We start from the raw sequence: 275958 nt of genomic DNA, 5'->3' as shown, positions 1-275958 counted from the left end.
ATAAATAAGTGGCTGTTCACATAAATTCTCATCTTTTATGTCCTTAGGATGTAAACTGAACTCCTGTATAAAAATGACCTGAATAATATACACATCTATGTTTCCTCGCTATCTCTCTATATTCTCTGATTCCTACCAACGTAAGTATCTAGATTATAACATGTTATCAGCACACATTTGCTCCTTTTTTTTTTCCTCTTCTTTGAACTCCATGATGATCTGCAAGTTTTATGGTGCAACATAGTGGCTTATGACCAAGGCAAATAATCTATGAGATTTTTTTTTTCTATAATAGATGAAGACCCAATTTGGAGCTGCTTTTGAGCCCAAAAGTGCTTTTACAATTTAGTAGGGCTGTTTGGTAAAGTAGCAGAAATTGCTTTTGGGGTGGAAGCGCTTCCGATGGCAGCGAAAAATGAGAAGCAGCACTGAGGGAGCTTTTCATTTCTGCTTCTGCTGAAACCATCTCGAGGAAGCGGTACAATTAAATGATTTTTCTGTAACTACCAACCTGCCCTCTTCTTTCTCTTCTCTCTCTCTGTTGTCCCTCTTCCTCTCTCTCCTAGCCTGTCAACTACAACCTCTTTTCCGTTTTGATAGGAGCATAAAATGCGACATTTATAATATTAAAACCCTATATTTCGCTAAGTTATTTCCTTTAACTTGATCAATTTAACTTATTAGGTGTTTTATAGGTACATTGTGTTCGTGATGATACTTTAAGAGCTAAATGGAGTCTCAAAGTTCAGAAATGACTAAGGAAATAATGGAGAAGAGAAAGTGAGCTAGACATTTTCCTACTCCAGCTAAGAGAAAGTGAGCTAGACAAGAAAGGAGGGGTAGCATCCTGACCAATCGAACTCCGAATGAGTTGAAACTTTCCATTTTCATTCTAGACATCCCAAGGATCATTTCTTATGAATAGTGATAGAGCTAGTTTTGAGTGGAAAGCCTTCAAATAGTCAGTCCAATATTCTGAAAGATGAAAACTGGAAAACCTGACCTGTACGTATTTCAGAAGCATTTACGGGCCAACCACAGTGAATTTAACTCTGAAATTTTACCAGGATGATCTACACTCATAGAGGAACATTTTATATGAATAAATTGGAGGCCCATTCTGAAGTCTTGGTGGAGAATTAATTGAAGGAATAAAGGAGCAAAAAGTAACCTAAAATCAGCTCAACATTCATCATGTTCATGTTTCCCACCCACATAAAGAAAGCTAGATGCTTTTCTATTTTTCCTTGGATATATTTTTCTACTCCAATCTCTTTAATAGATCATCATCACTTCCATATTTCTGCACCTTCATGCTTTGCTTTCATTTCATCATTACTCCATCTTTTCCATATTTTACAAACCACTTCCATACTCCACTTTCATTATTTTTCTTCCACTCATCATTTCACTCTTCTTTTTCTTCCCTATATAAACATCTTCTCCTCTCACTCTCAAATACACATATTTCCTTCATTCATTTCGTCTTCTTTGTCTCACCATTTCCTCTCCATTCTCTAGTTCTTAGTTATATTTCCTTCATCCATTTCATCTTCTTTGTCTCACCATTTCCTCTCCATTCTCTAGTTCTTAGTTATATTCCTTCATCCATTTCATCTTGTTTGTCTCTCCATTTCCTCTTCATTTTCCTTTCCATTCTCTAGTCTTCTTGTTCTGCATTTTCAAGCCAGGAGAAAGAGAAGCCATGCAATACATCAATTTCCTAGCCGCCATCCACCCTTGTGTCGTCCCTAGAAGATTGCTTGCTTTCAAGGATCTTCAAGTTCTTCTTCTCAAGGCTTTATCATTCATCTTTCAAGGTGTATTATATCATTTCTCTTGTTTTCTTTGTTTGATTTTGTAAGACTATGAATTCTAGTTAACAAATAATGTTAAGGGCAAAGTTTAAAGCTCGTCTCTATGTTTGAATAAAAGTTGCGATTTCTTTATGGTTGTTTTCTATGTTGCTTATGTGAGATGATCAATTGATTTTGTTTTATGGAAAACTTTTATATGTTTTTGTTCTTAATTTGGTGCGCAACTTAGAATGATTGCATATAATTGGAGCTAGTAATTAGGTTCATGCTTTGTGACCCTATTTCGAATAAGTAGTAAAGGCTTTGGACAAAAGTCGAAATCAATTGGTTTGTGTTATTTAATAGACATGCTTTGTGTACTAGGATTAATACAATTATTGACCAAACTTGCACTTGCTCTTAATGATTTGAAACTTGAGTTTGCATGGTTGCTTTGATTGTGGGAAACCTGTTTTCAAAATATATTGGTTAGGTGCTTTGCTTGATCAATTGTGTAAAGGGAAGTAAAATAAGGGACATTGGTTGCTTTGATCTTTGTTTCTTGGTTGATATATTCTCGTATCATAGATAACCAACTATTAGAATTGTAACCGGATTTCTTGCATATGGATGTAGTTTTGATATTTGTTCCTTACGTTCCTGTAACGCCCCAAACTGCACCTCACCAGCTTGAGCACGTCACAGTGCCGCGAGACCCCGAAACATAAACCGAAGGTTCGATTTACATTCCAGAACCCCGCAAGGCATTTTAATAAATAATTTTTTCGTAAACCGCACAGCGAAAACGTCTAAAATAATATTGAGGTGAAAACTTGAAAACTTTTATTTCAAATATTTGTTCGTCTAGAGCTTGAGTCAACAAGGAGTCAAGAAATAATCGACATATCCGAGAATCGAATTTATAATAAATGATCAATCAACTACTTCTGAGATAACACTAAACAATCAAGAAATGGAATTAAACTTCGAAACCTGTTCCCATTACAACCGTTTACCGAAGTTGACTCCGCACACCCGCTCCGTCCGTCAATCCCGTCACCAGTGCACAGTACCTGCATCCACACTGTTGTAGGGGTGAGCTTTCGTCCTCGCTGCTCAACAGGGGCTTCACCCCGGCTAGATTTGAAAACCTTTAAATAAACTTTTGTGGCGCCAGTATAAAAACATATGTAAATGCATTTTCTTTAAGAACGACGACTTAAATGATTTTCCGATATAAAATACGATGCATGAACTTCAAGTAAATACGGGCCCAAAACAATACCTGATGGCCGGTCCCATAGACCAACTACACGACCTTACCTCAAATCAATTCATAACCAGGTAAGCGTAGCGAGAGCGTCCGCTACCTAGCTACACACACGGAATCGGGTCGTCATTACGATCGCGCACCGTCCGACCGGTGTAGCTAACCCTCCGGAGGTTTTGGGGATCGAACCCAAGGAAGTCAGAGCCACCCTTCGCTCTCAAGCCATCAACGATATCTCTCACGGAATGGTTAGTATGCATTGCATTTAAACATAACCATACCATATAATTTAACATGCATCATGCTTCACTTTATATAAAACGGGAAAACTACTAACCGAGAAAGGCCCCGAATCCCCTACCTGGATTCCGAAGTCGTCCGAAATTCACGAACCTTCCGTTCCTCGGGTAACTGGAGTCCTAGATTCCGACATAATAATCGTTAATGGTCCGTTAAACACTTAATTAATATATCGACGATTATCTAATCGTCCAACCCACTTTCTTTGTTTGACCAGGGTTGACCAAAGTTTGACCAAATTGACCAATCACAAAATTAACCATTTTGACTTCCTTCCATTTTTCATTAAGTGTGCCCAAAACTGCTAAGGGCACCCATTAACTCCGGATTCTTACCGGAAACAGTACTTACACCATTTTCTTCAAATCCCGGGTTGAGCATTTCGTTAATAATACCCATCTCTTTTTATTGTTACATGTGGTGTCTTCCCGACCCAATTTCTTTCCACAATTAAGTAGTAACAAGAACAACTTCACCATTCAAAACTAACACAAGCAAGGATTAAATCTATAGTTCAATCCCAGCAAACATCACAGCATGTACTTGGTCCAAAATCACAATCACAACATCATTCCATTCCCAGCCAACACATAAGTATAAACCAATTCTAAATCAAACATCCAATTCAACTCCCATCCAACCATTCGGCAATAAATCACCAAAAGCTCAGTTTCACCCCAAGAACTCGAATTTTACCTTTGACAATCAGAGTAGCTTAATCTGAGTTAACAGATATCGTGAGCAAGCAAACTTGCAGCCACTGTGCTTGGTGAATTTCGAACAGAGGGCAGAGCGCATCCTAGTCCGAAGTGCAGCAAGGACCAAAGCATCCCCGAACGCCAATTCAAGGAACCAAGCTTCCCCGCACCTCAACTGGTTTTCCAAGACGCCAGAAACGAAATTAGAAGCCTGGAATCGCCGCCATGGACGGCGGTCCGTCGATACCCGAAATCACCCAAAACACAAATTCATCAAAACTTAATCGAATTCGAGAACCACTTATACCAGCACGTAGAGCGTAAGGAGAGGGTTAGTTTTCCTACCTCACACAGCCCCGAAGGTCGCCGGAAATTGCAGAAGCATCGCCGGAAAGTTCAAACCTTTCAAGCTTCGAATCCTCTCCACAGCCCGTGCATGGATGATCCGTGGCCAGAGGCACGTCGGCGTCGTCGAGACGAAGCGAACGCCGGTGGTCCGCCGCGAGATATGGTCGGACGGAGGAGTTCCTACCGGGTCTTTTTCTCGGGTCGTCGGGTCGCGTCGCGGGTCAGAGGGAGCTTGATGCTTCTGGAACCATCTGATGCGTTGGTCTGATGGAAGGTCTATATATAGTCCCCTTAAAAAATCTTGGATGGTCCAGATTAAGCGGTGGGTAAATGAATGGATCAGATTGAACCAGATAATTTCCATTTTCCTTAAATAATTGTTTATAATCCCAAAACTTCCAAAATTCGTAAAAATTAGCTCGGGTATCCGAAAAATTCTCCGAAAATTCCCACGAACTCGTCGTGTCGTGTATTTTATTATCGAGTCAAAAAATAACATATTCCACCTTGTGAAAAATGCAGATGAATATTCCCGAGTATTTAAATAACCACCGAGATCGAAAATTTAATTCCTTAAACGATCTCACTAAACCTTTGAATTTTTCCGGGGCTCACAGTTCCACCCCCCTTAAATAAATTTCGTCCTCGAAATTTCATGATTGGTCAAACGGTCGACAACATGCACTTCTTTCTTTATGTTGGACTCCAGTACCCATATAGTTTCTTTACGTCATACATCTCAATTCTGGAGCTAACCTTTTTGTTCCACAAGTGTTCCTCATATACTTCCAATAGGACACACTTTGCTCCGAGAATTTACTTTCTCACTCAACAGTGAGGCTCAAAAATAGCCATTTTATAGTACTGTCATTAGTGGCAATGCCCGTAGACGACTCACGTCTACACCAAACTCCCCTTCATGAAAGTGAAGACATTTTCAGGAGTTTAAACTTTAAGTACACTATATAATCTGAAGAGATCAAACTCTCCTTGTAAATCCTAAGTAAACATCTCCACATCGCCATCTTGACAAAGAAGTCAACCAAGTCGCCATAGTTACCAACTCATAAATTGTAAAGAACATCAGCAACTAACCGCGCTCATCATACATGAGAATTTTCATTCGTCAATGATACGTGACCTACAAGTCTTTGTGAAGGGTATGTTAGTTTCCTTAACAGGATAATCTCTCAGAGAATTGGTCAAATTTTTCGCTTTCGTTACGTCTTCCAAGAAAGACATTACGAAATTTCACAACCATGTGACATGCTCCAAGAAATTCGAACATGATGTCGATCTATTCTACAGATCGTAGGACAACTTGTGTTCGACACACACTTACTTGTACCAGCCCGGTTAGGCTAAACTATTTAACCCACGAACTCAACGTCGAAGTAGTCATTCCAACCAACATTTACCACAGGGCCATTTCAAATTAGACTGAAGAAACACACTGTTCTACGTGAGTACTTCAATCGTCACCAACAAACGATTCGCAAAGAATCGTGGAAGATATGGAAGATATTTCTGTTCCCCCAAAGGACTAGTACACAAGAAGCTGGCTGAACATTCGACCTTCCTAGCCACACTTTTCAAGGAAGGAGCGACGAAGCTTAACAATCGCTTCTCGAGACTTGTTCGACGATATTTCACGTGACGAAACTTTCCTAGTTAGCTCGCATTACGACTCGAGTTCGTTACGTATACGCTTGTAACTGCAATTTAGACTAACGTGTTTATCCACGAACTCAAAGACAAGCTAGTCCTTCCAACCATGTTGACGATACGCCCACAATTGGTAGTCGCAATTGATGTTGCCCTTACCGCAACACACGTGCCCGTAGTCCATGTAAACGCTTCACTTGGTATCGTTGAATAACCTTAACAATGAATCTCAACTAGCGTTTCCGATGAGACTCAACGAAATTCGAGGATCACTGCTTGAAGTCACTTCTCTACAAGTCGAAGTTCGCAAGCTTGTGCTTGTAATAGTGATCCTAAAGCTTCACCCTAATTTGACGAATAAATGGTTAAACAACCATGAACAACGCTTTTATTCATGACACGCTTAACATCACTACTCACTTTCGAGTTGCATCCATTCAACACCTTGCCAAGCCAAGTAGCCCAATCGGCCGCGTCTCCCTTTCTCGACTTTTTGGTTGCCATAAAGATCATGGTGTAGAGAACATTCTCCCTGCCATAGTTTATGTTGAACTAAATTTTACAGCAGGGCAGTTGAGAAATAAAGTCAAACTTGATACCATCAATTTCAAAGGGAAAGGGAGATGAACTGATGACAAATCCCAAATGATTTTTAACACCAAATCAGAAATCTTTACAAATAGAGAAGAGAAATGAGGTGATATTTTGTCCAGTAACTCACAAAACAATTTTCGGTTTTTCTCTTTCTCAAGCCAAGCAACGAATTTGGAAAAATCACCACGGCTTAATTTTCCATCGAAATGAAAGGAAATTTTCCAGATCCTTTACCAAGATACGAAACACGATTGTGTTAAAATTTTAAAATTTTCAGAGCTTTGAAGGTCAAATAAAACTGCTTCCAAAATGGCTGCACTTGTAGAAACAGCAAACCTTCAAATCAGTAAACTCAACTTTGTAGCCAACTTTAGGAATTCAAGATTTCCCACCTTTAGGTGAAGTTTGTTGAAAAGAATTCGTTAATAGTTGAAAACAAATCTTTGAAGTCTCTTTGCTCGAAATCATTTCCAAGATGGTCCGAAAAATTGGTATTTGGATAAGGAAGACAAAAACCAACTTTATTCAAGTATAAGCAAATAAAAATTAACACAAACTATTAGCAAGGAAGATTGCTTTGCAGTCCTCGTAGGATTCCTTCCGAAATCACGAATTAGTTGATGAGGCTAGAATTGCGAAGATTTGTCGGCACTCCCTTGAGAGATGCTTCACCTTCGAATATGTCGTTGACGACTTTGACGATCGGTAAAATTTCCACGAACTCGCTTATGCAGGAATCGAAACACGCTAACACCTACTAAAATAGTCGATGCCTAATGTATGTCGAACCGTCTCAGTTTACGAGACAAAGTAGCCTTGTTTATCTGTACGTAAGCGAGTTCGGCATCCAGAAGCTTGAATAGGCTACCCGCACAAGTGACACGAAGTTTCCACTCTACATAAAAGTGAGTCGAAAATGCATAATCCGCAAGGCCGCCTTAGAGCTCGCAGAGTGAAGATTCTCTTACATTTATCGAGTTATGCTTCCGACCCATGCTCAACACGCCTTAACTTGTTCAAGCGTCACGAAGAGGCCCAAACGCTGTCAAGAATAGTCTAGAAAAACCACAATTAGGCCTACAAATTCCTAACTTCTTCGGCTACCCCCAAAGCGACAATGTCGATGACCCACTCGCCCGCTTATGCTGAGATTCCAAGAAGGAAGTCGTTCCCGTAGCATTTCACGCCTGCCTCAGTGAATTCGGATTTCACAATCCTAGGATTCACATAGTTAGCTTCAAGTCGGCGAGTATACTCAACACAATGAACTTTCCCCGCTTTATCTTTGAGTCGTTACGTTCTAGCGATGACAGCCTTTCGCAGCTCTGGGAATGGAAGAGCTAAAATTCATGTTTCCACGACCCGCACGTCTCAATCGTGGGAAGTGTCAACGAGTCAAGCTCAACACAATTTTACCAGAGTGATAATTCACACTTCACTGGGATTTCTTACTTGGACAACACCTCTCGTCTGAAATGACGAATATCAGTTCAACATCACGTATTAACCTATACGAAATTTGGACCTCGAAGTGGTCCCACAATATAGTGATTTCACTTCCGAAATTAACACTACTACTCGGACAACCAAAATGATTTCACAATTTACCAACAAACATTCACAAATCAATATCAACCTTCCAAGGAGTTGAAGTTTGTCGTTCATGTACCTTTTTCTTTACCCTTTTTCCTCATACTGGGCCACACTTTTGCCGTGGTCTGTGCACTGTGGAGGAGCATTTGGGTGGCATAGAGTTCGCTTAACTCAAGAAACTGATACGCAAATAAGCAACAACTGGACTCGATAAAATATATGAAAGAAACCACAACAACCGAGTCCAAAACAAGTAATCAAATACGACAGACTCGATAAGAAATTCGAGATAAAGTGCAAGCATCGAGTCCAACCAACAATATTCCAAAAACAGGATTTACTGGATACTTGACATATGGAAATGCTCATTGGAGAAATGAATCCAACAACAAATTTATCATTCGATCATAACAGGTCAGGAGCACAAGCCCATCATAGTTAATTCGGGAACGGTTCAATTTCCGAAGAAAGAATTACGATTTCCAAGAATTATCTAAAACTGGAAATCTATCGAAAGGAAAAACATGTCAACAAAGTGGATTCGAATTTCGAGGGGTATAACAAACCAATAGCAATTCCGAGACTTATCAAATAAATCATTGATTGCTGAACAGTTTTCGAATCACCAGAAAACTCAAGGACCAAAACTTTAGACGAACCTCGAAACCGTTTTTCAACTCCACGAAATTTTCTTTTACCGAGCAATTCCAATGCTCAAAACTATGCTGAAAATTTGTCTTTTTCGACAAAAATGCATTTTTGTGTCGGCTCGACTAAGATCACACCAATGATTTCACAACTGACTTTAAAGTCACAACACAAAATAATTTCTTTGCCAAATCATTTTCCGAAACACTTTTCGAAACAACCTCGAAACACCTTTTCGAAACACTTTTCCGAAGCAAAATTTTCAAACTGGGTTTAGTTGGTAAATCTTGTCACCCTTCATTTCGAAAATTGGTCAAAACCATTGAACAACACTTTATAACACCACCTTTCAAACTAAACAACTTGAACTGAAATTTAAATGTTCGAGCCGACTAAGACATTTGTGGTATCAGGGTTTAAATCAACAAAAATCGAAAACTTTGGAAGCACTGCTCTGATACCACTTTCTGTAACGCCCCAAACTGCACCTCACCAGCTTGAGCACGTCACAGTGCCGCGAGACCCCGAAACATAAACCGAAGGTTCGATTTACATTCCAGAACCCCGCAAGGCATTTTAATAAATAATTTTTTCGTAAACCGCACAGCGAAAACGTCTAAAATAATATTGAGGTGAAAACTTGAAAACTTTTATTTCAAATATTTGTTCGTCTAGAGCTTGAGTCAACAAGGAGTCAAGAAATAATCGACATATCCGAGAATCGAATTTATAATAAATGATCAATCAACTACTTCTGAGATAACACTAAACAATCAAGAAATGGAATTAAACTTCGAAACCTGTTCCCATTACAACCGTTTACCGAAGTTGACTCCGCACACCCGCTCCGTCCGTCAATCCCGTCACCAGTGCACAGTACCTGCATCCACACTGTTGTAGGGGTGAGCTTTCGTCCTCGCTGCTCAACAGGGGCTTCACCCCGGCTAGATTTGAAAACCTTTAAATAAACTTTTGTGGCGCCAGTATAAAAACATATGTAAATGCATTTTCTTTAAGAACGACGACTTAAATGATTTTCCGATATAAAATACGATGCATGAACTTCAAGTAAATACGGGCCCAAAACAATACCTGATGGCCGGTCCCATAGACCAACTACACGACCTTACCTCAAATCAATTCATAACCAGGTAAGCGTAGCGAGAGCGTCCGCTACCTAGCTACACACACGGAATCGGGTCGTCATTACGATCGCGCACCGTCCGACCGGTGTAGCTAACCCTCCGGAGGTTTTGGGGATCGAACCCAAGGAAGTCAGAGCCACCCTTCGCTCTCAAGCCATCAACGATATCTCTCACGGAATGGTTAGTATGCATTGCATTTAAACATAACCATACCATATAATTTAACATGCATCATGCTTCACTTTATATAAAACGGGAAAACTACTAACCGAGAAAGGCCCCGAATCCCCTACCTGGATTCCGAAGTCGTCCGAAATTCACGAACCTTCCGTTCCTCGGGTAACTGGAGTCCTAGATTCCGACATAATAATCGTTAATGGTCCGTTAAACACTTAATTAATATATCGACGATTATCTAATCGTCCAACCCACTTTCTTTGTTTGACCAGGGTTGACCAAAGTTTGACCAAATTGACCAATCACAAAATTAACCATTTTGACTTCCTTCCATTTTTCATTAAGTGTGCCCAAAACTGCTAAGGGCACCCATTAACTCCGGATTCTTACCGGAAACAGTACTTACACCATTTTCTTCAAATCCCGGGTTGAGCATTTCGTTAATAATACCCATCTCTTTTTATTGTTACATGTGGTGTCTTCCCGACCCAATTTCTTTCCACAATTAAGTAGTAACAAGAACAACTTCACCATTCAAAACTAACACAAGCAAGGATTAAATCTATAGTTCAATCCCAGCAAACATCACAGCATGTACTTGGTCCAAAATCACAATCACAACATCATTCCATTCCCAGCCAACACATAAGTATAAACCAATTCTAAATCAAACATCCAATTCAACTCCCATCCAACCATTCGGCAATAAATCACCAAAAGCTCAGTTTCACCCCAAGAACTCGAATTTTACCTTTGACAATCAGAGTAGCTTAATCTGAGTTAACAGATATCGTGAGCAAGCAAACTTGCAGCCACTGTGCTTGGTGAATTTCGAACAGAGGGCAGAGCGCATCCTAGTCCGAAGTGCAGCAAGGACCAAAGCATCCCCGAACGCCAATTCAAGGAACCAAGCTTCCCCGCACCTCAACTGGTTTTCCAAGACGCCAGAAACGAAATTAGAAGCCTGGAATCGCCGCCATGGACGGCGGTCCGTCGATACCCGAAATCACCCAAAACACAAATTCATCAAAACTTAATCGAATTCGAGAACCACTTATACCAGCACGTAGAGCGTAAGGAGAGGGTTAGTTTTCCTACCTCACACAGCCCCGAAGGTCGCCGGAAATTGCAGAAGCATCGCCGGAAAGTTCAAACCTTTCAAGCTTCGAATCCTCTCCACAGCCCGTGCATGGATGATCCGTGGCCAGAGGCACGTCGGCGTCGTCGAGACGAAGCGAACGCCGGTGGTCCGCCGCGAGATATGGTCGGACGGAGGAGTTCCTACCGGGTCTTTTTCTCGGGTCGTCGGGTCGCGTCGCGGGTCAGAGGGAGCTTGATGCTTCTGGAACCATCTGATGCGTTGGTCTGATGGAAGGTCTATATATAGTCCCCTTAAAAAATCTTGGATGGTCCAGATTAAGCGGTGGGTAAATGAATGGATCAGATTGAACCAGATAATTTCCATTTTCCTTAAATAATTGTTTATAATCCCAAAACTTCCAAAATTCGTAAAAATTAGCTCGGGTATCCGAAAAATTCTCCGAAAATTCCCACGAACTCGTCGTGTCGTGTATTTTATTATCGAGTCAAAAAATAACATATTCCACCTTGTGAAAAATGCAGATGAATATTCCCGAGTATTTAAATAACCACCGAGATCGAAAATTTAATTCCTTAAACGATCTCACTAAACCTTTGAATTTTTCCGGGGCTCACAGTTCCACCCTTGTATATGTGTTTTTATATTTTCTTTATTTTATGTATTTTAATTTTCAATCTTATAATCGTAAAACCCCCTTATTTGTGTTTACTTGTATATATTTCTTTTCTTTGTTTTATTTTTGTAAATAATACTTCTTATTGTTTAATTTCTTTATTTGTTTACACAATTACAGGTGTACCCTCAATCCTCGGATAGAACGATCCCTATTTACCATATGCTAATGATGACATTTTACAGGGTTAAATTGCGTGCTACTTTTAGTGTGTCACGTCTCATCGGTTTTACTTCAAGACATTTTTTTGGCCCCCGAAAAAAAAAGAATAGGAAGAAATACTTCGTAAAAAATAGAAATTGAGGGTAGTTTAATTTGAGTTGCGATTACACAAGACTGATATAAATATGTTTTCAACATATTAAGCATTCATGTCCACTTTGGTGATTATACACAACCACAACTTTTTTAATTAATAGTTTACCAAATACCTAAAACAGATTTTCATCCTCACAACACTTTTGAAAAAAAATTTACCAAACACTTAACTGATTTTGCCCACAGCAGAAGCAAAAGCAATTCTGCCCACAGCACAGCAATGCCAAACTAGACCGAACTTCAATTTTTTTATGCGATCATATAATTGTTCAATGTATAATTGTTGGAAATTTATATTTCATGTACGACATTGAGAACTACATGTTCCAATAATACGTCAAGACTCGAGTCCGCTGACCGAGTAATCTTATAATCTATGGTTCTACAAACATCACACGAATGTTTTTCTCCTGTTTTCCTATGAGATCCATTGTCCATACGTATAAACACTTTGAAACCTCTGTTTCGTATATTATTTTTCTTTCATTTTTCATAGAACATACTATTCTAATACTTATGATCCTAATATATCTCATATTTTCTCTTTACAGAAAGATGATGCATCTGACAAAATTGGAGTTTAATCATCTTAAAATTTCTGCAAGAACTATTTGAGCTAGGTTCTTGATGCCAAAATTCACCTTATGGCTAACAACAACCTTGAAGATGCCATTAAAGTTGAAAATAAGTCATATGTGCAAGATCAGGCCAAGTCTATGATTTTCTTGCGTTATCATCCTACCAAGAGTCTAAAAGATGAGTACCTTACGGTGAAAGACCTACTTGAGCTTTGGCAAGCATTGGCTAATCGATTCGCTCACCAGAAAACCATTATTCTACCTAGAACACGATATGAATGGACGCATTTGTGCCTTCAAGACTTCAACTCAGTCACTGATTTCAATTCCGCTATGCATTGGATTACCTCTCAACTAAAATTATGTGGAGAACCTGTTAGTGAAGATAGCAATCTTGAAAAGACTTTTTCAAATTTTCATGCCACAAACTTAGTTCTACAACAACAGTATCAAGAGCGATGATTCAAAAAGTATGCAGACCTCATCTTATGTCTTTTCGTGGCAGAGCAAATAATGAGCTCCTAATGAAAAACCACCAATCTCGCCCTACAGGGTCTCAACCTATACTTGAGGTGAATGCTGTTTTCACTGGTAGTCTTGCCAATAGACATGACAACAAGCATGACAATTGTAATACCCCGAAAAATCCAAATTAAATTCCGTGGATTTTTAGAAATGATTTCACGATAGTGGGAGCGAGTACGAGACTCAGAGAAGTTGTGGAATTAGTTCGAACGATTAATTTTTGAAAACTAACGTTATTTAGGGGGTCTCAAAAAGTGACTTTTTATACATTGGGAAATTGGGAAAACTTTCTTCATGAAAGTTGTAGAACGCGTCGATACGAGTTCGTGGACATATGGAACGCAATATTCGGAGTTCGTATGAATAAGTTACGAATATTTGAAAATTGGGATTTTCTATAAATATGAGAAAAAATCCGAATATTGCAAATGAGGACAGAATTTCTGGAACTCCAGAAATTTCTCCCCATTTCTCTCCCGAGCCCAGCCGCGACCCCCACCCTTCGTCACCTTCGTTCTTCCTCATCCGGCCACCGATTGTTGTGAAACAAAGTGGGGTTTTCTGGTCTCGACCCCCTTTACGAGTTTGTAGAAGAAATCGAAGTGAAATACGAGCTGTATGAGGCTCTACAAGGTCGAGAAGAGAGCCTCGTCGGAGACGAAATCGCTCTTCCCCACTTTTTCTGGGCTCTACTTTGTCTGGCCATATCTTCCTCTACAGGCCTCCGATCGACCTGATTCCAAACGCAATTTTTCTCACCGTGAAGTTTTCTACAACTTTCCAGAAGACATCGACTTGAGATAACCATCGTGGTGGCCGCTAGAAGACCGAGAAGCCGCACAGCCCGAGCTGGGAATCGTCTTCCTTCGCCACCGTGGTTCTCCCAGCTCCGGCCACTATAGCTCGAGTTCTTTGAGGGCTTTTCTAGCCCAGAGGAAGTAGAAGCTATCCCCAAGAAGGCTTGCAGCGATTTGATCCGTGGTGATCGAATTTTGGAGTTTTGAAAACTAGGGTTCATCGGATCCGTCGATTTCCAAGGTAAAATTCAATATTTTGGCTTATAATCTGACTTTGTCGTAGTTATGAAAAGTGAAATTGGAGTTGAGATGAAGGACTTTCATGTTGTGAGTTTTATCAAATTTTGACTTTAGATGGGCGGCGGCGCCGCCACTGTGATGGTGGTTTCCGGCGACCTCCGGCCACTCCAAGGGCAGCTTCTGTCCATTTTTGTGTTCTACGTGTCGATACGATCGTGTGCATATATAATTCACAATTTTTGGATATGGTATGATTAAGTTATGAATTTTACGATTTCGATCAATTTCGATCGTTCGATTTGTAATCTGTGAAGATCGGACCGTCCGATGGACTTGTAGTTTTGATATGTTGATCTTATGACTGTCCCAGTGGCTTTGTGGGGTCATGGGCGAAGATCCGACCGTTGGATCTTCGTATAATTGCTAAACAGTGATTAGGGAGGCGATTCGTGAGAATCCGTCCGTCGGATGTTTTTTGTATAAATTGGTGAAGATGTTAGTAAGGACGATTCAGGAAGATCGGACCGTTGGATCTTCGTGATGATTTTTGGAGGATGATCCTACAGGCAATTCGTGAGGATCGGACCGTTGGATCATCATTTAATTTCGATCCGACCGTTGGATTGTCGTTTGAGTATGTTTTTGAGTTATTGGCTAAGTTAAGGTCATGTTTGATTAGGTGATTGACGGTCTTCCTTGGGTGAGCGGTTTCGGTGTGTATTGTGTTAAATTGAAGACGCAGCGGGAATATCGAGGTGAGTAAACCTCACGTGGTTCATATTACGAACCGAGCACTTTTAATTACTTTATTTTAGTTGTAATTGTGTGAAAATATTTATGGAATAAATATTTGTTTTAAATCATACGGACTTGATCAACGACGGTCCATAGGTAAGTAAAATGATTTTAATTATACAAAATGAATTTCACGATTTTCTTGTGTGAACTATAGTTGGTATTAGTGATCATTCCTGAGTGGGTGATTACGTATATATATATTTACGTGATTATATGTGGAATGGTGTGACATTGAAGAGTGTGGAATTGGGATGATTAAATTATTATGAATTGAAATGTGACTTACCATATTTATATGTGATGATCATGATTGATGAGTTCTTGTTAATATTCATGATGTACATTGGAGGATGTATAGAGTTGGAGAATGTAGGATTCTGAGGACGAGGTGTCCGACGTTCGACGGTTAAGGATAACCGGAGTGTTTGTGTGCTGAGGACGGGGATGTCCAAAGTGCGACGGTTTATTATTAACCGAAGTTGTGTGCTGAGGACGGGGATGTCCAAAGTGCGACGGTTTATTATTAACCGAAGTATATTGTGCTGAGGACGGGGATGTCCAAAGTGCGACGGTTTATTATTAACCGAAGTATGTCGTATTACTTGCACCTAGGCCAAGGTGACTGGTAGCGATGTAGTTAGAGCTCTAACGTATTGTTGGGATGGACCAAAGTGGTGATATATGGGGTTGGGTGATTGTAGGACCAGAGTGGTGACATTGTGGTTAGAGGATTTTGGAAATGTATTCTTTGTGGATTTCTGTGAGTTGGTTGATGTTCCTTGCAGATGTTGAGATTTTTGGTTGTTACTTGAGTTAAAAGTATTGTGTTATAATAAATCAACCGTTCATTCTTGTTTACTCATACGAGCTGTCAAAAGCTTACCGGGTTTGGTGTTGTTGCAATCCCGGTACACTATTCAAATTGTGTAGCGGGTAATCCTGTAGGTCCGGAGAATCAGGGCGGTGATCGTGCAGTTTAGAGTATTTATTATAGTTTTACAGCAATTGTAATAGTGAGGCGAGTTAAGCTCATTTGAGCCTTACAATTTGATTTGGTAAGAGTGTGCTGTAATAAATAACTTGAGGATTTGGGTTATTGTAATTTTGAGAGGTGTGAAGTGTGGTTGTTTGTGAGAAAAAAAAATTCAGGACGTTATTTGTAATTGTTATTATTCATGTTTCGGACTTTGAGTTGATTATTCAAAATTCGGGGCGTGACAACAATACTAGTGCTCGTATTAAGAGATGTGACCATTAAGGCCATGGAAGTAACAACCAACTGTTCGATCCAAAGAACAATGCCAAAATCTAGAAAGGCAAAGGTAAGATGAACAAAGCCCCTAAGAAAAATGAAAGCTTTTTTACTAGATGTGGTTGCAATGGTCTTTTTTGGCGCACTTGCCGCATGCATAATCATTTAGTGACACTGTACCAAACCTCCATTAAAGGCAACAAAGCTGAAATAAACTATATCGATCAATCAGATCCTTGGGATTCATCTGAGCCATTGGACACCACTGCACTCAACGTCTCTGATTTTTTTGTGGACAATAGAGAACATGTTGATGACATGATCAATGGCGGTATTCTTGGCACCGATTAGTTTTAAGCCTATGTTTAGGTATTTTTCTATCTATTTATCTTGTTTAGTCATTTTTATTTGTTTTTTTTTTCTTATCTGGTTTTTCTTGGTTGTACTTTTTCGTTTTGAAATTTAATAAAGGACATTTTTTTTCAAACATATATCCTTATTATGTTTAATTATGTAATTATCTTTAATTATGTTTTCATTATGAACTAGATAGATAGCCCGCACTTTGCTGCGGGTATTTTTGTTATCGTTATGTGTTTTCAGTCAATTAGAGTACACATAAGCAAAAGTTATCTTTTGGTAGTTAACAATAGGTTTCACTTGGAACCAGTAGCAGCTGCAACTACAATCCCCAAAGGCTTGAACACAGATAGATAGAGGTTGTAATGTTATTCCAAAAAAAATAAAAAGGTTGTAATGTGTTAGGAAAAAAGAAGCTAGGACAGAAAGGTAATTATGACAAATATGGAAGGGCAAAATGATCTGTGCACTATTAATTTCATTTGTCTTTTTGTGGATGAATTTTAGAATATTTATATTTATGCTGACCAAGGATTACATCTTTATTATGTTTAATTATGTAATTATCTTTAATTACATTTCATTATGAATCATGTTGACCATGGATTACGTTTCATCATGAATTATGTTCATTAAGTTTAATTACGTTTGATTATGAATTATCCTTCATTAAGGTAGTTGCATTTTTTTTTTGTTGAATCAATCCATAAATGATTGTTATTAATACTTAAGCCAGAATGACCATTACATACTATTTCACTGTCATCTAGGAATAGACAAGAAATTGTGGTGGTACCAAGTTGGTACATAGGGGTAGACCATTCATTAAACATTTAGTGCTTACTAAGGAAAACACAAGCTTATAAACCATGATAACCCTATGAGTCTATTGAAGGAATTGATGAATTTCAAAACTTTTTAATTAGTGCGGAATTAGTTTAACCATTAAACTACTAACTAAACATAAAACTCATTCCTTTAACCCATGATCTTGGCTTATTATGATATGTCTATAACATAGCATGCTTAGTAAGGAAGAACAAAGAGGGAGTTTATGTTCTACTCACCTTTGGAGCGTGATCTCAATCCGATCCAAGTGAACCTACCACCAAAGTTCCTCTCCTTGATCTCTCCTTGTGTGTGTTTCCTCCACCTTGAAACACCTTGAATTAAGAACTCCTTCTTGTACTCCTTCTTGTGCTTGTAATCTTCTCTTTGATGTAACAAGTAAAGCCACAAAAGGATATGGCCTCTAAGGATCTTCACCAAGTGAATCAAGAGATCAAGAAAGATGAAAGAAAAGAAGAAGTATGCAAGTGTTCTTCTTTCCTTTAATTTTTGTAATGGACCAAGGGAGAACTCTCTCTCTCTCAAATCTGAAAATAATAGTGTGTAGATCCACACCACACTTTTGTCCATGCTTTCACTTTATATAATAGGAAATAAATCCAATTACTAAAAGAAAAACATTGACTTTCATAAAGCCAATATATTGGTTGGTCCATACATGTTATTGGGCACTAAAATTGTGTCTTGGGCTTTCATTTAAGTCTCATTTAGTGAAGCCCAAGTCCACACAAAAACCGGACAATCGTTTAGGCCCAATATGTTCGGTTTTACCTGAAAATCCTAATTATGTTCAAATAATAAATCTAATTAATTATTTGCTCATAACCAACTCTTGTTTAATCTTCTTCATATACAATCTCAAGGATCCACTTATATGGTGTGCGATCTCTTAGGTTCTAATTGACAAGGCAGTGAAGTTTATAGAAACCATTCTATTTTGTTTACGAATCAAAAACTCCATTTTTGATTCTCCCTTGTTATTAGGATTATAAATGTTTATTAATCCTCGGGGACTTCACAAGTCATGAGTGACGTCTTGCAATATATCATGACTACCCTAGTTAATGTAGAATGACAAAGTACCTATTCAATTGGAATTACAATACAATACGGTCATTCTCTAACACGATGTTCTAAATCACATCTTCGGGGTATGGAATTGATATGTCAATCCCCTAATGTGATTTTCATTCTTATGTGATTCTTGGAATGTGATTAGAAACTCTTTTTTAATCTCATTCAATGCTTTGGCCAAAGACTCATTGAATCACATATTTGAACATACACCTTATTTACTTAAGGATAGAGATTCCTTATTGTACACTCACATGTCTCCATGACAGAATTGATTATACCAATGAATGCATCTGTTATATCCAAAAAGGGACACAATATTATTGCATCATCAAGAGATAATCCATTCACTCATAAGACAACTATGGTGTCTCAGGTCAAAGGACTAATTTGCATTATTGCAATTTAGAGTTCAAGTTTGACATGTAAGTAAGACTCCATACAAGAACTCTAATGATCGCGTTCAGTGTACTCTTTAAGTTAAGAGCACCCACATACTTGTATTAGTGTCTCTACACAAATGACAAGAGACATATCATCCTCCATATTGAGCATACATAGTATGTGCTAGTCTTTCCGGATTATCAATGTCCAAGTGATAATCCTATGACTAGGAACCTTTTAGGATAAGAGTGTGAAAGAGTAAATGTCTCACACATCTAACTCTTTAGATTACTTTCCCTTTAACTCATATTCCTTTGACCTTGTTCAATCAAATATTAAATATAAGCAATGAACAATAAACTTGCCCTTAATAATAATTTATTCAAAATGATTGTTTTAGGACACAACTCCTTCATCTATGACATAGTAAATAGGCCAAATACGAAAGACCAAAATTGGCTAGATCCCAAAAGCAAAACCTGAAGCATGTGGGCCCCACAGTAGCCCACATGGCAGTAGTGGAAATCCACCCAGATAGTGGCCACCTTAGGAAGGTCCAACTCCAAAATCCAATTTCTGCAGCCTTTGTCAGCCTACTAGGGCCCAAGCCTAGACCTGTCTAAGACTAGCAACATAATGTGACAAGAGGTGGCTGCCTGTGTCAGGTCACCTTCAACCTTATCAACACGTGCTTCCCTACCTCACCTTCCCACCACGGTTTATACCCCGCTGTGATCCGACCCTCGTCGTCACTTAAAATATTACACACCAAAATAAAAACAGAGAAATAAAAGATAAACTTCTTAATAGTCTATGCATGACCACTACCGCCACGAGATCCTCTCTATCCACTCGAAGTCTTACCCTCAGGTGCATTTCCTTTATCACGTTGCTGTTGCTGCTGCTCATGCCCTCGCGGCGACGCGCTCGATGCAGGAGCCTAACCTCTCATGGGAGTCGACTGGCGGGTCCCTTGTGAAGTTGTGATGCACCATGAGGAGCCCTCGATCTGCTAGAAGCCTGCCCATCGGCGCGTGCTGGCGGCACATTAGAACTTCCAAGGGTGACACCTCGTGACGAGGGCGATTGCAGCCTGCCACCTATAGGAGTCTACCCATGAAAAGACCCAACCGGCACTAAAGACAGCAGCCTACCTGTGGCGACCCGGAGACCGGATTACCACAGCGCCGCCTCCCCAAGGAACCCTACTCCCGCGACACTTGGAGTAAGTGTTTTGGGCTTAGAATTCCTCAAAGAGACAAGGCCTTTAGGTTGGAAAGCAAGAAATCTATAAGCCCGAAATTCTTGGGCTTGTATAGTGGGCTTGGCTCGTAATCACAAGATTACGAACTAGGCGAATAAGAGGAAAGGAAGGTGGTGTTGAGTTGAGTTTTAGAACCTATGTCAATTTTTAGTTCTTAGCCCCAAGTTTGCATTAAGTTCATTAAATGGTAATTTATGTGAGTCTTCTAGGTCTAGCCCACTAGGACCTAAATTCAAATGGAGGTTCTAACCCTAGGGTTCCACTTTGGTGGTAAGCAAGCACACACATCATCAACCATACATAATGTTACAAAACTTTAGTGAAATCAAGCAAGCCGAAAGGAAATAAACTTTAAATAGAGTAAAACAAATTGTGTCCTCCAAGGATTAACCTCCGTGCCCAAGCTTCAACAACAACAGCCTGCAAAACAAACTAAAGTAGGGGTTAGGCTCCTACATCCAGTCATTGCCCATGCCCGCCCCCATATCTAAGTTTAAAAACATGAGTTATTGTTTTGAATAAAAGAAGTAGATAAAACCGGTTTGCGCTTCCACGTGATCGTCACCACGTAACTACAATCCCCCGGCAATTGATCATCTTTCACACTTCCATCACAACCGTCCATCTAGCCAATCACTTTCCGGAATTCATTAATCACAAGGCTAGAGACAAAGGGGAGATAACAAGGGCATGGTGCACACTGCCCACCACCGGTGGCTCAAGGAGGAACTGACCTCTCCTTACATCCCCATCAATTGCCAACACATCAATCCAATCCACGCAAACCATTTCAATTGTAAAACAGATAATTTCCAAAAACCATGCAAGAGGCCTCATATAAAACATTGTATATGCAAGAAAAGCATAGATAGAGTTAAAGGCATCCCCTACCTGGAACTCGAGCTTTCTCTTGCAGCACTTGGCCTCAATGCAACCTTGTAGCAACCACCACTTCACAAGATCCTACCAAGATATCAAGCCTAGACCAAATAAGTGACAGTAATCACGATAAACTAGGCTAGCTATTCACTCACATAACTCTCCGAATAAAATATTTCCTTTAACCTAATTACTAACTAATAACCAGACCATTTGGGTTCTAATAAGGGGTTTGTTGTTAGGAAGAGGGGGTAAGAACACTTTTTAAAAGACAGGTTGCTGAAAACCGAAAACAGAGTTTTAAAGGAGCTGTCAAGGGTCACAGAATTGTTCAAAATACTTGAGGTAAATTCTTGAGAAATTTTGAAAGAAGGATGGCTTGTCAACCAACTCAGTACGATTGAAATGGCTATTGAATTTCAAGTGAAACCAAACAAAGAGTAAAGGTTTTAAAGGCTGAAGTAAAACAATGTGCAGATTCTTTCCCGAAATACAAGCTTCTGTCCCCCTATTTCAAAATTGCATAACTAATTCCAGAAAAATGCTTTTGGGGTGATTCAAATTCTGGAACGTTCATATATTTGTCTACTATATTTCTCTAGAAGAAACTGACCCCAAATTCTCAACGGTTTAGCTCCATTTTTGAAATGAATGCAACTGGGTCAGATTTTACTGAAACTGAAAATCTGCAGAAACTGGTTCTTTTGTGTAAAACTCTTTTGGTACCCAAAATGGCTGGTTAAGTAGACTCTAAGACACCTACAAAAAGTATCTAAAGCTTCTAAAGGCTTAAAGTCTCAGTCACCCTTCAATACTATAAGGGGAAGGTCTTGTAGCTCACTAACATGATGTTTTGAAGACATGGTGTTTGGACAACAGTAACACAAATAAACTCTTTGATCAAGCATGATTTCAATGTTCAAAATAACCATGGTTTAGCATACCCCCAACACATCAGAAAGAATGAAAGGTTCTAAGCTAAAACAACAAGGTTCCCACCACAATAGTGACAAGTTGTAATCTGCAAGAGTTTGTAACAACAACCAAAAATACATAGTGTTAAGGAAAGGATGATACTCACCAAAAACTAACAAACAAAAAAAAGATGAGCTTCTCTTGAGGATTTCAACAGGAAAGAGAGCTGAAGGAGCTGATTGGATCGAGTCCAGCCACAGGCCAAGAAGTTTGCTCAATCTCGAACATGCAAAGTGAAACAGAGACTGCTCAATATGTAAATGAGGTGTTTTGAACGTATTGAGTCTAAAATCGAGGAAACAAAGGGGAACTTGATGGTTTAAGAATCTTACCAACTGTTGGTATCAGTCTCAAGCAAGGTGTTGGGGATTCGGGTAGAGCAAGAGAGGAAGTTTAAGCAGAAATCCAGAACAGGCTTGCTCCGGAACAGCTTCCGCTTCGAGGGGTGTACAGGTCTCAAATCAATTCCGATGGAGCTGAAATTTGGAGGCTAGATAGAGGAGACATAGGCGAACAACTTTGATGAAGAACGTTTTCTGATCGGAGATCTCGAACTAGGTGTTTCGAGGCTCGTAAACGGACTGATGTGTCCAGGGACGAGAGGAAAGGTGAGAAGAGAAGGGTGAATGACGATTTATGGCCTGGGTTCTCTCTTTTGAAGGTCTGAGATGATGTTCTTGGAGGAGTTGCCCTTTGCATGATGGAAACGTGGAGGGGAAGAGCTGAACGAGGCTCCCTTTCTCTCTGTCCAACTCTGACGTGAACAAGGAAAGAGGAAAAGCTGAGTTTTGCGTGTGAAGGAGAAGGCTCAGCTTTGGGCAGATAAATTTGGGGTAAAAGAATAAGGTGGTAAAAACCCAAAATGATGGGGAAAATAAATGTAAAATAAGTAAATACAAGAAAACTCAAATTAAAATGTTGACAATGCCAAATAAGGATCGGGTCTCACAAAACTTATTTTTAGATAGAGAAATGGCAAGCAAGTTTTTGTCGGAGTTTTGCTCGAGTTTGAAAAACATAAGGAGTAAATAAATTGTGCTTTTGAAAGTCGGTGAGATGCTTGACGAGTAAGTTTCGGGTAAGGCGAGCAGAAATTTCTCCAATTATTAAGAAAGGTAAAATAAGAAAATCGTAAACGCACGCACGAGTATATTTCAAAATTATGCAAAGATGTCATTATGAGCTACAACCATGTTGGATCAAGGAAGAGGTTTGGGTCAAAGGTTGACTAACTTATTGGGCTAGGTTCACTAGCATACCCGTCGGTTGGGTGTCCAGAGTAAATTTTGGACTCTAACCTTACGCTATTCTCGGGCCCAAGGCCCAAGCCCAAACTATTTCCAAAAGTATTTAGCCGAACAAAGGTCGCGAAAAATTTTCCCGTCAAAAAGTGACGTTTGGAATTTCACGGGGTCTACATTCTACCCCCCTTAAAAGAATTTCGCCCTCGAAATTCAAACTAGCATGGCTAGAAAATGTCATATCGTCGTAACTCCAAAGTGGTCTTGTGGTGGTGCTACAAGTCTCTCCATCAGTCCATCACTTCAAGTTTATTTATTCGGGTGCCATCCATATCCGTTGATTCATACCTTCTCTATAAAAGTATCGATGGGGATCCGCCGGCCGGTCGGGCCATCACTCGTGTAGAGAAGAGGATACCGGAAAGAGGGTATGATACCACTCGTCCAAATAACTGATGAGAGAAAACAAATTTGCCATTTAATCTTTCAATCCATCAAGATATTCCAATATTTGGGTAATGGCCCCCATGAAATGGTTTGCAATTTTTTTCACAAGAAATTTCTGTCTCCAAAAACAATCGCTTTGAAAAAGCAAGCTAAAGAAGAATTCAGCCCATCACATGGGTATACCTTCCCATGCACGAAACATATCATGCCAAGATTCTAGGAAGCAAGCACTTCTTTTATTGCCGAGACTTCATAGCAATGTGACTTGTCACCGTCACCTCAAATTGAACAAGGAGAAACCCAATCAGTTTGGTTTAACTTACCAATTATAAATGTTGTGATCACAGGCTCAAAGACAGAGTAGAGACTCCATCAAAAGAACTCAATGACAAAGTGGAACATGTCCCATAACAATGAGAAACTGAACTTGAAGGAAAGAGGTCGCAGAATTTGAACTAGTATCAGAGTTGCAACTATATATATATATATACCAGTCCAGATTTTCCTTGGACAGTGCGTAATTTTACCTCGATTGAAAGTAATCTAACCGTTTGATTATTGTCAATTTCTAACACAGCATAGTAGACGCAATTCCGAGAAACTTTCATGAAGGAGTCGTACTGGTATGAAGGCTCAAACTCATAGTTATCGGCCATCAAAGTTGCTGACAGAAGCAATTCTAGTAGAGAACAGAATTCCCATTTTCGAAGATGAACTTGCGTTGAAAAACTACTATAGTAGCATTCTCATGCACCATAGTCTAAAATCATAATGCACGCTTTTGTTGAAAACGTAGATGTCGAGGAAAAGGAGGAAGATTGATACCTCAATCAACCCAAAAACTGGTAGGAATTGTCGGTAAGAATTCCCCGAAAAATCTGAATTTGTACGCGTCCATTCTCCATAGCAGCTGGTAGACTCAATGTAATGATTGCACATAAGCGGTAATATCACGGGGACGAAAATCTCAACACTAAGTTTGAGGTGATCGGTTTTGAACGACATAGATATAGAATGGTGAAATCGGTGGACTATGTGGGTCGGTGAACGACCTATTATCGACATGATCAATCTAGTCTGACTGGTCTTTAGTATAAGCTACTACAAACTAAGTACAAAACTAAGATATGGAAGTGTTTCCAAAACTTCTCAGCTGAAGTACCAAACTAGAATAACTCGGGTTGGAGAACGCATTTCCGAATCTCTGCACTTGCCTTTACACTTTGCTCACTAGAACTCTAACTTCGAAGCAGCACACTTTTGTCGCACCTTTCATTACCAATAACATTGGCGAGGAAATCATCTACTCACGTACTATCCTAGAGTATAGAACACACATTTTTCGCCATTAGCCACGAACAAGTACTAAAGTTGTAGACATAACTATCGAGTACGTAGTAAGCGGTATAGCTGTAACACCGTGTAGTCAAGCGATAACTAGAAGCACAATTTTGGCGCCCAATACGTAAGTCTTGGAGATCCGTCTATACCTCACATAAATGCGATGTGCGATGGCAAATGTAGGCTCCTTACTCAAGTGGCTATTGTTTCACGGTCTTCCGTAGTAAGCGGTTAACTTCGCTTCGTCTCGCTAACAATATTTTCTTCTTGAACTTCCCAAAAGTACTCCTCAGCTACAGTGACGCTTCATATTAGTTGCTTGTGTATTCCCTTGAAGTGGTTAAAAGTGGAGTCTTCATCCTAGAAATAGAGCTATTGGACGAACAATTAACGACGATGACGACTAATGTGGAAGGTAGAGTGTGAGAAAGGGATCGCAGCAAGGAGTGAAAAAGGAAAAGAATGTGTTACTTGTAAAAACTCAGGTCAATTTAACCATCATATAACAATTGAAGCATTGTGAGTACCACGCAGATCCAACCTCACTTATGATCCCAAGTGTCGAAATTCTCCACGAGCCGCGAGAAGTCATAGGTTGATCATTCGAGTGGGTAACATCAAGACATCCTAAAATTTCATTTCTGATTGCCAAGAGTCCTCCGTAAATAGCCTATAGTTTACCTAATACCAGGTCTAGTACCACCAGCTGAAACCAAGTGGTAATAGGCAGCGTAACAATTTGGAAGGGAAGAAGGCATTTAAACTATCGAGGACTATCCTATTCGCCATTAGATCTTCATTGGGTATAGAGTCCATTTTCTACCTCGAAGACACTCCTACTAAGTACGAGAAAGTGTTCCGGGAACAAGAGTTGGAGAAAGAAAGAGTGAGGGAAACCTCAACTATGTGAATGTCAAACAAAAGGGAAGTCGGTCTCGATGAACGAATGGTGTGTTTCCTAAAAGGAATTGAATAAGGCAACATATAACTAAAAGAGTTAGAGGATGGGTATTGTTTGAGCCCGAGAAAGGAAAGAATGGGAAGTATAGGAGAGTGGGTGTCTTTGTTTCAAAATAAGATTCAAATCTCAACAACGTTTCGCGAATTAATGCTGCCAGATTTTTGTCAACTGCAGACTGAACTTTGAAAAATCACCCCGAATTTATTTCACAATAGAAAGAGGTGAAAATTTCCAGATCCATAGTTAACTAACCAAACTGAAACATATCAAAAATTCACGAATTTTGAAGATCAATAGGTTGGGCAAGACAAGGCTCGAAGTGGGCAGTCTAGTAATTGACTCAGGAATTTTCAGCAAGGTCGAATTTTGCTTTAGAAAACGAAAATCGAAGTTCAAACATAGGAATATTACCAAGCAATTAGAGATGAGAACTAGGGGTGTTTAACAAGCAAAGGAAAGCTTAAAGAGTCCGAAAAGCAACAAAAGACGAGGGGGGTCTACCAAAGTGACCACAAACATCCTACTAACAAAAGTTCTAGTCCGAATCTTCCGGATCGTAGGGATAAAATCTCATCTCCCTATGATAGTCTACAGGATCGATACGGTCTTTGAGTGCTTGAATTTCCGGAGGAAGTGGTCGTCCGTCACCTTCTGCATCGAGCACAGTGTATATCTTGTCCAAGAATGCATCAACTCTCTCGGCCTCCTCAACAACCTCGTGCCATGGTCGGGAGTAGTTCATCGTCATCCTTTCCCGCATCCTTGAATTCAGACCATGTATGAATCGATAATTACGGTCCTCTAAGCTTTCGTATACGTTGGGATGCCTAGCTCTCACCGCCAAGAATTCCCGAATATACCCCTGTAAGGTATTGATCTTTTGTCGAGGGTAGACAGGTCCGATCATTGCCCTTGTTACACTTTCAAGATCCCTATCAATTTCGGCAATCAGGTTCCTCATCTCAACCACCTTCGGGTTCGGACGCGGAGTGGAGGAAGAGGGAAGAGTACTAGAAGATAAGGGTGGAGGAACATCAATCCGGGCGGAGGGTTCCAATTCTACGGTCACACAGGATTCGGCTGTGTTGTCGGTGCCGGAGGAGTCCATGGAGGAGTCGGACTTTTTTTTTTTTTTTTTTTTTTTCAAATCTGAAAAACACATTTTTCAAAACATTTTTAGTATGGTTGATGATAATAATAAGGATTAAAGACAATCCAACAAACTTCACACAACAAAAAGGTTTTAAGTTCAAGGTCTATCAGAACCGTTAAGCTCTGATACCATCTTTTCTGTGGCGACCCGGAGACCGGATTACCACAGCGCCGCCTCCCCAAGGAACCCTACTCCCGCGACACTTGGAGTAAGTGTTTTGGGCTTAGAATTCCTCAAAGAGACAAGGCCTTTAGGTTGGAAAGCAAGAAATCTATAAGCCCGAAATTCTTGGGCTTGTATAGTGGGCTTGGCTCGTAATCACAAGATTACGAACTAGGCGAATAAGAGGAAAGGAAGGTGGTGTTGAGTTGAGTTTTAGAACCTATGTCAATTTTTAGTTCTTAGCCCCAAGTTTGCATTAAGTTCATTAAATGGTAATTTATGTGAGTCTTCTAGGTCTAGCCCACTAGGACCTAAATTCAAATGGAGGTTCTAACCCTAGGGTTCCACTTTGGTGGTAAGCAAGCACACACATCATCAACCATACATAATGTTACAAAACTTTAGTGAAATCAAGCAAGCCGAAAGGAAATAAACTTTAAATAGAGTAAAACAAATTGTGTCCTCCAAGGATTAACCTCCGTGCCCAAGCTTCAACAACAACAGCCTGCAAAACAAACTAAAGTAGGGGTTAGGCTCCTACATCCAGTCATTGCCCATGCCCGCCCCCATATCTAAGTTTAAAAACATGAGTTATTGTTTTGAATAAAAGAAGTAGATAAAACCGGTTTGCGCTTCCACGTGATCGTCACCACGTAACTACAATCCCCCGGCAATTGATCATCTTTCACACTTCCATCACAACCGTCCATCTAGCCAATCACTTTCCGGAATTCATTAATCACAAGGCTAGAGACAAAGGGGAGATAACAAGGGCATGGTGCACACTGCCCACCACCGGTGGCTCAAGGAGGAACTGACCTCTCCTTACATCCCCATCAATTGCCAACACATCAATCCAATCCACGCAAACCATTTCAATTGTAAAACAGATAATTTCCAAAAACCATGCAAGAGGCCTCATATAAAACATTGTATATGCAAGAAAAGCATAGATAGAGTTAAAGGCATCCCCTACCTGGAACTCGAGCTTTCTCTTGCAGCACTTGGCCTCAATGCAACCTTGTAGCAACCACCACTTCACAAGATCCTACCAAGATATCAAGCCTAGACCAAATAAGTGACAGTAATCACGATAAACTAGGCTAGCTATTCACTCACATAACTCTCCGAATAAAATATTTCCTTTAACCTAATTACTAACTAATAACCAGACCATTTGGGTTCTAATAAGGGGTTTGTTGTTAGGAAGAGGGGGTAAGAACACTTTTTAAAAGACAGGTTGCTGAAAACCGAAAACAGAGTTTTAAAGGAGCTGTCAAGGGTCACAGAATTGTTCAAAATACTTGAGGTAAATTCTTGAGAAATTTTGAAAGAAGGATGGCTTGTCAACCAACTCAGTACGATTGAAATGGCTATTGAATTTCAAGTGAAACCAAACAAAGAGTAAAGGTTTTAAAGGCTGAAGTAAAACAATGTGCAGATTCTTTCCCGAAATACAAGCTTCTGTCCCCCTATTTCAAAATTGCATAACTAATTCCAGAAAAATGCTTTTGGGGTGATTCAAATTCTGGAACGTTCATATATTTGTCTACTATATTTCTCTAGAAGAAACTGACCCCAAATTCTCAACGGTTTAGCTCCATTTTTGAAATGAATGCAACTGGGTCAGATTTTACTGAAACTGAAAATCTGCAGAAACTGGTTCTTTTGTGTAAAACTCTTTTGGTACCCAAAATGGCTGGTTAAGTAGACTCTAAGACACCTACAAAAAGTATCTAAAGCTTCTAAAGGCTTAAAGTCTCAGTCACCCTTCAATACTATAAGGGGAAGGTCTTGTAGCTCACTAACATGATGTTTTGAAGACATGGTGTTTGGACAACAGTAATACAAATAAACTCTTTGATCAAGCATGATTTCAATGTTCAAAATAACCATGGTTTAGCATACCCCCAACACATCAGAAAGAATGAAAGGTTCTAAGCTAAAACAACAAGGTTCCCACCACAATAGTGACAAGTTGTAATCTGCAAGAGTTTGTAACAACAACCAAAAATACATAGTGTTAAGGAAAGGATGATACTCACCAAAAACTAACAAACAAAAAAAAGATGAGCTTCTCTTGAGGATTTCAACAGGAAAGAGAGCTGAAGGAGCTGATTGGATCGAGTCCAGCCACAGGCCAAGAAGTTTGCTCAATCTCGAACATGCAAAGTGAAACAGAGACTGCTCAATATGTAAATGAGGTGTTTTGAACGTATTGAGTCTAAAATCGAGGAAACAAAGGGGAACTTGATGGTTTAAGAATCTTACCAACTGTTGGTATCAGTCTCAAGCAAGGTGTTGGGGATTCGGGTAGAGCAAGAGAGGAAGTTTAAGCAGAAATCCAGAACAGGCTTGCTCCGGAACAGCTTCCGCTTCGAGGGGTGTACAGGTCTCAAATCAATTCCGATGGAGCTGAAATTTGGAGGCTAGATAGAGGAGACATAGGCGAACAACTTTGATGAAGAACGTTTTCTGATCGGAGATCTCGAACTAGGTGTTTCGAGGCTCGTAAACGGACTGATGTGTCCAGGGACGAGAGGAAAGGTGAGAAGAGAAGGGTGAATGACGATTTATGGCCTGGGTTCTCTCTTTTGAAGGTCTGAGATGATGTTCTTGGAGGAGTTGCCCTTTGCATGATGGAAACGTGGAGGGGAAGAGCTGAACGAGGCTCCCTTTCTCTCTGTCCAACTCTGACGTGAACAAGGAAAGAGGAAAAGCTGAGTTTTGCGTGTGAAGGAGAAGGCTCAGCTTTGGGCAGATAAATTTGGGGTAAAAGAATAAGGTGGTAAAAACCCAAAATGATGGGGAAAATAAATGTAAAATAAGTAAATACAAGAAAACTCAAATTAAAATGTTGACAATGCCAAATAAGGATCGGGTCTCACAAAACTTATTTTTAGATAGAGAAATGGCAAGCAAGTTTTTGTCGGAGTTTTGCTCGAGTTTGAAAAACATAAGGAGTAAATAAATTGTGCTTTTGAAAGTCGGTGAGATGCTTGACGAGTAAGTTTCGGGTAAGGCGAGCAGAAATTTCTCCAATTATTAAGAAAGGTAAAATAAGAAAATCGTAAACGCACGCACGAGTATATTTCAAAATTATGCAAAGATGTCATTATGAGCTACAACCATGTTGGATCAAGGAAGAGGTTTGGGTCAAAGGTTGACTAACTTATTGGGCTAGGTTCACTAGCATACCCGTCGGTTGGGTGTCCAGAGTAAATTTTGGACTCTAACCTTACGCTATTCTCGGGCCCAAGGCCCAAGCCCAAACTATTTCCAAAAGTATTTAGCCGAACAAAGGTCGCGAAAAATTTTCCCGTCAAAAAGTGACGTTTGGAATTTCACGGGGTCTACACTACCCAATCGCAGGGGTCACAACTCCCCCACCTCAGCAACCCTCTCGTCCACGCCAGCGCAGTTTGTCCACTTTATCATCCTTCTCCTGGAGCAAGTCCTCTAGAGAACAGAGACGCCCAATCTCCAAATCTCTATTCCCCAGCTGCCGGTCCCACTCACTGACAGTTGTCTCTATATTGGCAATCTTCTGCTCCATACCATCAAAGGGAACTCGGAGGGCCCGAGCATCGTTGGCAGCATCTTCCACATCCCTCACTTTTTGCTCCAGGGCTTATCAACATGTGCTTCTGATATGACACCTCAACGCGACCCGGGTGCTATACACCATCCGCATAGACCACAAACAACAAACATCATCCATAAAAAAGGGAAAGAAAGAAACAGAAGAAAAGAAAGACAGCGGTAACACACTCACCGTCATCATTCTCTCCAGAGCATTCCACTCGTCCACCAAAATGTCCCCAGTATTAACAAGACAACCATTATGGGAGGCATGACGAATGTCATGAACCATCTCATGCACAATAGGGTCAACAGCAGTAACCGAGCTGAAAGCTTGCAATACCGCCTTGTGGGCCTCGTCCTCCTAAGCTCGGTGAGCCCGGTGCCCCCGCAATGATTACCCACTTGCCTTAGCCCTTTTAGGCTCGTCGGGATGCCCACTAGATAGGCTCCTGGAACTGTGAGACCTCTTCCACACAAGCAAGTCTCCTTCTCTATCATCATCACCACCATGAGCCACCTCATCATGTACCGGCTCTGTGGATTCCGGCACAGGGGTCCTTGGCTCGGGCTCCTTCTCCAATCGCACAGGTACCATGCCACGATGCTCATCCAACAATGTCTCCGGAACCACAGAGCCCTCGCAGACTCAACACCCCGATTTAACTCCTCCAAAACAAAGGAACTGTTAACAAGAGTGGGCATGTCAGCAAGGTCCACACTATCGCCACTACCAATCTCAATCTTTGTAGCAACCTCAATCCTGGTAGGGTCACCACCCTCCGTCTCAGCAGCTTCCCCATATGTATCCTCCACCTCCTCAATCTCCTCCTGTGACAGAAGCCAAACATTTATCTCAAGGTGGCGAGCTACGTTCTTGGGATAGAAGGAGTAGTCATCCACAAACAGCCGAAGATCGATCAACTTCTCTGTAGGGATCAGCTCAATCCTTTCCAAATCAACATCCGCCTCTCGAGCCTGACGGCCCTGTTGCCACAATCCCTCGATGAAATCCGCATCAGACATCTCATCAAAAAGACTGGGAACTTTCCTCCCAGTATTCTTCGATGGCATAGACTCTGCAAACACAAATGCATTTAGCATAACGAGAATGAAAGGAACTTATGATAAAGGCACAGCGAGATACTTACGCGGAACGACCCCCATCTTCCACTGTGCATACACGGCCTGCCTACACAGCCTGTACGGACTACAATCGTTGTTATCCCCAAAAGATTTCAACACCCGCCAGATCCTCTTAGTATTCAACTCTTATAGATCGAATGACTGCTTTACTGCAAAGCCAAAATAAACAATATAAATAGGGAGTTAACCACACACAACGAAACAAGAAGGACAATGATTACCTATTGGTTGAAAGAAATTAGGCACTTGATGGAACATCCCGGGATCTTGCCACCGGCCACCAATAAGGAAAACCTTGTCCCTCCATTGCTTGTATATAGAAGATGGCAGATCATCTACAATCTTCAAAAACTTCCCGGTAGGCTTCAACTGGATGCATCTGGAACTCCTAGTCTTCTGTGAATACTCCAAACGATAGCATGAATTAAACTTATCGAAGGTAGGAAAGTTCTAGCCACAAAGTCTCCACAAAACAAGAATCTCCATGATTTGCTTCAATGTATTTGGCGGGATCTGACCCACAACGATATTTAGACATGCCAACAGATACTAAAAACCCTCGCGCAACGGAAGCGACGGCCTGCAACAAAACTGGTACTCGTACACCGCGGTCCAACCAGCAGGAGGCGGGTCACTAGCCACCTCTCCCTCCCGGAGCGGTCTCATCTCGACATCGAGAGATACCCCAGTTCACCTGAAACTCATTCAGTTAAGTCTCGGTCATAAAATGCCTAGGAGGATCAACGTGGTCCCATCAAACAAGCAAAGACGAGTATCAACGGCACTCGCCATCACGTTAGAGGGCTCGCCAACATTGGCATTGACAACTTGGGGCCCAGACTCACCTTCCCCCTGGGTTAGATATCTGTAACTCCTGCAACAGCAGCTCGGTATCTATACCCTTGAAAGTCTCGCTTGAAGAGGTAGATAACTCCAACCGAGCCAAGTCCAGAGAATTGGCAGACGTACCGGTCGACCAACTCAACTCCATGTCACTAGAGATGAGTATCGGCTTTTAGTCAGAAATTGGAATAGGCTCTAACATGATAACACTACACCAAAGTCCACTGCTAAACAACCTAGAAAGTAGAAAACACCCTATCATCCAAATACCCAGAAAACTCATAACCCATAAACCCACACTTTCCAAAGAAGGACATGCAAAACAAAGCAAAACCCAGAAATAGCGATTCCCAGATATCTAATAAAACCTAATGACATCATACCCAAACCACATCAAAGGCATACTACCCATACCCATAAACCGATCCAAACATGCATTGAGCAATAAACAGAAGGAAAAGCAAGAGTGCAGAAAACGCCAAGCAACATGATCTAAAGAAAAGTACAGCCATACCTTAGAAAACATCGGCGAAGCACCGATCGACAATAGAAAACATGAGCAGCAAATCACCCAAGTAATCTCCGCAGGAGCAAGAACAATCTAATCACTCCAAACATTCAACACTCACAATAAAATCACAAAAGGACACACGACTAAGATCTGTTTGATTGAGACTTCCCCTACACACCACCGACCCTTTATAAACGAAGCATACCAATGAACCATCGCAGCCGTTCGGCAACAAAAAGACATGTTCGCCATGATCTTAACACGTGTCCAAAGTTGACCCTCTGTATAACCCCATACTCGAGCCGTCACCTCGGTTACTGAAATCATTAATGAGGGGTTACAGAAAGAGAAAAGCCGCCTCCTTTCGCACAAACCAACAAATCCCTGAGCGACATGTGTCTCCCAATGTTCCCCATCACATGATGTGCCACAAACCACCAAAAGAAAAATAACAAGGACTAATTTCAGTTTACTCCCCTGAGATTTGGGTCCAACATCATGTTAGTCATTGTGGTTTCAATTTAATCAGTAACACCCCTAAACTCTCTAATTTCATCAGCCGTGTCCAATTTCACTCAGTCCGTCTAAATTGGACTTCAATTCTAACAGTGGGCTAAAATGGTCAGCGCATTGTTTACAACCCGTACCCCAGAATTGGAGGTTATAGTGTGTGGGAGCCGTTTAGTTTATCAGCAAGATTTGAAAGACTTGATCCATTCATTGACTGCGGCTGCAAGCACTTTTGGGGAACATGTCCTCACTCAACTTTGTTCCCAGGCCTGCACCCAAACTGATGATCAGATCATTGCAGTGAAAGGAGAAATGGCGATCAATTGCGATTCCTCATTTCAAAGCAGGTTGAGCTAATTTCATGCAGAAAAAGTTAAATATTTTTGTTGCATAACTGCATCGATTAGTTCTCAAACCCAACTTTTATAACATCCTAATTTTCTGCAGAAGAAGTACAGCACAATTACCAGAACAAGTTCTTACTTCAATAATGCGGCTGAAAAGTTATAGATGCTATCTTCGGCAAAAGCAAGTTTTTGTAGAGTCTGAACGTACCCCATTAGTTCACTCCAGATCAGTGATACCAGTCCATGCCAAAGGCTGTCTTTTGGAATACAGGGAAAGCAACTCAGAAAATGTAGCAGAAGAAGACACAAAGTCGTCATTGGCTTATTGTCATCATTTACGTATAATGGCTGAGACTCAACTTTACGGAAGCTATAGTTCATTTCAGTTGAAAACATCCCTCCAGTTGTTACTTCAACACTCCAAGGTGGCCACTCTCAGTCTTGGTGGACATACAATTTCTTCTCTCAAGAATTTTGATCCTTCCTCCGCATGCAATATTATTTGTTTCTCTGACAAGGAAATTCCAGTGTGGTTCAAACATGAGATGTCTTATCAACTGTCTTCTAGGTCCAGGGTGGGAATCAAACTACCTCCAAAATTGCAGGAGGATGGGAATTGGAGAGGACTTGCTATATGTGTTGCCTTCGAAGTTCATGACCAGCATCCAACTACCTCCCCGGTCAAACTTCTCTGTCACTTGAGAGCCAAGGACAGCTATTGCTTGAATCCTATCCCTATGTGTTCAATCACTGAAGAGAAACTCAAGTCGTTGCATGTTGATAGATTCATTTGGCTAAGCTACATCCCCCGTGTTTTGCTAACGGAGTTCAATGTGGTTAGTGATGTAGAGGCCAGAATTTATGTTGGTTGCAAAGGCTTGACAGTGGAGAAGTGTGGTATGCGTCTCTTGTACCGGCAAGAAGAGGGGGAGTTTGAGAGCGCGATAACTGAGTGCTGGACCTCTTTCTTTGATAATCTGTCTTTCATCCGTAGACTTGTTGAAGCAGATGATCAAAATGTTCAACCATGGACAAGGCATGAACTTCCAATGCTTGAAGGGCATATCAAGGTTTCTCTTCCTCCCTCTGTCACATCCATCATTGTATTAACTATACTCTCTGATTCTTATATAGATATGCATTTGTATTAATTTGTGTAGGTCTTTGATCCGGATATACTATATAATGCAATTCCCACTTCTACTGAAATTCCGAAGTGGTTCGGGCATCCCAGTAACGCCAAGGACGATTACGCCAACTGGTATGAATACCAGTTACTACCATCTTTGAGTGACAAAAACTGGATAGGATTGGCTATCTGTGCATCACATGGTATTAGCAGAGGGTATTTGGTGGAACGTTATTCCTACCCCTTTATTTTAACATTGAAAACTGGAGACAATGGCTTGTCATCTCTCCATCGGTATGAGATGACCAATGAAGAATCTGAGTTCCTAAAGCGTTGTTGTAATGTGCATGGTGAATTCATTTGGCTCTCCTACATACCACGACGCTGGTTTCTACATCAGCTAAATGACGAGTCTGTCCTCATTGTTTCATCTAGTGAGAACAGCTGGAAGCCGCGCACGGTATATCTCCGTTTTGTGTATGCGCATGAGGTGGAAGAGTTTAAGCAGCTTTGTTTCAATCTTCATCGACCCCCTGCCTTCCCAACAGTAAAAAGATCAGGATGACGTAATGCGGGATTTTAATTCTTGTATTGTACATTCAATTAACTTAACAAGACAGGGATTGAATCTGTGATAAATTGTAAGTTTGAGCCAGAGACAGAAATTTTCAGTTCGAAAGACGCTCCGAGTGTTTAAATCTTCTCTGTTAACTTGTGCATATACAACGGGAAAGGTGAGTACGTACTATCAGTTTGAGCCTCTGAGGCAAAGATCAAAGCCCGATAGCTTATCTTGGACCAGTCCAGAAGGCTCATATTAACCTAGGAGGCTAGGACTGAGCAAGTACTGCTACATATTAGCAGAACCACGGATCAATGAAGGATTTTTATAAGGCATTTGAATCTACATTTGTAATTATATTTGAGATCTTAAGTATTTATTTCACATTTCATGAAGGATTGAGCAAAATGATTGTCACGGTTGGTTTAAAGGGCCACCGGGTTTTTACTGAAACCCATATCTTTCAAGAGAAGCATCATTTTTTTTTTTTTTTTTTCAAGAGAAGCATCATATATTGCTGAAGTCTTTACAACGGCTCTACTTTAAATTCTGCGTTTTAAGCTTTCATAGACATCACAGCCCTGCTATTAGGCAAAAGTGTATACGCAAAACTAAAATCCAATCGACTCTTAGCTAAATTATCTGAATTCAAAGTCACGATAACAGACTTTTTTTTTTTTCTTCTATCGGAAAATAACAACAGTAACAAATAGAATGGTGTTTATTAAATTTAACCTTGTAAAAATCCTCAAGAATACTCCCAACCCACAAATACATAAGTGACATGTGTTTAGGACAAAATCTCGTCATCAAGTTGTGATTGTCACATACCGTTTTGGTTCTGATTATGTCATGATCATCATAAATTTACAATTAATAAGTTGTTAGTGTAGTTAATTTTTTTTGCAGATGAATAAAATACTTATTTTAATATTCTCTCAAATATAGCTAAGAAAACAAGATATAAACTCTCATTTGTATGAAAATTCTTTCTAACTTTAATTTTTAATTTTTAATTTTTTTTCACGGATGATAGTATTAACCTTTTTTACATTTTCTCTCAGCCAAATCTTTAGATTGAAATTCACGGCATTCTTATACTTTCTACCCTTTCCTTAAAATATTTTTGAACATAATGAGTGTTTTACTACTAAAAATGCCGTGTTCTAGATAAACTGTAAAAAATAAAAAATAAAAAATAAAACTTTGATAAGGATAAAATGTAAAAGTTGGATGGTAAATTTCAGTGTCTTCTCTTTCTCACTAAAATGTAAATTTCGCTAAAGCCTCATCGGTAAGTACCAAGTAGATTTTGCAGTTGATCGAAAATAGTGAGAAGTGATCGCGGAAATTGGCCTCGATGATTTTGATCGGGCCGATCAGCTTCGAAGCTGGTAATGAAATTTCCCATTGGGTTCTACCTTCTTCTGAGTTTCCAGCAGAGAATCGGAACCTGAAACCGATTCCAGTGAGACCCAAGTAGTAGCTGTATCTCCATCATCTTCTTCATATGGAACTACCTTCATCGTCTTCTTCCCCCAACCTCCAATCAGTTCCTTCATCATCTAACTGGGAACATGATGTCTTCCTCAGCTTCAGGGGGGAGGACACCCGCAATAGTTTCACAGACCATTTATACTATGCTATGAACCAGAGAGGGATCGACGCATTTAGAGATACTGAAAAGCTTCGGAGGGGGAAATCCATTTCACCAGAACTCCAGAAAGCAATCGAAGAGTCCAAGTTTGCGGTCACTGTTCTTTCAACCAACTATGCTACTTCAACTTGGTGTCTGGATGAACTTGCACATATTCTCGATTGCAGGAAAGTGAGGGGGCTGGAAGTTCTTCCGGTTTTTTACCATGTAGAACCATCTGAGATAAGGAAGCAAACGGGAAACTACGGCAAGGCGTTTGCTGAGCATGAGACAGATTTCAAGGACGATATGAGGAAGGTGGACAAGTGGAGGAAAGCTTTAGAGGATATAGCCAGTCTCTCCGGATGGCATGTGACACAGGATAGGTAATTCTACTTTTGTTGTTCAATTGGAAGAAATTTTATATATTTACTATATTTTTTCATCGTCTCTTACTTTAACTTGATGATCAAACTCTGCCTATTTCTGTTAAAGCACTGATCATCAATATATGTTGAAACAATGAGGATGTTGATTTTACTTTCGGTTTTGAGGTAGACAGTAAGTTCATTTTGGCTGGAATGATTTCATATTGTCAATTTGTACCTTTTGGTTATGCTGGTGTCACATTCTCTAGTACTACCTTTTGGTTATGTTGCTTTTCTTTATCATTTCTATACTAGCATGAGGAGAATCTGTATGTGAAAAAAAAATAAAAATTAGTGGGAATGTTTTTCAGTTGTGAGATAGTTTCTTCAGTTGTTAGTTTTTCTTCATTAAATCTTCTGTTGTTTTAGATTTGACCATAATTATTTGATTGGGTTGGTTTCTGTTAATATATTTGAGGGTTATAAATGTGAACTCTTTTAAGTTATTGTTAACAGATCCGTCTTCTCTTTGTTTTGTCATCGTTATATATGCAGAAGAGAATCAGAAGTTATTCAAGAAGTAGTTAATGCGATTCTAAATGCACTAAACGAAATGTTATCCGTTCCTGAAAGAGAGTTAGTTGGAATGGATGCTCGTATATTAGAAATAGAGTCTCGCCTGGATCTAGAGTCAAATGATGTTCTTACCGTAGGGATTTGGGGAATGGGCGGAATCGGTAAGACAACTCTTGCTAAGGAAGTATTCAAAAAGATCCGTAACCAATTTCATCATAGTGGCTTTGTTTCCCAAGTTAGATTGCAATCCGAAGTTGAGTTGCAGCGACGTCTCTGTGAATCCTTTTTGGGGGATGGCAATATAAACATCGGCACCAGTGAAAAAGGGATCAAGTTATTGAAGAAGGCACTGTATAAGAAAAAGGTGCTTATCGTTCTGGATGATGTTGATAATTTCAACCAAATAAAATGTCTAGCACCTGGAGGCCCGCTCGGAGAGAATATATGGGGTGGAGGGAGTCGACTGATTATAACAACTAGAGACAGGAGCCCATTGAGATACTTTAATGTACAAGAAAATAAAATATATGAGGTCGAAAAATTGAGAGATGAGGAAGCTTTTCAGCTGTTAAGTCAGAAAGCCTTCAAGAAAGACAATCCACCAGAGGAGTTTGTAGCGCTGTCCAAGAGTTTTCTGCAATATGCTAGTGGCCTTCCTTTAGCTCATGAAGTTCTGGGGTCATACTTGTCTAGGCTAAAGGTAGATGAATGGTCAGAGATATTGCATAGACTAGATGATGATCAGGATAAAGACATTTTCAGTGTGCTTCAAATAAGTTTTGATGGATTACAGGATACAGATAAGAAAATATTTTTGGACATTGCATGTTTCTTCAATGGCGAGGATCATATCCGTGTAAAGAATATATTGAAAGGTTGTGGCTTTTCTTCCAGAATAGGTATAAGTACCCTCATTGACAAATCTCTGATTAAAATCGAAAGAAATAAACTGTGGATGCATGATTTGCTACGGTGCTTGGGTTGGCATATTGTTCGTGGAGAATCTTCTTTTCCGGGTAAACGTAGCAGGTTGTGGCTTGATGACAATGCAGACAAGTACGAAGGCAGAATGTCATGGCGTTTTGAGGATGCTTGGAATGTGCTGATGGACAATATGGTGAGGGATAGAGTTAATTCTACATGTAATACACTCACTCATGCATATATAATATATGTGTGTGGTGTGTTTACACATACGTACATACATTATGTACGGTTTTTAAGCTTCTGTTATCAATTCGTATATGATATATGTATCTTACAAATTATAATTGAACCTTACATTGAGAATCTTTTGTATAGGGAACAACTGCTGTTGAAGGCTTATTCTTAAGCTTGCCTGAAAAAGAAGAAATGCCATTGGATGATGACCCGTCCTTAACTATGCGCAACTTACGATTGCTGAAGATTTATAATGTGAACTTTCTGGATGTGCATTTCAGATATATCTCTAAAAATTTACGACTTTTAGAATGGCATGAATGCCCTCTAGAATCTTTGCCATCTGATTTTAAATCAGACAAGCTGGTTGAATTCAAGATGCCTAACAGCCGCATTAAGCAACTATGGAATGAAACGGTATATTTGTTGCTTGGGATTTGTCCTCAAGTTCGGTTATTCTAGTTTGCTTTTCTTTTCAAGACATGTTAATTTTTCCAATTGCTCTCATTTTTCTTTTCTTATTTCGTAACAGCTCTCTCTTAGATTGCTAATACTCATGGATCTTTCCAACTGCCAATATTTAGCCACCACCCCAGACTTCAGTAAGGTTCCAAATCTTGAGAGATTGATCCTTGAAGGTTGTACTGAGTTATCAGTAGTTCACCCAACAATTGGGGATCTCCAGCAACTGGTTTTTCTGAATCTTAAAGGTTGCGCAAGTCTAGAGAGCCTTCCTCAGTCCATCAGCTTGAGATCTCTTCGAATTTTTATTCTTTCGGGATGTTCAAAACTCAAACAGTTTCCAGAGATTGTGGGGAACATGGATGCTTTATCAGAACTTTATTTAGATGGCACGGCTATACGGGAGCTGCCTTTATCAATCCAGCATTTGGAAGGCCTTGTTTTGCTAAATCTTAGCGGCTGCAGGAACCTTCCGAGTCTTCCTAGTGTTCTTTGTAGTCATTTGACATCACTGAAATTTCTCTATCTGTCATTGTGCTCAAGCATGGAAAAACTGCCAGAAAACATAGGCTACTTGAAACACTTGGAGGAGCTTGATGCTTGTGATACTGCTATAAGAAAAGTTCCTGATTCCATTTCAGGTCTCAAGAATCTAAAACTATTGTGTTTCCATGGATGTTCTGGATTCACAGGTTTAGAGTTGCCAAACAAGTTCTCAGGTTTAAGATCTTTGACAACACTAAACCTAGGTGGATGTAATCTCGCAGAAGGGGCAATCCCCCATGACATTGGTGATTTATTCTCACTGCAAAGTCTGGATTTAAGTGAGAACAACATTTTCTCTGTACCTGAAAGCATCTCTCAGATTTCTGAGCTCACAGAAATTTCTCTGTATAAGTGTAGCAAACTACGGTCGTTGCCAAAAGATCTTCCATCAAGTCTAAGGAATGTAAATGTACGTGATTGTCCTATGCTGACAAACTCTTCATCTAGTTGGAGGAGATATCCGCCGCAGAAGGGTTTGAGTATCATAAACTGTCGAAAACCAGAGGAGGATGACATCTTTCCTGAACTCCATGAGGTTCCCTTCTCTCTCTCAATCACACAGATGTTAAAAAGAAAAATCGTTTTACTTCAGTATATCTGTATATGCTTTTCTTGAATCGGATTGTCATAAAGTTCAATAGTGCTAATTACTCTCTTTTATTCTAACATGCAGTTTCGTTTGGGAACTCTGGAGGAACTTGATCTTTCCTACTGCCAACACTTGAAGAAGATCCCTGACTTGAATGGGGTTCCAAATCTGAAGAAATTGATCCTTGAAGGTTGTGAAAAATTATCAGAACTTCACCCAACAATTGGGAGTCTCCAGCATCTGATTTTTTTGAATTTGAAAGGATGTGTAGATCTAGAGAGCCTTCCCCGTTCCATCAGCTTGAAGTCTCTAAAAATATTTGTTCTTTCAGGATGTTCAAAGCTGAAAGAGTTTCCAGATATTAAGGGAGATATGGATAGTTTGTCAGAATTGCATTTAGATGGGACAGCGTTAAAGCATCTGTCAATATGCAAGACGCAATTGAAAGCCCCTATTTTGATAAATCTGTCAGGCTGCAGGAACCTTTTGACTGTTCCAGTCCTGCAAAGTCTGAAATCTCTCAATCTGTCAGGCTGCTCACGTGTATCCATATTGCCATCTAACCTGGAAAGCATGAAACATTTGGAGGATCTTGATGCCTCTGAAACTTCTATAACAGGGGTACCCTCGTCCATTTCATATTTGGTGAAGCTTGAAGTGCTATCTTTTTTTGGATGTAGTGGTTTGCAGTTGCCTAAATGGTTCTCGGATTTACGATCTTTGAAATCATTAAATCTACGGAGGTGTGGTCTAGCAGAAGAAGTGCTTGATATCCTGTACTGCTTATCCTCTCTGAAGATTTTGGATTTGGGTGAGAACAGTTTTGTGACTATACCTAATGACATCGATCGCTTATCCTCTTTGCAGCAATTGGATTTGAGTGGAAACAATATAGTGAGCATACCGCATGAAATTGGTTGCTTATACTCGTTGCAGCTTTTAGATTTGAGTGAAAACAACTTTGTGAGTATACCTAAGAGCATCTCTAATCTTTCTGAGCTTACAATACTTCGCCTGTTTAGATGTAGTAAGCTACAGTCCTTGCCAAATAATCTTCCCTTCAATCTAAAACATGTTTATGCACAAGAATGTCCTATGTTGAAGTATAATGCAGATACTTTGACAATACGGGCATCTGGAGAAGGGGTCTTTTTCATGCATTGCGGAAAATATGAGCAGGATGATGATCAGCCAAGCCACGTCCCAGTTCCAGCTCCCAAAGACCGCATTGAACTACTGTTTCCAGTTTACATTGCGGTCTCTCTCTCTCTCTCTCTCTCTCTCTCTCTCTCTCTCTATATATATATATATATATATATATATATATATATATCATACTGATCAAGTTTTCTTTTCTTTTTTACAGGACCGAGTGTATGGTAAAAAGCCATTTGCAATTTGTTTTCCACACAGTACAAGAATTCCCAATCTGTGGAGTCATTGGAGGAGTGGCCCTTTTGTAACAATCCCACTATCTGATGGTAACAGTGCGTGTATGGGACTTGCTCTGTTTGTTGTTTTTGAAATCCTTGAAGGCAATTTCAATAAGATATGGGAATTGGAAGAGACTATCTGTGAATTTCACACCGATGTTGGTCCTGAAAATTCCCTTGTTTTTCAGAACTTCATAGACTTCAAGGCTGGGTCATATGCACTTTGTTGCTATGAACCGCGAGGCGGGCAATTTAGTGGGATGTTTGATAAACCAAGCTCACGACTTCGGGCTTCAGTTTCAATGAAGAGACCAAATTTAAAAGTGAGAGGTTGTGGGATACATCTAATGTCAGAGGAAGACACTGCAGAGTTTGTAAAAAGTTTAGCAAATCAGACTGCCACTCAACACCTCGATTCCAATTTTGATCAACATTGTGAGTACCTATTAAATGAGGAGACAACAACTGGTAACCTGATGGAAGTGGGATCTACTTCAACTTTCAATGAAGATAGCTGCAGCAAAAGTATCTCTAAATTCAAATTGAGAGGAGAGCTGTCGATACTCTATGAGGTTTCTCTCTCCCATATATAATTCTGTACCTCTACTAGGTTCGCTAATTCAGTTCACCATATAATGTGACTAATTTTATGCTTTAACAGGGATGCAATGGACGTGAGAATAGTTTCCATTTTTGCTTTCCTGCTCCTGTAATTTCAGCCCCGCCCTGGTTCTTCCATCACCATGCAGGGGATGTAACTTTGTGTTACATCACTAAAAACTTACTTGATGATCAGAGATGGGTGGGATTAGAACTATATGTTCAATTTTCTCGGTGTACATCTACTTCTACATCTGGCAATAGTAGTTTTTTCTTTTATGTTGATTTGTGCTCTCATGATCATGAAAGTATAGTAATGCACGGATCCCTCAAGATAAACAGTTGTGTTGGGACCTCAGATCAACTTGTTGTATTACACGTACCACGTGTTCATTTTCAACAGCAGTTGAATCAATGTCAGGGTATTAGCGCATTGTTCAGAACCATTGATGCAGAGATGGATGTCCAAGTGTGTGGAAGCCGTTTAGCTTTCGAGCATGATTTGGAAGACTTGATCCATTCATTAACTGCAGCTGCCGGCACGTTGGGGCAACATGTCCTCACTCAACCATGCTCCCAGGCCCAACCTGTTGATCGGCGCAATGCAGAGGAAGCAGAAATGCCCATCAATTGCTGTTCCTGTTTTCAGAGGTTGAACTAATTTGTAATGTGCTGCAGAGAAAAGTTTTATTTGCTAATGCATCAATTAATTATCTAAATAACTTTTGCAGATGCAGAAGTACTGCACTAGTACTACCACAAGCTCCTTCTTCTTCAATTGTGCGGCTGCGAAATTATAGATGCTATCTCCAGCAACAGCAAGGTTTTGGGGAGTCTGACGTTAACCAGTTGGTCCACTTCAGATCAGTAATGTTACTCCACTCCAGAAGCCTTTTGGAAAACAGGGACAGAAACCAAGAAAACATTGCCGAAAAAGATAAATCGTTGGTGTTGGCTCGTCATCATGTACATATAATGGCTGAGACTCAACTTCAGGGAAGCTATAGTTCACCACGGTGGAAGAGATGCCTGAAGTTGTTGCTTCGGCGGTACAAGGTGGCTACTCTCAGTCTCGGTGGACACAAAATTTCAGCTCTCAAGAATTTTGATCCTTCCTCCCCATACAATATTATTTGTTTCTCTGACAAGGAAATTCCAGTGTGGTTCAAACATGAGATGTCGTATCAGATGTCTTCTAGGTCTAGGGTGGGAATCAAACTACCTCCAAGATTGCACGAGGATGAGAATTGGAGAGGACTTGCTATATGTGTTACCTTTGAAGTTCATGACCAGCGTCCAGCTACCTCCCCGGTCAAACTTCTCTGTCACTTGAGAGCCAAGGACAACTATTGCTTGAATCCTATCCCTATGTGTTCCATCACTGAAGAGAAACTCAAGTCGTTGCATCTTGGTCGATTCATTTGGGTAACCTACATCCCCAGTATTTTGCTAACGGAGTTCTGTGTGATTAGTGATGTAGAGGCCAGAATTTATGTTAGTTACAGAGGCTTGACAGTGGAGAAGTGTGGTATACGTCTCTTGTACCGGCAAGAAGAGGGGGAGTTTGAGAACACAATAACCGAATGTTGGACCTCTTTCTTCGATAATCTGTCTTTCATGCGTCAACTTGTAGAAGCAGATGATCAACCGCATGAACTTCCAATGCTTGAAGGGCATAACAAGGTCTCTCTTCCTCTCTCTTGCATATCTATTACATCCATTTACTACTGTCGTAGTTGCATAAATGTACGTGCATTTATTTTTATTTTGACGTAGGTATTTGATCCGGATTTAATATACAATGCAATCTGCCCTTCTAATGAAATTCTGGAGTGGTTCGGGCATCGCATTGAGGATTCCTCGGATGACACCTGGGGCTGTGAATTCCAGTTACCACCATCTTTGAGCGACACAAATTGGATAGGATTGTCCATCTGTGTATCATATCGTATTAGAAGAGTGGATTGGTACGAACCTAATTCCCACCCCTTTAATTTAACATTGAAAACCAGAAACAATGCTTTGTCGTCTCTCCATCGGTATCAAAGTAGCAATGAAGAATATCAGTTCGTAAACAGTTGTCGTATTATGAATCGTAGATTCATTTGGCTCTCCTACATACCACGACGCTGGTTTCTACATCAGCTAAATGATGAGTCTGTCCTCTTTGCTTCACTCCGGGACACCTGGTGGAGCCCGGCCAAGATCTATCACCGATTTGTATATGCGCAGGAAGAGTTCAAGCAGCTCTGTTTCAATCTCGATCGACCGGGTGCCCCACAGTAAAATAATTAGGATCGCGATCGATTTCTTGTATTATACCTTCAATTAATGTATCACGACATTTGTGATAAATAGTAAGCAGAGACGGACATTCTCACTTTGAAAGATGCTCCGACTGTCCAAATTTTCAGTGTTCCCCTTGTGCATATGCAATATTAGAACCGTGAAGGTTCAATTATTTGAACTCAGTAAATATCTTTTTTTTTTTTTATCAAATAAACAATTCATAATATACAACAATTTGTTTATTGTGAGTCGTACTCACGACTTCCTACTAATAAAATAGACTTATGCCACTAGACCAAATAATATTGGATATCTTAGTACATTCAGTATTTCAACAATTATCCAATATTTTTCACTTTTACCTCTTGTTGAAGCTCCTCTAAGAGCCTTTGTAGAAGTACTTGGTTTCAACGTACCACAATTGCGTGCTCGGCGTTTGGAGTCAGGTAAAATAGATTGCCTACGAGGCGAGGTGTCTTTGCTAGCATAGACTACTCTGCGCTATCAATGTGTATACAGAGTAGTCTTTTGTACTATTCTAACCCATGATTCAGGGTCATATTAATGCTATGAACTCTTTATATCAAAAAAAAATACACGACCCCGCAAATGTTCAACAACATAAAAACTTAAGCGACCTTTTTGAGTTTTTGGTATTCGTAGTCAACCTTCATATTCGTAGTCAAAGAAGTCCACTTGATATTATCCATCCGGAGTCTTGAATAAATTCTTGGGGAAATGCTCATTTACCCAATTTTAGCTTAAAAATTACCCACTTGCTCCACTAACAGTTTTTTAACCCCATTTACCCAAAACACTCTAAGGGATTATTTCTCCTTTACCCAATTAATTTTTTTTTTATTCTTTTTATTTATTTTTGGGACTTTTTTGCCCTCTCCTTCTTTCTCACTTAGAAAGAAAAGTCATCCTCCACCTTGCTGTGCTCCGGTGACCAGTGGCCGGCCGCGGACTCCGGCCACCGGTGACCGGAATCCGAAATTTGGCCACCGGACTGTTAACTGGATTCCGGCGTCTGAATTTATTGCCCCCTAATAATACCCAGTAACCATATTATTACCCCCCAGTAATCATATTACTGCCCCCCAGTAACCATATTACTGCTCCCCAATACTCATATTATTGCCTCCCAAAAATCATATTATTGCCTCCAATAATCATATTATTTTCGTCCAGTGAATTGTATAAACTCCCGAAACCAAAATGAATACACTACAGGCACAATTGATCATATTATTGCCCCCTGTTAATGCTTTGATCCGTGGGGATCTATTTAACGATAAGTAAAAGAGAGAGAGAGAGAGAGTTGACACGAGATGTATAATGGTTCGCCTCCGCATGAGCGGGAGACTACGTCCACTTGAATGTTGTACTAGTGTGTCGAGCCCTGCGGCCCAACGAGATTACAAGGGATGTAATGGGATGTCCTAATTGTGGGAGGGGGGCATTCCTCTTATAGATGAAGGAATGCCCTTCCTATACTTATTCTTCGATGTGGGATAAGTAAACTTACTATTCTAGTCTATTTAACATGTAGAAAGCCATGTTGTGGAGTTATCTTGGCAAGGGCGGGAAGGTGGCTTCCTGGTGGCGGATTTGCGACTTCCGGATACCGATGCGTAGCCCGAACATAGGGCTACACGATGCATGTCTCGGTTGGGCCTTGCCATGTCTTGTGGATGTCCCAAAGTGGGTGTTACTTATGCTTGGTGACGTAGTAAATACTCCATATTATTGGAGGTATGTACAAGTCCCCGAAGTCCCCAAATAAGAGGAGCTTCTTGGTTGGGGAGTTCAAATCATGAAGTCATCAAGCATAAGTAACCGGGCGGTACGGAGCCCCTACAAGTCCCCGAACTCCGTAAGCAAGAAGGGACTCGTTAACCTGCACAACAAAAAACAAAAAGCAGGCATACGTAGAATGCTCGTTGCGTGGGGTAACAAATGTGAGTTGCATTGATATGCGTTGGCATATATAAACGTATGAGGTGCGTGATACATGTTGATGTATACACGCGAATGGCGAGGTCGATCGATTATGACGTACAATCTCGAGAGCACGTATGACCGTGTGAGCATATGGATTGCATATGATAAATGTAAGTTGTATGAGCGCTGCGAAGGTAAGCGTTTGTAGCGTGTAAATGATGAGTACGTGAACGCTTGTGTTGGTTTGGTTGTCGCTCGTATTAATGGAACGCGAAAAGAATTCAATTTGTCGGGAGCGACAAATGGTAGAAGAATTCCATGTTCCATTAACGTGTGGTGTGTCGAGTAGACATGAATGTGAAGATTGGGAATGCCGGGAAGGCGTGAGCGGGAAGCTCGAGGATTGCCGGGAAGGCATGAGCGGGAAGCTCGAGGGGGATGAGCGGAAGCTCAATGGGTTGCCGGGAAGGCATGAGCGGGAAACTCGTGAGCGGAAGCTCAATGGGGCGCCGGGAAGGCATGAGCGGAAGCTCAATGGGGCGCCGGGAAGGCATGAGCGGGAAGCGCGTGAGCGGAAGCTCAATGGTGTGCCGGGAAGGCATGAGCGGGAAGCTCGTGAGCGGAAGCTCAATGGGGCGCCGGGAAGGCATGAGCGGGAAGCTCGTGAGCGGAAGCTCAATGGGGCGCCGGGAAGGCATGAGCGGGAAGCTCGTGAGCGGAAGCTCAATGGTGTGCCGGGAAGGCATGAGCGGGAAGCTCGTTAGCGGAAGCTCAATGGGGCGCCGGGAAGGCATGAGCGGGAAGCTCGTGAGCGGAAGCTCAATGGGGCGGGCCCCTGGTAGGCCCCGCTAGAGAGTCCCCGACTCCCCAGCCATGTTTGTTGAGGGGGAGCTGCACGGAGCAGAGGGTGTTGGGAAGCGATCCCAATCTTTGGTACCCAAGCGTCGGGGTTAACTACCGGATCAATGGCTGCCGTAGGCTGCGTTAACTAGTCCCTTGCTGCCGGATCAATGGCTATTATGAGGCGTTGCCTGGCCGCATGGCGGTTTTGGTCGCAGACCGTGGATGTGTACAGTATGTATTTGTATGAAAAAATGACAAACACATAGAGCAAGCATGTACAAGTAAAGTGGCCAAGAACATGTCGTAGGCATGCGTAAGGGTCATGGAGACATGTATAGACATGGCAATAGCTCTAATTGAAAGAGCGTAAGAGATAAGATGTAGTTACTTATCTTATGCCAATTAGGGGGCTGGCGGAGTTTGGCCGAGCGTTCCGGTCCATTGCATTGTGGCGGAGAAAGTACCCCGATAATGTCCGTCAACTCGTAGTTGCGGTTGAATGCTCAATAGAAATAATTGAATTTCCTTGCAAAAATGGAAGATTAGTATGCGGATTTGTAAAATCGACACCAATAAGTTGCATATGTTTTTGCACATGTACTTGGATAAAAATTTTGAGCAAAGTGTATAAACAAAGGAGTGGTAATGATAACGAATGACATGAGCGGTGGAGCCTTTATAGCCATATTGATGCCAAATATAAACAATGAACCACAAGGAAGACATTGGGCCTGGACCAAAAGTGTATTCGTGCATGGAATATGAATTAACCGTGGGGGTTAATTATATGTGGGCATGTGTTGCTAACCAATGTGGATCGCAAGTATATATATATAGCCATATGTATGCATAGCTCATACTATCACTTGCAATTATGGTGCTATACAAGACAAGCACAGTCATGAGATTTGGACTAGGCACGTGCAATTATGACACTAGTTTGTCAAAGGAAAGCATATATGAAGGTATATGCACATGCACCACAAAGCAGCCCATAAGTAGACTAGAATAGTAAGAGCTGTGAAGCATGCATACGTGCACACATGCATATGTGCCGTTGAAATTGTAAGAGCTGCAGTGTGATATCAGTAGGGTGAGAGAAACTTAGCTCTCTGCATGAAGGGTGTGCCGCTAGAACTGGAAACACCGCTGCAGATTTCCAGTTGGGAGTTTGCCGGCTAGATGCCCAGGAGAACTGCATGGGTTTATTGAAGCACTGCCACGACGTGAAGTCCTTTACTGCAGAATGGGGCTCCGCGGCGAAGTGAAGTCGTCCGCTGCAGTTTGAAGTTCGGCGGAGGATCTTGGCGGAGAACAGGGCGTCCAGAGGACACCGTGCTTCGGTTTTGCGTGCTGGCGGTGAGGAGCCCTAGCGGAGGTGGGAGCTAGCCATGCAGAGGTGTAACTGGAGGAATGAAGTTCTGCCATGCTCAGCGGAGCGGAGGTGAGGGAGGTTTCAGCAGCGGGCGGAGGCTGCAGTCGGCGGAGAGGGCAGCAGTGAGCTAGCGGAGTCGTGCCGGAAGAGCTCGGCGGAAGCTGCCAGCGAGCTATGCTGCGAGGAGTGCAGCGGAGCGGGGGGATTAGCGGTGACTGGTGCTTGGCGGTGACCTGGAGCTCGGCGGAAGCTCGAATGTCGGCGGTGCCTGGGCTTGCTGCTGCTGAGCCTGGGGAGGGCTGCTGTTTGCCTAGAGTTGAGACTAGCGGAGGCGCTGATGTAGCTGAGCGGAAGAGTTGAGAGTTGGGCGGAGGTGGTGGCGGAACTCGGAGTTCAGCGGCACACGAGTTCGGCGGAACCGAAGTCTGGCGGAGACCCGGTTCGATGGGTGGCTGCCATGATTGGAGCTCGGAAGTCTGGCAGGTTGGCGGTGCAAGGTTGGCGGAGGAGGAAGTTGGGCGGAGCGGGGCTTTGCTGGGTCTTGAGAGAGCTGCTGCCGGCGGTGATGGCACGAGCGAGATCAGTGGCCAGCCCCGATGACGAGTGAGAGTGCTAAAGTCTCATGGCAGATCCCTGGGGTGTCCAGAGCAAATCTCTGGGTGTCCAGAGAAGATTTGCCAATTTGCTGGTTGGTTTTTTTTTTTTTTTTTGAAGTTCAGCGGAGACTTTCATGGGTTGGGCGTTGACCGACCTTGACTGGCGTTGACCAGACGTTGACCGGACCCTGATGGGCGTTTGACCGACTCCGCCGGGCGTTGACCGACCCCGTCGGGCGTTGACCAAGCATTGACCGCCCCACATGCTGGTGTTTTGAGCAGTTTCTGCAAGTTGACCACTTCTTGGGCGTTGACTAACGCCGCTGGGCGTTGACCACGTGTTGACCAGCCTGCAAGGTGCAAATTTCTGCACACTCTGCTCTAGTTGCCGCCAAGAAACATTAATTCAAACATAAACTCAAAGAAGGAATGAATTTCTTCAAGCTCCGCTAAGCAGACTTAGCCCATGGAAGGTGACGAAGCCAATTGTTGGCTTCCCACAGACGGCGCCAATGTTAATGCTTTGATCCGTGGGGATCTATTTAACGATAAGTAAAAGAGAGAGAGAGAGAGTTGACACGAGATGTATAGTGGTTCGCCTCCGCATGAGCGGGAGACTACGTCCACTTGAATGTTGTACTAGTGTGTCGAGCCCTGCGGCCCAACGAGATTACAAGGGATGTAATGGGATGTCCTAATTGTGGGAGGGGGGCATTCCTCTTATAGATGAAGGAATGCCCTTCCTATACTTATTCTTCGATGTGGGATAAGTAAACTTACTATTCTAGTCTATTTAACATGTAGAAAGCCATGTTGTGGAGTTATCTTGGCAAGGGCGGGAAGGTGGCTTCCTGGTGGCGAATTTGCGACTTCCGGATACCGATGCGTAGCCCGAACATAGGGCTACACGATGCATGTCTCGGTTGGGCCTTGCCATGTCTTGTGGATGTCCCAAAGTGGGTGTTACTTATGCTTGGTGACGTAGTAAATACTCCATATTATTGGAGGTATGTACACCCCCCAGTAATCATATTATTGCCCCCCAATACTCATATTATTGCCTCCTAATAATCATATTATTACCCTTCAATAATCATATTATTGCCCTCAAGTGAACCAAAATGAATACATTACAAATACAATAAATAAATAAAAAATCTCAGGATACCGAAAAAAAAAAATCTCTGGGCACCCAGAAATTGCTCTGGGCACCCACCGGAGTGTGAGGCCGATGCAGGAGTGGTTAACTTCACTGACCATCTCCACTGACCATCTCATCGTTCATCATCATCTTCTAGTTCGATTGGAACGAGGCGGAGCCGAAGCGCATCGGAGGTGCAGGATCGAGGGTGGCCGGGCGACGTCGTAGGCCTGGATTGAATCGGATCGGATTGATCCAATCTAGAATGGGTTTCTCAAATGCCTCGCTGTACTCATCGGCGGAATGGCTTGAAGGTACAGGTTCGAGTTTTGCCGGGCGACGTCGAATCTTTGGCGGCCTGGATCGCATCGGATCAGACTGATCCGATCTGGACTGGGTTCACAGATCCAAGCTGAGGATCGATTTGCTTGGAGGAGGCGGCACTTTTATTTGGCGCGACGGGGATGGTGGAATGACGGCGTTGCCAGATTCGGGGGATGGAGGAGAGAAATCGGTGGGGGGGAGGGGGAGAGAGAGTCGACGAGGAGAGAGAAATCGGTGGGGGGAGAGAGAGAGAGTCTGAAAGAGAGAGATAGATAAGTGTAATTCATTAATTAAAATGAGGGCAATACTGTCACTAGAGATTATATTGGGTAAATGGGGTTAAAAAACTCTTAGTGGAGTAAGTGGGCAATTTTTAGGCTAAAATTGGGTAAGTGGTCACGGCCCCTAAATTCTTTTAGAGCCCGCATTTTTCAGTGACGTCACGGACCCTTCTTATAAAGTTATAAGCAAAAACCCTATGCGCAAAACTTAAACCCCAAAAATTAACGGCTTTTGCTTGAGCCGCCCGCCACAATCGAACCCGCGAGCCTCAAAATATCGCCATAGATGATTTCATCGCTACCGTAGAGAAAAAGGTTCCACTATTTCATACTTTACCACTAACTTCGCACATTCTTGTTTTCCAATTTCAAATACCAAATTATCAGCTTGCCAGTTTAGCCAATTGTGGAAAGAAAATCTCTAGTGTTTAAAATATGGGAAAGTTGGGATGGCTTTGTGTGAATTTCTAATTGGTATAACATGGGGGTGGATAGGTGCTTGTGGAGATTGTGAAGTTGGCCCAGAAGCGAGGAATGAAGGGTTCTAAAGGAGACTGGAAGCAGTTTCTAGCTAGTTATGATAAAAAATTTGGGGCCAGCTTGAGTGATCCTGGAAAGAGGTCAATCGATGTGTTGACTGCGTTTGTCAGGAGTTTTGATAAGCAGGATGATTTGAAGGTAATCAACTCTGTGTATGTGGAGTTTAAATGATACAAAATTTGTTTTAATGATGATTCCTCACCCGGTCTCGTGCTTTCAGCTTTTCGCTAAGGGAAAATTTTGCAAACAGTACACCAAGTAAAGGCCACTAATAATTCTTATACATAAAGTTCCAAACCAAACATTTCGGTACACGAAATCTGAAACTCGACCCACTATCAGTACACGACGTCAATTTTTGACACCAAAATGTCCATTATGCCCTCAGTTCTTTTTTTTTTTTTAATAAATTTTTTTCCTTCGTTTTTTCTGTTATTTTTTTTTTCTTCCTTCGTTTTTATCTCTTTCTTTCTTTTCACATGACTAAATATTTGCTGAGTTACAAATATAAGCTGTAGGACCATAAATCTCACCAATTGGAGGGCAAGGGCGGCGTTGGAAGCGAGGGAGTGAGTGTGGAGGTGAGGAAGGCGGCGTTGGAAGCGAGGGAGTGAGCCCGGAAGAAGGAAGAAGAAACAGATAAAAACGAAGAAAAAAAAATAACAGAAAAAAAAATTTATTAAAAAAAAAAAAGAACTGAGGGCATAATGGACATTTTGGTGTCAAAAATTGACGTCGTGTACTGATAGTGGGTCGAGTTTCAGATTTCGTGTACCGAAATGTTTGGTTTGGAACTTTATGTATAAGAATTATTAGTGGCCTTTACTTGGTGTACTGTTTGCAAAATTTTCCCTTTCGCCAAAGTCGTACAATGCAATTCGAATCGCCAAGGAGTAGACCAGTTCTTGAAGAACTCTCCGGCAAATGAATCCATGGAGCAGGTAGATGGATATCTGTTGATGTAACAACTTAGTCGTTGGCTAGCTGGGCCGGTAGTTTAGAGAAGCATGTTTTCCTTTTTGTTAAAATCCATTTGGTTTTTGTAATGCACAATTTATTAGGTAGTACTAATTTGTTGTGATTGTGGTCGTATAGAAGCTGGTCCGTGTAACTTTTGAGCACCCACAATATGTAATTACAGAATGGATATGTATTCCCCAACTAACGGAACTTATCAATATGTCAACTTAGGAATCAGTCTTAGGAGTGCAGGCATGTTCGCATCCTAATATAGGAGTGCAGTATAACTTGAATCCTAATCGAAACTGAAGATCAATCTCAATAAGTCTGACGATGTTATGCTTTACTCAATTAACCAAACCATTCAAAGTAAACTCATCACACATAACACAAGATCTGTCGACGCAGTAAAACCCTCCAAAGAGGTAAACAACTGCGGGCACTATGCCGGTGAACAATCCACTATATGAATATGAAAGTACATAAAGATCTTACACAACTCATCTACTAGAACCAATCTAGTGGGCAGCGGTGTCTCCTCGTCTTTGCTACTTCCAAATCAGCGACCTTGTTCTCCTTTGTCAATCTTGAGATGGCACAACTCTCACCTCGGTTGTCAATCACCTCAAGGCACAAATCATGCATGAACTACCAACACACATGAAGCATAAAACCAGAAAATTTTTTGACAGAAAAAGTTTTGGGATTTGATAGTCCTTCAAGAGCTAAACAAGGAATAGCTCATGAAGAATTCTCAACAATTTTGGCTCAATACTTTCTGAGGATGAAAGATCAGAAAGCTCTTTATAAACGTAGCAGTGATATCTTTTCTGTTCTGGTGTCCAACACTAACAACGTGAAAAACACACACACACACACACACACACACACATATATATATATATATATATATATATATATATATATATATATATATAAGATATGAATGAACTAGTGTCTCCTAGGGTTTCTGCTACAGAAAGGCTTTGCAAAAGAGGTTTTTTTCCATGGATTAAAATCAGACGTTTAAAAGGAAAAGCCCATAAACCAATTTAAGAAAGTTTGAATGCTTTGGATAAAACCTTCCAAAAATTCGCATATCAGTACATTAGGATTGAAAAGATTTTCGCATCCTACAATAGGATTTAAAGACAAGTTCAGTCCTAACCTCTTGACAAGCATGCACATGTATGCAAGACATACCTGATTGATGAGAGTGGTACATGAAGCTTGAAGCATTCCATTCTTTCAAGGATCCAAGAGTAGAAAGCTATTACAAGAAACGATGACTCTAGGTTGTTGCGCTTAGGAAATGCCAATCAAATAAACATTGCACTAACAATCTCCCCCTTTGGCATTTCCTAGGCAAAACAACATATACATTTAACCATACACAATAGTTGATCCTATGCTACCATGACCGAAGAAATATGAACTTCCAAGTTGTAATCTGCACACAAGAAACATAACACCCGTGAAGAACATGTATGGTTGAAGTAGTGTAAGCATAAGCATATACTACATTAAGCTTCCAATCTCTCCCCCTTTTTGCCTGGAAAGGACAAAGGGACCAAAGCATATTGTGCATAAGATTTCACTCCCCCTAAATTCAATACCCATGTATTGGTAGCAGCGGAAACAAACAATAATCAGGGGGTTAGGAATAAAATATCAAATTGACCCTGCAATAGAATTGAACCTTCAAACACTCTTGAATATCAGTATGTTATGACAAATTTCAAAAGATCAAGAAGAATAGTGTATATGTTTGAACCAAGGTAACCTGCACTTTGTAGCAGACACAATTAAGAAGAACCAAGCAGAGATGATGCATGAGACAGACCATTACCACACACAGAGCAATCAAGCAGAGCTTTTCCAAGATAAAATCAACATGAACACTTCTCAAGAGCATCAACCAGCAAATTTGAAAGAGAGCAGGTCTCAGTAACGAAACACTATTTATTTCAAAACCAAATTGAGTTAGGGTACTAAAAGTGCTATGCTGAAAAGTGAACCCAGATCATCAGAGGCTTTAGAGAGAGTATCACGAAGAGGCACAATATATATGTAAATGGAGACATGATCTATGAGGGCGCAGTAAGCGTTGAGCAACTGATATACATTTTTTTTTGTTGCGACCCCCCACTTTCCTTTTATTTATTTATTTATTTTTTTAACAAAAAGATCATGAGTCAAACCATCCCCGTTTCGACCTGAAACACACTAGCTTTACAAGGCAGGTGTCCCATCTACATTTGGAGATAGCCTGACTTGCCTAGACCACCACCGTTTCGACCTGAAACACTCTAGCTTTACAAGGCAGGTGTCCCATCTACATTTGGTGGTAGACTGGATGTCTCCTTAAAGAACAACTGGTGCCATTACAAGAGTGATAACTCGGTCTGCATACCCCACTCAACATCTTAGGTGTGCAAGTGCAAGAGACAAAGCAAGGCTTCAGTTGCCGTAAACACAAGAAGGGAGGGAAAAGAATAGGGTTTAATTCTGGACCTTTAAACACTCAAAAAGCAAGAACAAATCACTACAGGAGAAGGCCATTCACGCCCCGAATTTTGAATAATAAATTCAAATCCGAAACATGAATAATTACAATTACAAAATCCAAATCTCGAAACTTCGAGTTCATTATTACAATTCACTCTCACAAGCAATATTGTAAAGCTCAAATGAGCATAACACACCTCACAACGTACAATTGCTGTAAAACTCTAACAATTGCTCTAACCGCACGATCACCGTCCTGGTTCTCCTGTCCTGTAGGATTACCCGCTACACAATTTGAATAGTGTACCGGGAGTTGCAACAACACAAAACCCGGTAAGCTTTTTACAGCCAGTATGAGTAAACAAGAAGAACTGTTGATTTAATAAAATACATTTCCTTTAACTCAAGTATAGAAATGTAGAAACATCACAATTACAATGATCACCACAAAACCACTTCACTTTCTCACTCTCATATATATATAAATATATATATATATAAATATTATACACTTATGAGTCACTCCCCGTTACCCTCATAAGGTCACTCAACATTTGGCAGACAGACTAGAGCTCTAACTGATCGTTTCCACCTACCCGGCGCGAGGGCGTGGTTCACGATTTAATGCTATTAGTTTCCACCTACCCGGTACAAGGGCGTGGTTCACTAATAGATGCCATGGTCACCCCCGTGACCTATTGATCTCCACAGATCAATATATCTCAACAAATCAACAATTTATTGTTTCTCAACAATAAATTTAATACCTCTCACAATATTGTTGCTTTTCAACAATAAACTCAACACAACCATAACAGTACATAATATCTCACAATTTCAACAATACATATTATTTCACATAAATAATATATATATAGATAGACATTCACACAGGAATGCCCATTAATACCAACTATAGCTCACACAATGACGACAAAAAATAAATTAATTAAAAGTACTCGGTTCGTAATATGAACCACGTGAGGTTTACTCACCTCGATAATCCCGCTGCGTCTTCAATTCCGCTCAAAATACGATCCACAATCGTCCACTAACTCAAACCGTCAATCACCTAGTCAGATACGATCTTAACTTAGCAATCATTCATAAACCACACATATACGGAAATCCAACGGTCGGATTCTAATTTAATGATGATCCAACGGCCAGATCGAATTTATATGATGATCCAACGGTCGGATCCTCACGGATCGCCCTTAGGATCATCCTCCAAAATTATCACGAAGATCCAACGGTCAGATCTTCTTGAATCACTCTAACAAACATCTCCTCAAAATTATACGAAAATCCGACGGTTAGATTCTCACGAATCGCCTTCCGAATCACTATTTCACAATTATACGAAGATCCAACGGTCGGATCTTCGCCCATGACCACACAAAGCCACTGGGACAGTCATAAGATCAACATAACAAAACTACAAGTCCATCGGACGGTCTGATCTTCACAGATCACAAATCGAACGATCGAAATCGATCGAAACTTAAAAATTCATAACTTAATCATACGATATCCAAAAATTATGAATTATATATGCAAACGATCGTATCGACACGTAGAACACAAAAATGGACAGAAACTGTCCTTGGGGTGGCCGGAGGTCGCCGGAAACCACCATCACAGTGGCGGCACCGCCACCCATCCAAAGTCAAAATTAGACAAAACTCCCAACACGAAAGTTCTTCATCTTAACTCGAATTGAAACTTTCATAACTACACCAAAGTCAGATTATAAGCCAAAAAGTAGAATTTTACCTTATAAGGTTTGAAACCCGAAGAACCCTAGTTTTGAATTCGTTCCAATTCGATCTCCACAGATGAAATCGATGCAATCCACCTTAGGGGAAATGATCTACATCCTCAGAAGTGCAGAATCCTCTCAAGAATCACGGCAAAAGGTGGCCGGAGGAGGGAGAACGACGGTGGGGAAAGGAGGTGATTTCCAGCTCGACTGCACCGTGTTCTTCGACTTGTAGCGGCTACCACGTTGGTTATTTCCCCTCGATGTCTTCTACAAAGTTGTAATATAGCTCAGGCCCAGCAAAATCCCTTTTGGAATCAACTCGATTCGAGGTTGGATGAGAGAGATATCGGCCGGTGAAGGAAGAGCAGCATCGGGCGAATTCCAGCTCGAGCTGTGCAGCTTCTCGGCCTCCTAGCACCTTCCATGGTTCTTTTCTCACTTTGATGTCTTCTAGGAAGTTTTAACTGACTTCAAGGCGAATGAAAATACTTTTGGAATCAAGTCGATCGGAGGTCTGTGGAGGGAGATATGGCCGGTGGAAGAGAGAGGAACAAATCTGGGCTCGGGAGAGAATTGGGGAGAAAATATAGGTTTCTGAAATTTCTGTCCTCCAATGCAATTTCCGGAACTTTTTTTTGTATTTATAGAATTTTCCCGATTTTCAATCGCTTATAACTTTCTCATACGAACTCCGATTTTCGCATTCCATATGTCCACGAACTCGTATCGACGCGCTCTACAACTTTCATGAATGAAGTTTTCCCAAATTCCCAATGTATAAAAAGTCACTTTTTGAGACCTCCTAAATAACGTTCGTTTTCGAAAATTAATCGTTCGAACTAATTCCACAACTTCTCAGAGCCTCGTACTCGCTCCCACTATTGTGAAATCATTTCTAAAAATCCACGGAAATTAATTTGGATTTTTCGGGGTATTACAATCTACCCTCCTTAAAGAAATTTCGTCCCGAAATTTAAGCGTAAGTCAATTCCTCTCAATTAAGGTTGACCTAATCATCGAATCTCTATCATTCCCAAAGTTGTAGTAATCTACAAAGCCACAGCCCTTTGTATAAAAATACATTCCTATGGCCACTAAATCCTTTCGTCACGATGTAAATTCACAAAACAACTGCTCAACATCACTCCACATCAATTACACAAAATCATCACGTGGATCATCACAGAGATCATCACTTAAATCTTCACAGAGATTATCTCATAGATCCTCACATAGATCATCACCCTGTACTGGCATACAAGCACAGTAAAGACTCCCACAAAGCGTTTCGCTACTCCATTAGCATCACGGTAAATCTCTATAGTAAAACTTAAGCATGCACTATTCTACACAACAATAGAGATGCATCACTCAAAACAAATCATCCCCAAAAGTACACCAATAAAATATGTCACCCAGTGATGATGACGTGGGCTTGCTCAATCCTTGGGCTAAGCATTAGGGCTGGCCAATTGGGCTGAAGGAACCGAACCATTCACATTTCGAACCGGCCCGAACCAATTTGGGTTTAACATTTGGGCCTACCATTCGGGCCGAACAATTGGGCTTAACATTTGGGTCTACCATTCGGGCCGAACAATTGGGCTTACTATTTGGGCTTACTATTTGGGCTTACTATTTGGGCCTACCAATCGGCCCACCGACTTCCAGCTCGGCTACGGTATGAAATTGTACATACCGTAGGTATACCGTATATATGTATGCATACCGTACAGACCGTATATACGTATGCATATCGTACAACTGTATATACGTATGCATACCGTACAGACCATATATACGTATGTATACCGTACATACCGTATATACGTCCGTATATCAAGCATATACGAGATCCAAAAATATTTGTAAGAGGTAAGGTTCGAACTCCCGACCTCGAACACGAAGGTTTTGCTCCCAACCACTGAAGCAAGAGCTGCCTTCATTAATATATGCCCACGTGTTATATTTATTATGTCATAAGCGACATAAATAAAATAACGGGGAAGGCAAGGTTCGAAACCTCAACCTGCTGCACAAAACTTTTGTCCCCAGCCACTGGAGCACAAGCTGTGCTTAATATAATGTGTACAAATGTTATACTTATTATGTCATAAGCGAACATAATAAAAATAAACGAGAGGCAAGGTTCGAACCTCTGACCTCTTGTACAAGAGCCTTGCTCTTCAACCACTAGAGCACCAGCTGCTCTCGTTACTATCCATGCAACTTCTTTTATTTATTCTATCATAAGCGATAGAATAACAACAAACTGTCGGTACACTCCACGTGCCACGACACGTCTCTTCCGTGATTTACGGAAAGCAAATCACTTTCGGCTAAAGCTGTCTGCCACAGCGTCTCGAGGTTCGGCCTGTCCCCTTACACGCTCAACACGCGCCAACAGCTTTTCCGGGTTTCGGGGCGACTTTAATCCAACGCGTGGATTCAAATTCTGAGATCGTTCATCCAACGGTGGAGATCTGCTCACCTTGTTCTATAAATAGGTGCATTCTGGAGAAAAACTGTTCACTCCAAAAGAAAAGAAATTTTCTTCCGAGCTCAAGTCTTTCTCTCTCAACTCTTCAGCCTTTCTCTTCTCAAATCCTTTCTTCATCAATTTCGATCCTTCTCTTCTGATCTTCTCTCCCATCTAGTTGATTCAATCCCATCTTTCCTCTGAACTTTCAGATCTTCAATCTTTTCCTCCAAATCTTCAATCCTTCTTTCTCAGATCTTTTCTTCCATTTGAAGATTCGATCTCATCTTTCCTCTGAGAATCTCAGATCTCCAATCACCAGTTCAACAACTCCAATCCTTCTAACAAAATCTCCTTCAAACACTAAACCATGTATTCCTCGATTTTCACATCCTCTCACTCCATGACCCAAGAGCCACGAACTCTGCAACTAATGGAGCTCCAAACCCCGCAACAAATGGAACCACAACAACAGCAACCAACAGAGGAGGGAGGAAACACCCAAGCAGCTGGAAGTAGTGCCAACATGGATTTCTGGCGAAGCCGTACCAGGTGGATTCCTACTCCAGAACAAATAAGAATCCTCAAGGATCTTTACTACATCAAGGGATTTAAGTGCCCAACTACAGAGCACATTCACGAGATCTGCCTCCAGCTGAACCAGTATGGACATGTTGAGGGTAAGAACATTTACTTTTGGTTCCAGAACGTCAGGGCTCGAGAGAAGCAGATGAATAGGTGTAATCAGGCTGCTCCAGTGCCCATGGAAACTAGTTCTCTTGGTACTGGTGGATCCATTGATCTCAATTTTGGGTCCACTGGTTCTACTGGTGCTGGTGGATCCATCGACATCAATTTTGGGCCAGCTGGTGGATCCATTGACATCAATTTTGGGTCCACTAGTTCTACTGATGATGGTAGATCCATTGATCTCAACTTTGGTTCCACCTATTCTACTGGTAATGAAGGATTTCTTGATTTAAATTTTGTTTCATATTCTTCCTCACACTTCAACACTAATACCAGTACAACTCTTTTGGCACAACAGGAGGACAAACATCCCTGCAACAACGAGGAGGAGATCACCAGGAGGTTCAAACTCTTCCTCTGTTCCCCGTGCACGGCGAGGACGTCTTTGGTAACCTGAAAGCTACTTCCGAGGAAGGTAGCGCTTTTGGTTACTATTCTGGTGGCTCAGGCGGTTACCACAGTGGCTCAAACGTTTCTCTTGAGCTCAGCCTCAATCCATCCGGAGCTGCTGACTAGGCTTAGCATAGCATAGTCCTCGTTTTCCTTTTTTTTTTTTTTGTAATATAAAATCAATAAGATGGTGTGCATGTTTTCCTTTCTTTTTGTTTAACCAACGACAACACCAAGGATCGAACCTTGGTCACCCAATACTATTTTCAAAACCATAAACAACTCTACTGCACACATCTTTCATAATGATGCAATAAAAACAATCACTCAAAAAGAATCCAACAATCAATTAAGTCGCATCGAGGTCTAGCTAGTATCCTCTGAGTCAAACCAAACACAACAATTTCATCGATAGGATTAGGGATTTATAAAGCTAAACACATCCTGAGTTAGCTAGGAAAAACCCACGTCTTTAGAGTTACTCTTACAACTCTTATAGAATCTCGATAATTCCATCTATCAATTGCTTCAACAAAAACTCACCACAATTCAATCCCTAACATTTAGCGATTCAGAATTCGAATCAAACTCCATATCACATAGTAATTCACTTGAACCACCATGGATACCTAACAAAGTCACTAAAATCAATATCCGAAATTGCGTTTAACTATATCACCTAAAATCAATCACCAAAGGCACACACTCTCATCCAACATCATTCACAAGAACTGATTCTAACTCTCCCAATTAATTACACCAAAATCAACTCCCTTGCAAAACTTTAAGTGTCCCGCCTACTTAAACTTAAAACACACAACAACTTCAAATTCACTGCAGTCCATCTCCATACTATGATCCAAAACTTAAGAAAACTAGTTCACCACACAAAGGCCACAAAATTCAATTTCATTCACTTGAACAAAACTATATTCACAAGTCACGGTCAGGTCATCAACCCATGGTGCTCAAATGAATAAATTTCAAATCCAGTTTTCCTTTTGAATCGTAACGTATCGTTCCAAAATGATGCAAGCAACATCAACCACGTATATAAGACACGTCTCGCGAACTCAATTCAAATTCCGAATCATCAAAACTACTACTAATTCCAATTCTACCAACAATCCTGATTCTGAAGGAATTATAGTACTCAACGACAACCCAAAACAATGGTCTCTCATCTCTAACCATCGAGCACAAAATAAAATTCTTGTCTCGCACCTTAAACCCTGCTTAACAACTTACAAGCACAAGGAAGAAGTAACCACAATAATTTCTTTCCTAACCTCAACCCTACTAACAAACTCCACAAGGACATCTCATTACAAAACAAGATATTTAATCCTTGATACGTACATCCCATCCAAACGTCTGTACGTCCAACTTAAGAAGACAAAATTTATAACAATTCATACTCGTATCCACACTAGGTACGTGCATAGGTCAACATCATGCCTTCAACCAACACTTCAACATCCAAAAGGACCTCACTTCCATAAAACAAATCTCACCGACTCATCAGAGTTAAATCTAGAGGTCTCTATTCCTCGAAGATTACAACCTGCGGAAACTAAATTTATTCTAATACGAACTTAGAAGACAACTCTACCGTCCTACAGACATACACGCTGTCTAGACCCCATACTAAGGCATACCCAATGATTATACCAGTACCGAAGAGTATATGATGGGGATCCGCTGCAGACGGGCCATCACTCGGGGAGTACTGATTATCACCAAATATGTACCTTACGCTCTGATACCAAACTGTCACGCCCCGAATTTTGAATAATAAATTCAAATCCGAAACATGAATAATTACAATTACAAAATCCAAATCTCGAAACTTCGAGTTCATTATTACAATTCACTCTCACAAGCAATATTGTAAAGCTCAAATGAGCATAACACACCTCACAACGTACAATTGCTGTAAAACTCTAACAATTGCTCTAACCGCACGATCACCGTCCTGGTTCTCCTGTCCTGTAGGATTACCCGCTACACAATTTGAATAGTGTACCGGGAGTTGCAACAACACAAAACCCGGTAAGCTTTTTACAGCCAGTATGAGTAAACAAGAAGAACTGTTGATTTAATAAAATACATTTCCTTTAACTCAAGTATAGAAATGTAGAAACATCACAATTACAATGATCACCACAAAACCACTTCACTTTCTCACTCTCATATATATATAAATATATATATATATATAAATATTATACACTTATGAGTCACTCCCCGTTACCCTCATAAGGTCACTCAACATTTGGCAGACAGACTAGAGCTCTAACTGATCGTTTCCACCTACCCGGCGCGAGGGCGTGGTTCACGATTTAATGCTATTAGTTTCCACCTACCCGGTACAAGGGCGTGGTTCACTAATAGATGTCATGGTCACCCCCGTGACCTATTGATCTCCACAGATCAATATATCTCAACAAATCAACAATTTATTGTTTCTCAACAATAAATTTAATACCTCTCACAATATTGTTGTTTTTCAACAATAAACTCAACACAACCATAACAGTACATAATATCTCACAATTTCAACAATACATATTATTTCACATAAATAATATATATATAGATAGACATTCACACAGGAATGCCCATTAATACCAACTATAGCTCACACAATGACGACAAAAAATAAATTAATTAAAAGTACTCGGTTCGTAATATGAACCACGTGAGGTTTACTCACCTCGATAATCCCGCTGCGTCTTCAATTCCGCTCAAAATACGATCCACAATCGTCCACTAACTCAAACCGTCAATCACCTAGTCAGATACGATCTTAACTTAGCAATCATTCATAAACCACACATATACGGAAATCCAACGGTCGGATTCTAATTTAATGATGATCCAACGGCCAGATCGAATTTATATGATGATCCAACGGTCGGATCCTCACGGATCGCCCTTAGGATCATCCTCCAAAATTATCACGAAGATCCAACGGTCAGATCTTCTTGAATCACTCTAACAAACATCTCCTCAAAATTATACGAAAATCCGACGGTTAGATTCTCACGAATCGCCTTCCGAATCACTATTTCACAATTATACGAAGATCCAACGGTCGGATCTTCGCCCATGACCACACAAAGCCGCTGGGACAGTCATAAGATCAACATAACAAAACTACAAGTCCATCGGACGGTCTGATCTTCACAGATCACAAATCGAACGATCGAAATCGATCGAAACTTAAAAATTCATAACTTAATCATACGATATCCAAAAATTATGAATTATATATGCAAACGATCGTATCGACACGTAGAACACAAAAATGGACAGAAACTGTCCTTGGGGTGGCCGGAGGTCGCCGGAAACCACCATCACAGTGGCGGCACCGCCACCCATCCAAAGTCAAAATTAGACAAAACTCCCAACACGAAAGTTCTTCATCTTAACTCGAATTGAAACTTTCATAACTACACCAAAGTCAGATTATAAGCCAAAAAGTAGAATTTTACCTTATAAGGTTTGAAACCCGAAGAACCCTAGTTTTGAATTCGTTCCAATTCGATCTCCACAGATGAAATCGATGCAATCCACCTTAGGGGAAATGATCTACATCCTCAGAAGTGCAGAATCCTCTCAAGAATCACGGCAAAAGGTGGCCGGAGGAGGGAGAACGACGGTGGGGAAAGGAGGTGATTTCCAGCTCGACTGCACCGTGTTCTTCGACTTGTAGCGGCTACCACGTTGGTTATTTCCCCTCGATGTCTTCTACAAAGTTGTAATATAGCTCAGGCCCAGCAAAATCCCTTTTGGAATCAACTCGATTCGAGGTTGGATGAGAGAGATATCGGCCGGTGAAGGAAGAGCAGCATCGGGCGAATTCCAGCTCGAGCTGTGCAGCTTCTCGGCCTCCTAGCACCTTCCATGGTTCTTTTCTCACTTTGATGTCTTCTAGGAAGTTTTAACTGACTTCAAGGCGAATGAAAATACTTTTGGAATCAAGTCGATCGGAGGTCTGTGGAGGGAGATATGGCCGGTGGAAGAGAGAGGAACAAATCTGGGCTCGGGAGAGAATTGGGGAGAAAATATAGGTTTCTGAAATTTCTGTCCTCCAATGCAATTTCCGGAACTTTTTTTTGTATTTATAGAATTTTCCCGATTTTCAATCGCTTATAACTTTCTCATACGAACTCCGATTTTCGCATTCCATATGTCCACGAACTCGTATCGACGCGCTCTACAACTTTCATGAATGAAGTTTTCCCAAATTCCCAATGTATAAAAAGTCACTTTTTGAGACCTCCTAAATAACGTTCGTTTTCGAAAATTAATCGTTCAAACTAATTCCACAACTTCTCAGAGCCTCGTACTCGCTCCCACTATTGTGAAATCATTTCTAAAAATCCACGGAAATTAATTTGGATTTTTCGGGGTATTACAGGCCAAGTGATGTAACTAAATCTCAGTTCATGAGTTGCTCTTGAGGTGATAATGTACTACAATGCACATGTTAGGATTGCAACAGAATACGCATCCTAAACTAGGATTGAAATAAACCTGGAATCCTAAATGCAAAATTGCGACAAATATGTAGATAGTCAAGTAACTCGAAACTAAATGAGGACAACAGTAATCAAATCTATACTACATGCAAACACACAGCTACTACAAGCACAAGTTAAAAACTAGGAACCAACTTAGATCACAAATTCTAATGAATCGCTTGAGATTGTCAATACATACTTAATCCAAGGGCATTGAAAGTTGGCATTCATTTAACATGAACTCAAGTGCAAGAGAACTTCTTTCAGCACCATTTAAAACACCACATGATATGTTCACATTATTAACCGTACCTGTCAACTTACCACAAGATAGATCAGATTAACTTGATTCACACATTCAGTAACACCATTGTGAAATTTTCCAAGGCATTGAGTTGTTGATGCCAAAGTTCCAGACCAATTTTTTTGTTTTAAACCTCGGCAACCTAGCTTTCTTTGAAAATTGAGCATCCAAACATTCATCCATTAATCCTGCAACTCAACACTCTCAAACAGAAATACCCGTGAGGTATGGTATGGTATGGTATAAAATCAAAGCAAATACTTCAGTTTTCCCTCTCCTTTTTTTTTTTTTTTTAATAAAGACTAAACAAAAACAAACCTAAAAAGAGAAAAGTGTTGTAAAACAAACATAAAATAATTTGAGAGAGAGAGAGTTTAGACGCAGAGAATGGAGAGTGTGTCATATTCATCTCACTATGAGGAGTCTTATATAGGGCTACATCTTGTGTACAAAAGGTAAAACATCAATCACTCATACAATTACGAATGTGTCAATCGCTAATTAGAAGCATATCAATCGCCAATCAATAGTAATGGCATGCATCAAGCAATACCTATTGCATGAATAGCCATATCATTTACAACACTCCCCCTTGGATATTCTATGTCAATAGTGTTGGTTCTGCTATGCGCTTCTAAGTTGCCTCGTCAAAAACCTTGCCAAGTAATAAAAACCCTGTGGGAGAAAAACAACCTTGGTCGAAGGAGAAAAAGAGCACAACGCGCGTGAATGTGGAGTAGTCGTATCACAACAGAGATAGGTGAAGTCTTCTTATCAGCATCGTAAGTAGATAGTATGTCTACGAGAGGTATGCATTAGAGTTGCTACACCAAAACCTTGCCCGGTAAACCCAGTGGGAGAAACCCGTGGTCGAAGGGAAAAGTTGAGCAAATGCATATATGTCAAATCAAAGCATCTTCCGGATGCAGTAAGTGGGGTGACCATGCCAAAGATGTGCCTCGTCAAAACCTTGCCAGGTAACAAAACCCAGTGGGACAAAAATAACCCTGGACGAAGGACGAAAAGAGTACACGATGGTCAAGTGGGTATGCTTCAGGATACTCCCCCTGATTTTGACTCCCCCTGAAAATTACATTTCAGGTAATTCAGATAGTTTATGTAGACCAATACCTTGGACATGCTTCTGGAATGTAGACTTTGGTACTGACTTGGTGAAGAGGTCTGCACGATTGTCTTCAGATCGAGTCTGCTTAACTTCAATCTTCTGATGCTTCTTGTTGCTGATTGAAGAAGAACTTCGGTGCAATATGTTTGGTATTGTCTCCTTTGATGAAACTCATCTTTATCTGCTCTATGTAATTAAGCAGCATTATCCTCGTAGATAATGGTTGGTTCATCAGTGGTGGAATGCAGTTCACATGTGCTTCGAACATGCTTTGTAAAGGCTTTTAGCCATGTACATTCACATACTGCTTCGTGAAGAGCTAGTATCTCAGCATGATTCGAAGAGGTAGCAACAAGTGTCTATTTCGTAGACCTCCAAGAAATTGCAGTATTCCCAATGGTAAAGACATAACCAGTTTGGGAACGTGCCTTGTGCGGGTCTGATAGATAGTCTATATCAGCATATCCAACAAGGCAAGCATCATTCTGAGGATCAAGGGGGTGATCCATTCCTTGATGCATAGGGATAGGATAAGCCCATATTCGCCGTACCTCTAAGGTAGCGAAAAATGTCTTTTATGCCATTCCAGTGGCGGCGTGTTGGCGCAGAGCTATATCTAGCTAACGAGTTCACTTCAAATGAGATGTCCTATCTAGGGCATTGAGCCAAGTACAATAATACGCCTATTGCACTTAGATATGAGACTTCTGGCACCAATATCTCTTCGTTATCATCTGCAGGACGATACGGTTCTTTCTAGACTTCAGACGACCATGGGTGTGCTTGCTTTTATCCTCATTAAAGCATCTTAACATCTTCTAGATGTAATTTGGTTGATGGACCAAAATTTCATCTGCACTGTCCTCAGACTTCAGGTCGAGACAATAATTTGTTCTCCCAAGGCCTTTCATCTCAAATTCCAACTTCAGGTGCTTTGCGGTTTCCTTGATCTCTTCAGGAGTATCAATCAAATTCATGTCATTGACATAGACCGCCACAATTCCAAACTAGGTATTATCAAGTCTTATAGACTTTATGAGATAATCCGAGTGGTGAACCCTCAATTTCATGATCTGGGTGAGAGTTTAGCAAAAACAGCGTTTTCTTGTGGACAATAGTGTAACATGTGATCACTTTGTCGATACATCAATCAAAACCATTAATATTTAACTGGTCCACATGGTGGTTGGATATATATGTCCACAAATTTCCCTTGCATTCTGTGCAGAAAAATGGTGGTGTATGTACTAGTCTTTGCATATGATGGTCTAGTATGGCATAGCGTGTCATTATATACAAGACCCTTACTCAGAAGGGGATGCACCTGCGATGAATTGAGGATACGGTGCATCATACTTTGACCTGGGTGTCCCAAACGGTCATGCCATAGCAAGTAGTTGCTTGAATTAGTTAGCTTCTAGCTAACAGATTCCAATTTCTCCAATGTACGCTTCTGGCCATACACTTTGGAGGTTATGCAAAGATATTACACTCATTTTTCTCAGTGGTTTCAGCGTGATAACCGTTGGTTCGAATATCCTTAATACTCAATAACGCTCTTCTGGAACGTGGAGAATATAAGGCCTCATTAATGGTAGGTTCAGTACCATTGGACAACATATAGTGGGTTTTGCCATAACCCTCTATCAGGTTGGATTGACCTAATACGGTTGTCACAGAGGTATGAATAGACAATAAGTTTGAAAAATATCTCCGATCTGGGAGTATGGTGTGCGTAATAGCACTTTTAACCAGACAACAAACTTCCCCACAAAATATGCCTATTCATTTATTTAATTCAATGGATCACATGTATGAATAAGTTTATTGAATTAAATATATTCGAACATAACCACATTTCTATAATCCAAAATAATTGAAAACATAAATCACCAAAATCCGAAGATGTTTCATTCATTAAGATGAAATAGATATGGCACAAGGGGCCAATTATACCCATGTCTTCGAGTTCTAATCCTCGGTATGTTCAGTAACTGCCTGAAAATCCATGATCTCTAGTGTGGAATCAATAGAAAATGACCCTTTAATAAAGTTGGTATTTCGAGTTCCGCGACCGGCGTAATACTCATCTACTGCTTAGGCTATCGCACAACAGGTGCGGGACCAGCAGTCAATTCCTCCACATTGATAACAAAGATCATGCTGATTCTGGTGGCAGCGGGCCGGACCAGTGTTCCTTTCAACTCGGGCTTGCTGAGTTATGGCATCATGGTTCCTACCACGTGGGCCTTGGCCACGTGGAGCCTGATTATATGGCCTCTTGGGCTTTGGCCAAGTGGCAGACGGTCATATGGGCTAATTTCGTTCTGCCAATCATGTCTAGCTTCAAGCAAGAAAATGGTCATTTGATGGTGAAAGTGCTCTTCTAGAGCGACCCAAAGAGTCTGTGTATCCTCTTCATCGGATACTCAACTTGGAGTGTTTTCTCCATATGTTTCCTTTGAAAATTATGGCACTCATATTAAAAGCCTCAATGACGACATTGTTAGCATTGATTGTTGATCTCATCTTCTTTGCAATCAGATGAATTTTCACATCTTGAGTTCACTTTAGATAGTTTCTTCTGGAGACCTCCAAAGCAACAAAGTCAAACATGTTGAGATTTGACATTTCTTACAGGAAAGGAACAAATAATATTAGTGCTTTGGGTAATATCATCCATAAGCAAGTAATGAGAACTTCAAGTTCTATAACATGGTATGAAAAATCGGATTAGACATGTAAAATCTACTGGTTTTATCGTGTGTGGTGAATTTATGAAGAAAACTTCAAGTTTCTTAAACGTCATTATCGAAACTACAAGTTCGATATATGTATGAACTACTGGTTCATTTAGAACTTTTAGTTCATTAGGTACCTGCATTTTCTACACATATATTCTAGTGCGAAAATTTAGACAAGTAACTCAATAATATTGAATAAAGCAAATTGAAATAACCTCACAAATTTGGATAAATAACAGTCACAAATCAATTGAGATATTAATTGCATGCTACTAATTTAACATATTAACTATCACACAATTATGTGAATAAATGCTTCTGGCAATTAATTACACATTAGATATGGTGAATCTATTTACAATATCAAATCATTTTTCCTTTTATTTTGATTCTGCTGGACCAAAGAAGGAGTGGGCTTGATAGTGAAGCCTATCGGGCTTAGTCTGCGGGCTTGTGACCCGGGCTTTCATGCGTAAGTCAAATGGTGTGTGAGACCTGCTGGGATGCTAGGTCCTGCTGAGGGAGAGTGGGCCTGCTGGGCTCAGGCTAGTCTGCCAAGGAATGAAAAGTTATTACTCAACCCTTTCGGTAACTCCAATTGAATACGACCAGGTAAGGAAAGATGAGGTTTAGGTGGAGCGAGGCTCGCTTAAGTACACGGCCTCATCTGAACCTTTCCTAGACATCGCATCCAACTGGATGAGCCTAGTTTGAGAAGATTCATAACTTTTGTCATGGTAACATTTAGTGAGCTTCTATTCTGGCCTTGCAACTTGGGACTGAGCTTCTGGCTCGAATTTGTTATTGTGACTTTGGGCTTGATTTGAGCTTCTGACTCAGCCTCATTTAATATTCACAATTATAACATAATTAAATTCAATATATGTTATTAAATCATAACGTAAATAAATTAATGCAGCGATTATGTACCTAAGGAATTGGATTCAAATCCCATTAATGCTTCTGGCATTTCGTATAGGTAATAAATTGGATAAATGCTTCTGGCATAATGTTTATATAATAATCGCGTAATAAAAGCTTATAATGCTTCTAGCATAAGGAATTATAATGGTATAATTCAAATTTGTGTAATCGAAATTTAAGCCCATAATTCTTCTATCATAATTCATGCAATAATTCAGAATTGTCTCAATGTGATAATGAAGTGATTGTGGTAATGAGCATAAATTACTATGGTAATTGCTTTGGATAAAATCAATCAAAATCAAATCACGGGTTGATCAATCACCAATTAAATGGAGTTGAATCTGCTTCTGGCAGTATTAATATTAAATGGTGGTGATAATTACCAATTGGCCATAATGGCACAGTGGACAACATGCTAGGCTGGTACACACTGTGGCTGGGTTCGAATCCCAGAAACTGCACAATCTGTTTTTTTTTTCTTTCTTGTTGAATTGATTTTACTGATATTGATTTGGTTACTGGACCAAGTACTACAGATCTATTCCATAAAATTTCCAATCAAACAATCCCAAACACATGAACAAATATATACAAATACGTATACCAAGTAAATAAATCATGTAGGATTTGCTAGGGTTCATGCATTATGGTGATTTTTCATATTCAATCAATAGGCTCAATAAGCAAGAAGCATGAATATAAAATTAGATTTTGGAAAACATTACTTGATGAAGAACGGAAGAATCTTCAGCTTAGGTGTGCAGAACTGAGAAGGTTGTGTTCTCAGCCAATCCAAGAGCTATTCGCCTCTTCTGAACAGCTCCCACTTCGAATGGTGTACAAGTCTCAAAACGACTTCAATAGGGCTGAAATTTGGAGGTCAGATAGAAGAGGCAGAGACGAACAACTTTGATGAAGGAAAGATTTTGATCTGAGGTACCGATCAAGAGGTTTCGGGGCGTGCAAACAGGCTGATCTGCACAGGAACTGGCGTGCTGCTGTGCTGCAGGGGCAGCAGGCGTGCGACGATGCTGCAGGGGCAGTAGGGACTGCAGGGAGGCTGCGGCAGGGAGGTTTTTTCCTGGCTAGGGCTTTGGTTGATGATCCTCAATCTTGTCTCAATGGTAGAACTATTTGTGCTGATAACGTGTTGTAAAACAAACATAAAATAATTTGAGAGAGAGAGAGTTTAGACGCAGAGAATGGAGAGTGTGTCATATTCATCTCACTATGAGGAGTCTTATATAGGGCTACATCTTGTGTACAAAAGGTAAAACATCAATCACTCATACAATTACGAATGTGTCAATCGCTAATTAGAAGCATATCAATCGCCAATCAATAGTAATGGCATGCTACATCTTGGCTTATCATTCTGCTTGGGTGGAATTGGGAGAGAAGCTTGAGAACTGGATTGCATAGTGGCCTTCACAAACTTCACAGCTTCAACTTTTGATGTGGATTCACCAGTGTATCCCAACCCACTCTTGTCACCAGCTTTCTTTCCACTGGTTAGAAGATTATCCAACTTTTGACCACTCGAGAGGATACAACCAGCCTTAATCTTCACCTGCTCTAGCTCACATACTAAGCATGCCTTCTCATTTTTCAGAACTTCCACCTGATCACACCTTTCTTGAAATTTTTGTTGAAGAGATTGAAAGTCATTCACCAGGGACATTCTCACTTCATTACCTACTTCTAACTGGGATTGAAAAGCAGCTTCAATCCTATTGATCTCTTTCTTTAAACTCTCCACCAAAGCAGTCAAGTCTCGATTCTTTTGTTTCAAAATCTCAGAAGCATCTGACAATGCAATGTATTGCTGCAAAACTTCCTCAAGATCTGGTTCATCACCTTCAGCTCCTTCAACAGTTGTCGTCAAGCCAACCAAAGCCACTACACTGAAATCATCATATAATGTTGAATCAACATCAGAATCGCTGTCACTCCAGGTTACATTCAAAACCTTGTTTCGACTACCCTTAGCTTTCCTCAGGGTATTTGCACATTCAGAAGCTATGTGACCAAACCCTTCACATGCAAAACACTTTGAAGCATTATTGTTTCTTTTTTCATGTGCTCTTTCAAACCTTAGAACCTTATTACCCGGCTTTTCTTTTATTCTTGTATTCTTGGAGCTTGAGTCAGACCTTGATTCACTTCTTTTGGATTTTCTATCCTTGAGAAATTTTCTGAATTTTCTTGTGACAAGATCAATTTCATCTTCATCAGAATCCTCTTCATCTGTTGACTCATCATCAATGTCTTTCTTCACTTTAAGAGCTATGTTTTTGCTCTTCATTTCATCAGGGAGTTCCATCTCATATGTAGTTAAGTTTCCAATCAATTCTTGCAGATTATAGGTATTCAGGTCCTTCGACTCTTGAATGACTATCTTCTTGGAATGATATTTCATAGGAAGAGACCTGAGAATTTTCTTGACTATTCTGTGCTGAGGTATGGGATCTCCTAAGTTGAAACAACCATTCACAACAACACTGAGCCTAGCATAGAAATCAGCAAACTTGTCATCATCACCCATCTTCATATTTTCAAATTGCTGGATAAGTTGCTGAAGCTTTGATTCTCGGACAGCTGTAGTTCCTTCATGAGTGACTTGGAGAATATCCCATGCTTGCTTTGCAGAGCAACAATGAGAAATAAGCTGAAACTTATCAGAGGATACCGCTGTGAAAATAGAGTTCAAAGCTTTCTGATTATTTGTACTCTTGGTGTTCTCATCTGCAGTCCATTCACTCATAGGCTTCTTAACTTTGGCTTCAACAGTAGAACTACCCTCTCCAGTCTCTTTTGTATCTACCTTTTCCGTCTTAGTTGGATACTCCCAACCACTTTCAACAACAGCCCATACAGCTAAATCCTTTGCCCACAAGAAAGCTTTCATCTTAGCCTTCCATGCTGCATAGTTTGTTTTGTCATCAAGAAACGGAGGATGACTTGTTGACCCAACTGCACGATCACTTGTGCCTTCCATTCTGTGCCTAACCAGGATCACGTTAAATTTGTATAGCGACCTGCTCTGATGCCAATTGTAATTACAGAATGGATATGTATTCCCCAACTAACGGAACTTATCAATATGTCAACTTAGGAATCAGTCTTAGGAGTGCAGGCATGTTCGCATCCTAATATAGGAGTGCAGTATAACTTGAATCCTAATCGAAACTGAAGATCAATCTCAATAAGTCTGACGATGTTATGCTTTACTCAATTAACCAAACCATTCAAAGTAAACTCATCACACATAACACAAGATCTGTCGACGCAGTAAAACCCTCCAAAGAGGTAAACAACTGCGGGCACTATGCCGGTGAACAATCCACTATATGAATATGAAAGTACATAAAGATCTTACACAACTCATCTACTAGAACCAATCTAGTGGGCAGCGGTGTCTCCTCGTCTTTGCTACTTCCAAATCAGCGACCTTGTTCTCCTTTGTCAATCTTGAGATGGCACAACTCTCACCTCGGTTGTCAATCACCTCAAGGCACAAATCATGCATGAACTACCAACACACATGAAGCATAAAACCAGAAAATTTTTTGACAGAAAAAGTTTTGGGATTTGATAGTCCTTCAAGAGCTAAACAAGGAACAGCTCATGAAGAATTCTCAACAATTTTGGCTCAATACTTTCTGAGGATGAAAGATCAGAAAGCTCTTTATAAACGTAGCAGTGCTATCTTTTCTGTTCTGGTGTCCAACACTAACAACGTGAAAAACACACACACACACACATATATATATATATATATATATAAGATATGAATGAACTAGTGTCTCCTAGGGTTTCTGCTACAGAAAGGCTTTGCAAAAGAGGTTTTTTTCCATGGATTAAAATCAGACGTTTAAAAGGAAAAGCCCATAAACCAATTTAAGAAAGTTTGAATGCTTTGGATAAAACCTTCCAAAAATTCGCATATCAGTACATTAGGATTGAAAAGATTTTCGCATCCTACAATAGGATTTAAAGACAAGTTCAGTCCTAACCTCTTGACAAGCATGCACATGTATGCAAGACATACCTGATTGATGAGAGTGGTACATGAAGCTTGAAGCATTCCATTCTTTCAAGGATCCAAGAGTAGAAAGCTACTACAAGAAACGATGAGTCTTGGTTGTTGCGCTTAGGAAATGTCAATCAAATAAACATTGCACTAACACAATACCCAATTGACTATTCGTTCCCGTCACATAACCAGGTTTGTAGACTGCATATCTAATTACTTCACATAAGTTTGTACTGTGTATTAGTATCAATCTTTGTTGCAAGAACCTTTCTTGTAATTCTGTTTTGGTTTAGCTCCCATTAGCAACCATACACAGAATATGCAGTTTCCTGTTGTTGGAAGTATTTGGCTGGTCATGTGGTTTATCTCTCTTGTTAACTTGAGTAAATTGCAAAGCAGGACTGGGTAATTACAAAGCTCAATAAAAAGTCGAAGCAGATGTCAAATGCAATGCTTGCTGTTGATTGTGAGATGGTTCTATGTAAAGATGGATCTGAAGCTTTAGTAAGGGTGTGCGTTGTGGATCAAAACTTATAGGTATTACTGCTGTCCACCTCAGAAGATATTGTATTAGTACCTAGACCTTTTCAAGTCCCTTGTATATGATACTTTGTCTTTTCAGGTCAAACTGGATGAACTAGTAAACCCCAACAAAGAAGTTGCTGATTACAGAACTGTGATTACAGGAATGTACTTTAGCTGATATACAGGTATAATGGTTGTTTATTGGTTTCAACTTTCAAGGGGTAAATCCATTAACATTTTTTGACCTCAATTTTTGGTGTGTATTGTAGAAATCCTTCAAGAAGTTGTTGTCAGATGGATCTATTTTTGTTGGACACAGTTTGAATAATGACCTGCAGGGTAAGTTGATTGTTGTTTCTGTAAGTTGGTTTTGAGTTGCAATCAATCCATTAATTTTTTTTCTTCTGGATTTTCAGTTTACTTGTACAGTTATATGTGTTCTTTTTCAGATCTGTTTCATTTGTTTGTTTTTCTCATTATGACATTTTTCTTGTTCTCAGCATTGAAGATAGACCATATAATGGTGATTGATACCGCATATGTATTTAAATATTCGGATGGGCCTATTTCTAGAAAACCTTCCTTGAATAATCTGTGCCAGGCAAGTTTTGATAAACCTGTTATTTCACTTTTACATTTCATATTCGCACCATGAAATCCATTAATTATTTGACTAGAACCTGTCACATGCATGGCTTATTGTCTCATATATCTTTTTTTTCTTGCCTCAGTCTGTGTTAGGCTATGAAGTTAGAAAGAAAGGATCTCCACACAATTGTCTAGATGATGCCTGTGCTGCAATGAAACTTGTTCTTGCTACGGTAGAGCGTGAAGTTGGTGATACCATTCCATCAGTTCAGGAGGATGTGAGTAATTGTATTTAATTGGATGACCTTTTAAGTTTTAATACTGTGTCGTTTTTTTGTATTACTTGCTGAACATCTGTACAATATTGACATTTTTTCATTAAAAAAAATCGTCAATATTTAGAAGTGTGAAAATTCACAATCTTCTTTATAGTTTATACATTCTTTACTTTCGTTTATAAAAACATCGTCATCATCGGTGATGTTTCCATCACTAAAAAAATTCTTGTAGAAAAAATGTAAAAGTTTCTTTTATTGCTGAAGATAAAATGTAAAAATTGAAGTGTATATTTCACTTCAGTTCCGTTTTTCCAATAAAATGTAAATTTTACCTATTTGTGGGTCCATAATGCAATGATGTATAGGTTGGTGATAAAAAAAATTAAAATAAAATAAAATAAATAAATAAAAAGCAAAAAGCAATTGACCTAAGATATTATGAAGTCAAGTCATTTTCTTTTTTATTTGGCAATAAAACTTATAAAAGTAAAGAAACAAAAGCAACAAAGAAACAGAAGGGAAACACGCTCTCATAGGGGAGCAGAATCTGCATCGTGGAAATGTTAAGACCCTCCTCTCAACCTAGACAGATTACTCTCTACACCCATCTAGTCTAGACTTTTGCCCATTAGTAGCAGCCCACGTAGCTAGCCCAACACTTGGTTGTGGCCCATGACCCATGTATCTCCTCTAGCTTATATGCTGTACTGAAGACTATTGTCGGTCATGTTTTGAATGATGAATGAATTCTAGTCTTTTCTTCCTTTTTAATCTGTTATCTCTTGAGTGACCTCAACATCTGGTATCCAGAGCCAGCAACGATGCCTTCTAGGGGCCTGCAACAAAGCCAGCCCTCCGAACCAATCTCCGGCCAAGTAGTCCCAGCCCTCCCACCCATTCCACCCAACCCAACCACACAAATAGCTTCATCCTCCTTCCAACCAGATGACCCCTCTCAGCTTCAAATGGCAGAGTTCCAAAACTCGATAGAGCTGCTCCAACACCAAACTGAGGAACTACACCACTCTTTAGACTCACACACCCAAAATTTGACTCAAAACCAAGCAGCCTTCCAAGATCATATTTCGGCACAGCTCGCAGTCCTCCAAAGCACCATCCTACAATCCCTCATTCCACAGCCACATCCCACTTCCTCCACCACTTCTACGGTACCTCCATCACCAGCCATCACTTTTGGGTCGCTCGGCCCCATCACCACCACATGGACAGGTCTAGGTCTCTCTAATCCACCTCACCTCTTGCCTCAACCGCCACAACAACAAGGGCTGTCCACTCCCACCCACACTCTTTCTTCCCCTCCACCAGCATCCAACAGCCTCATTCCCTTCTCCACACCACCACCCATTTTCTCCACCATTACATCCATACCTCAACCCTCACTCACCCCGCCAACTTCCGGCATTCCGGCCTCCTCATCTCCCTTCACCCCCAACCGCTTCCACCACCACAACCCCCGCCAGTTAGATTATCATCCATTCCGACCCCCGAAAATTGACTTACCTCGATTCGAAGGGCACGATGTGGTGGGGTGGCTAGCCATGGCCGAACGCTACCTCCGCGCACTCCAAGTTCCACCACACGAACGGGTTACTGCTATGGCCTCTCACTTTGGCCCCGGCCCTTCGATGTGGATGAATGCGTTCGAGCAGCGGAATCCGGCAACTACCTGGGAGCTCTTCATTCCGGAATTCCTCGAGCATTTTGGATCCAGCAGCGTTGCTGACCTCAAAGCCCGACTCTCCCACCTGCAACACACTGGATCAGTAGAGGATTTCATCTCAGATTTCACGAAGCTCTCATGTCGGACACCGGAATGGAACGACAATGAGCTCCTACCCATCTTTTGCGGTGGCCTGAAATCCGAAATCCGGCATGACGTCATGGCGTTAGATCCGAAGTCGCTGACACAAGCCCAACGTCTAGCACGATGTTTCGAGGCCAAGCTCAGTGACATCAGAGCTTCTGCACCTCGACTACAGCGACCGTACCATGGGTCGTATTCACAAAGGTATCCTGCTGGCACCAATTTGTTTTCTTCCTCCACTCCAAACCAAAATACACATTCCCACCCCACTACCCATCTGTCTCCCCATAACCCAACTCCCAACACCCTGCACCACAATCAGAGAGCCCCACCCTCTACACCTTTCAAACGTTTATCACCTATTGAGCAAAAAGAACGTCGTGCCAAAAATCTCTGTTTCAACTGCGATGAGCAGTACTCTGCATCCCATGTATGCAAGAAACCTTTTCTGGCCATACTTGAGGCCCCGTCCACATCAGTCCTCGAGGAACCCATCGAGTTTCACGACTGTTCTGCCAATCTTGAAGACCAAACCACCGAAGCCACTGATTTCCTCCCACTACATGCCATCACCAACTCCAACATAGGAGAGGTGATGCGGCTCATGGGTCCATCCACCACATACCCATTCGGGTCTTCATCGATTGCGGTTCGGCAACCAATTTCCTCAATCCAGTCATCGCCCATCAGTTGGGTCTTCCGATTTCAAGCGCCACTTCCTTGAAATTCACTGCGGCCGGAGGCCATTCTCTGACTCCCGTTGGCGAGGTCAAAGATGTGACTGTGCAGATCCAAGGCTACAAGTTCACCAGCAACTTCCTTCTCCTTCCGGTTGTGGGTTGCGATTTGGTACTCGGCGCCCAATGGCTCGATACTTTGGGTTTCATTGGCTGGCATTTCGCCGAGAAAGTGATGATGTTTTTGGCAGACGGTCACTGCCATCTTCTTCGGGGATTCACCAAGCACACCAGTGCCTTGGATACTCAGACCATGTTTACCCTCTTATCCTCTGAGCAGATATCGGCGCAACCTCACACAAGCATGAGTCCATCTGAGCAACGACCCACTTGTATCCAACATCTCCTTCACCAATACAGTGACTTGTTCGAAAGCCCAGTGGGCCTCCCACCCAAGCGCCGCATTGATCATCGAATTACTCTCTTACCCAGCACCGAACCCATCAATGTACGGCCATATCGTTATGCCCATTCTCAGAAAGATGAACTTGAGGCCTAAGTCCGTGACATGCTGCAAGCAGGCCTCATTCGACCCAGCTGCAGTCCCTACTCTTCACCGGTGCTTTTAGTGAAGAAGAAGGAAGGGACATGGCGCTTTTGCGTCAATTATAGGTCCCTTAATGCAGCCACTGTAAAAGACCGGTTTCCCATTCCGGTGGTCGACGAATTGTTAGATGAACTCCATGGTGCTCGGTACTTCTCAAAACTCGATCTTCGTTCCGGGTATCACCAAATCCGGATGCATGAAGACGACATTGCCAAGACCGCATTCCGGACTCATGAGGGCCACTTTGAGTTTGTCGTCATGCCATTCGGCCTCACCAATGCACCATCCACCTTTCAAGCACTCATGAATGAGGTATTCCAACCCTTACTCCGCAAAAGTGTACTTGTATTTTTCGATGACATCTTGATATACAGTGCATCACTCTCGGAACACGTATTGCACCTTGAGGAAGTGTTCAAGCTGTTACAAACCCATCAGTTGAAAGTCAAACTTTCCAAGTGTTCCTTTGCCCAGGCTCAAGTCCATTATCTAGGCCACTTCATTAATGCTAATGGAGTCTCCATGGACCCAGAAAAGGTCCAAGCAATTGTGGACTGGCCCAAGCCCACCACCGCCAAAGGGCTACGCGGATTCCTCGGTCTGGCCGGTTACTACCGTCGTTTCGTCCCTTACTTTGGGGTGATCGCTCAGCCTCTCAATGAGATGTTAAAGAATGATGGGTTCTACTGGTCTCCTGCATCCGAGCTCGCTTTCCAGAAGCTCAAGCAAGCCATCATCTCCTCGCCGGTCCTTGCACTGCCGGACTTTCATCAACCATTCACGGTAGAGACGGATGCCAGCGACAAAGGCATTGGTGCAGTGTTAACTCAGAACAAACACCCAATTGCCTTTCTCAGCAAATCCTTATCTCCCACCCATCAGGCCTTGTCCACCTATGATCGAGAAATGCTTGCAGTAATGTTCGCCATAGACAAGTGGAGGCCGTACTTGATTGGCAGCAGCTTCACCATTCTCACCGATCACCAGACTCTCAAGTATCTATTGGATCAGAGGATATCGACTCCAGCGCAGCATAAATGGGTTGCTAAACTCTTGGGCTACATCTACCGGATCGAGCACAAAGTGGGTCATCTCAACACAGTCCCCGATTTGCTATCCCGCCAACATGAGCTAATGGCCATTCAGGCAGTCTCGGCCCCGATCTTCGATAGTGTCACTTTGATTGAGCAGGCATGTCTTGCTGACCCGGAAGCTCAGGCCATCACTCAAGCTCTAACCCAAGGTACTCCCACCAAAAAGGGCTTTGCCTTGGCTAATGGCAGGCTCATGTTCAAAGGCCGCATCTTCGTGCCTACCACCTCTGAGTGGCGTGCCAAATTACTTCATGAGTTTCATTCTTCCCTTCTCGCCGGCCACTCCGGTTACTTGAGGACCTTGAATCGTCTTTCTCGCATCTTTGCCTGGCCGGGCATGCGCCGGGATGTTAAGACATTTGTGAAAGCATGTGACCAATGCCAGCGCCAAAATTACGAATCAATTCATCCTCCGGGTTTGTTGCAGCCCCTTCCCGTTCCGGATGATACTTGGTTCGATATATCCATGGATTTTGTAGAAGGGTTGCCCAATTCTCACGGGTATAATGCTATTATATATGGTAGTTGTTGATCGACTGTCCAAATTGGCACATTTTATTCCTGTTTCACATCCCTTCACGGCAACTCAGATTGCCGACACATTCATGAAACAGATTTTTCGACTTCATGGCATGCCACGGTCCATTGTCAGTGACCGGGATCCGATATTCATCAGTCACTTTTGGACTGCCTTCTTCAAGCTCCAAGGCTCTGCCCTCTGTCGCACGTCGGCCTACCATCCCCAATCTGATGGCCAGACGGAGGTTGTCAACCGCACACTTGAGCATTATTTGAGGTGTTTCATTGCTGACAAACCATCCAATTGGAGTGAACTGCTGCATTGGGCTGAGTGGTGGTACAACACCACGTACCATGCCACCATCAAGATGACCCCTTTTGAAGCATTGTACGGCCATCCCCCTCCTTCGGTCTCTAAGTACCTGCCCGGCACCACCCCGGTTCATGCTGTGGATCTTGCTCTCCGCCACAGAGATGAACTCCTCTGCACTCTCAAGGACCACCTATCCTTGGCTCAGAATAGAATGAAGCAACACTCCGATAAGAACCGCACGGAACGTCACTTTCAAGTGGGTGATTGGGTGTTTCTCAAACTCCACCCGTATCGGCAGAAATCGTTGGTGAAACGGCCTGCACACAAACTATCTCCCCGTTATTACGGGCCTTTCCAAGTTGCAGCCAAAATCGGCTCTGTTGCCTACCGTCTCCTGCTACCCCCTAACTCCAAACTCCATCCGGTGTTCCATGTGTCTTTGTTAAAGAAACGCATTGGAGAGGGCGTTCCCATTTCCTCCACTCTTCCACAGTTTGATGCCCACGGAGAGATTCATTGGCAACCCCTTAAGGTTCTAGACATGGGAGTTCGTCGCAAGAAGAAGCAAACCATCACCACTTGGCTGGTGCAATGGGAAGGACTGCCACTTGAAGATGCTACCTGGAAAGATGCTCGGACCATTGCTGCACGGTTCCCTGCATTTTGCGCCTGAGGACAGGCTCATTCTCAAGGGGGGGGGCACTTGTTAAGACCCTCCTCTCAACCTAGACAGATTACTCTCTACACCCATCTAGTCTAGACTTTTGCCCATTAGTAGCAGCCCACGTAGCTAGCCCAACACTTGGTTGTGGCCCATGACCCATGTATCTCCTCTAGCTTATATGCTGTACTGAAGACTACTGTCGGTCATGTTTTGAATGATGAATGAATTCTAGTCTTTTCTTCCTTTTTAATCTGTTATCTCTTGAGTGACCTCAACAGGAAACTTGCAGTCAACTGATTTGAATCGAGTGGATGTGCTTCGAAGCTGGTAATGAAATTTCCTGATAATTCCTCCCAAGTTTTCATTGGCTTCCATTATGTTAATCATCATTTTAATATTCCACTAGCTTTTCCCTTCTGCGCGCTGAGTTTCCAGCTAGCAGAGAATCGGAACCTGAAACCGATTCCAGTGAGACCCAAGTAGTATCTGTATCTCCATCATCGATCTTCTTCACATGGAACTACCTTCATCATCTTCCTCCCCCAACCCTCAAACAGTTCCATCATCCTTTAATTGGGAACATGATGTCTTCCTCAGTTTCAGGGGGGAGGACACCCGCAATAGTTTCACAGACCATTTATACTATGCTATGAACCAGAGAGGGATCGACGCATTTAGAGATACTGAAAAGCTTCGGAGGGGGAAATCCATTTCACCAGAACTCCAGAAAGCAATCGAAGAGTCCAAGTTTGCGGTCACTGTTCTTTCAACCAACTATGCTACTTCAACTTGGTGTCTGGATGAACTTGCACATATTCTCGATTGCAGGAAAGTGAGGGGACTGCAAGTTCTTCCGGTTTTTTATCATGTAGAACCATCTGAGATACGGAAGCAAACGGGAAACTACGGCAAGGCGTTTGCTGAGCATGAGACAGATTTCAAGGACGATATGAGAAAGGTGGACAAGTGGAGGAAAGCTTTAGAGGATATAGCCAGTCTCTCCGGATGGCATGTGACACAGGATAGGTAATTCTACTTTTGTTGTTCAATTGGAAGTAATTTTATATATCCACGATACTTTTTTGTCATCTCGTACTTAAATTAGATGGAATCTCCGGGTGAAACGTAGCAGGTTATGGCTTTTTTGTCTATTTCTATTAGAGCACTGATCATCAATATATGTTGAAACAATGAGGGTGTCCATTTTGCTCTCGGTTTTGATGTAGAGACTAAGTTCATTTTGGTTGGAATGATTTCTTGTTCTCAATTTGTACCTTTTGGTTATGCTGATGTTACATTCTCTAGTACCACCTTTTGGTTAGGTTGCTTTTCTTTTTCATTTCTATACTAGCATGAGTAGAATCTGTATGTGAAAAAAAAAAAAAAAATTAGTGGGAATGTTTTTCAGTTGTGAGATAGTTTCTTCAGTTGTTAGTTTTTCTTTATTAAATCTTCTATTGTTTTAGATTTGACCATAATTATTTGATTGGGTTGGTTTCTGTTAATATATTTGAGGGTTATAAATGTGAACTTTTCAGTTATGGTTAAGTGGTTAACAGATCTGTCTTCTCTTTGTTTTGTCATCGTTATATATGCAGGAGAGAATCAGAAGTTATTCAAGAAGTAGTTAATGAAATTCTAAATGCACTGAACGAAATGTTATCCGTTCCTGAAAGAGAGTTAGTTGGAATGGATGCTCGTATATTAGAAATAGAGTCTCGCCTGGATCTAGAGTCAAATGATGTTCTTACCGTAGGGATTTGGGGAATGGGGGGAATCGGTAAGACAACTCTTGCTAAGGAAGTATTCAAAAAGATCTGTAACCAATTTCATCCTAGCGGCTTTGTCTCCCAAGTTAGATTGCAATCTGAAGTTGAATTGCAGCGACGTCTCTGTGAATCCTTTTTGGGGTATGGCAATATAAATATAGATACTGTTGAAAAAGGGATCAAGTTACTGAAGAAGGCACTATTTAAAAAAAAAGTGCTTATTGTTCTAGACGATGTTGATAATTTGAAACAAATAGAATGTCTAGCACCTGGAGGCCCACTTGGAGAGAATATTTGGGGTGGAGGGAGTCGACTGATTATAACAACTAGAGATAGAAGCCCATTGAGAGACTTTAATGTACAAGAAAATAAAATATATGAGGTTGAAAAATTGAGAGATGAGGAAGCTTTTCAGCTGTTATGTCAGAAAGCCTTCAAGAAAGACAATCCCCCAGAGGAGTTTGTGGCGTTGTCCAAGAGTTTTCTGCAATATGCTAGTGGCCTTCCTTTAGCTCATGAAGTTCTAGGGTCATACTTGTCTAGACTAAAGGTAGATGAATGGTCAGAGATATTGCATAGACTAGATGATGATCAGGATAAAGACATTTTCAGTGTGCTTCAAATAAGTTTTGATGGATTACAGGATACAGATAAGAAAATATTTTTGGACATTGCATGTTTCTTCAATGGCGAGGATCATATCCGTGTAAAGAATATATTGAAAGGTTGTGGCTTTTCTTCCAGAATTGGTATAAGTAACCTCATTGACAAATCTCTGATTAAAATTGAAAGAAATAAACTGTGGATGCATGATTTACTACGGTGCTTGGGTTGGCATATTGTTCGTGGAGAATCTTCTTTACCGGGTAAACGTAGCAGGTTGTGGCTTGATGACAATGCATACAAGTACGAAGGCAGAATGTCATGGCGTTTTGAGGATGTTCGCAACGTGCTGATGGACAATACGGTAAGAGATAGAGTTAATACTACATGTAATACACTCACCCATCCATATATAATATCTGTGTTTTGCGTGTTTACACATACGTATGTACAATCATACATTATGTGCGGTTCTTAAGCTTCTGTTATCAATTCGTATAGGATATATGTATCTTACAAATTATAATTGAACCTTACATTGAGAATCTTTTGTATAGGGAACAACTACTGTTGAAGGCTTATTCTTAAGCTCGCCTGAAAAAGAAGAAATGCCATTGGATGATGACCCGTTCTCAAGTATGCGCAACTTACGATTGCTGAAGATTTATAACGTGAACTTTCTGGATGTGCACTTTAGTTATGTCTCTAAAAATTTACGACTTTTAGAATGGCACAAATGCCCTCTAGAATCTCTGCCATCTAATTTTAAATCGGACAAGCTGGTTGAATTCAAGATGCCTGACAGCCGCATTAAGAAACTATGGAATGAAACGGTATATTTGTTGCTTCAGATTTGTCCCCAAGTTAGGTTATTTTAGTTTGCTTTTCTTTTCAAGACGTGTGAATTTTTCCAATTGCTCTGTTTTTTGATTTCTTATTTTGTAACAGCTCTCTCTTAGATTGCTACTACTCATGGATCTTTCCAACTGCCAATATTTAGCCACGACCCCGGACTTCAGTAAGGTTCCAAATCTTGAGAGACTGATCCTTGAAGGTTGTACTGAGTTATCAATAGTTCACCCAACAATTGGGGATCTCCAGCAACTGTTTTTTTTGAATCTGAAAGGTTGTGCAAGTCTGGAGAGCCTTCCTCACTCCATCAGGTTGAGATCTCTTCGAATTTTTTTTCTTTCGGGATGTTCAAAACTCGAACACTTTCCAGAGATTGTGGGGAACATGGATGCTTTATCAGAACTTTATTTAGATGGCACGGCTATACGGGAGCTGCCTTTATCAATCCAGCATTTGGAAGGCCTTGTTTTGCTAAATCTTAGCGGCTGCAGGAACCTTCCGAGTCTTCCTAGTGTTCTTTGTAGTCATTTGACATCACTGAAGTTTCTCTATCTGTCATTGTGCTCAAGCATGGAAAAACTGCCAGAAAACATAGGCTACTTGAAACACTTGGAGGAGCTTGATGCTTGTGATACTGCTATAAGAAAAGTTCCTGATTCCATTTCAGGTCTCAAGAATCTAAAACTATTGTGTTTCCATGGATGTTCTGGATTCACAGGTTTAGAGTTGCCAAACAAGTTCTCAGGTTTAAGATCTTTGACAACACTAAACCTAGGTGGATGTAATATCGCAGAAGGAGCAATCCCCCCTGACATTGGTGATTTATTCTCACTGCAGAGTCTGGATTTAAGTGAGAACAACTTTTTCACCATACCTGAAAGCATCTCTCAGCTTTCTGAGCTTACAGAAATTTCTTTGTTTAAGTGTAGCAAACTACGGTCGTTGCCAAAGGATCTTCCGTCAAGTCTAAGAAATGTAAATATACGTGGTTGTCCTATGCTGACAAATTCTTCATCTAGTTGGAGGAGATATCCGCCTCTAAAGGGTTTGAGTATCATAAACTGTCAAAAACCAGAGGAGGATGACATCTTTCCTGAACTCCATAAGGTTCCCTTCTCTCTCTTGAATCGGGTTGTTATCAAGTTCAATAGTGCTTTTCTTTCCGAGTATTTATCTAATTGCTCTCTTTTATACGCACATGCAGTTTCGTTTGGGAAATCTGGAAGAACTCGATCTTTCCTACTGCCAACACTTGAAGAAGATCCCTGACTTGAATGGGGTTCCACATCTTAAGAAATTGAACCTTGAAGGTTGTGAAAAATTATCAGAGATTCACCCAACAATTGGGCGTCTCCAACATCTGATTTTTTTGAATTTGAGAGGATGTGTAGATCTAGAGAGCCTTCCCTGCTATATTAGCCTGAAATCTCTTAAAATTCTTATTCTCTCGGGATGTTCAAAACTTAAAGAGTTTCCAGACATTAAGGGAAATATGGAGAATTTTTCTCAACTGCATTTAGATGGGACGGCGTTAAAGTATCTGCCAATACCGATGAAGCATTTGAAATACCCTATTTCGATAAACCTAAGAGGCTGCAGGTACCTTTTGAGTGTTCCAGTCCTATTAAGTCTGAAATCGCTCAATCTGTCGGGCTGCCCACGTATATCCAGATTGCCACCCAATCTGGGAACCATGGCACATTTGGAGGAGCTTGATGCCTCTGAAACTATTATAACAGAATTACCCCCGTCCTTTTCATTTCTGGGGAAGCTTAAAGTGTTATCTTTCTGTGGATGTAAAGGTTTGCAGTTGCCTAACTGGTTCGTGGACTTAAACTTTTTGACATCATTAAATCTACGGAGGTGTGGTCTAGCAGAAGAAGTCTTTGATAGCCTCTACGGCTTGTCCTCTTTGCAGATTTTGGATCTCAGTGCAAACAATATTTTGATCATACCTAATGAAATCGGTCGCTTATCCTCTTTGCAGATTTTGGATCTCAGTGCAAACAATATTTTGATCATACCTAATGAAATCGGTCGCTTATCCTCTTTGCAGCGATTGCATTTGAGTGGGAACAAATTTGTGAGTATACCAAATGAAATTGGTGACTTGTCCTCTTTGCAGCTTTTAGATTTGAGTGACAACAACTTCATGAGTATACCTAAGAGCATCTCTCATCTTTCTAAGCTTACAGAACTCCGCCTGTTTAGATGTAGTAAGCTACAGTCCTTGCCAAATAATCTTCCCTTCAATCTAAAACATGTTTATGCACAAGAATGTCCTATGTTGAAGTATAATGCAGATACTTTGACAATACGGGCATCCGGAAAAGGGTTCTGTTTCATGCATTGCAGAAAATCTGAGCAGGATGATGATCAGCCAAGCCACGTCCCAGTTCCAGTTCCTGAAGACAGTATCGAACTACTCTTTCCTATATACATTGAGGTCTCTCTCTCTCTCTCTCTCTCTCTCTCTCTCTCTCTATATATATATATATATATATATATATATATATATATAATACTGATCAAGTTTCTTAACATTTTTCTTTTCCTTTTTACAGGACCGAGTGTATGGTAAAAAGCCATTTGAAATTCGTTTTCCACACGGTACTAGAATTCCCAATCTGTGGAGTCATTGGAGGAGTGGCCCTTCTGTGACAATCCCACTATCTGATGGTAACAGTGCGTGTATGGGACTTGCTCTGTTTGTTGTTTTTGAAATCCTTGAGAAAGGCAATTTCAACAAGATTTGGGAATGGGAGGACACTATTTGTGAATTTCTGACCGATGTTGGGCCTGAAAATTCCCTAGTTTTTCAGAAATTCATAGACTTCATGGCTGGGTCATATGCACTTTGTTGCTATGAACCGCGAGGCGGGCAATTGAGTGGGATATTCGATAAACCAAGCTCACGACTTCGAGCTTCAGTTTCAACGAAGAGACCGAATTTAAAAGTGAGAGGTTGTGGGATACATCTAATATCAGAAGAAAACGCTGCAGAGTTTGTAAAAAGTTTAGCCAATCAGACTCCTACTCAACACATTGATTCCAATTTTGATCGACATTGCAAGTACATATTAAATGAGGAGACAATAACTGCTGACCTGAAGGAACTGGAATCTACTTCAACTTTCAATGAAGATAGCTACAGCAAAAGTGACTCTAAAATCAAACTCAGAGGACAGCTGTCAATACTCTATGTGGTTTCTCTCTCTGTCTCTTTGTTTCCTCTCCCATATATAACTTCGTACCTCTACTAGGGTCACTAATTGAGTTCACCAAATAATGTGACTATTTTCATGCTTTAACAGGGACGCAATGGACGTGAGAAGAGTTTTCATCTTTGTGTTCCTGCTCTGGTAGTTTCAATTCCACCCTGGTTCCTCAATCATGATGCCGGGGATGTAACACTTTGTGACATTACTGAAAACTTGCTTGATGATCAGACATGGGTAGGATTAGAACTTTATGTTAGATTTACTCGGCGTGCATCTGCTGTGAGATATGGTAATAATAGTTTCTTCTTTAACGTTGATTTCTGTGCTTATGATCATGGAAGTATAGTGATGCATCAATCCCTCGAGATTAATAGTTGTCTTGGGACCTCAGATCAACTTGTTGTATTAAATGTACCACGCATTCATTTTCAACAACACTTGAATCAATGTAAGAGTATTAGCGCGTTGTTCAGAACCATTAACCCTGAAATGGAGGTCCAATTGTGTGGGAGCCGTTTAGCCTTCGAGCACGATCTTGAAGACTTGACCAAATCATTAACTGAGGTTGCAGGCATGTTTGGGAAACATGTCCGCACTCAGATTTGCTCCCTAGGCCAGCGCAATGCAGTGGAAGCAGAAATGCCCATCAATTGCTGTTCCTGGTTCCGAAGGTAGAACTAATTCCTAATTTGCTGCAGGAAAAAATTTTATTTTTCTAATGCATGAATAACTCTCTAAATCAAACTTGAAATTTTGCAGAAGTGCTGCACTAGTACTACCAAAACAAGCTCCTGCTCCTTCTTCCTCAATAGTGCAGCTGCAAAATCATAGATGCTATATCCAGCAACAGCAAGGTTTTGTGGAGTCTGACCTCCTTACCCAATTGGTCTACATGAGATCAGTAATGTTACTCCACTCCAGAGGTCTTCTTTTCGAAAGCAAGGATAGAAACCAAGAAATCGTTGCAGAAGAAGATAGGACATTGTTGTTGCCTCGTCATCATGTACGTATAATGGCTGAGACTCAACTTCACGGAAGCTATAGTTCAGAACAGTGGAAGAGATGCCTCAGGTTGTTGCTTCAACAGTCCAAGGTGGCTACTCTCAGTCTTGGTGGACATGCAATTTCTGCTTTCAAGAATTTCGACCCGTCCTCCGCATACAATCTTATTTGTCTCTCTGACAAGGAAATTCCAGTGTGGTTCGAATATGGGATGTCTTCTAGTTCCAGGGTGGGAATCAGACTACCACTAAATTTGCATGATGTTGACAGTTGGCGGGGACTTGCTATATGTGTTGCCTTTGAAGTTAATGACGAGGGTGCAATGGCCTCCCTGGTCAATCTTCTCTGTCACTTGAGAGCCAATAAGGACAACTATTGCTTGAATCCTATGCCCATGTGTTCCATCTCTAGAAAGAAACTCAAGTCGTTGCATCTTCGCAGATTCATTTGGCTGACCTACATACCCCGTGTTCTTTTGACAGAGTTAAATGTGGTTAATGATGTTGAGGCTAGAATTTACGTTAGTTCCCCAGGCTTGAGAGTAGACAGTTGCGGTATCCGTCTCTTGTATGGGCATGAAGAGAGGGAATTTAACAGTCTAGTAACGGAGAGCTGGACGTCTTTCTTTGATGATTTGCCTCTCATTCGTCGACTGGTAGAAGCAGATGATGAAAATGTTCAGCCATGGACAAGGCATGAATTTCCGATGCTTGAAGGGAATATCAAGGTTTTTTTTCCTCTCTCTTACATCCATCATTTGTATTAACTGTACTCCGTCATTCTTACATAAATATGCATTTGTATTAATTTGTGTAGGTGTTTGATTCGGATTTAATATATAATGCAATTTCCCCTTCTATTGAGATTCCGGAGTGGTTCGGGCATCACGCTGGGGACATCCTCTCCGTCGACAGGTGTAAATTCCAGTTACCATCTTTGAGTGCCAACAACTGGATAGGATTGGCTATCTGTGCAACATTTTTTATTTTTGATCGTGAAAAAATCTTTGAGCCACTTCATTTCGAAATTAAGTTGGAAACCAAAAATAATCGTTTGTCATCTCCCCATCGGTATCAAATGACCAATGAAGATTTTAGTTTCGCTTCTCATCAACTGCGGCCTGGGAGATTCATTTGGCTCTCCTACATACCACGACGCTGGTTTCTACATCAGTTAAATGGTGAGTCTGTCCTCATTGCTTCACCTATTAGCAGTACTCCGTCGTCGCTGCTCTTGGCCCGTCACCGTTTTGTGTATGCGCATGACGTGGAGGAATTTAAGCAGCTCTGTTTCGATCTTCATCGACCCCCTGCCCAACAGTAAAAAGATCAGGAATATGGGATTTTATTTCTTGTTTTGTACCTTCAATTAACTTGTCAAGACATGGATTTTTTTAGTTTTTTTGGTCAATAAGAAAGACATGGATTGAATCTGTGATAAATTGTAAGCAGAGACAGAAATTTTCAGTTGGAATGACGCTCTAAGCGTCCGAATTTTCTCTGGTGAGTACGTACTATCAGTTTGAGCCTCGGAGGCAAAGACCCAAGCCCGATAGCTTATCTTGGACCAGTCGAGAAGTCCCATATTTAACCCAGGACTGAGTAAGTGAGAACCACGGATCAATCAGAATTGCAAGAATAATGAATAGAAGAGCTACTGGAATCAAATCGGATCTCTGGCAAAAGTTTGGCTGACAAAATTAGCTTAATATGGAGCTAACAGCCCAGGTCTTATTTGGTAGATTACACTTCCCAATTTCATTGTTGGGCTCTATGGTCGTGATTTGTTCTCAGGTATTACATATCATTTTAGATAGTGAGTTTTTTATGAGTTATTGTCGTTGTATTGCTTTCTCATTCAGTCATTTGTATCTGCTCCTTTTAGTACCATTTTTGATATGTACTTTCTATGTTGATTTTATGTCATGTGGAAATGGTTTTGGGCTTTTGGCCAAGTTCCTTTTCTTTTGTACCTTTCTTTTCTATTAATAAAATTTTGAATGAGGGAGAAGGGCTATGTAGCTTCTCAAAAAAAAAAAAAAAATTCTGTAACAAATTTAAATCTCTAAATTAGCAACAATTTTATAAGGCATTTGACTCTACAGTTTTAATAATATTTGATATCTTAATAAGTATTTATTTTAGAAAATTATTCATACAGGTTGGTTTATGGGCTTTCGGGTTTTTCTTGAAACTCATATCTTTCAAGAGAACCAACATATTCCACAAAAATATTTTGGGTTTTTGTCCATTTACCCCATTTTTAGGGATTTTTTTCCCACTTACCCCATTAAGTTTTTTTAATTCCCTCTTACCCAATACACTCTAAGGGACTCTTCTCTAATACCCCATTAAGATTTTTTTTTTGTTTTTAATTTTTTTTTAATACCATTTTACCCCTCACCCCTTTGTTACTTAGAGAGAGAGAGAAAATGGAAGAGAGAGAAGCCATAGGAGACTTTCGCCGGAGCCCGGTCACCGGCCGCCGGATTCCGGTCACCGGCCGCCGGATTCCGGCCAACTTTCGCCGGATTCCGGTCACCGGCCGCCGCCTATCGGACCTTTAGAAAACCTCACCGGAAATGTTTATTACCCCAATAGACATCTATTGCCCACCAATAAAGGGGCAATAGACCTCTATTGCCTTCCAATAGACGTCTATCAACCATGTATTGCCCCCCAATAGACGTCTATTGCCCTCCAATAGAACTTTCGGTCGCCAGAATTGGAACTAATTTCCTTAAATTTAGACAAATAAAATGTTGATTAAAGAAAAAAAACGAGGAGATAATATCGATTGAAAATATCTATTGCCCCCCAATAGACGTCTATTGCCCCCTAATAGACATTTAATATACCTCTATTGCCCCAATAGAACTTTCTTTTTAAGCCAATAACAAAAAAATCATGCTTCTGAACTTTTTTTTTTTTAACCAACATTCAATAACAAAAACCAAATGTCCAAAATCGAATCCTAATTCAAAACTCTGTCAAAAATCCAATCTATCCAGAAATGAATAAGCTTTAGAATCCAATAACAGTCTGATCCTAAAATTAAAAACGAAAGAGTGATTTGGGCACCCAGAGAATTGATTTACGCTCCTGGATGCACTCCCTCAAGTACCCGGCGGCGATCATCTGCTCTGTGATGTTGAGGAGGTCAATCACCGCATCGGAGGGGATGAGATCGAGCTCCCGGAGGCTACCAGTGGACCTGTAGCTCGAGGTGTTCGATGAATCGCCGCGGCGGATGAGGACTTGGGAGTGGAACCGCCGTCATCGTTGGCGGAGAAGTCGTCGACTTCGAATTCGGCGCTGTGATCCACGGAGAAGTGGTGGCTGGAGGAGGCGAAGGAGCCTGGTCAACATCCCCAATCTCCGATTCACTTCCTTCAGGTTCAGCATTCTTCCAATCTGGATTAGGACCAGCCAGTCGTCGAGGTCGACTCCGATCTGGACCGAGTCGTCGAGGTCGATTCCTCTGGTGACGACGCCGTGGTCGGCGGCCTGAGTCTGGAGGAGAGAGGTAGACTGCCTGGGTCGAGCGCCGGAGCCGTAGACGGCCTGGCTCATGCGCCGGAGCCGGAGGTCAGTAGGAAGGGAGGGAGGGAGGGAGAGAGATATCGGGACTAGAGAGAGATTGATATTGAGTGGCAGTGGTTGTAATTATTTAATTGAGTTGCGGGTAAAATAGTTATTTTGTGTGAAATTGTGTATGTGAGAATAAAAATCTGTTGCTGGGGTAAGTGAGAAAAGTTTGGCTCATTTTGGTGCTTTTGGGCAAGAACCCAAATATTTTAGCCAATATTCAAAGGATCTACTTCAAAATCTGCAATTTTAAGCTTTCATGGACATCATTGCCTACTTAATAAGCAGAGCTCCGAGTCTCCATTAGACGAACTGAGCGTCTATACTATATTCTTGCACTTGTCCTAAAAAACATCACAATGGATGATTTTATCATTATCGTTGAGAAAATTCTCCATCCTTATCTTCATTTCACAAGGCTTTATTTTGCATCATACTCTTTCATTTTTATTTTTATTTTTTTTGAAATAAGGGTTGTGCGACTACTCTCAAGCCTTAATTAATGAAATTGATGAATACACAAGGAGGGACATAGTGTCTAAACCCCAAATTACAATACACCTCAAGATGACTTTCCGAATAATAACAGGAGTCTCTACAACTACAATGTAATCAAACATGCATCAAATAACAAAAAGTGTCATACCCACTACTTCATTTACTTTACACTAAATGTGACATATCGGAAAGTTAAAGCAATGTCATAAAACCAATAAAGTAGCTTTCCCAATATGCTGACGACCGGAAATAAATCCGACGACACGTCGTTTCATCTTGTCACCAGGAGGTTCCAACTAATTCATGATGTGCCGCCTATCTAAGGCAGACAAGGCATACTGAGTATGCAGATCTGGACATGGCCTACATGTCCTTACCAAGAGGAGGTAGAGATTTATTGCACATAAAATACATCTAAACTTCACTAAAAGAAAAAAGAAAAAAAAAACTAAAACACAAGCCCGCGGGCAAATTCTCATTAACATAGCATAGGCCCACGACCCAACTTTCCCCATCAGCCTCCACTGCGTGCTGTCGGACACGCACCACCACCACCATCGTCGAATCATGGCTGGCACCTGTGACCAGACTACACCAACGTTGAACCCTTCCACCGCTGAACCACATCGACTTTGAGCTAGGCCCGTCGAAGCACCCTATTATGGAAACAGGCCAGGCAACAGTGGCCGGATTGCTGTTGCCCCTAGATTCTAGCTGGATCTGGAGCGCACCCCAAATGGAGCACCTTACCCTCCCCCAAGCTTCCACGACTGCGGCCAAAGGCGGATCCGATCTTTGTTGGCTCGAATTTGCGGTTGTAGACTTCCCCGTAGAATACCATAACTCCTCCATCGTTCTTCCACGTCCCAGCCTCTACTATGCCTCAGACCTTCACTGGTGGACTGAGAAACCAGACCTACCCGTCCGACGATGATGTTCCGAAAACATGCCGCCGGACGGAACATGAGTGTTTGGACCCAAAATGAACATTTTGGCCTGACAAGGCGTGTCTTGGAGAAATTGAGCCAATGTCAGTGGCTCAAGCTATATATTGTCGACAAGCTCGAAATATATATTTAGAGGCTAAATAAAGTCTACTATGGAAGTATGACAAGTCAACTTTAGCATATTTTCCTACTTCGGCTAGGAAAAACCGAGCTAGACAAGGAAGGAGGGGTGGCAGACTAACCAAATGAAATCGAAATGTGCTGAAACTTTCCAGATCCATTCTAGACAGCCCAAGGATCATTTCTTATGAAGAGTGCAAGAGCTTTTTTTGAGTGGAATGCCTTCAAACAATCAGCCCAATTTTCTACAGAAGCAAAACTGGAAAACTGGACCTGTAAGAGGTCCAGCAGCATTTTCGGCCCAACCACATGGAAGAAAGCTCTGAAATTTGGTCAGCATGATCTAGATTCATAGTGGAACATTTTTTATGAAGACATCATGGCCAGAATCTGAATTTCTGATGGAGATATACATGAAGGAATAAAGGAGCCGAAAGTGCTTCCTTATCTCCCAAATTCATCATTCCTATTAGTGCTCCACCTCCATCTCCACCTCCCTTATCTCCCAAATTCATCATTCCTATTAGTGCTCCACCTACACCTCCACCTCCCTTATCTCCAATTAGTGCTCCACTTTCATTTCTTTAATGCCAAAGTAGTTGGCATGGTAGTCTATAAATAGAGGTTACATTGAAACACAACACATTCACATTCAACAACAACATCTCTAAGAAGATCTAAGTTCTCTCTAGAGCAAACCTCTCTAAGAGCAACTCCTCTCCTTCTCTTTCTCTTACCGGTGATCATACTCCTAGTCCTAGTCTTCTCAGAAGTCGACTTTCAGTGCCACCAAACCCTCTGTCAACGTGCTTCGGTCCTAGTCTCCTCGGGAGCCGACGGTAGTGCCGCGACCACAACGGTTACAGAACCAGCCAAGCAAGGGTAACGCCCTAGCAACCCAGCCAAGCTAAAGTCACGCTTTAGCAAGTTCTCTCTACTTCCCGGTGGTTCTCGCTCTGCTCGATCTACAACATCGAGTATCGATTTGGTGACGCAAGAAGATTAGTAAAAGTCCTCACCACGAGGCACAAAGAATCCCACGACGAGGTTGGTGCTCTCCTCGTCCACAATTGCTTGAAAGAAGTGAGGTCAAGGGACACCCCCGACGACCGCACCCGAACGGTGCTGGCACGCCCGCGCAGAAAAGAGACTGTTGACCAGCTGCAACAAAATTGGAGCCAAACAATGAGAACACGAACGGTACTTCAGTTCTTCTCTTCTCCTGAAAACGCAACTGTTCTTCTCTTCTTCGAAAAATGCGGAGCCAAAACCAAATTCTTTTTAATTCTTCCCTACTCTTCCATTTAAGATCAATAGTATTTATAACCAAGTCTTCCTTGTCATTTAACAATTAATTACAGTATTCAATCGAAAAAAATTAATTAATTAATTACAATATTACAATATTACACTACCCTTTGGGCCTTTGGGCATCCTCCCAAAAAACAAAAAACCAAAACGGCAACTTAAATGATAGGGATGGCAATGGAGAGGGTAGGGTAAGGAGATCAAATTACCATCCCCATACCTGAATTCATTCCTTATCCTGCCCAATTCCCGTAATAAGAAATTGAAGATTCCCCGTCCCCATTGGGGATTAGGTTCCCGTACCTGCCCCAATCCCCGTTAACAATATTACTAATTTATTATATAAAAATTCATACAAATAATTATTGATTGTAAAGTATGAAGTTAAAATCAAACATCAACATAAAATAAATTCTTTATTTCAATCAAACAAAAACAAATACATGTCTCGCTTAAAAAAGAACAATAAAAGTCTGCATTCGACAAAAAAAAATTCCACAATCAACTGCTTAGTGTAACCTAACAACTTACTCATTCACTCCAACAAGGCGAATTGAATAATATCAAAAATATATTGACAGAATTTAAATATTGACAAAAAGATGAAGTTTACATAGATATTTATTTATAAATAATATCAAAATATATATATATATATATATACACACACACACTAGACTCCAAACACACCCTAGGGTGTGGATAATTATTTGGGAAGTTATTTCACAGAATGTGGAGAAAATTGCTGCACGTATTTTATTTTTGATTTTTGATTTTTAAATTTATTTTGTTTTTCTTTTATTTGTAAATTGACCATTTTGTCTTTCTCAAATATTTTATTTCAAATGTTTTTTAATATTTGAGGGATATTTTAGTAAAATTTTTCTGTTTTGACTGACAAACTCTATTTTTTTAATAATAGTATAGATATATATATTTTAGATAATTCTTATTAGGTAGGTATAGAGATGGAGATCAAAATACCATCCCCGTCCCGTACCAGATTTCAAAATTCGAATATTGGGGATCCACATCCCAGTTACCTTATTTCCTCCGACTTTCTTCTTTTTAAAATCGAATACCTGATGAATACCCTACCCGATGGAGATTAGGGATAGATGAGTTTTTCTATTGGAACCTCCAAATTTACTCACTTGACCTCTATACTTTTTACACCTCTTATCAAATTTTCAAATACTAAATTTACTCACTAAACTTCCTCAAATAACCTCACTTATATAATTTGCAAACAAATTATTATCTTTAAAATAAAAAAATTTAGTCATTTCAATGATTTAATCACTCTATAAATCTTAACTAAATATACATTTCTTAATCAAACTTGAGTTTCAAAAATTAATGTCTAATCAATAAGAAAATGTCATGAACTATTATGTTTTTTTTTTTTTTTCTATTTTAGCTGTGCAAAAAAAAAAAAAAATCATTTGTTTTTATTCTCAAAAAAAAAAAAAATCATTTTTTTTAATGTTTATTTTTTTTTTGTATTTTTTGTACCACATGATAAATATAATGGATTGACTTAGATTTAGGTCATAAATCATAAGAGGATTTATTTTGTTTTCCCTCACCAATATGTGTTCAACATATATATCATACATTTTTATGTCACATGACCTTAATTATATTTTTAATTCTTATTAAATATATATGAATGCTTTAATGAATATGTAGTGAAATTGGAAAATGAAAATAGATAAGGAAAATAAAATATTTTTTTTGGTATAATTATTGTCCTTAATAGTCATTTTATAGTAGGTTATATATGTCATTTAATAATTCATAATAGAGTGAGGTCAAGTTAGCAGATTTGGAGGTCCCAATAGAAACTCTCTTAGGGATAATATTCCCTAGTAAATGATCTCCATTGGATAACCGTGAGATTACACTAATGTTTATCCATCGGCCCTAATTTAAAGTCGCAATTTTCAGCCTTATAGGCAAAACCCTGTACAGAAACTTAAACCCCAAAATTAACGGCTTCTGCATCAGCCGCCCCGCCACAGACAAACCGCGCGCCCAATCTCTCAGAAAATCGCCATGGATGATTTCATCGCCACCGCAGAGAAAAAGGTTCCATCTTTTTCATACTTCACCACTAACTTCGCATATTCTTGTTTTCCAATTTCAAATACCAAATTATCAGCTTGCCAGTTAAGCCAATTGTGCAAAGAAAATCACTAGTGTTTAAAATATATGGGAAAGTTGGATGCTTTGTGTGAATTTCTAATTGGGGTATAACATGGGGGTGGATAGGTGCTTGTGGAGATTGTGAAGTTGGCCCAGAAGCGAGGAATGAAGGGTTCTAAAGGAGACTGGAAGCAGTTTCTAGATAGTTATGATAAAAAATTTGGGGCCAGCTTGAGTGATCCTGGAAAGAGGTCAATCGATGTGTTGACTGCGTTTGTCAGGAGTTTTGATAAACAGGATGATTTGAAGGTAATCAACTCTGCGCATTTGGAGTTTTATATGATACAACTTTGTTTTAATGATGATTGCTCACCCGGTTTCGTGCTTTCAGCTTTTCGCCAAAGTTGTACAATGCAATTCGAATCGCCAAGGAGTAGACCAGTTCTTGAAGAACTCTCCGGCAAATGAATCCAAGGAGCAGGTAGATGGATATCTATTGATGTAACAACTTAGTCGTTGGCTAGCTGGGCCAGTAGTTTAGAGAAGCATGTTTTCCTTTTGTTAAAATCCATTTGGTTTTTGTAATGCACAATTTATTAGGTAGTACTGATTTCTTGTGATTGTGGTCGTATAGAAGCTGGTCCGTGTAACTCTTGAGCACCCACAATACCCAATTGACTATTCGTTCCCGTCACATAACCAGGTTTGTTGACCGCATATCTGATTACTTTAAGTTACGTAAGTTTGTATTGTGTATTAGTATCAATCTTTGTTGCAAAAACCTTTCTTCTATTTCTGTTTTGGTTTAGCTCCCATTAGCAACCATATAAAGAATATGCAGTTTCCTATTGTTGGAAGTATTTGGCTGGTCATGTGGTTTATCTCTCTTGTTAACTCGAGTAAATTGCAAAGCAGGACTGGGTAATTACAAAGCTCAATAAAAAGTCGAAGCAGATGTCAAATGCAATGCTTGCTGTTGATTGTGAGATGGTTCTATGTAAAGATGGATCTGAAGCTTTAGTAAGGGTGTGCGTTGTGGATCAAAACTTAGAGGTATTACTGCTGTCCACCTCAGAAGATATTGTATTAGTACCTAGACCTTTTCAAGTCCCTTGTATATGATACTTTGTCTTTTCAGGTCAAACTGGATGAACTAGTAAACCCCAACAAAGAAGTTGCTGATTACAGAACTGTGATTACAGGAATGTCTGCAGCAGATTTGGCTGGTGTTACATGTACTTTAGCTGATATACAGGTATAATGGTTGTTTATTGGTTTCAAGGGGTAAATCCATTAACATTTTTTCACCTCAATTCTTGGTGTATATTGTAGAAATCCTTCAAGAAGTTGTTGTCAGATGGAACTATTTTAGTTGGACACAGTTTGAATAATGACCTGCAGGGTAAGTTGATTGTTGTTTCTGTAAGTTGGTTTTGAGTTGCAATCAATCCATGATTATTTTTTTTCTTCTGGATTTTCAGTTTACTTATACATTTATGTGTTCTTTTTTCAGATCTGTTTCATTTGTTTTTTTTTTTATTATGACGTTCTTCTTGTTTTCAGCATTGAAGATAGACCATATAATGGTGATTGATACCGCATATGTATTTAGATATTCGGATGGGCCTATTTCTAGAAAACCTTCCTTGAATAATCTGTGCAAGGCAAGTTTCGATACAACCTGTTAATTCACTTTTACATTTCATATTCGCACCATGGAATCCATTAATTAGACCATTACAATGATTTGACTAGAACCTGTCACATGCATGGCTTATTGTCTCATATATCTCTTTTTCTTGCCTCAGTCTGTGTTAGGCTATGAAGTTAGAAAGAAAGGTTCTCCACACAATTGTCTAGATGATGCCTGTGCTGCAATGAAACTTGTTCTTGCTAAGGTAGAGCGTGAAGTTGGTGATACCATTCCATCAGTTCAGGAGGATGTGAGTAATTGTATTTAATTGGATGACCTTTTAAATTTTAATACTGTGGTTCCAGTTCCATCATCATTGTCTTAATACCTTTTGTTTGTACCTGTAGGTACCTGATACTAATATGGCCAAGCTACTCCTTCACAGGATACCAAGAACAGTGCCCAGTGTAGAATTGCAGAATGCCATACCTGGGAACTTCACATTAGAAGTCAAGGTCCAATACATTACCCTTAGTTTCCTATATTTTCTGTATGACTCCTTGGGTTAGTGCACTTAAAGAGGATTATATCACTGTTTTACATTAAAAAAAAAAAATTTCACATCATATTTTGGATATTGATGAATATATCTGGAGAATATGTGCCAAGGGGATAGTACTTTAATCATATTAGTTCACATTTTTCTGTGATATCCGAAGACACTAAACTCTATGCCAAGTTGCACTTTTTATTGCAATTGATAAAATGGTCTATGTTATCATATTTCTTCCTCCCAACAACCCCCCCCCCCCCCCCCCCACCTCCTCCTCCTCCTCTTCTCCTCTCTGACATAATTAATCATTTGCAGAAGCCATCGGTTAAAGCCAAAGGAGGTATATATTCTGCCTTTGCTATATTTAAGAATCAACAAGAAGCGCATCAAGCATATGAAAAAGTCCAAGGCAGCCAGGAAGAGGTACATACCGCTGAGTCAAATTTCTGGCTATATGTTTTTGTTTGTTCTTTCAAGTGATGAGGAATTGTCATTACAAGTCAATTGCATCCTTTATCGAGCATCTTGGATATTTTTGGATATAAAGAGATAAGTTTGTTACTGTCTTATTCTAGGACTCGTCTGGACGGCCACAAAAACTTATTGAATTTAAGCTCAGCACAGGCGTAGTTACTAATCTATATGTTCGTAAAATGGTAGATAATGGTTCCTCAAACCAAACCTCTTCAAAGAGAGCTCTTGAAGTTGAGGAGAGCACAGGTGCAAATAAGAAACAAAAGATGGGTGTTAAAATAGAAGATGAGACGATGGCTGACTTAGATCATTGTTGCGATCATCTCAAAGAGATAGAAAGATTGAAGCAAGAACAAGAAAAGCTATTGAAACAGTGTTCAGATCAGTTAAAAGATATTGAAGGATTGAAGCAAGAAATTAAAAATAGGGAATATGAAATCTCTATGCTGAAGAAGAGCCAAGTTCCAGAAGGACAAGAAAAAAGGCTGTATAAAAAAAAGGACAAGAAAAAACGGAAATAGACTACAAGGGCAGCTCTAAATGATTTCCTTCATTATATTTTGCTGCTCTGGAGCGATTTGGTTGCTCAAAATGTTGGAACGACGTACATCTTTTTAAATGTGCTGGTGGATACCTTCAATTTTGCTAATGATCAGTTTTGATTGGTGTGAATGGGGTCCAGAATATCCAGCTTCATCTGCCCATGAAGAGAACTTCAATGAAGCAAATTTTAGTGTGGGAGATGGTTTTTATATGTTGAGAAGTGGTACAGGATGTTTATGTACCAAAAAACTGAGTTTGTATTCTTTCATGTAACAATTCTATCAACAGAATTCAAACATTATGTCTTACTTTTTTTTTTTTTTTTTGCTTTTTTTTTTCTCACTAATATGAACTACCTTTCTTCTTCACTTCTCACTAGTATGCACTACTGTTTTTTACTTCATTATGGGACATTTCCTTCACCCATTTCAGAGTTAGCAAATTTTCTTGAGATGCAAAACTGTGAGAGATTGCAGGAGATTGTAAATTAATTAACATCTCGTTCCTTTGTTGAATAACATCAGATCAACCAACTTCTGATTCCTATGAAGGTTCCAAACTCTATCAAGTACACTAGTGTTTCTGATACAGTTTCAAGCATCAGTCAGGTTGAATGGCATCATTCACTGTCAAAATCTTCATCCCCAAAAGAGAAAACTGAAGCATCAGCAGCTATTGCCCTAATATCCTCTGCTCCAGATTTTCCTGCCCCATCAGAAGTTTGTTTGTGAGAAGAACCATTCTGTGGGCTATCCACAGTTTGAGCTGAAGTTTCCATTTGTTTTCCTGTTGTATTGGACGAGTGATCAGGCGCAGTAAGCTCAGCTCTAGAATTAGCTTCTGCTAGCCTGCTCTTTCTATCCCCAGACTCCTCTCCCTCACTATCTGAAAATACATCATCACCATCTTCTCTTTTTCTTTGATTCAGATTGGCTGCATCACCGCCACTTGAAGCAGAGGCATCATTTGAGCTACCATCGGGTTTCTTATTTGAAGAATCTGCTTTAGGTATTGTAGGAGAAGTACCATTATAATCTATCATGATCACTTCAACCTGAAATCTTGGAGAAGGTAATTTTCTCTGCAAAACATAACCAATGGCTTTTCACAAGCAAGCACCAGGAGAGCAAAACTACTATATTAAATGAAGGTCACACCATCTACCTTCTCAAAACCATCGAGATCGTCTGCGTTTAAGAACTTTCTGTTGTTTTCTGTCATTGTATTTAACCAGCTGAAAATAAAAAAAATGAGAAGAAATATAAAAGAAGTCATTCTGGGAGTGTAATCTCTTTTTATATGCTTACACAAAAATATCTATTCAATTACTAAGCGGTTCCAGACAAGTATGCATTTCACAAGTTACTGATTGCCACATCTTCACTAAAATTGTGAAATGATATTTCAATCCGTAACATAAGTAAGAGTGAAATAAGGGAATCAGTTTACAGACCAATAGAAATCTCCGTGGCGTTCATGGAAATAGATTTTGAAATCCCCCACTAGCTCTGCTAGACCAGGCTCCCCTGGTAGAGCGAAAACGACAATCCCTTTCTTCCGTGCACTGATCCAGAAATCTTCTGGCTAAAAATTGAGTTGGTGGGCATAAATCAGAAATCCAATGCAGGTTGCCCTTGATATCAAAAAGTTAAAATAAAAAAAACAAAGACTATCATTTATTGTGCTATAATAAGATTTACCATTAGATCTTTTGTTTTTGGATGCTTTCTTGATGAGAACAAAATTCCTGAGATTGGGAAAAACATTTTTTTAAGAGACATGAAAAAATAATGAGAGGTAATAGTTTACTAAGATTTGTTACAAGTTATTAAGAAAATAATAATATAAAAACAAAAACAAAAAGAAACACCAACGACTTTTTAAACACATGCAAGGAAACATACATAATGGATCATCACAGAGACACAAACAAAGCTTTAAGGGTAGTTCTCTAAAGCGCCGTCTGTAACTCAATACTACATTTTCTAACATAAATACTCCTTTTTAACACAAAACTAAGGCCCAATAGTAACTAGTTCAAGATCTTAAGACTAGCAGATGATCAATTTTACAAATGCAACACTGTGCCCCCTTAAATTAACGACATGTGTATTGGCTCAAAGCATCACAATATATTGCACAGATATTGATCATCAGCACAGAAATATCAAAGGTTACCATTATGGTCAGAGACTGTAATGGAGGGCCTAATCCAATAAGGGCAGTTGTGAATCCGGAATCCCCTGAGCATGCACCTATAACAATAGAATCTTAATATCTTTCAAAATGGAACCTTACATGCATACTAAAATACATACATATATGTACAGATATATAAAAATAATAAAATATATGCATGTACAAGGAATATACAGGGAACTGATCTAATGATGACCTACATGTTGTGAACTATATATAAGGGACTGATCCAAAGTCTTCATATCAACTCCACAAGCTAGGTCCTCATTAGAACACCTATGCATACTATGCCTACAACGTTGTATACATACATATGCGTGTTGATAATATTTATAATCATATGGATGCATTTTGGAGAAAGAGAAGTGTACCTTCGAGGATGACATTCTCCATTGAAGTTTCTCAAGATAATGTCAAAATATTTCACATACCTCTAGGAAAAGCAAAGAAAAATTTGTCAATTAGAATGATGTAAAGAAATGAAAACCATCAACCCTAAAAAGAGAGAATCCACAAAGATAATTGACTGACAATCTGACTCGGAAGAACCAGAGCCTTTCCATCTACACATCTTTTATGGTTATAGTAATACATGGCCTCCTCAGCTGTAGGAAAGAACTGCAAAAAGATGGCAAAATGGAAAAAACAAAAAATGAGAAAAAACAAAAGAAGTTCAGTCACAAGTGCAAGAACACATATATTTAACACAAGAAACAACAGTTCCACCATACAACCACAAATCTTAAGAGTGCTGGTACAAAATCACACCTTAAGGTATAGGAGAAGGCTACAAATCATTACTCCTGTCCTTGCCATACCAGCTTTACAATGAACAACCACAACATTTTCAATGTCCTCCTTTAACCATGAATGAGCACTTTGACAGAAGGATCCAATAAGTTGGATTGGGGGGCAGTTATGATCATCAAATGGGAAACTTGCAGCCTTGAAACATACAGAGAAGAGGAAAATACAACAAGCAGTTATTCAATATAACAGAAAACAGAACTGCAGCATTGAGATGTTTACCCTGTGAATCTATTTGACATTCTCAATTGTTCTCTAATTCCCAACAGAAAGGTAAGATCAACAAACTTTCAACTATCTTCTTTCAATACATAACAAATACTTTAAGCGTATCACATCATTCACTCAAATTTTTTTTTTTTTTGAATGCTTTCATCAAATGTTCAATGCAAATGCGAGTTAAATTGAAAAACTTAGAAATCTCTATCAATTATGCAGAACCCTCGATGTTATGTATATCAAAAATGTCAACCATTGCATCTAGCAGCAACAAAAAGCCTTCATCTTGATTATAATTAACAGGTTACAGATTTTTTGAAAACATGAGAACCAGAAGTAAAATTTAAAATAGTCTGTCAACTTTTTTTGCAATGTGTTTCACCATGGATATATAGGAAAAAAATATGAGTATTTAAGGTGTTACGTTTCTGCAAACGGATATCACAAAAGAAAACTTTAAACTTAATAACTTATCAAATTCTGACACTTTTTGTTAAGCATTATAAAGAATAAGATTTCAAGTGAAAATAATAAATTGCACCTTCCCCTCAAATCGCGATGCATCATATAACCTCTCTGAACAAAGATTGTACACTTTATAATGTCCCTGCCAATATGAGAGAAATTGTATAATTAATCATTGACGAAAAAAAATATAAATAAAGAAAAGGACAGAACCTCAATTGCAGATGAGGCAGAAAAAAGTAAAACCATATTCTTAAGCCCACTATTGTTTATGTACTATTTAGTGGAATGCAGATATTTTTCTGTTGCATAGAGTCAATTTCATCATTCAAATGCAAACCATTTCTTACCTTGTGATGAGTTTCAAAAAATCTGATCACTTCTTCCATATGATTCCGATAAAATCCCTGCATCACATTTTCAGTTGGCAACTTTTAAAATGATGCAACCAAACTTAGCCTATTGAATTTTAAACATATACCATGTAATTTTCTTACCTCAACATATCCAAAAAAGCCAGAACTTATATCTCCAGCCGGGAAACCCATAGCAATTATATTTTCAGTAATATATGTCATATCTAAATCAAAACCTCCCTCCTGTAAATTTAGTGGTGATAGATGTCAAACTGACCCTTGCAGAAAACTTGCATATATTATGGTATAAAGAATAAACAAGGTAATAATTAATCATAAGAGGAAAAGAAAAAAAGAAAAAAAAATTACGCATGCGCACACACACCCCAATGATGCATTTATTTTTAAGTCTGTAACAATTAAAAATCCTTACACAACTATAGATAAGTATTAGCAAGAAATAAGAAATTAAATTTGAAATAAGTATTACACAAGGACTTCTAATGTTCAAATGCCTTTGAAGTTTTTCACATAGTATCTTATTGTTATAGAACTTTAACTTTGGATAAATATTAGAGATTAATGGACTTACCTTATACATCTCGTGATAGAATGAACAGTAAGATAGGCTGACTATAAGAAGTCCTAGAAGGAGATGGCTGGCATCACAGAGTCCAAACATGGATAAACACTTAATCCAGTCTATAAGCCTTATGTGATTTAAGTGAACTATTGCTTATCCTACGTTTATTTCTTTTCAGAATATTGGTTCTTTTATCTGGTTAGCTGTCTTGGGTTATGACTAGAAACCCCAGCTTCACAATGCAAACCCCAAATTCACATTCTACTGAAATTTAGAAGGAAATACAATACTTGAACTTGTTTCTACACTCAGCATTATTAATCAAGAAAGAGAATTGAAGAAGCCTCACAAGTCTGATAATGTACCTGGTATCTTCGTTTGTTTTGAGAGACGAGATGGCGAGCCTTGACCTGCACAGCCTTGACTGCAGACTGAGATGTGCTAAGTATACCTTTCGTAAACGATCCAAAAACCCCAGAAACCCCCTTTGCACTCTGAGCATTTTGAGTGGCATTATCTTGACCGGAGGGAACGGCAGCAGGTTGAGGTGACGGGTCACTAGATTTCACATCCATTATGAAACTCAATGGAGGTCCTAACACTACCCTGGTACAGCATATACACACTGCAATCGATACGAACCAAGAGCAAGTTTAAGCAAATGGAAGAATGAGCAAAAGGGTTTCAACAAACAAGCTCAATTATTGAAACCCAGATGGATATGAAGATTAAAAAGAGCCATTCAAACAATTCATATACAAAGCAGACATGGGTTAAAAGACTACCATTCAAGCTGTTCTTGAATAAAACAATGTGCGTAATACAATACAGATAAACACACAAAGATCCATACAATGTGAGATTTGGAATTCATGGGGGGGTCTCGCATCACCAATCATATTGATAAATTGAAAAGATACCAAATTGTATTGTATTGTATTGCATATATAAACGTAAAAACGTATAGAATGAGAAATGTGAGAGGAGTGACCTAGTGTGGGATTGATCCCATTGAGCAGAGATCGTTGGGTGGCTTTTGATTGTGTTGAAATGAAAGAGAAAAGGGATGGTGGCGCAGTACCGACGATAAATATAAATATGGTTGTTGTTGGAGCACAAAGCTCACTTCACATTTAGAAACTTGGAACCACCCAAGGTCGTTATATTTACATGTCAAATGTCATTTTTGGCCCCCCTTTTCATGAATAACAAGTTGCAATTGAAGACCCGATTCATATTTGGAAATAAGTGAATGCACCAATAATATTTGAGTATGTTTGGAAATTTTAAGGGCTTGAGGCTTATAAAATTATTATTTGTCGCCTACATACTATAAAACTTACTTTAATTCAATTTGTTTGACATTAACCTTCATAAAGTGATAAAACCTATTTAGAAGATGTTTCGAGCCTTAACTTGCTAAGTAATACAATACTATCAAATTTAATGTGAAAAAGTTTTTTTTTTTTCTGGAATTATTTTTATTTTATTTTATTCAAAAGAAGAAATCAAATTTGTAATCTAACGTAATTTCAATCTAATTTTTCGCCTTAGTCCTTAGTTTGCATGACTATTTTGTTTGGAAATATAGCTAGGGAGAGTAGGAAAGTGCCTACAAGTACTAAAGTTATGTGAGCCAGGCAGAGCAGGTCCAGAATTCCAGATCCAATAGTCCGGCAAATAGATCCGGTCCAAATCCAAACCGGACCAAAATCCTGACGCATTAAAAAGAACCGCCAACCCTGTTAAGTATAGGACGACCCGTAAACTCAGGTCCTTCTCTCCCATTCAAAATCAAACTCAAACTCCCCCAAAAAATAAAATAAAAAATAAAATCCCCAATTCACATCAACGCGCCCGGAGAGAGAAAAAGAGAAGAAGAAGAAGCAACCAACCGACACACCTCGATCAACGAACCCCAAGCGGGCCCCACAATGGACACCGGAGCGGCGGGCGTGGGTCTCGCCGCGTCGTCGTCATCGTCGTCGGCGGAGGACCTGTCGTCTCGGGGATCGCCGCTCGACGCCGTCCAGGCGTGGAGCTTCGGCGTGTCGCGCCGATACCAGCACCTGCTCGACAAAACGACGCCGCACGTCCTCCACCGCTGGCTCGGAACCCTCGGCGTGGCCTTGGTCTACGTCCTCCGCGTCTACTTCGTCCAGGGATTCTACATCGTGTCGTACGGCTTGGGGATCTACCTCCTCAACTTGCTCATCGGCTTTCTCTCTCCTCAGGTCGACCCGGAGATCCACGACCTTTCCGAAGGCCCCGGCCTCCCCACCCGCGGATCCGACGAGTTCCGCCCCTTCGTTCGACGCCTCCCCGAGTTTAAATTCTGGTAATTTTGACTTGTTTCATATTCTAATTGTAAAAAAAAAGTTTTGGTTTAATTATTGAAATTGTGGTTGTTTGATTTCGTTTTTAGAGATGCACTCTATGTGTTCGTTCTGATTGGAAAAAAGTATTGAATTTTTTTTTTTTTTGATGAAATTGTTGTTGTTTAATTTGGTTTTTAGAGATGACACGTTGAATTTTAGAGACGAATGGATTGAATTTTGGTTTGGTTTTTGTTTGTTTGGAAGGTACTCGATTACAAAGGCGTTTTGCATTGCTTTCGTGATGACATTCTTCAGTGCATTTGATGTGCCTGTGTTCTGGCCCATTCTTCTCTTTTACTGGTTTGTGCTCTTTGTTCTCACAATGAGGAGGCAGATCGTACACATGATCAAGTACAAATATGTTCCTTTCTCTATTGGCAAGCAGGTATGCTCTCGTCCGTCTTTTGTTACTTGTCAATATCATGCTAATGTGTCGAGCTTTTGTGAATTAATAAACTCGGTTGTTGTTTTTTTGTAGCGGTATGATGGAAAGAAAGCTTCTGCATCAGAAACCACAACCCTCCTACCTAGGGATTAGAATCACCCTTCAGGTACATTTCGAATCAGACAGACTTTCGTGCAAGTCACAATTAAATGTTGAAATGTGTTCTGATATGTTATGTTGAACAGCACTAGAGTCTTTGGAAGATATGGGGCGGAAGAATCTTATTCAAGAACTAATTCAGGCAGCTTGGTTGATTGGTTAGTGTACGCTTTTGGAATCTGTTGCTTATGCCCCTGTAATATTTTGCTACGGGAAGATGAAGTGGTTACTGGAGGCCTTTCTTTTTTGCTTTCTTAGTATTAAAAGATCCATTTGTATAGAAGGGACATGCTCTACGTTCCCATCCCAAATAATCAATTGAATGACGTGTACTTTTTAGAGTTTTGCAGTGAGAATACTAGCCATCCAGTGCAATTGGGATATCTCATATTTTGTCGTATTTTTTCATGGTTTAGTTGAAACTGGGATAAATGCAACTCATTTTCTTGAATTGAGGCCGAAAGTTGTTTGGATTAACTTGTCTCAGCTTGTGATTCTTGTGAATGTCTGTTAGCGTTGGTACTTGTGGCAGTAAGGCTTCTCCTGCATCTTATAGGTTTTATAGAACATAGAATTCAACAGCTTAAACAGGAATGGTTCAGCTGATAAGATTGTGGCATGGAACTAGTAACAGACTTCGTGTTTTCGTATTGGAGATGAAGTATTACAGTTTTAGAAAGAAAACTTGCTAATGCCACCATTAACTGAAGTTTAGATCGCATTTCTTTGATGCATAAATCCTTGTAGAACATTGTTGTGTGCATGATGGAAGGTGCATTGAAGTTAATTTTCAGTTCTGAACTAGGAAGGACTTCCGTTGTGATGAAATCATATGGTTTAGTTATTGTGGCAAATGTTTACTATGACTTGACTTGTGTATCCAAACAGAACACTCTGCAATCAAAACAGAAATAGGGAAGGCTTCCATGCGGGAGAAACTTCCATGCTAGACTTGGTTTGGCGGTCTATAGTAGCTATAGACCTCCCTCCTGTAATTTTAGTGGTAATACATGTCAAACTGACCTTTGCAGAAAACTTGCATGTATTATGGTATAAACAAGGTAACAATTAGTCATAAGAGGAAAAGAAAAACAATATTAGGCATGCGCGCGCGCACATCAGAAGGAGATGGCTGGCATTACAAAGTCCAAACATGGATAAACACACAATCCAGTCTATAAGCCTTAAGTGATTTGGGTGAACTATTGCTTGTCCTATGTACATTCTTTTCAGAATATTGATTCTTATATCTGGTTAGCTGAGACAGCTCTCGGGTTATGACTAGAAACCCCAGCTTCACAATCCAAACCCCAAATTCACATTCTACTGAAATTTAAAAGGAAATACAATACTTGACCTTGTTTCTACACTCAGCATCATTAATCAAGAAAGAAAGTTGAAGAAGCCTTACAGGTCTGATAATATACCTGGTATCTTCGTTTGTTTTGAGAGACGAGATGGCGAGCCTTGACCTGGACAGCCTTCACTGCAGCCTGAGATGTGTCAAGTAGACCTTTTGTAGAAAAAGACTAATACAAATTACAAAGAAAAGTCATTTTGTTTTCTTCGGAAAAGACTAAACGATCCAAGAACCCCAGAAACCCCTTTTGCACTCTCAGCATTTTGAGTAGCATTATTTTTGACCGGAGGGAATGGCAGGTCGGCAGCAGGTTGAGGTGATGGGTCGCTAGATTTCACATCCATTATGAAACTCAATGGAGGTCCTAACACTACCCTGGTAAAAAATAAAAAAAATTTGTCAAGATCGATTCCATATACAAGATATGTCCTGCACTGCTACCATTTATACACACTGCAATCGATACGAACCAAGAACAGTCAACAAAGAAGCCCAATTATTGAAACCCAGATGGAAATGAAGATCAAAAAGGGCCATCTGAACATTTCATATACAAACCAGACATTGGTTAAAGACTACCATTCACGCTGTTCTTGAATAAAATAATGTGATCAATACAAATACAGATAAACACACAAAGATCCATATAATGTAAGATTTGGAATTCATGAGGGTATTGAGAATGGGGTCTCGCATCACCAATCAAATTGATAAATTGAAAAAAAATTCCAAATTGTATTGTATTGTATTGCATAGATAAACGTGAACGTACTATAGAATGAGAAATGTGAGAGGAGTTACCTTGTGTAGGATTGATCCGATTGAGCAGAGATATATTATCGTTCTTTCATAAGGTTTTTTTCTTTTTCTCTTGCCCTAACATTGTCTAGAGTTTGATTCTGGGTTCTATTACTATGGCTTGATATTGACGTGGTCATGACGGGTAAGTCATATTGTGTAATTACCTACTTTTAGTCATATTACGGTGTAACGTCCTATTTTTTATTTAAAATAATAATAATAAAGACTAAAGAAGGTTAAAAAATTTCAACATTTTTTTTTTGAGTGGAAGGAGGTCAGACATTTTTATTCAATATGGAAGAAGCAATATTACACAGTGACCCGCCCCTGTGGGGCCGTCAGAAAGAGACACCGCTAAACGCAATATCACACAACCTATTGAGTGAAGCTCAGGGGTGAGTAAACTAATAAGAAACTGATAATAAAATTTTTCTACAGAATCCATCAGTAGACTCGCTGACAACCTCAGACCAATAATCCCTGCAGTTCCTCGCGGGTATTGATCCCAATAAAAAGAAAAAGTTAGGCATCGCGACGAAAATCGACCTGGATCCCAAATTTTTATAAGAAATCCACCAGGATCCCAAATCCGGAACCAGAACAAAATAAGCCCACAAACAGCAGCCGAGTCAACCCATTAGGGCCCAAGTCCAAGTCAGAAAAATAGGCCAGAGCCCCAACCCAATTAGGGTTTGCCCTGCCAGCCAAAGCTGTGATCCTGCCGCCGCCGCACCCAGCTGCCACCACGCCTCCGATCTCCCTGCACCACCGAACCAGAGATATCCTGACATCCTTACCACCAGACGACCCACGTAGAAAAAGGCCGCCGGCATCCACCGTGCCGTCAACCTGCCGGCAACGAAGGTGTGAATCAATCAATCCATCCAAGCCAGCGTCGACGACTCGGAAATCGGACCACCCAAACAGCAGATCCATTTGTCGCCAGACAACCAAGGGACGCCGAGTAGCTAAAAAACGTCCTCGATGGTGGTACTGTCGTCCATGGAGAGAAGACCCGAAAAGAGATTGACCCGACCCGATCGCAAAATCCGATCCCCTCCGCCATGATTGAAACGGAACTGCCTCCGCCTCGAGCAACGCGCCTGGACCTTTGAGCCTCGTGCGCCTTGGCCTAAGCGAGCCACCACTATCAAGAGGTAGAAAATCCGGTAAAACACAGGGCATCACGCCTAGCAGCCACGATGGCACAGAAGGAATCTGTGACAGAGAAGACACGGTGGTAGCCGGTCTTGATTTAGGAGCCCCCAAGGAAGACGCCGTAGATGCACTCCATACAGGACGGAGAGAGGTGCAGAGAGGCCAAGCCCGAGGGCGGCGCTCTCCCAACCCTAGCAGAGCTCTGCTAGGTCGAAACATTTTTTTGAGCAGTTAATTATTCGTTGGCAAAAATGCATCCATGAATTAATAAAAAATTTCAACATTAACAAACGCAATACAGTTTACACATCAGACATATTATTATTATTTTCTGATAAGCACATTACAGATCATATATGTTTAACTAAAACAAGAAGAAGTCTACACGTCTGGTTCTAGTAACATCTAACCTCAGGTAGACAGAAAGAGTGACCAACCAGCTTCACGGCATTTCTCTTTCTTTGTTTTTTGTTACACATACATGTAAATATAGCCTTCCCTTCCAGGTTGCATGGGAGTGCCTTAGAATATAATGTAACTCTTTCAGGGATTTGGAAAGGTACTGTAGTGTTACTAAAGAAAGGTAGTATAGTGTTATCAGTTCATGTTAGCAGCCTCCTGATAATATTGTAAATATCTTACAGAATACATGATCTGTAACTAGCGTTCTCAGTTCGGAGATTTTATCTAGTCACTGATTCATAATCTGACATATGTACAAGATGAAAACTTATCAATCTCAATTCAATGAGAATTCTTATAAAAGCCTTTCATTTGATTCTCTTTGGTAGAAGTGGTGTGTTTTTTGTAGAATGAATTATAAATTTTAGCCTAATCTTCTCTATCAATTTTCTAAACTGAAAGAGATTTATAGATAGAACACATAGACCCTTTATATGATGCAAGTATTTATTAATACTCAAATTCCAATAATCTACTGATCAAGGAAGAGGTGCATTACATAAGCAACTACCGTCTTATTTTTAATTAAGCTTAATTAGATTGATTTGTATAATATGGCACCCACATATGGCCATCGTAATACATTTGTTAGCATGTTCTTAATTGTTGTCATACCAGAACTGTTTCTGGAGATACTGAACGACATTGTTGTCAACTTGGAAGGCCTTGGTGAGAACATCAGGGTTGATTGGAGGGTTGGAACCGAAAACTGCATTGGCTATGGTGATGACACCTGGATTCTGGCTGCTAAGAGCGGCAATGGCTACGGCGTTAACCTCTCCGATGTTGAACTGGAAGTGAATGAGACCAACTGGGAAGACAAACACATCTCCCTTGCACAACACTTTGGTGAAGAGGCGGTTGTCAGGGTTTGATGTGATGAAACCAACGTATAGAGTGCCTTCCATGACCATAAGGATTTCCGTGGCCCGAGGGTGGGTGTGAGGAGGGTTTAGTCCGCCATTTGGTGCATAGTCTATGCGAGCCAGGGATATTCCAAGAGTATTCAACCCTGCTATTTGCTCCACATTAGCTGCGGTGACGTTGGAACCAACCGGATTTGATGTGTTTCGGGGAATCTGGAGCCCGGAAAAGAAGAAATCGTCTGCTGTTGCAAGCTTTGGGTCCTTGCAGAATTTCCCATTCACAAACACTGCAAAATGGACATCATATCAGAACATGCATTCATGCAAATAGAAAAATTAATCATATAATCTCCATATATAGGGGAAATAATACATACATATGCTAGTGACTACTATATACCAGCAGAAGCAGCAGTTTGGGTGGTGTTAAGAGCTACACAGAAATCTTGGAGAGGACTAGGATCAGAGGCAGATACAAGGTGGAAGGTTGCCAATGCCAATAGGGCAAAAGCAGCAGCTGTATGGAAATGAGCACCTTTCATCATCGTGATTGCAGTACTCGTACGTATATGTCAGTGTTTTGTATAAAAGATTAAGAGATAATTGGAGGTGGATGAAAATGTTGTATGGAGCAAATGCCTATTTATAGATGGAAGAGATGGAGAGAAATAAATTGAACTGGTCTTGGATTTGCCATCTCTATATGGAAGCAGGTAGTAACTTTGAATAAATAATTTCTTAGTATTCAGAAGCAGGTAAAGACTTGGATTCTGTACCAATTCTTGAGAGCCAAATGACCCTCTCTCTGCCTTGTATATGAATATTAACAAATTATATAGGGTACATCCTTTTAAACCTTAAGGTGGCTTTTGTAGAGTCCAACACTCCGACGTTAGGTATGAGCTCAGCTCAGTGAGCTAGGAATTCTATTAGTTTATAATTATACCACGAGGTAGAAACAAAGGAAAGAGAGAGTTGGTTAGAGGTGGCTAATGGGATTTAACCATATTAAATTATTTTAGGTAGTAGTTAACCAATGGAAATCAAGTGTTCCAATATTTAGTGATACGGGGCCTGTACTATGGTCTAAAGCAAGCTCATAACTGTGGAATTAGTATGTTGGAGATCGAAACTGATTCTGCTATCTTGGTTAAACTTATTACTGACAGTGATATATCCTTGCATCCCCTTGGCTCTCTTATCTCTTGGTGCAAAAACTTGCTTGCTTAGTTTCAATTTGTGTCTCTAAAACACATTTATAGAGAATGCAATGTTCTTGTTGATTGTCTTGCAAAGAACATCATCACCCATGACTATAGAACTATTGAATTTGAAGACCCTCCCTCTCATGCCTTGCAAGCTTATTTAGATGATATGGACTCTGTTGCTAGAGTTAGAAAGTCCGGAAACAGGCCTACTGATAGGTCTTCTAGTTAATTTGTTTTCTTTGCTCTTTGTTTTTGCTTTTTAGGCCCATTGTAACCTTAAAAAAAATGTTCCTTTCACAAAAAAAAATGTTTAGTGATACGATTCATTCCAATATTTCTACCAAAGAGAATGATAATATATCAACTAATATATTGAGCAGAGAAATATTTTCATTCTTTCATAATGGGAGAAATGTATACATAGTTGGTTGGCTTTTGATTTTGTTGAAATGAAAGAGAAAAGGGATGATGGTGTTACTAGTACAGTGTCGCCAAATCACCGATGATAAATAAATGGATTGTTAATTGGAGCACAAAATCTTGAGGGCTTGAGGCTTATCAAATTATTGTAGAGAATTGTCGACTACATACTATTCAAAAGATTATCTATCTTTCTTTAGAACTCCATGTAAAATAAAATAAAACTCGAAAATCTAAAAATATAGATGTTTTAAAGAATTTATACCATGACATAACAGTTTAACTTAAAGGTTATCAAAATATCAAAACCTATACTGATTCAATTTTGTTTAGACATCAATAACTCATTTAGAACTTTAGAAGACGTTTCAAGCCTTCAACTTTTAGACTTTTAGTAATGTATTATCAAATTTATGGTGAAAAAGCTTCAAATATAAAAAATCTGCAGGAAATTTAGTAGAATTTTTTTAGAAAAATGTAAAAATGCTCGTTTACCCAATTTTAGGCTAAAAATTGCTCACTTGCTCCACCAACTGTTTTTTAACCCCATTTACCCAAAACACTCTAAGGGATTATTTCCCCTTTACCCAATTAATTCTTTTTTCTTTTTTTTTGAGACTTTTTTGCCCTCTCCTTCTTTCTCACTTAGAGAGAGAAGTCACCCTCCACCTTGCTGTGCTCTGGTGACCAGTGGCCGGCGCGGTCTCCGGCGACCAGACTCCGGCGACCGGTGACCGGACTCCGGCGAACGGTGACCGGATTCCTGCGACCGGTGACCGGATTCCAGAATCCGGCTATTATTGCCCCCCAGTAATCATATTACTGCCCCCCAGTAATCATATTATTGCCTCCCAAAAATCATATTATTGACGTCCAGTGAATTGTATGAACTCCCAAAACCAAAATGAATACACTACAGGAACAATTGATCAATTTATAATCATATTACTGCCCCCCAGTAATCATATTATTGCCCCCTAATACAAAGTCTAATGTTTCTACTGCCTCCCAATAGACCACCAAAAATGCACCTTTTTGTAGGATTCACAGATAATTTGACTTTAATACACAGAAAACAACATATAACTTATCAAAACACCACACTATAGTGATCCCTGTCCCTCATATCGAAGTCTACTGGGGGCCAATAATGTGTCTACTGCCCCCCAGTAGACCATCAAACAAACCCCACAGTTACATTGCAATGTCAGATTACTTACATTGTTGAACAGATAGTAGATCATTGGCTTTCATAGTCCCTTCCATTTAGCAAGAAACAAAGAAGAAAGAAAGTAGTCAAAGTACAATAGTGAAAAGTCGCCGTGCCCCAAGACGGCAAGGTCTTGATTTTGGAGAACTGCAATTAACAGCAGGATCGTGCATGCTAACTGCGTGGCATCATCTCGTTCACTCAATCACCACACTCAAATAAGCAGAGCACCAAATTCTGACTCCATCTCATTGCTTCCCCACTTCCGACCAAAACAGAACCTCACTGGAACCCGGCATAGCGGCCAGAGATGGCCGAGGACGGCAGTTCAATAGTTGCAGAGTTGGACCGAGCGGCAGAGGGATTGTCATCCAGAGAAGCGGAGCTGAGGCAAAAGATTGAGCAAAACAAGCACGAAAAGGCGGTGCTGGAGGAGAAGCACCAATTCGAGATTCTAGAGAGGCTGAAGGTGAAGGACGAGCTCCGGAGCCAAGCTGCTGATAATGGTGAAGTTCCGGGAGACCGCTGCCTCCATCGTCTCCTTCAAGGTCGACTCCGACGTCATGTTCCTCGACGGCCGCGACTTCCTCAAAACCGACGCCGAGATCGGCGACGACGGAAAGCTCCACGTCAAGGTGTGGAAGTCCAACGCGTCCAGACGGTCACTCTCGGCAATGACTCCTCGCGCCGTCCAACCTCACCGGAGCGTGAAGCAGAGAGAGAGAGAGAGAGAGACTGTGGGAGGAGAGAGAGTTTGAGAGGAGACAGGGATCGATGAGTTTTAGGTGAATTGACAGGACAAAATTGTCAATAGATATTAGATTGGGTAAGTGGGGTTAAAAAACTCTTAGTGGAGTAAGTGGGCAATTTTGTTGTTGAAATTGGGTAAGTGGTCACAGCCCCTTTATTTTATTTTATTAAAAAAAATATATCTTCTGATCTAACGTAATTTTTTTTTTTTGGATAGATGGGGACCCAAAGGGAAAACAAGAAACAATAAAACACAATCAGCCAATGGCTGTTGCAACTTTCCTATATCTAAGGACTTCACACAAGTCATCTAACACAAGGTTAGTAACCTGTGGAGGAGGTTGCTCAAAGTAGATAGCACCAATCTCAGCATATAGATTGCATCTGGAAATGTCATCCGCAACCGTATTAACTTCTCGAAACACGTGACTTATCACACACTCGGAGAAGTTACTTTGTAGGTGTAGACAAAAGTTGATAACTGTCTTTAAAGGATGCAGATTATCAACTCCATTATTCATCAGACTAACCAACACTTCAGAATCACATTCTACGACCACTTTGTCCATCCCAAGATTAGCAGACATTTGTAAACCCAATAACATGCCCCATGTCTCGGCTTCCAAAACCTGACCTTGCCCAATATGAGCAGCAAATCCATGTATCCAGTTACCATGCTGATCTCTAAGAACCCCTCCAGCTCCTATTTTTCCATTTAAATTAGCTCTAGCACCATCGACATTCAATTTGACCCATCCATTACCAGGTTTAAGCCACTTCAAAGCCACAGTAGTCTGGTCGGTCCTTGTATTCTTCTTTTCCTGAGCAAGATACCATTCGGTAGCACTATCCATAATGACCTTAACTGGGTTAATAGGGAATTGAAATCCTTCTTCAAAAATATTTTTATTCCTCCATTTCCAAATATACCAACAAGTGAAGGTAAATAGGACATTCCAATTCATTCCGCCGTAACACTTCATTGTGCAATAACCATTAGCAGCAAGCCATCCTGCCCAATCAATTTGCATAGCTCTTCTAATACTGTCAAAACAGTTGATCTCCTGCCAAATTTTGTTTACTCTAGGGCAATCTCTTAGCAAGTGCAACAAGGATTCAGAATGAGTATGACATATAGGACAAGAATTATCACTTGTGAGCCTTCTCTTCATCCTTTCAGCATTAGTGAGGAGTTTACCTTGAATAATCAGCCACAAAAATAATTTTAATTTTGGAGGCAGGCACATTCTCCATAGGAATTTCCAAGCAAATTCATAGTTCTCATCAGCAAATAAGGATAAGTATGCATATTTCACTGAGAAACGGCCATTAGAAGTTCCACTCCAGATAATTTTATCCTCTCCACCACCTACAAGTCCCACAGGCATGCTTAAAATTATGCTAATAGTATTCTCATCAAAGTGTTGCTCCAGAAAACTGACATTCCACCCTCCATTAGACCAACAATCCTTGACAGAAATGTTGAGATCAATATTCTCAGTGGTTCTTGCACAGTTGAGTAGGGGGCCATTTTGTAACCATCTGTCAGTCCAAAACTTAATGGAAGTGCCCTGCCCAATTCTCCAAATTATATATTCCTTTTTTCAATAATTCAGCTCCAAAGAGAATACTTTTCCAAGTACTAGAGCAACGAGAAGGTCTCTTATAATTTTCTTCCAATAGAGTACCATGTTTCAAGTATTTTTGCTGCAGCACCCTACTCCACAAGCCACTTTCACCTTGAATCAACCTCCAACTTGCCTTGGCAAGCATTGCCTGATTCATATGGATAGAAGATTTAATGCCAAGACCACCAAGATCCTTTGGTTTGCAGATCATATCCCATCGGGCAAGATGGATCTTTATCTTCCCATTGCAGTCACCCCACAGAAAATCCCTATTTAATTTGTCCAATGAAGAACAAATAGAGATAGGCAATTTTGCAGTTTGCATTGCATAAATAGGTATAGAGGAAGTGACAGCTTGGATCAAAGTTAACCTTCCAGCAAGACTAAGGGTTTTGCATTTCCAGCCAGCTAGTCTACCTTGGACTTTATCGACAATACCTGCATAAGTGTGTTTAGTAATCCTTGCATGAACAAGAGGCATACCAAGATACTTTCCCATGTCTTTTGTAAGAGTTGATCCACATAACCTGCTAATATCTGCAGCTAAAGCATTACTCACATTAGGGGAGCAGAAAATCAGGGACTTATCAAAATTTACTGTTTGTCCAGATAAATTACAAAACACTTCCAAGCATTGCTTCAAAATCCTTGCTTGATGATCAGTGGCTTCAGCAAAGAGTATGAGGTCATCTGCAAAAAAGAGATGTGAAATGTGGGGACCAGATCCAGAAGCTTTGACTGGCTTCCATTCCCCAATTTCAATAGCACTATTAATGAGGTGTGAGAGCTTTTCCATACAAAGAACAAATAAGTAAGGGGAGAGAGGATCACCCTGCCTTATACCTCTTCCAGCCTTAAAAGTTAAAAGTAGTCGAAAGTTCTCCATTAACACACACTTGGAAGCTGGTGGAAGTAACACATTCCATGATAAGTTTCACCAAATGATAGGGGAACTGAGCCTCATGAAGGACATGTTCAATGAAACTCCAATTTAATCTATCATAGGCCTTGGATAGGTCAATTTTCCAGCTGAAAAAACATTTCCTGCCCTTAGAGTTTTTGAACTTATGTAACACTTCTTGAGCTATGACAATATTGTCAGCAATATGTCTTCCAGGAACAAAGCTAACCTGGTTAGGACTTACAAGCTCTTGTAACATAGGTCTGATTCTAGACACCAAAATTTTTGAAACAACCTTATATAAAGTGTTGCATAAACTTATTGGTCTAAACAGAGACATTTCTCTAGGACTAGCTACTTTAGGGACAAGAGTAATTAAGGTATGGTTCAGACCAGGGGGAATCACTCTTGAAGCAAAGATTGACTGAATAAAATGACAAACTTCATTTTCACATAAATCCCAATGCTTTTGGTAAAAAATCGATGGGTAGCCATCACCTCCGGGGGCTTTAAGGCTACCAATACTAAACATAGCAGCTTTAATTTCAACATTTGAAATATCTCTCTGCATCCAAGAAATGTCCGTATTAGAAAGTTGAGGAAATAGGTAAGGAATGACAAACCTGGAATCCTTAGGCTCTTGAAGAGTAAAGAGAGCTTCAAAGAACTTCGTGGCAATAGCTCTCATCTAACGTAATTTTAATCTAAGGTAATTGCTTAATTTTTATGCCTATTTTGTTTGGAAATATTAGCTAGGCAGAGTAGGAAATTGAGCCCAGTACTAAAGTTAGGTGAGCCCAGCGGACCAGGCCAAATCCAATATAGTCCCAACCAGAATAGAGCCGGTCCAAACCGGACCAAAAATCCTGACGTATTAAAAAGAACCGCCAACCCCCTGTGACCTGTGTAAAGCAGAGGACCACCCGTAAACTCCGGTCTTCTCTCTCCGCCTCAAAATCAAATCCCAATTCACATCAAACCAACAATGGACACCGGAGCGGCGGGCGTGGGTGTCGCCGCCACCGCCGACCCGTCGTCTCAGGGATCGCCGCTCGACGCATTCCAGGCATTGAGCTTCGGCGTCTCGCGCCGATTTCAGCACTTGCTCGACAAAACGACGCCGCACCTCCTCTACCGCTGGCTCGCCACCCTCGCCGTCGCCTTGGTCTACGTCCTCCGCATCTACCGGGTCCAGGGATTCTACGTCGTGTCGTACGGCTTGGGGATCTACCTCCTCAACTTGCTCATCGGCTTTCTCTCTCCTCAGGTCGACCCGGAGATCCACGACCTTTCCGACGGCCCCAGCCTCCCGACCCGCGGATCCGACGAGTTCCGGCCCTTCGTGCGACGCCTCCCCGAGTTTAAATTCTGGTAATTTCGGATTCTAATCGGAAAAAAGTTTTGAATTTTTATGAAATTGTGGTTGAGGATTTGGTTTCTAGAGATGCACTGTATGTGTTCGATGAAATGTCGGTTAGAGTTTTCGAGACGAATGGATTGAATTTAGGTTTGGATTTGTTTGTTTGTTTGGAAGGTACTCAATTACAAAGGCGTTTTGCATTGCTTTCGTGATGACATTCTTCAGTGCATTTGATGTGCCTGTGTTCTGGCCTATTCTTCTCTTTTACTGGCTTGTGCTCTTCGTTCTCACAATGAGGAGGCAGATCGTGCACATGATCAAGTACAAATATGTTCCTTTCTCTATTGGCAAGCAGGTATGCTCTCGTCGCTAAGCAAAGGTGGCTTTTGTTGCTTGTCAATATCATGCTGATGCGTCGAGCCTTTGTGAATTAATTATATCGGGGGTTGTTATTTGCAGAGGTATGATGGAAAGAAAGCTTCTGCATTGTAAACCAGAACCTTCCTACCTAAGGATTAGAACCACCTTTCAGGTACATTTTGAATCAAACTCACTTTCGTGCAAGTCACAATTAAATCATGAAATGTGCTCTGATGTGTTATGTTGAACAGCACTAGAGTCTTTGGAAGATGTGATAATCGTGTTCAAGAACTAATTCAGGCAGCTTGGGTGATTGGTTAGCGTACGCTTTTGTAATCTGTTGCTTATGCCCCTGTAATATTTTGCTACGGGAAGATGAAGTGGTTACTGGAGGCCTTTCTGTTTTGCTTTCTTAGTATTAAAAGATCCATTTGTATAGAAGGGACATGCTTTACTTGCCTGTCCCAAATAATCAATTGAATGACATGTACTTTTTAGAGTTTTGCAGTGAAAATACTAGCCATCCAATGCAATTGGGATATGTCATATTTTGTTGTATTTTTTCATGGTTTAGTTGAAACTGGGATTAATGCAATTCATTTCCTTGAATTGAGGCTGAAAGTTGTTTGGAACATTCTTGTGTAATCTTGTGATTCTTATGAATGTCTGTTAGCCTTATTACTTGTGGCAGTAAGGCTTCTCCTGCATCATATAGGTTTTATAGAACATAGAATTGCCAGTTACTGACAGCTTGAACAGGAATGGTTCAGCTGATAAGATTATGGTATGGAACTTGTAACAGACTTCGTGTTTTCCAACTGGAGATGAAGTAGTACAATTTTAAGAAGAATACTTAATGCCACCATTAGCTGAAGTTTAGATCGCATTTCTCTGCTGATGGCATTTATGTCTTATAGAACATGTTGTGTGCATGATGGAGGGTGCATTGAACTTAATTTTCAATTCTGAACTAGGAAGGGCTTCCATTGTCAATAAATCATTAAATCATATGCTTTAGTTATAGTGGCAAATGTTTACTACACACTGCAATCAAAACTGAGATAGGGAAGGCTTCCATGCTGGAAAAACTTACATGCTAGACCTAGTTTGGCGGTCTATAGTAGCTATAAACTCCATAGAAGGTTTGAGTGAAAGTCAGAAACAGCAACACAACAGCAGCAAGGAAGGAGAGGATGGCCCAGGGATTGCTGAAGTAGTTGTGCTTTAAACTGGCACGCCATGCATTCCACCGGTGGTCGTAGTAGCGGTTTACATCAGCCGAAAGCCGAGAAAGATAACTGTCATTGATGTCGAAGACCACCTCTTGGCAGAGACGATTAAATAGGTCAGCAACCTCAGCATCACTGCCAAGCCAGTGTTCAATTATGCCACAATAATGTAGATAACCCACATCAGCAGGAGAGTTGATCAAGTTGTCCATGAAGATGACATAGGAGGTAATGTCATTGCTGCAATCAAGATGACACTGCTCAAATGCAATAAGATTGAGGAATAGAGATTTAGTACCATCGTGGATCAAGAGCCTTGGAATACTCAGAATCCCATTTTCAAATTTCACATCCCAGAACCGATCAGTCTTCCTCTTCTTGAACTTGATCCCGGCCTCCCTAAGCTCTGTGACACAATGAATCAACTGTGTCCTCCTTTTATCGGCAACCCGATTCACGTTTGACCATCTCTTGATCCAAACTCTTGGCACAGGTTTCGGCCCTGATCGCAATAGACTACGCCGGAAAACATCAAGGCAATGAAGGGCACCTTGATCAGACAATGGATCAAAGGTTGTTGCATATCCAAGTGATGACTCCAATTTGTTCCGATCACTCTTTGTTAATGGCTCATCTGTTGGCATTAATGGGTCGAAAAACCTCAATGCTAGCTTGGATACAAGTCCTTTAAGCTCAGGATCCCCCAACTGCAGACCCAACAGCCGGTCAAGAACGAAAAGTGGAAGCTGATTCTCAAGCATAATCATGTCCCTCTGAATCGAATGCATCGAGCCACGCATTGCAAAAATGGGATCGTTTCGAGGGTACCCGAGTTGCTTAAACCCCTCAGCTGCACCACGAAATAGCTCAAGCACAAAGCAACCATCAAGCACCATCATTTCAACAAACTCATTGCTACTAAGGCTTATCGCAACCGGCCCTTCATAGCAAGACCGAGCTTTTTCTTCAACTTCTTTCATAGAATCAAGATAAAGCTTTATGTCCTGATTAGTCCTCTTGAGCATTTGATGTAGCGAACGCCACTTGTGGCGGTCCATTTGGCGAAGGCGTCTCCTTCCATGGTGGTAAGGCCCCAATGACACAATCTGAGGAACATAAGCTTTGTCATCACCTTCTCTAAGGTAATGTGGGACTCTGTAGATGCAGAGCTTTGACCACACATTTGCTGCATCGTCTTGAGAAGCTTGCTCGAGTTTGTCTTTGATGGTGAGAACCCACTCGGACTCTGGCGTTTTCGGCCCTTCTTCAAATTTCCCATCACCACCATTTTGGATCACAACTTGGAGTGACTGAGATTGTTGCTGCTCTCGTTTCTGCAGATTCTGATCAGAAGATTGGATTGATTGGTTCGGATTTGCTATTCCGGATTCAACTGTTTCTCGGAGCTTGACTGTGATCAGGTACCAGCTCAGGAGCTCCTTGTTGAACACAGCAACCATTTTTGTGGGAGAATGCTATTCTGGGATTGGCTTAGCTTGACTCCTAAGCAATTATAGGGACAACTAGCAAAGGGGCCAACTATGAAGGGTATGAAAATAATGGGGTAGTTGCTTAACATTATGATACAAATTGGGTTTAGATAAGTTTCTAATTTGATACTTTAATAAACATATGGGCCCTTTTGGGACTTTTAGGTATAATGTTATGGAATCGTCTACAGTACATTAATGTACCGATACATCAAGTAGACTAGTTCAATACAGAGGTAGACCAGCTCAGTACATGGGTAGACATGCATGGAGTTAGTCTACCCTTGTACCGAGCTAGTCTACCTCTGTATTGAACCTAGTCTACTTGATGTATCGGTTCATTAATGTACTGAAGTATTTTCCTAATGTTATATTCTTACTCTCATGGTTTATTCTTGTGTCTCCAACTCTTGAGGGTATGATTTTCTTTGAATTCAAACTATACTGTCTCACAACCATTTAAAAACTCCCATTAGATCTGGTTTAAAAAGGCACTAAGACTTCAAAGAGGAGTGGATATCAGTCAGCTTTGGAAAGGTAATGTCTCACAAAGTTGGGGGTGATAAGGTTAATTTACCATTTCAATAGGACTTTACCAAATAAAGAAGAAAAATGGGATTCTGGTTTCTTTTTCCTTTTGGTCTGAGGGATTCTAGCTACTACTGCAAAAAAAAGGAGAAGAAAAAATCTATATAAAAATGATGTGTTCTTGCACAACTTCATCATAAAAATTGGGTTCTTGCACGTTTTGCCAATTGAGCTGGAGAAGAGGAAAGTATTTATAATTTGTATAGTTTAAGCTGGGAAAGAAATGAATAGCACACATGGACAGAACATCAATTGACCAAATTGGCTGTTTAATGATGGCCTCTTTGTTTTCACTCTGTTATCAATTCTTGATTATCCGTAAACAAGTTACAATTTTGAGGGCAAATAATTGGGTAAATTACAAACATAAAACATAATGTTATACACTTATACCTTTCCAAAAAAAAAACTGTGTTATAATTCAAGGGCATGCGTATCAAATTGTGATAAGAATGCTAAGGCCCAACCTCAAGAAATTGCATCTCACCTTCAAAACTAGTTTTTCAACAATTAGATGATGAAGATTTTGGAGGTTTTTTTGGTTATTCTAAAGCCAAATATGAGTACATTACTTAATATGAGGTTATGTAACGCAGGGAAGAAGCTAAATGCCACCTTACATAAAATAATGTCGAGTGTTATTTTCTATTAGAATTTTGCAGAGAGATTAAGCAGAGTTATGTCACATTTTTTATAGAAAATGTACTTTATTGCCAATTATAGGCATTCAGTTGCATGGTTGCACCCTTGGGGGGTGTTTGTTTCATGGGATTGGATGGGATTGGACTGTCTTATTTATTAGAGTAAGAGTTATCCCATGTTTGGCTGAAACAAGGACTCACTTAAATGAGACTATGCAGTCCCCGAGTCTACCTCCGCACCTTCTTACATAGTCTCCCCAAATTTCACCGGACTGTGGAAGCAGGTCTTATGCAACGCTAAAGTCTCGTTCTTCGCTTCAGCCTCATCGTTCTCACTCACTCGTTTCCTTCGCTTCAGTCTTCTCCGGCTGCTCTTTTTCAGGTTCAATTCTCTCATTTCTCATGCTCTCTGTCTTGTGTTGATTATTGTTCACTCTCCCCTTCAACCCTCTCTACCTTCTTCTTTCTCCGTCTACTATAATTTGTTTTATTAAAGATTATGGAATGATTATCTGTAATTTGTTTATGGGTAGTGATTATTTTACGGATTGATTGAGGATTTGGTGTCTGAGTAGCTTGATTTGTTGAGAATTTGATCAATTTCATGACTGGGTCTCTCTCTCTCTCCCCCCTTCAACCCTCTCTACCTTCTTCTTTCTCTGTCTACTGTAATTTGTTTTATTAAAGATTATGGACTGATTATCTACTGTAATTTGTTTATGGGTAGTGATTATTTTACAGATTGATTGAGGATTTGGTGTCTGAGTAGCTTGATTTGTTGAGAATTTGATCAATTTCATGACTGGATCAATTTCAATTTGATCAATTGTTGTTTAGGAAGGAAACTACTCGGTATTGGAGAAGTTCTATGTACATCGGCAAGGATACAAGAACAGATTTTCAAAATCCAGGACCAGGTATATATTTCGTTTCTTGCTATTATCTTTATGGATGTGTGAAATAAAACCTTCGCATACTGTTAAGTTGAGGTCAAACTCATTAGCCAGAAACTGACCATTACTTGGAGCTATCTTTATTAATAGCTAAGCACCAGATCCATCTGTTTCTTGTAATTGAGGATCCCATTTTTTTAGAAGTCCTCTAATGCTGGTTGTTTATGTAATTGATTCAGTCCACAACAAGCTGCTTCCCTGAATTGTTCTTTCAGGCATTTCTCTGCCCTTTGGATTCCTAACAAGTACAAAATGCTCCTAGCCACTTTTTGATAATATAAATTCAGTCTTATCTTTTGTTTCATTTTGTAATTTATGTTTTTGATATGTGGAGTTAATGAAATTGGTTCTGTTTTCGGATGTATGTGGAGGCTTTGAAATGTGCATTGTGGCTTGCTGCTTTGGCACACTTCTGGAATAATGAAGGCATTACTGATCATATCAGGTTTGTCTCTTAACTTGTATACTGGCATACTGCTATTAATTATAGTGATGTTATAAGACTAATCATTGTAAGCAGTATAGCACTTTCAAAATTTCTACATGATAGACAAGTTACGGGGATTAAACCGAAATTTTGCCGGTTTGTTGTTCATTGTTTGGTTACTGAGAAAACGTAGAAAATTTTTAAGTGAAGTTTTTCTTGTTGTCTTATAGTCATCAAAGGTACATGTTAAAATTGTGCATATTTGTGTGTTTACAGATGAGGGAGATGACTGTCCCATGACCAAGCTGCCAGAAATCAACTTTGAGGCTCTGTTTTGGTGCAAAACTCCTAGAGAAATGAAGCTTATTTTTAGGCTCATGTTGTTATTACGTTAGGAAACTTTCATTATGGAAGGGAGCTTGTCCTTATCACCAAGGGTGGCACTCCTTTCTAATCAAGCAAAATTTACTTTGCTCACAAAGTATGTATTAGCTGATCTTTTAGGATGTGGCTCTCTATCTTGCAGAGGCCATTTTGACCCTTTAGGATGTCCTGTATGTCCGCAGTTTATTAATGAAATTATTTCCTATATGATTCAAAAAAAAGTGTAAAACTACATTATAAATATTATCTCTTATTAATAGATAATATTTTGCTTTAAAAAAAAATATTGTGATATGCAAAATTAAATTAGTCCTAAACACCAACAAACATGGGATATGACTATTTTGACTATTCTGCTCTTTAGTCCTAAGCAGTACCAAACATGGGTCAGGTATTAATATAGCTTAAGCCAGGTTAGAGGAGTCCTGGACTGTTATAGAAATTAAGGCGGGGCATAATAGTCCTGTGAAACAAACACAACCTTGAAGTACAAGACTATTATCGCTCTATACAGGAATTGAGCAAAATTTTTGTAGTGCTACTTGATGTATTGATACTCTATATTACATGATACTATTTTTTTTTATCAAGGAAGGGGTGTCAATCCATTAATAGTAAAAGAATGCTACATTACAAAATGACTCACCCAAAGAACCGGGCTACGACAATATTGAGCTATGAAATAAAACTCTAATGTAAAAACCCTAAAACAATCTAACATAATGCAACCCTAGAGTGAAGCTTCAAGTAACTAAGTAACCTGATACTATCAGGGAAGACTCCAAACAGGATTCCTCAATTTATTCATGTTTCTGAATAATCACTCCTACACATAAAGGACTTTTCCAAATTCAACTAGTAAGATAAAATCTAGGAGAAAAACGTGAACTTCCTACTCATGAGATAAGATTTAAGAGAAAAACGTGAACCGTACCACATGCTAGAGAGTCATTTTATCCCTCACTTCAACAAAATACTAAACTTTGAAATAATTAATGAAAAAAAAAAGAGAGACAGTAATATATGATAAAATCTAGGAGAAAAACATGAACTCCCTACTCATAAGATAAGATCTAGGAGAAAAACATGAACTCTATCAAAACGGACAATAAGCTTTTTGGAGCTCATCAATATTGTTCTAAAACCAGCCTGAAGCAGATAAGAATGAATTATATCTATTTCTAAAACCACTCCATTCTGAAATCCTCCTATTTTCACCTATAAATATGTCATAAAGAGTAATCAATTGGTGTGTGCACAAATCTGCTACTTGATGATTAGATTTTGGATTTCATAGAGAATGGTAAGAGAAATACAGGCGTACAATGGTCAAAAGGAAGAGGAAGAGGAAGATGGTATTATAAGATTGAAGAGCCCAACCATGGAGCAATTAACGAACGAATCCATGATTTACCTGTGGTATTACTATACACATCTATAATATTTCAATCTTTATTTTCCTTGAATCAATGACAATTTTTCATTTTTTTCATTTTCTTATCCATGGATAATTTTTTTTTGGGTCCTTGACCCAAAGCCCCAAAATGAGCAAAAATGATCTCAATTACCCCTGCAACAGATTTTTGTTCCCACACACACAATTTAACAAGAAATGACAATTTTGCCCTTAATCTAATTAAGAAACTACAACGTGCCACTCGCTATATCTCTCCTCTCTCTCCAGATCCAGTTTCTCTCTCTCTCTCTCTCTCTCTCTCTCTCTCTCTCTCTCTCTCTCTCTCTCTCTCTCTCTCTCTCTCTCTCTCTCTCTCTCTCTCCGATCTCCGATCTCCATATCCGGCGCAGCGATGGCATTCACGCTTGAAGACGACGACGACCGCCCTCCCTCGACCTCTCCGGCCACCAGTTCGACTACTGCGACTGCGTCGTCTCCCTTCTCTCTCTCCTCCGCGCTCTCTCTCTCTCTCTCCTTCGCGACGACGATTTGGCCTTTGCTGAGTCCTGCGCGCTCCATTCTCCGGCCCAACTCCACCGCTGGTGAGTTGTTTCCAGTCCTCTCTCTCCGGCAAGATTCCGAGGAGCATCGCCAACCTGACTCACCTTCGGCTCATACAATCAGTTTTCCGGTTGGGTTCCGGCGAGCTTCGACGCTGGACCACAACCTGTTGGAATGAACACTGCCGTCGGCTATAGCCAATTGCGCCGGCGCTGGCCTGATTCAAGGTGAGTTCTTTGTTTTGTGCTATTGACTTGGATTCGAAATGAAGGCCTAAGACCGAGTAAGATTAATCAGATATCTATATACACTCGTCTCTCTGGCTAGCTAGTGAATTTCATCTTGTCCTCTTTATTAATTATATAGGTGGATGCATTGAAGCAAGAACTGGGAGAATTCAATATTTGCGCAGAGAGATAGAAGAGAAGATCTGAGACAGCAGAGAGTACAGTATTTCAGTAGTGTTGTGAGTTTGGGTGCCCAAAGCACTGGGTGCCCAATTTTTTTTTTTTTTTTTTGGTAAAATTGAGGCAGAAAGCCTGGGAGGAAAGAAAAAGGTAAAAACAAAAAGTTCTATTGGGGCAATAGACGTATGTTAAAGCGTCTATTGGAGGGCAATAGACGCCTGTTGGGGAGCAATAGACGTTTTGAATTGATGTAATCTCCTTGTTTTTTTTCTGTATTCAAAGTTTTATTTGTCTAAATTTAGGAAGATTAGTTCCCATTCTGGCAACTGAAAGTCCTATTGGGGGGCAATAGGCTTCTATTGGGGGGCAATACATGGCTGATAGTCGTCTATTGGGGGGCAATAGACGTCTATTAGGGGGCAATAGACTGTTGGGGCAATAGACGTCTATTGGGGGGCAATAGACCTCTATTACCCATCTATTAGGGGGCAATAGATGTCTATGGAGGGCAAAAAACTTTCCGGTGAGATTTTCAGCAAATTCCGGCGACCGGTGACCGGTGACCGGAATCCGGCGACGGTGACCGGAATCCGGCGACCGGTGACCGGCTCCGGCGAAGTCTCCTATAGTTTCTCTCTCTTCCATTTTCTCTCTCTCTCTCTCTCTAAGTAACAAAGGGTGAGGGGTAAAATGGTATTAAAAAAAAATTAAAAACAAAAAAAAAATCTTAATGGGGTATTAGGGAAGACTCCCTTAGAGTGTATTGGGTAAGAGAGAATTAAAAAAACTTCATGGGGTTAGTGGGAAAAAAATCCCTAGAAATGGGGTAAATGGATAAAAACCCTACTTTTTTTTTTTTAGATTTGCTTATCACAATTTTGAAAAGTTTGGTATCTATTCGGAAAAAAAAAAAAAAAATTAGACTACTTAGTACCTGAATTTATTCTTCATTTGACTATTAAAGGGTCAATAAAGATGAACTTCCTCTACACACCACCACACCACAAAGTGATGAATGAGTGCAAACATAGGCCAAGTTTTTAGGTTAAATTTATGGCCAAAATTTTATTTCAGACCAATTTTTGCTTTTTTGCTATGTCAATTTTTATTGTTTTGCTATGTGGCTCTTTTACTATTCAATGTAGAAAATTGCCCTTGAATTTAATAGAAAAATGGTGGGAAGTATCAAGTGGTGAAACAGAGAACAATACTTCAGGAGAGTACCATAACAGAGTCATTTATATTTACCAATTGAAATTTGACAACTGCCTCAGCTCAAAACAATTCAATATTAACTACCTTATATTACCCTTCAGTGTTTAATTTGTGTTAAACCGCGCACAGTCATACCACTCATAATGCTGGTGTGGTTTGACAATAGCACTAAAAACTTTCTCGAATATGAACTTGAACCCATCTATTCCATATATGTGTGTATATGCATAAACTCATATACTTAATGAGCTAAGGTCATAATATTATGCAACTATTGTTTTAGAGCATCTCCACCAGATTTGTCAAAAGATTAGTCAAAGAAAAAATTTGGCTAGTTTTAAAGCATTTTACAGCTCCAACAAACTACATAAAGTAAAGTTAAATTTAACTTTTGCCAAATTTGATAGCTATATTAGAGATGAGAGAATTTCACTTAAAGTTACATTATTTCTCCATTGTATGTTTTCTCTTTTATTTTTAGCTTGCTTTATTTTAAATTTAATTTTAAAATATAATAATAACTCATTTTCCACTTAATATAGTTAATAGAACTCTAAACGTAGCAAAGTCATATGTAAGTTTTTCACCATCATTTTCTAGGTTGGAAATTTTCGAAATGTTATAATCTGGACATAATATACTCTGGAAATATGGAATTGCATTAACGGTGTGTTTGGATGAGAAAATTATAAAATCCGTAGGAATTTATAAATGATGGAATCTTTAATTCCATCAATCTAAAATTCCATTAATTGCATTTTCTATTGTTTGGTTGCATCTATTTAGGATTTGAAATGTGTAATAAATTAAGAAAGTTTAAAAAAAAATAAAAAGATAAAATAGAAAAAAGTCTTGTTTTGGAAATAAAAATTGAATACTGCAAAGGAATTCGTAAATGACACCTATTTTGGTGGAAATTGAAGTGAGGAATTTAAATAACGAATTCCTTCGTTTTTTTCCACAGAGAAATTTAAAATTTCCAATCTGATAATGCCAAACGAGGGAATTGGCTTTTAGGAATTATGAAATCCTCACTTTCAATTAAATTCCATCATTTTTTCCCTCATCCAAACACACTCTAAAAGAATACAGTAAAAAAATAAAAATAAAAAGCCCAACTCCCTAATCACCTTGCAGTATTGCAGTTGTGAGTGTAGACAAACAGAGACTCTCACATAAACGTGAAGAGTGGAAGAAGACGTTATCGGTGGAAAGAAACGTAAACAGGTCCCTCATGACAAACGAGAGTAGACGAAAGAAAACGTGAGCAGTGGAAAGGAAACGTGAACAAGGCCATTGCTTTCTGATGAAGCTGGAAAGAAACGTGAACAGTGGAGCCTATAAATATGATCCCTCGCTTGCTTTCTGTCTCACACCTTCCTGAATTCCATCACTACTTGTTCTAGAGAATTGAGAGAAGACTGATAAATATAAGCTTTGCTTTATTGAGAGAATGGCTCAAGTTTCTGAGCCAGGCCAAAATGAAGAAGTGGAAGATGAAGATGCAATGAATGGAGGGTGTCAGGATTCTAAATCAATCGAATCAACGATTTACCAGAGGTCCAGAGGTATATAATTATACATCAATTACCATTCACTTACCCCATATTTGTTTCTGTCTTTGTGAATCATTCCGCCTTAGATATAATTCTGCTTCCATTATTCTCTGTGTGTGTATATATCAACGATTGACTGAGATATATTTCTCATGTCTGTTGATAGATTTGATCCAAGACAGCATAGTTGGACCCAAGTTTTGTTGAAATGGACAACCTAAACACAATATTCTGAAACTGGAGGAATGTTCTTCTTATTCAATTGAACTACAACTGATGGCTTTATAAGCCTTTACAAGAAAGGAGATAAAAACAAATTTGCACCCCACACTAAACGTGGATCATGGTCTAGACTGAATCAAACCTATAAGCACTTCCCTAACAAATAGGGATTATTAACAACATGAATAGAAACAGTAACTAACAAAACTTGACAGCTAAGTAACAACTTTCCAACAAGTTTACTGGATGCTTTGAATGAAAATGTAAGTCCATTTCTTTGATTTGTTTCAATCACGATTTCAGACATGCTTAGATATATATACATGCTGTAGTCTGGTGCCTCATTAATCTACGAACTATTTCCTGATATATCTACTTTTTTTGTGTTGCAGCTGGTGAATTGGGGGTCACTTGCTCAAGCTCTTGGGAAGAAGGAAAGGGGCTGAAGACAGCAGATGATTCTATAGGGTGGGGTTTTGATCATCCTCATCATATAAATTCATCCTACGCTTCTAAGTACTTCTGCCATCAGCATTACCATCTGAACCATCATCCAAATCCAGTCCGAGTGGTGGATACCTTTGGTGAAATAAACCACCGGACTTGGGTGCAAAGACGCGCCAGAGTATGAGTGGTGGAAACCTTTTTTTTTTTTTTTTTTTTTTTATAAAGGGAAAACCGAAGCTTTGAGCCTCCGAGCCGGGGCCTGACTCTCCCCATGGATGCTTTTATCTGAAGCAGGGTTCGAACCTCCGACCTATTACCAGTATCGAAGCAGCGTTCGCCCTGTTTAGAGGCCCATTGGATTGCCATCCGAGCCACACCACATGGGTCCGAGTGGTGGAAACCTTTCTGAAACCTTTACTTCTGTGGAACTCTTTTTTGAATGTTCTGAACGCTGAAGTAAAAGTGACATGGCATTATATTTTGGTAGTGATGTGATCCAATCTTATTGATAATATATGGTTGGCTTTTGTTTACACCAGCAGACATTTCAAGTAGGTATTGTAATCTTCTTGAAATGAAGGGGTGGTAACAGGTAAGATTTTGAAAGAGTTGGAAATAGTATGTGTACTTTTGTTCCTCAAAATGTTGTTATGTAGAATTTTAATGTGTGATGGAGAACTTGACAGGACCTGGAAATTATTGATGCTCAGATGCTCTTCCTTTATGATCTTAATAAAATTGTGAATTTTTGTGTCAGTGAGAGATCAAAATGGCAGGGTTAAGTTTATGATAGTGTTGAATTTGAATGTTACTGTTTGTATATTAATCACGCAAAACATGTACAAGATACAGACTATATATGGTGGAAGACACAACAGGCTAATGACCAACACGTCAAGGACTGTGAATCATTTCCACAAGTCACTGAGTCACTCCTAACTTTAAGCCATAAAACTAGGATCTAGAAGTAAGACATTACTGCAAAACTGTAGCTTAAGGTCCTCCTTTAAACAAGGAACACCCCTAAACTAGGAAGAGTATGGGAGAAGGTAACCCGTAGACCCTATAATTCAGCAGCTTCTAATAGATAGGTTACAAATTTTAAGTAGGTATCCATTTCCTTCTCATTCAACTTAATTAGCGGAGGATTGTCTTCAAACTCCTGGGGATATTATGAAGTACTTTTGACTTATATTTCTGTCAAGAATATTATGCTCTTTACAAGGTTTTCAAGATAAGTGGACCTGGGAGATAATGATTTCATCGTTTCCTAATGCAAAGTTCTAACTTTATGTTTCTTCTTGCAGATCAATGTTAATAGGTCGTTATCGGATACATTTCCAATCTAATTCTTCATTTACTTCTGAAAATGGTAGCTTTTGTGATTGAGGTTGAAGATGCCTATAACAGTTATAAAATTTCACTGACATAAATAAACAATTGAAAAGTACTTCCGCACGCGAGAAGCATGAAGGAGATGTTAATCACTTCAGATTGCTTGACTATGAATTTAAATGCTTGATTGCTTGACTCTTCACAAAACTTCAGATTATCTTTTATTTGACTTATTCATTAACATTACTGAACTGAATGAATAGAAACTAAGTTAATCTTAGACTTCAAAACTACTTCTTTATGAACTACAATGTATGTAGATGATGGTAAGGGAGACCCAACAAATTTGTCATTGTGGAAAATTTGGATGGCAGTTGGGGATTGAGTATCACATAACTAACTTACAAAATCACGTTGTACCATGATAGTTTCCATCTGGAAGTGATAATCCTCTCTCTCTCCCCATTTCATTGCACACTAACCATTTTTTTGCACTATGTACATAAACTACTTGGTTAGCATAATAGCATGTGTATTTTTTGAGATCTGGCTGAGATACCTGATTTGGAATCTGGCAAAGGCACCAGATTTTTGGGATAGCTAATCATTATACACTCATTTTGGTATGTAATGTATCTAAAATGTAGTTGTAATGTAAATTCAAGCATATCAATAATCACACGGGCCTTTTGCCTGGTATCTTTTCGAAAAACCAAGTTTAAACCAAATTTGGACTACTTTTTATCTCGAAGTTCATCACTCGTGCTATATATTACTCATACATCAATCAGTAAAGAACAGTTAAGAAGAAGTGGAATATTTAGGGACTAAACACAGCAAATTAATAATTAAGTACCTGAACTTTTCAAATATAAAAGTGTTTTTACCTAATAATAATTCACACAGCCACACTCTCCATGAACTCTGCATCCTCCGCCAAAGCTTGTAGAGTCTGAGTCGAAAGGCACACCTCAAAATCAATGCTTCCTTCTTCAGCCCCAGCAAACACAGTTAACTTCCCATCAAATTTGTTACCGGAGCCGCTTCGAACCGCCACGGGCCTCCCCCAACCAAAGTCATTACCGTACACATCAAACCGTGGTGAGCTTCCCGTACCCAACAAGTTACTTATCACCACAATTCTTGTTACCAGACTAGGATGCTCAACAAAGCCCTCGAAGAACTTCTTCGCTTCTAATTGTTTTGTCTGTAAAGCTATCATCTTGTTCAGTTCCATAGCGGCGCAGCCTAGTCCACCCTGAAGCAGTTCGCCTACATTGGATGTTGCGGTGCCAATTAGAACCGCATTTCCAAGGTATTGATCGGACAATGGAGGGTGTAGTCTCTGCCTCATGCCTACTAATACCGCGTACTTCGTTATTTCTTGACTTTCTTCATCATCAGTACTACTGGAAATGAGACGTCGGGTTCGGGTTATGGATACCCAAAGATGGCCCATGAGTGCTTGAAGGGAAGAGATCCTGCCAGTGCCCATCTGCGCATTGGCTTTGGATTTAAGCTCCGCAATCTTTTCCTTTCGAAAATGGAAAACTCTCTGCTGAAGCGGTTCCGTTGGTGGCACAACTTTCTCTTCCGGGTTTTGATATTGGAAGAAGGGAATTCGAATCGGGAGACGGATGATTCCATCAAGAAACTCACGGCCGAAAATGGGCTTAGCCACTCTGGAAGTTCCTGATCGAGAGATTTCGGACCAAGTGTTGAAGAAATTCCAGAAGCATGTACCATCACCAGCAGTGTGGTTCATAGTCAAACCAATGAAAATGCCATCAACGAGCTCAGTTACTTGCACCGCGAGCAAGGGTTTGGACTTACCTTCGTAGTTTACTGCACCATTCATCAAAAAGAAAGAGTAGACGATGCTATCCGGAACATAAACAGGGTCGAGGATATTGGCCACGGTGACACCATCCGCGGCTGCATGGACAAATTGGGCTCCAGCTCCATTGCAGTCCACGGAGAACGAGACCGTGTTGTCGTCGTCATTTTCGGTGACGGCCAGACGTCCAGCAAGTGGGTAGAAGATGTCCAATGTGAGTGAGAAGGAGGCTTTCAGGTGCTCAATCAGCTTCAACCTCTGCTTGTCGTTGAGGTCTTCTTCGTGATCGGGTTCGGGTTTGTGGAAGAGAAGGCCTTTTTGGATCGTATCTAGTAGCAATAATTGAACATCACATGGAGTTAATTCAATTTTAGTATACTGACTAATTTGGTTTTTGGGTTGAACATAAGTTGTAGAGATGAAGCGGATGTTCTCCATGGGAAACAGATCTGGGTACGTAGATAATTAATAAACTTATTCTGCAACTTACAAGGTTCACAATTCTAAGTGGAGTGAACTTCTTCTCATCTGTGGTATTATTTTGTGGCCGCAGAATATCGAAGATGGTGGTGTAGTGGGGTATAGTTCCACCAATGACCAATCAATTATTGAAACTTGATTTCAAACGGATGTGGAATAATTGTGATGGCCATGTTGCTCGTTTGAAGTAAAGTATCACTGCTCGATGGGTCGAGTAGTGGCCTCAATCATGTTTGTTGTCGACCTTTTAAGAATTTGTGAGGAAGAACGCAAACCAGTTTCGATTTTATTTTTATTCTCGCAAGTCGTAACTGTTATATAGAATTGGAAAGGGTGTTTTTAAATGTACCCGACAAAATTTTAAGTATACCCAGCATATTTATTTATTTTTAAATATGTCTAATAATTTCCCAAGTTGCCGTTATCGTGTACCCAGCAAAAGAACACTGTGATGAAAACTTCCTAACGTAAATACTGTAGGTGAGAGACATGGAGAACAAAAATTAAATTGCTGCTGTTTAATCAATCTTCCAGTCCTCATTTGATCCATCTTTCATAATGAAATTGCCCAACTCTAAGATTTGAGCACCTGGGTTGCTTATGTTTCTTGAAGTCTTGTCTTCTTGAATTTCCGATGGTTACAATATATGCTATAGAGGTTTCTTTGTTAAGGATATTGGCTACTAGGAACAACTCCTTTAATTCCTCCGTGACTAAATCAAAAGCCATTATTCTGTAACTAATCATATTTAGCGCTCCATTTTGCAAGTGCCCCTTCCTAGCAAATAGTTGACAGAATTGACGTCTTCAACACCAATACCCCTTCATATTTCATTGTACAAAGTGGACAGGAAATGAGAGGCCCAAGAGTCGTGATCGAAAGACAAGATGTGAATTAGTTAATACATGCTTTTATAAAAAGAGAGGTTAATTGAAATCACCGAAAAGGAATGAAGGATGCTGGGAAAGTTTTCATGGCCGTGTTTTTTTTTTTTGCTGGGTACAAGATAAGGTTAGTTTGGGAAATTAGATAGTTTAATTAGATATATTTTTAAATAAATAAATTTGCTGGGTGTATCAAGAACTTTGCTGGGTACATTTAGAAACACCCATTGGAAAACCACAACATCAATTCACATAACATATAGATACAAAATGTGTATTCAATGAGTATAACTAAAATATAAGAAGAACCTGTACTTATAGTAGATCAAAGTCTTATAAATTTCACTAGGTTCGAGGAGAGAGTATCCAGTACTAGTGTATGCAGGGACCTCAACCTTATATAGAGATGTTACTAAAGGATTTCTCCTATAAAGAGAATCCTAATATTTTTTTTGACTTTGTCAAGGGGAACCTAAAGGCTTCCTAGACCCAAGATAAACCCCTTCGGCGCATGTGAAATGCTCCAACTGTGCATTGCAGCACAGTGCCTGGCCACTTTGAAAGAGGATCCTAATATAATCCAACTAAATCTCTATATATTAACTTTCTTATACATATCAGATTTATACCTTAACTTTAAGTATTCGCAATAAACTATAAGATATGAGTCTTGATACAATCACATTACTTAGTCTTCATGTAATATAGATAATTGATGTTAATTAATCTTGCTATGATGTCACATTATGATTCTTACACTAAAAGCACATGTCAAAGCATAATGGAATTGTCACACTTCTTACGTGAATTAACCGTCTCTTATTTGTCTACATTTTCGTGTACTACCTGACGTGGCAAAGTTTCATTATCTAATGAAAGTTTCGTATTTGGTGATTTTTAAGACATTATTAATTACAACATAAAGTTATTTTTAAGTGATATACTTAACATTACTCCCGGTCTATCCATATTTCTATTTGGCATAACTTCATGGCTTGAAGCTGTGGTATCTACTTTTGGCCCATAATATATACTGAAATAGAGTAATAAACGCTACAAGATTCATCATTCATGTATGATGTGAAATAACAATGTAAACTGAGTATGTCACATGCATCAAAGCTCGTGCAGCCTGACACTGGGCCTAGCAACATGTGGCATACCCGTCAATCTGTTCTCTCTGGTGCTCCGGTACCATGGATGTGGAAATTGTAAGTATCTAACCTGGAATCAATTAATGACAATACTATTGCAAGTTCCTACTTATTTATTACCTCTTCTTGCTTTCTTTTTTGCGTTTTCGGTCTAACAATACATTATAACCCTAGGAATTGTTTCTTGTATAGTCGTATGACAGTGTTTCTAAAAACAAAAGCCGCACGTCATAAGAATCAGATATCAAATGTTTTCTGGGTTTTGTAGTAGTTAGAGGCATAAGACCTTCTGAGGATAAGCTCATTGCCTCATACCAATCTTCTTCAAGGTTTTTTTTTGGTCATAAATCTCCAAGGGCAGCCTTGCCGTAATGAACTTTCATTTCCAAAATCATCTTCTCTTTTAACATCGGCCAAACCCAAAACGCCTAAAAAGAGAAACGAAATTAATGACGTACAAATTACAATTAACGACTACAAATCGTTAAAGATCCATATCCTATCATTAACATAATCCCATTTTTTTAGAAAAATCATATACATTCCCAAACAAATATATATATTATTTTTTTAATCAAAGGGTTGGTTCTCAATCTTGATATGTTGTTGGAACACCTTTGAATTTTTTTTTAATTAAAATAAAGGATTAGGCGATATTAGCCCCTCGTTAGCGGTCATTGCGCAAGGCGCCTACCATCCCCATAAGAGAGAGGGGACCACTACACCAAGGAACCCGGCCACCCCCCGTCCCTCTATTTTATTTTATTAGAATAATAAAAAACAAAATACAAGATGGAAGAGGGGGACATAAACCAAAACCTCTCCCAATACCAAGAAACATTACAACTGGACTGAAATTTCCAACATTAAAGATAGCAAATCGTCCTATCTGTAAATAAGAGAAAAAACTGAGGACTAATAAGGACCCCCAAAAGAAGAACCCAAGAGAAGCAACCAACATCTACTATGCAAACCTGAAATTAGGAAGGCCTGCCAAATCTCGGGAATATGCCGCAAGTGCACAAGGAGGGCAAGAGTCCCACCAATGAACACCAACCTGATTTGCCCCAAAATTAGCTAAAGAATCCGCTACCTGATTGCCTTCGCGATAGATATGAGAAACTTTCACTGACATCGATGCAAGCATAACCCGACAGTTGAACCAATTGGTAGAGTATCGTCATGATACATCACTCTAAAGAGAAGACAAAAAATGAATTACCAAGGCCGAGTCACTTTCAATCCATAGGGAGCGCCAACCTTTCTGTGATGCAATATGAATAGCATGAATCACTGCCTGAAGCTCAACCTCCAAAGCAAAGGCCACCCCAAGAGCCCCCGCAAAAAAACCAAGCACACGCCCCAAATGATCACGAAAAATGCCACCGAAACCTGCTGGACCGGGAGTGCCTCTAGCTGCGCCATCAGTATTAACCTTAACTTGTAAAATAGAAGGAGAATGCCACATAACCTCTATAATTTTTTGAGCTTTAGGGGGTCTTCCAAGAATACCTATCCGACGCAGAATGAAAAGCTCAGCAACTGAATTCTTCATGGTTCCCTTACTTAGGGAGTCAATCTCAAATAGTTGAAGCCGAATGGAATAGTGTAATGTCCTCACCGACAGCATGGAATCCTGAAAACGAATAGCGTTTCTCGCATGCCGCAAATAGCATAAAAACCAGCTCCAATCATACCCCACCATATAATACTCAATTGGGAACCAAAACCATGGCAAATTGGATAGGAAAAAAAAAGAATAAATATCAGCGAAAGGAGTAGTCACCTGAAACAAGTACAATACATTCCCCCAAATAGAAGCAGCAAATGAGCAATTAAAAAAAAGATGATGCGAGGTTTCATTACCAAGACGACAAAGAGAACAGATCGATGATAGATGGAAACCCCAACGTTGTAAGATACCATCAGTAAGCAAACGTCCATGCAAAAATTTTCATAAGATGAAAGATTTCTAGGGCGAAAACTTGAATGCCAAACAAACCTAGCCCAAGAAACATTAGAAAAATGAGTGCGCTTTAAATCATAAGCTAAAGTAACTGTTAAGTTCCCATCCTTTGCCGCTTTCCAAACCAATCTGTCTTCCAAACTAGCCTTGCGTGGGAGGGTAACCTCAGCAACATCCTTCCAAATAGGTGCACAGATAGCCTGTAACTTCACTAGACATACCCAACTACCATTATGAATGAATGAAGATAACGTAGACTGAATTGTCTTAGCTACTGCAGGCGGAATATTTAACCTCTCAACAATGGGAGAGCCTAACCAATCATGATTCCAAAAATCAATTTCAGAACCGGAGCCGACAACCCATTGAGAACCTTTCCTGATATCAATACATAAAGGACGAAGCCCAGGCCAAATAGAGGAACGCTTATAATAATTGCACGGTTGCCCAAACTTGTCAAGAAACCGATGGTGAAAAAAATTCGCAGCTAAAGAAGAGGATGTTAAAAGATCCCAGAACTTTTGAAGAAGAAAAGATTGATTAAGAACTAGAAAATTTTTGAGGCCCAACCCACCCTCATTCTTGGGAGCACAACACTTGTTCCAAACAACAGTAGAAAACCTACCAGTAAGCACATTACCTGACCAGATAAAATTTCTCACCCATCTCCGCAAGTCTAATAACACTGTTTTAGGCCAAGCATAAATGAAGAAACTATGAGAAAGCATGCTATTAATCACTGAATTTACCAGAGTTAAACGTCCAGCCATAGAAAGAGAGGTTCCACACCATTGGGAGAAACGACTTTTAACTTTATCAGCAAGCCCTTGAAAGTGAAGTCACTTCGGGCGGCCAGAGAAAATGGGAACGCCTAAATAAGTGAAAGGCATCACACCAATACTTATATCCAACCATTTGGAAATCAAGGTGCGTCGCAGCTGAGCAGATTTTCCAAGAAAAACATGAGATTTGCCTTTATTTACTAACTGCCCGGAATTTGCTCCATAATTATCAACAAAGTCTAACAAATTTTTAAGACCCTCCTTGTTACCTTTGCAGAAAATCATGATGTCATCAGCGAAAAGAACATGACTTAGAGCTTTCATGCCTTGAGGAGAAGAAATAGGGTTCAGCTTGCTAGAGGAGACAAGCTTTGTGATACCTCTGCTAAGAACTTCCTCGGCTAAACAAAATAAAAAGGGAGAAAGCGGGACACCTTGGCGAACCCCTCTACTACAACTGAAGAAACCCACCAGTGAACCATTAAAGAGAATAGATAGCTTGATAGAAGCAAGAATGGAACTCACCCACTGAACAAAGGTATCATGAAAACCAAAGGCAGTGAGCACTCTCAGAAGAAAACCCCAATTAAGTGTGTCAAAAACCTTAACGACATCGAACTTAATAGCTATATTGCCATCAACACAAGGAGTATCCAAAAGGTTGAAACATTCTGAAGTGAGGAGGATACAATCAGAAATTTGACGACCCTTAAGAAAAGCAAAATGATTCGAGAAGCAATAGGAGAAAGCCTGTCAGCAAGTACCCTTGTGATAATTTTAAAAATGAAATTGGCCATAGAAATAGGACGATATTGGGAAATTACCTCAGCATCCGAAACTTTAGGGAGAAGAGCAACAAAGCTGCAATTAAGATTAGGCAGAATGTACCCCATCTCAAAAAGGAACGAACAGCTCTAACTACATCTGAACCAACAAAATCCCAACATGCACGATCAAAATGCCCATTAAAGCCATCAGGACCAGGTGCACTATCGGGATCCATAGAAAAAACAACCAGTTTAATTTCTTCTGGAGAAGGTACTGTCGTTAGACTGTCATTTTCTTTCGAAAACACTAGAGAAAGGATAAGCTCTGAGACAAGACCAGTGTCAATCAAGAACCCATCATCACTAAACGCCGTGGTGAAATGATCAACAACATGCTCTCGCATTATATTAACATCTATTTGATAATCAGAACCAATGCAAAGATGAGAAATAAAAGAACGAGCATGGCGAATTTTTGCAACTCTCTGATAATAACAGGTGTTTCGATCCCCATCCTGTACCCACTTTTCACATGCTTTCGAAGACCAAAACTGATCCTGAATAAGTAAAGCATTGGTCAAAACATTATGAGCATCTAACTCTTTCTTGCAGCGTTCCTCACTAAAACCATTAGTAGAGATGTCAAGCTGAATTTCCTCAAGACTTGCACGAGCTAAATCAACAGCAAGATTTACATTACCAAAAACAGTATGATTCCATTCCTTAAGAATAGGCTTTAGAAGCTTTAGTTTTTGCTGAAGAATAAATTGAGGGCAACCAGAAATAATAAAAGAAGACCATGCTGACTTCACCAATGATAAAAACTGAGGATGTTGAACCCAAACTGGTTGGAAGCGAAAAGGAGAAGGACCCTGTGAAGAAAATTTCTCAAATACCACAAGAAGTGGGTTATGATCAGAACAATGTCTAACTAAAGTTGAGCAACTAGTAACTGGCCAAGAGTCCAACCAAGGAAGAGAGCAAAAACACCTATCCAAGAGCATTTCAATATGAGCACCCAATGTTCTGCCATTTGTCCAAGTAAAAGGTGAACCCTTAATATCAACTTGCATCAAACCACAAGTGTCTACCATAGCTTGAAATTCATCACAAGAAGCACGGCGAGGTAAGTTGCCACTAGATTTTTCTTGAGCCCCCAGAATAGCGTTGAAGTCACCCAATATTAATAGCGGCCCCGAAAAATTAGAACAAAGTTGTGCTAAAGAAAGCCAAAGAGATCTTCTTCCAGCCACTGTTGTTGCCGCATAAACACAGACCAGTCCATGAAGAACACCATTAACATTAAACTGCATAAAGAGATGCTGACTAGAAGAAGATAAAATCAAAGGAGAAACAACGTTAGCTGAACAAAAGAGCCAAAGATTAGGATGAAGCTGACCTCCATCATTAACACCAATGAGGTTCTTTTTTCTTTTTTTTTCAACGGTTCTGCTAAGCAAAGAAAATCCGGAGAATGCTTTTTAACTAGACTACTTAGAGTTTGTCTAGTGGAGTTATTTGCAAGACCCCGAATATTCCAAAAAATTGTCTTCATGGAGAATATGACAAAATCACAGCCCCCTGAGGGGTTGGTGAGTTACTCTAGGCGTCACGGACTTTTTTCCGCAACCGCTTCCTTTGGGATTTAGATAACACTTTTGATTTAACTGCAGTTCTCACTTCCAATGTCAAATTATACAAACTAGCTTCCCCTTTCTCTAAAATGGAATTAATATTCTGTGGTGAATGTACAAGTTCATGCTTTGACTGAGTAGCGCTGGACTCACTCTGGTCCTCTAATTGTTCTTCCTCTACTATTTGGTGCCAGGTTTTCTTTTGTGGCATTTGGCTATTAATGGAATTACTAACATAGGATCCCAAAGCATCTGAGATAGTGCGTTCATCATCCGAGGTGTCCAAAGATAAAGTGCCAATATCCTTATCATTGGTGCTAGAAGAAACTTTTTGAACAACAGGTTCCATATCAGTAGAAGTTAGTTTCTACTGAGTGGTCACTGGCTCATTAAGCACCAGATCGGCAATTCGATCGAGCTCCTGATCCACTACCTTGAGTAGGACCTTGTCTGCAAAATTCTGAATCTCAGCTTCCTTACTGGGTTGAGGCTCATTGTCAGTCAGAGAAGTTTGAGGATGTTGAGCTTGGAGCTTGGGTTTTACACTGTACTCTTGCCTAACCACAGGCTTAGTTTGTTGTTTCTTCTCCACACCACCGTTAAGATAATGAGAATTGTTAACATCTTTGATCATGCACTTGCAATGATCAATGATGTGTCCAACCATTCCACAATTATCACACATATTCTCATAAATAACTTCAATTGGAAAACAATGGTTCTCCCTTTCAACCATCAGACTAGAAGGCAGATTACTAGCTAGATCAACGTCCACAAGAACTTTTGCAAAATAGCCAAATGCTTTTTCTTTAGTAGCCATGTCCAATTGCAAAGGTGTGCCCACTCCACGAGCAATCTCCATTAGATGTTGCGAGTGCCAGTAGTCTTGACTCAATCCATAAAACCTAACCCAAATTTGCGAATGAGTCTGAGGGAGAGTGTCCCCTGGCTTGAAATCCGGCTGCCATTGGGAGAGACAAAACAACCCGCTAGCCAAAGTAAAAGTACCCCCACCCCAAATTCTTCGCATATCTGATTCTGTATCAAAATGAATATCAAAATATCCCTTCCCCAAAGGAACCAATCTCCAGGGTGATGAAGGATTCCATAAAGAAGTACGGGAGGCCTTCAAATCATGAAGCTTCAATGGAGCAGATCCCTTGAGCAAAAGTAATCTACCAATCAAATTGGTTTTGAAGGTCTTCAGTTGTTCCTGATACAAAGCTTCATTAATCTTAACATAGGTCGTATCACCACGAACAACAGGAGCAGGCAGTTGGCTAAGAGCAACTGTGGATTCGACTGACCCAGAAACAATAGAAGCGAATGTCTTTGGTTTGGTTGTCTGTGCCAGGGGCAGATAGGAATTTTCCAAGGTCGGGGTCGGATTCAGAAAAGACCAAGGACAGATCGCCCTTGGCTCGACGGAGGTAGAAGCCGCCATGGCGGCGTAAGGGCGAAACCCTTGGACGCTGGTTTTCTTTTTTTCCCCTACCCGCGCGTGTAAGCGCATTTTCGTACCAGAGTTAATTAACCCGAATTTTCCAGTGGGTTATCTTTTAGCAAATTCAAAGGAACCCCTTTGAATTTGCTAAAAGAAGGATTTCAAGGGTAATGGGTTGGAAGATCGAGTAATAACTAATAAGTATATCATAATATTTAATTAATTTAATTTAAGAAAATTTCAAAATTTTGGTGGAGGAGAGACCTACTTATAAGAGAACAATATCATGTGATTTTGATTCATTCTTCTCCTCATGGTTGAAGATAGAGATAAAAATTGCGTAACAAATTGTTATATCTCATGTTCAAGGGCGTTTTGGTAAAAAATAAGGAGGTTTACTTAGCTTTTCAAGTATTCTAAAAAGTAAATTAAATGTATACTAAATATGGGAGGTCCAAATAACAAATTTGGAGGTCCAACTAGAACCACCCAAAGATTTATTAAAAATAAAGGGAGATGCAAGCAGGGGAGATGACATCCTACACCATCAAAAAAGAAAGTACCAGTGATGAGGAAGGATAGACAACATCCCGCCTTCCAAAACAAAAGAAATCATCTAAAACGAAAACTAGGAAGATCCAATTTATCTCTAAAGCAAAATTGATTAATGAAGTTTGGAGATGAATCAAACCAAGTAAAGCCCGTACATGAAGGACCAAATTGGCCAATGCATCAAGCACTTGGTTCCCTTCACGAAAGATATGTGAACAACGAAATTGCATCATTGAAATTCGATGCACACAATTCTTCCATGCCACTTGTAATTGCCAAGGTACCGTTTGAGGAGAGTGGAGAAAATTTAGAATTAGAGACGAGTCGAATTTCAAGCCAAATATGGATTACACTTCAGAAGCAATGATTGATAGTAGGGATGGGAAAGAGACGCATAACATAAAGAATCCCAATGAAGATAAAACCCTAGAAGCTGCTAATTTCTGCATGCCATGGACTCCTGGGGTTGTAAGTTATAATTGATAGTAGGTCATCACTGCCCACCAAGTCTTTGAATACACATGAAACATGCATATATTCGACCTTACTGTAGGGGAACCCTTGAATGTCTATGGAAATCTCATATCCGGTCTGCAATGTATTTGCTAGATCTGAATAGTTTGCATTTTATTGTTTTAAATCTCCATCGAGTGATCATCTTTAGCAACATAATAAAAATAAAACTACAAAGCACGAATGGAAATCATTGGGCAGTTTTCTAACTTTGATCAGATACTAAATCAAAATATATATATATATATATATATATATATATATATATATATATATATATATATATATATATATATATATACAGATCCTATCCAAAGCGAGGCCTCGCTCTGAAATTTCAGAGCAATGTTAGGGTTTAGGGTCACTTTTCGGTCACATATTCACATCTCAACCGTTCAGTTTTTAGGTACTAATGTATAGATCATCTCTACAAAATTTCAGCCAAATTGATGGTCATTAAGGCATTGATAACTGCCTTAACGCTAGTACGGTTCATGTTGGACAGATTCAGTTTGTCCATTGGTTTAAGCGAGTTAGAGACCTTAAAGACCATCAATTTGGCTGAAATTTTGCAGAGATGATCTTATACATTAGTACCTAAAAACTGAACGGTCGAGATGTGAATATGAGACCGAAAAGTGACCCTAAACTCTAACCTCGCTATATATATATATATATATATATATATAGTCTTTCTATGCTAAGAACCTCCTTAGATTTTAAAATCTAAAAATTTTCTTGCATAGACTCACTTTTCGATCGCATATCCAGTGCCAGACTCTTGAAAAGATGATGTTTGATCAGAGACAGATGCTGATGGGGCGTCCCAGTAGTGGACTTTCTTTTTCAGCATAATTGTTTTGAACTGATGTAGGAATTTTACAGATTGCAATTAACATGCAGTGCTAGAGTTGTCCTTATTATGCATGCTGAATGGTTCAAATTGTTGAAGGCCAATCAAGTTGTAATGAATTTTAGCAACTTGTAGTCTTGTACAAATACTAGTAAATTGATATGATACAATAATTTACATCACGAATATGTGGTTCTCCTACTCTTATGTGCTTGGAAGATAACTGTTATTTGCAGAACTGAACAAGTGCTTCGTGGATCCCAGAATCCAGTACTTCTTCATAATTTGCTTGTTCTATCCTCTCTTTATAATATGCAAGGATTCCCAAATCACATTTGCACATATATGCATCGGAGGTTTTCAAGATAATTTCAATTTATATTTTGGACTCTTGGAGATCATTGTCCTTCCACTTGCGTAGTGTGAACATACTAAACAATTTCAGAGGGGAATCAAGATACTAATGCATCATAAAGTCCTGTACTTTAGAATTGAAGGCTAGGCTTATAGCTTTACTGAGTTTGTAGGATTCAGTGACATTTCGAATTCCAAACGCCCTATCAAATTGGCAATATAGTATCCTGATGGGCTATTTGCAATGTACACAACTCTGATCAAAGCGTTTTTTTATACTAATGTTGATATTAATCATACCATTTTATCATCAATAAGCTTGTTTTAGCCCTTCCCTGCTTTCCCTCTTCAACAGAGTAGATCATATGTTATGCGAGTGGATATTGGTTACTACCATGAACTAACTTTACAGAGCAAACAATAACAACACAAATGACTTACAAAAGGAAATGCCTTGTTGATTTGATTGATCCAAACTAAACTTTCAATCGAAATATGCATTGAAATTGAATTGCACCAGAATCAGTTTTCCAGGTGGTGCAGTTTCATGGTATTTAAATCTATTTACAAACAATGGTATATCCCAAGAATCACAACAGCCTAGTCCTCTTTTCAAATGCTGGTTTTCACATGCTGGTGACCATCTGGATTGGGTTTTGTGCACTATCCTTGGTTGGGTAAGAAGCCTCCATGGCAATACCACACTTGCCAGTATATATGCTCTTCACATTGCGCTCGATCTTGAAATATCCACTCTCACCCCAGTTGGTTCCCCATGAGTTCCTCACAAGCCAGTAGTCCACACCATTCTCTGTGCCATACCCAACAGCAACCACACCATGATCCAGTGCTGATCCACATTCACCGGTAAACACACCCTACAAATCACCAACCAAAACAGAATCAGTTGCACAATTCATTGCCTTAATGTGTTCAATGACATGACTCAAAAGATTTTGTGCACAATATCAGCATCTTGGGGTGGATTCATATTGACTAAATGAAATACCAATGAGTTCAATGTTGTTTGGTACTAACTAGGTGAAGGAGAGGAGATTACTTACCGAATCATAAAGCTGAAGAGCCATGCCACCAGCTTCAATGGCAACACTTACAGGTTGATGTGCCACAGCTTTCTTCAAAGCTTCCTCATTGAAAGCTGGAACATCTTCATACCCATCAATGGTAACAACCTTGTTGCTCTCCTGTAATTAACTCAATAATGTCAAACAAAGTACTCCAGAAAACAATGATCGGGTATTATTAGTATCCCAAATCAATGTACTAACCAAAGAAACGTCACACTGTTGGTTGACTGCTTTGTAAGGGTAGTCTGATTCAGTGTCCATGCCACCGTTTTTGATGATGAACTCAAAGGCGTAGTCCATAAGGCCTCCATTGCAGCCAGCGTTGTAAGTCCTGTCGCAGTCAACAAGCTCTTGCTCTGAGAGAGAGACTAGTTCTCCTGTGGTTATCATGTTTATGCCTTCCACTGCAGCCACTGTTGAAAATGCCCAGCAACTTCCTGTAACACAAGAAAAATGAACAACAGTTAGAAGAGAGATTTTGTGAGTTGGGTTGGGCTGCATATACAAAGTGGGCCTAGTCTATAGGTCCACCAGGGCCCATGCCAAAATTTTAGATATATAAGAAAAGTTGACCTTTTGTTGTCCTCATGTTGAAGGATGAAATCATCAAGCACAAATAATTATACAATTTTTTATAAAAAGTTGAATATTCTATTTTAACTTGAGCAGTAGGAAAAGCCAGAAGGAATCCACAACTTCCAACCGAAAGTCCAAACTACTTTTATCTTTGGGCTGAAAGTCCAAACTACTAGTAGCAAGCACCTGCACCTCTACCCTTATCTAACAGTCTATTACTCCATTTATTGAACAAGTTCTTTTCTTTTCCATGAAGAAATTCAACAAATCCAGTGCAAAGCAAGCTTCCACCATTTAAGGCATATTACTTTCTTCTTAGTGGAGTGCACATGGAGAAGATGAGGCTACACTTTTTAATATGAAATTCATGACTGTTAAAAGTGTTAATACAAAGTCCTTAAAATAGATAAATCTTTTACACTGGATTATATGAAACAATTCTATCTTAATTTTGCCACTAAACCAAATCCCATGCTAGTAATAACTAGAACAAACTCTATCATAAATATATTTACGTTTTCTATCGGTTTTTTCAGCTAATAAGAGGGTAAATTTAACATCAAATCGAAATATATTATCTAAAATTACCTAAAGAAACAATATATTAAGGTAATATAGTCAATCTTGTGAGGGTAGTTTAGAGTTTACCAAACCTATTATTTCACAAAGAAAAATATCTATCATGGGTGACCAACTCTGCACGAAACAGAACTCCTTGATCCACTAAATAACCTAAAAAATTTACTTTACTGAAAAAGAAAAAAGAAGAAGTTTAAAGTAAAAATATCTCACCGCAGCTGCCTTGGTTTTTGATCGGATTAACAGCCCCCAAAGCTCTCCAGTCCACGGATTCCGGCAACTTGTCATCGGGGCGCACAGCGTACCTGAGGCTAGGTTTCTTGGCCTTCATGATCCTCCTCTTGGGGTCGGAGCGGGTGCCGAGAAACTTGGCCCGGTACTCCTGGTTGGTCAAGTCGGCAAAGGCATTCAAGCCAACCTTGTAGGACCTGTTCTCAGCGTTGTGCTCATCCACGAACTTCAAGTTGTCCTTGAAGATCTGGAACCTGGTCTCCTCCTCTCCGATGCCGTTGTAGACTTTCTGGTGCTTGACCAGCCAGTGCTGGTAGAGCTCCCGGACCTCAGCCTCGGTGCGGAGGCTGGAGGCGTGGGAGAGGGTGAAGGAGAGGAAGAGGAGGCTGAAGAGGGTTAGGGTCATGGTGGTTGACATGGTTGAGGAGAAGTCTCACCGTTTGGGGTTTGTTGGTGTTTTTCACCCAAGTGATGGTGTGCATAACGTGAGAGGCGTATTGGGTTTATAAAGGAAAAGTGGGGTTTGTTTTAATATTTGAAAATATTTGGGTAGAAAAAAAAAAATATATATATATATATATATATATATTATCAACAAGTGGTCATCAATGATATGAGGAAGAAAATTGTTAGAATAAAAATAGGATTGGGAATTCTACATTTATGTAACATTTAGGTTGTAGGTTATAGGTTTTGAATTGAATCATTCAATAAAATCGTCATAGGTATTGTGTACAAGTGTGTTCTACATGATTTTAATTGTCACCGACTAACGTAGCAAAATAAAACTTTCATGTATTCTAAACGAAAACATATTTAAAAGTGATGCGAACGAAAAATACTTGTAATCTCTATTATTGATGAGTAAAATATTTTCATGCTTAAGGACAGCATAAATGACTTTGGTCTTTATTTTTCATTGAGAGACATAAGCTTAGCTCCTAAGTTTTGGGTTCCATTTTCAACAAAAAAAAAAAAATAAATAAATAAATAAATTGGTTCCATTTGGGAACATAACAAGTAAATTTTACACTCATTTTCTAGCAATTTTGTGAACCAAATTAATCAATCTTTGACTTCTTAGCACTAATCAATGTCAAGCAACACCAAACTACACATCTAGTTTCGTGTAATGTTAGGAGCAGTTCAATCTTTAACCATACCTAAAAGGAGGAGTTGAGAATATGAAATTTATGTTTTTGTTGCTTGACACAAGTCATGAAACTAGCTGGAGTTCTTTTGTTACATGACTATTAACCTTACATATACATGTAAAATTGTTTTCTAATCACTGCTAGAGTAGCATGTAAAACCAACACCAGACTACGGGAGTGAGTCCATTTGATCGGAGTTGCCACCCCTTGTTTTGCTGGGCAGAATAGTTAGTTATATTGGGAATTGCGGAACAATATAATTGCCACTGGATCAGAATTATGAACAGACTCACGCCGATTCGATCACGCACCGTAGCATTCAAAATCATAAGGTAAGGTTTTGATCATGTGAGCAAAAACTGCAACACAGCATGTGAGTTGGAGAGACTGGTTGGTGAAGATAAATACAAGAGCCAACCGGAATCGTCTACGGTTTGGCAGAGGGACAATTACTAGTTTAAAGCTCTGTAGGAGTGTGGAGGAAAGAGAAAACCCCAAGTTGCAAGCAATAACTCGGGGCTTGGAACTTGGAACTTGCCCAAGTTGAGGGAAGGAAAAGGAAGATCTTTGTCATGCAACCAAATGGGTCTCTGCCACGTTCGGAGAATTTACTGGTTTACTTTGCGGTGAGGTTTTCTTCTCCGATCTACCAGTCAAAGAACCTGGAACTGCGTGCGGGAGAAGTTAAAAGTATCCATGGAAAAGGCAAAAGAAAAACGGGGCATTACGTACGCCACGAAATCACTCTCATCTTTATTATTTCTTTATGAAATCATGAATTTTCTTCTTGTTTTCCTTAGAGAAGGGAAAGGCAATGAGACTGGAAAAGTAGGTATGTTCATTCTCCGGTCTTACTATAGATGGAAGTAATGAACAAAGCATGGATGTCCCGTAAAAAAAAAAAAAAAAAAGCATGGGCAAACCCAATCCTCGTGTAAGCAGAAAAAATTGACCTGGGAATTAATGTGACTGGAAATGTACGCAGGTTCAATACCAATTGCATTGAGACTACATAATTGAATGGAAAGAACAAGAAAAATCATAATTACAAAATCTTCATGACGTAATGAATTTTCCTTTTTAATGTTGAAACAAATTGAGAAGTAGAAATGATTTTTGAAGTGATAGAGCAAAAAATCTTATAAACATGTAACAAGTACAAACAACAATGAGAGAGAATGATAACACCACGTCACCACCCGTTGTTATTTTTCCTTTACAATTTTTTTTTTTTTTAGGATAAAAAACTTTTATTAAAATAAACCAGATTACATAAAACAGGATAGACCGGTGGGTGGACAAGAATTCCCTACTCTCCTCCCTGAAACCTAAACCAGTTACGGGTCCGTCATAAATGACCTCCATTAGCCGAAAGGGCCCAACCCCTAACCACCTATATCGCCCAACCTCTCGGGCTACATAGAATCCCGAGAATATCGATACTACCTCATAGACAACGCCATCTTCCACACCGTGTCCCAAATGTACCAGACCACGTGCAAGGATCGCTCGTCAGCACATTGACCATAAGATAAAACCAACAATAGACCAATTCGTCCCCAGGAAAGACACCACATCCATGGCACCTCAACTTGACCCAACCCTAGCTCAAATGAGTAGGGACATACTAACGACCAGAAAAACCTAACCAAATTCCTAACCAAGAAAACTACCTTAAACAAAAGCACAAACCAGCCGCTGCATTCCTCTTCTCTTCCTCCAGGTGTTCCGCCGGCAAACCACCACCATAAATCAATCCCTTCGAGCTCGTCTCGCCGAAGAACTGCAACCCACGCAACAATCCACACCAAACCCCCTGCCGGTTTTCGATGGGATCCAGACCAAAACCACATACCCAAACCAAAAACCAGGAAGAAATTAACTGTACCCTGCCGCCTGTTTGCTTCCATCGGGTTGAGAGCCTGAAACCACCATTGAAAGCTCCATCATCGAAGGCTCCGACTATCGACACAACGTAGATCAGTAACCAGCCCCATACAATCCATGGCATGCCGCCGCCACAATCTGGTTGCTGGCCACCTACTCCATGTTTGCACCTTCGTCGATCGCCAATCGCCCATCAACCACGCCTGCGCTACCGCCTGAGAGGAGAGACGCATCATACAGAGCCCAGACCAATGAAGAAAAAGCAATACCTGAAGCCACGAGACTCCACGAACCAGTCTGGCAACACCCACCATCCGTCGATGAGGCCAGAAGCCATGGTCGACGCGGAGGCGCCGCCGAACCAGCGCTGAACAATCCCCTGAGTTTCCCAAACCCTAGTTTCTGTCTCCTGTTTTTGCGGAGCAAATATTGAGTTTTTTTCTTTTCAGGAGAGTTCCTTCCTTTACAACTTATTCGATTATAATCATTAAATTTTACTTATGAAACGTACCATGATATATTTATTGTAAATAAATTTATTTCGCAAAAATATATATATAATTATAACCATGTATTTCGAATGAATAAAGAAATCACACAACAATGTAGTTGCCAGAGTACATATCTATTCTATTGTATTCAACTTATAACATTTGTAACTTTTTAACATATCGTCTATTAGAAGTTAGGTAAAAAATTCACAGCCATTTGACATCATTTTGCTCATAAGACTACGTACACCCAAATGAGCGTGGTAGCTATGTCTTTTAAGATATTTGAGCAAACTAAACTTGATTGGGAGTTATTTTATTTTGACTACAACATTAATTCATGCACTATAGAATTTACGTCGGAAAACGTGTTGCTCATAGATTAGATCATTTAGTTGGTGACTGTTGTACATTGTGTTCTTCAAATTTTCTTTCTATATTTATTGAGATGAGTGACTAGTTTGGTTTCATTTTACATGTAATTTTACATTTTCTACTTTACTTAAAAGGCAAAGATTTGTTGCAAAATTTAAAGCTAAATTGTTCATTCAACTTGAATTCTCAATCATACTACTCTTGATAGTGCATAACATTGCTTTTTTGATAATTTTATTTTGCGAACTAAATGTAGTCTACGTCAAAAGTAAAAAAATCAAAAATCAAAAACGTTAAAAGATAAAAGAGACTTCGAGGAGAAGATAACGAGATGTCGGAGATGATGTTCATGGTGAATCGCACATGGAAGCGATCCAAAGAAAAAGGAAGCATGTAGAGAAAAGAAAAGCAATGGACGGTGCTTTCCTCAGAAGCCACACGCTTTCTTTATCCCCATTTCCAATAGCAGTGGTTCTTGGCCAAAAAAAAAAACGAATATAGAGACTATTGATGGGTCAATTTCATCTCGTAGTGTTTGTTTTCCCTTGGAGTTGGAAATGGTTGGTCACGTTATCCAACTAACAGTCGTCTCTGCTATCTATCTAACTTTGTTGCCACTCCATAACCAATCAACACCCTTCTCCTGTTCTCCATACCCAATGCCAAACTCACGCAATCCCTTCCATCATCTTCTTCAGTCACCTCTGAAATTTTTCTGATGCAAACTACAGCAAACCCATAAGCCCCGTGACCCTTCATAAATGTCTTCTGGAAACATTAGCCTGATAAAACCACTCTCAAAATCTTTAACTGCTCTATTTTTATATGTATTCTTTGCACTGGTATGCATACAGAAACTGCTCAAGTACCCACACTGATTTCTCTTCAGTGAAGTGGTTTTCTTGTGCAGTGCAATAATATCTGCATATAAAATAATCAAAAAACCGAAATTCAAAGGATAAGCAAAAAAAAAAAAATGATATTGTGTTTTCCTAATGTATTTTGGATTTCGGAAATAAGTTTAGGATTCAGTTTTCTTGTTAAATAATGATTCCTTGCCTTGGGTTATAAGGAATAGGATTTGGTCTTATTTCCTTTATGTTTAGGGTTTATTGTTTTCCTAGAAGCTCATGGATTAGTGTTCTATATAATACGCCCCTTACATTGTATTTTCCATTTAAAGTTCAATCAACCCGAAAAACAAAATCTTTGTTTTGTTTACCGACCAAAAAAAAACTCTAGATCGCAGCCATGTCGACCAAGCAAGGTGGAAAAGCAAAGCCACTGAAACAACCCAAGGCGGCGAAGAAGGAGTACGATGAGGATGATTTGGCCAAGCTTCAGAAGAAGAAAGATGAGGAAAAGGCACTGAAGGAGCTCAAAGCCAAGGCCCAACAGAAGGGGACTTTTGGAGGATCTGGCCTCAAGAAAAGTGGGAAGAAATAAAGAGGGTTTTCAAAACATATATTTCGGATTGGGCTCTCACCATGAAATAATGTCTTTCAATTTTAGCAATAGTTTCTAGCTTAAAGTGTATGGTGTGTATCAAGACTAAAAAAATTGAGTTTCTCAACCTTCTTTTTTCGATTGATCAGTTTCTTAATCTTTCTGTGCTAAGCTCGGTTTCGTCGGCACTTTTTTTTTTTTAATGTATTATTTTCTTATAATTAGTTCATCCTTGTACTGTTTAAGTATAAGGATTAACCGACTATAGTCGGTCAAAACCAGTCGTGCAGTTGCTGCGAGTAGAATCCGAGAGCCATTGTTTGAAATGAATGGAAATTTTATTACATTTGGTATCGTTACTAGCAAATCCAACACCTGAACACATCTCTATAATTCCTATTTAGATATGTATAAAATTTTGAAGCATATTGGATACAACTTCCTAAAAGCCAGTAGATGCAACATGACTCAGGTCGGGTGTCAAGGTACTCATGAGGCCGGAATATTAAGCACCCAAACGAAGAAAAAAACGAAAAAATTGTGAAACTAAGGTGAGAATCAAACTTAATTGCACATAACTGGCCTCCTAATACAGGTGCCTTACCATATGTACCGGTTGTGACCATTTGCTTCTCTGCCTCTTGAACTATGTTTTCTTGATGCTGAAGACCGAAGTCTCAAATTCACACAGCAGTATATATTGTGAGCGTGGATAGCAAAGTGTTTCAGATTTGTTCAGTATGCCTTGCAGAAGCTTGCACGTCTGTCGTTTTGGTCTCATGCTTTCTCTTGCTTCGAGAACTTTTCTTCGATCTGGGTGCTCGAATTTTTGTTGTGCGTTTCACTGTACGCTCTTCGACTCTATTGATTTCTACTTTTCCACTAGATGGGAGTTCTGGAGGAGCATCTGGCCATGGCGTACGTTTTGATGGTACAGTGATTTCCAAAGGAGGATCAATTGTCCATCTGTGCACACAAAAATTCTAGCTCAAATGGAGTGCAGAGGAAACTCCCACTACGATAAATATCAACTACGCAATTCTAGAAAAAGGAAATTTCACTATTGATTATCCAATCACCAGAGTTCAACAGACACACCACCAACATAAACAACACAAAAACACAATGTCTGAAGTATAAAACGAAAAAAGAAAAATGTTATAGGAAAGCATAAATAAACACAAAATTAACTCTGGGTGCGGCTATAGAAGGCTGATTGTCTAACCAGAATTGTCGAGACCTCACAAACTACAATATCTGAGACAATACTTGAACAAACCGAATGATATTTTTTTAAGGTGAGATCAAAGAGATTGTATCCTTAACATTCCAACCACCACGTATGGAATTCCACAACCAGATTCACCACTTGTGAGCTCAAGAGATAGAAAACAATATGTACAAGGTTGTGGCAACAATATTTTCCTATCGCTCTGAAAAACTAACTATTGAGATGTGAGACAACAATTACATTATACTCTAGAATACAACATTACACTTCCCATAATAAACAAAACTTCAGTTTGATGATCACCACAGCCATACGACAACTACCATCGGCAATTGACAAAACCAGAATTTTCTCCAATCTCACATACGACGTTATGGCACGTTTAATTGTGCATGCAAATGAATTCAAATAATAAAGAATGGGAATAAGCCATTTGCACTAAAATGAATGAGAATTCGATTGATTCTGACTTTAAATGTTTACTAACACTTGAGAATCAAAACCAATTCTAGCATAATTACTAAAATTTCTTGTAAAGAACAAATAATATTTTTGCCAACTCAATTACAATGATGTTACCCGAAGTCAGATGTTATTTCATCTTAAGTCACTTAAAACCCAATACTTGCATCATGAACAGCAAATGAAAACTTGCACTCAAATGTAAGACAGTGCTACTTTAATTTATGAGCATAATAAACCAAGTAAAAACAAGAATGCGTTATCTCACTTAAAATATTACAATAGATTCGACCGTTGGGGATCATTTAAACCATCCGACCATTCAAGAGCTAAAATTTGCATTGATTTCTTGATGCAATCACTAATGAGTAGGGGTGAAAGCTATGTATATCTAAGGTGAATCAAGCTCTGAGATGTAGAGCCTGTACAATTACAAGACCACATGTGGCCAGTTCTCAGCATGCTTGGCAAATAAATAGCAAAAGAACTAAATTCTAAAGTCAACTTTAGCGAATTGGACCGAAAAGTTTCTACATTTGTGGACAGTTGAGATGGGAGGGTTAAGCAAGTTAAGCAAAGAAATGAAGATATAACAACTCCAAAGAACCATGGCACCAATATACATGAAATTTGTTAAGCATATCAGGCTGATAGCACTAACATATTAGGAGTTGCGAAGGAATAGTTCCCAAATTCTAGGCACTTGACTTTAAAGTTGGATATGAGAAGTCAGTTAAATTGGAAGGGAAATATCTACCAATGTACATAAAGACCTTCAAATATTATAAGCACCTAAAATTTAGACCAAGTGTTGATCAGTATCGTCTATTTGTATATCACAGGACATCACACCAATGGGATTCACAAGACATGAAAACTAGATAGTGGAGCATCTATCTTTCTGTTACAAATATGTAACATGAATCAAGAATGGTAAATTGCCACACCTAGGATGCTGGCCATCAACAGGTGAATAAATCATACAAGACAGGAAAGACAATCGACCAAAGGTCCAAATTCTGGAAATTTTTTTTAACCTATGCACAAGTTCAAGGCAAGGCTAATGTCTGGTGGATATTTTTAACCTATGCACAAGTTAACGTCTGGTATATATTTTTCAACCATGCACAAGTTCAAGGCAATGCTAACATCTGGTTGATATTTTTAACATGCAAATGCTATTGAAGAGACCACGCAAATTGCACAAACAATACATATCATTGTAATGTCAAAATGAACTACCAATTTTTATCGATCAATATAATAATATTGATTTATTGAATAAAAGATGCAAAGATGAAAGACTAACCTGGCAGGAAATTTACTATCATAACGAGCTTCAACACGAAGCCACCATAACAAAACTTGGCGCCCACAACTTCCAAGTGGCTCGACCATAGACGAGTCCTTCAACAAGAACAGAGGACTCTCTATAACCTCATCAGCCCCACCTAAGGTATCTAGGTCATTAACCCACTCTGGTTTATCTTCAGCTTCACCCCAAAGCAACCGGGAGTTCAACACAAACCCAGCCCACTCCAGCTTCCGTGGTAGCACAGGCGCTCTGTCATCAATATAATTTGCGCTCTTTCCCACATACGGCAATGAATTAAAGGTGTGCCAACCAACCAACTTATTGGATGAGTTACAAGCAGGACCTTGAATAGGCATTATTGGATTGTCCCCCTCCTCCTTGCTCTGAATCACAGACTCAGACGATCCATCTGTATTATCCGAATGAGCAAGTATTCCAACCGAAACAGCACCAAACCATTTCACATTCTGCATCTCATCGAAAAGCTCCATACTGTGCATATTACTATCGTCTGCAAACATCACAATCCCATCCAACTTCTGTTCTCTCACAACTCTGCTCCATCACACAATCACAAAGTCAATCGCATAAACCAAATGCAATCCAAATTGAAAACTGAAAAAGGTATCTTTAATTGCTTCAATTCTCACAACTAATTAGACTGTCGAGCAATCAAACAGAAATACATAACTAAATCAAGCATATGAACTGAAAGCAATGGAATTTATACCTCAAAGCACGAAGCCGCATCCGAGCCTCCAAGCGGTGGCGACCATCCCAAGTATTAGGCATCCGCTGATCGAAGCCAATGTGAATAATGTTAAGCCCCGACTTGGAAATAATAGAAGCCGTCTCATTAGTAACCCCACCGGCCTCCACCACGATCCAAACGACGTCGTAAGGTACAAGCATAAGCGAGTGCATAACTCCGGTCAAATGTAGCGCCTGGAAGGTCCGAGCATACGTCGGCGTGACCGCAATGACCTTCCTCGGGTTGTTGACCCCGAACTGCCTCCTCTGCTCCCTCTGAACCGTCTCGATTATCCGGTGCGCCTTCATCGTCTCCGTCGGGTTGGGGTGCGGCCACGGCCGGATTCGGATCCCGTGCCGGCCGACGACGACGCGGCTGCTGGAGCTCCCGGAGGTCGTGGAGCTCCGGTTGAGCTGGAAGTGGCGATCCGCGACCGGATTCGAAATGGCGGGGATGTCTAGGGTTCCGATGAGCTCGGACGCCGACCGGAACGGCCCCGAGTATAGATTCGTCGAGGATGTAGAGAACAAGAAGAAAAACACAAGGCGAGAGAAGCGGAAACCAAGAACCAGACTTATCAAGCAGCAGAGTCCATGTAGCACAAGCCAGAACATCGTCGCCGGTGACTTAATCCCGCCGTCCGAAGACGAATCCAACGGCCCGGATCCCCTGAAGCTGTTGCTGCGGCGGTTCAGGTAGCTCTGATGCAACGCCGAGAGCTTCATTTCTTCTCTCTTTCTCTCTAAACTCCTAGAGAGAGAAAGAAGAGGGAGTTGGTGGGGAAGAATTGGAAGTGTTGTGGTGTGGTGTTGTGGTTCAATTATATGAGCTTGAGTTGCTTTGAAGCCATGGACGATTTGGGAGAGAGAAAAAAGAGGGTGGGGGGTTTTTGGTGAAGATGATTGTGAAATTAAGCTGGTGATTTGTTAGTTTAATCCAACATTTTGGTTTTCTTCGAGTTTACGAATCGATATAGAATTCAAAGTTTGGTGCTTTGCTTAGCTTTTCAGCTTGTCACAGTTGACACAAAGAAGACGGGAAGGGAGAGAGACTGAGAGAGAGAGACTCCGGCCCATGGTTTTCGGGCCCAAAATTAGATGGAATTATTTCTTCCTTGTTTTGTAATTAATTTTCTTAATAATGATTTTCGTGTTTTAAATGTTTTTCTCGTTGAGGTCAACTAATTTGGTACGTGGAGTGAGACCTAAGACTTGGGGGAGTTGATGGGGACGGACCAACTGGATTTGGACCCCGAAACGCATCGTTTTGAGTTTTGAGTTTTTATTTTGGGAATTTGAATTTTTTTTGGTGGGTGTAATTTGGGAAAGTTGAAAAATGATTAAGTTATCTTATAGGAGTGGTTGACCGGTTGAAAAAGGTCAAAAGGAGTTTGAAAGAAATGGGATTTCCTAGTAAAAAAGAAAGGATCCAATTTTATGTATGTTTTTTGTTTGTAATTAGCGATAGTTAAATGATAACCATATATGTTAGATGTGAAATGTATTTGGGTGCCTAATTGGCAAGATAATGAACCGGGTCCGATTGTTGTGTTAGGTTGGTTCTCCCTGCATCGGATGCTTGTCTAAACCAAGTACTGTAATCACTCTTAACAGGACACAACAAAACTAATTTATCTCATCTAATGATTAAGTTACCCAATAGGAGTAGTTGTCATTGGAGAAAAAGAAATTACATCGATGAGATTAACAACGTATAATCTCAACCTAATTAAATTGGGAGTTGATGAAGCCATGCGTTTTGGCATATTATTAAAAGATAGATTCCCCTATAGGACTAAAAATAATCAGTGTTTTTAAAGGTCAAAAGCAGTTTTGAGGACAAAGAACTCAATAAGCACTGATTATTAATCCAAATACTTGTCTACAATGAGAAAAAACCAAACCAACATAGTCGCCTCTTCTCTCTCACTAGTGAATAGAAGTAAAAAAGACTTGTTTAGAGCTTGTCATATGAATCATCATCTTCCTCGGATTTCTGGTAGACTGCTCTGATTTTGCTTTTTTTTTTAAGAAATAGATTTCATTCATGAAGGATCAAAGAAATACAAGAGGATGATGGAACAGCCATCCTTAGTCGAGACAAAATGCACTTGTATCGGCCTGGTTACATTCTAACAGCCATAAAGGTATACAGTCAGGGTGTAGGGCTAGTCGGCCTTAGTGCCGGGTTGTGCACTTTTTGTGCCCTGTCTGCTCTAGGTAGGCGGCAAGTTCCTTGCATTTGCAAATGGTCGCAACCTCTTAGTGGCAGTAACTTGTCTGCTCTAGGTAGGTGGCAAGTTCCTTGCTTGGTCAAATGGTCGCCGTCTCCTAGTAGCTAGCATGATGAAACTAAATGTCACTGGATGTATTTTCCAGTGGCATCATAATGGGAAAACTGTGCGTAGGGTAATTATGTTTTGCTGTAATCAGGTTGCAGATCAAGTTATCTTTCCGTCGTGTCACCACTGCTTTCAAGCAGTTAAAGCAAATAGAGTCACCAGTAGAGCACTCTTTGCTAGTTAGTGATTTGTTGAGTACGAGTTTTTAGTAGAGACTTATGATAGTATTTCAGGATGTTCTCTAGCTACTTTTTGTAATAAGGGGTTTAGGCTCAATGTCTCCCCCTTGTATTTGATAGTTTCTTTAATCAAGGCTATCAGGGCTTGAGGACTGCCGCACCGCCCTTTATTCAAAAAAAAAAAAAAAAAAGGTATACAGTCAGACCAAGTACAAACAGTGTTATGCCTAATAGCATGAGCTGGAAGTTCATGAGCGACTCTCTTACATTCTCTTGGAACAGTCACATTTGAATGCAGTAAATCGTCTCACCAACATTTTTTTATCACTTCCACTAGATGCCTGTCGATTACAAGGTCTCCTTATCAGTTATCATCTTGAATTGCCTGAATAACAGCTTGTGCATCCGATTCAAGTTCCACATCCAAATATCCATGCTCCAAAGCCAATCCTAATCCACATGACATTGTCATAAACTCAGCATGTCTAGGAGAAGTGACATCAGAAAGGGGAATGGTTCTTGCCACTGCGATTTCCCCTCCGTTGTTTCTAAGAACAACCCCGGCACCACTCACTCTTTTGTTTGGTATGAAAGCAGCATCGGTATTCACCTTAATCAAACACCGTTTTTTGCTTCTAACACTTATAATCTAACGTTTGGACGAATTTTGGGCATCTCAAGTAGATCCACCCCTGATTGCAGACGCCTTCAACCTCCTTGAGCTTCTCCTTAATTGTTGAATGCAATGAAAATCCATGTTGAGTCTGAGACTGCATTATTTCAAATTAGATTACATATTGGCCGGAAAGTTACAATGGGAAGACTACTGATGAACTAACTGCAAGTTTGACCTTAAAATTTTGGCCCGAAAAAGCAAACTTATAAGAAAGTTAATGTATGATTGGCTCCTAGAATACTTAAAAGAAAGCAGCTGAAATATGTAACTACTTCAGATGCGAACATCTTGACCTGCAAGCCCCCATCATCCATACTCACTTCCAGCAGAGCATCTGAGCATGTATATATGTTCGTGACCTAGCTAGCTAGCTACCACCAGGAGCATGCATCTTCCTTAATTTTTTCAACTCTGGGCCGGGGATTTATATGCACTTTTGTGCTTGCTTCCCATCTTAATAAAATCTTAGCAAACAAAACTTTGGGGATCGTTCTTGATCACCAACGACGGAGCATGGCCAGCTGATCTTGTTTCCACAAAAGAGCTGATTATCCGGATTAAGTTTGGAAGAAATCAACCAAACTGAACCGAACTTAATTTGGAGAAGAATTCAAGGCTTATATTGGGCGAGCTTGAGCTCGATTTAACATATTAGCCGAACTAAATCACTTTAACACCTCATTTTACACGTCTCATATTTCACTAGTAAAATTAAAGTTGTGATAACTAGTAGTTACTGCACTAATTCACTTGATTTCTGATCATCGATCGTACCTTATCCTTCTCTTGGTCTTTTGGCTTTCTTTCTTCTATCTCTCTCTTTTTGTGGAATTATTTTTATCATTAACGTGCAACACAAGAGCATGTGTAACCCCTTGTCTAAGCCAGTAAGCCTAGGCAGTAGAATCATTGATTCCCCTCTGTCAAACATTTCGATCTTTTATTTGTCCATAGTTCCATACTGCGTTGGAAATGTCACACATTCGTATGATTACGGGCATGCAGACTTGTAGAGAACTCTCAAGTCTCAACCACTCTCCAAATAATTTAGTTTGATTCAAATACCCAAATCCTTTTTGGTAATTTAATTATGAAACAAATACAAAATTTCCCTGAACTCTAATTTGACATGGCTTAAAATATATAATTTGCCTATTATTTGACGGTCATATCATTAGTAAGAGATAGATAAAACATTTATAATTGGACAATTCTTAGGTTCACCCTTAGGGTGAATGAGCATATTCACATTCATTGTCAATTAACATACTTTTATTTAATAAATTTATAATCAAACGGTTCATATCTTAAATTAGCATTTAAAGATCACCACTATAAAAAATCAATCGAATTTGAAATCGTTTAATTATCTAATTGAATCAAACAAATGGATGGTTCTAACAACACTTAATACTATTATGATGAACCGTCCATGTATTTCATAGAAATGAATAACTGAAAGGTCTTCAATTTGATTGATTTTTTACAAAGCTAATCTTTGTATTACGTTATACAACATGAATGGTTGAATTAAAAAATTATAAAGTTATTATGCGTTAATCGACAATGGGAGTGAATATGCTCATTCACCCTAGAGGTGAACCTAAGAATTGTTCTTTATAATTTAGATCGACAATTGAACATCTCTTGAACAATTGAACTACATCAAACATATATTTTTTTTTTTTTTGAATAAAGGGCTGGTGCGGCTGCCCTCAAGCCTTGATTAATGAAACTGTCGAATACAATGGGGGACATTAAGCCTAAACCCTTGATTACAATAGACATCTAGAGTATGTCCTGAAATAATATCAGGAATCTCTACAAAACTCATGTATTCTAACAAGCATCAACTAGCAAAGAGTGCACTACTGGCTACTCTATTTGCTTTGACATAGCAGTGACATAACGGAAAGAAAACTCGATATGTAACATGATTACAACATAACATAATTACTAGATGCATAGCTTTCCCATTATGTTGCCGCCGGAAGATAGAGCCAACGACACTGAGCTTCACCCTACCACTATGCGGTAGCGACCATTTGACGAAGTAAGGAACTCGCCGCCTACCTAGAGCAGACAAGGCACTTTGAGTGCACACACAGGCACATAGCCCGACTAGCCCTACACAACTAATGTAGGGAATTATTACTTGCATAAAGCGCAAAATAACTAAATAACATAAATAGACATAAACAAAAAGTAAAATAAAACCTAAGGCAGGGCCCAAAAATTGAGCCCCAACCCTAACTGCAGCCCACAACGGGCCCACAGACAGTGCCCAGGCCCAAACGATCAAATCAGCAAGAGGGCCATACTCAGCCCACCTGGCCCAAGCAAGAGCTTCCTCGCCGCGCTTCCACCCCTGACTACCCACCATTGGGGTCGGACCATCATCATGACACCATCGCCGTTCACCCAAAGGAGAGGGGCGCCAACCGCCGCGGTCCAAAGCCCACACCAAACAGCCCCTGGAAGCTATGCCACAAGATCCAAGTCACCCATCCGGTTACCGTCGTCAGCCAACCAGACAACGTTCGATCTACTCCATCAAACACATCTTCGCCCCAGCAAAGCCCCCTGCCCACTCCAATCCCAGTCTGCCACAAGTCAGCCCCTTCCTTCAACCATGAGGGAGGAGATGGCACACCCCCCAGTCCTCTCCTCCGAGCCTGAGACACGCCTCCGAGACAACCTACCCGTCCGACCGCATCCAGCGTACGCCAGCTAGGCCAGAGGCCGTCGCTAACGCTAGGGCGCAGCCGGACAGGCACAAACAGAGCCAACGACATTCTAGAGAGAAAGAGTTTCTCTAGGGTTTCTAGAGAGAGAGTTTTACATTTTTTTTTTAATGTTAAAATGACACAATTTCCTTGTTAAACATAAAATGCAAAAGTTCGTTATGAAACCAAAACTTGTTGTAGTCAAACCAAACCGGTCTTCTACTAGAAAACCGAATTTTTGATTAGCATCAGGGGTAAGATATACCTATACTTGAGGGTTTTTCAGCCTAAATCTTGGTTGGGCTATTGCCCATAGAGCCTCCTACACAATTCCGCCCCCGATCCCCCGTGAAGCTAACCGTTCAGCAGATGCTGTGACAATGTTAGCTAAATAGAGGATGTGTTCAGAAGAATGGATCAATCTTCCCCTAACCTCTCTTTTATCAGTTTGAGGAGGTGATGGCCTTCCTGGACCACCATCTGGAATTACTTGATGTTATCTTAATTATTCATAGTTGGGACTTTCGTTTGTTTTTTTCCCATTGTTTTACCTGTACTCTGCAACTTTGCCTTTGGCTTATGAATGAATTTTTCTTAGACCAAAAAAATATATTTAAATATACTATTGTGTAATTTCAATTGTGTATAATTTCGTATATATTGTTGATTACTTTATTTATATTTTCCTTTTTAAAATCTTAACTAGAATAATTATATTAATCTATGTAATAAAGCTGCTCATAGTGTAGCAAAAGCCGCTCTTTCTCTTCCGTTTCCCACTTATTGGTGGCAAATGGCCCCGGATTGGCTTCTACCAATTCTAGTTTATGAGTCTAGTACTTAAGTCTTAAGTGGAGTGTGGTACTCTTCCCAACCGATTTGTGGTGGGTTTAATGAGGCCACTATATACTCCTTGATGTAGTCAATTATTGATTAATGAAATTTCTTTTCCAATAAAAAAAAACTAGAATAATTATATTAATCTATGTAAAACCAATCCTGGATGCTTATGATAAACATAAGTTTGTTGTTCAGAAAACACCTCGATCTACTGTGTTTTGTTAACCTATCAGTCTGCTGACAAGGTTTTGTTTAACATGCCCTTGTCCTCATCTAGGGTAAAATGTGATCCATTGTTTTATATATATATATATATATATATAAACTTGCTCAGGAACGGAGGTCCGTTCCTAAGCTAAGGAAAGGATTTCCCTTTTTTGACCACTTTTCGATCACATATTCATATCTTACCCGTTCAGTTTTTAGGTCATAATGTATAGATCACTTCTGCAAATTTTTAGCCAAATTGATGATCGTTAAGGCATCCAAAACTATAATTTACACGAACGGACCGAATCTGTCAAACCAGAACCGTTCGTGTTTATAATGGTAAATTGCAGTTTTGGATGCCTTAATGATCATCAAATTGGCTGAAAATTTGCAGAAGTGATCTATACATTAGGACCTAGAAGTTGAACTATTAAGATGTGAAACTGTGATTGAAAAGTGGGTCAAATATGGAAATCCGTTCCCTAGCTAAGGAACGGACGTCCGTTCTTGAGACGAATTGTATGTATATGTATGTGTGTGTGTGTGAATTATTATAAAGATAGAAACACTTGTTGTCATCTGAAATTCATCTAAGGCTTACCAAAACACTTGATACTACTCTTATCTCTTAGACTGTGCATAATCCTATAGTTCAAGAGTCCACTCTTGCTGTTTTAGGATAAATTGTAGCAAGAGTATTGGTGTGATCAAGCTGCTAAATGTATGATGTGTTTTTTTTTTTTTTAAGGTATCGAAAGCGGGAGAATGGAGAAAGTGAGCTGTTGGAGGCCACAAAGTTTTATACTCCCACGCCACAAGATGTTGGACTCAGCCTTGAGATTGAAGTACTTGGGGCAGGTGTTTCAAACAATTTTTTTACGACCCCTGTGCTTGATTACCCTTTGATTCATCCTCGTCAGATGATCAGATATGGCTCATCAGCTGCAGTGGCTGATCTGCAAGAAATGGATACATTCACAGTGCTGACATATAATCTGATGACACAAATTCCTAGTCCTACTTTGGAAAAGCTTGGGTGGGCCGCATCGTGGCATTATCGGCAAAAGAGATTAGTGGATGAGATAACAGGGTATCGTGCTGATATCCTTTGTCTTCAAGAAATCCATCAGAATGACTTCCGTACATGGTTTGAGCCGGAGCTACAGAAATTTGGATATGCAGGAATTTTCAAGAAATCTAAATCAATTCAAGTAAATCCAGACTATGTGTCTGGCCCAAACTCTAGGTTACTGAACCTAGTTGTAATAGGGTTTAGAATTACAGATATTCTCGGAGATATTCATAGATATCCGATTAATTGTACGATTATCTTTCCTTGTACAACTCTGATTCTATGTCTTGTAATCCTCTATATAAAGAGGCTCCTATTATCAATGAAAGAACGACTCAATTCTCTCCCAATTTTGGTTTTCCTTAAACACGTTATCAGCACGACGTTCTAACCCTAAAACCTAATAGCCAAAACCCTAAATCTGAATACAAAACCTTGATACCTTTTCTGCCTCCGCCACACAACTTGAAGCCCTCGACCCCAGGAATCCAAAACCGACGGAAGAACCACCAGAACCGGCCGGAAACTTATCGAACTGGCCACTAGAATCTCTAAATCACCCGCAGCAAATACTCCACCGGTTCACCACCTTCCAGACCTCCAATTTCTACCAAACTTTGCCAGCAGAAGCTCTTCAGACCAAAAATTCAGGAACAGGAAGAAATAGCCCAAAAACCAGTCTAAAAGATCCTGAACGGGCAACGAGAACATCCGGCAGAAAAACAGGCAGAAGAAGAAACGAAAAAAAAAAAGGAGGAGGAGGCAGCCTAAGCCGAACCCAAGCCGAGCCCAGCAGCCCACTGACGAGGCCCAGAAGATCAGAAGCCCAATTGCATAAAAAAGGGAAGGCGGCCCACTACAGCCAGACCCCCACACCCAGCGCCACGTCAGTGAATCGGTGCCACGTCAACATCTCCGGCGACAGGTCACTGCCGACCACTTTCCGACGACCTATTTCGAGTTTTTTTCATTATGACTCCATTTTGATTCTAAGCATATTACTTTGTGACTACGATGGCTGGGTCATCAGTATTAATTCAAGGACATGGAATAGCCCAAGTTCCCCTTGCCAAATGGCACCTTGATTACTGTCACAGAAACTCTCTACGCTCCTAGGGCAAATCGCACCTATGAATAGCCAACGAATTCCATGCGAAAATGCATGTAGAGAACGGAAATGAGTTCCTTTGCAATACCTCTAACGATTGCGAATAAATGCGCATCTTAGAGAAGTTTATGGTGTCCCTCTAGTGGACTCTATGTCACTATTCGAGCAATTAAATATAATAAAGTCATGAGAGAATATCTCTTGGATTTAGACACATATTGGCTTTGTCACAACAGGATAGGTCATCCTGGTCATGATATGATGATCTGTCTACTAAAGACTTCACATGGACATCCTTTCTTTCGGGCGAAACGAAGCATGAATCAAAAGTTGATTCGTGGACTAAGTGTGCCCGCCGCCGCTGCCGTCCACCACCAGCCTAGGGCTGGCATAGTTCTTATCCATGACACCATGGATAGCGTACATCATGGTGATGACGCCTCAGGTGATGTTGCAATCACCAACTCTGCTTCAAATAGCGTTTCAGACGCTTCGGCCCAACCAAAATCCTCATTGGTTGATTCTAAGGCCTCTTGCTCGTTTTACAAAGCCCGTTCCTTAGGGAAATTAGGACTGAGACCGTCTTATGCAAAGGATATGAAAATACTCATTCTGTTCTTACATAGAATCCATGGGGATTCTATGGACTAATTCAACCAACTTGCGGACGTTTCAATATTTCATGATGTTGGTTGACACGCAAACACGCTGGTCACGTGTTGTGCCATTATCCACTTGTAATGCTACTTATGCTACACTCCTAGCACATATCATATGACAACGGGCTCACTCCCCGAATCATCCTATTCAGTCAATTGGATTTGACTATGCTAGAGAGTTTACATCGAAGACTTTCGATGGTTATTGCAATAGGACTGATGTTGAACATCATATTCCTATGTACACACCCAAATGGTCTCACGAAAACGACTACAATGGTAGTCAGGACATTGGTAATGCGCACCACTCTCCTTATATTCGCTTGGGGTGATGCAATATCGCATGCAGCTATGCTAATTCATCTACAACCCACCGCCACTCAATCTACCTTTGCATTACAGCTAGTGACTGGGTACAAGTATCATACTTACGCATATTTGAGTGTGCCATTTATGTGCCAATTGCGCCGCCACAGTGCTCTATGATGGGTCCTTACAGACGAATGGGCAACTACATTGGATTTGAGACTCTAACAATCATCCGCCACTTAAGTGACTACTTGATTGGGAAGGGATATGCCCGCGCGTTTTCATAACAAGTTTCGGATTCTATCGGGATTCATGTTGGACATGATCTTCATTGGAAGCCCTTAGAGTTAAGGGAAACCACTGAACATTTGAAATCCGAGTTTGAGATGAAGGATTTTGGGAGAACACGATTATGTCTCAGTTTGGAACTTGAGCATCGTGTTGATAGATGCTTAGGCATTTTGACAAGGTCATACCTTCAAGCACCCCCCATGATCGTCCGTAGTCTTGATCCTGAAAATGACCCTCTTCGTCCAAAGGATGATGACGATGATGTGCTAGAGGCAGGAGTGCCTTACTTAAATACAATAGGCGCAGTATTGTACTTAGCTCAATGCACAAGACCGGACATCTCATTTGCAATGAACTTGTTAGCTAAGGTATAGCTCTGCGCCAACGTGTCGCTATTGGATTGGTGTAAAAGATATCTTTCGGTACTTGAGATGTAAAATTGATATAAGCTTGTTCTATCCCTACAGAGAGATGATGGATTCGGACCCATCACACACCAGGAATGCCGCCAACACTAGCCTGCGTTCACTATCCACATCCCAAAACGACATGTGTTTTGGAAGGTTTTGCTGATATTGGGTATCTCTCTGACCCACACAAAGGTCATTCCCAAACGGGTTAAGTGTTCACCATAGGTAAAGACCATGATATCTTGGAGGTCTACAGAATAGACCCTAGTCGCTATATCTTCAAACAATACAGAGTTTATTGCTCTTCACGAAGTGGTTTGTGGATGTATATGGATTGGATCCATAATTACGCATGTTCGAACAATTATGGTTTGAAGTCTACCACAGATAAGCCTATGAGCATTTAGGATAATGCTGCTTATCTTCAATAAGTGAAGCAAGGCTACATCAAAAGTGACAACACCAAGGATAATCAGCAACAACAGACTCTCCTCAAAATCAAAGTGAACTAGATTCAATCTGAGGACAGTATGACAGACTTGCTCACTAAGTCATTGCCTAAATTCAACTTTTGAGAAACATGTTGGTAGCATCGTTTGCGGAAGTTATCCGAACTCCCATGACCATAGTCATTAAGGGGAGATGCAGATATCAGGGGGAGATGTCTACATGTATGGTCTCGAAACGTGAAGGGTGTGTTGTGCTCTTTTTCCCCTTTGACCGAGGTTATTTTTGTCCCACACGGTTTTTGTTACTCGGCAAGGTTTTTAATGAGGCAACGAGAGGAGCACCACGTTTGGGCGACACAAGGGGGAGTGTTCAAGTAAATCCAAAATATGTGTCTGGCCCAAACTCTAGGTTACTTGACCTAGTTGTAATAGGGTTTAGAATTTGAGATATTCTCGGAGACATTCATAGATATCCGATTAATTGTACGATTATCTTTCCTTGTACAACTCTGATTTTATGTCTTGTAATCCTCTATATAAAGAGGCCCCTATTATCAATGAAAAAACGACTCAATTCTCTCCCAATTTTGATTTTCCTTAAACAAAATCTAATTTTGTATGTGACATTTATTCTACTCTATGTTAGTGAACTTTCTAAATAATGCATTAAATTTGATGTCTCGGGTAATTAAGCTGTATATGTTAGTGGACTTTCAAAGCAATGCATTTTGTTTGCTGTGTTGAGCAGATGGATGGATGTGCGACCTTTTATTTGAATAACCGATTTCTAAACCTAAATACATATGAGGTGAGAAAGCTTGAGCACTGAAAGGGAAAAATGATTATTTTATTTTGAGAATAATTTGCATGTTGATGGTGCTTACTAATTCTACTATTCTTTTAGATTGAATTTGACACATTGGCAGACGAGGTTGCAAAGAAATTTGGGACTCCACAGGAGACGGAGAAAGTTAAAATCCATCTTTCAACGGTCTGGAAGTTATAATTGCACTGCTTCTAATACTAATCTTGTTTTGCATATGTATGTTATCTTTCAAGTCATATTTTCAACTGATATGCTCCGTTTTGCTGGGGAATATAGCTCTGTGTGTGCTTCTAGAAAAAATTGATGGTTCTAATGGAAAACTTTGTGTGGTACGTAATTCTTTTGAAATTGAACAACGCACGTAACTTGCTTTTAGCATAAAATGTTGTTTTGTGGCCAGTTACTCACATCTGTTTGCCATTGTTTACTCTAGGTGAATACTCATATCTGCCCAATGTCTCGTCAAAGAGTATCCCTCTTTCAGGTGCAATTTAAATACATGAAAGTCGTCCGTTGATTGATAGCATATCACAGTAACCTCATTGACCCTTTTTTTTTTTTTTGGGATAACATTGTGAGTTATGTACATGAGGTAGAAAAGTTTGCTGCCGATCCTAAGGTTCCTTCTATACTATGTGGACATTTCAATGCTAATCCTGTAAGGTTAGTCTCATGCAGTTAAATGATTGGTTTCTCAATGGTTTTTTGAAAGTATTTCATGAAGGAAAGGAAACTGTGGTTTATTGGAAAATTGAAACCGTGTTTTGTTGACTACTTTCAGTGGTTAATGTTATTGATTACTCTTCAGTTAGTGTTGTTGAAGATATGCTTTGAAATGAAGTTCAGTGGTTAATGTTATCGATTATTCTTCAGTTAGTATTGGTGGGCATGTTATTGACCATGATATGTCTGCCCTCTATTATCAATGATTAAATCCTCTCTTGGTGATCTTATTGCTGTTAATCTGTTCTTTATTGTGCCTTATACTCTAGAATTCGATTAGAAGTATGATTCATCCTTTCCTCCTTAGAAAATTGTCCAAGCTCTCCTTGGTCTGGTTTAGTTTTTTGTCTTCTGCCAAGAATCAGATGATCTATCTATTGTATGATGCAGTGTATCTCTTGGTCAAGAATCTGTTTTACTGATTGTGGGATTTGTGGGATACATTAGTAGTTGGTGATTAGTTGGTTTCAGTGTAATGAATCATGTCTAGATAACGCAGTTCAGTATTTTAGTTATGGACGCAGACCTATGAACATGGAACCAATAATGGATCTCCCAGTACCTGCATAGTTTGTGTATTCTAGTTTTGGTTGTTTTCTGCAATTTGATTTGCCTGGCGTTGAATTGTTGGGTAGTAGTGTATGTGAGTGTACTCATTGTAGAACTATCATTTGGTAGAAATAAGATTGTAGCGTCACATTCAGAATGCCGTGGTTAGTGGTTATTTTTAGTGGATAAATGGATATGTTTCCTGATTTAGTGCACTTGTTCCACTTATCTTCAGTTCCTCGAACTTGCTAACCTCACTATTTAATTTTCTTTTACATGTTGTAGTGATGCTTATAAATTTGTAACTAAGGGGAAATTAGACTTGGAGGCAGGTGACTTAAAATTCACTCATGTTCAAGTTAAGGGTTATTCTGATATAGAGAAGGCAGTATTCAAGCATTTGAAGCCGAAGCGTGGAACCTCCCTTGTAAGTCAATTATTACCCTTATTGAAAAATGTATTTTAGTTCTTTCTTTTTCAATTACTGACTTAATTATATAGGTAAGTGCTTATGCACATTTGTTCGGGTCTCTGCCTATTGGTAATCCTTATCGTCAGAAAAAGCATGAAACATTCAACGAGCCTTGCTTCACATTTCTGAAATGCCACATGGCAGATGTGCTTGATTACATATTTTATACAGACATGAAAAAGTTCAATAAGTAGGCATGAAAAATTTTGGAAAAACATGTTTGACTTGGCATCCTACATTGTCTAGTTAGCAGTGTCCTATCTATCAGATTATCTACATTTTGTGGCTAGTGTTTATAGAACAGTTCTTTTCTTCATGACAAAGTAGATGTCCTGCTACTAGTGGATATGAATGTTCTATAATCTGGAATAATTGCAAGTTTTATTTCTCAACTCTTTTCTAGTAGTGCTAAATAAGTGATTAGTATTTGTATTTTCTTCAACAGATTGTTCTCTACATCATAATGGAGTTCTTGAGCTTCCTAATCTCCGGAAGACTGATACTCTTCCTTCGATTCATTGGTCATCAGACCATATTGCCCTAACGGCAAGGTGACCATCTATCTCCATATCTTTTTCTATTTGTATCTGAAGGACTGTCTGGTCTACTCCATCATGCGGATGAATTAGGTATGATTCATGGGGTTAGAGTAGCACCATCGGCACCCTCGGTTTCACACTTATTATTCGCGGATGATAGTCTCTTATTCGTTAATGCTACAGTCCCAGAATGTACTTCATTGAAGCAGTGTCTCCTCCTATATGAGTGCGCAGCCGGTCAGCGCATAAATTTCCAGAAATCAGCTCTTTCTTTTGGTCCAAACGTGTCTGATGAAGTTAAGAATGAAGTGAAGGATATACTAAATGTCCCAATTGTGGATTGTCATGAAAAATACCTTGGGTTGCCTACGACAATTGGTAGGAACAAGAAGGAGGTTTTCCGGAAATTAAATGAACGACTTGATTTTCACCTTCAAGGATGGCAAGGGAAGTTCCTCTCAAAAGCGGGTAAGCTTGTATTAATCAAGGCAGTTGCTCAAGCTATTCCCACTTATTCTATGAGTGTGTTCCAGTTGCCTATTGGAGTGTGTAAAAAATTTCAGTCGAAAGTGAGTCAATTTTGGTGGGGGAAAGGTGGTAACGCTAGAGGTATTCATTGGTGTGCTTGGGAGAAACTATGTAAGAGAAAGGAGGAAGGGGGCCTTGGTTTTCGGGACTTGAGGGCGTTCAATCAAGCCATGCTGGCGAAAACTGTCTGGAGGATTTTCTGGGGGAAACATTCTCTGGTGAGTAGGCTACTTCAAGCAAAATACTTCCCCGAGACTTGTTTTCTGAATGCAACGCCGGGACTTACTCCTTCTGCCATTTGGCGGGGATTATTATGGGGGAAACAAGTTCTTGATGGTGGATCTAGATGGCGGATTGGTAATGGAAAGAGAGTGAGAATCAAAGAGGACAGATGGCTGCCTTCCCCGGTTACTTTCAAGGTATCGAGTCACTTACCTATGCAGGGGAATATGAAGGTTGAATCTTTATTTACTGAATCCGGAGCCTGGAATGTACCATTGATAAGAGCTATGTTTCTCCCTCATGAAATTGATATGATACTGAGCATGCCTTTGGGATTAAGAACGGTACCAGACAAGTTGGTGTGGCACTATACAAAGAATGGAGTTTATACGGTAAAGTCAGGCTATTGGGTAGCTCGACACTTGCTGACCAAAAAGTTGAGTTCTGTGGCTTCATGTAGTCATAATTCAAGCAAGGCCTTTTGGGGAATGTTATGGAATCTTAATGTTCCACACAAAATAAGAATCTTTCTTTGGAGAGCAGTACAAAACTTTGTCCCGTGTGCAAAAAATTTGAAGAAAAGAAGAATTTTGGCTGATTCACGTTGTTGGCAATGTGGAGCATTAGATGAGTCAATTATGCATGTTCTCTGGGAATGTCCAAAGGCTAAAAGTGTGTGGAAGAGATCTTTTTTAAATGGGGTTTATAAAACTTGGCAGGAACCTTCTTTTTTGGACTTGATGCATCATGTCAGCACTACTTCCATTGGAACTGAACTGGAGACCTTTGGCTTTATATCTTGGTGGCTGTGGCGTAATAGGAATTTGCACAGACATGGAGAACAGGATTTAGAGCCAGCTGATGTCATTCGAATGGCTAGTGAATGGCAGGTGGAATGGGAGAAGAAGGGGGGAGCAAGGCAGGTTCATGGCACTTCTTCGGTACAAAGGCAAGTTAATTGGAGCCCTCCTTCTGTGGGTTGTTTAAAAATGAATTTTGATGGGGCTTGTGATGCTAAAAATAATGTCTGTGGCCTGGGTGTAGTGTTTAGAGATAATGTGGGATCACTAAAAGGGGCTATGGCAGTGCCACAGGTTGGAAACCTCCCCCCAAGATCGGTGGAAGCTCTAGCTCTTTTACATGGCTTACGCTTTGCCTTGCATGTGGGATTTATGAGTCTAGAAGTTGAAGGTGATGCCCTTTCGGTGGTTAATGCGATGGAGAATAATTCTGAGGATTTGAGTGTTGAAGGCCATATTATTGAGGAAGTTAAATCTTTAGTTCAGTTATTTCATGTTTGTAATGGCCACTTTGTAAAGCGGGAAGGCAACAATGTTGCTCACCGATTAGCAAAGGAGGCTTTGAAAGTTAGTCAACCTTTTCTTTGTTTAGAGTCGGGGCCTCAGTGGCTCCATCAGTGTGTCAGTATGGACTTTCAGTGTGAAGTCTAGTGTGAGATCTCACGGTCCCATAATCCATTGTAATCGTTTCATTATTTAATGAAGTTCTTCTTTTGATCAAAAAAAAAAAAAAAAAAAAACTATTGTTGTCTTGCTTGCCTACTCTGAGACTTCATTAGGCTCTATAATTTTGGGATGAAAGCCTGGTTATGTAATTGTGATTTTTATTTCCATTTTGATTAAACAAATGAGCTAATTACAAATGATATTTTGCTACCGTGAACAGCTGATTCAAATTCATCATAGAGGATGAAAATGTATCCCATGATCCCATCGTAGCCTACTCTACTAGCCAGCCTCCTCTGACTCTTGTTAATTGAAACCTTTTTTTTTTTCCTGGTTTTGGGTGTCATCACCAAGAGTAGGGGTGGGCGTCCGGACTCGAAAAACCGAAAACCCGACCCGAAAAACCGAAAAAAGCCCGATTCGGTTCGGTTTTGACTTTGAAAATATCGGTTCGGTCTCGGACCCGACCCGAATATATTTTCTCGGTTCGGTCTCGGGCCTCAAATATGTAGAGACCGAAAGCCCGATTCAGCCCGATATTCCTCCATTTTGATGATCTCAGCCTCTGTCTCTCTCAACAACATCTCAGCCAGTCAGCCCTTGTTCTTCCCCGATTTCTGAAAACCCAGCCCCATTATCAAAGATTCAACCCCAGACGGCAGACCCGTTAGCAATTTTGGCTCAGTATCTCCAACACCTGCGACACCAATCTCTGCTTCAGCCGAATGATCATTTCCTCATGGGCTCATGGCTATGGCTATCACCACCGCCACTATCGCTAACTGCACCCTCCACGGGCTCAACTTCCAACTCGATCGACCGCGGCTTCTCTGTCGCTAGCTCCTCCTGTGTGGCTCCCGGAAGGAACTCGTATTGGACGTGGGCATGGGTGCAAAGCCTGAAACTCATGTCAAATAATAGTTAGATCCAATCGGCAGCAGCGGCGGCGGTATCCAATCGGCAGCAAAATAGTTAGATCCAAAGATCTGGGCACCTCGTCACCCAAGTCCTCCGGGTCAACCCAGCCCAATCCTCACTCCTCCTAACCCCGAACCCCTCTTCACTCTCCCCTCCATCCAAAGTGCCACCGACGAACTGCATAATGGGGATTGAGGAGGAAGGAAAAAAAAATATCTATATATATGAATAGAACTGCAGAAGAGGAAGAATAAGAAATATCAAAGAAGAATAGAAAAGAAAGAGGGAGGAAGGGAAAAAAAAAAAAAAAAAGAATATATGAATAGAAGTATAGAACTGCAGAAGAAGAAGAAAGCGTCGAAGAAGACCAGAAAAGAAAGAGAGGGTAGAAAGTAAACGAAGGCAGAGCCTTTTGTTTTGTTTTATTTCTACCCCTTAGGACAAATAAATATAAATGTGGAACATAATATTACCAAAGCATCTTATGCTCCAGCGGTGGGTAGTGAGGATTTGGTGCAAGAGGTCGGGGGTTCGAACCTCGCCTCCTACTGGATTTTTGTGTATTTTGCATATTGGGCCCGAAAAGCCCGAAGACCGAACCGACCCGTTTGGGATCGGTCTCTGTCGGTTTTCATTTTCAAAAAAGCCCGAACCGATTGTTTCGGGCTCGGTCTCGGTTTTACCAAATTTCGGGCCCGGCCCGACCCGAGCCCAGGCCTAACCAAGAGGAGTATGAATGTGTACTTATGGCGGCCTTGTGGTCGATTGTGTAATTATAGTTTCATATTAGTAATGTGAAAAGAGAAAAATGAATTAAACATAATTAGAAGATTTTTTTTTTTTTTTTTTTTGAGAAAACATAATTAGAAGTTGAGTCGGCAAAATGAAATAATTCCAAAATGGGACCAGAATCATTGAACCACAATATTGATGTGAACTGCAACCACTATGGGGTATTAGTTTTTGGACTTCATTCAAATTTGATGTTGTTTTATTGGTGTTTCCGATCAGGAGCACACTTAATGACCTCATTCAAATATTTGCACCTAGCTTCCAAAATCTCAGGACCGACCTTGTTTCCTTGGATTCTAATTTGGCTCTAGGGCTTTAATTGTTGGGTTCCAGCCCATGAGTATTTCCTAAGACAATTGTCTTAGAGTATGAGAATTGTTTACCCAGTAGGTTTTGGATTCCTACTGATGAATGGAGTTCCAATGAGGAAGGAAAATCCTTATTGATGTTGGATTACCTGTAATCCTTGTTGATTACAGAGAAGGAGAAGGCACAATTGCCTACCACCAATAGGAATAGGTTTCCTAATCGGTGAAGAAAGCTGATATCCTTATGGCTATATAAGGAGGGGTTCTGCTCTAGGTTTTTCATCACAAAGACAGAGAGCAAAGTGTATTCCATTCTCGGAGTTAGAGAGTGAGAGAGGGCAAAGAAGGGAGAGATAGGAAGAGAAGAGAGAGTCCTTGTTTTCTTATTCTTTCTGGTTGTACCCATTATAAATATAGTGGAAGATCGTTTTCTGCCCGGTGGACGTAGGCAAAAGTTTTGCTGAACCACCTTAAATCTGTGTTCTTGTGCTCGTATCTTTGTGGTTGTTTCTCTTGGTGTGCTGTGCTTATTTGTGGTTTTTCGACTTCACATATTGACCGATTCTCAACATTAATTGTGTACTTAGTTCTCATAAAGGGTTTAGATGTTCGTGTTTCTAGTCTTGTTACTTGGGATCTTGCTCGTGCACCTATTTTTCTCGTTCTTTTTTGTGAGTAAAAGCTTGGAAGACATACTTTAGATCTTTAGTTTCAAACTTGAAATGTTTTTGAGATCAAGGATTGACCTTCTTGTTTTGTCTAATACTATCAATGTAATGAACAAGTGAAGTTGATTAGATAGTGATTCTTTCTGTCGTGCTGATGTAGGACGAGATTTTAGCCAATTTCAACAAAGAATCTCGAAAAGAAAGAAACGTCTTCACATCAAGAAGAATAATTTGAATATTGAAAACTGGTATTTAAATAGACTTCTTAATGATTGAATTAATCATAAATTACTATTTTGGATATATCGGGATTCTCGAACAAAATCTTGGTTGGGATTCCAATTATATATTTCCGTAATATTCTTTAGTATCTAAGATTTTATTTCTTATTTTTATTTAATGAGGTTTAATTAGGTTTTCTAGTTTTAGTCTATAATGAATTATTCTAGTTTTAGTCTGTAATAAATTAATCTTGGTTGTATTAGGTTTATGCTATGTGCCCTATATATAAGGCACCTCGATTGTAATTTTCATTCAAGTTATCAATAAAAAACCAAATATTAGAGAAGTTTCTCTATGTTTCTTACGGCTGTGCCCGTAATTGCTAGTGAATTCTAGCTCATATCATATGGCTTTCGACGCTTGACGGAGCCTCTTACTATCGTGTTCACGCTTCCCGCATCACATGCTCTAGGGGTGAGTCATTTTATGTAACTTAATTTTTTTTTATTTTTTATTTTTATGAAACTGAATGACTTTTAGACTCAAAATATGAAACTTGATTAAACAATGAGCGGTTCTACTGGAACCTCTGCATTTTCACACCTACACCTCCATGCCAGGGCAGACCTATAACCTCAACCTTGAAGAACTGACATGGGACACTTACCTGTCTCCACAGCCATCGAGTAAATGTTTGCGCAGGAGATTTATAGATCAGGCTACCTAACGTAGGAATGTTGGCTGCAGAGATCGAACTTGAATTGAGGCTCAACCACAAGCACATCCATACCAACTAATCTAACCCACGTTGATTTGATTATCCTTGGACAATGCGAGCAAAAATTCTAATTGAAGATTCATTCACTTTTTCACAATAATTTTTATGTGAGAAAATCATTCGCACACAAAATTTAAAGATGGATGTTTGCCTCAAAATCGTCTCGGCCGAAATGAGGACTGAGGGACCTGCGGTTGAATTGTCTTTCTGCACTGTATGGACGTGCCAATTCGCGGCCGGATGCCTAGCGAGGTTTTGATATGATTTGCGAGAGAAGTGACTTCTATCAAATTATTGTGGGCCGAGGAAGGAACCGTCTCGGCCACTGGGTTTGGTTGCCTTTGTTACAAGGACTTTGGTTAGGAGTCAATCCTGACCGGGATCCTCGATTGCGTTTACATCTTGGGTGAACTTGAAGGTTCGAGTGATCAACGAGAGATCTATTGGGTGAAGATACTCATAGATCATAGTGAAGACTAAAGTGAAGTGGACTCGGTTATCAAAGCATTGGGAATTAATGTGTGTGAATTGCAAATTGCATCGACCCAATCCAAAATGGCCGAAAGAGATCGATGGATAAAGGATTCTACATTACGAACTACTCCTAAATGTGAAAAGTACATATAAAGTAAATGAAAAAGAAAAAGAAAGTGATGAATTGAATCTAAGTTACGAAAGTAAAGTCGAAATGCAAGATACCTACGAAAATGAAAGAGAAAAGTTGAGTAAAAATTTTTATATTGATTTGTGTTTTTGGTGCAAACTCTTGTCAATTGAGTTTAAAGCTACTAACATATACAAGGTGAAACCTAGGCTAACTTGTTCCACAAGTTGTAGAATCTCAGTAGGATTCATCTTCATTTTTTAAAATAGATATTGTCACGCTCTGGATCCTATGTCGGTTGATTTTAAGCACCTAACGTCGAATCCGAAGAGTGAGTGTTATAAAGCAGAATGTAAATAAGTTATTTCTTCTAGGATCTTCATTCTAGACTCGTCTTGCTTAGTCATTCTCGAAACTCTTGTCATACTTGAACAAAAGTCTATAAGGGTGAGTTTACGCTCAGTAGAAATAAATCTTTTTAAGTCATTATTATATAGAAGTCACAATCAGTTATCATAAAATTCTTACAAATTAAAAATGAATAATAGAATCGATGCATGTCAAACGAGCTCCACTTAATTACCCATCAGTTTATGTAGCAAACAAGAGAGCATACACGTCTCATACCATGTATTTTACCAAGCAGGGGTGACTCTAGATGTTTCGAACATATGATCTAAAACCCGTAACAATTCAATTTATATTTCCTTTTTGTTAGTATCTTACTTAACCTTGATTACCAAAATCGTACAACTTTACTAGGCCACTTGAAATTTGGCCCGTAAGAGTTAAGTTCAACTACAAAAAAGCATTCATTTCCCGTACTTCATATATCCTTCCAAACTTCTTTTCCAGTCTATATGCACATTTCCCGTTGCAAATCATGAATGACATCATAATCATTATCACACATGCTTTTATACAAAGCGATAACATTCAAGATTAAAAATTAACCAATGTCAAACAATTCACCGATTTCAATAATAACTCTATTATCATTTTAATAGAAAAGTTTCATCGAGAGACCCTAACTAGATTCCAAGCTTTGACTCCAGTGCTGCTCAAAGTTAATAACACTGCGACTCGCATTTTGAATCCTTATCCTTCTCGACAAAACGAACCGCTTCCCAAAATACCGATCGTAAATCGAGCCTCCTAAATATGATCCTTCTAGAAATAACCATTTGATCTAAATCAAACACTCATGGATGGGAAGAGTGTATCAAGATGAATCTGTAGCTTTTCACGGATCCTGAATCAGAGTTATGATCCACGGATTGTCAAGTCTTGTTAACCTTACAAAATCAACCGAATTGAATCAAGTTTGAATTTGGATAAGATAATACGATCTTGAGTTTGATATAACATTAGCAGAACCATATTCCCCTAATATTCGACTCAACTCAGCTGGTTTACACCTTCTTTTTACACTAATCATTTTTTTTTTGGTACATTAAACTAGTCGAATTTGATAATATGAGGTTATGATATCTAGCTCCATTAAATCGTTTAGTTTCTACCACACTTAAATATATAAATCCATTCAAATTAAAACAGGTCGATGGTTTTTTGTCCATACTGTTTCTTTGTCCATACGCATCATTATTTGATATAGGATAGTCATAGACAGATTCACATGATCGACTTGCCTGCAATGCCTCATCACTATGAGCTATAATGAAACTCTTCCTTACCTAATTCGTCAACGTAAAAGAACACATGCATGCTTCTTCCATAAAACTCCATAATCATTTCCGCGATGTTCCTATAATAGATATAAATGTATACTATTATATATAAGCTAGCTGCACCATTTGTCAAGTGACATAAAACTTATACTTGTAGATGACTCTTCAACCACCATGATAGATATTGTCTTCGATCTTCCAAATTGATTTGATATAAAACCTCAAATCCTCTTTGTCAATTAATTAAGAAACACATGCCAAAGTTTTGTCAACTCTAATACTTCTCCAGTGACCTATTATATCTAGGACACACTGTTTTCCGGTCATATTATCAATTTGGCCTAAGACAGAATATTCACGTGATATGTGATTTAGAATTGACAATACAACTAGATTGAGTCATGTGAGTATGATAGATCAAGTGCACTGAACTTGCTAATTTGTTCAGTAATTTTCTATTGTAAAACCTTAAAGCAATTGTGAGAGTTTCGTGGATAAAATTTTATCAAACGAATCCAGTCAAATTGGTTTGGCTTGTGGAGTTCTCAAACCATATTTTAATCAAACTAATTACACCGGGTCTTTTAATAGATACAAGAACCTAATTTTTATCTCTAGAGCACATATGGATATTGACATCGATCTCTCTTGCATGTAGCTTAATTTGCACACTTCTATTATTGATTGTTGACTCCAATTTTGAAATCTTTCAATTCATCTAACTATTCATCTTCTTCATTGTTCTCATACATTATTCTTCTTCTTGTTCATAAAGGTTTCATCGTCTCCATTCAACAAAATCCGCAACGTAGCTGAAATGCCAACCAAGCTGGCGTCTAAATCGGCGTTTGTCTACCTCCGAGACCCATACATACAACTAGGGCTGCCACTTGGTTTGGTAATTACCAAACCGACCGAATACTAACCGATACTTTAGATTTGGTAAACCGACTTTTTGGTAACCGAGACCGATAAAATTGAAATCGAAAATTACAGAAAAAGTTGGTTTGGTTTTGGTAAATACCGAATCTACCGATTATCTAAATATTAGCTTTATATACTATGGTTTTCAATACACATACATGTATATTAAGAAATAAATATAAAAGTTTTCATAATAGTATAAACATTACTCAATATACTACATAATTAATAGTACATGTATTTTGAGTAACTTAGTCCAAGATGGTTAAACAACCTAGTTTTATTGAAAATGGCTAAAATTTGATGTCATATATACAAAAGAAAGCTATGATTAGTAGATGAATACGAAGTTTACGGTTATAAAATTGAAAAACCTAATTTTGTTCATTCTAATTTATATTACAAAGAATTAGTTGTTCTCAAGTTGGTAATACTGAAAACCGAAATACCGAATTTGGTAGATAGGATTAAAAACCGAAAATTTTGATTGGTAATTGGTAGCTCAATTTTGAAACCGAAAGCTTTGGTTTTAAAGTTGGTGATACCTATAACCGATTCGAACCGACCGAGTGACAGCCCTACGTACAACTCAAAAGAATCCGCTCTTACTACTCATTGCGTAAATGAATTTACCATGGCTTTTCCTACAATCTTGTAATTACTGACGGAGGTAAAAATGGGCGGCGCCCATAAGTTACTGCCTTGTTCGGGCAGCCAAGTCAAAGTTTAGGCAGCCCGACTCCAAGACGTCTCTTCACCTCAACTCCCAGCAATGGTCGATCACTTCTTCCTCAATTTCCTCTTTTGACTTTTCTTGTAGCTACGTAGTCAATTCACAATAGCCCCTCAGTCACTGTCACACGTGCTTCTTCTCGTATGCATGCAACCACATACATTATTATAACCAATTTTAATTTGGTCTCCTTATTTTTGTTTCCACGGTCATCAATTTAAAATGTCGACCAGGTAAATATTGAATAAAATTTAATAACCGTGGAAAATTGATGCGAATAAATATTTGGTTGCTTCTTAAAAGAAATTGATTAAGAACGACCCTTATTTACGGAGGAATTAGTGTAATTACAGAAAAAACAATAGGTACCTACAAGTCTACAACGCTACAACCAGAAGCAACCAAATTTTCTTGTCTATTTGCTCATTCTGTTCCCAATTTTTAGCACTGATTAACGTCGAAATTAAGACTATTTATGTCATTTGTTTGCATTTTTATCTCCTGCTCTTTAATATCTTTGAAAAAACATCTAAACTTGTGAGAAAACAAAGAGTATCTAAATGCTCTTGCGCGCTGAGTTTGCATGTCTGATGTACTAATTAGTAATTACTCTCTCTCATTTCATTACTCAATCAATCTATATTATAATTAGATTTTTCACCTCCTACGTAAAAGTCACTACATCAAAAATGTCATCTGACCATAACCTAGGAAATATTAATCATAAAATGTAGAGTATTATTAAAAATATTTTTGCACGTCGAGTTTATGAGTTTGTCTACTGTATGTGAACTAAAATGCTAATTACGTTTTCTCATTTCATCACATAGTTCATTCTCGATTTTAAGCAAATTGTCTGTGTCTTTATTTTTTGTTTTGGTGAGAATGTTCACATCCAATGTAAAAATCATTTATTAAATTTAGCCATCCAACAATAACATAGTCATGACACTTATTTATTATTTAAGGGATGTTCTATTCAGATATCTCAATTTGCTATTTAGACCTCTTCTAATTTTTGTAAATTCTTTTTTCCTATTTTACTCCTTCTATAAATTTAAAAAAAAATAATAATAATAAAAACTGCCTCTTTTAATCATGTGTTCTCCTCAACAGAGTCAAATTCTCTTTCTTTCATTTGTTCAACCCACCTAAGGTTCTCTATTCTTTTAATATAAGGTCATGGAGATTGATCAACAAGTTTTATTTTTCATTCTTTTTCCACCCAAGCTCTTGATAAACAATAATGGCTTCCATAATCATTGACTACTTGTTCTTGATTTTGAGATTGAATTGGGACATATTAGCTAAGTATGTGGTCGGGTTGGGGTTCAATTTGAAGGCGTGCCAAATCCATATTTTGTAATTTTATATAAGTTGGAACGATAATCGGAGAAAAAAATGATATTAATTGCATTGGGTTTAGTGAGCTCAGTACTTCCTGGGTATGAGAAAGCGAGAGGTACCAAAATTGGATTGCTTCGCACAAAGAATTGGTCTTTATTTTGGTTTTTTGATGCATCAATAATGTTTAATGAGGTAAAGATTGAACATTTTTGGAGGGAGGTGCAGTTTTGATGATGATGTGATGATCTTTTCTAAATTGGAATTAAATAGAGAATTTGTTATGCGCAAGAAGAAAATATGGAATATGAAAGCATGATTTGATGAATTCTTTGCTCATTTTGCTGCTCAAAAGGGAGGTTTGGCTTCCCGGATCCATGCCCAAAGACCAATTCTTGTTGTTTTTTAAGGTCTCATTGCGAGGAAGATCAAATAGCTGGGTTTGTGATGAATAGGAAATTATTTATCTTCTTATTTTTTTAGTGGGTAAAATAGAAAATAAAATTTTATAAAAATTATAAGAGGTATAAATAGCAAATTAGGAGGTCTAACTAGAACCATCTATTATTTAATGGTTGTTAGAAATAGAACTTTTATCACGTTTAAGAACATGTGATACTCGACATTATACATCACTCTATTAAACAGTTAAAAAATGGGCTAAATACTAGTTAGTACCCTGTGGTTTAGGTCCAAAATCAATTCAGTCCCTGGACTTCTAATTTCATCAAAAACACCCCTGCACTTTCAATTTTGATCTAATAGGTCCAATTCGTTAATATTCTGTTATGGATTCAAGTTATAGTTGGATTATTTGTTGAAAAACTATTTATTTTTAATAGTATGACTCACTCCTAAATTGACTATGCAGACCACCTCGACACCACATCATAAAACATAGACCATATATGAGCCACATTAACAAGTTAAATAACTCAATTGTCGGAAAACTAACAAATTGGACCTATTAGATCAAAATTGAAAGTGCAAGGGTGTTTTTGATGAAATTGGAAGTTCAGGGACTGAATTGATTTTGGACCTAAACCACAGGGTAGTAATTTGTATTTAGCCCTTAAAAAATCTACAACATCCGCATATTTGGAAGGATGGTAAAATTTTCATCCAATTTTACAATACTCAAATAGGTGAATAATAGTAACTAATCAAGTAAAACAAACAGAGAATCCGTGGTCGATGGTCCTGGACTGCTGTACTAGCTCACATTGGGGAACACTCCCCCATTGACTAGTTCACATGGCATCGACCTAAATCAAAACTCACAATCCCCAAAAGTCATCCCTAACCCTAACCTTTCTTCCAATCTAAATTCTAACCAGCTTCAACCTCCTCTGGTCTCTCTCTTTGTCCATTCCCATCCAACCCAGTAAGTCAGTAAACCTCCCTGAAACTTACTTACAGACAAAGTCAACTCTCTCATGCTCCCTCTGTCTCTTTCTTTCTTCCCCCCTCTAAATTATTAGTCACACTCACAGATCCTCGAGATCACACCACTCAATCAGACGGTTCACACTTGGCCTTTGACCCGCTCCCATTATTTTTTGAATTTGATAAGACTATATAGAACTCATAACTCTAAATACGATAGTTTAAATTTCTTCGAAACTACCAAAATTTTAATATTTTTACAATTTGATATCATCTATATATGATCGAAACCATTAGAAACTATTATCGACCTAGATTTATCAAAATTCTTTTGTTACTAAATTTTTTTTGAAATACTTAAATTTTAAGGCTGCATTTGATTAGGGGAAAGTAAGCATCAGGAAAGAAAATTTATTTATTTCTTACGTTTGAGATGCAAAAGGAAAGGAAATCATTTCCTAAAGGAAGGGAAAATAAAGGAAAAGTAAGAATCACTTTCCTTACATTTATACTCACAACATATTATGTTATTACATTATTTACAAATTTTTTAACAACTTTTCTGCTAACTTTCCTTACGTTAACAAATATCAGAATGGAAAGTTCTTTAAAAATTTCATTTTATTACTTTCCTTTCCGTGAATCATACGGGGCATAAAGCCATAAACGTATAAACCCGCAAGGTCAATATCCGACACCAAGCATCAAAAAATATTATATTTAAATGAAAGAACAAAAAAAAATGATTCGTGCATGACAAAGTGTGTGTGGTTGGATCTTATTCGCAACTACATGTTGACGGCAAAGTGCTAGCGTGACAGCCCCGACAGTCACCCAAGTGGGCCACGTCATCATTTTGACCCTCTTTCTCTTTCCCACCTCCTTTATCAACACCACTTCCTCAATCTTTTTTCCACTTTCCCCTCTTTCCTCTTCGCCCCTTCTTCAGAAATGGCCGTGGATTTCATGGGTTATAGGAATTTCTCGGCCAAGCTAGAAGAAAACGCCGTCGTCCAGGAAGCCGCCTCCGGCCTCGAGAGCGTCGAGAAGCTCATCAGATTGCTGTCCTCCCAGCAGAAGCAGGAGAAGTACCACTCCATGGACATGGACTGCACCGCCGTCGCCGACGTCGCCGTTTCCAAGTTCAAGAAAGTTATTTCTCTTCTGGGCCGGACCCGGACCGGCCACGCCCGCTTCCGGAGAGCCCCTCTGCCCTTCACGGCTCCTCCACAAGAGTCCGTCAATCCCATAGATTCTTCGTCCACTAGGGTCTACCATGCGACGCCGATCCAGCAGATCGCTCCGCCGGTGGTTATGCACCACCACGGCGGCGGGATGGAGGGGACTAAAGACTCGTCCACCACTATAAATTTCTCATCGTACTCTTCTGCTGCGACGACATCGTTTATGTCGTCGTTGACTGGGGACTCGGACAGCAAGCAGCCCATGTCGTCTTCCGCGTTTCAAATTACCAATATGTCCCAGGTCTCTTCAGCCGGAAAGCCGCCGCTTTCTTCTGCTTCCCTGAAGCGGAAGTGCAGCTCCGACACCTTGGGCTCCGGCAAATGTGGTGCAAGCTCCTCTGGTCGCTGCCATTGCTCAAAGAAAAGGTGCAATTTTTTTTTGTAATTTTTCTCTGATGTTAGATTGATATTATTTTTATACATACATTGGATTCTCTTTGCTAAAATGAAATTCTGGGTTTTGTTGCAGAAAGCTGAGATTGAAGAGGGTAGTGAGAGTTCCGGCTATAAGCTTAAAGATGGCTGATATTCCACCGGATGATTACTCTTGGAGAAAGTACGGACAGAAACCCATCAAGGGTTCTCCACATCCAAGGTATAAAATTTTGACCATTTCGATAGAAATCGATGATCTTTCTGCTCAATCACTTCAACTTTTTGTGTGTCCCTTTTTTAATTTGTGATCTGGTTGATATTTGTAACAGGGGATACTACAAGTGTAGCAGTGTTAGAGGGTGCCCGGCTCGTAAACATGTAGAGAGAGCTTTGGATGATCCATCAATGCTAGTAGTGACCTATGAAGCAGAGCACAATCACTCTCTCAATATTGCAGAGGCTTCGAATCTCATCCTAGAATCGAGTTAGATCAACAAAGCCTTTGTCTTTGAGCTTCTTTTAGATGGAAATCAATGGTAGATGTACTAGTAGTAGTGGTTACAGTACCGGCTGAACTCTGGACTCGGACTCGGTCATGACTCGGTTCAATCTCGAAGGAGATGAGTGAGTTTGGGTAATCAAATCAATTAGTTGATGAATCAAATCATTTTCCTGTACAATATGGGATGCCTTCTTCTTTGCTCCTCTTCAAACACTGTGAATTATTTAATCCTTATTTCAAAAAAAAAAAAAAAAACTACCAAAAGAAATGAGAATGGTGGTGGATTTGGTGATCTAGTCTGAAAAAGAGAAAGTGGGTGTTTTTGGGTTGTGATTGATATTTTTCGCTTTCTATTTGTCGTTGCTTTTACTTTGGGTCTTCTTCGTCTTTGGATTCCTACTATATCTGCTTGCTTTTTTCCTCCGTTACTGTAACCACAAAGCCTTTTCAAATCAAAGAAATAGTGAAAGTAGGAGAATTTAAAGAAATGAAAAGGACTAGGTCAAAGAATGATAAAGAAGTGGACCAACATGTCGTATTTGTTACGGTTGACCAAAGCAATTTGCGGGGTTGTACGGTTGCCGGTTGGAAACGGCTTATTTATTGCTTCAATTATTAGCAAGAGTTTAGACTTCTGCGAATTTCTCCGATACCGCGTATGAGATAATTCACGTTTTTTTCGGATACACACTAATATATCGATACATTGAGTTCTTCACTTTAAAGTCGTACACTACTACTGTTTTGATCCGTGTCAAGTCTTCACTTGCTGACTTTAAAGTCATTTACAAATTCTCTATTAGCGCGTATGATATATTTCACGTTTTCTCATATATTGATATGTTTACTTGTCCACTTTAAAGTCGTACACTACTGTTTTGATCTCGCGTCAACTCTTCATTCGCGGGCCTTACACGAGCTAGTTTACAACCGCATAGAGTGAGAAGTTATTAGGAGGAGCTGGTCTCCTTTATTTTTATTTTTAGAGGGCTGATGTATTGAGACATGTGGATAGTAGGTTTTTTTTTTTGTTTTTTTTTTAAGTAGACTGGTGCGGCTGTCTTCAAGTCTTGATTAAAGAGGGACGAAAATGCTAAATCTCAAAATACAATAAGTATAAAGAGAACATCCTGAAATAATACTAGGAGTCTCCATTAAAACTATGTATTCTAACAAGCATCAACTAGTAAAGAGTGTGCAACTGACGGATAGTAGGTTTTTTTGTGTATTTATTACTGATGAATCAAATAATTTCTTCATCGAGAAGAGAAAAAAAAAGATGGGAAATGGGGTGAGAGAGAGAGGCTTTTATAAATGCAAACTGTTGGTTGGTGTTTGGTTTCTGGGAAAAGGTTAGATGAAATGGGGGGAATTGAATTTCTTCAAGTGGCCTACAAAAGGGTTTCGAAGTCCTCCAGACAAAGGTGTTGGACCAAGTAGCAAAATTAATGTTCAAGTCAAACTTTGTGGGTGCTCAATTATTTTTATCTTCTTGTTTGTATTTGCCTTGGCCTGAAAGCCAGATCTATAGTGGGAAGAAGTTTAGAACTCAAGTCAAATTTTGTGGGTGTGAAGTTGATTATTTTGAGCAATTTTTGGGGGCCCCTTATATAATGTTCACTAATTTGTTCTTGTTAGATTTGGCATAGTCTGAAAATCAACCTTGCTATGAAAGCATGGTCCTCCAAGGTACTCCATCGTTATCAACACATCATTCACATGTGGTTGCCTCAAACACACAAATCCATTTGTACACCGCCAAGATAACCATAGCGTGGAAAATCCAAACTGATAAGCCATTATCATTCAATACTACTTTAAAAGAATTTTAGAGCCAGAAGTCATTAGATTAGTCAATTTTTTAAGTGTGTATTTCACAACGAGCTAACTCAAATCTTTGTGGTTCTAAAGTTTTAATTTTCCGGTGCGCTACACTCCGCGATTCAGATCAATTTAAAAAAAAATAATAACTGTTACCAGAAATATTAAGAATTAATCATATATCAACAAAGGTTTGAAAATGAATTCACACTAAGGTTGAAAAATCAAATACAAAACATTATGTTGACACATGTACTTTCATCAATAGTAATTATTGCTTGGTTAGGGGAAGTCAAGCCCTAGTCTTTTTAAACCACCTTTTTCCAACCAATAATCATAGTTATTTCGCAATAATGATCTCTGAAGACCAAATCCAAATTGCTGAGTATCAAACCAAACTTTTGACCAATCCTAATGAGAAGCTTAGGATCCCTTTTCATTGCCAATTTTCAGAGTTTATCTTGAACCGAGTATGCATGCATTCTAGCAGTAAAAACTTGATCAAGAGCCGCACGTAAGTATACGTTTGTATATACTTTTAGGATTAAATTTAGTTTACTCCCATGAATTTTAGAGTTAAAATTAGTTTGATCCATCTTTCAGAGAATTAATCCTGGCGGTCCCTGCACTTATAATTTCTATCACCCGGGTCCAAATTGTTTGCTCCAATCATGACGTCACAAGCTGACGTGGCACCGACATCAGGTCCCACTTTTCAGACTTTAAACCACTAATAATTGCATAATGGACATTTCTGTTGTAGAGAAACTGAAATTGAGAGGAATTTGCTGTGTATTCTCATTGATAATAGGGGCCTCTTTATATAGAGGATTACAATGCATAGAATCTCAATCATACAAGGAAAGGAATTCTACATTGATTAGGATTCTAGATCCTTCTAATTAAATCATATTACCACTAGGTCAAGTAACCTAGAGTTTGGGCCAAACACATAAAAGAGAGATTTCCTTAAACACTCCCCCTTGTGTTGCCCAAACGCGGTGCTTCTCTCGTTGCCTCGTTAAAAACCTTGCCGAGTAACAAAAACCCAGTGGGACAAAAATAACCTCGGTCGAAGGGGAAAAAGAGCACAACACACCCTTCACGTTTCGAGACCATACATGTAGACATCTCCCCCTGATGTCTGCATCTCCCCCTGATGACTACGGTCATAGGAGTTCGGATAACTTCCGTAAACGATGCTACCAACATGTTTCTCGAAAGTGGAATTTAGGCAATGACTTAGTGAGCAAGTCTGCCACACTGTCCTCAGATCGAACCTAGTTCATTTTGATCTTGAGGAGAGTCTGTTGTTGCTGATTAAGCTTGGTGTTGTCGCCTTGATGTAGCCTTACTTCATTTGTTCAAAACAAGCTGCATTATCCTAAATGCTCGTAGGCTCATCAATGGTAGACTTCAAACCACAATTGTTCGAACATGCGTAATTATGGATCCAATCCATATACATTCACGAATCTCTTCGTGAAGAGCAATAGTCTCTGCATGGTCCGAAGATATAGCGACTAGGGTCTATTCTGTAGACCTCAAAGATATCGCAGTCTTTACCCATGGTGAACACTTAACCAGTTTGGGAATGACCTTTGTGTGGGTCAGAGAGATACCCAGCATCAGCAAAATCTTCCAAAACGCTAACTTCGTTTTGGGATGGGGAGAGGGGACGCAGACCAGTGTTGGCGGCGTTCCTGGTGTGTGATGGGTCCGAATCCATCATCTCTCTGTAGGGATAAAACAAGCCCATATCAATCGTACATCTCAAGTATCGAAAGATATCTTTTACACCAATCCAATGGCGTCGCGTTGGCGCAGAGCTATATCTAGCTAACAAGTTCACAATATATGAGATGTCTGGTCTTGTGCATGGAGCTAAGTACAATAATGCGCATATTGTACTTAACTAGGGCATTTCTGCCCCTAGCGCATCTTCGTCATCATCCTTTGAACGAAGAGGATCCTTTTCAGGATCAAGACTACAGACGATCATGGGGGTGCTTGAAGGTTTGACCTTGTCAAAATGCCTAAGCATCTATCAACACGATGCTCAAGTTCCAAACCGAGACATAATCGTGTTCTCCCAAAGTCCTTCATCTCAAACTCGGATTTCTAGTGTTCAGCGGTTTCCCTTAACTCTTTAAGGGCTTTCAATGAAGATCATGTCCAACATGAACCGCGATAGAATCCGAAACTTGTTATGGAAACGCGTGGGCATATCCCTTCCCAATCAAGTAGTCACTTTAGTGAGCGTTTCAACCTCTTTGTAAACGCGCTCCGTGGTCTAGAGCCACTTGACTTGGGTAAATGAAGTTCACCATGAACCTTCATGTATATTCCGTATCTAGATCCCCATAGAGATACGTAGTGACCACATTTGTAAGCTGCATGTTCAGTTATTCGGAAACTACCAAACTGACAAGGTAGTGGAGTGCAATGACATCCATTACGAGAGAATATGTCTCATCGTAGTCGATTCCAGGGCGTTTTGTGAGAAGCCTTGCGCTATAAGGCGAGATTGCCATCTCTTTTTCTCATCACGCTTTCTAACGAAGACCCATTAGTCAATAGGTTTTATGTCAGGAGGTGTTGGCATCACTAGCTCAGAAAACCTTCCTCTTCGTTAGAGAATCCATCTTAACCTGGATCGCATCTTTCCATTTGGGCCAAATCTCTCTACGTTGGCATTCATTCATCAACGGAGCGTGGTTCGATATCATCAGACTCAACAAACTCATGCGCAACGAAATGCGCGACTACATCATCAATTATGATGGAGTTTCTATCCCACATCTCATGTACACTAGTGTAAGTTTCATAGAGCTCTATATTCTCAGGAATAGGGTTCTAACGTTGAGGCGTCCCCCAACGATAACCATAACCCGGAAGATTCTCATGAGACGGATTTTGAGTGTCGATGATCAAAGGATTGGAATGTGCCAAAGTATCCTTCGAACCCACGGGCCTCCCATGCATCCTAGCTGGGGCCATGGCCTGTAACGCCAGAGTGCCACTCTCTATGGCGTTGGCGCCATGCCTACCTCTGTGTAGGGTGGCGCTACGTCCTCTCGTAGGGACGTCCATCCTTGCAGGCATGTTTGCAGCATATTTGTGTGATCTCGTCACTTTAACAGGGATCGAGATGAGACATAGTGGGGACAGACTACAACAATTATTGTCGTTCCTGTTGAACATTCGTGTTCGTATCTCTCCCTAACGATGGGAAGACTGTCTCATCAAAGTGACATCCGCAAATCTAGCGGTAAGGAGATCGCCTAGCAAGGGCATTAAGTGGCGGACGATTGTTGGAGTCTCAAATCCAACTGAGTTGCTCATTCGTCTGTAAGGACCCATTATAGGGCGCTGTGGCGGCGCAATTGGCACATAAATGGCTCACTCAAATGTGCGTAAGTACAAAATACTTGTACCCAGTCACTAGCTATAACGCAGAGAGACATTGAGTGGCGGCAGGTCGTAGACGAATTAGCATAGCTGCATGCGATATTGCATCACCCCAGGCGGATATTGGTGCGCATTACCAATGTCCGGACTACCATCGTAGTCGTTTCCGCGAGACCATTTGGGTGTGCTCATGGGAATATGATGTCCAACATCAGTCCCAAATGCAATAACTATCGAAAGTCTTCGATGTAAACTCACTAGCATAGTCAAATCCAATTGACTGAATAGGATGATTCGGGGAGTGAGCCCGTTGTCATATGATGTGTGCTAGGAGTGTTTCATAAGCAGCATTACAAGTGGACAATGGCACAACACGTGACCAGCGTGTTTGCATATCAACCAACATCATGAGATATTTAAACGTCCGCAAGTTGGTTGAATCAGTCCACAGAATCCCTATGGATTCTATGTAAGAACATAATGAGTATTTTCATATCCTTTACATAGGACGGTCTCAGTCCTAATGTTCCTAAGGAAGTGGCTTTGTAAAATGAGCGAGAGGCCTTAGAAGCAACCAAGGAGAGTTTTGGTTGGGCCTGAGCGTTTGAAACGCATATTGAAGCAAAGTTTGTGACTACATCACCCATCATGGTGTCATGACCATGGGAAGTGGCATCCATGGCGTTATAACCATGGGGATTGACATCCATGGCGTCATGGCCATGGGTAGCGCCAAATATGGCGTTGTCACAAGGGACTTGGGCGGCCATATGGCGCTCCAAGACAGCTGCAGCGCCAGATGCTGCAATTGTTGCGGTCTTGCTAAGTCCAGGAATCAATTTTTGATTCTTTCTTCATTTCGCTCGAGGGTGTCCATGTGAAGTCTTTAGTAGACGGATCACCATTTCATGACCAGGGTGACTTATCCTGTCGAGACAAAGCCAATATGTGTCTAAATCCAAGAGATCTTCTCTCATAACTTTATTGGATTTAATAGCTCGAATAGTGACATAGAGTCCACTAGAGAGACACATAAACTTATCTAAGATGCGCCTTCGTTCGCAATCATTAGAGGCATTGCAAAGGAACTCATTTCTGTTCTCTACATGCGTTTTTGCATGGAATCCGTTGGCTATCCATAGGTGCGAATTGCCCTAGGAGCGTAAAGAGTTTCTGTGACATTAATCAAGGTGCCATTTGGCAAAGAGACCTTGGGCTATTCCATGTCCTTGAATTAATACTGATGGCCCAGCCATCGTAGTCACAAAGTAACATGCTCATGAATCAAAATGGAGTCATAATGAAAAGAACTCAAAATTTTATTCATAAGCCAACGGAGTACATCATTGTCTCTTAACCATTAGGAGAATCTAATCCAAATGCTTAGCTAATGCAAAACAATGGTTGTCGTCTAACTTCTTTCGGTAATTCCAACGCAAATGTGACCAAGTGAGTAGGGAGATGTCGGTGGAGCAAAGCTCGCTTAATTACCACTTATCTCAAAACCTTCCTAGACATCACATTTACATTGAGTACGCCTACTTTGAAAAAAGACTAAACCATAGGCATCTACTACAAAAATAATATGGCAATTGCCTACATCTCTTGGAAAATAAAGACTTAAACAGAATTGGCGATCTATTGATCCCAGCCAGATTCGTAGTCTTCAACCCTTCACTCTAGATCATCTTCTTGATCTCCTTGTTCTACATAGTGAGCTTCTCTTGCTTCACAAATATGTTTTGTAGGCGATGACAAGTTCTTCACGAGCTCTACAAATGTGTGCCCAATGATCAGACACTCCACATTGAGAACATACATCTCTTTGCTCAAACTCCATTGATTGAAGCGCTATGAAAGCGTCATTTAGATGGCTCTTAGTGTTGGTGGCGCCACCAACATGGCCAGAGGCATTGCCTCCCTCTCTCTTTCCACGTTTACCTCTTCGGTTCCGTGTTCGCCTATTTTGGCAGTTACCTTCCCAAGTAGAGCGATTATATGGACCAGAACGTCCAAAAGTATCCCTAAGATTAGGGTTTCGCTCTTGGCGCCTTCTCTTTGGGGCGCAACTATAATTAGATTCCGGAATATGCTCTGTTCCCACGGATCTCGAATTATAGTTCTTCACAAGGATGTTGTCATGCTTTTCAGCGACATTCATAGCTCCAATGAGCTCATGAAACCTTGTGATTCGTCTTGCATTAACATCGATTCGATAGTTCTTAGCAACCATCAATGCAGAGACGGGGAAAGTGGAGAGAGTCTTCTCAATCAACATCGCATGTGTGATCTCTTTACCATAGAATTCCATTAAGGATTTAATGCAAAGTACTTCCGAGTTGTAGTCAAGAATTGACTTGAAATCATAGGAGCGGAGGCTATGCCATCTCACTTCTAGGTCAGGAAGCAAGGAAGGAGTCACGGACGTTGCCAAATATTTCTTCGAGTGAGGCCCACAGCCTTCTGGGGTCTTCTTCATTCATACACTCGTACTGGAGCGAATCATCCATATGAGGAGTCATTAGGATGATGGCTTTCGCCTTATTTGCCTCTAAGGCTGCTCTATTTGCTTCCAAAGCTTGAGCTTGCTCAACAGTTAGCACGTCCTGGCTAGGCTCGAGAATCGTATCCAGGATTCCATCGGCCTTGAGATGCTGGCGGACATCACGAACCCACCTGTGATATTCAGAGCCAGTTGTTCCCAATGGAGCAAAGTCCAATTTGTTCAGGTTACTCATCCTGAAAGAGAACAAGAAATTAGGGTTAGTTTCGGAGCGAAATAGGCTACCACGAAAACATATAAAATTTCTGAGCGTAATCGCTTCCAAGAAATTAGGAATTTCCGAGCGTAGTCGCTTCCAAGAAATTCTATTCCAAGAGGGATTGGATTAGATCGAAACAATGATGCAAGTGGTCGATCATAAATTCTCTACAAACTCTAAGTTTGGAGGACTCTACAAGCTCCAAGCTTGGAGTGAGCACGAACCCCCACAGTTCGGCTTAATTCGGTCTCCCCTATGAAGAAGAAAGGGGGGTAGAAGAGGGGAGGTTGCACGTCCCCGAGAAAAGAAGAAAAGAATGAAAAACTTCAAAAACAAGAACTTTTAGAAAAGTTTACCTCTTAGGATTGCAGAACACATATGGTCCTTGTCGTAGGATTGGAGACGAGCTTCAGTCCTAGTGCAAGTATGCAGACTTGTAGGATTGCAGCGTGGTAGCGAAGACGCGAGGGTCGCGGAATCGCGAGGGCACGAGGTCGCGGTGTCGCGGGGGTCGCGGTATCGTGGGCGTGTCGCGGGGTTGCGAATGTGGACTGTGTCGCAGGGTTGCGGTGTTGCGAGAATGTAGGGCCGCGAGGATGCTGCAGGGATGCCGCGAGGTCGCTGCAGGGACGCCGCGATGCCGCGAGGATGCTGCGGGGATGCCGCGAGGTCGCTGGTGAGTCGCGGTCGCTAGGGCAGGCGAGCGCGCGAGGGCAGAAGGCAAGCAGGGCTTGCGGGCGCTGCATGGGCAGCGAGGCTAACCTGGTAGGGTTAGCGTTGAGTTGCGACGCGGGGGCTGCGGGGGCAGTAGTAGCGCAGGCAAGGCTAATTCGGTGGAGCTTGATCAATTTCTGGGGTTTTGGTTTCTAAAGCTAGGGTTAGGGCTCGTGCTGATAACGTGTTGTAGAGAAACTGAAATTGAGAGGAATTTGCTGTGTATTCTCATTGATAATAGGGGCCTCTTTATATAGAGGATTACAATGCATAGAATCTCAATCATACAAGGAAAGGAATTCTACATTGATTAGGATTCTAGATCCTTCTAATTAAATCTTATTACCACTAGGTCAAGTAACCTAGAGTTTGGGCCAAACACATAAAAGAGAGATTTCCTTAAACAAATTTAATATAATTTCTTTTTTTATTTTTTATTTTTCTCTACACTCCCTCCCTCCCTCCAATGTCAACTTTCTAGTTTCACCCACAGTGACTCACAAACCCACCTACAGGCAGGTGCGTATGCCACAACAAACTTACCTATAACAATCCACGTCAGCTCAAATGCACATCTTCAAACACTCAAACACAAATTGAAGTTCGAAATACATAATCACAATTCGTAACATTTAGTCAGTACCTGATTTCTGAAAGTCCAATATATGCCTAAGAATTTCTTCCACTTTACCCCAACCACAGTTCATCAAGCTCTCAATTTGAAGATACACACTAGTAATTCAAGGATCATACGCAGCAGCTTTTACAAAATTCTCGCAAATTTGAGGCAGCGATAACCCACTGGAGAATTGACTCTTTAATTGATCAGTTATCTGGAAAACCAAAAACCACAGCTCTTTCAAATTCAATACAAAACACTGTAAATACACAAAATCAAAAGCAAAAATGTGAGAATGGATCAAAACCTGGCCTCACAATATCATGGTCAACACACTTCCTTTCTTGACCCGCTCCTAAGTATAAGCAAAGAGCATCCAAACCTTGATGACGAAGCTCTTCCAGAGACTCGCCTAAAAAACTAAAACTCGCCGCTCAGATAGTCCTTGTTCATCGTAGCATTGACATTCTCGGTGTCGATTTTAGCCTCGGGCGCCGAAACGATGCCGTTTTAGGTCGATTCGTCTGGTTTGGTCGCAGACGACGAGTCATCGAAGGAGTGGACGGTGAGAAGACGGTGGAGAGAGAGAGAGAGAGAGAGAGAGAGAGAGAGAGAGAAAGCAGACAGAGGAATTGCTTGGGGGGTTCTTGGAAGATAGTGGTGTAGGTGAAGGGGGCGGCGGACATGGAGGTGTTAGGGGAGACAACGTCGTTTGGGAGCATAAGTCCATAGGTGGGTTTGTGACTGTGGGTGGAACTCGACATTGGAGAGAGAGAGAGAGAGACCTCATGTCAGTGCCACGTCAGCTTGTGACGTCATGATTGGAGCAAATTTTGAAATTTGGATCCGGGTGATGGAAATTAGAAGTGCAGGGACCGCTTAGATTAATTCTCAGAAAGAGAGACCAAACTGATTTTAACCCCAAAGTTCAGGAGAGTAAACTGAATTTTTTCCATACTTTTATCATCATCTAGTCACCAATATGCAATAAAGAAGAACGGACACAAACCGCACAAAGTTGGTAGTTTGTACATTAAGTATGCGATAATTGAGTTTTTTTTTTTTTACTTTGTCAAGGGGAACCCAAAGGCTTCCTAGGCCCAAGATAAACCCCTTCAGCACATGTGAAATGCTCCAACTGTGCATTACAGCACAGTGCCTGGCCACTTTGACAACTTCGAGGTTCGAACCTAGGTTGGGGAGCACACCCAACTAGGCAAGAACCACTAGGCCACTTGCAGTGGTTAGCGATAATTGAGTTTAGTTTTACTTCAATTGGAGGAAATCTCGTACAACAATATAGTAACTTTGCCAAGCACTCATTTGAAGTTTCTAGAGTTTAAAGCGAAATTTAACAAAAAAAAAATAATCAAGTTTTGCAAATAAAATAAGATATTCCTAAACCAGTCGAATTTAAGTTAAAGAGCCCTTTAGAATTTGGGTGGAAGATAAGTTGTTGCATCATTTGGCTACTTTACAAGATCTAATTCCATTCCAATCTTGAAGAGCAAAACCAGTATTCAATCTCATCAAATCTCCATGGTGTTCACATTTCCTTTTACATGGAACAACCTATTCAACAACAATATCACATTCACACCTTAAATAATGTCATTCTTATTCGCATATTTGAAAACTGGTCTGTCTCATTGCATAAGCAAAGTTGAATTTCCGATGTGGGATGCATAAACCAACTGGTAAGCACCTGCCTTTCTGAGAAGAAAACGAGATACGAATGGATATGAATATGAAAGGCATATGCCTTCGTCAACAAATCAGACGAAGAGTGAAGACAGACTTGACCCACGTACCTAACAACACCAAAGAATTACTGAAAGCTTGAGCTTCACATCCATTGAATGGTTCATGAGAAATTTTATCCAAATTTGCATACAAATTTTGTTTCGTTCGGCCTAGAAAAACATAGAACAAGTAAACCTAGCAGGAGTGGTTCTGACCGAATCTTCAAACACAAACTGTTTCTGGATGGAAGTGAGAAGAAAGGGTCCAAATAGAGGTAGCCAAATTCAAATAACGATCTAAGCAGGGTCATCAGCAACATTGTTTGTTTCCCTGTGCACATGCCAAAGAAATTGACTGCATTTTGACTGGGTTAAGGTAAGGACTAACATATGAAAAAGAACATTAGAATGACAAACCCTTCCAAGACTTGTACATGTTTTACCTATTCCAATGACTAAACCTAACAATACGTTCAAATTTCTTAGGCTACTGAAGAAATGCTGTCTTGGAGTTTTATGACTCAACACCATATGTGATTCTAGTTAAGATGTGATTACAACTAATAATGGGGAGTGAAATTTGCACTCCCCCAATTAGAGCATCTCCAAGAGTAGAATTTATTTTTTAGTTAAATTTAGCTAAACTTGTGAAATATAGCTATTGATTTAACAATGTTGCTCCAACAATGATAGCTATTTGTAAGTGATATATTATGTTGGGAAAATTTTAAGAACAGTGCATGAAGTTTGGCCCACTATTAATTTTCGTACACGAAGTCACAAATTATGAACTTTGGTACACGAACATTTGTTCCCGACCAAAGACTTGTACACGACGTCATTGACGCCGTGAGAACCTCTGCCACCTGGCATAGTTTCAGGGGTAAATTGGTCTCTACACTATCTTACTCTAGCCACCCATCTCTCTATTTCTCTGGCCACCCATCTCTCTCTCTCACCTCCTGGTTGCACAATGGCCGGAGAGAAGTCCCAGCAGCCGGGCAAGGTCACCTGCAACCATGCATGGAGCTCTGCAACAACCTCCTCTCCTGCCACTACCACACCACCATTGTCATTCCCTCCACTCCATCCTCCGCCATCCCCTCCTTTTTTTCCCTAAACCCACTCGCCCCACAGCGCCTCTTCCGGTCCTCCCAGACCCGAACCCGACTTGCTCAGCCACCAAGCCGTCCAAGAGCTCAACCGCCACCTCACCAACTGCCTAGCCACTGCTCCTCGGCCTCTCTGCGCTGTAATCGATTTCAAGATCATAATCCACCTCGCAGCTCATCATCCAAAACCCCAATTCCAATTCCAATTGAATCTTTCTTCTTCATCATCAAACCAGTCATTTACACACAGAAACCAGTCCAAACCAAGCATGATGGATTTCGAAGATGAACAATACCTTAAGCAAAGGCTAGACGAATTGCAGAGAGACATCTCCAAGAAGCAAAAGTTTGAGCCCACCGTCGCCGCCATCATCTCTCTCCTCGTCGTTGCAGAGAGACAAATTGAAGACCCGCTACACCTTCCTCGGGTTCAAGGCCGCCGGGTTGGCCCTCTTCCGCCTCGCCTAACCCTAATTTCAGAGCTGTGAGAAAGAGAAAGTCACAGGGAGCTTTCTGGGTTTGGGTATTTGGCGAGAGGGAGAGAGAGAGAGTCAGAGAGAGGAGATACTTTTTTTTTTTTAACACCAAAAATAAGAGTTAGAGTGAGAGAGTACTAAATTACCCTTTGACAAATGAATAATGACATAGGATTTAACGACTTCACTAACGTCGTGTATGGATCGTGAGTCGGGGTTTACATTTGGTGTACCAAAGTTCATAATTTGTGACTTCGTGTACGAAAATTAATAGTGGGCCAAACTTCATGTACTGTTTCTAAAATTTTCCCTATTATGTTTCATCAAATCATATGTTGACATGTGGACAAAAGAGGAGAGAGAAAATATAACTTTTGCTTTAGCTATGCAGGATTCTCTAGCTAAATATAGCTAGCCAATTTTGCTAAAATTAAATTTAACTTAGCTATAGCTAGTCTGTTGGAGTTGAATTTTGCTTCAAAAATAGTTTTTTTTTTTTTAGAGGAATGGTGTCAAACTTTATTGAAAGAAAACAAACTAGCAATTACAAAGTTCAGCATCTATCACATTACAAAGAAAGGAAGGTACAGAAGAGTAAAAGAGAGGCTGGCCAACAGCAACAGCTTCTGCAGCCATCAGGTGAGCTGCTATGTTGGCATCCCTTCTTGTGTGCATAATTCGAACATTGGGCAGAGCATCAAGAAGCACTCCTAGATCATCATAAATCCGACCCAATCTGGAAAGGTTAACTCCAGCCTTACACAACTGTTGTTGGATGATTAAAGAATCAGTTTCCACAATTGCAGGTTGCAAAGACTGGTCAACAATGAGTTCGAGGGCTTCCCTACACGCTAGAAGCTCAGAATGTTCAGCAGACAACAATCCCAAGACCGGTCTGCCCTTCCCCACCAAAAATTGTCCTGAATGATCTCTTAACACCAAACCAATCCCACCAGTTCCAGAAGCTATATCAAAAGCCCCATCAATGTTCAACTTAACACAACCAAAAGGAGGACATTTCCAACGAACTACCCCAACATTCCTGTGTCCTCGACTAAGATTACAAGAATTATGGAAGATGTAATCTTGAAGCCTAGAAGTGGAGAGCAGCACGACATCACCTACAGTCTTAGTCTTCCCCTCCCATACTCTACTATTTCTTTCCTTCCACACCCCCCATAGTAGAAAGATCAACATATCAAAGTGCTGAGTAGTTAACTTACCTGAACAAAACTTAATCCAGTCCAGCACACTCAAAGAATCTGTCTCAGTCGTGAAACATACCTGAGCCAGTGTCTGACTTGAGTTCAAAACTGCCCTAGTAAAAGGACAATCTCGACATAAATGTAATGTAGTTAAATATAGCTAAAAATTAAATTTAGCTACTTTGTTGGAGATGCTCTTACATTCTACACTCCCTCTCCTACTTTAAACCATAGAAATGTCAAAACTGCCCCTACTTTATATTATCACATTCGAACACCAGTACACCACCACCACTCTGTTCTCCATTCATTTGGCAACTAAGCTCCATATATCAACAATATATCAGCTCCTTTCATCTAGAAGCCATCGTTATCTGCCATACCAAATCCATAGATATACAACTAAACTCTCTCTCCGCAAAACTCAACACACACATAGAAATTCCATCAAAGCTTTTGCTTTTTTTCCTCTTCATTCTCCAAAATGATTGCCCAATTAGACTCGTACGTTGCCCTTGAAGAAAACCCAGATCAATAATTACTGAATCAACAAGATGATGATCCAGATGAGCAGAGGAGACACTCTCTCTTTGTGATCTTCCTACACACAGCGACTCAGCTCATTGGGATGACTTCTCCAAAGAGTACCAGAGCACTTCATTTGATAGAGATGAAGACAACTTCTTTGAGTTCTTCAGTGAAGAGTTCATGGCCTCAACATACGCTTCTGAGAATAAAGACATCTACTGTGGGAAGAAGCTGATTTTGAGAAGATAAAGTAGTGGGCATTTTTGACATTTCCACCATAAAAAATGAGAAAGGGAGTGTGGAGTGTAATTTGGGGAGTGTAAATTTCACTCCCCCTAAGAATACTCATTTATTTTGAAATAAAAAAATGCGTACTGATTAGTCAAGCTCTGTTAGATAATTTAGACTTAATTGAGTCGTTAACATGGTGAGGACCCAAGATCAAACCCCTAGCAAAGTTTTAATTTCAACCGAGACCAAGTTGGTCCAATGATATTTCTCTTTTAAGTGTGGATGAGATCCCAAATTCGAATCATCCCTCTCCATTAAGGAAAAACAAACGAAGATGCAATTTCCACAACATTATGGGTTGCATGGATAAAACTATTTTGTCATTATCTCGTAGTTTGTGTTGACTAGAGATTTTACCTTATTGGCTACTAAATGATTGAATGATCGAGATATAGTTCAGCTGGTAGAGGAGAGGCAACCATTTCAATTTTCACCACCAAAGCAAATTGAAAGTGTATCTTATTCCATGTATATGATATCTATGAAATATATGATAAAGGCCGTGTGCTCAAGTCATGTTTTTATTTTTTTTGATTTTAGGGAAATTTTATTCACACATTGTTAAATACTAGATACACATCTCTTACTTAATACACCTCTTATTATTATTAATTTTTTGAAAGGATACACCTCTTATTAACTTTTTCATATTAACATTTTATTAGAAACACAATCTCAAATTCCTAAACTATCATCATTCTCATTTCAAAAAAAAAAAAAAAAACTATCATCATTCACAATACAGCGTACTTATTCACTAAATACACATCTTTTTTTTCTATACATATACTATCTTAACTCAAAAAAAAAAAATTCTCGATAAGAACAAATAGATTAGCCCTAAACCCTAATAGCAGAATCTCTAGTAAAATGTATCCTTAATCACAAGAGTTTTGTTGCAACTTAATGTTGGAATTTATTTTCTAAAGGAAAAAAAAAACAAGTTTTTAGAGATAGAGAGGGATTATTAAGCTTCTAGGACATGGTGGATGGTGTTATGAATATGTAGAGCAGAGCTAGTGAATTGTGATCTGCAATGGCAAAGCTAGCCTAGGGAAAACGAAAAAGTGAACAGATCATAGATGGTGTTAGGTGACAAAGAAAATGAAGATGAAATAAACAGAATCAGAGGAGAAACAATCATATATAGAGGTAAAAATCAAATATTGATGAAGATAATACAAGGGATTTTCAAAATTGAAAGTAAGAGTTGGAAAATTTTCAGTAAAAAAAACGATGCATGTCCAAATCTAAGTGGTTGGTGTACTGATGAAACTGCAAGCCATGCATAGTGAATCTTAGTCTGGTTTTTCGATCAGTGTTGTTAATTGTTTATGACTAGAGTTTTAGCCTTTTAGGTTTGCATCTTCATTCAAGTAGAGGAGAAGATAATTCTAAAGCATGAACTATGCTTCTCTTTTTTTGATATAAATGTCTCTGTTGGTAATTTCACATACCCATAAAATGTAATGTTAGGTGTATGAAAAAAAAGAATGTGTATTTAGTATCTGTATGAATAAAATTTCTGTTTATTTTATGAGATCACTATAATTTTTTTTGATACCCAAGTCATTTTTTCAACTATGAACGAAATTTCATAATCAAAGCCCAAGTCGCGAAAATTGAAGTCCAATTTCTAATGCATTGGGCTTGTCTGGCCCAAACTCAAGCCAATGACCTACCTTTAAGCTTAAGAACAATAATGAGTAGCACAGTTACAATTCAGAGTCAGTTAGCAACGGTCCTCCTCCCTCTCCAAGCCTAAAGGCGGCGGCGATGGGTTGCTCCTCTATTCCCATCGTCCCCTCATGAAATTCAAACTTCCCAATCTACCCCTCAAAACCCTTCCCCTAAAACCCAAGTCCCAAATGGCCTCACTTCTCACCGCCGCCGAGCCCCAAACCCGAATTCCTCACCCACCGGAAGACCTCGATGACGTCCTCTGCTCCGCCCAGCAACAGCAGCAGCAGCAGCAGTTGGATTTGGCTGAAACGGCGCCGTTTCGGAGCTTGAGCGGCGAGTCGCGAATTGAACGAGCATGGGCTCACTGGACGAAGCTGGGCCGGCCCAAGTTGATCGTGGCTCCGATGGTGGACAACTCCGAGCTCCCGTTTCGGATGCTCTGCCGCAAGTACGGCGCCGACGCTGCCTACACCCCCATGCTTCACTCTCGGATTTTTACCGAGACTGAGAAGTATCGGAACCAAGAATTTACCACTTGCAAGGTAACTTTTTTGACGATGAACTATTGAATGTGTCAATGTTTAAGTAGTTGGTGGGTTGATTTTGAGAGTGAAAATTGCAGGAGGACCGTCCATTGTTTGTTCAATTCTGTGCTAATGATCCTGAGGTTTTACTGGCAGCTGCAAAGAGAGTGGAGCCTTACTGTGATTATGTTGACATTAATTTGGGGTAAGACTTTGTTCTCGGCTATTCGCTATTGGTTTGATATTAGCATGAGTCTTGCAAATCAAAATTAGTTGGGATTGTTGTTTGATTATTTGGGGTTTAGTTTAGCACGATAACATGTCAATGCGTATTAACAAGAAATCCCATTATCGATTTATATCAGGTGTGTTGAGTAGGTTTAAGTTAATATAGAATATGGGGATTGAATGAAATGTGAGTATGAATTGTGTTGTTCAGGTGTCCTCAGAGAATTGCCAGGCGGGGCAACTATGGAGCTTTTCTGATGGATAAGCTTCCTCTTGTAAAATCTCTAGTAGAAAACTTGGTTGCCAATCTTTATGTCCCTGTTTCATGCAAAATCCGTATCTTCCCGAACTTGGATGATACAATTAAGTATGCTAGGATGCTAGAGGATGCCGGTTGCTCTCTTTTAGCCGTCCATGGCCGAACAAGAGACGAGAAAGACCAGAAGAAAGTGCGGGCCAACTGGGATGCCATCAAGGCTGTGAAGAATTCTGTCAAAATACCTGTGATTGCCAATGGGAACATAAGGCACCTGGATGATGCGCACGACTGTTTGAAATACACAGGTGCTGATGGGGTACTTTCTGCTGAGTCTCTTCTTGAAAATCCAGCACTCTTTGCTGGTTTTCGAACGGCTGAATGGGTTGAGGAGGGTGAAGAATGCAATAAAGATCGGAAACTGGACCAGGCAGATCTTTTGGTGGAGTATCTGAAGCTTTGTGAACAATACCCTGTACCTTGGCGTATGATTCGTGCTCATGTGCACAAGATGCTGGGAGACTGGTTCAGAATGCATCCACATGTAAGAGAAGATTTTAATGCACAGCACATTCTCACTTTTGAGTTTCTCTATAACATGGTGGATCGGCTTAGAGAGCTGGGTAAAGGAACTCCCCTTCATCTTAAGGATACTAATGCTGCCAGTATTCCAGCAAATGGGCTGGCTGTGTCAGCTGTATGATACTAATTGATTAAGTTGCTGTGCCAGAAATAGGAGTCTTGGCGTAGCCATAACGAAGAATTAGGTTTTTGTGATTGATTTTACAGCTGTTCTAGCTGTGGCTTATGTAACTCAACTGATACATGAGCAAAGGGAAGACACTCCCTTTTATACTACATTCTTTGTGCTGATGATTTAGTGTAGTCAAGTCTATTGTCCTTCATGAAAGAAAGTTTCATTGTATTAATATCCCTTTATGGGAGAAGGGTATTTATTTTGTGGCTAGCGAATGATCTCAGTTTTGACTGAATATGTGTAATGCCTAATAAATTGTAGTATTCTGTCTATTTTCATTCTGATTTACTTCTGGTTTTATTCATATGTTCTTTGCGGTATATGAACAAAGAATTGTTCCCAATAATTGTAAACTTTTGCAATCCCTTCTGAGATTACAAATTTACAAAGCCCCAAACAATGGGGTTGGTTATTGACTCAATAAAATCCAATCTGAAATGGTTTTAAGGTCGTCTAAATTTCAACTACACGAAATTTGTTTGAACCTTGCTGACTAAATGCTCTCCATATACGGCTCTTTCAAATTTCTTAGCTCCACCTGTCTTCTGTTTGCAAATGTCCAAAGGCTCCACTGCTGTATCAAAGTTGGTCTGCAAAAGCATGCGGAGTAAATTTAAACACTTGCGAATAGAGAAAACCATACAAGGAAGAAGGAAAAGGCATGGAATCAGTGTCAATAAAGAGGCCAATCTCATTGCATACCTCATAGAAATATGCTACACAAACCCTGTATTTCGGGGAAGAGTTGATAACTTGATGCAAAGTTGACTCATACAAACCATTCGAGTAAATCTGCAATTGTTACACGGATGAGAATGTGACACTGAATTCACAGATGTTAAGAACAATTTTACTCAGGTTAATATTACCTTTAGCATGTCTCCGATATTGCAGACGAATGTTCCGGGAACAGGAGGTGCTGATATCCACTCGCCCGACAGGTTTCTCACCTTTAACAAGTCATTTAGGTCAACTGTGGTGAAAACTAGAATAGCAGGATACAAATAGCCTACAGGCTACAAACGAAAATTTTGTTTTCTTGAAGAAAAGCTACCATAGCAATCACTCTCTGTTACCTGAAGTGCATTTATATCATCATCCTGATTAACCAGTGTCAGCAAACCTGATATGCAAATGCAACAAGATTAGATAACTGGGGGTTCTTTATTTCCTAGGCTCGTCTAAAGGTGAAGAATCTTTACCATAATCCGTGTGAGCTCCACTGGTGTTGTTTGGCCAAACGAACAAAACGAGCACAAGGAGGAAAAAGAGAGAAGAGGACAACACTTTAGATACCATGTGACCTAGATATAAAGAACGAAGGGCTAGATGCTAGAATAAGAACAAGTCTTATTGCATTACCATCCAATGTCATTGTGTAACTCTGGGTAACCAATGAGACGCATCACCCAAAATGCGTCTCCAGCTCTTTCACCTTCAAATTCATATGGAGATCCACCCAATGCTAAAGCAATTCCACGCATGATATTTTTTGAAAGTTCTGAAAGAAAAATGAAACAAATGGTTGTAGCTAGGAGAACATGGAATGATAAACAGTAAGAAGTTGGTTTGTTGAGGAAAGCATGCCTGTGCAGAGGCTGATATATTCCTCCATCAGTAGCTTGAAGTTTGGGGGATTAGTTGGCCTGCATAAAGGTTAATAAGACTAAACAAATAAACCCACTAAAACTTTCTGAGTCCATAAGAAGCTAGAAAAGACAACAAAGATGGATCCCCTAAACTGAACACTAATTTCAGAATGAATTAACAGATGCTTAACCATCATGGTTACAATGGTGCAACTGAAAATATTGCAGCATTGTGGAGTAGAATGTATGGAACTGAGATCTGCAAGTTAATTTTATATACACATTGAAGTTGAAAACGTTAGCTCAATGGCTATCAAGATAGGGTGTTCCATAACTCCAACTACTATGAAGAATTTTGCTCCTTAAACCTGATTACAAGCTCTTAAGTAGGTTAGACCTAGAACTGTGGAAAAGTTTGGCTATACTAGCTTAACAATGGTGCTAGCACCCCTCATTAGACATATGATATCAGACCAGCCAAGATAAGTATAGTTGAGATATCCCAATGCCAACCCTATTTAAAAATCTTTAACCAAATTTGGGCATACCATTGGTTACATCCTTCCATAGGTTTTCCAAGATCTCCGTACATTCCTGGTTTCACTTCTTTATAGCACTGGTACAGATGAAACAAAAGGACAACGATACTATCAGTACCAAAAAAAGGAGGCAAAATTTCCATTACTCAATATACCATAGCAAAGACCATGGCTATAAAAAGTAAACAAAACCAATAAAGCAATGAACAAGACCTACATCAATTGCTTCATGTATGTCTGGTACACCTTTGGTTATATTCTCCCCGATTCTCTGATACCCTCTGTATCCTTTATCAGCAGTCATCTTGATCTTGGCTTTTTCCTCATATGGAAGTTCAAAGAACTTGCGGGTCAGATTCTTGACTTCTTTTAACAGAGTCTCAGGAACACCATGGCCTTTCTACTTCATCACAAATCACAAAGCACACAACAATGAATATAATATGGGATTTCTTTAATGGTTTTGATTCAAAAAAGAAGAAGTAATTCAAGTACCACATAGAAGAAGCCTGCTTCTTTACAAGCTTGATCTAATTGCTTGACTACATGAGCAACACCTGGGTCTTGACCCATTTTGGGATCATCACACTTGGCCAGAAGAGGACCAATATCTGCACCATTGCAACACAGCTAAACAAGTCAACAGAAATAAAAGACACAACCAATGATCAAAGATGTCATCTTTGGTTTACCAATTATGGGTATGGACTTGAAGTCAGTGGCCATGGCGGTGACGATTGAGATTGATAGTCTCTCAGAGTTTTGCAGCTCCAACCTCGACAGATGCTTAGTGGAGTAGTGCCGTAGTGGGGATGATGACTGTTGTGATTTGTCTTGTATACCTTGGATTTGTGCGTCTTTGTTTTTGCTTGTGGCGGGTTCTATAATTTTCTATGGGTTTTTTTGATGACCTATAATTTTCTATGGTTGTTTCTTCGTTTGTTTGCTTTGAGCAGGGGCTTGCATGTGGAAGACGAAAGCAAACACCAACCGATGATGCCTATCCAATTTATTTCATCAATTTTAGAAACTTAATTAATCTGCATTAAAATCAGTTATAAGAATTTTAATCAAATTCTAAATTAGGTCTTCAAAAATGTCGATATATTAAAACTCAGGCCAGAAATGACCATTGCATATCCTCCCTCTACCATTTATGGGTAGATAAAGAGTTTGTAGTAAACCACAGTGATACATAGATTAGGTCCGATCATTTGACGGTACCCATGCTCACTTATTTAAGAAAGCCTATAAACTATGCTACCAAAGGCAAGTAAATAGGCTAAGAAAAAAAAGAACCTAAATAAGACCCAGCCCTAGAAGACTGACCCACCCCTCGTGAGACCCAAGATAAGGCCCAAAGACCTCATCCCAGCCCCAGAAGGAGAAAGCTAGTCCAACAGGCCCTGACAAGCTTGAAGTCGAGCAGTCGCAACCTAGCAGCGACCAAGCATCACGTCGCCACCAGAAGCTGCACCGCCGTGCTTCTGTGTCACCGGCACTGCTGAGACCTTGTCGAGAGGCATTGCACCATCCCATGGAGCACCGACTAGCTACACCATCTTCGAGGAGCCGACCTCCAATGCGATCGCCTATACTCCAACACCACACGCCGAAACTGATTGAGACCATCTTGACAAGGAGTGCCTCGATTTGAGGTTGATCGATCTTGTTCCTTCCTTCACCGGAGAAGACTAGGTTCCCCAGATCAGGTAAAGCAATAGGCAGAGGCAATCAGGTTTCTCTGTGTTTCCTTGGTGTGGAGTCGGAACCCTCACCATCACATTCCATCCTTTGTTTTTGTGTAATGGCCAGAGCCATAGCTGGCATAGAGATCGGCTGTTGATGGCCTGAGGTAGATGGCCTAGCCTCGATGGGCTAGGGTTGAGGGAGAGCGGCGCTGCTCTCATATTGAAATGGTGATTCTAAATTAGGTTGGATACTAAGAGCAACTCCAACAACTTCCCCATATTTTATTTTTTCTCTATTTTAGGGAAAAATAAGTCTATTTTGCTCCAACAGATTCTCTATAACTATCTCCATTTTAGGGATAGTGAGGAAAAAGAAAACAAAATTCCCTAAATTTACAGTAATCTCTAAAATTTTAAAGAAGAATTATGGAGATTTTAGAGATTGCTGTAAAATAGGGAATCTGTTGGAGTTGGAGAAGAAAACGAAGTTACAGCTTTGATTTTTTGCTTCCCTATGATACAAACATTATAGAAAAGCTGTTGGAGTTGCTCTAATGTTAAAAACTTAATTAATTTGGATTCGATATTGGCATTGAGAAGGATGTAAACGAGCAAAGTTGAAATATATATCAAGGTGATCGTCAACCTCTCCATAAATAACTTATCTCGAATTCAAGTCCTTCAACTTTTCGGTTCAAATTATTCTTTTGAAACTTGAGTTTACCTTGGCTTGACTTGATTGTAGAACGAGATTAAGCTTCAATTTGGTTGACTCAACTCAACTTAAATTTGGTTAAGTTTAGCTGAAAATAATATGTGTCCAACTGTAAAAAAAAAGAAATTTATCTAAAACAAAAGCATTGAAAGTCAATAAGATAAAAAGATAAAATACCAAATTCAGTTTAGCCATCGAAATACCTTATAGGATAACATAAAGCTTATCTATCAATTGCTTTTTAGCTAAAATCCAATTTCAGCTGTTTTGTAAAAATATATTATATTATAACAAGTCTTACGAGATGATAAAGTATGGTATGTTATTTAGAAAACATACAAAATTTATTCATTTTTCTTATCGTCCTAACTTTTGAGTTCAAACTCATTTCCTCTTTTTTAGCAAAATTAAATTCAATGAGATGATAAAGTATGGTATTTAGAAGACATACAAACACTATCTGCTCTGCGTAGGCAATGTTGTTGATGGCTTTCAATGGTGGAGGTGGAGACATGTGATTCAGCTTTGTGCTGGGTTGGATCGCTGGGTCATCGATAGAGCCAGCCTCGATTTCGACAGCGATGGCATAGACAGTAGCAGTGCGTTTGAAGGCGGGGGCGGCGGTCCAATCTTTAGTGGCGGCTACACTGCATCTAGGGTGCCCATACCTTTGGGTGACTGGAGTAGATGGGTTTGGGCTCATATTTAAACCTGGTTCTTGAGCCCGGTTAGGGTTTGGGTTAATGGGCTGGGCTGGAGTTCAGACTTTGGTTGGTTAGGATCATTGGACATGACACCTGATTTCACTGTTGTGGAGACATGACGCCTAATTAGAACTTTTTTGGATGTGCTTAATTGTTTCTTAAAAAGATTGAATCGTTTAGGTAATGATTTTTTTGTCAACCCCATGAGGGGAGGGTAAATCGTTATGTATGATTCTTCTGATCAATAAAAGAGCTGTCATATTTCTTTAAAAAAAAAAAAAAAACTATCAATCTCATTTCACATAAGTATTTATTAAAACATTTCATTTCCACATTGTATGTTTTCAAGTGGTAAGATAACTGATAATAAAAATGCACCGAAAAAAAAAAAGAGTTCATAAACTGAAACTTATATTTTCATTTCAGTGTGGAAAAATTACACTTTTGGATTGCCAAAAATAGAATTATTTTTTACACCTCCCCACCCCACAACAAAAACAGAAAAATTTCTAAAAATCAAAATGATCATAAATATACAACCCAACGTACACATTTACCTCCACATGGCGCCAATGCCACATATCCAATAACACTTGTGACGAATCTGTATAGACGATCGTTATTGCTACCACAAATCCATACCCACAATTACTGAGACAAGGACGAAGAGGAAGAAGAAGAAGAAGAAGAATTATTTGCCGCCGCCGACGTTGATGACGTCACTTTACGGTTGTTGTTGCGGCAGAACTGGAAGCTAGTCTCCTCCATCCTCTCCACCACATAATGCCCCAGCGTCTCACTCTCCTCCACCAAATTCTCTCTGCACAGAAACTCATCCCCACAGACCCTCTCCACGTCCCTCCTGAAGTCATGAACGAACACGTGTGTCTTCCCGCTCCCGCCCTTTTTGCTCCTGGCCAGAACGCCGGAGGTGAAAATGGGAGAGATCCGGCCCGGCGAGTCGGGCCAGTCTCCTCTGGGCCCGTCGATCAAGATCACGTCCCAGTCGACTTCGTAGACATGGTTCGGAAGATCATTGATTCCGAGCTTGCATTCCGAGAACAAGAGATTCTGAACCGGCCGGCACTCGTTTCTGATCTGTTCTTTGGCGACTTTGATCAACTCGGTCATCTCTCTAGTCTTGGTGGTGTACTGAACGTCGTAGGCGTCGATTTCCGGGTGCTTTTCTTCCATGTAGGCGGCGTAGTAGCGGTTCTCGTCGATGAAGACGGTCCGGCCGTTGTGGTTTAGGGCTTTCCAGAGAAGGGTCTCGTGGGTGAGGCCGAAGATCAGGAAGTTACAAGGGGAGGAACATTTTCTTAGTACGTCCGAGATGGGTTTGATCTCGGAGTATGACATTTTGAACGTGTCGTTTGATTTCGACGCGTAGTGGAGGAGCGTGTTGATCACGGTGGTCGGCATTGGGGCGTTGGTGGCAGTTATTGTGGCGGCGGCTATATTGGCGGTTGTGGTGGTGGTTGTAGTTGCTGTCGAATATGCATACAATCCGCTGGTGTAAATGATTGTGAGGAGAAAGGCGAGGGTGGACAAGGACATGAAGGTGAGAAGCCATAGCCGGTTGGAGCTGCCTTGTTTTTGGATGTAAGGGTGGAGAAGAATCAGCTTGGTGTTGCCGTTCTTCATCTTTGAGGGTTTCTGTTTCCGTTTGCCACAACACAACAAAGGTGAGTGTGTTTAGCTCTCTTTCTTTTCCCCCTTTTTAAGTTTTTTGGTGCAGAGGATTTGTTTTAAAGATTGTGTTGACTAAGCAAGCAGAGAATTGAAGCAATGTGAGGTAAAGGTCACACTGAGTGTGACCTCACAATAACCCTCTTAGCGTTTTAGAAATCGGATTACCGAAATTGGAATTGTTTATTGAGGGGATTAGTAGGTGGTTTGCATTGTTTAGTTGTTTTAGTGATTGTGGATTGTGTGCTGTGAAAACTAATGCAATATGAAACAGGAGGAAAAAAACTAGGGGTAGTTGGAAGAGGGATACCCCATAACTAATTACAAGCCTCAGGTCGCTTTGCCTTGTTCATTTTCTCAAGTAACCTCTTTAAAAATGCAATTTCTCAAAATAAGTAGCTGCCTTTGAATTGACAACTTACCTGAAACAAATTGTCTGATTAGAGTGAATAAGCATGCTTTGGACTAATATTCCATTCTTTTGTTTATGCATGCTCACCAAATAAATGAGACTTCCAAACTCTTTGTGAAGTTGACAGTATAATATGCCTGGATACCAATTTGCCTAGATTAAGTACTGCTTATTGGTGACAATCATTGCTGTAATAAAATATGTTTAATTGCTGGACTTGATATGCGTCATAAATCTTCTGGTATCTATACTATATCAAATATTATGTTCATAAAGTAGGTGAATATGGTTAGTATCGGTGTACTATAATAGCAGAGAAGCTAAGTTTTAGGTTTGAGCATTTATAATTTGTAGCTATTTTCTTTTCTTTTAGCAGGAATTAAAGATTTTTCTGTTGTAGAGTTAATTTTCTTATGGATCTGGGTTGGATGATTCTACTTGGTACAGAATCAATTTTTGTTCTTTCTACTTGTTCTTGTAACTGGGTGTCCTTGTGGGCTAAACATTTGGCACTGTCATCTAGTTGCAAGTTCTGGGTGAGGTCATTTTGGGCCTGCATTTTTGTTTCATTATTCCTAATATTACCATAAAATATAAGGGCCTTCTGTGAATCTGTGCTTAGGGTTCTAGCACCAAATCATCAAATGTATCCTTCAAGCCTTGAAGTAGGTGTGCCATCACACAGAAGACAGCAATTGGTATGAACAATCAGATAATCACTATAAGAAAACAAAAGTTAACTTTAGACTTACCTTTTCTCTAGTAGAAAGCAACTCAATTCTTATCCTCTCATCTCCCCACTCCATCTAGATCTTGAAAGAAACCTAATCCTGAGTGTACCACTACATGTATATCTATGTTTACATGAATGATTAGTCTCACATTAGTGCAGCATTTTCCTCCCTCATGTCACCTCTATTTGACTTTTAAGTTCATTTCTAAAATACTTTTGAGGTGCATGTGTAAGCTTAGTATACATTATCGACCCATTCCTTAACACACTGAGCAATTGACGTCAATAGTTGTCTAACACTCTTACATAATATCATAGCTCTGTTTGCATGAAGTTCTGAGCTGGAAGACTCCAATGTTCAATTCCTCGCGTCTTTGCACTAATTGCACTGCAAGGCGCATAGTGAGGGTGTGAATGTGGGTTTAACATTGTGAGTGTTACTGAATTTGGGCCCTAAATGTCTCCGTAGCTATACTTTTGTGACTCTGGCAGGAAGGACTTTGTTTGTTCATGCCTATCCATTGAGATTAGATTCCTTGATCTCTTTCAGGTAAAAGAGAAAAATAAAGAAGAAAAAAAATCATTAGCTTTAGATTTTGAAATGCAGTAAAAGAAAAATAAAGCATATCAACCTTCCTTTTTGACAAGGATCACAAAATTTAGAGCATGACATATTGGAGAAGAATGAAATATGCGGCAGATGAATGCCCCTTTCCAGAAAAAAGATGCATGAAAAGAAGGTGCCATCCAATCTGGAACCAATAACTGAAGTACCACTCATCACAGCGCTGAGTGCCCTTTTTTCCCAGATTTATTTTTCATCCTTATGAAACTTTGGTGGCTTTCTAAACTCTAAACACAAAGAGGGGCACTTTCAATTGCTTAATTGGTATTCAGTATTGAATGTGATTCAATTATTGCAATGCTTGAATTGTAGTCACAAGTACTGTGATTTTATCATTTGATGAAATCATATGATATGATACTTGAATTGAACCTGTATTATCCTTCATGTTTACTTAAAACTCATATCCATTATCAGTCCCAATGATCCATGGCCCTGCATAAAACGATCCCTAGAAGAAGACTCTCCTCAAGACACTTGCTATAATTATCGAGGTCAGCAAAAGGTATGCTACAGATCTTACTCAAGTTTGAAAAAAGCTGAGATTTTCTGCTCCAATTACGCTACTGTGTAATGTTTGTACTTTGTACAAAGTACACACAGTCTAGTTAGAAATGAAATGAAAATGAGAACACTCCATTTATCAATTGGAACTTCTCGTTGCTCGATTCAGAAACTTACACGAAACCAATTAGGACATTGGCTTTATTTCAGAGATAAAACAAGTACAGAGTTTAGGACATGAGTAAATTAAGCATTAGTTACAGTTCACACATGATACGAGCAAAGGAAAGCACTGTTGTATAGCCTACTTGTAGTAAGAAAGAATGGAATAAAGGGTCTGTAGGCTAGTGAAAGTAGAAAAAAATACTTCAATTCAGGGTTAATTCGATAATTCTATTCATCCCACAATAAGGGTATATATACAAGTACAAAGGAGTAGTCTAACTCTAATAGGAAACAAACTTTCCATAATTACAGGATATCCTAATTAAATAAAATTCTAATTACATACAGATTTACAACGATTCTACAGTGAAAGTTGTAACAAGGACGATAACAAAAATGAAATTGATTTCATCACAAGGATTTGGGAAAAGCCTTCGCCACCACGACTTTTTGCAAACCTTCTGATGTCATCGATCATGCCGGAAGTTTGCAATAATTTCCTTTTCATTAAGTAACGCCAGATCTTTTTCGCACTTAATAAGGTCATCTAACAACACAAAATAAGAGATCAATTTACTCTTATTACTTGGTTCCAACTGTGCATAGGCTCTGAGGTTTCTAAAGAGAGATTCTCCATTCTCTTGAACTGATAATGGTGGAATCGTCAGAAATCCATTCCTGAATGTTCCATTGCACACGTCATTACTGCCTCCAAGCTTAAACCGAATACCAAAATAATCAAGCTCTGTCACAGAGGGGATCGAGGGGCGCCTCTGGCTATAGTTCTCAAACACTGCAGATTCAGCAGAAGATCCTTGTAAACAATTACCTAAAAAGTCCAGCAAATGTTTATTTTCTAATGCTGCATTAGCCTGTGGATATGTCCCCATTGTGTACCCCTCAAAGTACTTTAGAGTAAGCTTAGGAAGAGGAAACTTATCAGCTTCGGAGGTGAGGTGAAGCAAACAGTTAAAAACTCTCCAAGGAAGGTGGTTTTCAAGTAAAAGCAAGTCGGTTATAAGTGCAGTGCGCATCCATGAGAACAAAGCAGGATCACTCTAATTCTTGATCACCTCTCCTGAAAACTTGCGGAACAGTTCAATAACAAAGCAACCATGAACCACCATTATTTCCACAAACTTGTCACTAGACAAGTGATGGAATTTTTCATCATAACAGTTGCGGCAGTCTTGTTCTATGCTTCTAATTTCTTTGACAAAGTTATGCAAGTTGGTCTCTGGCGTTGGCTTTCGATCAAGGAGACCTTGCAAATACAATTTTTTAGCTTCTTCCATGGCTTGCAGGTGATCTTCACCGTGGTGAAGTGGCCCGATTGAAACTAAACTTGGAACAAAAATCTCTTCATCAGCATGCCTGCGTAGTAGACTGGGTATTCGAAATATGCAACTAGGAACTGTTGGTGGAGGCACCTGGCTAACTTTTTCTCCGACCAAGGATGCCAGTAGTTCATCTTCATGCCTATTTTAACTCCAAGTTTGCATTGCTACTCCGCCGTCTCTGATATCAGTCAACGAGTGGTCATTTTTCTCTTGCCCTCTGTCATCATGAACTGAATCCGTCTAGCTAAGTTGATTTTTAATGGAGGGAATGAAAAACGAATTTATAAACAATTAAATTCATGCATGCCTGCATGTATGTCAATAGAAATTAAAAATAACCATATATACGTTTGAATTCTTATCCGTTTTGTGCATAAAACACTTAATTCTTATCCATTTTGTTCTTAAAACACTTGGTACCATTTTGTCCCCTCCTTATATTCGACAGTTTCATTAATTAAGACTTGAGGGCAGCCGCACCAGCCCTTTATTCAAAAAAAAAAACACTTGGTACCTTTTAATTAAACGGTTTTGCATGTGTCATTAGTCCTTAACCTTTTGGTGCTTCTTCTATGTTTAGATATATTATTACTGATGTGAAAAGATATATAACGCATATATATATATTATCCTATATATACATGTATTCATGGAAGCCAGACAGAGAAGAAGCTTGAGCCCTTGAACAGATGCATGATGCATCATATATATATGTATATGTGAAAGTGAAACAACCCAACAGGTAAAATTGATCAACAATAAGAACAGTTCAAAAGATGCATAGATGTTCTTTACATGACTCTACAATTTTTCTGAATTAATTCGTAGGAAAATTTGTGTAGAGAAACTTACGAGGTTGACAATCGAATTGCAGATTTAGGTTCTGATCGAGCGTTTTGATCGATAATGGAGATCAAAATGAGCAATGTATTCCTCAGTCTTGCTCCTTATTTGGTTGATTGGTTGATCAATTCCACTTGCTTGCTTGTCGCTTCTCTTCAGATTCCAAAAGGTCTACTAGTTAAGAAAAAAAAAATACAAACAATACCCAACCTAAGGTCCACTCCGAAAGTTTTTGAAACTATCACAATGGTACTCCAAATAGCCAGCCCGACCCAACAATTGTACCTGCCGTCCATGACGGCGTTAACTATCATGTCACATGCTAACTTTAGATGGGTATTTGGGTAATTTTCTTATCTATCTCCTCCACCAAAGCATAATCACAGAACCCATCTCCCTCCTCTCGTCGCCTCTTTGGTCTCTGATTCGCTCTTTTCAATTCGTTGTATACCGTGGGTGATAGATAAAGAAACTTATATGAGTGTGTTTCTCTTTAAGAGATGAAGAAAATTGTGTAAAAATTTCGACTGAAGGAGGCCAGAGATGGCGGCGGGGTGATCAGAAAAGAAGAATGCAGTCGGGTGTTTGTGTGTGTAATCAAGTGTAATGGAACCTGCAAAAATTGATTGGAAAAACTTGGAATGGAGATTTGTAGAGGACAAAGCCTACGAGCAGATCAATGCCCCCAAGTGGTTCGATTTCTTGAACCCCAATGACAACCTTGTCAACGACCACGCCTAGTTATGCACTCCCGGTCAGCTTCTTCCTTCTTCTTCTTCTTCTTGTTTTTTTCTTTCTCTATTTCTTATTAGGATTAATTTCAGTTTACCCCCCTGAACTTTGGGGGTGACATCATTTCACCCCCCGACTCTCAATTTCAATTATTTACCCCCTAAACTTTCAAATTTTCGCCTTCCGTGCCCAATCTTTGATTCTCCGTCCAAATTAGACATTAAATCCGACTGTTGAGGGCTGAATTACCAAACTAACCCGGAAGAACGTTTCGCCCCCCCCCCCCCCCCATTAATCTCAAAACCTCGATCAGTTCCCACTCAATTAAAACAATAATAAACAATAGCACAGTTTCCAATTTCAGATCTAAACCCGATTTTGAGGATTTGTAAAACCATTCCCTAAGACTAAACTGGAAAAGCAAAAACGAAGAGAGAAGTGAGACTAAACTGGAAAAGCAAAAACGAAGAGAGAAGTGAGAGATTGATCCTGATCGAGGATAGAAACCCAGAACTGGATAAAGTTTATACAACCCCAAACCCAAAATCGTCAAGGCGGAATGGCGGACGATGATTGGAGACCGCGAGAGGAAACCGAAGGAGATGAGCTTCCGAATTACAGTAAGTGTTTAATCTCAATCGTGCTTTCTTATTTCGATTGGGTTTTGGGTGTTTTGTTATGGTTTCGATTAAGGTTTTCGATCGGGGTTCTGGTTTTAGAGATTAGGGTTTCTAATTTGGGGATTCTATTTTGGGGACTGATCGGGGTCGTCGAAGCTTGTATTTGAACCCCAATTTTATGGAGATAGATGATGATGAGGATGAGCTTTCGGATGAAGACGATGAGTACCATGATTTTGCTTTTAGTCAGGCTGGTTCTAATGGAGTTGTTATTGAGGAGTTACCAGATTCACCAAGGAGGCCACCAAGCGTGGTTATAAAGCAACTACCTGATTCACCAAGGAAGGATACTCCGAGAAGGCCACCAAAGAAGTCAGCTTCTAAGAAGTCAACTTCTACTGTCAAACCTGAGTTGGAATGGCATGATGTAGTGCCACCAAAGAAGTCAGCTTGTACTATCAAACCTGAGTTGGAATGGCATAATTTAGTGCCACCAAAGAAGTCTTCTGGAGTTGTCATTAGGGAGCTGGAATGGACTGATGTAGTGCCTACTCAAGCTAGTGCAGCTCAAGTGAATGCACCTAAAGACAAAGGAAAGCAAAAAATTGTGGAAGAAGAACCTAAGGTAGGTGTCTTTGATGGCCTGGACAGTCTTGTGGATGTTGATGTGTCCAGCTACGAACCAAGAAGCTCAAGAAGATCAAGAGTGCCTGCTGAAGCCCACACTTGTGCATGCAGAAGATGGGATTTAACTGGCATCCCTTGTAAACATGTAGTTTCAGCAATACATTATATGAGACATGCCCCTGAGGAGTATGTGGATCAGTGCTACTTGAAGAAGACATACATGGCCATTTATGCCAATCCAATCAAACCTGTAAATGGTATGGAATTGTGGTCTAAGAGTGCAGAACCCCCAATCCTTCCCCCACAGTACACAAGGCAACCAGGGAGACCAAGGACAAAGCGGATCAAGGATGCATATGAGAAGGAGGCAACCAATGGTGCCATCAAACTTGGCCGAGTTCAAAGGTCCCTTAAGTGCAGCAACTGTCAACAACTTGGTCACAATGTGAAGTCCTGTCATAGACACTTGCCACCCAAGGATAAGACCTCAACAAGCAGTAGCAAGAAGAGAAAGTTGGATGCATTCACATCTGAAACTCAGGTATGAACTTTTTACATTCCGAAATTGTGAATTATGGTTATTGGTGTGTATATTTGTGTATTTTGATCTGTGTTCATCTGTAATTTGAAGTGTGTATATATATGTGTTGTAGACCAACACTAAGAAAAAGGGACCAGTGAGTAAAAATGAGTTGAGGAAGAAGGAACAACTGAAGGCTGAAAAGCGGAAGGTAAAGTTCTATTCAATGCTGCATACACTTGTTACATAGATTGTGCTTTTGGTCTATTTTGTTCTTCTGGTTTGTAACCAATGCTTTTGGACACTTGGTTTATGTGTATTGGTATATCTTCTTATAGAAAAAGAGAGATGCAAAGAAGGCACAGCAGGCAGCAGCAACAAGTGGATCAAATGTGTCAAGAGGATCAAAGGGTAGACCTGCAACAGCTTCGACAACTTCTGCTTCTGCTCCAGCAATGTCAAAAGCTACAGCTCTTGCTCCGACAAGGTCAAACCCTCCCCCTAAGCCTTCATCATCTAGGCAAGCAGCACCCACTCGGTCATCTACCAGAATTAGACAAAAGGATGGAAAAAATTAAGCTTTAGCACTGTATGTTGCTGTCTTTATCATATCAGGTTTGTTTATGCTGTTGCTGTCTTTTGTGCAACCTTGAGCTGTGTCTCTTGGTTGCTAGCTCTAATTTTTTGACAAGAGGATTAGAGCTAAAACCCAAAGCAACTTTGTTTTTTTTGGTTTTATGGATGTCATGTACTGATCTTCATCCATTAGGATGCTAATGCTCAAGACAAAGACAAATATATGCTCTAGTTTATTCTATCAAATATATGAAGACTATCCTTTCAAATTTGTCTTTGTTTGTGACTGCAGATTTGTTCTTTCACATATATGCTTCCCATTTGTACTTATCAGGTTTTTGGTACTGCAATTTCCCTTAATATGCTTCCCATTTGTTCTTTTGCAGATTTTTAGTACTTATCAGAATTTGGCAGAAAAATTTCAAAATTTGGAGGCAAATCTTTGTATATATGTAATAGATTAAGTTTGTGCTGCAACTTTTAAATTTTGGAGGCAAATTTGTGTGAAAATGACCATTTCAGCCCTCAACATTCAGATTTAACGTCCAATTTGGACGGAGAATCAAAGATTGGGCACGGAAGGCGAAAATTTGAAAGTTTAGGGGGTAAATAATTGAAATTGAGAGTCGGGGGGGTGAAATGATGTCACCCCCAAAGTTCAAGGGGGTAAACTGAAATTAATCCTTCTTATTAACACAAGAATCATACATGTATTACATAGTGCAATCACCTAAAGACGGCCGCAGATTTTCTCAGATCCTCACCTTTCAAGGTTTTTTCTTTCTTCCTTTTCTGTTGGTTTTGGTTGTTAAGAAACTATCAGCCAAATATAGAATTTCAAGGATTTGAGTCTTCTTTTTATGGCTTTTCACAGCTTCATTTGGTTTTCTGACATTTCTATATTTGTGTTTCTTGATTTGGGAAGGGTTCCGAGCCCATCTGATGTTTCTGGGCTCTTTCCGCTTGGTGATAAAGTCCAAAGGTAACCCATGAACCCCATCTTTCATAGTACCATTTCGTTCAATTTTTCTCTGAATATATGTAACTTGAATATCGGGTTTGGCCATGAGAGGACCGCATCATAACCCACCTTCAAACAATGCCCGGGCACACACCGTCTCGGCCATGAGAGGACCTCTTTTTCTCAAGCTAATCCCTTAATTTGTACTTGTAGGTGGTGAAACATGGGATGCCCAAGAGAGTGATGGAGGCGATGATGGAGGGCGACTTTTGGAGCTTCAACAGCTTCAAAGGGAGAGCTTCTCAATAGGAAGGGACAGTTTTACCCCTAAAAATACGCCACGTGGCATATAGGTTAACGCCGTCACGGACGGCAGGTACAATTGTTGGGTCGAGTTGGCTATTTGGGGTAACATTGTGTTTGGCTCCAATTTTGCTGCAGCTGGTCAACAGTCTCTTTTCTGCGCGGGCGTACCAGCACCGTTCGGGTGCGGTCGTCGGGGATGGCCCTTAACCTGACTTCTTTCAAGCGATTGTAGACGAGGTGAGCACCAACCTCGTCGTGGGATTCTTTGTGCCTCGTGGTGAGGACTTTGTTGAAGTTTCTTCTTGTTCACAAGTCGATACTCAATATTGCAGATTGAGCAGAGCGAAATCACCGGGAAGTATTGAGATCTTGCTAAAGCGTGACTTTAGCTTGGCTGGGTTGCTAGGGCGTTACCCTTGCTTGGCTGGTTCTGTAACCGTTATGGTCGCGGCACTACCGTCGGCTCCCGAGGAGACTAGGACCGAAGTACGTTGGCAGAGGGTTTGGTAGCACTGAAAGTCGGTTTCTGAGAAGACTAGGACTAGGAGTGTGATCACCGGTAAGAGAAAGAGAATGAGAGGAGTTGCTCTTAGAGAGGTTGCTCTAGAGAGAACTTAGATCATCTTAGAGATGTTTTGATGTTGTGAATGTGTCTTGGTGTTGGTGTTTGGTCGTGGTACTACAATCGGCTCTCGAGGAGACTAGAACCGAAGTACGTTGACAGAGGGTTTGGCGGCACTGAAAGTCGGCTTCTGAGAAGACTAGGACTAGGAGTGTGATCACCGGTAAGAGAAAGAGAAGGAGAAGATTTGCTCTTAGAGAGGTTGTTCTAGAGAGAACTTAGATCATCTTAGAGATGTTTTGATGTTGTGAGTGTGTGTTTAGAATGAGAAGAGAAGGTGTTTATATAGGGAAGAAAAAGAAGAGTGAAATGATGAGTGGAAGAAAAATAATGAAAGTGGAGTATGGAAGTGATTTGTAAAGTATGGAAGTGATTTGTAAAGTATGGAAAAGATAAAGAAATGATGAAATGAAAGCAAAGCATGAAGGTGCAGAAACATGGAAGTGATGATGATCTATTAAAGGGATTGTAGTAGAGAAATATATCCAAGGAAGAAAAGAAAAGCATCTAGCTTTCTTCATGTGGGTAGGAAACATGAACATGTGAATATTGAGCTGGTTTTAGGTCAGTTTCTGCCCCTTTATTCCTTCAATTATTTCTCCAACAAGACTTCAGAATGAGCGTTCGACTTATTCATAAAAAATGTTCCACTATGAGTGTAGATCATCCTGACAAATTTTCAGAGCTTTATTCCATGCGGTTGGGCCGGAAATGCTGTTGGACCTCTTACAGGTCCAGTTTTCCAGTTTTGCTTCTGTAGAAAATTGGACTGATTGTTTGAAAGCCTTCCACTCAAAGCTAGCTCTGTCACTCTTCATAAGAAATTATCCTTGGGATGTCTAGTATTAATCTGGAAAGTTTTAGCTCATTTAGATTTCATTTGGTTAGTCTGCCGCCCCTCCTTCCTTGTTTAGCTCGGTTTCTCCTAGCCGAAGTAGGAAAATGTGCTAAAGTTAACTTCTCATGCTTCCATGCTTCCATAGTAGGCTTTATTTAGCCTCTAAATATATATTTCGAGCTTGTCGACAATATATAGCTTGAGCCACTGATATTGGCTCAATTTCTCCAACACATGCCTTGTCATGCCAAAATGTTCATTTTGGGTCCAAACACGTTGTGATAGTTTCAAAAACTTGAGTATAGAAATTCAGAGTGAGCCTTAAATTGGGTACCGTTTGTATTTTTTTTCCCACTAGTTAACACGTTAAGTATTTTTTGAGAGAGAGAATATCACAAATGGTCACTCAAGTTTTACCTATTCGACACTTTGGTCACTCACATTTTAAATATATCACTTTGATCACTCAACTTTAATTTTGTTGTTCACTTTAGTCACTTCGTTAATTTTTTTCATTAAAAAAAATTATTTGCCATAATATTAATGATATTTTGGTCCAACCAATTGTGAAAAATTGATAAATATGTATTAGAATGATTGGGAGAAGTTATTAAAGTGAGATAAAATACCCCTTGAGTAACTAAAGTGATTGACAGAGTAATAGTTGAGTGACTAAAGTGATATATTTGAAAATTGAGTGACCAAAGTGTCGAATGAGTTATAGTTGAGTGACCATTTGTGGAATTCTCTCATTTCTCAAAGAAGTCCTTATTACTATGCTAGAATCTGATCCTAGGATCATCGCAATATTGATAATAATACATGGCACGCAGGGGATCATCAGAACATAGTGCGCCCTGCTCTCAAACTTCATCTCGAACAATTACGAGAATTACTTAGATTAGTTATTGTGTAACTATTCTATATTCCCTGATGTTCCTTTCTGCTGGCTATAAGGCTTTAAGCTAGCTTGCACTGCATTACTTCCAAGAGACTTTTGAGGTGTCTGTTTAATAAGCACTGTGGATCCATTCAATTCCCTAATAGTCAACTAAAGTTTTTGGAGTCGATAGTAATCACTAATAATCTATAAGAGTTTCGTTTACATGCAAAATTTCCAATCACGAGTCCTAATTTTTTTAAGGGAAAATTTCACAAATTGTCACTCAATTATGACTCATTCGACACTTTGGTCACTGAAGTTTCAAATATATCACTTTGGTCACTCAACTATTACATTCTCAATCACTTTAGTCACTTTGTTAATTTTTTTCATTAAAAAAAAATACTCTTTGGGTGACTAAAGTGATTGAGAGTGTAATAGTTGAGTGACTAAAGTGATATATTTGAAACTTCAGTGACCAAAGTGTCGAATGAGTCATAGTTGAGTGACCATTTGTGGAATTCTCCCTTTTTTTAAATTTGCTTGCAGAGTGAGGTCGTACAAAAATATGTGGGTGTAACATTCTGACTTGTGAGTTTAGTTGGTCGCTCCCGGAACTTCCTTTCAGGGTTATTCAAGAACAAAGAATACTTGGCTTTGAGGGTTTGAAATAGATGAAAAGAAAAGGAAGGCATAGCCAACCCTCCTTTTTGACAAGGATATCACCAAATTTAAAGCATGACATATTAGAAAAGAATGAAAGCTGAGGCAGATGAATGCCACTTTCCCAAAAAAAAAAAAAAAAAATGCATGAAAAGAAGATGCTATCTAATCTCTAGAACATCATTATGAAATTTTGACACTTTTGATTGCTTAATTGGGATTCAGTATTTAATGTGATTCAATTATTGAATGCTTGAATTGTAGTCACACGTACTGTGATTTGTCTTCAATTCCTTCAATGAAACCGCATGCTATGTACATTTGAATTGAATTTTTTTTTTTTTTTGAGAGAAACATTTGAATTGAACTTGAATAACCCTTGATGTGCACTGTTCTTACTTATTAGTTCCCATTACATGGCCCCTACATAAAATAAGCCTAGGGGAGTACTTACCAGTATAACGAAACTCTACTCAATCATCAGTAAGCTCTAAATAATTCAACTTGATCTTTTTTTTAAGTCTTAAGCAAGTCTTAATTGCAGAACACGCTCAGTCAACAGATTTGAAATCCAAATGCATCTTTCATTTATACACTAAATCCATTACAACACAATATAAAAATTTTAAATTCTTCTATATTCATAATTCCAACAAGAAGCACAGTCACTATAAACCATAAAAATTGGTGTTATGAATAGATATTAAATGTATGGGAAGTATTATAAAATGAGGTTAATTTTCACATTAGCATGGCAGATTTTTTTTTTTTGATACACATTAGCATATGGCAGTTTGTATATGATATTTGTTCTAATATATTGGTGCGCCTGCCACTATGATGGATAGTTTTACCATTAAAAATTACCATCTCTTGCTTCATACCACATTGAAAATACATCTACTTTCTATTTCGACAAGTTATCTTTAAATTTCAACAATGAGTTCAATGCAAGCAATTCTTTTAGTTATTGACATGAATTGAGTGTGTATTATATTCCAATAACGTGTCACATGAAATTAAGAATTCTTCCAATCACGTGATAATATAGCATGAATTTTGCTTTGACTTTAGGCGTGTAGCATAAAGTGATTGTTGGACTGTATTGTTTTGGGGGCAAATGAACCGAAATTGTCGCAAGGCCTTGGAGAAAGTAGGCAATTTTACCATGGGAGCTAAGCAGTAACCTAGCTACAAACTCACGCTCAAAGTAATTGTTGGGCACACCATTGGAGACCCCTAGGGAAAGAGACGCGAGCGACTCGATGAAGTAAAAACAAGTCCAAACAAGTTCAGGATGGTAAACCAGCTCCAACAAGAAGAAGAAAGAAGCCCACTGGATCTAAAAGTTTAGGGACTTCAGCTACTTTTACGGAGTCAACGTCATAGATTGACATCTATACTCAAATTTCTGAAACTATCACAATGGTACCCCAAATAGCCAGCCCGACCCAACAATCATATCTGACGGTGTTAACCTATATGCCACGTGGCGTATTTTTAGGGGTAAAACTGTCCCTTCCTATTGAGAAGCTCTACCTTTGAAGCTGTTGAAGCTCCAAAAGTCGCCCTCCATCACTCTCTTGGGCATCCCATGTTTCACCACCTACAAGTACAAATTAAGGGATTAGCTTGAGAAAAAGAGGTCCTCTCATGGCCGAGACGGTGTGTGCCCGGGCATTGTTTGAAGGTGGGTTATGATGCGGTCCTCTCATGGCCAAACCCGATATTCAAGTTACATATATTCAGAGAAAAATTGAACGAAATGGTACTATGAAAGATGGGATTCATGGGTTACCTTTGGACTTTATCACCAAGCGGAAAGAGCCCAGAAACATCAGATGGGCTCGGAACCCTTCCCAAATCAAGAAACACAAATATAGAAATGTCAGAAAACAAAATGAAGCTGTGAAAAGCCATAAAAAGAAGACTCAAATCCTTGAAATTCTATATTTGGCTGATAGTTTCTTAACAACCAAAACCAACAGAAAAGGAAGAAAGAAAAAACCTTGAAAGGTGAGGATCTGAGAAAATCTGCGGCCGTCTTTAAGTGATTGCACTATGTAATACATGTATGATTCTTGTGTTAATAAGAAATAGAGAAAGAAAAAAACAAGAAGAAGAAGAAGAAGGAAGAAGCTGACCGGGAGTGCATAACCAAGCGTGGTCGTTGACAAGGTTGTCATTGGGGTTCAAGAAATCGAACCACTTGGGGGCATTGATCTGCTCGTAGGCTTTGTCCTCTACAAATCTCCATTCCAAGTTTTTCCAATCAATTTTTGCAGGTTCCATTACACTTGATTACACACACAAACACCCGACTGCATTCTTCTTTTCTGATCACCCTGCCGCCATCTCTGGCCTCCTCCAGTCGAAATTTTTACACAATTTTCTTCATCTCTTAAAGAGAAACACACTCATATAAGTTTCTCTATCAATAACCCACAATATACAACGAATTGAAAAGAGAGAATCAGAGACCAAAGAGGCGACGAGAGAAGGGAGATGGGTTCTGCGACTATGCTTTGGTGGAGGAGATAGATAAGAAAATTACCCAAATACCCATCTAAGCACGTGGCATGATAGTTAACGCCGTCATGGACGGCAGGTACGATTGTTGGGTCGGGCTGGCTATTTGGAGTACCATTGTGATAGTTTCAGAAACTTGGGTATAGAAATTCGGAGTGGGTCTTAGGTTGGGTAATGTTTGTATTTTTTTTTTCCTTTTTTAAGAGAAATTCTTAGGTAGGGACTGCCCTACCACCACGTGGTAGGGCTGCCCAATCAAAATTAAAAAAGAACTTTACATATCTCAAAATTAACCCTCTTTAAATAAAGTATTATGCGTTGATTATAAGAAAGAGTGAATATGTTTATTCCCCCAACAAATCAACCTATTAATTGTCCAAAAAAGAATGGAATGGGAAAATGGTAATAAAATTTGGAAAGGAATGCTTTACAATTGGATTAATAAAAGATACAAATTTGACTCGGTGAGACCATTAAGTCTGTCTCACACAGGTCAATATGCGTATTTCCAGTCTAAAACGAAGGGGACCCTGGGAGGACTTCCAAGCACATTTGATACGCGCCTTGCATCGCGCGTGTTGTAATCTCCACGAGGATGTTGCACCGTCCAAACATGGAGTTCTTTTTTTTTTTTGGTCATAAACATGGAGTTTGGTACTTTGGTTGGTGTGATGACTGTGATCTGGAATGAGACCAATGAATAGGGAATTATTAAGGAATCTACACCTAATTATCTACAACCAAACAAATCATTCTTCATTATGAACGTTCAAAACATGTCCATATAACTTAAGATTGAAATTTGAGTATGATGATCAAAATCTAATTATGATATGTTTAGACTTGGAATACGTTGAGGTTTTAAGTTTCCCTTTAATATTCCATCTCAAAGAATAATTCAAACATAAACAATAGTACATTATCATGAAATGAGAATATAGTTCCTAATCACAAATGATCAGAACTGGAGCCCTCAACCACCATAAATATCATTAGACTAATAAATTAACTCTTAAATATTTATCTTTCAACTCATAATTATTATCAGAATCAAATATTAAAGATCACTATTATTTTTTTTTTTGGTCAAATCATCGAACTCCATTTCAAAAAGACTTCTCCTTTCACATACACAAATACACAAATTAATAACCACTGCAAGTCTGCAAGTGACCTAGTGATTTTTGCCTAATTGAGTGTGCTTCTCAACTTAAGTTCGAACTCCAAAACTGTCAAAGTGGTCAGATACTGGACATTGCAGATAGCTAGTTCTCGGCATAAAATTTACAAGTCACGCGCCATACAGACAAGCTCGGGAGAACATGGAAGCCTTAAAAAAACACAGTACTAGTTCCAACGATAGAGTCCCAACACCCAACTCTCTTCACGTGACACACAGACTCAGAGACTCCATCAATCAAGCTCCCAGAAGCAGACACTCCCTCTCACTCTCACTCTCTCACTGGTCACTACATTCTAGACAGCTGCTCCGCAACCACCCTCCATGGCCCCTCTACTTCCCACTTCAAACCCAAAACCCTCATCCCACTAAACCTCGCAAACCATCCACCCCAAAAACAACAATGCCCATCATCACTCTCCTCCTCCTCTTCGCCGCCGTCCACTCCCAGTCCCAACCCCTCTCACCAGACCTCCTCCTCCCCTCCTCCGACGCCGTCGCCCTCCTCTCCTTCAAGTCCCACTCCGACCTCGACAACCGCCTCCTCTACACCCTCAACGAGCCCTTCGACTACTGCCAATGGCAAGGCGTCAAATGCGCCCAGGGCCGCGTCGTCCGCTTCGTCCTCCAGTCCTTCTCCCTCCGCGGCACCCTCGCCCCCCACACCCTCTCCCGCCTCGACCAGCTCCGCGTCCTCAGCCTCCACAACAACTCCCTCTCCGGTCCCCTCCCCGACCTCTCCTCCCTCTCCAACCTCAAGTCCCTCTTCTTGAACCGCAACTCCTTCTCCGGTTCTTTCCCTCCTTCAATCCTCGCCCTCCACCGCCTCCGTGCCCTTGATCTCTCTCGCAACAACTTCACCGGTTCGATCCCCGTTCTCTTGACCGCTCTGGACCGGCTCAACTCCCTCCACCTCGAGTTCAACCGGTTCAACGGCTCCTTCCCGGCTTTAAACCAGTCCTTCCTCACCGACCTCAACGTCTCCTCCAACAACCTCACCGGCCCGGTCCCGGGCACCCCCACTCTCTCCCGGTTCGACAGCACCTCGTTCCAGCTCAACCCCGGCCTCTGCGGCGAGATTATGAACAAGGCCTGCAGCTCACGCTCACCCTTCTTTGAATCCCACAATGCCACCTCGCCGTCGGAGCCTTTAGGGGAGAGTGCACAGTCACAAGGAGCGGTGGTGCTGTCTCCGCCCTCTCCAACAAGGCACAAGAAAACCGGTCTGGTTCTCGGAATATCAATAGCAGTTGCATTTATGTTTGCTGGTCTCTTATTCGTGTTTGCAGTCATCAGAAACCGAACATCCGGGACTGAAGCCGAAATTAGGCCCTCGAAACCGTCCCCAAGTGAAGACAGGGATCCATATCCCGCCGCCGTCTCAGTTCAAAAAGATGAGAGGCCCAAAGAAGTACCCAAAGTAGTTGCTCATTACGAGGAAGCTCAAACTAGAGTGATACCCAAGAGCGGGAACTTGGTGTTTTGCTATGGGGAGACCCAGTTGTACAGCTTGGAGCAACTGATGAGGGCCTCGGCGGAGTTACTTGGGAGAGGAACCATCGGAACGACGTACAAGGCGGTGCTGGATAACCAGCTGATAGTGACGGTGAAGAGATTGGACGCGAGTAAGACTGCCATTACGAGCAGGGAGGTTTTCGATCAGCATATGGAAGCCGAGGGTGGGTTGCGCCACCCCAATTTGGTTCCGGTCAGGGCTTATTTTCAGGCCAAGGGAGAGAGGCTGGTCATGTATGATTACCAAACCAATGGGAGTCTCTTCAATCTCATCCACGGTAAAAATTCGAATACTATGCACATCAAATGTCTGTCATTTTTTTTTTTTTTTTCAAGAGCTTTTTTCTTACTTGCCTGGCCTCTGTGGCGTGACGTGTGTGGGAATGCTGTGATGCTCTGATTGAATGAGTTAGTGGCGCAGGTTAGTGCCATGTCTGGGTTTTGCTTTCGGTGCACATTTTAGTGCGAGCACCACTGTCAAAATGCCGACACAGATTGGCTTCTTGTGCTTTATGATTCAAAGTCTGACCCTTTAGTTCAGAAATAATGTTAGGAAAGATCTCTAGCCATGTGGGTCTAGTCTGCATTGAATGTGATAGGAATTGTAGTTGAGAACTTGTGTTTATGGATTTGTGTGGCTAACGAGCTTGAAATTATGTATGAATAGGTTCAAGATCGAATAGAGCAAAGCCTCTTCACTGGACGTCGTGCTTGAAGATAGCTGAAGACGTGGCTCAAGGCCTTGCTTACATTCACCAAGCGTCGACGTTGATCCATGGCAATCTCAAATCGTCCAATGTGCTTTTGGGAGCTGACTTTGAGGCCTGTCTCACGGACTACGGTCTGGCTCTGTTTGCAGACTCTTCTGCCAGTGAAGATCCTGAGTCTGCAGGGTATAAAGCTCCTGAGACGAGGAAGTCCAGTCGCCGAGCTACATCCAAGTCAGATGTGTATGCGTATGGCATCCTCTTGCTAGAGCTTTTGACGGGTAAACATCCGTCCCAACATCCTCCGCTTGTTCCCATGGATGTGGGGGATTGGGTTAGGGCAATGAGGGACGATGATGTTGGGGATGATAATCAACTTGGGATGCTGACCGAGGTTGCTTGTATATGTAGTTTGACATCTCCAGAACAGAGACCGGCAATGTGGCAAGTGTTGAAGATGTTACAGGAGATTAAAGAGTTTGTGATGACAGAGGATAATGCAGGTGTTGGATTTTCCTAGTAGAAAGTCTGAAGTTTTGCGAGATTGTATTCAAAGAAGGAAATCAAAAGCAGGAGGCAGTGTCGTTGCACTTATCTCTTGGAGGGTTTCCTGAGAAGAAGTTTCTAATGGCAACTTGAGGGCCAAGTTTGAACAACTCTTATAGGCCAGACTTAAGGAATTTCATATAATGGCATTCCTACCATCTGTTAATGTGCAGATGTATAATGAATTTATAAACGGTTATGATTCTTTCTTTCTACGCTTGGCTAAGAGTGCCATGGAACATAGTTCTGCTGTAATTGAGGTAATATGAGTTTTGCTGGAGTTATAAACTGAAATTCATCTTGATTTTTATAAACATTTGGCTGCTAGAAGTATTACATATCAAAGCCAATATTTGCCAAACTACGTGGTATGACCCTACGACGCAAAACACACTGGAAATTGTGGTCATATGTACACAGAAAACCTTGCGGATGAAATTGCAATTTTCTATTGATGACAATGTACAAAAACAAAATCAAAATCAAATTAGGCAAACAAATTAACATCATATGTCAGCAACACAAACCATCTCTTTCTTGCATATCTTCTTTCAGCAGGTGCAACGGCACTCCAAGTTCTTAATGCAAGTTTTGCGAGACTGCTAGTACGGCAAGTTTGCTTCTGACGCAAAACCATGGCCAAGTCCGATGACAGTGGAACATACCAGTCTGTTCCTGCCGATTTACAACACCTGCATCGATCCTACATGCAGTAAACATAGAACGTAGAGTATGTCATTCATGCAACTGGGGAAAAAGATGGCTAAGGTTCTGTTTCTCTTTAAGAATTGGCTGACATTGGAAACAAGAGAAGAACTCTTACCTGCAGTTACAGCTGTTTTCACCAAGCCATATCTTGGATCATATAGAGCAGTCAGATGTATGTACAGCAAAATAAAGAAGCTTATGGAAATGAAGTCATCATATCGTATCTATCTGACTATCTGAGCCTGGGGGCGAGGCCTTGATCTAATTAGTGTCTCATCACTGTGCTTGATCCATTCTGAGAGTTTCCAAGGCTTCTGCCACTTCCACTTAAACTGTAGCAGCCACTGATGGTGACTTCTCTTCCATCTCCAAAGTTTCCCAGCTTGCCCCACTGTTGCTAATTTCTTCATTGACAGTTGCCCAACTGGTACCAGCTGCAAATTTGCCAATGATGATGTCAATTTTCATATTCAAGTAGGAGAATCGTAATATTAAGGACAGTATGAAAGAAAAAGAATTACCTTTCGTGTCTGGTTCAGAAATGTTGCCGACTCCTGAACTGAACTGCTTACTATTCCTGGTGTGAATTTGAGCTGCTTTGGTGCAGGGAGTGATATTGGAGACAAAGGACCACTCATGTCATCCGCAAAGTGCTTTAATGAAGTGCGTGGATTTCCCTGTAGATATCCATTTGAGTGTTAAGAGACCAAATATATGGAGGTCATCTTGACCAAATACAACTTGATGAGAAAATTGTTTTTATTTTATTTTTTGGCAAATGATCCAGATTGATGAGAAAATCTAGGATTTTAAGTTTAAACCACACATTAAATCTTCGCAGATCTGCATATTTGTGTATATAAACTAGGATTTCCAATTTTCTTTGATCAACTTGAATGTGCAACCTAAGGATGGGATCATTAGAAGAAGTTGCAAGGGAAGAAAGGTTTAAAATGTGACCAGTTTAGCATGGTGGTCTCACCGAAGCTGGTGTACTTAAGGCAACAGCAACAGCTTGTTCCCTCAACTTTTGTTCCTTGACAAGCTCCTTTCTCTGTGCTTCGCTTCTTCTAAGTAGATTTACCAGCTCATTCAGTTGATCTTCCATGTCCTTGATTTCCATACTCTTCTCCCACAACTGGCACCTGTTGACACATATATTCAAAGCATTAAGGTTCAAATTCATCATAGCAACAATCATAACTATTTATTACTATTTTCTATTTCCATATTGTAAACAGGTAATATATCTTATCTACTAGATAGAAATTATAGTTGAAAACAACATAAAAAGACACTCAAATGACAGAAGGTCATTATGGCTCTACTAGCTCAGAGCTAGACAAGTTCATTTTGCCAAAAGAAAAATAATTAGTTAATTCATTTGGTTTCTATTATTCTGAAACGAAAATAATTTAATTGTTATGGTCTTACTCTTTTATTAAATTCAAGTAAGGGGCATGCCTCTTATTTGCTTCAGCTAAAAAAAAAAAAAAAAATTGTTATGGGAGCTTGGAAATTAATAATATCGACCTTTCAGCCAAAAAAACCAGCATTAAGCTCGAGTGTTAAGGTCTCATCTTTGGCTTAATGCATAAAAGGGAGAACTACAAGATACTACGTATTTACATTCTAAAACATCTTATATGAGTTCATTGACCATCAGGATTAAAATTTTCATCCTTAAGACTGGTCAAAACTTTGAAAATACCAGCTAGTCTAAACACTGGATATAAGAATGTGTGTCAATCCCGATAACAAACCACAAAAGTAGAGACATCAGGTGGGAACATGAACTCATGAATAAACATTCTTCCTAATTGCTTTCAGCATTACCAAACATGTAAGTTGAAAGGGAAACTAGATTCAGAACTACATATCATTAATGAATGAGATGGATAGCTTGAAGAGTTATTGGATCAGATTCAATCTAGGTTGTATACGCACCTTGTTTCTGCAGCGATGTTAAATATATATTGAAGCAAGTTCTTAGCATCACCCATTGAACGCAGTTGGTTCCAACGTCCACGACCACTTAAACTTCGGTCCCTATCTTCTGCCGCCGACAGCTGTGTAGCCATCACCATGAGAGCATTCGAAGACATGCTCAGCATGTTCTCAAGTGAAGCTATTCTTGCCATTCGTGCATCCAGTGACATGGATAACACTCTGATTAATTGGAAAGAAGTTAAAAAAATATAAAAACAATAATCAACCTCTGCATATATGCATTATCTGAAAACTTTAATCAACCTACCTGGAATGTCCACTCTTTCCTACTTGGCTACCCTGCCCTTCTGAAGAAAGCTGATCTGCTTGCTTAAACAAGGCCAACTCCTTTTCTAGTGCGGTTCGCCTAAAATGTAAGTGTTACCAATGCCATTCCAAACATATTCCTTGCAATATAAAAAGAGTACAAGAAAACAGGAATACATACAATTGTTGTTGCTTCTCATATTCATGACGAACTTCATACACATGCACCATGACTTCCAGCTCATGATCAAGCCACCGTTGTAAAGATCTTTCATTTCCCTGGATAGACAACTCATATTGAAACTTTTGCAGGGCAGATTTAAAGAACCTCAAGCTTAATGTTCTATTAGAGTAAATAGTTAAATACAAACCAATTAGCCAACCTAATAATAATAACAAACTTTTTGGTAAGGGGCTGATGAAAATTTCATCATGACAAGATCATTCTGAGCTAAGCCCAACCAATCCTAGATTTGGCATACAGATGTTTCAAACATTAAATTCCAAAATTGCAGTAATGATGAAAAGCAAATTACAAACCTTTACCTGGCTAGCTGAAGCATGTCCATTGGAGTTGGCTGGAGTATGTCCATTGGAGTTAGCTGAAGAAGACAACGGTATTTTAGGAAATATGATTATCTAATGATACCAACTTAGACTTCTACCAACATTTTGTTGCAGAGAAATGTCTTAATATATGCAAGTTGAAAATTATGGAAGGAAAGAACTCGTCCAAAAGAATATATTACCCGAGTTGTCACGTATAACAGATTTGCGTGCTTCCAACAATTGTTTAAGTCGCTTGGTAGCATTTGTTGCCTCTTCTGCCTTTCTTTGAAGAACCTGCAAGAATGATTAAAATGATTGGCGAGATTAGACATAAATCCCATATCCATGGAAAAAAGTCCTCAACCATAGCAAATGTAACATAGATCTTGTCCAAATTCTAATAAAATCATTATGCACTTAATAGCCATAACTGTTAGAAGTTGACTCAGTGTGATGCGTGCAAAAGTCGATGCAGATATATATATATATATATATATATATATATATATATATATATATATATATATATATATGCATAAAGGGAAGAGAGAGAGGTTCAATTGTCAGTATGAATTTCAAGTTATAAATATTTACCATTTTCTGCCGCTGATTTAAAGCTTCAAGTTTATGCCGTTCAAACTCGTTTCTCCTTCCCTCTTTCCTTAGCTGCTTGAGATAAAATCATAATCAGAATTCAAAGCCAAATAGATTATAAGACCTCTGTACTAAGAGGAACTTCATATTATAAATTTTTGAATTCCGTACTGCATGCATAAAACATTTCTGTAAGCTTAATGTATCCTCAAAAGAGTCAGTATTATCCATTTTGCAATATATTACAATGAAATGAATGAAAGAACACTTTTTTTTTCTTTTGGGATCCACCTGCTGCTGAGAACTTGAGCGTATTACACATAACTCATAAGTCATATTAACCAATTTTTTTTTTTAATGGAAAATAAAGCACCTGTAGTAACTCCTTCTCGCGAGAAGCCTTCCATTGTCGAAACTTTTCTGCCTCTTGTTTTATTTTATGCTGCAACTGAACCTGAAGACAAAAAACAACAAAGCAACGAAGAATTAAAAGTTATAACATATTGAATAACTTCTTCTATTGCTTATAAAACTTCATTAAGTATAAAAATGAGAACAAACCTTCTGAGATTTAATATACTGTATTTCAGCTTGCAACCTCTTTGCTGCTTCATCACTTTTTTGTTTTTCCCTTAAAAGTTGGACCTGGTTTTCTTGTTTCTTCTTAAGATCTAAAATCTGAAGTTCAAGATGAAAATTATCAATCATCAGGATTCAGGACAACTATAAAGAGCAGAATGTCAGTTAGATAATTCATAACATAATCACCTGTGTTTCGAGAGTTTTTAATTTTTGTGCATGCACGTCTTTTAATTTTTGTCCTTGTCCATCAGAGTTAGAAGAAGCAAGGCTCTCAACTTCAGTTAACAAACGATCTCTCTCTTGCTGTGATTAATACTATTGTCAGCCTAAACATATGAGCATACTGGAAATACAAAAGAATTCAAATGTGTTCAATATGACCTGCACAATTCTTTTCTCTTTCTCAAGTTCCGCGATTTTCTTTCCGAAGTGCTGCTTCAGTGCCACAGTGTCAATCCCTCCAAAAATTCTCATCTCAGACTACAGAAGGTGGAAGTTATGAATTAGAGGAAGAGGTAAAAGTTACATTTCTTAAAAAAAGCTGTCATTTCTAGAAGCCCAAAACATGTCAGAAAGATTAATGTGATTGAAACAGTAATTGCTTAGCTACCAAATTAATTTTTCTGGGAAGTTTTCAAGAAGGTTTACTGCAAATCATCATCTGATCTATATACATTACATATTACTTGAACTACAAGTAGTTTTCTTCAAGTTATAGCCCAAACTAATAGTGCAGGAGCCATAAGTGAAAGTAAAAACCTCTTTTTGCTCCAAACGTTTGTTTAAGTCATTCAACTCCATATCCAAACTATTTTGCAGACGTTGATGCTCCCATTCTTTTGTGACTTCATCAATTTCTCCGGAACTTTCACCTGCAAAATTTTTTAATTATGCCAAAATGCAAAGTACTAGAATAAGCCCCTAATAAATTTGGCTCGGCAGAATCATGGTCAGGCACATCATTCTTCTAAACTGATCTAAATAAAGTGAGTGATTTACCTGATGAAATTTCACCCATCTGATAATCAGATGAGTCGATACTCTGGAAACCCCTCTTAAGTCCATCACTCTTTGTGAAACAAGCGTCACCTTCCTGAGAAATGGAAATTTGGAACATGAGGACCATAAAAGCAGTTATATCACAATTGTTATACAAAGTAAATTATGATGTCCAATTATAACATGGTCATGAGATGTGCAGTCACTTGAGTAAAAAAGTCCACCCAAAACTATATGGCAATTGGTGGAGAAGCTCACCCTAATTGAGATAAGAGGCTTATAATTCCTGATACATGAAGGTTTATATTTGCACGCAATAAAGATCGCATATCAAAGATATAATAGAAAATTTCTGTTCACATACTGGCACATCTGTTTCACATGGTTGCACAACAGCACATCTGCTGCGATATCTATGAAGTTCTCGACAAAGCTCCTCATTCCTGGCCTCAAGCCAAGCAATCCTTTCCTTAAGAACCTGTATAACCAAATTCTATTGTCTGTAAAAAAGATGCATAGACTACTTCATCTAAAATCAGTGAAATTTCTTTCTTGGTAGAATACCGGCACTTCATCAAATTGAGCTCCTCCACCACGAGTGCATAGCTCTGCCTGCAATAACTTTAGCTGTTCTTGCATTTTCTGCATCTCATTGGATATCACATCTCTGTTAACCTATACAACAAAATAAGAAAGTACTAGGTTGGTCAAAATTCATGGCATAGGAGGCAATTCAAACAGTGTGTGTGAAAGGAACTATAGCAAATCTAGTCATAAGAAAGTGAACTCTAACAAACTCACAATAGGTTTGTTCTGGATATTGCGAGCCCGATTTGCATATTTAAGAGTGTTGAGACTTTCCTCAGCATTGATATCAGCAGGGCTGATGCAAGCTGGAAGAATAGCAAATTCACCAAAAGTAAGAAAAGCATGAAAAGCCTCCAACTTCAACCAAAGAGGAAGCAAAATCAAGACTCAGAAACTCTTGTTCAAAGTTCAAACAGAGAAAATGAGGATAGAAGCACACTCAGTTCCCATGAAATTGTTCAGCAAAGGCAGTAGGAATATATATGCATTGCATTAGTGGTGTAAGACCAAAGAAATCATTATGGTAACAATCATGCAGGGGGTTACCTATCATGACAGTTTTGCTATTTCCACCAAGTGAATCCTGCCACAATTGAACCCAAGATCAGAACAGAAAGATATATAAATTAAGCAGGTCCTTTGTTTGCAAGATGATGTGGAATGTGATAGAGAGTGTTGGTTCAACACTACTTTGACATACATTTTTGGCACATTCTCTGAGAGCTTAAGCTTATGCAGTGACGGTTGTCTGTACTCTACACTAACAGATTATCAATCCAGGGTTTGTTACATTTTAACTAATTACTTTATTAGTAGAGGCATACTAACTAAAGCAAAAATGTTATGGTTCCCCAATCAGGCATATCTTCATATAAACTTGTATAATGATTGTGCATGTGGGTTATACCATCAGTGTCATGTCAGCCTCAGCATGTTATTAAAATTTATATGAAATTGTATCTCAGGCATAAACCAGGTTTAAAGTTTATCTAACCTGCAAGAGCCGAGTGAGTTTACTGTCTCGGTAGGGGACATGCATGCCCTCTTTCCTCTTTTTCTCATCTCCCAATGCACTGATGACATTACCGAGTGCAAGAAGTCCCTTGTTAATATGTATACCTGCTCATAAGTCGATAATTTATTATTCAAGATTCGAAGGCACAGTGGATTATATTCAGAAGCAGTTTACTAACCTTCTTTAAGACGAAGACTATCAGACCCTGTTCTTTTGGCTCGCTCAGATCCAGCAAGATCAACCAAATGGAACTTGGCACAGAAATACTCTTCACCCATATCCTCATCTGGAGTGTCATTCCCAGGAAAAGTTGAATGGATTTTTCGCAGTTGTTCTAATGTGATTGTGAAGATGGCATGTGACCGACTAGTACAAACATGCAAATGAGAACCATATGCCATTATTAGATTGTAAACATTCACTGGTAAATTGTAATCATGGCAACCTTTTCTAGAAGTTGGAAATTTACTGCTCTATAATTCTTGTAAACGGAAGTCCCTGTATGTGCAGAACTAATGCAATTTTCACCTGTATATAAAGGAACAGAACTACATGAACATGTTCCCAGAATGCAGAGAACCATTTTCTTCCCACTTTTCTGTATGAAGCTTGATTTTTCAGGATAATCAGTCATCATGGATGACAGTAATTTGTAAGCAAAGATTGCACATGGCTGTGTCAAAAGCATCAGCCTTAATGATAAAACGAAATTCTTTCCCAGAATGCAATATCTCCTACCACTTCTATAATTAGGCCTCGACTACCATTTCGTAATGCATTGATTTGTGTCAAAATGATGGACCCAGAATCCAAAATTATCCATGAACAAAATTAATCATGCATGTCAGAGGAGAGACAGTTTAGGATCCAAGGTTTACCTAGATTGGTTGTTCATATTTGTACTCGCCGTTGCTCTGCTTAATGATCCTTGTGCCAGGCAAGCAGCCATTTCTTGTGATGAACTAACAGCAACTTCAGTTAATCCCGCTAGTGTTATTGCACCGTTTGATGTTTCACGAATTTGTAGTGGATGTCTTCCATGAGAGTTAGCTTTGGCAGCATGTCCATTTGCAGCATCCAATTTACTCAAAGATACAGAATCCAACAAGTCCCTCACTTCTTCCTTCAGAATCTGCAAATTCAAATCCTTTACTTAATCCTTTTGTATAGAAATAACAAAAATTGGGCAAGAACTTGGTCTAGGAAAAAAGAGAGTACATAGCCATTAATAGAAGAAACAATAATGCCAATGGATCCCTCTTAAGTTCCCCTTCAAACATTAGATACATTGAGAATCTATCATCTGATTTACCACAATTATAGTACAGACTTTTGCAACACTTTTCCCATTTCTTTTTGGTCATTCTTTGGAAATACAAGGAATTTACCTCAATAAAAGATACTTGCAACTGGAATTCTGTTTGATGCTTCAAAATATCAATCTTGCTGAACAGTGCATTCATAACTTTAGGAATCAACCCTGTCTGGCAACCATCTCCAGAGCCAATTCCCATCGTATATGTCTTTCCGGAGCCTGTCTGTAGCATATGTACATGTAGATTGTCAACATAAAAGGAGAGTACATAGAGAATGCAGCATGTTCTACATATGATAGACATTACCTGACCATAAGCGAGTACAGTAGCGTTGTATCCTTGGAATAAACCATCAATTAGTGGAGAAATACACTCTTCAAACATGGCAGATGATGGAGCTCCCCCATTTCCATAAGCATGATCAAATGTAAAAGAATGTGTGCCGATTTGTATCTGCACCATACTCAACAAAGATCACACTCTCAGCAACTAAAGACATCAGCCAAAACTTGCAAACTTGACAGACAAAATCACCCAACATCAAAATGCCATTAAAGTCACAGAAGAGTGCCATGTGAGTTTTTTTCCCATCTCTAACATGAGCATAATTTTGCAGGGCTTAAACAAACTGATCGAGATAGAAAAGATGGGAACTAATACAAACAATGCACAGAAGAAGGGAACCAGCAAATCAAAATCAAACACAAAATTACGAAACTTTGTCAATTAAACACACAATCTGGAAACACCAATACCTCCTTTCCCAAGTGCACAAAGAGACAAATTTTACACTATTTCAGCTTGAAAACAATGCCCAGATATCCAAACACATTAACACCACATATTTGAAGCTCAAGAATCCCGATCCCTTATCGGAAACATAGTACCTGAGGCTTTCCGGGTGTAACAGTAACACATTCCTTGCAACCCTGACTGCGTTCATCACCAATAAGCGGTCGAATATGAAGAGCTACCTTGACACTACAATTCTCTGACGCTTCCATTGAATCAAACCTCACAAAAACATACCCAAATTCGGAAAGAAAAAAAAATATATATATATATATATATATATATATATATATATATATATATATATATATATATATATGTATTGTCTATCCAACGATTGGGTACTGCGGAAAAGTTAAGAGCTTAGATACTTGTCAGTTAGGATGAAGAAAATGATCTAACAACACCATTGAAATAGAGAGAGAGATTAGTTGTGGTGGGTGGTTGTTAAAATGGCAAAGTGGGAAGAGGGCGGGGTTTAGTAATTGTTTGAATAGATTATGATGGTTGCAACAAACGAGAAGAAGAAGAAGAAGAAGAAAAACACTAGTACTTGACGTGTCACTTTCCTAAGCTTGCTTGTTCTTGACTGCTCACACCCACTGAGTCACAGTGAGAGAGTGAAAGTGAGAGAGTTAGGAAGAAGGCAAATTAAGCCGGTGGTAGTTGTTGTTGGGCAGGCTGTGCTGGCTCGCTGTCGATGTACTTGTCTTCCCAAAATGCCCTCATGGAACCACACTTGCCTCTGTTTTCACAGCTTTTAAGGCCAACCTCCAGTCTTCTGCCGTACACTTGTTTTGGAGGGTATTTCCAACTGTCGAGCTACATGGTGGTGAAGACAGGGATACCGGTATAAAATTACCGGTAAATGTTAAAAAGAATCGACTCCTCTTTGTTACTGTGAGGTAGTGACTAGTGACTTTGGCTCTCCAGAAATTCAACTGGTAGTTATATTTTATAACGGTTTCATCTTTTGTTTTATGTGTTGAACCAAAGAACATGAATATCAGACTTCCATGCCGAAGAAAGAAAAAGAAGGTTACTTGCACTGTCGCTAATTTCCGTCCGGATACTATATTGGGTTTGGATTGGGCAACTTGCTGATTGGTTTTGTGCAAGTTATTTCACTACTGGGATCTTTGAATATATTTCAGAAATCAATTGTTCAGTAGACTATTGTAATCAACAACCCTAATAATAGTGTTATTTTATTTTGCTAATACTTATGATTATGACACTCATTTGTTATTCCGAGACTCAGATGCAATATATTTTGAATTAGGATGAAATGAGAGGTCACAATTAAGTCTTTAATTTATTGCTAAATATGTTAATTGCGTATTTCAAGTTTTTTACTTAAAATTATGAGAATTCATATATGCCTACTCTATTAACCGAATTCTTTTGGATTGCTTGAATTGTACTAAACGAATACACATAAGATTTTTATCATAAGCTTTGATAAGAGTTCCTTAATTTCTGACAAAGAAATGAAGGTCGGGCATTAAAAGACAAGGAGATCAATCAACTTCAAAGTCTTCAAGTTTTCTTTTCGTTACCTAACTCTTCAAACCCTAATCCATTGGATTCTCCTTGATTCGAGCCAAGTAACTAGGAGACCCCAATCTTAATGACCCCAATTAAATATAAGTCTCCATTAGACGTGGACTGATTCGTTTAAGACTCATGTTTAATTAGCTTAATTAATCTTCTTGTTTAATTGTGGTAATGAGGTTTGCACCGACAAGAATAGCACCAACCTTGGTCATCCAAAAATGTCATGATGAAGAGGTTGAAGATTAAACTTTAACTACAAAACTTTGTTTTGTAAAGCCACATTTCTCTGCTTTTTAAATATTTTTTTAATATAGGTAGAGGGTCGTACTCGATAGCCATAGATTCACAAGGTTGCTGGTTGAAATATAAATAGTTTACGCAAGATTTCTACTCCAAGATTGCCGTTTTTTTTTTATGAGAAAGATTGCCCAATTAGGCAATGCTTAGAGCAAGTTCACCCGTTGGGTCACCAGGTCACCCACTATTTACTACTTTTTAGTCTTAATTTCACTCTCTGGGTCACGAGCACAGTGTATTTCGTGCTCTGGGTCACCTTGTACAGTGTTCTGGGTCACCATGGTGACCTGCACAGTGTATTTTGTGCCCTGGGTCACGGGCACAGTGTATTTCGTGACCCAGAGAATGAAAATATACACTAAAAAATAGTGAATAGTAGGTGACCTGGTGACCCAATGGGTGAACTTGCTCTTAGGGATAACAAAGAAGTTGCTTCCACATTGGTTTAGATTGGAGTCACTAGTGACTAGTTTTTTGGACGAACTGCATCTATCGGTTGGTTTATTAATTACTAATATATTGGTATATTGATATACTCAAGTATATACATTATTCAAAATGCAAGGCACAAAGTGTTGATCATGTTTGAAGTTGAAGTATTTCTGATCTATCTTGAAGTTCAAACATGTAAATTATTTTAACTGTGCAATCAAAAAAGTTCAAAAACCTAGACAGTCAAGAATATCAAGTGGGGGTTTAAAAGGGTCTTTCTAAATGTACCCAGCAAATTTTTTACACCTAGAAAATGTATAAAATCTCTAATTACACCCAGCAAGTTTTCCTATAATACCCTTTTCTTTAATTAAACTCCAGCAAAACTCATTCACCCCGACGAAGAATATCAAACATCAAGCAAAACACATACACCTTGACAAATAATACCAAACACCCAGCAAACCCTCGTTCTCCAACATAATGTGAATTTTATCGCAAATTTAAGCATGTTTTCAAAAATGTTTCTCATGTTGAATAACAAGAACATATATATATATGTTCCCACACGAATGAAAATTCTAGTTATATTCGTGAAATTGGATCTGGGGTCCAACCCCCTCATGTTATACACTGTTCTTGCTTCTCATGTTCAACGTTATTCAACATATATATAATAGAATTAGAACTCAACAACACGAATGAAAATTCTACCATGTATTGATGTTATAATCGTGATCCTTTACTTTGTTAGATCACTAAAAAACGAAACCAGAACAAAAAAACAAATCTAAAGGAAAAAAACCGTGTACCTAATCTAAAGCATTTCTGTCAATTATGTGAAGAGAAAATTGGGGCAGGGAACTGTGAAGGCCTATGAAGAGACTTGCAGTTTAAGGGTCCCTTTCTTCAATTTGACAGCGTCGGGGAGCCTGCTGGGTGTTTGATATTCTTCATCAGGATGTATGCGTTTTGCTGGGTGTATGAGTTTTGTTGGGTTTAATTAAAAAAAAAAAGTATTATAGGAAAATTTGCTGGGTGTAGTTATAGATTTTATACATTTTCTAGGTGTAAAAAATTTGCTGGGTCTACTTAGATATTTGCTGGGTACATTTAGAAAGACGCGTTTAAGATGTCACAAAAACAAGTTAACAGCTAATGTTACCAAAATCCTTATTTGCCATTACATCGAGTGTCTATAAATTCTTTGTAGGTTTTTTAGAACTTATCCTCTAATGTACAAATCTTAATTTCTTTAGTTCTCCACTTAATTAAAACATTATACGAAGATCCCGTGTTTGGATAAAAAATCACTAAAACATGCTACTCTATCTGAGGGCACGTTTACTTACTTGGAAGGAAAGAGAATGATTACGGGGTAAAAACATTCCTGCGTTTACTAACACATAAAGGAATCGGAATGATTCCGGGTAAAAGAAATCCTGCGTTTACTAACATATGAAGGAATCGGAATGGATGTAGGTCCCACCTCCTTATCAGGAATCGATTCATGAATACTCAGGAATTCGATTACGAAGGGGGGAGATGGGTTTAGGAATCATTCCTCCGGAATCAATACCGATTCCTTTCTTCTCCCATTCCACTTGTCTCCGATTCATGATTATTTTCCATTCCAAGTAAGTAAACGTGCCATGAAAGTCATACACTTAACTAGCTATTTCTTGCAAACTATGATTTACTTTCAAACTTTCAATCCATATTCAGTATTTCATTATTATTTATTATTGTTATTATAATAAAAATATAATCCTAACTCAATTTTCAACTCTCCTTCACCATTACCACTTAAGCCAACTCCATTGGCCATTTAGTATTACATATAGAGAAAGTAGCTCCTCATTGCGCGTTTACTTACTTGAATTGGAGAAACTTGTGCACTAGAGTTGATTCCGGATAAATTTCATATCTTCTAATTCTCAGTTAACTGTTTATCGGCTTAGTAACAGTGCTGGCTCGAGCCGAGCCGGTACTGTGAAATGACCGTTTTGCCCTTCGTTTCAGCCCTAGGTATAAAAGGCCTCTTTAGCCTGCGCCCGACCTGCTTTCGTTTCTCTCGCGTTCCTCTCTCTCTCTCTTTCCCTCCCTTTTCTGCTCTCTTGAATCTCAACTCTCTCAAATATTGGTCAAATTTCTTGATCATGATTCAGGCAAGCCTATCGCTTTCACCTACCAGTTTCAATTGAGGTGGCAACTTTTTGATTAAATCAAAGGGTTCGGTTGAGCACTCAAGTGTCTTTGAGATTTTGAGTTTCAGGTAAATTTTCTATTTGGTTGATTTGTTTTGGATTTGGGTGCATGTAATTTTCGGTCGTGCATGTGAAGGTGGGTTTGCATTTGGCCTATGTTTGAGGTGGTTTCTGTGGGAATGTTTGGCCTTCAACAGAGTGGAAGGCAGCAAATTGTTTCATGCATGTGTTAGTATGTATCTGAGGATTTGATTATGGTTCATATTTTTTGCTTTGTTGTTATTTATGTGGTATCGGATATGAATTTTTTCTTTTTAAGGTTTATGTTTGTTTTCAATTTGTGACATTTTTATCTACTGTTGGGCTGGTTTTCTGATTTGGTTTGTTGGCTATTTGGGATTTGTAGGGTTGCAATTGGTGATTGAAGCTCTGACATTTGTGCACAATTAGGAGGTCTGAGTTTTTTATTTGGTTGGATTTGTGGATTCTCTCTATAATTCATATAATTGATCTTTGTAATTTTCATGTGTTGGTAAGTCGTTGATTAAATTGATGAAAACTGGGATCTATGTGATTTTCAATATTACCTGCAAATTTCTGAAATAATTGATTTGTACAATGCAGATGGCTACATGCACTTTGACACAGTCAAGATATATGGTTCTGAGGGTGCCCTTATAAACACTTTAACAGAGACATTTCAAGATAGGACTATAGAAAGAGAGGAATTTTTGTTTCCATTATGGGGTAGTCATCACCATGACCCTGTTTCTGCTCTGAGACAAACTCTAAAGTAAGCACAGATACTAGATTACTATACCTAGCACGAAAATGATTTCTTGCACCAAATTCATTTCTTAATCTACTAGATCGAATTAGATATAGAAGAATTGGATTATTTGGTTTAGGATTATTGGTCTTAATAACCCTTTTCATTTTTTCCTACATTTTTATGTAAATGTTGGGTCTTTAGCTTCATTTTGATATTGGCTATTGCTATTACTATGTTTGTCTCACTTTCTGCAATCAAGTTTATGTTTTTGCTGCTAAGGTTTGGAATTCTCAGCAGTATATATTATGGGTTGGCATCAAGTTTGGTATTTGAGTCCTGGCAAAGCACATTGGTATTTGAATTTGTTTTTCTTTTCTTTGTTGATAGGCACTTAGATTTGAGCTTAGGTTTCAAGTATTCATGGTCCACAACAAATAGAGCATCAGCCAACCACATCAACACCAGCTCATTCACTGCCTGAGAAAAAAAAATTCCCTGAAAAAAGCAGGAGAGAGCTGTTTGGTACCAACACAGAAAAAAAAACCCCGCAGGTAAACCTCACATATTTTGATTTCATTTTCATGTTCATAACCTCTTCTGTTTCCGATAATATTAGAATCTATCATTTAAAAGAAATGGATCAGACAGAATCAACTTCACCAGCTCCAGATCAGTTCAATAGCGTAGAGACAGATAGAGAAGCATACTAAATCCTAGGCCTACCAAAATAGGAACAAAACAGTGATTAAAAAAATAAGAACACTTGAAGAAAGCTAATCTTTATACACTTTTGATATGTTTACAGTATGCCTTAAACCCTGAAATAAGTGTACCATCTAAATTTCATTCCATTAAGTGTCGTTCTATTTTTCTGAGTTTAAGGTTTCAAAAGAGCATAGAATAATGAATATGATGTAGTTACAAGCCTATAGAAACTTAACAATGAAAGTGAATAAGAGTAGAAGCATTGCTGGAAAGTCAAGTCAAAGCCAGGTAATTGAAATGCAAAAATTTACCATTTTTGGGTGTACTTCTAAAGTTTCAAAAGGCCAGGTAACTACTGCAAAGTTGGTTTAGCTCTAGAGTTCATGTGTCGCTTTTAGCTGTAAACCAAAACTCTTACCTTAATTACTTGCATAACTGGGTAGTACTATGGGATCATGCAGAAAAAGCAAAAATATCAATGGCCTTCCTTGCTTATATTCTTCCAGGTCCTATCCTTACTACTGGAATTGATGTATTGGCAATTGTTTTTTTCCTCTCTGTTACTAATGGAATTGATGAATTGGCAATTGTTTGTTTCCTCTCTGTTACTAATGGAATTGTTGGTTTCTGTTTTTTGCTTGAATCTTATTTGATTATGCTGTTGATAGGTGGGATCTGATTTTTGTATAGTTTGTGCTTTAGGTTTTTGGCCTGATTCAATGCTATTAAACAAATCTATCTCATTGTCATTTAGCCTTTTGCTACATGAATCTTCCCACAACTGCTTTTATATTCCTCTTCTTTGCCACTGAACTCTTTTTTGCTTGGAGAATTTCAAGTGCAAATCTTTCTGTTTTTATTCTGCAGAGCACTCCTTTTATATCGATTTTGTATCAACTGCAACTTCTCTACCTAAAGTTAATCTAACTGATAAAATGAAATCGATTTTGAACATTAAAATAACAACTACGACACATATATATTAACTGCTGATCCTTTTTTCTGCTATCAGAATTTACAATCTTCTTATTGAGCTCTCCACTTCCCCTTTCTGAATTTGTCACAATGAAACATACTATTTTCATAATTGAATGTTTCTAGATGGTACAACAATATGCAAATGTCATCCACTACAAACTCAATTTCTAGATTCAAAATATTTTGTACTCGCCAAAGTAAGTACAGACCTTTAATTAAGTGTAGTCAATTAAATTTGGATTTGTTTAGGATTTGAATTTGTCTATGGATAAGTTTGATTTATGAATAAATCTTGCAATTTTGTTTTGCTTTGTTGTGCATTTTCGGCTTTGTGATCAAATGATTTGCAGTGACACAGAAGTTGTAACATGGGAAAACAACAGAAAACACAACTTATTTGACATCAGTGCTAATCCTCTATTTCGATGACAGGGAAGGCAGCATTAAACCAGTAGTATCATCCATGGAGACCTTCAACAATATCTACATTAGTGGTGATGTTACTTGTCACGCCCCGAATTTTGAATAATAAATTCAAATCCGAAACATGAATAATTACAATTACAAAATCCAAATCTCGAAACTTCGAGTTCATTATTACAATTCACTCTCACAAGCAATATTATAAAGCTTAAATGAGCATAACACACCTCACAACGTACAATTGCTGTAAAACTCTAACAATTGCTCTAACCGCACGATCACCGTCCTGGTTCTCCTGTCCTGTAGGATTACCCGCTACACAATTTGAATAGTGTACCGGGAGTTGCAACAACACAAAACCCGGTAAGCTTTTTACAGCCAGTATGAGTAAACAAGAAGAACTGTTGATTTAATAAAATACATTTCCTTTAACTCAAGTATAGAAATGTAGAAACATCACAATTACAATGATCACCACAAAACCACTTCACTTTCTCACTCTCATATATATATAAATATATATATATATATATAAATATTATACACTTATGAGTCACTCCCCGTTACCCTCATAAGGTCACTCAACATTTGGCAGACAGACTAGAGCTCTAACTGATCGTTTCCACCTACCCGGCGCGAGGGAGTGGTTCACGATTTAATGCTATTAGTTTCCACCTACCCGGTACAAGGGCGTGGTTCACTAATAGATGCCATGGTCACCCCCGTGACCTATTGATCTCCACAGATCAATATATCTCAACAAATCAACAATTTATTGTTTCTCAACAATAAATTTAATACCTCTCACAATATTGTTGCTCTTCAACAATAAACTCAACACAACCATAACAGTTCATAATATCTCACAATTTCAACAATACATATTATTTCACATAAATAATATATATATAGATAGACATTCACACAGGAATGCCCATTAATACCAACTATAGCTCACACAATGACGACAAAAAATAAATTAATTAAAAGCACTCGGTTCGTAATATGAACCACGTGAGGTTTACTCACCTCGATAATCCCGCTGCGTCTTCAATTCCGCTCAAAATACGATCCACAATCGTCCACTAACTCAAACCGTCAATCACCTAGTCAGATACGATCTTAACTTAGCAATCATTCATAAACCACACATATACGGAAATCCAACGGTCGGATTCTAATTTAATGATGATCCAACGGCCAGATCGAATTTATATGATGATCCAACGGTCGGATCCTCACGGATCGCCCTTAGGATCATCCTCCAAAATTATCACGAAGATCCAACGGTCAGATCTTCTTGAATCACTCTAACAAACATCTCCTCAAAATTATACGAAAATCCGACGGTTAGATTCTCACGAATCGCCTTCCGAATCACTATTTCACAATTATACGAAGATCCAACGGTCGGATCTTCGCCCATGACCACACAAAGCCACTGGGACAGTCATAAGATCAACATAACAAAACTACAAGTCCATCGGACGGTCTGATCTTCACAGATCACAAATCGAACGATCGAAATCGATCGAAACTTAAAAATTCATAACTTAATCATACGATATCCAAAAATTATGAATTATATATGCAAACGATCGTATCGACACGTAGAACACAAAAATGGACAGAAACTGTCCTTGGGGTGGCCGGAGGTCGCCGGAAACCACCATCACAGTGGCGGCACCGCCACCCATCCAAAGTCAAAATTAGACAAAACTCCCAACACGAAAGTTCTTCATCTTAACTCGAATTGAAACTTTCATAACTACACCAAAGTCAGATTATAAGCCAAAAAGTAGAATTTTACCTTATAAGGTTTGAAACCCGAAGAACCCTAGTTTTGAATTCGTTCCAATTCGATCTCCACAGATGAAATCGATGCAATCCACCTTAGGGGAAATGATCTACATCCTCAGAAGTGCAGAATCCTCTCAAGAATCACGGCAAAAGGTGGCCGGAGGAGGGAGAACGACGGTGGGGAAAGGAGGTGATTTCCAGCTCGACTGCACCGTGTTCTTCGACTTGTAGCGGCTACCACGTTGGTTATTTCCCCTCGATGTCTTCTACAAAGTTGTAATATAGCTCAGGCCCAGCAAAATCCCTTTTGGAATCAACTCGATTCGAGGTTGGATGAGAGAGATATCGGCCGGTGAAGGAAGAGCAGCATCGGGCGAATTCCAGCTCGAGCTGTGCAGCTTCTCGGCCTCCTAGCACCTTCCATGGTTCTTTTCTCACTTTGATGTCTTCTAGGAAGTTTTAACTGACTTCAAGGCGAATGAAAATACTTTTGGAATCAAGTCGATCGGAGGTCTGTGGAGGGAGATATGGCCGGTGGAAGAGAGAGGAACAAATCTGGGCTCGGGAGAGAATTGGGGAGAAAATATAGGTTTCTGAAATTTCTGTCCTCCCATGCAATTTCCGGAACTTTTTTTTGTATTTATAGAATTTTCCCGATTTTCAATCGCTTATAACTTTCTCATACGAACTCCGATTTTCGCATTCCATATGTCCACGAACTCGTATCGACGCGCTCTACAACTTTCATGAATGAAGTTTTCCCAAATTCCCAATGTATAAAAAGTCACTTTTTGAGACCTCCTAAATAACGTTCGTTTTCGAAAATTAATCGTTCGAACTAATTCCATAACTTCTCCAAGCCTCGTACTCGCTCCCACTATCATGAAATCATTTCTAAAAATCCACGGAAATTAATTTGGATTTTTCGGGGTATTACAATCTACCCTCCTTAAAGAAATTTCGTCCCGAAATTTGAGCGTAAGTCAATTCCTCTCGATTAAGGTTGACCTAACCATAGAATCTCCATCTTTTCCAAATCTGTAGTAATCTACAGAGCCTCAGCTCTTTGTATAGAAATACATTCCTATGGCCACTAAATCCTTTCATCACAAACGTAAACTCACACAACAACTGCTCAACAACACTCCACATCACATACACAAAATCGTCACATGGATCATCTCATAGATCCTCACATAGATCATCACATAGATCTTCACTTAGATCATCACTCTGTACTGGCATACAAGCACAGTAAACACTCCCACAAAGTGTTTCGCTACTCAATTAGCATCACGGTAAATCTCTATAGTAAAACTCAAGCATGCACCATTCTTCACAACAATAGTGATGCATCACTCAAAACAAATCATCCCCAAAAGCACGCCAATAAAATATGTCACCCAGTGACGATGACTTGGGCTTGCTCAATCCTTGGGCTAAGCATTAGGGCTGGCCAATTGGGCCGAAGAAATCGGACCATCCACATTTCGAACCGGCCCAAACCAATTTGGGTTTAACATTTGGGCCTACTAATCGGGCCGAACAATTGGGCTTACCATTTGGGCCTACCATTTGGGCCTACAAATCGGGTCTAACATTTGGGCTTACTATTTGGCCCACAACTTTTTAGCTCGGCTACGGTATGAAATTGTACATACCGTAGGTATACCGTATATACGTATGCATACCATACAGACCGTATATACGTATGTATACCGTACATACCGTATATACGTCCGTATATCAAGCATATACGAGATCCAAAAATATTTGTAAGAGGTAAGGTTCGAACTCCCGACCTCGAACACGAAGGTTTTGCTCCCAACCACTGAAGCAAGAGCTGCCTTCATTAATATATGCCCACGTGTTATATTTATTATGTCATAAGCGACATAAATAAAATAACGGGGAAGGCAAGGTTCGAAACCTCAACCTGCTGCACAAAACTTTTGTCCCCAGCCACTGGAGCACAAGCTGTGCTTAATATAATGTGTACAAATGTTATACTTATTATGTCATAAGCGAACATAATAAAAATAAACGAGAGGCAAGGTTCGAACCTCTGACCTCTTGTACAAGAGCCTTGCTCTTCAACCACTAGAGCACCAGCTGCTCTCGTTACTATCCATGCAACTTCTTTTATTTATTCTATCATAAGCGATAGAATAACAACAAACTATCGGTACACTCCACGTGCCACGACACGTCTCTTCCGTGATTTACGGAAAGCAAATCACTTTCGGCTAAAGCTGTCTGCCACAGCGTCTCGAGGTTCGGCCTGTCCCCTTACACGCCCAACACGCGCCAACAGCTTTTCCGGGTTTCGGGGCGACTTTAATCCAACGCGTGGATTCAAATTCTGAGATCGTTCATCCAACGGTGGAGATCTGCTTACCTTGTTCTATAAATAGGTGCATTCTGGAGAAAAACTGTTCACTCCAAAAGAAAAGAAATTTTCTTCCGAGCTCAAGTCTTTCTCTCTCAACTCTTCAGCCTTTCTCTTCTCAAATCCTTTCTTCATCAATTTCGATCCTTCTCTTCTGATCTTCTCTCCCATCTAGTTGATTCAATCCCATCTTTCCTCTGAACTTTCAGATCTTCAATCTTTTCCTCCAAATCTTCAATCCTTCTTTCTCAGATCTTTTCTTCCATTTGAAGATTCGATCTCATCTTTCCTCTGAGAATCTCAGATCTCCAATCTCCAGTTCAACAACTCCAATCCTTCTAACAAAATCTCCCTCAAACACTAAACCATGTATTCCTCGATTTTCACATCCTCTCACTCCATGACCCAAGAGCCACGAACTCTGCAACTAATGGAGCTCCAAACCCCGCAACAAATGGAACCACAACAACAGCAACCAACAGAGGAGGGAGGAAACACCCAAGCAGCTGGAAGTAGTGCCAACATGGATTTCTGGCGAAGCCGTACCAGGTGGATTCCTACTCCAGAACAAATAAGAATCCTCAAGGATCTTTACTACGTCAAGGGATTTAAGCGCCCAACTACAGAGCACATTCACGAGATCTGCCTCCAGCTGAACCAGTATGGACATGTTGAGGGTAAGAACATTTACTTTTGGTTCCAGAACGTCCGGGCTCGAGAGAAGCAGATGAATAGGTGTAATCAGGCTGCTCCAGTGCCCATGGAAACTAGTTCTCTTGGTACTGGTGGATCCATTGATCTCAATTTTGGGTCCACTGGTTCTACTGGTGCTGGTGGATCCATCGACATCAATTTTGGGCCAGCTGGTGGATCCATTGACATCAATTTTGGGTCCACTAGTTCTACTGATGATGGTAGATCCATTGATCTCAACTTTGGTTCCACCTATTCTACTGGTAATGAAGGATTTCTTGATTTAAATTTTGTTTCATATTCTTCCTCACACTTCAACACTAATACCAGTACAACTCTTTTGGCACAACAGGAGGACAAACATCCCTGCAACAACGAGGAGGAGATCACCAGGAGGTTCAAACTCTTCCTCTGTTCCCCGTGCACGGCGAGGACGTCTTTGGTAACCTGAAGGCTACTTCCGAGGAAGGTAGCGCTTTTGGTTACTATTCTGGTGGCTCAGGCGGTTACCACAGTGGCTCAAACGTTTCTCTTGAGCTCAGCCTCAATCCATCCGGAGCTGCTGACTAGGCTTAGTATAGCATAGTCCTCGTTTTCCTTTTTTTTTTTTTTTTTTTTTTTTTTTTTTTTTGTAATGTAAAATCAATAAGATGGTGTGCATGTTTTCTTTTCTTTTTGTTTAACCAACAACAACACCAAGGATCGAACCTTGGTCACCCAATACTATTTTCAAAACCATAAACAACTCTACTGCACACATCTTTCATAATGATGCAATAAAAACAATCACTCAAAACCTAGCAATCAATTAAGTCACACAGAGGTCAAGCTAGTATCCTCTGAGTCAAACCAAACACAATAATTTCGTCGCTAGAATTAGGGATTAATAAAGCTAAACACTTCCTGAGTTAGCTAGGAAAAACCCACATCTTTAGAGTTACACTTACAACTCTAAAAAAAAATCTCGATCATTCCATCTATCAATTGCTTCAACAAGCAATATGTACCATCTTAGCATCTACTAATCGATAATGGTACAACACTCAGTATCTCACCCACGAATCACCTCACTGCTCATTTGGTGGTAAGTCAACATCTAGTGGGTCAAAATTCTGTGATTATAGCACTTCACACTAACCACGTCATAATCCATAATCTGTCCTCACAACAGTATCTGGCCTCATAAATTAGTTATACAACACTAGCACTCCTAGAGTTGAAAACAACGTTATTACCTAAGCTCATACATCAACACAATGTCTCTTCACAGTCAATCCTATCACGAGGTCATATCAATCTTTCCATAAGTCAACCATACACAAAATCCATCATAGTAACAACAAATTATGCATTACTACTCAACAATAGTCAGTGAAGCAGCACTCCACAATAATTTCCAATACCATCCGCAGACCTCAAACCACACCCCGACATTTAGCTAATATATAGTAGCTATCCTAAACACCAAACAACTGTGCATGAATGAATGCTCCATTATAACACAATTCCATCACTAAGCAACCAATAACTGCTAAGTATTCTTCAACTCAAAACATCTGCATATCCAACTAATGGAAAGTATCACAACTACTAGTCAAATACTCGTAACGACTTTAGATACAAGCATTGGTCAAACACCATGACCCCAACAACCAACGACTACAATGCACATAAGGATACTGTTTTTCGTGGAAACCATCCTCAATAACTCCACCAGAGTTTAATCCAAAGGTTCCCATTCCTCAAAGGTTATAACTCAAAGAAGCTACACAAACTCCACCACTTCACTTACAAAGTCAACCTATGCCATGATCACTTAACATACTACCCTTATTAAAGGTAACATAAGTATCTCCCAAATTACATCACTACACTCGTACACCAATATAGTCTTGAGAATTCTGTCTCATAATCTCTCACACTCCTATCATCTTGAGTTGGTGAGATCAATTCTCTTTTCAACTATTCCTAGGGTCTCAATCTCTTTCACCATTTCAACCCAAGAATAACATCCATCACATCAACTACAGGTAGACTAGGCAACTCAACCTCTAATGCCTCCACCTCATCCTCAACTGTCTCCATAGAAAGATCCTGTCCCTACATCAGACTCGACCTCTACCTCACCGACTCATCAGAGTTAAATCCAGAGGTTCCTATTCCTCGAAGATCACAACTCGCGGAAACTAAACTTATTCTAATACGAACTTAGTAGACAACTCTACCGTCCTACGGACTTACACGTTGTCTAGACCCCATACTAAGACATACCCAATGATTATACCAGTACCGAAGAGTATATGATGGGGATCCGCTGCAGACGGGCCATCACTCGGGAGGTACTGATTATCACCAAATATGTACCTTACGCTCTGATACCAAACTGTCACGCCCCGAATTTTGAATAATAAATTCAAATCCGAAACATGAATAATTACAATTACAAAATCCAAATCTCGAAACTTCAAGTTCATTATTACAATTCACTCTCACAAGCAATATTATAAAGCTTAAATGAGCATAACACACCTCACAACGTACAATTGCTGTAAAACTCTAACAATTGCTCTAACCGCACGATCACCGTCCTGGTTCTCCTGTCCTGTAAGATTACCCGCTACACAATTTGAATAGTGTACCGGGAGTTGCAACAACACAAAACCCGGTAAGCTTTTTACAGCCAGTATGAGTAAACAAGAAGAACTGTTGATTTAATAAAATACATTTCCTTTAACTCAAGTATAGAAATGTAGAAACATCACAATTACAATGATCACCACAAAACCACTTCACTTTCTCACTCTCATATATATATATAAATATATATATATATATAAATATTATACACTTATGAGTCACTCCCCGTTACCCTCATAAGGTCACTCAACATTTGGCAGACAGACTAGAGCTCTAACTGATCGTTTCCACCTACCCGGCGCGAGGGCGTGGTTCACGATTTAATGCTATTAGTTTCCACCTACCCGGTACAAGGGCGTGGTTCACTAATAGATGCCATGGTCACCCCCGTGACCTATTGATCTCCACAGATCAATATATCTCAACAAATCAACAATTTATTGTTTCTCAACAATAAATTTAATACCTCTCACAATATTGTTGCTTTTCAACAATAAACTCAACACAACCATAACAGTTCATAATATCTCACAATTTCAACAATACATATTATTTCACATAAATAATATATATATAGATAGACATTCACACAGGAATGCCCATTAATACCAACTATAGCTCACACAATGACGACAAAAAATAAATTAATTAAAAGCACTCGGTTCGTAATATGAACCACGTGAGGTTTACTCACCTCGATAATCCCGCTGCGTCTTCAATTCCGCTCAAAATACGATCCACAATCGTCCACTAACTCAAACCGTCAATCACCTAGTCAGATACGATCTTAACTTAGCAATCATTCATAAACCACACATATACGGAAATCCAACGGTCGGATTCTAATTTAATGATGATCCAACGGCCAGATCGAATTTATATGATGATCCAACGGTCGGATCCTCACGGATCGCCCTTAGGATCATCCTCCAAAATTATCACGAAGATCCAACGGTCAGATCTTCTTGAATCACTCTAACAAACATCTCCTCAAAATTATACGAAAATCCGACGGTTAGATTCTCACGAATCGCCTTCCGAATCACTATTTCACAATTATACGAAGATCCAACGGTCGGATCTTCGCCCATGACCACACAAAGCCACTGGGACAGTCATAAGATCAACATAACAAAACTACAAGTCCATCGGACGGTCTGATCTTCACAGATCACAAATCGAACGATCGAAATCGATCGAAACTTAAAAATTCATAACTTAATCATACGATATCCAAAAATTATGAATTATATATGCAAACGATCGTATCGACACGTAGAACACAAAAATGGACAGAAACTGTCCTTGGGGTGGCCGGAGGTCGCCGGAAACCACCATCACAGTGGCGGCACCGCCACCCATCCAAAGTCAAAATTAGACAAAACTCCCAACACGAAAGTTCTTCATCTTAACTCGAATTGAAACTTTCATAACTACACCAAAGTCAGATTATAAGCCAAAAAGTAGAATTTTACCTTATAAGGTTTGAAACCCGAAGAACCCTAGTTTTGAATTCGTTCCAATTCGATCTCCACAGATGAAATCGATGCAATCCACCTTAGGGGAAATGATCTACATCCTCAGAAGTGCAGAATCCTCTCAAGAATCACGGCAAAAGGTGGCCGGAGGAGGGAGAACGACGGTGGGGAAAGGAGGTGATTTCCAGCTCGACTGCACCGTGTTCTTCGACTTGTAGCGGCTACCACGTTGGTTATTTCCCCTCGATGTCTTCTACAAAGTTGTAATATAGCTCAGGCCCAGCAAAATCCCTTTTGGAATCAACTCGATTCGAGGTTGGATGAGAGAGATATCGGCCGGTGAAGGAAGAGCAGCATCGGGCGAATTCCAGCTCGAGCTGTGCAGCTTCTCGGCCTCCTAGCACCTTCCATGGTTCTTTTCTCACTTTGATGTCTTCTAGGAAGTTTTAACTGACTTCAAGGCGAATGAAAATACTTTTGGAATCAAGTCGATCGGAGGTCTGTGGAGGGAGATATGGCCGGTGGAAGAGAGAGGAACAAATCTGGGCTCGGGAGAGAATTGGGGAGAAAATATAGGTTTCTGAAATTTCTGTCCTCCCATGCAATTTCCGGAACTTTTTTTTGTATTTATAGAATTTTCCCGATTTTCAATCGCTTATAACTTTCTCATACGAACTCCGATTTTCGCATTCCATATGTCCACGAACTCGTATCGACGCGCTCTACAACTTTCATGAATGAAGTTTTCCCAAATTCCCAATGTATAAAAAGTCACTTTTTGAGACCTCCTAAATAACGTTCGTTTTCGAAAATTAATCGTTCGAACTAATTCCATAACTTCTCCAAGCCTCGTACTCGCTCCCACTATCGTGAAATCATTTCTAAAAATCCACGGAAATTAATTTGGATTTTTCGGGGTATTACATTACTAAAACATGATCTATATGTTCTGTTATAAAACTTACTTCTCAGCTATATTCTGCATCCTTAAACTGTCAGATTCTGTTCCAAAACCCGCAGCAACGCGCGGGCACCTATTCTAGTTTATTCCTAAACCCAACCTCTTAGATTTTAAATTGTTAATAAATAAGTTCATCATTTTGATATGTGACCCGCAGAATAGGGTAACTCTCCCCAACCCAATAGGCCATTTAGGACAAACAAAAATAAATGTCAAGAGTTCATCATTTTGAGATAGGACCTACTTTCGTTCCAATTCCCTTTCATGTTAGTAAACATGTTTCGGAATCGATTTTCTTGGTCTAATACTGATTCTAAGAGCAAGTTCAGCGGAGGCCCTGGTGCCCGGGCACCACGTCAAACGGTGACCCAAGTCACCAAAATTCCACTGTTGTTCCTTCCACCGGGGCTAGGGCAAGAGAGCAGTGGGTGACCCAAGTCAAGAGCTCGGGCAGCATGGTGACTGAGTTGATGACCCAGGCTCCACCGTGTTGACTGAGGGCAGACGCGCCTGGCAATGGAGGTGAGCCGCAGTTTCTTGTCGTGTAGCGGATAGGAGGCTGCTCGCGCGTGGAAGCCCAGAAGCTGTCGGCTAGTGGCAAGTGGAGATGTGACATGGCAATTAGCCGTTGGGTGCTTTGCAACAACGGTCCACAGATCTGGACCGTTGGTTCTAATTATATGAGGGATCCTATGGTATATAATTAAGGAGATATTTACATCATTTGCTGCGGTGATTTAAAAAAAAAAATTATTAACGGTAACAAAAAAAATATAACCAAAATTTCCTATAAATACCTCACCTCCTATTTTACTTCTCACACCAAAAAAATCATCTTTCTTCCTCAAATTTTTTTTGTTCCTTCTCCTCATAGCTTTGATATTCCAAAATTTTTTGATTCCAATATGAGCGTACGAGGCAATACATTTATTTACATTGAGTCCAATAAAATTTTCTTTGGTTGCATTTTCAAATTGTTTATCAATACTATTTATTTACATCATACATTTCTCATTTTTCAAAAAAAAATTAATAAAATATTCAATGAACAGTAATTGACTGGTGACCCTGACCCAACGGGTGGTAGCAAAGATCCAATGGCAGTGAATAGTTTCCTACCCTGGTGTCCTGGTGACCCAACGGGTGAACTTGCTCTAAGTAATTGTGTTGTGTTATTCTATTACGGTGTATGGCGCCCCTAAACCCTAAACTTCTTCCTCATGATGCACTTGTTGTACAGAAGAGCAGAGGTATACGTAGATCGAGCTCTTTATGCCTTTGTAGTTTGTGTTTTGTTCTCTCATTGGCTTAATTTCATCCGATGCTCCTACCTTTTGATCCTACCTATTGTGTTTTATTCCCCCCACAACCACAATTTCCACAAACTGCAAGCTTTATCTAAATATATATACCAATACTTTTACAGCACCCCAAAAAATCTAAGATAGATTACCACAGATTTCCATTGCATTCATTATCAATATTATTCCTTTGAAATTGCCCTACACATGCATGCTCGTGTTTTTTAGGTCCAGACTCCAGAAAGAACTGCTTTGGTGCTTCATTCAAGTACATGCATGGAACACGAAACGGTCGGCATCGAATACAGAGAGAAAAGATGATTCTTTTGACGAAATATATATAGTTATCCATCTTATGCATGTGGTGCTCTCATGTAGTGTAATTGTGGTCCTCAATCAATGAATTCCAGATGTTCTAAAGCTTTCTTTGCTTTGCTTTTGTTGGTGTTATTACTTATGGATCTAAATCTGTATCCATGTTATCTTTCTGTTCTTTCCAGGTCGAGCTTCATATGCCTTTGTCAACACATCCATGACACCAGGATTACTGCAAGTTACTGGGTTTTGTTCCTTAGCTATCACAATGTACTTTGTGACATTAGATAAAAGAATTTTAGCAATATTCTCTATGAGATTTCTATAGCTACTTTGAAGCTTTGAGCTGAATTTTTATCTCTAACTCTCGAGGAGAGGTCTTGCAAGGCCGGTGAAGGAGAATTCTATCATGTGACATTGATACATTAAAGGCTTTGTACATTTTAAGTCAACTTAATACGGACACATATGTGCAGCAATTTCACTTGTAAATTGGAGAATCCATTGACTATAGTCACAAAGTACGTAGTTACGTACGTCTTCAAAACAAGAAGAGAACGAACATATTCATATACATTGCATATCACAAAAGTCCCTATACGATGTGAGACTATCATGTTGAACATAAATCTTACATTAAATTTCATAAATATATATCATTGAGGTCTCATAATACTCAACCACTTTTTGCTACAAATTTTTTGAAAAATGAAAATAATGTTAAATGTACCTGACAATGGACAACAAACATGATGGGGATTATTGTTGACAAATACTATATAGGCCTTGTTTAGTTCGCGGAATTGAAAGGTTGGGAAGGGAAACTTTATCATTTTTTGTATTTGGCACGCCTAAGGAAAGGAATAACCTTCTTGTATATATGTTTGGTTTACGGAAAGGAAAGTAATTCTTTTGTCTTTCCCATGGGAAGGGAAATTGAATTTCCCAAACGCTTTCCATTCCAATGTTTACTATAAGAAAGTTATCAGGAAAGTTGTTAAAAAATTTGTAATTAATGAAATAAAATAATATTTTATGAGTTATAAATGCAAGGGAAGAAGACAGGAAAGTGAATCCTTTGGTGTTTGGAATGAACCACTTTTCTCCTCTTTTTTTTTTTTTTTAGGTGAAAAGAGGATCAAAGGGTTTCACTCCTGCCCCCATGGTGACTCGAACCCATGACTTCGTACATAGGTAGTGGGTGCTCTAACCACTGAGCTAACACCACTTCGTCAAGGAGCCACTTTTCTCCTTATTTTCCCTTTCTTCAGGAAAATATTTCCTTTCCTTTTGTATCCCAAATCCAAGAAAGGAATAAGTTTTCTTTCCTAATGCTTACTTTCGGCGAACCAAACATGACCGAAGAGAAAATAGGGGGAAAATGGATCCTCCCACCCCCTATGGGGCTATGGGATTCATTTTCCCTCATACTTTCTCTGCATTAATTGCATATTCTAAATATTATTGTAATGGTTATTATTACCAAATTATCCAAGAAACTTTTAAATCTTGAATTGTTTATGTTTTGATAATAAGAATATTATTAAAAAATTGATGTTACATATTTTCTTATTCATGCACAGACCGAACATCAGAAAGGAAAGTAAAATATATTTTCCGATTACTTTCCTTGTGTTTTCAAACATTAGTAGGGAAACTAGTAGAAAAATTTACTTTCCCATGCTCATGAGAAAGACCAAGGAACTAATTTCTTTTCCTGCATCAAACGAGGCCACTGGCTAGCTTGCAATCATGCAATGTCCTGTGGAAGAAGAATAAATCTCTACCTCCTCGAGCCCAATGATTGGTGTACTTTAGCGGGCCTTAAATGTCTCCATAAAAGCACCACCAAACCCATAACCACAAAGGCCCATTATCATCATCATAACCCGACCCGTACGGCACGACCCCCAATCAGCAGCCGTCACGTCAAGCGTGGGTCACGTGAATGACTTAACAGTGGCGTGGTTCTCACGCGAAAAAATTAATTCAAAAATTAAAAAAAGAAAAAAGCAAATAAATTCTTTGACTTTTGCATACTATTTTTTATAATATAAAAATTGAAAATTCGAAACCCATAAAAGAAGAGAATCCATTTCTCTTGTTGTTTTTTTTTTTTGTTTCTGTGTGTTTTTGTGGATTGTGCCCATCAAAATCGATTTGCTGTTTCGCACCAGTCACCCAAAAGTCGCCTCCTTTCATCTTCGGTTTCTTCTTCTCTTTATAACCCCCAAAGGGGAAAGGGAAAGAGACCCATCACAGGGAGAGAGAGAGAGTAGGAAAACCCTAAACCAAGAGGAGCAGCAGAAGTCATGTCGGGAGGTATTGCACGCGGTCGTCTCGCTGAGGAGCGCAAGTCATGGCGGAAGAACCATCCCCATGTGAGTCTTTCGACAACTCAATTTTGCAATTTTGTCAAAATCGGGTCTTTGGATTTTGTGATTTTGATTTTTGGGGTTTGTTTTTGTTTGTGTTGTGGTGTAGGGTTTTGTGGCGAAGCCGGAGACTTTACCTGATGGGACTGTGAATTTGATGGTGTGGCATTGCACAATTCCGGGCAAGACCGGTGTAAGCTCTCTCCCTCAAAAACTTTAGGGAATTTTGATTCTTTTTACTGTTTGTTTGTTTAGTTGGATTGGAGCTGATAGACAGAATTTTGTGTTGTTTTACCGAATTGTTTGGTTTGTTGTTGTGCTAAGTTTGTAATTAGTACCTTTTGCGAGGTGAAATGATGCTTGAATGCCTGATTTTTATTAACAGTATGTTACACTAAGGACTCACATTAATCTCACCTTGATGATTTAGATTGGATGTAGATAGCGTTATGAGCACTCCTTTTGTTATTGGATTTGTGGATTGTAATGGAAGCTTGAATGAGCTAGTTTTAGCTAACTTGACAAGTTCTAGAGGATCCTTGGTGTATGTGGATGTGATTTATGGAATGGAAGTTGAATTGTGATGAAATACTATTGATTCATTTCATAGACCTGAAGTTTTGCTATTGCTATTGCTTGCCATAACTCAGCTTCTGGATAATAAAATTCACTTCTGTTCTTTTGGATGGTAGAAATGGTGTTCTCACTCATTTTGAACTTTCGTATCAATAACTTTAGCATGAATGTATGAATTTATGTTAGCTAGAGAGATGGAATAGTGTTGTATCTTGTTGGTGTATATAGCTTCTGACATTTTGTACCATAATGCAGAAGTTGATTTTAATGGAAGACTCGGGCAGGAATGGCCTTCCTTTGGGGTTTTTTCCCTGATATCTATAGTGTCTTTATCTTTATGTTTTATTTTGTATTCTACTTTCTTATTCCTTTTGTGTGGAGATCATTGTTTCCATGTTGATGCAATAAGGTCTGTATTGATCTTTATATGGTGTATTTAAAAATCAAGGATTTCCACTTCAGGGAATCTGCTGCAAGGGAACATTATATATTGTTTATCAACGGCTTTGTGCCTTGTGCCTTTACTATTCTATTTTTCTTCTTCAACATGGAACAGTGGTGAAGCACTGCAAAATCTTTTATTTTAAACATAATCTTTTGGCTTTGACATTCCTGAATAATATCGTGTTGCAGACTGACTGGGAGGGTGGGTACTTCCCACTCACACTTCACTTCAGTGAAGACTACCCTAGCAAGCCTCCAAAGTGCAAATTCCCAGCAAATTTCTTCCACCCGAATGTATATCCATCTGGAACTGTCTGTCTATCAATCCTTAATGAGGACAGTGTGAGTACCTTCTGCTTCTTATAGTTTCTTAACAAATAGAGGCAACTCTTTTGGCATGGAGAACTTAGTTAGCACACTGTACTTAGCATGCTTTGTTTTGTAGGGTTGGAGACCAGCAATTACTGTGAAGCAAATTCTTGTGGGCATTCAGGATCTACTGGATCAGCCAAATCCCTCTGATCCTGCACAGACAGAAGGCTATCACCTCTTCATTCAGGTATATTGCTCCTTCACAACTCTGTATCTCGCCCTTTGTTTCTAAAATCAATGTGAAGCAACTGTAGTGGTACTATACATCATTTTTTTTTTCCTTGAGCCAAATTTGTAGTCTGCATTTACTTTCAAATTGTGAAGATTGTACTCCCACATAGTACGGGGTGATCATGCTTGTCCAGTTAGCAAGGGTTCAACCTCTTGCTTCAGGAAGCCTATCAGTGGCATTTAGCATCAGAACTTACAACTGTAAGCAACTGTAACTTTCGTGTGCCATTGTTGTGCTATCTGATAGTGGCTGGACATAGTACAATAGGATAAAGTGTGGAGAAGTGACCACCACCTCTTGCAAGTTAGACAGGAATCAATTTATCTGGAAAAATTAAAGAAAAGATAGGAGTTAATTTTCCTTTGCTTAAGGTTTTGTTCTTATATTCTACAATCACGACTTTATGCAGGATTCTACAGAGTACAAGAGAAGGGTTCGCCAGCAGGCCAAGCTATACCCACCTCTGGTCTAATGCAAAACTGGCCTTCTACTCCCGGAAACTGCTGGTGCTTTGGTAAATGTCGGTTGCCGCCTTTTGTTTGAAGTATGTTATGTCAAAGATCGTTGTTTGGAAGTGTTAGTTAGCATATCATGTATGGACTACATGATTAAGCTATTTTCCCTGTATCAGATTTGGATTAACTTGGGTTAATGTATGTCACTATGCGAGCGGTCCAGTAATACTCATTAAGAAACATAAACTTACATGTTGGGGCAATGCCAATTGTGTTAATTTATGAGTTTGCCAATTCCTTTGGTGCAAATATCTATTGTCTATCCGTGAGGTTGAATAATACTACAAGCACATAGTAAATCTCAAACTTTTAGATGCTGAATCATGTGGCAGCATTGTATATGTCCATTTTCCTTTTTTTTTTGAGTTTTTTAACTCTAGTATTGGACATATTTTCATCAGATCTGCCTCATAGGTCGGTATCTAGAATTTGAAAAGAACCCTGGATGCTTGTAGTATAGGACACAGACAGAGCTGGTGGTTTTTTATTTCTGTTTTCAGTGTTCAAAGTTGGGCAGTCCCAAGCTCCTCCATTCTCTCTCTTCCATTTGAGCCGACTTTGACGTAGTTGAGGATATGAATTTAGTGGTTCAATTATGATCTGAACTTGGTTATTCGTCAACCTTGACAGGAAAGCTATGAACATGATGTATGAAACATACGAGGGAAAATAGTGGAGAGAGCAAAAAATGGATGGAACAGCAAAATACATATTATTAACATATCAGACCCTTAAGAGACAGTTTTAAGATCCATAATATATTCGGATATATGATAAAAAGTAAGGGAAATGATGGAAAAGGTCACTTTAGAGAGTGAAATGATAATAAGGTCACCTAGTTTTCCACTTGATAAGAAGGTCCATTGTAAATTGTTATTAATATTAGTTTAGTCCTTATGAATAATGAGGTCATGTTAAAAAAGGTCAGTTTTTAATTTTTATCATTCCGATTCTGCCCCTAAGGTAATAAACCTTTATAACCTTCCATTTCAAAATCGGGGAGCTCAAATTTTCTCTCTCCTTTGATCAGAAAGCTTCTGATTCGATTTGATCGGAGATCTCTTTCCGAGATTCTTTCTTCGCCGCCCTCTCCGTCGGAAGCTTCCGATTTCTCTTTGTGCGTCTGCGACGATCTGAAAGTGGTTTTGGAGCTTCCTCAGCTCTTTTCTCTTTTTCTGGATCTCTGGCTTCGTCGGTGTTCGTCTTGATCACGTTATTGTGTTCTTCTTCTTCGTTGACTCAGTGCTTAGTTACAGTCTCTCTATTTCTTCCTCTCTCTGGTTTTCTCTGATTTGATCGGTAAGCCATCTCTCTGTGAATTTGTTCGTTTTGGATTTTGCAGTGTATTTTTGTTGTTTGTGTTAAATTGTTGAATTGTTCGTTTTGGATTACTGTTTTCTTCTCCTTCGTCGGACTCAGTGCTATGTTGAATTGTTGATGATGTTTTGTGCTATTGTTGTACTATATTTGTTCTATACTGTGATTTTTTTATCAGTGACATGGCCAGTTACATTTTTAATACTGCTGTTTTGTTCAGGAATTATCATTTATTATGCGAGTATGATGTTGTTCTTCTGTTCAGGCATTAACAGTTACTTTGGCAGTGACTTGTTTGTGTTGATTCTGCTGATTTCCTTAGTAGTGACATGGATAGTGATTTGTTTTATTCTTGTGCAGTTGTTATGGATACTAGCTATGTTGTCAAGTTTATTTATTCTGGTGAAGCAGCGACAGTTCCATTGTTGCATAATTGGTCGTTTGTTGACCTATGCAATTCCATACGCTCTCGTTTTCCGGATTTGATTCAAGGCAATTTCATGTTGAGGTACATTATTCCTCCGGATTCTACTTCATGTTTTCTAGAGAGTGAAGTTGATATGAGAATGATTTTTAGGAATTTGGTTCGTTACAATTCTGATTTTGTTGAAGTGTTTGTGACTGATTTGCCTTCTATTAGTGAAAGTGTGGTGAGTAACACAGTGTGTGAGGATTCTAGTACCATGCTTGAGGAGAATGATTATTTGGGGTGTTATAGGGCAGAGGCACCGAAGAGTTATATGACGAAAGGTTGGGAGAGTTATATTCATTCTGAAGGCCAAAAGTTTGAGGGTGGGGTTGTTGAGTTTAGGGATAAGCTGCGTAAGTATGCTATAGAAATTGGCTTTTCATATGAGTTTGTTAGAAATGACAAGGTTCGTGTTATTGCTCAGTGTTCTAAGAAACATTCTCAAGGCTGCAATTGGCTGGTGAAGGCTTATTTATGTAGGGCTAATGGTTTCTTTATGATTAAAAGGTTGGTTAATGTTCACTTGTCATGGTGTGATTCGTTTGCAGAAGAGTAAGATGATGGGATCCAAGGTTGTCAAGTCTATTGTGCTTGATAAGATTCGTGTCAATCCAAACAAAAATCCAATTGATATAGCTGATGAGATCAAGAGTGATTATGGTTTGGATGTTGCTTATCGTACAGTTTGGTATGGTACGGAGTTGGCAAAAACAGCCCTACATGGTGATGAAGCTGAGTCTTATGCTCAGCTACTTTGGTTCAGTGAGTCTGTTATGAAGTCAAACCCCGACTCTAGGATAGTGGTTGAGTTTCATCGAGAAACACACAGGTTTCAGCGTATGTTTGTGAGCTATGGTGCATGGATGAAGGGTTTTCAATCTTGTAGACCTATTCTTTTCATTGATGCTACATTCATCACCAACAAGTACAAGGGGCAGATTATTGCTGCATCGGCAAAGGATGCCAATCAAGGTTGAATCTCCTTCATTACTTGTAGTTTTTTATTTTTCTTGTTTTCTATTTGCTGCCATGTCTTGTTTTTTTTTTTTTTTTTGTAATGTAAGTGACATGGTTAGTTACATAGCTACTGACATGGTCACTTACATGTTCATTGACAGTTACATGTCCAATGACCTAAATGTTCTGTGATTTGAATGACATGTCTCTGGCCATGTCACTGTCAAGTAATTTGCAGTTATGTCAGCGACATGGTCAGTGACATTAACAGTTACATGGCAGTGACATTATTTTGTTTTTCTGTTCAGGCTTGTATCCAGTTGCTTATGCTATTGTGGATTCTGAAAATGAGAGTAATTGGAGATTTTTTCTTGAGGTTTTGGCTGAAGAGTTTGCAAAACACCCTATGAGGAGGGTGACATTCATTTCTGATCGTCATGTTGGGCTTGTTAGTGCTTTCCCTAGAGTGTTTCCTAATAATCCACATGGGTTTTGTTTTAGACACCTGATGTCTAACCTTTCTGACAAATTTCCAGCTGGATCTTACCTCAAGGATCGGATTCCTTACTTGTTTATGTGTTGTGCTTATTCTCGCACACCGGAGATGTATGAGTTCAACATAGAAATCTTGAGGAGTGAAGGCGGGGACATAGTTGCTCAATTTCTGGAGGATCTTCCCAAGGAGAACTGGTGTATGGCTTACTTTAATGGTGAAAGATTTGGTGAAATGACAAATAACTTGGCTGAGTCTTTCAATAATTGGGTGTTGCCTTTGAAGAGTCTTCCTATTCTTGATATTAATGATGGCATTAGAGTGAAGTCCATGGCTTCAATTGCTGCTCGGAAGCAGGATGCTCATGAATGGTTGTCTGAGTTGTGCCCAGTGATTGAAAAGAAGCTGAAGGACAATTTGGAAGTCGGAAGGCATTGGAGAGTGAGCAGGTCTGATACCTATGTGTATGAAGTTCACTGCCAGAAGTACAATAGCATGGTAAATTTGGAAACTCGGTTTTGTTCGTGTGGAGAATGGCAGCTGTATGGCTTCCCATGTTCCCATGCACTTGTAGTGATCCAACAACATGGTTCTTCCCCGTATTTGTATGTCAATGAGCTGTACAAGGTGGATAAATATCGAGAAACTTATTCTTTCCCAATTAATCCTCTTCCCTCTATTTCGAAGCAAGTGCATGATTTTGGTAGAGATGCGGTGATCTTGCAGCCGCCTTTGACTAGAAGACCACCGGGAAGGCCTAGAAAGAAGAGGTTCAGAAAAAGGAGCGAGAAAACCAGGGTGATCAAGTGTGGTAGGTGTGGAAAATGTGATGGTCACAACAGAAAGAGTTGTACAGCTCCGATATAGGTTCAATTCTGCCTACATGCCTTTAACAGTGACATGGCAAGTGACATAGCAAGTGACTCCAATACAGTTTGAATATTTGTTTTGATTTTTCATTTTTTTCAATAAATGATAAGAAGTGCTTTTAAGGTGCTTACTCATTGGAATTTTTTTTTTGACTATGAGACAGTTTTTCTGCTTTCTTCTTTTATAAATCCTTCAGTATTCTTTGTGTCTACAGGTTTTTAATAGTTACATGTACAGTGACATAACCATTTGTAAACTAATTGACTTGTCCATTGACATTAGTTTTTAGTTATCTTGTCGGTGACTTGTTCTATGACTTGTAGTTGGATTACTGCATATAGATTTGGTCATTGGCAGCGGAACGCTGCCGTTGCGGTGCAGCGGCACGCTGCAAATATTAATGAAAATTAAAAAATGAAGTAGCTACAACAACTTTGGTTTATTAATTGGCAGCGGAACCTGCCGTTGCGGTGCAGCGGCACGCTGCAAACTGAAATAGGAATATCATTTTGGCTGTGACTTCTCTAGTGACTTATAGTTTTAATGTTTTTTGTCCAGTTACATATTCAGCTACATGCTTAGTTACATGTTCAGTTACATGGTCAGTTACATATATGGTAAGTTACATGGTCAGTTACATGGTCAGCTACATTATCAGTGACTTGGTCAGTTACTTGAGTTTTACAGTAACTTGCCTAGTGACTTGGCCACTGACATTCAGTTTTCTTTTTACTTGGCCAGTGACTTAAGCAGTTACATAATGGGCAGTAGTGAATTTAACAATGACACTTTCAATTATATGCGTCCTTCATATTTACATAGTCAGTGACTTGCCCTATGAATTCAGAAGATGCATTAAACTTGAATAAAAAGATCCATACAAGTATATTTGCTGAACTAAACAAACAAATTTCTGAAATTCTGAACTAAACAAACAAATTTCTAAAATTCTTAATTTGCTGAGTTCCAGCTCTGCTTATGTTCTGCAAATTTTTTGAATATTTGAGCTTTGAACTTCATCATCTGAGCTTTGGTGACTTTGTTTGGCAGCTTCTCCTCTTTTGTCATTCTGTCCATGTAATACATTACAAAAGGTCCGCAATCTAATCTGTTGACAATTAAAAATTTCAAGTTAATGATTTTGACCAAACTTAGTAACAGTAAAGTTATCATTTTAAATTTTTGAATATAGACTTACGATCCTTGGTCTTGTTGGGGGCAGATTCTGGCATGGTTCAAAGGGATCCTTCCACCATCATAATTTTCCTTTATCCAGCTTATTGTTCTTATTTCGTCATCGCTCAAAATACTTTCAACCATCTTTAATTTTGTGTGAGTGCTTTGACTCTTGTCAAATTTCATTCGGCAGCCTTGCTGCAGCATATCATCTGCTTGATCTTTCACTGCTCTCATCCACAGCTCGACCATTTCAACCTGTAGTTTTTAACAGATTAGTGAGTGATAGTTACATGGTCAGTAAGAAGTTTCTTACCAATTTTTTTATACTTTTAAAGCACTCCCCTGTTCCTGCTCTTCTTGGTTTCATTGAATCAAAATGCAGCCATTGTGGTATGTCCTTGTCAAAGACCAAGAGCGTGTGGTGAAATTCTTCATTATGGGTAATTGGGAAGAAAAGCATGCTGCATTTTCCCATGTTTTGGAACAGCGGCTCACACAAGTATTGATGGAGGTTTCTCACAGTTAAATGTATTGTCGAATACTATTTAAAAAAAGAAAGAAAGAAATACATAGAACGAGTTATAAATAAACAAAGAATGAGAGATAAGGATTCAATGTTTATGAGAAAGTGCTCGTCATACTTACCCAACACATGCTATGCATAAAAGCAGATCTTCCCAAACTTTGTGAACTTTCGTTTTGCAGTTCATCCTTCAACATTTCCCCATAGCAATCAATCCAGTTGTTTGCTATTGATTGATCGCTTATGAACATTTTGACATCTGCCCTTGTGATTTCGCTTCCAGGCTCTTTTCCCTCCCAGAATAATACGCTGCATAACATAGAACGTTGTTAGTCCTGTGACTTAGCCAGTTACTTTTCACTTGCCAATGATCTGGACAGTGACTTGGCCAGCTACATGGCAATTGCCATGATCTGGACAGTGAGTTGATCAGTGACTTAGCCAGCTACATGGCAATTGCCATGATCTGGACAGTGACTAGGCCAGCTACATGGCAATTGCCATGATCTGGACAGTGACTTGGCCAGCTACATGGCAATTGCCATGATTTGGACAGTGACTTGACCAGTGACTAGGCCAGCTACATGGCAATTGCCATGATCTGGACAGTGACTTGTCCAGTGACTCAGACAGCTACATGGCAAGTTAAGTCACTATCTTGTGAGCTGTAACATGAAACATTACCTTTGTTCTGCCTTGTTCCAGTACTTCTCTAGTTTGCTTTTAGTTGGGCTGTCAAGTAGGTTGTACAGTTGTCGTTTTTGCCAATCTATCACTTCAATTTCGTTTTTTTCTGTTTGTTCCTCGTCATCCACATTAATCGTCAAATCATGTATCACTTCCTCCTGTGGCTTCTGTTTAGCTGTCTGTCCTTTTTTCTTTTCCTGTGCTGTGATTCTGGTCATTTTCGCCCTCTGCCTTTGCTCTTTCACCTCGTCCCACCAGAAAATATGATGTGTTTTTTGTACTCTCTCCTTTCTCTTCGTCCTAACCATATAACAATAGAGGCCAATAGATTCTGAGTCCTGCCCTGATATCTCCTCTAAAATTGGCTTGATGAACTCAGCTCTTGTCATCTGTTCTGTAGGAGAAGTGTAATTGACTGGTTCGACGTCAAAAACAGGCTGAACCTCTGGTGATATAATGATCTGATACTTGTTTGGCTCTGCTTGCATATCTTCCAAACTGACTTTTCTTGGAGGTGGAGTTTGAAACACGCCCGGAGGTGGAAACACAAACAATGCATTAACCCAAGCAGTATTCGGTGTGCAAGCATCTTCCGTCATTCTCAATTTAACCTCAGGAGAGGTTGGTGAATGAATCTGTGCAGCTGCTTGGGCAAGGCATTGAAGTGGTGACTGATGTCCTTGGTCGGTTGAGTGAGGTGCTGCAGATGCCATCTCAGATGCACTTGCTGTGGAGCAGGCAGGTTGTGATTGAGTTCCCTGACTACCACCTTGAGATTTTGTGTTTTTGGAGTGCTTGCTGTCAGTTGGCTTGTCCTGAGGGGCCTTTGGTTTTGGCGGAGGGAAACTAGGTGGTGGGGGAGGAGGAGTTGAGTCGTTGTCATCACCTGGACGTGCTATTGGCGACTCAAACTTCTCAGTTAGTGCCATCACTATGCCCTCCAAGTGCTTCACTCTGTTAATTAGTGAGGCTTTCTCAATTTTCAGCACCTCATTTTCCAATAACACATCCTCATTCTCTTCTTTTATTCTGCCAATTTCCTTTTCTTTCTCCTCAACTTCTTTTTTCAAAGCACTTAGCTCTTCTTCCTTTCCCTCCAGCTTTCTCTATAATTCGTTCTTCTCTTCATTGGTCTTCCCTATCTCTGTCTCCATCTTCTCATCCTTAATGTTTCCACTGGTTCTATTTTCAACAATATCTTCTTGCCCATCATTCTTTTTTTCTTTACTTTCTGTGTCTGTATTAGACTCAGAATCTTCTTCCTCTGCATCTTCTTTAACTTTATCAAAGATTTTCTGAAACAAAATTACAAAAGTTGTCAGTGACATAAGCAGTGACAGAAATAAAACAACAACACAATCATAGACATGCAAAGATACATGCACTGTGACATGAAAATATAACAATAACATGAGCAGTGACATAGTCAATGACTTGGTCAGTGACCTGACCAAGACTAGGTCACTGAGCAAGTGACAAGACCCAGTGACAAGACCATTGACCTAGTTTATCTACATCAAATTAACATACCTTCAACTTTCCCATGGTGTTGAAATCCCCTTTTTTTTCTATCAGGGTCTTTAATTGCCACTTTCTTATTCCGTGTTTTTCGGTTTCTCTTCCAGAGATTGGCGGCACTACTCCCGTCTTGTGGCAAAACCAATACTGTTTGGAAAATAAAAAATAAAAATAGAAAACTAGTTAGTTATTTTTCAAACAGCTGCTTACCCATATGAATATCACAAACATAACCAATGACATATGCAAATACAACAGTGACATTGTCAGTGATAAAAACTTGACAGTAACATTAACAGTGACCTAGCCAGTTACCTGTCCAGTGACCTTAACAGTGACATGACACTGATCTAGTTTTTGTAGTTACAACAGCATACGACAGCAAAATCATGCATAAACAAATTTTTAACAAGTTACGGGAATTTACCATCACCAATATCACGCAACCTGCCATGTTTTGGGATTCTTTTGCCTTTCGTTTAATTGATTTTTTAAGGAAGTCGCCAACTTCCTTTGCCCAGCTATATTTTCCCAGACTTTCCACCTCTTCACATACTCTTATATAGTCCCAAGATATTGTTCCTCCAGAGTTTGGGAACATGAGTTTGATGAAAAGGTTCAAGAGTACTAATACGGCAACATTTCTGTCCCGTTTCGTTTTTTCATCCCCTGTTTCTGGAGTTTCTGCCAATGCCTTCTTCAAAGCTTCCTCTGCAGCCGCCTTGTTGATCCTCTGCTTTTTGTCAAAGTATTTAGTCACGAACTCAGATTTGTATGCCCCGTCTTTGGTCTTTGGTACTGATAACCCGGATGCCGGCACTCCTAAAATCATAGATATATCACTTGTTGACATTCTGAATTTCCTGTTCCCAAACACAAAAAGGTCTGTGTCACTGTTGTATGCTTGTAGCAGAAGTGTGATTAAATCATCTGATTTCTTTGCATCCTTTTCTTTAATTGAACCTCCATGGAATGCATCTATCAGCGTTGCAAAGGGTGTTTTCTGCAGCAGCTCTAAAGTACCTTCAGTCAGGTTATTTTTGTTTTCTGCAATTGTTTTCAGAAAAGCAAGCATTGTGCAGCGATACTGCACATAACCCTCTTTTACATATCTTTTCCTTTTCCCTGGGACTTTTTCCTCTTCATCATCCTTTGTATCTTATTCCTCGTCAGTTTCTTCCTTCTTCTTTGTACTCTCTTTTTTGGTCTTCCTTTTATCCATTTTCTTCTTCTTCTTTGCACGAACTTCTTCTTCATCTTCATTTTCTTCCCTTTTTTTTCTTTTCTCCTTTTTAATCTTATTCTTCTTCTTACTGCGGACTTGTTCTTCATTAGATTGTTCTTCATCTTCAGTTCCTTCCGGTTTTCTTCTTTTCTGCTTTCCAGTTTTCTTCTTTTTATCCTTCTTCGTCTTGTTACGCCGGACTTGTTCTTCATCAGATTCTTCTTCATCTCCAGTTGTTCCTTCCTCATCTTCACTTGATTCTTCTTCATCTTCAGTTTTCTGCTTTCGCTTTTTTCTCTCTTTCAGTTTCTTCCATTTTATCACTTTCAACTTTTCTGCAATTGTTTCTTCTGGACTTTGTCCTTCAGATTGTTCTTCTCCAGATTCCTTACTTTGTTTTCTTTTTAGTTGGTCCATTCCTCGAACTTTTTTAAAAAAAATCCTGTAAACAGTTAAGAAAATTAGAATTCAATAGTTATTTTTGACAGTTACTTAACCAGTGACATATTTATGCACATGTTTATGATAGTGACATGACCAGTTACATGACCAGTTACATGACCATAGCCAGTGACCAGTGCAGCGACATGGGCAGTGACAAAGACATTGAACAATGACAAAATGCTGAAATTTTCTCGCATCATCCCACATGTAATTCAAACAAAACTAACATGGAAATTCATTTTGTCATCAAATTCCACATGTAATTCAAACAGAAATCATCATTTTCTCTCATTAGATTCCGCATGTAATTTAAACAAGTCTCACCATTTTCTCATCAGATTCCACATGTAATTCAAACAAATGTCGCATGCAAATTCATTTTCTGATGAGACTCCACATGTAATTGAAATATGTCTTTTCTAATTCAAACAAAACGCAAGCTATTCAAATCGAAATTATATGAAAGAAGGAGGAGGAAGTTACCGGTAAATTTTCGGTAAATTTGTAGAACCCTAGAATTTGGGGCTTAGTCGGTGAATCACTCTTGCTTACCCACCGTTCACGGTGGAGGAAAGCAGTCGTTGTCCGCTGTTTTAGCCGGAGAGAAAATCTTTGAGCAGTTTCTCTGAGTTTAGGGCAAAAATCGTATAAAGTTTCTCTGAGTTTTGAAATTGTGAAAATGAACCAAGAGAAATAGTCGCGCTCGGGTTAGATAACTGCCACTGGCAGTTTACTTGTAGTTGAATGGTTAGATAGGTAATTTCAAACATAGAAAGTGACATAAGCAGTGACTTTAATTTTTACAGGTACTTGTACTTGTTCTATTTATTGGCTCATGACATTAGTTTTTAAAGTTACTTGGCCAGTGACTTGGCCAGTTACTTTATAGGGTACATAAGGACATGAATTTTTTTTACAGTTACTTGCTTTATGTATTGGTTCATGACATTAGCTTTTACAGATTTTTAATTGAAACTTAAACTTTGTTTGTTGTTGTGCAGCGGAACGCTGCAGTTGCGGTGCAGCGGCACGCTGCATTTAAAAATAAAAAGATCAGTTTGGTAATGTCTTGTCTTTTGCTAGTGAGTGACTTTGTCAGTTACTTTGCCAGTGACTTGGCCAGTTACTTTATAGGCTACATAAGGACATGAATTTTTTTACAGTTACTTGCTTTATGTATTGGCTCATGACATTACCTTTTACAATTATTTTTGCCAAATCATGGCTGATTACTTGTTCAGTGTCTTGCTATAAGATCTGTAGACTTATTGATCGACTCGTTTAGTGTCTAGGCTAGTTACTTGGGTAGTTACGTTGTCAGTGACTTTGCC

The 275958-nt window shown here is 39.7% G+C and overlaps 27 protein-coding genes, 6 long non-coding RNA genes and 1 pseudogene across 48 annotated transcripts; 18 read left to right on the top strand and 16 right to left on the bottom strand.

Annotated features, from left to right (window-relative positions):
• Window positions 1-2616: 2616 nt before the first annotated feature.
• On the bottom strand, window positions 2617-4652 carry LOC133727403 (uncharacterized). 2 transcript variants are annotated; one of them, XR_009855161.1, is made up of 2 exons: window positions 4063-4652; window positions 2617-3485 (listed from the first exon to the last, which is right to left on the bottom strand). It is a non-coding gene; the product is annotated as an uncharacterized LOC133727403 (long non-coding RNA). The 2 variants fall into 2 exon arrangements; XR_009855162.1 differs by having other exon boundaries at window positions 2617-3477.
• A 4887-nt stretch (window positions 4653-9539) lies between these two features.
• LOC133727402 (uncharacterized) lies at window positions 9540-11575 on the bottom strand. Of its 2 annotated transcripts, none has more exons than XR_009855159.1 (2): window positions 10986-11575; window positions 9540-10408 (listed from the first exon to the last, which is right to left on the bottom strand). It is a non-coding gene; the product is annotated as an uncharacterized LOC133727402 (long non-coding RNA). The 2 variants fall into 2 exon arrangements; XR_009855160.1 differs by having other exon boundaries at window positions 9540-10400.
• An 8514-nt stretch (window positions 11576-20089) lies between these two features.
• On the bottom strand, window positions 20090-30951 carry LOC133721141 (uncharacterized). Of its 2 annotated transcripts, none has more exons than XR_009852083.1 (4): window positions 29879-30951; window positions 29653-29791; window positions 28149-28655; window positions 20090-21339 (listed from the first exon to the last, which is right to left on the bottom strand). It is a non-coding gene; the product is annotated as an uncharacterized LOC133721141 (long non-coding RNA). The 2 variants fall into 2 exon arrangements; XR_009852084.1 differs by having other exon boundaries at window positions 29653-29765.
• Window positions 30952-34319: 3368 nt separating this feature from the next.
• Window positions 34320-36497, top strand: LOC133727401 (uncharacterized). 2 transcript variants are annotated; one of them, XM_062154989.1, is made up of 3 exons: window positions 34320-34546; window positions 34650-35616; window positions 35707-36497. In XM_062154989.1, the coding sequence occupies exons 1-3, from the start codon at window positions 34512-34514 to the stop codon at window positions 36238-36240; spliced, it is 1536 nt and encodes a 511-aa protein (XP_062010973.1). In that variant the 5' UTR covers window positions 34320-34511; the 3' UTR covers window positions 36241-36497. The 2 variants fall into 2 exon arrangements, with proteins under 2 accessions (XP_062010973.1, XP_062010972.1); XM_062154988.1 differs by having other exon boundaries at window positions 34647-35616.
• Window positions 36498-37506: 1009 nt separating this feature from the next.
• On the top strand, window positions 37507-45998 carry LOC133721126 (uncharacterized). 2 transcript variants are annotated; one of them, XM_062147670.1, is made up of 9 exons: window positions 37507-38259; window positions 38797-39934; window positions 40120-40395; window positions 40511-41521; window positions 41660-42832; window positions 42942-43580; window positions 43670-44259; window positions 44346-45291; window positions 45385-45998. In XM_062147670.1, the coding sequence occupies exons 1-9, from the start codon at window positions 37748-37750 to the stop codon at window positions 45892-45894; spliced, it is 6795 nt and encodes a 2264-aa protein (XP_062003654.1). In that variant the 5' UTR covers window positions 37507-37747; the 3' UTR covers window positions 45895-45998. The 2 variants fall into 2 exon arrangements, with proteins under 2 accessions (XP_062003654.1, XP_062003645.1); XM_062147661.1 differs by having other exon boundaries at window positions 44340-45291.
• A 6892-nt stretch (window positions 45999-52890) lies between these two features.
• Window positions 52891-102106, top strand: LOC133721095 (small RNA degrading nuclease 3). 2 transcript variants are annotated; one of them, XM_062147623.1, is made up of 12 exons: window positions 98413-98550; window positions 98734-98916; window positions 98999-99088; window positions 99242-99310; window positions 99523-99660; window positions 99746-99862; window positions 99940-100009; window positions 100171-100271; window positions 100416-100550; window positions 100648-100755; window positions 101109-101216; window positions 101369-102106. In XM_062147623.1, exons 1-12 carry the CDS (start codon window positions 98518-98520, stop codon window positions 101786-101788), a joined length of 1572 nt encoding a protein of 523 aa, XP_062003607.1. In that variant the 5' UTR covers window positions 98413-98517; the 3' UTR covers window positions 101789-102106. The 2 variants fall into 2 exon arrangements, with proteins under 2 accessions (XP_062003614.1, XP_062003607.1); XM_062147630.1 differs by lacking the exons at window positions 98413-98550; window positions 98734-98916 and adding an exon at window positions 52891-53082.
• LOC133726063 (small RNA degrading nuclease 1-like) lies at window positions 75620-76871 on the top strand (annotated as a pseudogene).
• On the top strand, window positions 77421-79435 carry LOC133735391 (uncharacterized). The gene has a single exon (XM_062162806.1). The coding sequence runs from the start codon at window positions 77675-77677 to the stop codon at window positions 79400-79402; it is 1728 nt and encodes a 575-aa protein (XP_062018790.1). The 5' UTR covers window positions 77421-77674; the 3' UTR covers window positions 79403-79435.
• Window positions 82768-91499, top strand: LOC133721072 (uncharacterized). Of its 4 annotated transcripts, none has more exons than XM_062147599.1 (10): window positions 82768-82879; window positions 82959-83578; window positions 84151-85288; window positions 85482-85757; window positions 85873-86883; window positions 86981-88222; window positions 88341-88982; window positions 89091-89668; window positions 89757-90726; window positions 90816-91499. In XM_062147599.1, the coding sequence occupies exons 2-10, from the start codon at window positions 83067-83069 to the stop codon at window positions 91320-91322; spliced, it is 6876 nt and encodes a 2291-aa protein (XP_062003583.1). In that variant the 5' UTR covers window positions 82768-82879; window positions 82959-83066; the 3' UTR covers window positions 91323-91499. The 4 variants fall into 4 exon arrangements, with proteins under 4 accessions (XP_062003583.1, XP_062003575.1, XP_062003597.1 ...); XM_062147613.1 differs by having other exon boundaries at window positions 82781-83578; window positions 89091-89286; window positions 89389-89668; XM_062147591.1 differs by having other exon boundaries at window positions 82775-83578.
• Window positions 102107-102236: 130 nt separating the features above from the next.
• LOC133721111 (phosphatidylinositol 3,4,5-trisphosphate 3-phosphatase and protein-tyrosine-phosphatase PTEN2A-like) lies at window positions 102237-107569 on the bottom strand. The gene is made up of 13 exons (XM_062147641.1): window positions 107431-107569; window positions 106805-107064; window positions 105998-106099; window positions 105851-105907; window positions 105577-105642; window positions 104778-104954; window positions 104541-104627; window positions 104381-104442; window positions 103989-104065; window positions 103511-103557; window positions 103264-103394; window positions 102975-103044; window positions 102237-102891 (listed from the first exon to the last, which is right to left on the bottom strand). The coding sequence occupies exons 2-13, from the start codon at window positions 107012-107014 to the stop codon at window positions 102430-102432; spliced, it is 1548 nt and encodes a 515-aa protein (XP_062003625.1). The 5' UTR covers window positions 107015-107064; window positions 107431-107569; the 3' UTR covers window positions 102237-102429.
• A 625-nt stretch (window positions 107570-108194) lies between these two features.
• Window positions 108195-109838, top strand: LOC133721121 (protein RER1A-like). Its single transcript, XM_062147648.1, has 4 exons — window positions 108195-108777; window positions 109022-109202; window positions 109296-109368; window positions 109448-109838. The coding sequence occupies exons 1-3, from the start codon at window positions 108374-108376 to the stop codon at window positions 109353-109355; spliced, it is 645 nt and encodes a 214-aa protein (XP_062003632.1). The 5' UTR covers window positions 108195-108373; the 3' UTR covers window positions 109356-109368; window positions 109448-109838.
• A 389-nt stretch (window positions 109839-110227) lies between these two features.
• LOC133739461 (uncharacterized) lies at window positions 110228-111639 on the bottom strand. The gene is made up of 3 exons (XR_009860643.1): window positions 111523-111639; window positions 110789-111096; window positions 110228-110350 (listed from the first exon to the last, which is right to left on the bottom strand). It is a non-coding gene; the product is annotated as an uncharacterized LOC133739461 (long non-coding RNA).
• A 2001-nt stretch (window positions 111640-113640) lies between these two features.
• Window positions 113641-114601, bottom strand: LOC133721061 (germin-like protein subfamily 1 member 11). Its single transcript, XM_062147581.1, has 2 exons — window positions 114409-114601; window positions 113641-114295 (listed from the first exon to the last, which is right to left on the bottom strand). The coding sequence occupies exons 1-2, from the start codon at window positions 114551-114553 to the stop codon at window positions 113742-113744; spliced, it is 699 nt and encodes a 232-aa protein (XP_062003565.1). The 5' UTR covers window positions 114554-114601; the 3' UTR covers window positions 113641-113741.
• A 6421-nt stretch (window positions 114602-121022) lies between these two features.
• LOC133721039 (protein RER1A-like) lies at window positions 121023-122454 on the top strand. 2 transcript variants are annotated; one of them, XR_009852052.1, is made up of 5 exons: window positions 121023-121496; window positions 121660-121840; window positions 121945-122017; window positions 122097-122166; window positions 122225-122454. XR_009852052.1 is itself a non-coding variant. In XM_062147557.1 (4 exons), exons 1-3 carry the CDS (start codon window positions 121111-121113, stop codon window positions 121975-121977), a joined length of 600 nt encoding a protein of 199 aa, XP_062003541.1. In that variant the 5' UTR covers window positions 121023-121110; the 3' UTR covers window positions 121978-122017; window positions 122097-122454. The 2 variants fall into 2 exon arrangements, 1 of the variants encoding a protein (XP_062003541.1); XM_062147557.1 differs by having other exon boundaries at window positions 122097-122454.
• Window positions 122455-122840: 386 nt separating this feature from the next.
• LOC133721052 (UPF0481 protein At3g47200-like) lies at window positions 122841-124643 on the bottom strand. Its single transcript, XM_062147572.1, has one exon. The coding sequence runs from the start codon at window positions 124532-124534 to the stop codon at window positions 122948-122950; it is 1587 nt and encodes a 528-aa protein (XP_062003556.1). The 5' UTR covers window positions 124535-124643; the 3' UTR covers window positions 122841-122947.
• Window positions 124644-125907: 1264 nt separating this feature from the next.
• Window positions 125908-127874, top strand: LOC133727399 (uncharacterized). Of its 3 annotated transcripts, XR_009855156.1 has the most exons (4): window positions 125908-126710; window positions 126926-126991; window positions 127118-127191; window positions 127450-127874. It is a non-coding gene; the product is annotated as an uncharacterized LOC133727399 (long non-coding RNA). The 3 variants fall into 3 exon arrangements; XR_009855157.1 differs by having other exon boundaries at window positions 126926-127191; XR_009855155.1 differs by having other exon boundaries at window positions 125908-127191.
• Window positions 127875-131888: 4014 nt separating this feature from the next.
• LOC133727398 (uncharacterized) lies at window positions 131889-134704 on the top strand. The gene is made up of 2 exons (XM_062154986.1): window positions 131889-132704; window positions 133307-134704. The coding sequence occupies exons 1-2, from the start codon at window positions 132590-132592 to the stop codon at window positions 133543-133545; spliced, it is 354 nt and encodes a 117-aa protein (XP_062010970.1). The 5' UTR covers window positions 131889-132589; the 3' UTR covers window positions 133546-134704.
• An 833-nt stretch (window positions 134705-135537) lies between these two features.
• On the bottom strand, window positions 135538-137088 carry LOC133727397 (uncharacterized acetyltransferase At3g50280-like). The gene has a single exon (XM_062154985.1). It carries the CDS (start codon window positions 136969-136971, stop codon window positions 135595-135597), a length of 1377 nt encoding a protein of 458 aa, XP_062010969.1. The 5' UTR covers window positions 136972-137088; the 3' UTR covers window positions 135538-135594.
• Window positions 137089-144568: 7480 nt separating this feature from the next.
• LOC133713830 (uncharacterized) lies at window positions 144569-145645 on the bottom strand. Its single transcript, XM_062139888.1, has one exon. The coding sequence runs from the start codon at window positions 145643-145645 to the stop codon at window positions 144569-144571; it is 1077 nt and encodes a 358-aa protein (XP_061995872.1).
• Window positions 145646-148354: 2709 nt separating this feature from the next.
• On the bottom strand, window positions 148355-150877 carry LOC133721032 (cysteine proteinase mucunain-like). Its single transcript, XM_062147544.1, has 4 exons — window positions 150374-150877; window positions 149207-149442; window positions 148982-149122; window positions 148355-148795 (listed from the first exon to the last, which is right to left on the bottom strand). The coding sequence occupies exons 1-4, from the start codon at window positions 150807-150809 to the stop codon at window positions 148544-148546; spliced, it is 1065 nt and encodes a 354-aa protein (XP_062003528.1). The 5' UTR covers window positions 150810-150877; the 3' UTR covers window positions 148355-148543.
• A 3811-nt stretch (window positions 150878-154688) lies between these two features.
• On the top strand, window positions 154689-156032 carry LOC133721024 (uncharacterized). Its single transcript, XM_062147533.1, has one exon. It carries the CDS (start codon window positions 155550-155552, stop codon window positions 155742-155744), a length of 195 nt encoding a protein of 64 aa, XP_062003517.1. The 5' UTR covers window positions 154689-155549; the 3' UTR covers window positions 155745-156032.
• Window positions 156033-156060: 28 nt separating this feature from the next.
• On the bottom strand, window positions 156061-160544 carry LOC133721017 (beta-1,4-xylosyltransferase IRX14-like). Its single transcript, XM_062147523.1, has 3 exons — window positions 159483-160544; window positions 158747-159307; window positions 156061-156710 (listed from the first exon to the last, which is right to left on the bottom strand). The coding sequence occupies exons 1-3, from the start codon at window positions 160226-160228 to the stop codon at window positions 156470-156472; spliced, it is 1548 nt and encodes a 515-aa protein (XP_062003507.1). The 5' UTR covers window positions 160229-160544; the 3' UTR covers window positions 156061-156469.
• Window positions 160545-167395: 6851 nt separating this feature from the next.
• Window positions 167396-173537, top strand: LOC133713743 (carbon catabolite repressor protein 4 homolog 1-like). The gene is made up of 7 exons (XM_062139805.1): window positions 167396-167686; window positions 171522-171581; window positions 171678-171764; window positions 172033-172083; window positions 172192-172262; window positions 173157-173298; window positions 173373-173537. The coding sequence occupies exons 1-7, from the start codon at window positions 167396-167398 to the stop codon at window positions 173535-173537; spliced, it is 867 nt and encodes a 288-aa protein (XP_061995789.1).
• Window positions 173538-187374: 13837 nt separating this feature from the next.
• LOC133721009 (probable WRKY transcription factor 7) lies at window positions 187375-188878 on the top strand. The gene is made up of 3 exons (XM_062147511.1): window positions 187375-188073; window positions 188177-188302; window positions 188412-188878. Exons 1-3 carry the CDS (start codon window positions 187415-187417, stop codon window positions 188569-188571), a joined length of 945 nt encoding a protein of 314 aa, XP_062003495.1. The 5' UTR covers window positions 187375-187414; the 3' UTR covers window positions 188572-188878.
• A 16099-nt stretch (window positions 188879-204977) lies between these two features.
• On the top strand, window positions 204978-206989 carry LOC133720993 (uncharacterized). Its single transcript, XM_062147492.1, has 3 exons — window positions 204978-205490; window positions 205571-205677; window positions 205912-206989. Exons 1-3 carry the CDS (start codon window positions 205074-205076, stop codon window positions 206657-206659), a joined length of 1272 nt encoding a protein of 423 aa, XP_062003476.1. The 5' UTR covers window positions 204978-205073; the 3' UTR covers window positions 206660-206989.
• On the bottom strand, window positions 206977-209804 carry LOC133721002 (probable 2-oxoglutarate-dependent dioxygenase At3g50210). Its single transcript, XM_062147502.1, has 11 exons — window positions 209534-209804; window positions 209337-209452; window positions 209059-209241; window positions 208851-208918; window positions 208301-208359; window positions 208076-208214; window positions 207916-207935; window positions 207790-207836; window positions 207583-207663; window positions 207416-207505; window positions 206977-207303 (listed from the first exon to the last, which is right to left on the bottom strand). The coding sequence occupies exons 1-11, from the start codon at window positions 209565-209567 to the stop codon at window positions 207178-207180; spliced, it is 963 nt and encodes a 320-aa protein (XP_062003486.1). The 5' UTR covers window positions 209568-209804; the 3' UTR covers window positions 206977-207177.
• Window positions 209805-212345: 2541 nt separating this feature from the next.
• Window positions 212346-213883, bottom strand: LOC133720985 (protein IRX15-LIKE). The gene has a single exon (XM_062147482.1). The coding sequence runs from the start codon at window positions 213593-213595 to the stop codon at window positions 212600-212602; it is 996 nt and encodes a 331-aa protein (XP_062003466.1). The 5' UTR covers window positions 213596-213883; the 3' UTR covers window positions 212346-212599.
• Window positions 213884-216546: 2663 nt separating this feature from the next.
• On the bottom strand, window positions 216547-217138 carry LOC133713654 (uncharacterized). The gene has a single exon (XM_062139719.1). The coding sequence runs from the start codon at window positions 217111-217113 to the stop codon at window positions 216547-216549; it is 567 nt and encodes a 188-aa protein (XP_061995703.1). The 5' UTR covers window positions 217114-217138.
• A 12373-nt stretch (window positions 217139-229511) lies between these two features.
• On the top strand, window positions 229512-232300 carry LOC133720975 (probable inactive receptor kinase At5g67200). The gene is made up of 2 exons (XM_062147471.1): window positions 229512-231112; window positions 231502-232300. The coding sequence occupies exons 1-2, from the start codon at window positions 229723-229725 to the stop codon at window positions 232059-232061; spliced, it is 1950 nt and encodes a 649-aa protein (XP_062003455.1). The 5' UTR covers window positions 229512-229722; the 3' UTR covers window positions 232062-232300.
• A 213-nt stretch (window positions 232301-232513) lies between these two features.
• Window positions 232514-242305, bottom strand: LOC133720956 (kinesin-like protein KIN-4A). 3 transcript variants are annotated; one of them, XM_062147449.1, is made up of 26 exons: window positions 241582-242305; window positions 241001-241147; window positions 240767-240916; window positions 240257-240510; window positions 239557-239744; window positions 239358-239482; window positions 238910-238946; window positions 238577-238668; window positions 238340-238450; window positions 238140-238253; window positions 237776-237869; window positions 237536-237648; window positions 237158-237256; window positions 236963-237079; window positions 236756-236872; window positions 236568-236648; window positions 236195-236266; window positions 235801-235894; window positions 235592-235653; window positions 235233-235330; window positions 235053-235151; window positions 234743-234964; window positions 233778-233940; window positions 233317-233472; window positions 232911-233229; window positions 232514-232790 (listed from the first exon to the last, which is right to left on the bottom strand). In XM_062147449.1, the coding sequence occupies exons 1-25, from the start codon at window positions 241696-241698 to the stop codon at window positions 233020-233022; spliced, it is 3132 nt and encodes a 1043-aa protein (XP_062003433.1). In that variant the 5' UTR covers window positions 241699-242305; the 3' UTR covers window positions 232514-232790; window positions 232911-233019. The 3 variants fall into 3 exon arrangements, with proteins under 3 accessions (XP_062003433.1, XP_062003439.1, XP_062003446.1); XM_062147455.1 differs by having other exon boundaries at window positions 235598-235653; window positions 241582-242304; XM_062147462.1 differs by lacking the exon at window positions 241582-242305 and having other exon boundaries at window positions 240767-240912; window positions 241001-241139.
• Window positions 242306-245825: 3520 nt separating this feature from the next.
• LOC133727395 (uncharacterized) lies at window positions 245826-248930 on the top strand. The gene is made up of 5 exons (XR_009855154.1): window positions 245826-246047; window positions 246386-246432; window positions 246604-246772; window positions 247139-247302; window positions 248867-248930. It is a non-coding gene; the product is annotated as an uncharacterized LOC133727395 (long non-coding RNA).
• A 13574-nt stretch (window positions 248931-262504) lies between these two features.
• Window positions 262505-265179, top strand: LOC133720949 (SUMO-conjugating enzyme SCE1). Its single transcript, XM_062147442.1, has 5 exons — window positions 262505-262812; window positions 262916-262999; window positions 264016-264168; window positions 264272-264385; window positions 264840-265179. The coding sequence occupies exons 1-5, from the start codon at window positions 262744-262746 to the stop codon at window positions 264900-264902; spliced, it is 483 nt and encodes a 160-aa protein (XP_062003426.1). The 5' UTR covers window positions 262505-262743; the 3' UTR covers window positions 264903-265179.
• Window positions 265180-266076: 897 nt separating this feature from the next.
• On the top strand, window positions 266077-269188 carry LOC133727394 (uncharacterized). 2 transcript variants are annotated; one of them, XM_062154984.1, is made up of 4 exons: window positions 266077-266244; window positions 266623-266770; window positions 267280-267703; window positions 268009-269188. In XM_062154984.1, the coding sequence occupies exons 2-4, from the start codon at window positions 266714-266716 to the stop codon at window positions 269046-269048; spliced, it is 1521 nt and encodes a 506-aa protein (XP_062010968.1). In that variant the 5' UTR covers window positions 266077-266244; window positions 266623-266713; the 3' UTR covers window positions 269049-269188. The 2 variants fall into 2 exon arrangements, with proteins under 2 accessions (XP_062010968.1, XP_062010967.1); XM_062154983.1 differs by having other exon boundaries at window positions 267997-269187.
• Window positions 269189-269873: 685 nt separating this feature from the next.
• LOC133713574 (uncharacterized) lies at window positions 269874-272369 on the bottom strand. Its single transcript, XM_062139629.1, has 6 exons — window positions 271438-272369; window positions 270876-271062; window positions 270544-270771; window positions 270250-270485; window positions 270067-270159; window positions 269874-269886 (listed from the first exon to the last, which is right to left on the bottom strand). Exons 1-6 carry the CDS (start codon window positions 272367-272369, stop codon window positions 269874-269876), a joined length of 1689 nt encoding a protein of 562 aa, XP_061995613.1.
• Between the last annotated feature and the right edge of the window lie 3589 nt (window positions 272370-275958).

Source organism: Rosa rugosa, chromosome 1, assembly GCF_958449725.1.
Source record: "Rosa rugosa chromosome 1, drRosRugo1.1, whole genome shotgun sequence".
In the NCBI taxonomy this organism is placed as follows: domain Eukaryota; kingdom Viridiplantae; phylum Streptophyta; class Magnoliopsida; order Rosales; family Rosaceae; genus Rosa; species Rosa rugosa.
The sequence above is the reverse complement of the archived record's forward strand: the minus strand, read 5'-3'. Positions and strand labels throughout refer to the sequence as shown.

What these genes read in the sequence shown, in the direction of transcription:
- LOC133721052 (XM_062147572.1), bottom strand. Translation starts at nt 124,534, where the DNA reads ATGGTTGCTGTGTTCAACAAGGAGCTCCTGAGCTGGTACCTGATCACA.
- LOC133727401 (XM_062154988.1), top strand. Translation starts at nt 34,512, where the DNA reads ATGGCGATCAATTGCGATTCCTCATTTCAAAGCAG. An exon ending in GATTCCTCATTTCAAAGCAG is followed by an intron (nt 34,547 to 34,646) that starts GTTGAGCTAATT and finishes AATTTTCTGCAG; the next exon opens with AAGAAGTACAGCACAATTAC. An exon ending in TGCTTGAAGGGCATATCAAG is followed by an intron (nt 35,617 to 35,706) that starts GTTTCTCTTCCT and finishes TAATTTGTGTAG; the next exon opens with GTCTTTGATCCGGATATACT.
- LOC133713743 (XM_062139805.1), top strand. Translation starts at nt 167,396, where the DNA reads ATGATCAGATATGGCTCATCAGCTGCAGTGGCTGATCTGCAAGAAATG. An exon ending in TAAACCTAAATACATATGAG is followed by an intron (nt 171,582 to 171,677) that starts GTGAGAAAGCTT and finishes CTATTCTTTTAG; the next exon opens with ATTGAATTTGACACATTGGC. An exon ending in TTAAAATCCATCTTTCAACG is followed by an intron (nt 171,765 to 172,032) that starts GTCTGGAAGTTA and finishes TGTTTACTCTAG; the next exon opens with GTGAATACTCATATCTGCCC.
- LOC133721095 (XM_062147623.1), top strand. Translation starts at nt 98,518, where the DNA reads ATGGATGATTTCATCGCCACCGCAGAGAAAAAG. An exon ending in CAAATGAATCCAAGGAGCAG is followed by an intron (nt 99,089 to 99,241) that starts GTAGATGGATAT and finishes GTGGTCGTATAG; the next exon opens with AAGCTGGTCCGTGTAACTCT. An exon ending in CGTTCCCGTCACATAACCAG is followed by an intron (nt 99,311 to 99,522) that starts GTTTGTTGACCG and finishes ATTGCAAAGCAG; the next exon opens with GACTGGGTAATTACAAAGCT.
- LOC133721024 (XM_062147533.1), top strand. Translation starts at nt 155,550, where the DNA reads ATGTCGACCAAGCAAGGTGGAAAAGCAAAGCCACTGAAACAACCCAAG.
- LOC133721111 (XM_062147641.1), bottom strand. Translation starts at nt 107,014, where the DNA reads ATGGATGTGAAATCTAGTGACCCGTCACCTCAACCTGCTGCCGTTCCC. An exon ending in GCTTTTTTGGATATGTTGAG is followed by an intron (nt 105,908 to 105,997) that starts GTAAGAAAATTA and finishes AATGTGATGCAG; the next exon opens with GGATTTTATCGGAATCATAT. An exon ending in TACAGTCTCTGACCATAATG is followed by an intron (nt 103,558 to 103,988) that starts GTAACCTTTGAT and finishes TCCCAATCTCAG; the next exon opens with GAATTTTGTTCTCATCAAGA.
- LOC133721009 (XM_062147511.1), top strand. Translation starts at nt 187,415, where the DNA reads ATGGCCGTGGATTTCATGGGTTATAGGAATTTCTCGGCCAAGCTAGAA. An exon ending in TGCCATTGCTCAAAGAAAAG is followed by an intron (nt 188,074 to 188,176) that starts GTGCAATTTTTT and finishes GTTTTGTTGCAG; the next exon opens with AAAGCTGAGATTGAAGAGGG. An exon ending in AAGGGTTCTCCACATCCAAG is followed by an intron (nt 188,303 to 188,411) that starts GTATAAAATTTT and finishes TATTTGTAACAG; the next exon opens with GGGATACTACAAGTGTAGCA.
- LOC133713654 (XM_062139719.1), bottom strand. Translation starts at nt 217,113, where the DNA reads ATGCGCACTGCACTTATAACCGACTTGCTTTTACTTGAAAACCACCTT.
- LOC133727394 (XM_062154983.1), top strand. Translation starts at nt 266,714, where the DNA reads ATGCAATTCCATACGCTCTCGTTTTCCGGATTTGATTCAAGGCAATTT. An exon ending in CAAGGCAATTTCATGTTGAG is followed by an intron (nt 266,771 to 267,279) that starts GTACATTATTCC and finishes ATTCGTTTGCAG; the next exon opens with AAGAGTAAGATGATGGGATC. An exon ending in GGCAAAGGATGCCAATCAAG is followed by an intron (nt 267,704 to 267,996) that starts GTTGAATCTCCT and finishes TTTTCTGTTCAG; the next exon opens with GCTTGTATCCAGTTGCTTAT.
- LOC133720975 (XM_062147471.1), top strand. Translation starts at nt 229,723, where the DNA reads ATGCCCATCATCACTCTCCTCCTCCTCTTCGCCGCCGTCCACTCCCAG. An exon ending in TCTCTTCAATCTCATCCACG is followed by an intron (nt 231,113 to 231,501) that starts GTAAAAATTCGA and finishes ATGTATGAATAG; the next exon opens with GTTCAAGATCGAATAGAGCA.
- LOC133721126 (XM_062147661.1), top strand. Translation starts at nt 37,748, where the DNA reads ATGGAACTACCTTCATCGTCTTCTTCCCCCAACCTCCAATCAGTTCCT. An exon ending in ATGTGCTGATGGACAATATG is followed by an intron (nt 39,935 to 40,119) that starts GTGAGGGATAGA and finishes TCTTTTGTATAG; the next exon opens with GGAACAACTGCTGTTGAAGG. An exon ending in TGCTTGAAGGGCATAACAAG is followed by an intron (nt 45,292 to 45,384) that starts GTCTCTCTTCCT and finishes ATTTTGACGTAG; the next exon opens with GTATTTGATCCGGATTTAAT.
- LOC133727398 (XM_062154986.1), top strand. Translation starts at nt 132,590, where the DNA reads ATGGCTCAAGTTTCTGAGCCAGGCCAAAATGAAGAAGTGGAAGATGAA. An exon ending in GATTTACCAGAGGTCCAGAG is followed by an intron (nt 132,705 to 133,306) that starts GTATATAATTAT and finishes TTTGTGTTGCAG; the next exon opens with CTGGTGAATTGGGGGTCACT.
- LOC133721017 (XM_062147523.1), bottom strand. Translation starts at nt 160,228, where the DNA reads ATGAAGCTCTCGGCGTTGCATCAGAGCTACCTGAACCGCCGCAGCAAC. An exon ending in ATGCGGCTTCGTGCTTTGAG is followed by an intron (nt 159,308 to 159,482) that starts GTATAAATTCCA and finishes GTGATGGAGCAG; the next exon opens with AGTTGTGAGAGAACAGAAGT. An exon ending in GATAGTAAATTTCCTGCCAG is followed by an intron (nt 156,711 to 158,746) that starts GTTAGTCTTTCA and finishes TTGTGTGCACAG; the next exon opens with ATGGACAATTGATCCTCCTT.
- LOC133713574 (XM_062139629.1), bottom strand. Translation starts at nt 272,369, where the DNA reads ATGGCACTAACTGAGAAGTTTGAGTCGCCAATAGCACGTCCAGGTGAT. An exon ending in TTATGCATAGCATGTGTTGG is followed by an intron (nt 270,772 to 270,875) that starts GTAAGTATGACG and finishes TTTTTTAAATAG; the next exon opens with TATTCGACAATACATTTAAC. An exon ending in TTAAAAGTATAAAAAAATTG is followed by an intron (nt 270,486 to 270,543) that starts GTAAGAAACTTC and finishes TAAAAACTACAG; the next exon opens with GTTGAAATGGTCGAGCTGTG.
- LOC133713830 (XM_062139888.1), bottom strand. Translation starts at nt 145,645, where the DNA reads ATGGCGGCTTCTACCTCCGTCGAGCCAAGGGCGATCTGTCCTTGGTCT.
- LOC133721039 (XM_062147557.1), top strand. Translation starts at nt 121,111, where the DNA reads ATGGACACCGGAGCGGCGGGCGTGGGTGTCGCCGCCACCGCCGACCCG. An exon ending in CTCCCCGAGTTTAAATTCTG is followed by an intron (nt 121,497 to 121,659) that starts GTAATTTCGGAT and finishes TTTGTTTGGAAG; the next exon opens with GTACTCAATTACAAAGGCGT. An exon ending in CTTTCTCTATTGGCAAGCAG is followed by an intron (nt 121,841 to 121,944) that starts GTATGCTCTCGT and finishes TGTTATTTGCAG; the next exon opens with AGGTATGATGGAAAGAAAGC.
- LOC133720993 (XM_062147492.1), top strand. Translation starts at nt 205,074, where the DNA reads ATGAAATTCAAACTTCCCAATCTACCCCTCAAAACCCTTCCCCTAAAA. An exon ending in AAGAATTTACCACTTGCAAG is followed by an intron (nt 205,491 to 205,570) that starts GTAACTTTTTTG and finishes TGAAAATTGCAG; the next exon opens with GAGGACCGTCCATTGTTTGT. An exon ending in TATGTTGACATTAATTTGGG is followed by an intron (nt 205,678 to 205,911) that starts GTAAGACTTTGT and finishes TGTGTTGTTCAG; the next exon opens with GTGTCCTCAGAGAATTGCCA.
- LOC133720956 (XM_062147449.1), bottom strand. Translation starts at nt 241,698, where the DNA reads ATGGAAGCGTCAGAGAATTGTAGTGTCAAGGTAGCTCTTCATATTCGA. An exon ending in TAGCAAAACTGTCATGATAG is followed by an intron (nt 238,669 to 238,909) that starts GTAACCCCCTGC and finishes CTATTCTTCCAG; the next exon opens with CTTGCATCAGCCCTGCTGAT. An exon ending in CCTTAAGTACACCAGCTTCG is followed by an intron (nt 233,473 to 233,777) that starts GTGAGACCACCA and finishes GGATATCTACAG; the next exon opens with GGAAATCCACGCACTTCATT.
- LOC133721072 (XM_062147599.1), top strand. Translation starts at nt 83,067, where the DNA reads ATGGAACTACCTTCATCATCTTCCTCCCCCAACCCTCAAACAGTTCCA. An exon ending in TCTTTCCTATATACATTGAG is followed by an intron (nt 88,223 to 88,340) that starts GTCTCTCTCTCT and finishes TCCTTTTTACAG; the next exon opens with GACCGAGTGTATGGTAAAAA. An exon ending in TGCTTGAAGGGAATATCAAG is followed by an intron (nt 90,727 to 90,815) that starts GTTTTTTTTCCT and finishes TAATTTGTGTAG; the next exon opens with GTGTTTGATTCGGATTTAAT.
- LOC133721032 (XM_062147544.1), bottom strand. Translation starts at nt 150,809, where the DNA reads ATGTCAACCACCATGACCCTAACCCTCTTCAGCCTCCTCTTCCTCTCC. An exon ending in CAAAAACCAAGGCAGCTGCG is followed by an intron (nt 149,443 to 150,373) that starts GTGAGATATTTT and finishes CTTGTGTTACAG; the next exon opens with GAAGTTGCTGGGCATTTTCA. An exon ending in CTCTTCAGCTTTATGATTCG is followed by an intron (nt 148,796 to 148,981) that starts GTAAGTAATCTC and finishes GGTGATTTGTAG; the next exon opens with GGTGTGTTTACCGGTGAATG.
- LOC133720949 (XM_062147442.1), top strand. Translation starts at nt 262,744, where the DNA reads ATGTCGGGAGGTATTGCACGCGGTCGTCTCGCTGAGGAGCGCAAGTCA. An exon ending in GGCGGAAGAACCATCCCCAT is followed by an intron (nt 262,813 to 262,915) that starts GTGAGTCTTTCG and finishes GTTGTGGTGTAG; the next exon opens with GGTTTTGTGGCGAAGCCGGA. An exon ending in CAATTCCGGGCAAGACCGGT is followed by an intron (nt 263,000 to 264,015) that starts GTAAGCTCTCTC and finishes ATCGTGTTGCAG; the next exon opens with ACTGACTGGGAGGGTGGGTA.
- LOC133727397 (XM_062154985.1), bottom strand. Translation starts at nt 136,971, where the DNA reads ATGGAGAACATCCGCTTCATCTCTACAACTTATGTTCAACCCAAAAAC.
- LOC133720985 (XM_062147482.1), bottom strand. Translation starts at nt 213,595, where the DNA reads ATGAAGAACGGCAACACCAAGCTGATTCTTCTCCACCCTTACATCCAA.
- LOC133721121 (XM_062147648.1), top strand. Translation starts at nt 108,374, where the DNA reads ATGGACACCGGAGCGGCGGGCGTGGGTCTCGCCGCGTCGTCGTCATCG. An exon ending in CTCCCCGAGTTTAAATTCTG is followed by an intron (nt 108,778 to 109,021) that starts GTAATTTTGACT and finishes TTTGTTTGGAAG; the next exon opens with GTACTCGATTACAAAGGCGT. An exon ending in CTTTCTCTATTGGCAAGCAG is followed by an intron (nt 109,203 to 109,295) that starts GTATGCTCTCGT and finishes GTTTTTTTGTAG; the next exon opens with CGGTATGATGGAAAGAAAGC.
- LOC133735391 (XM_062162806.1), top strand. Translation starts at nt 77,675, where the DNA reads ATGCCTTCTAGGGGCCTGCAACAAAGCCAGCCCTCCGAACCAATCTCC.
- LOC133721061 (XM_062147581.1), bottom strand. Translation starts at nt 114,553, where the DNA reads ATGATGAAAGGTGCTCATTTCCATACAGCTGCTGCTTTTGCCCTATTG. An exon ending in CCAAACTGCTGCTTCTGCTG is followed by an intron (nt 114,296 to 114,408) that starts GTATATAGTAGT and finishes TCCATTTTGCAG; the next exon opens with TGTTTGTGAATGGGAAATTC.
- LOC133721002 (XM_062147502.1), bottom strand. Translation starts at nt 209,567, where the DNA reads ATGGCCACTGACTTCAAGTCCATACCCATAATTG. An exon ending in TGGAGCTCACACGGATTATG is followed by an intron (nt 207,837 to 207,915) that starts GTAAAGATTCTT and finishes TTTGCATATCAG; the next exon opens with GTTTGCTGACACTGGTTAAT. An exon ending in GTGTAGCATATTTCTATGAG is followed by an intron (nt 207,304 to 207,415) that starts GTATGCAATGAG and finishes ATGCTTTTGCAG; the next exon opens with ACCAACTTTGATACAGCAGT.